Here is a 288,358-nt window from a genome sequence, read left to right on the forward strand (position 1 = left end):
ACAGTTTTCCATGTGAATCTAAGCTTTTTCTGCTTTTAAGTTGAAAATTCAGTCTCTCAGTAGATATCATCTAGTTCTTTTGAGGTTAGTTCAGACTGTTCCAAACTGATGAAATTAACAGTGTCTGAGGAGGGCCAGAGCCCTTCTGAAACTGAACTTGTCCATAAAACTCTATGTGTATGCATTTTCAGAATGTACCAAAGTCTAAAGGAAATGGAAGGAAATGGGCAAGAAAGGAAGGAAAAGAAAAACAAGAAGGAAAGAGTAGAGAGATTTGACAGTGAAAAATGAATTGCTCTGTGTTAAATATCTAATGATAAGACATCAGGGTAATGAAGTCATCTAATAACACTGACTCATTACATTAGCTGCTTCCACAAAGTCCTGTGTGAACAGGAAAACTGAGAGAAAAGATACCACAAATCAGCATATAAAATTGCCAATGTACTTAATGTTCTGCTGGAAGAGAGTTATTTGATCTACTGTACATTGCACACTGTCATCATGCTCTCCGATCAGTGCCCTGTAGGGGAAATCCACCCATTCACTCTCTTTTGTCACATGTGACAAAAAGATTTGAGAAGCAGTGTGAGATTTGGGGGTTGGTATAGGACACTCGTTCTGCAGCTTTCCCACTTTACACTTTTCTTGTAGCAAGTAACAAAAGTTGTTACTTCTGAAGGAATTCAGGTGTTGCAGTGTGTGTATGCAAATGGAAGCCTTCTGCCCACCAGCTTATGACATTTGTTTTTTAGGCCAACAGACTGTAATCACAAGAGAGAATATTCAACCCCATTAAAGAAAGCATTGCCTGCCTGTATTTCACTGATGTTTAATGGATAGTTTCCAAATACACACGATAGAAATAGCTGACATCAGAAGTTAGAAGCAGTGCTTTCTGAAAAGGGTCTTCTTTCTAAAAAGTAAGCTATCAGCTTGGATTAACAAACAGTGAAGGGCATGACATAGCAGGCACGGCATACTAATCTGTGGAACAGAGTATGGTCGCAGATATCCTGTCTTTGGCAGTAAGAGTCAGAGTGCATCCTGGCCACATCTGTTCTGCATTTAGGAGCATGACTCACATATGCAGCTGCCCATGTTACACATCTCTGTTTCCATCCCAGGGGCTGTTCGAGACCAGAGTCCCACAGCCGAGCCGGGTGGAGCAATGGCGGGACAAAGGCTGCAGGGGCAAGTCCAGAGCACTCTGAGTTGGCCATGCCACCAGTCAAAAGCACAGAGCTGGTGTGCTGGCTGGGGCATAGAGCTGGCTGATGCCTGGATGAAAACTTCTGAGGACATTTAAATGAAGTTTGAGGGAAACAGATGTTCTGAATTCTGTTGGAAAAATATCATAGCAGCATTTTTGCAAAATGTTTTCCAAGCAAATCTGAATTTGGTGAGGATTTTTGGTTGACTTAAGAGGTTGACTGTCAAAAATGGACTTCTAAAAATGTGTTTTAGTAATTTTATCTTTAACATCTCCCTGAAATAAATCATTCTGGTGAGTAAGAACAGGAAGACCTGAAAGAATAAAGCTCTTGGGCTGTTGCTGTAGCTCCAGCTTCTCACACAAAGATGGTGAAGTGTCACGCTCACTCTGTGAATGAAACAGAACTGGCTTTCTCCAGGTTTGATCCCAAGTATTTCCATGTATCCCAGAGGTAGAGCAAACTCTGGTATGATCTACTTCAGACAAAGCAATATATAACGTTCCTGTTAAAAGACATTTTTCAAACAGTTTAAATAGTCATATATTAATATAGCTTTGTAGTTGCTGGAAAAAAATGAAAGAATATTAATGCTCATGAACTTTCCTTGGAGTCAAGAGCAGGACATGATTTGCTATACTAAGAAGTTTGATTTACTGTCTGGGTCTGTAAATAAAAAGTGCATGCTTGTGCTAACATTTGACTGCCAACGGCACTTCTTTTCAATCTGCCGTGCAACAAAAGTTACACAGAATGGTAATGTTTTTTACAGAAATTTGTTTTGCCAATGAATCACATAAACTTTGTGCTTAAAAGGGATTAAGGATTGGTAGGTATACATGCTTTTACTTTACAGAAACGCCACTTTTAAATGCTACCTAAGTAGCAAACATAGGGCTGAATTCTGGAAGTCAATGGAAAAGCTTCCAGCGACTTTAGTGAAATCAGAGCTGAAAACAAGTGACAAATAGAATATGCATTGGCAGTAATCCCTTTGATCCTGATTTTATAAGGGCAGATTTAATGCCTAGACTGCCCTCTTGTACAGAGGTTTTTTCTACACAACAGCCGGCTAAATTCCTGGTAACCGTTGCTTGTTTTTCCTTGTTGCCCTCATTACAGTGATGGCTATTCTTCTTCACAGTCAATAGTGATCCACAATCAGGGCATGATCACACTCTCCAGAGATAGGAAAACTTCTCATTGAAATAAAATCAAGTTTTTCCCGTTGAAAAATAGAACAACCTTAAGATGTGTTGTATACCTACATCACTTATTTTTCCTGTGGCTATGCCTTGTCATTGTTTTTTATGCAGGGCTCATCATCTCCGTTCCCCATCAATAGCCAGACGTGCCCTTGGGTCCTTAAAGAAAACTGAAATGTGTAACTTGCCTGCTGGGGCACCAGCGCTTACCCTGGAACAGGCCAGAAGTTCACTTCTTCCTTGGAGAAGCATGGAGATTCCCTTTCTGTTGGCCTCACCCTCCATTAAAACAGAATAGGGAAAGAGAAGCACAAATATTAACAATACTATAAACACAGCAATTAAAGAGGGCATTTAACTTAGTATCCAGGCCATTTTAAAGTAGATTTAAGGGATGGATGTTTGAAAATAAACTTTGCCCAACCCTTGAGCTTAATCTAACCCAATTGTTTTAAAAGCAGGCAAGATTGTACAAGACGGTATTGAGGTTACAGGATTGTATTGATGGAAAAAGGAAAACAAATTAGAAATTGTTCTCAGTATTTCTACTGTTTGGGAAAAGGTGGTATCCAAAACACACTAGGAAATCTCTTCCTATGAAATTCTCAGCCTGCTACTTCAGACATAAGGATTTGAAGTCGTTCACATAAGTAAATTTTGGAAGCTTCTTCGAGCTGAAAATCTCACCTGCTTTTTAGTCTGCATTGCATCACTGAGGAGCTATACAACCTTACAGAGTAGCTTAATTGTGGATAAGGGGGCCAAAAGATTTGGGCCTTGATTCTGATTTCGTTTTCAGCAATGTAAGTCAGAAGCAGCTCTGTTAAGTCAGCAAATTCATTAAAGTATAAAGCCAGCAGAGGATTAGAATCAACCTCCTTGAATTTTGTTAATAATTATTATTGCTGGTGCTTTACTATTTTTATTATGGCAGTTCCTTGGAGCATCTTAGATAAGGACCTTAAGTAACCGTTTCCACTATCTAACAGTTTCTAGTGACATGCCAGCTGCAGCCTGCATCTCACTGTAACTACAGCAGACCTTATCACTTCCTGTCTGTGTTGGCTAAGCAAGAAAGAAAAAAGCTTTATGGCTAGTTTACAAGTATGTGTCACTGGGTGATTGAGTAGATCTGTGAAGCAGCTGTGGTGTATTTCAGAAAGGAAGAAACCTAGTGAAATAGGACCCCTGAATGCAGAAGCCTCATGCAACACACTGAAATTTCATGACAAGTAAAGCCTGTGCACTGCCCAATTGGTGTGCTCCAGCTGTGTCATTTTACCCTACAAACCGCAATCTAGCTCACAGGCACTTGACCTGACCAATTGACTGATTAGTCAAATACCTGGCTGATGCATTAGTTTTGTCTGTTAGTGTTTATAAATACCTATTGCGCTCTCCGCACAAGACTTTTGGATCACTCCTGTGAATACTGAGAAAAGTATCAGTTTGTCAGTTCTCAGCTGTTAATTTAGCATTCAGTAATGATCTGGATAGCTCTTATTCAAGGTGGTTGCAGCTGGCTGGGAAGATGGAAGAGTCAGGCAATTAAGCAGAGCAACAATTTGACAAGGACAGAGTGAATAAAACATACTTCCCCTCCCCAGACTGGGGAAAGAGAAATATGATACACATGCAAAAATGTAAATCATCAAGTATGCTTTATAAAACTGAACTAGAAGGCATGTATGTAAAAGAAGTGCCTATGTAAAGTGGTCATGGTCATATTGGATTTTATCGAGGTTATATGATTTATAGGAAGAGAATGCGTATTTGTGAGTCCACGAGCACAGTTTGCTCAGAGAGCAGAGCTGCCTTTGAAACCAGACTGGAACAGGTGCAGAAAAGAGATCAGTCAGGAGAACAACCACACTTGAATGCATGTTATTTTGTGAGAGGAGATTAAGAGAGCCTGACAGAGCCTCAGGGGAGAAGAGGTATTTCAATTCAGAGACTGCCTGGCTAGCTCACTAATATATTTGTCAAAACTGGGCAGGAATTTGTTAAACTGGGAGAGACCTTCAGAGTAAGGAGGGCGTCAAACAACAGGATTTAAAAAGCAAACAAAGAAGGAAAGCAAAGCAAAACAGACTAATAATGTCCGAGAGAGAACTGGACAATTCAGAAACAGTCTGATAGGATATAATTGCCAAATGTAGCAGGAAACTGAATGCCTGAAGGGTGTGCCTTCCTTCACTTTTGCAGTCCCATAGTGATCAGTGGAATTAGTGAAGCAAGGCATATCCTCGCAGTCTGTTAGCACTACAGAGATGTCCGGGTCCTTGCAATCTGCAGAATACGCCCCGATCCCTCTTGCAAGATTAACACAGGGATAGCCTCTCTAGGCTAAGTGCCTATTTTAATTTAATTCCTATGTCTAGAAAAGACAGTGCGTGAAGGGAAGTTAAGTTTGCATTCCAGCTACAAAGTGACATACACAAAAATATTGTCCACTCAAGTCTCCTTGTCTCATATCTAAAATAATTTCTCTTTTGTTTTGCAGCATAATACAACCATTGCTAACATCTTGCCTAAAAACTCCTCCCTTCTAAATTGCAATTCTGGGTCTAATTTAATGTCAGTGATATCATTTGGGGCGGGGGGCAAGTTTTATTTTAAATTGTTACCTGGGACTATTTAGCACAGCTCCAGGATTAAATATCACAAAACAGTTAAATAGTTTCTCATACTCCTGTAGCATATGGAATTTTCCTCTCTGGTGGCAGCTTCTGCTTGTGAATATTCAGTCCAAGAACACAATACCTCCTGGAAGGAATCTCAATCTCCAGCTCTCCCTCCTTGTTCCAAGGCAGGAAGGACACTGAAGTAGCTGATCCTGAGAAATGCTTGCCCAACATATTCCTATATATTTCTGAGGGGTGAAATCCCACACCTCTATAGGCCCGTACAATCTAACTAGGTGCAACCTCCCTTACATTAGAAATACTCTTCTCCAGCAACTAACTTGAACTTTTCTTCCTGCAGTTCAAGTTTATCACTTATTGTCCTATCCACAAAGGACAGATTAAGAGTTTCCTCCTCAAAACACTACATTTAACATGTGTGCACCCACTCCCAGACTCCCTCCAACCCAACAATAAACTATCCCCACCTTAAGGCCAGTGCAGCCCTTTTTATAACCGGTAATTATAAACAAAGCTCCCCTGAAAAGAGTAAATCTTTTTCCTCTATCAATCCCCCCTCAGCTTCTTTAAAATGACCAAAGAGTTAATTCTTCTCCAGTATTTTATAAAATCATCCCTTTCCTCAAATTCCACTTTTTAATTTGCCAAATCATAAGCAACTTGTGTGCAACAAAATGGCCACTTGGCTATTGAACTACATTTCCCAGGAGGCGATGGGCCAGGCACTTCTCTGACCTTCAAGCCCTCACCTGCCAGTCACAGTATTGTCCCTGTCCTCAGACAGCCCACGCTAAAGCTAAAGCTAAAGCAAAAAAAGAGAAAGCGCTTCCCCGCGTTAGCACAGCACGGGTACCTCTGGAGCCCCCTTGCTGGGTTCGCTCTGGTGTCACCGCGTGCCTGCCTGCTCCGACGCGTGAGCGCAAGCTCCTGCTCTTCAAGGTAAACTTTGCTTGCAGTCCTAGAGCCCTTACACCGAATAGGCCCTTTACTATATCCGACTTGCACTGGATAAAGAGAAGCCAAAATGCCAAGAGAACAGCAAAGCAAAGAAGCTGCTCACTGCCCTATATGTGCCAGGGCCCTAACCCTTAAGTCAGCCTTGTATGTGGGGGCACTACCGGCCCTCCCTGTCCCTGCCCAGCCCTCCCGGGGCCTCCCCCCCCCTGCCCAGGCCCCGGCGCAGGGACGCTGTAGCGGTGCCGGTCTCCAGCCCCACCACGGTCCTGCCTCTGCCCGGCCACCGACCTGATCTGGACCTCGACCCTGACCCACGGGCGACCGCCCAGCCTGGCCCAGCCCAGCCCCGTCGCCATCCCCGCGGCGGTGCGCGACGCCCGGGGCTGGGGCTGCCCTGGCTGCCCTGCTCCCTCATGGGCGGTGGGACAAGCCCTAGCAATGAGGCCTGGCCCTGCCTCACAGGAGCTCCTGGCCTGCACCTGCCTTGGTGGTGCTCGTCTGCACTCCACACAAATACTGTGCCTGAGTGGCATCTTCTGTGACTCATGATCTCAGCAATTACTGAATCTACATGTTATGCATACGTTCTGCAAGTTCGTAGAGTTTCCAGCTGTAGTGAGAACACCTGCAGAAGATCTGGCGAGGAGTCGGTGACTGGCAGAGCACATGGCAGCAGCCCCAGCGTGTGAAACTACACACTGACCAAATTCCCATCAGCGCCAGGCATGCATATTCCATTTTGTCAACAACATGTAGCTGATTCCCGGGCAGTAGCTACTCAAGGTTAGCACAGCTGAGATAAGGAAACAGTTCCAGTAGATTTAAGGGGCCCTTACAAACAACAGGGGAGGTCCTGTCCGTGCGTCTAGCCTGTGTGTCCGACCCGTACCTCCAGCAGCCTCCCATCGGTGACCCCTCCTCGCAGTTCCCAGGGCTCCCCATGCAGTCTGTAGTGTAAGTCCTTTATTAAATCTATCCTGTTTAACCCCTTATGAACCTTGAGTGTCTCTCTCCGCTGGTATCCAGCCCTCTCTTGCCCGCCTTGCGGTCAAACCATCCCTGTAACGGTCTTCTAAATATTTATGAGCACAGTATCTTTGTGGGTACATAAACTACTATTTCTGTTTTAGAGAGAGAAAACAGAGGACTGAAAAAATATATTCTTGCATAGGGTTTGAACCTGAATAAGGTGTTCATGCAGGCTTTTTCATCATAATCTCCTCTTTTTTTCTGAGGTGGCTGATGAGACTGCACGTGTAAAAGCCCAGCATGAGTATGTGCTACTGGAGCTGTTGTCTTTAATTACCTGTGGATGATATCTGGCTTGCTGGTGAGTTGCTTCACACCTTGCTGCTGTGCTCATCTTCAGGTGCTCTACGCCAGCGCTGTGACTCCCTGTACTTCTGGGCACACACAGTTTAAATGCTTTTCCCATGCTTGTAAAAGCTGAAGTATAATAATGTACCATTAATCCATCAAAACATTTTAGCAATGTCATTAGATTCATTATTCTTTCAGCTCAGCGTTCCTTAGCAGGTGAGATTATGGCCTCAGTCACAGCATGCATTGTTCACACACACACGGTAAGAAAACTGGGTGGCTTCTCTTTCACCATCTAATTAGGCAACACACAATTTACACAAGCTTTAGGGCCTAACCCGTACTCTGCTGGTTCTAGCAACAGTGGTGAAGAGAAGCTACTGGCTGGAGGTTACTGCCCCTCCAGTCTGGCTGATTTCAAATGCTTCAGGTCTGCTTCATCACAGGATTGGCTGATGGGGTGATGCATCACTGATCTAAATGAGGGAAGTGCATGAGCATGTAATCCTGCTTCAGGTGCATGTCCCCACCTTTTGGTGCTGGTGTGACAGCTAAAGCCACCTCTGTGCCTGGCTGACTTAGCTTACACCACCAGTAAGATGGTTTGTGCTAGTTTGCCTGGCCTTTCACTGAATAGGGAGCACTCATACAACTGTTGTCTTTGCTAAGAGTACAGAAATCTTCAGGAGGACAGTAGAAACCAACTAGGTTGTTAGAAACTAGCAAGTGCTTACATCTTAAATTGCTAGAGAGGCTTTCAAAGCAGTTGTGTGCTTATGCACATGACTCAAAGGCTATTCTGAGCGAAATATATCATTTACAAAGAATTCAGTCCAGGTCATTTAGCAGTTCATGTTCTTAGCTTGTAAAATATGTGGAGTCATGAATATTAATAAGTAACTATCTAGAGTCTTTACCTGACATCACTGTGCTGGGGCTATTTTTCTGACTTCAGCTTTTCTTTTTGCTTTGAAGCCTGAAGCTTCAGATGGAGACAATCAGCTGGTGTTGCAGGTAGGCTCTTTGGGATATCAGGGACCCTGACACACTGATAGATGTTTGTGTTTACTGGCAGCACTTCTAATTTGATGGCTAGTTCTTTGAAACTGATTCGTATCTGGCTCATCATCAAGATGCAGATCTCAGTTATTACATCTATCCATCAAATGTTTTAAATTTCCAATTGGCCTGTGGGACCTAAAGTGGTTTCCTAATAGGCTAAAGCTCTACTTTCCATATGTACTATTCTGTCTTGATAATGGGATCATTTGTATCTGAGGAAGTCTATAGGCATCCATTAAATATTAGGGAATTTTGCAGCCAGTGCTTCCCTTGATGCTTCCTGTATGTTTTATATCCTTTGACATGCTTCAGCAGGTTTCTCTGGTAAGAAAATAGGTGCTACTTATGTAAGCTCAGGTAAACTCCCAAACTTAGAATGACTGACATCAATTGCAAACCTCTCATTTTCTTCAGACAAAAAACTGAAGACCTTAAATGTGACACTCTCCATAAATAACAAAACTGCCATTTTACTTTTACTGCTAAAGTCCTGGAAGATGCCTTAGTTCATTTCAAAGACAATACTGTCATTCAAGTCAAGGGAAGTATTGACTCAGTAAGGCCAGTGGAATCAAGGCCTTTAGTTGTCTCCTTCTCTGTAACCATATATGCAGAAGATTTCTGGTAGTTCCTAGCTGTGGGCACTCCCTACATCTGGCTCCACTGCAACATTAGCATGGTAAATCCACTGAAAAATAATCCCCAGCACTTCATATTTCGTGACTATATTTCTAACTTCCCCTCAAGCATGAGTAGTTATAATTATTTTATGAAGTGGAGAGAAGTGGGATGTGGAGGAGTGAAGAAGCATGCCTGCAGTCACCCACTGGCAGGGCTGTGGTTAGCTGCCAGCTCTGAGCTCCCAGTCCTTGACCAGAGATACTAAATCTTATGAAATTTATGTTTTAGTCATGCTAACTGCTGAATTTAAGGGCTGTTAGTTATCCTTTTTGCACCCTACTCTGAGCAAGGCTGGGGGAAAGAAGGGAGGGGAATGAAAAGCCAGCTCTCAGAGTAACTTGGAAACATAAACAATACTACAAATCAGGCTGTTGTCTAGAGCGGGGGCACCCCTCCAAGCCTTCCTTCCCCCACTTCAGAAGGGAGGAGAGCTGAGCACAGCCTGTGACAAAGTTTGGGTGTCACAGAGTCTCCCCACTGCAAGCAGAGCAGCTCTCCTCTGGTGCAGCTTTTTCTCTGCCTTGCCTTGTCTGGGCAACATGCATGAACACAGGGGAAGGTGATCAACCCTGATGCTCGTTAAATGAGAGGAGAAACTGGGGAGAAGTCTCCATAGTAAAGTCTGCTTTCTTATTTTGGATCGGAGACCAAACTGCTGCTGGAGACTGATTTTAAAGTTTTAGCTTTAGCTATCTGTCCCTCTCAGGTCATGTGACCCCTATCAAACACACATCTTCATTGTTTCTCTTTTCTTTTTGCTTTTTGTATTTCCTGCATTAGTTTCTATTTACCTGTAATCGAAGATGCCTTGTCTCTATTTTTATTATTCAGGATTTGTTTACTGGTCACTTGGGCTACTTGCGGTAAAGCTCTTCAGCTCGAGTTGCTCTGAAGCCACTAGGTGGTGCAACTAGACCTCGTTCCTTTGACAGGGCAGCTACCACCAGATGGCACGACTGAGAGCCGTAGGGATTAGCAGAAAGATGGCTCGAGTCGAGCTTTCCATTTAGACTGATACAGTCAGCCATTTGACACCAACTCAGAATTTGGTCCTGCACTGCTATTGTTCATCTGTTTTGGTAATCGGCGAATGATTTAGCAAATTTAATGCAAAATTAAAAACAAGATTCTTTGTGTAGCAATAGTGATATTTGTAAGTGAATGAAGACTTTAGGAGAAGCAGATGAGTAATATTTAGGAAGGAAAGAGTAGCAATAATACTTAGGCTTTACATATAAAATCCATCTGTCAATATTTTTAAAGCCAGGAGGGACCACACTGATCATTTAGTCTGATGCCCTACATATATGTACATAGTACATGGGGTGAATTGAAACATCTCTATGTTCCTAACCATGATTTCAAAGGCCATATGAATAGGGAAACTGAGGCACAGAAATCTTGATGCCATACAGCAGCTCAGCAGAAACAGAAGCCAGCTCTGCTGACTCCTGCAGTGATGCTGTTCCCCCTGCCCCAATTCCTCCTTTCTTCCTCAGAAAGCAAAAAAAAAGCGTCCCAAGACAAGTTCTGTGGATACACACTTGGGTGATTATGAGTTACTGCCCCTAGATGTTCCAGCTGCACCCCCAGAGGTTCCTCCATGATGGAGATTACTGCCCATAACAGGAACAGAGCAGATGACAAATAGGTGAAGAATTGCCAGTTCCTCAGCCAGACTCGCCCAAACCCATATAGGGGGACAGCCAAGAAAAGGTGAGGCCTTTGCAACCCTTACTGACTTCTGAACAAGGCAAGACTGGTACAAACACCGCCTGTGCAGCAGTGCATGTTACTAGGAAGAAGCACTGACTAATGGCTAGAGAATATGATTTAGAAGTGGGCACTTTCTGCTCTATTTTTGCATTTGCATCCCTTTGGCTGAATTGCCTAAAGCAACTTTCCTTGGTTTCATTTGCCCTCATCCATTGAACTGTGGTAATAATACCTTGGAAGATTGTGGCGAGATGTAATATGCTATTAGTTCTGCATATGATAAAAGATTTAATTAATGCTAGGGAAGAGACAAGAGTCTAACTTTTCTGGGTTCTCAGAACTGATCTCTACTGTCCTTTTTAGTATTAAAAAATGAACATATAAAACATCTCAGACAGAAAAGTGGAAGTGAGTCTCCTGGTTGTCCCCACTTGATGCACTTTGATTTGTATCCTGGAGTGGTCTCGGAGCATGTGGCTCCCTTGTGAGCAGAGCTAAACTGCAGGATGCACTCCAGGAATATGCCTCAAGCACTTCAGTTGCTAATGGCTGCTTGGTCCACAGGACCAAACCAGAGCTAGTCTGAAGTAAAAGCCCTGAAGCACATACAGTGTGGACAGAAGTCCCCAGCACCAGCTGTTCCTCTCTACAGGACCGCTCGCTCCTGTGTGTTGCACTGCCAGCTAATGTAGACGTGCACAGGCTGGTGCTGGATCCTGTTGGAGGCAAGGTCCAGGAAGCTTTCCCCTGAAGGTAATTACAAATGGTGAGACTCGTACTACCAGTTTGAGTTACAAGAGACAGAGTCATGCTGCCTAAGTTGTGTCCAGACCTCCTCTGTGGTCAGCGGGGAGAAACAGGCATTTCCATCCCACCCTCAGCATTGACAAGGGAGGGAGCACAGACCCTCCCCTTCTTAGCTGGTGAAACTGTATGAGATGATTTGTACACACTTCTAGTAACTAGTTACACTGAGACCATAACTGGATGTTGTGAAGTGCTGAGCATTAGTACCATCTTAAGGTATTGCTTCTGCCTTGTCTTTTCCTCCCTTTTCCTTCCATCCTGTCCCCTTTCCAACTCATTCCTGCTCTGTGCTGTGCCACACACCACTTGTGGCACTTGTGCTTGTGCAGCTGTGCTGTAAACCAGAATAGGGAATGGATCCAGTTGAACGATATCCTGAATGTACAAGTTTTCTTTTCAGTCAGATCAGTTCCCTGACCTGTTTCACAGCATCCCCACACAAACAACTGGGGGGGCAGGATGTTATCACAGTGACCCCTTTAGCAGATATCGTCATTCTAAATGTCAGATAACAGCCTGGGGGTGAAATCTATCACCCCCACTCAGATTTTACACTGAAATAGCATCCCTGAGATAGCTACCTCAATGCACACAATACATTTTTCTGCAGTGGCGTCTTGGCCTTTGTTGGAAGCTTCCAAAAACTGCTTTTGCTTTAAGGATTATCTCTGAAGCAAACTCAGCCATTTTCATCTTACTGCAAGCAATGATTTTCCTGTTCTGTAGCTGGTCAATATTTGATTTGACAAGAAGGTGGATGTTTCAAAGGACAGATAATCTTTTGTTTATTCTCTTCTAACCTTGCTCATATTCGTCCAGACTTCTGCTTAAATGTTGCCAGTTTCTCTTATTATTACTATTTTTAGTAGAGCTTAAACTGCAATGGTAGAGGCCATGAAGCCTGAATCATTCCAGCTTATAGTTTTGGTAGCATGGCTGATTATAACTGCATGAGGTATATCTGATGTAAATACATGAAATGTCAGCTCCGGCACCGGAGCCTAATTGCTGAATAACAATGACCCCTTTAAATACTGGTCTGGCTGCTGAACTTGCCTTGTCCTGAATGCTAGAAAATATGCACACAGAGAAGTATAATAGCTGCTTGCAATGGCAATAAACATATTATGGATGATTCCTATGAAATCTGGGAGGGAAAAGGAAATGTTACCAGCAAGGACAAGCTCCTAAGCATCGTTCTTAGCCCACAGCATGCAACCTTGTGGTACCTTTCCAGGAGGAGGGGGGAGGAAATAGGCACAGATCCATGCTGATGTCCCTGGTGTTTCCTCTCTCATCTTCCCCTCACCCTGTCAGTGCTACATGTTTGAAGGAGGTTTTTTTTGTCTGCATTTTAAAAAGGGGGATATGGCAGGTGCTGAGGGTGCAGAGCTGAAGAGCAAACACAACAGACACCATATCTTTCCCCTGCAACCAAGCTCCCTGCTTTCCTTCTCCCATCTCTTCCCCTGTACCCTCCACTTCTCCTGGGAAAATCTCACATCTTTACAGACAGAAATCCAGGCAGAAATTAATATTGCTTAGAGCAGCATGAACCTACTACCGAAGGCTTCAGAGAAAGAAAGAGAACAACAAAGACATGGGGCAGCAGGACCTCTGAGCTGAATGAGCTGCTATAAAGAGTCCAGGACTGCAGAGAGAGGGACAGAAGGGTGAAAACTGAGTCCAGTTCACCTCCCCTGACACACCACAGGCTTTGTCAATTTAACACCCTCGTTTATGTTTGTGCAAGCCATACTTGTGGTCACGTGGAGCTGCAACAGGCTAAATTTTCCCAGGCAGTGGTAACTGTCAGGTAAAAGTAAGGGAAAATAGAAGTATGCTTCATACACAATATGAAATGGTGATGGTGCATGTACAGAGAATGAGTAAGTCTGAACAGAAATTATGATATGTGCCCAAAGGACTTTGCTTCTTTTATTATAAACAAATGACTGGAAATCACTTACAAAATGCTTAATACATACTGGACAAAGCAAATGATGATTCTGTTGAGTATTCTTGAATGTTTCTGAAGTAATTTATTTTGGCCAAGCTCCAATTGCATGGACTTTAAAAAAAGTAAGATCTGTTCACTAAAGGTATCATTTGAACACCTATCATCAAAAGCGTGCTTCAAGTAGTACCATATATCCAAGTACAACCCCTGGCAAGGCCAAGGGAAAGTGATACTATTTCCAGAAAGGAAATGTTTAAGATTTAAAAAATTCTTGTTTCTGTTTATTGAACTCCTTCATACACCTCAAACCCAGCTCTCTCTCTGCTCCTATGAGTTCTGTATGCACATCTGTCAAATAGAAACATAAACATGTTATCTGTGTAATCAAACAGAACTAGAGCACATAGATGGGAATTTGTAATATCAGCTATTTACACTGAATGGTGTGTTATTTCATAAAGAAATTCAAATTATTTGATAAGTACAAAGAAAGTGTTCTGCTTGTGCAATGTCCACGAGCAGTAGAAGTTCCAGCTACAAAAATTATTTGGCAGCAAAATATTCCTTCTGCTCTTATAAACATATTAAATCCAGTACTGCTAAATGGTTAAAACAAGTGCTGTTTGGACATAACTTAGTCATGTTCAGTCTGCAGTGGAACAAACTGCTCAGCTCAGTGCTTTGTAATAGAGGGATTTGTAATAGTAATGATAAATGCCTACTGACATATTAATATCTGTGCAGCATGTAAAAACTCCAGTCATGGACTAGAAGCCCTTTATGCTATACACTTTACAACTAAATAATATAAAGGTAATGCCTGCCCCAAACAGTATATAATCTGCATCAAATGGAACAGGGAGAGATACATTAAGGAGCACAATGGAAAAATGGCATAGTCTAGTGACTGAGCAGGCAGTAATTTCTATGTGCCAGCTGTCTGTTAAGCAAGATTTTTGTGCTCATCATGGGCTGAAGGAGGACAGCTCTTTTTCTTTAAGGGAGTTTTTAGAAAATGCTTTTTGTGTCAGAAATAATATGAGAGAAAACACAAGATATTTAGTACAAATGTAACAAAGTCTGAGCATCGTTAGCAGAGTGGAAGCATCCGGGTAGTGCAGGAGCGCTCAGGGACACGCCTTCAGTCAGGCCCTGTGTTTATCTGTAGCAGTGTGCCTTACTTTGGTATTTATGTACACAGCCACAGCACTTTCCAGCAGGTGCAGGAAATGCAATTAGTTGCTATGGATATTGAACCTCTCTTTAGAATCTAACTTTGAAGTTGTTTTGGGTTATCTGAAAAACAAAGATGTAGCATGATGCTTTGACTTAACTATGGTTGCAAATTATTTCTTTTATCCCTCATTTTCCCTTTATTACTTTGCTTTATCTTTTTTATTTATTCTTATGAAGAGACAGTCTGTGGAGATATTGTGGTTTGAAAATATAGGCAATAGAGACAACCTACTGAAGGTTCCTTTCATGTAGATGCAAGCTTGAGCAGTGCTAAATTATAGGTCATTTCTGCAAAAAGCGGAAGTTGGAGTACCTGATTATTTTTGTCAGAGAGAAAGCACATGGGAAACAAAACATATAGTCATTAGCTATAGGTGAAACTAGAGATACTATAGGTGAAACTAGAGATACTATAGGTGAAACTAGAGATATGTTCAAGCTATATTTGAATTCTGAGTGAGACTGGGAAAAATCCAGAATTCAGAAGATGCTCAACTCATTATAAAAATAATGGCTATTTACAGATATCTAGATGTGAGTTTTGAATTTCCAGAACTCCTAAAGTTTACAAGAGCTTGGTTCTCAGATATTTGGATTGTCTCTTCTCTCTGAAAATACATGGGATCTACTAAAATATACTTACCTGACAGTCTAAAGAAAATATGGTTCCTAGAATAACAGAACTTTGCTAGGTTATTTACTAGGTTAACAGAAGAGAAGATGCAGTTCTCTATGAGATAATTTTGCATCTGAAAACAGCAATGAACTACTAGGCCTACGTTTACATGGCTGCAACCCCAACAAAATGTTATTTCGCTATAGTTGGATGACTGACCTAGGGTTGTTTAGTATTACAAAATATTCCAGAAACACATGAACTCTTTTGCATTTAGAAAGAGGGAAAGAAATTCCACTGGTCACTAAGGGCCTGATCTTTGGTCCACTAGAAAAAGGGGGATACCTACTCAGAAATATTTGTACTTGAGGCTTCATCTACTGTAGATCTGTACATCACACTTCAAGGGGTGATAATACAGAGAAACCTTGCAAGTCAGAGCCTCAGTTTGATGTAACTGTTAGCAAAAGCGATAAAGAAAAGCAAATAGTATTACTGCAGATTATTTTGCTGTCAGATTCTGAGTGGACAATCAGTGGTATTAAGTAGATAGGAAAGTGAATAGGAAAAATTTGGAGATATAAACAAAGATGTAGGGAAAATGTGGGCTAATTACTGAAACCTAAATTTTCAAAATCAGTATTTAATTTTGCACATTTATCAGCTGAAGATATACAAAGTTGAATAACTATGTCCTGTTAATATTTTGGTAGTATTGGCAGTTCATATTTTTTATCGGAAACTATTTCTTAGGGTGATTGTTCAGAACATACTATTTCAAACATTCTTCATTTCCCAAAAAAGGATTTTTAATGAGACTACCAGGAATATATATTGGGGAAAACATCATTAAACAGAAGCCAATTAGCGCCTTCATCAGTTCTTCACCTTCCTTACTGTAGGCGATCTAGATAGTTAATTATACTTGCAGTTACAATTAGTTATAATTTGCCAGCTTTCAGTGGACACATCCAAGCTGGATTCCTCGGACTGAAAAAGACACAGAAAAAAGTATGAAGATATTCAGTCATGTTAAAATCCCAAACCTTTTTCTCTTCTGCCAAGTCAGGGACTTAAATAATGAACTAGCATAGACTGACAGAGAAGATTTTCATCTTCAGTAAAGTCAGTGTGCTGCTCTATGTTGTTCCATTTAAATCCAGAGTATGCCCTCAAAATGGACAAAAGGGGATTTATACTTTAAATTTGCGTACAATTCTTGTGTGAAGCCACTGTGGTGCCTGGATTTTATCCCACTAAATGTAGTCTTTTCTGAAAATGCAAAGCCCAGTTTCTTTATGTAACAATTTCCTTTGATAAAAAGCAAACAAATGTAGCCTCTAAACCTGCTAGTGCCTATCCACAAAGCTATTCTTAACTGTAACTTCAAGCAGATAGTGGGACCCCCTAGAAGCTAAAAGTCAAGCAAGTGAGTGCAAATATTTGCAGGCATATAACCATAAAGCTCAGTAAAGGAGCTGAATGTTGAAGGGAGGAGGTTATGAAAATGGCTCTTGCATAATTTGTTTTAACTGAATGAAGCAAACAAACCTTTGAAAAGTGAAGATGAGGAGATGAGATAATGAATAACTATAAAGCCTCATTAGAACTTAGACGTGGTCCCCTCAAATATAATTATGGTTAATATGATTTCATCAAATGTCATTGAAGAGTGGGAAACTCATAATGATGGAACACTTTTTGCTCCTTCTGCCCTTCAGTGAGAAGGTCTCATCAGGCTTTATAAATATTGACAATGACTGACTCTTCCTGCAGGGAAAATGTGGTGGCTGGAAAATGTGGGTACTTGATCTAATACACAGACTCATTCAGCGTCATATGGCAAGTGTGAGAAGGAGCCTTTTTGTCCCCACATCATACTGCTTAGCCATGGCGCCTGCATCCCACACATCTGCAGGAAGCAGCTGCTGTCTCTCCTTCACACCAGGATCCCACACATCAGGAATACATGTTTTGCAGATTGCTATACCTGCCACATGGGATCCTGGAGCAGAAGAGGAACAGCAGTGCTGTGCAATACCTCTACTGGTAGGCACATTTGTCAGCAGGACCTAAAATGGCCCAGAGGGAAGAAGGTATGTAATTCCTGGCAAACATATCATATAACTGAATGTTCTCACGTGCACATCTCATGCATCAGGATGCTAAATATTTGTCAAATCTGAATTTATAACTGCAGAACCTCCCCTCCCCAAAATATTTAAACTTTCCAGTGATTAGCTAAACTGTACTGGATCAAAACCTCAGTTGTGGTGAGCTGGCATGGAAGGCATAGGAAGTATAGTGATTTATACCCATTGAAGATCTGGCCCCAAATATTTCATATGTGATTGACTTTGTTCACACAGAAAAACTGAAGGTGAAATTATATAAGACTTTTTGCTCAGGTAGAAGTTATATAAAGCCAGGATTATATGACAAGGAAAATATTTCCTCTCGCAGAATCCTGATTTTACATAACTTCTCTCTTTTCTTTTCAGAAAAGTGGAAATGAGATATAACAAAAGTTTAATACCTTTGATGCTGTGCACAGAAGAATCCCTTTACTCCTCTTATAGAAACACTGTTCTACTCACAGGTTAGACATTCTATAAAGAAGATGGTTGAGCTGCAGGGTTTCTAAATGCAGTGCTCAGCAAATCACATTTTTCCATTTCACAGCTTCTATGGTCTTATCCACCATGTTGCATTCTGCTATATTAAAGAAAAAAATCTCTGGTTGCCAAACTAAGCCGTTTTAAGGCTGTCAGGGAAAACTCTTGGCTCAGCTTAGTTTTTACAGTTTGTAGGTCTTCAGTTCAAACAACAGTTCATGGGTCTTCAGTTCAGACAAATGCATCTTTGACTACTGGTGATGGAGCAGCATTTGTGGCCTTTGAAGTAGGCTCCTGTTTGGATGAAAAGCTAGCAATGTTAGTCAGGTATATCTTCTGGCACTTGCTGAAAAATGTCCGCAAGATCTACTGTAAAAACGGCTGTCCCTTCCCTTTACTCAAGAAGGAAGTCTCCAGACTTCCTCCTCCACTCACATCGGTTTGCAACACACACATCTGAGACACTGTTTTCAATCATGAAAAGTGTTCAGTCCATGTGGCTAAAAGTGCTGACCCTCCATATGTCTCAGCAGTAGGTTCGTTATTTATAGCTATCTTTTCAACATAAAAGGACTAAACTGCTCCTTTCCTTGACTTTAGCAGAATGCTTGGTACCACTCATTGGCTCCAACAAGGACTGAGACTGCATTTTGAAAGAAGACTGCTCGTCTGAGAGATGCCACAAATGCCTTTCTCCAGAAGAGAAAGTTGTGAGGGGCCCTATTCAGCTCTTTTCCCACCTGCGATAAGGCTTGTAGCATTTTGCTTGTCAATACTACCTGCTTCACATCTACAAGTCACCCTTTCCTACATGACAGACACAACTGCCATTATATTAGTTAATTACTGCTTTGTTAATCATCTGACACTATATCAAGTTCATTCCTCTATTACATTAATATCAAAATTTTAATCCATTAACAGGAAGAAATCTGTATAAGAAAGTACACAGCATCTTACTGAACTTCCTTTCTGCCTTACCACTAGATCACAGAGCACTGAAGTGCTCCTCACAGTGACTGCTCTGGGGAGGTGGAGTTAGGCAGGAAATTCATGGAATTCCTCTAGTCTGTGGTCCACTGAGAACTGGTCTCAGTTAGGACTCCTGAAGCCCTGAGAAGCTATCACTTACAGAAGACTTCCTCCCTGAGAAAGATTTGATACATAAAAATGGAAACTTCCTATCTTCCATGTGTATCTAGCTCACCATCAGCTAGAACTTTCTATGCTGCTTGGAGCCTTCTGGCTCTTAAATTTGCTCTCTTTTACCAAACACTCTTAACCTACTTTGTTCTCAGACAGGATCTGAGAATCCACGAGTACTTTAGTTCTTTGTGTCCCCATGGAGAATAGCAACAAAGATAACTAGGAAAGCTTGGTCAAAAGTGCTGCAACATAAATGTGCAGTTGCAATACATATATTATATGAGGTTATGTAACTCATTGTTAAATAAGGTTGAAACTAAAACTAAAGAACATGCTTTATATGTACGTATAGATGTACACAGATATACATTAATATATATTTGTATATAAATTTGACTTTACATATTTTATACACATTATATACTGATGGACTGAGTGTTGATAAACTATTCCAGTAATGAAGCAGGGGATCTTGCAGTTCCAAGCACAGGAAAGGAAACAGTACGGCAGAATCAAAATGCAACTTTCTGAATTGAGACAAGCTGCTAGTCCTTGAAGGTTCAGAGCTTCCAAAGTATCCTGGTGACCATAAGCACACAGTACAATTTACAGAAGCAAAAGAATAACAGTGAGTAGATCATATAGTCCTGTGTAGTTTAGGAAGTGCTGTATCTCAGGGGCACAAGAATGCTAATGGCCTTTGACTGGACTTTCCAAGAAGCCTGTGCAACTTAAATGTAAATCCTAGCAGGTGATAGCATCTACATCTTTTAGAATCAAAAAGCTGGATTCAGTGTCCATGATGGCGTGTTAGGATGAGATGAGATGAGATGAGTTTCAGGCAGATAGACAAGGCTACCTATTTGGAATGATACTATGATCTGAGGGTGAGAGATGGATGTTAGAGGGGATGCTGTGACTGCTGCAAGTTTATATGGGTTCAAAATGCAACTTGCCAAATTCATCCACTGATGGCTAATAGATATAAAGGCAGCATTTTGTCTCAGGAAATCCCTGAAATGAAAATAACTTGTGAGCGAGAGAGTACAGAGGAGGCATCACTACATGCTTGCTGTGTTTTATGTTTTTCTTGAGGCATCAGCATTTGATCATGGTCAGAAGCAAGGTACTAAGCTAAACTGCTTCTTGTTTTGGCTATTTCAGTTGTTTTAATGGAAAGATAGTATAGCTCTGTAAACTGAACGTGGATCCAAGACCTTAGCAGTTGTTTCTCTAGTCTCACTACATAATGTTACCAGAAAGTTTCCTAAAACCCACTCTTTCAATAAGTAGTCACATAATTAGCTTGTTTGTAACTCTTTTATAGCTAGAAATCGATAGGATCCTTAACAATAGCTTGATAAAGGTAACTACTGTGGTGAAATCAGTTTACTTCCTGCTCATGCCAAAGGAAAACAGTTTTGCTCTCACAACACCCTAGGCTTTGGAGTGCAGGTTTGCTTCTGTCCATGCTCATGGACTCCTGCACATCCTGTCTAAAAATGCCTATCACATTAAGTCCACAAGACTTCTAAAAGCTTGAAACACTGACAGAAAATAGAAGATACCAGGGCTAATATTGACGACTTCTAACATTAAATTGTAACCTTTGGTTTTTTAGTTATGTCAACACAAACCAGACATGGTGTGTGGGGGCAAACCCTGCTATAGTTAATTGAAATATGCCTATTAGCATCACCAAATTTTAATTTGACATTTTTTAGTTCTATAAAGCAAAATAAAAGAAGAAGCAAAGTAGACCTCCTGATTAATGTGAAGAGATATTCAATTTTGAATTTGAATACATGGAATAAATTTTGGGCACTGTTCAGGAAAGAGTCCTTTGTTCAGGGTGTTTTGGGATCTCTAGTTTGTAAAACAGTTCAGTGCAATCCGATGCCATCTGAGATCATCAGTGACAGTTCTTTTAGAGTGCAGAGCTAATTAACCCCTCTGAAAATCCTGCATGATCCCTTATGGCTTTCATTCTGAAAACCTCAGAGTCAGTATAAAAATTCCTGCTGAAGCCTCTAGTTTACTTTTTTTTTCAGTGTGGGGCAAAGAGAAGTGTTACAGCCTTGAAGATTATTCAAAGCTGGTTACACCTCTGTTTAAGCACATACACTGTTCCAACCATTACTACTGCTGCCACTAATAAGGAAAAAAAGTAAAGGGTAAGCCCTTCTTTGATTTTCTATTGCTAATGTCAACTATGAGGAATAGAGGATGTGTAAGAACTCCAGCATTTGTACCTGTATGTCCATGTTGTTAGCACCGCCAAGCACATGAACAGTAATGATGAATAACATCATGGATTTCAGTGGACCTTCAGGGAAACCAATAGCTCTACTTATGAAAGTGTTAAATGTTCATATATGAGTCCTATTTTCCACTGTTTCCTTCACTTATCATTTCCTAGTTTCCCCTATTCACCTTTTATCCTGCCCTGCTTGCAGTATCCATCACTTACTTGTGCTACATCAAAGAGCGTATTATGAAGATGTGCTCTGTCGACTGCAACTCATAAACGCTGCCTCGGGAGCAAGTCTTATGTTTGTGTTATAAACTCAGTCTCTTACAATGCTTTTCTTTACAGGCTGACAACATGTTTCCTCTTCAGCTGAGCAGTACCATCAAGCAGCTGGAAAAAATTACAGGATGTGAAATCTCACTGTGTCATTCCCTGCGCTAGTGGTAAGGATTTATTGGAGCTGAGTTCCCTTCAGAATCTGTAAACAGTGTTCCCCAGGAATACTCTAGTTAGCTCTGATCAAAACAGCCACTGCTGGGTTATTTCTAGTCATTAAAAAGATTTTATTCAAACAAACACATTTAGGATTTTCTAATAGCAATTTAAACCTAATCTGAGAATGTCTGGAAGTGGAAAATGACTTCTACATGCTGAGGATAGTGTTCCATTACCAGTAATTTATTGTCTTTAAGAGCATCACTGGAACATTTATTGACACAACAAAACACAGACATTTCTGGTTTATTGTAAAATCTCATTGCGCACAGCCATTTGTGACTAAGCACAGCAGTGCAATTTATATTCCCAGGAAGAGCTTCCTATTTCTCAAAGTGTGTTTAGACTCATACGAAGATTTTACAATCCAAAAGAAAAAAAAATTCCTGTTGAGAACAAATGCAAAAATGCAAACACTCTTGGTGGAAGAAAATTTAATAATGTTTTTAAAAGGAAAGAATCTGGCTAAAGATAATGACAGCATTTCCAGTAGTATATGCAGGTATCTAAGAGATTATGATACATGTGATGAAACAAAGTAATTCACAGTCATTCTAGGTTCCAAATCATATTCTTTTGTGTTACGAATTATAATTGAACAAGCTCAACTAACACATACATTTAGTTTGTGTTTATTTACTTGACTCTGGAATGAGCATTCCAGGGAAATATCTTAATTAAAAGGATACACAAAAGAACACTGTTTAGAGCAATGATTATTTTAAATACTCAAGACCTTATCATTATTACTAGCACATTTTTGTATCCAATCCTGCAAACTCATGTATTGAAGTCAAAAGAATTATATATGTGAATAACTGTCTGGGCTGTCAAAGTATTAGAGCAGAAATCTTCCTTGAATTTCATCCGTTAGCAAAGGATGAGGGAATAAGTCCATAGATGATTTAAAACCACTTTAGACACCTCACAACAGCCAAGTTTCTGTTCCAGGCATCTAAGAAGATCCTGAGTGAGGCACATGTGTAGCTGAGAAGTAGAGCTTATGCAATCCAGTTTGCACTGATTGTTTGGTGCTGTAGTCAATGTGATTAACATAGTTTCTTAGATGTCTAGGTGCTCCCTTCTCCCCGAAAACCTGGCTTCTGCTGTGAATAGCTTGCTTCTACCCAAATAGCCAGTCCCATCAACTTAAAAAGAGAGCTGCTCAGCTCTGGTCATCTATTAATCTTGATTTTGTTTAGTCAATGAAGCTAATGTTTGACTTCACTATCTTTCAGTACACCTCTTTGTTTCTCATATATTAATAAATACCATGCTCTTGAAAATTAAACAAAAACTTATGTATAGGATATAAATGAAATGGTCTGTTCTTAATGAAACTTGCAAAATTCAGTTCTGAATCCTCACATCAGATCCCTCAGAGACAATCCTATGCAGTTATTTCTTGGTACCTTTGTCTGTTTGATCTATCCTTCAAACTGACATCGCTGATCTTTCAAAAGGAAAACGCACCAATTTTGTAGGTTTGTCTGGGAGAGCCACATTGATCCTATGTTCAGAATTGCAGCTTTCTATTTTTTTTCTGATGCTCATGAGAAACCTTTTTTTGTGCTTGACCAAATAGTCTTAAGTAAAACAACACAAGCTGGTTATTCAAAGACATCCTTTGTGCAAGGATTTCAAGCATAAGTTATACAAATTAACTGAAAAGCCTTGCAAGGCTACTGGAGGTTAGGTAGAGTGTTGCACACGTTTTACAGAGAAACATACTGAGGTAGCAAGTGATTATGTAGTGATTATGTGATTTGTCCAGTCATATAAGTCATTGGAGAGAGAGGCAGCTGCAGAGGGCAGTTCAGATGGCAAAAAGGGCAAACACCCTCTGAAAATGCTTGTTGCTCTTCATGTGAAAGGAGGAAGGTGAGGTGAATCTCTCCTCTTTTTCTGCCATCTTACCTTTCATATCTGATCAAGATATTTTATTTAAGGCCCTGGAGAACTATATCAATGACTTCCCTGTGACCTGGCAGTTAACATTTCTTATTGACTGCATTTCTATGTAACATATTGCATACAGGTCTGAAGAGATTTTTTTATGCCAGTAGTATAAATAAGGCCACACAAAGGCTTTCATCTCCCAGCTAATCTAGTGCCTTTGTTCCTACATTGCAGTGTCTGTTTTCTTTCAGGCTCCGAATGTTTCTTTGTGCTCTTATCCCATAATTATTTCATTAGGATCCATAAGGCTGTTGGATCAACTCAGTATATTCAGCCTAGGTATTGGTATAGTTATAATCTATGGGAAGTAATCACAGTATTCGGCAGCCTGCTAATCACACCTGCTTTGTGTGGCTTGCTTGTTTTTAATTATGAATTTTATACAGGGTTTAATCCAGGCCTGGCAGTTGACTCAAGGAGTTTAGAATGGATTCACTTTCCACAATGGATGAGATTTGCTTTTAAAAGTTAAAGATGCAGGCCAGCTTTCTGGAGCCACCCCCCACTAAGTGAAGTTACTTTATTTGGGGAATTCTATTACAGTTTGATAGTGCTTATAATGGCATGGGAAACCTTCCTTTATGTTAATGACACTGAACTTGTTCTTTAGAAAGACACAGTTACAACTTGATTTAACCCCTTTACACAAGCAGAAGCCAGCTGTGCTAAAACTACATTAAGGACAAGGAATGACTCCACAAGAATTCCCAGGCATCACACTGCTCAGTGTGGCAGCCCTGATGTGACCACTGTGCCCTTGTAATGTGGTGTGCCGTTAGATGCCAACAACGCCCACACACCGCATGGGAAGAGGAGATCCCTCAGAATGGCATAGGGGTATAATTCAGCCAGCCTGCAGTTCATGTAACAGTGCATCTTGGTCATGCTGGAGGATTTTACTGTTGGCAGTCTGTCAAGGAAAAAGCAAGCATGAATGTGGAGAGGAAAAGCCCAACAACCAGCTAGCCAAATGTTTTATCAAGCCAGGACCCCGGTACGGCTGCCAGGGTCATGTGGCTCTACCGTGATGTCCCAGCAACTGAACTGAATTGCAACCCAGAGGCAGAAGTGCTTCTTTATATGTTTTTGCCATTTTATCCTTTCTGCTTTGTTTGCATGCCTTTCTTTGTTCTAGATGTGTATTTATAGATCTATAAAGAAAAAAAGAAAAAAATCTGGAGCTATCATCTCCTGACTCAGTTTCAAAGATACTCAGAATGGAGAGAGCCCTCCCTGACCATCAAGTGTTCCTGCCTGTCAGACGCAAACTTTTTATGTAACTAAATGTCTATGTCACTAACTCTTGAGTTATGTCTTGAAGATTCCTTGGGATTTGGATTTGGTCAGTGTCCTGTCTGGCTTTTCTGCTGCACTAGGTCTAGTACTAAACCTGTTTTTTACAGGCAGACAGAGTCTAACCACTGAGTACAACATATGTGGATTACAGAAATACCTGGGCTGAGTTTGAGCACTCAGGGCTGTTCCCTACAACTGGACTCAAGACCTGGCAGAAGTATTTCTCTGCCTATCATCAGGCTTCTTTATGTTTACTATTTCTGCCTTTCCACCTCTCTGGATATTGTGCTTTGACTCTTTTCTGGCTCCATGACTGTTGCTGATTCTGAGCCAGTTACATTTCCTTCTTCCTACTGCCACTACAAGGTAACACTGGCAGTGAATGCATGCCATACTTCAAACTTGGCTCACTTCGCCTTCAGGATCTCTTTTGCACAGGAGACTCACAAGCTTGACCCTTCCACTCATTCACTTCATCTTGGTCAGTTCTGCAAAATCAGTCAGTTCTAAGGCAGGCAATGTTTTTTATGCCAGCAGAATGAATAGTGTTGAATCCACTTTCTGGTATAGGGCTCAGCTAAGTTGTGGGAAAGGAGTTGTTTAAGAAGTGCATGAGAGCTGGCTAATCTTTTAACCCGAAGACAAATGTTAAAGGTGAAAAACTGCTGAAACCAAATTGACCTTAAAGCTTTCTGTCCATTTCTAATTTACTATATAGGCTCCCACCTGGGCTGAAAAAGCAAGAAGGCCTGTGAAGCCCAACCACTGAACTAAAAACTGTTGTTTCCTTTACCCACAACTTGCTCACCTTCTGCTTTGCCTTCATGCTCCACAATGCATGTGAAGTGTGCACCACAACCTAAGTAACTGATGCAGGGTGGCATCTCACACAACACACACTAGCACACATTTGTGTGTGTGTGTATATACATAAACATGCACATTGTTATTACTATCCATATTTCTTAATATGTGAAGTTCACAATTTGTGCCTGGAGGGGACTGAGTTTTTGCAAAGCCTCATAAAAGGCAACAGATTCAAAAGATGTGTGAACAGTCAATATAAACACAATTTACATGCAATGACTGGATTCCTCTAAGCTCCAGGGTTCAGAAAGATTATTTGTCAGATGCCTTTTAGTTTCAGACAGATTTCTGAAGAAAATAATTAGGTTTGTAAAACTGAGGCCAGCATGTCTTCCCATTGATCATGGAGCTAACAGCAGGTTGCCCTCAGGGTTGTGTCAACTGCAAATAGAATACTAGCTTGGAAAGAACAGATAAAACAACGTGTTATTTAGACTAGTTATTTTGCAGCTTTTATTGTGCTTGGTGGACCCTTTTTTCTTGTCAGAGCAGTAAAACATGTCAGAGCTAGACTTTACTTTCACTAAGCTGTGGTCAGTAATATCAGAGTGGGAAGACAAAGCCTGCCACTAAAAATGGTAAAAATAGCTTCCATTGCCATCTTGCATTGTAATGGCTCTTCTGACAGAGTCTAAAGAGAATCACGTTAAATCCTCAACATAATGTGATTCTTGTTAGCTCTCACTCTTGAGAAGAAAAATTATTCCGAGTGAAAAAAGCCAGCAGAGAAAATATGAAGTTATGGGGTGTTGGACTGAAAAGACCCAGGTCTTCCCGTCATGCTTCTTGGATGATAGACAGCCAGGGATATGCCCTCAGTCCACACAACGTTTGGACAAAACACCTGAAGAACATCGAACCTTCACACACCAAAAATCCATTACCTACAGCCTCTGCTGAACTTTGGCCCTATAGAGAAAGACTAAATGGTGCAATAATAATGTGTCACTGGAAGACAGGAGGAGAAATCAGGGACAGCAGTGATATCTGACACTACCTTTATCAGAAGATGGGGGGATGTGTTTTAGATTAAATTTTCAAGCAAGTCTAAAAAAGACAGGATAAACCTCTGAAGCATACCAGGAAAGCATTTCACAACAGGCTGCTTCTGCAGGGCAGGTCAGCTGTAGCCATTTGGAAAAGACGTTACTAATCGTGAGTTAGTTTAGAGCATGAAATTTTCATATAGACCAGAGAAGGTCAGCAGAGTGTAATGGCTAATCAAGCAGTGTTGGAAGCATTGTGTCTCTTCTTGTTGAAGGCAGTGCTAAGTTACAGCATGTGTTCTTGGAAAGGTTAACTGTACTTTAAGCATTAGGCTCATGAAAGCACTTTTCAGTGGATATTTCTGGGTAAGTCTAGTTAATTCAGTGATTGAATTATTGAAATGGAGCCTCTGTGTTTGTCTTAATTTCAGTGAGAGTCAGCAACACAACACAAGTAAAATGGCATTTATTCTGCCATTACTTTAGTCACTGTTCCAACAGGTAGCTAGATATTGTTTACATGATATAGCATGCTAACTTAAGTATTATGCATTATGTGTTTTCTTCAGGAGTCAGTTTAGATAGGGAGCAGTGTAAGTGATGATTTTCTACTCAACTACTTCCCACAACCCCAGAATATCTAAATGTTTTTTCTGAGGTGAACAGCAAAACAGTTTACAATATTAATCTTAAATGGGTGACACTATGTAGAATAAAACTTTCTAGTTTTGAAGTGCTCTAAAAATTTCAAACCCTCATTGAAACTATTCCCACATTATGTTCCTAACAATGTTAACTTTTTTTGGTATTTTTTCAGTGTGAATGGAACTGAGAAAATCTGAAGGGATTATACTTCACACTACTACTGCTACTTTGGGTCAAGGCTATGTATGTGTATTTTAGAACAAGTTCTCTAAGTTCAAAAACATTACTTTTTACCAGGTTAAATTATTTTGGAAGAGGACACTTGTTCTGAAATAAGAATGTCCACCAGTCTTGAACAGAAGCAATTAATGCTTTAAATGCTGATCGGTTTAATTATTTTGGTCTTTCTTTTCTGTACAGAGATAGCCTGTGCCATTAAGTATTGTGATACAGGATTTTCTTCATGACACATCTATATGTCTCCTGAAGTCTATCATTTCCCATAAGCAAATCACCAAGGTATTGCCTATTTATTATCTTCACCTCTCCTTCTACTACTCTTCCACTACAATTTTTCCATGTCTCTAGAGGGGGTCTGCATCTCCTTCCTTAATTTCTCAGTGCATGAGAAATGACTGCACTACATTCATACAGTACAGTTAACGTTGAAAGGAATTCCTTTTCTTATCTCAGATAATTTGATATCTAATTCCACTTGATTTCTTCTTCCGCTGGGAGACTGGGACTGTTGAGAAGAGTTCCTACCTTTAGCACCCCTGAATGCTGTTTGTACACATTTATACCCCATCTCTCTGCTTTTTCATCCTTGCCTAGGGAACCAGTAGGACGAGGGCACTACTTGCCTCGGCTGTATGCCCCTCACGAACGCTGATGAGGCGAGTGCTGCAGATGCCATGGTGCGGGGACGGCCACGCTGCTGTGCAAATGCTCCCTTGCTCCCTCAGCCCCGGGGCGGCTGTCCCGCAGGAGCTGGAGCTCCCACTGTCCGGTTTTGTCTCCTCTGGCACCAGGGCTGGTTTCGCATTGTGCACGAGGAGCTGCTGCTGCTGCAGGGGTGTCCTGGTCGAGGGAAGAAACCGCCTCCTCCCCCACAGCCAGGGGAGCACGGCACTGGATAGGCTTGAGCTGCTGCACAGAGGGCTTTCCCCAGGCCCTCAGTGTACTCTGGGGTTTTTGTGCAAAAGAGGGTAATCAATGTACTGCTTCTTTTTTAAAGGAGGCACACAAAATTTCTGCTTTTTTTTTTCTCTCTCTCCTCCAAACACTGCATGCCACAGTGAACAATCATGTATATTAATATATACATATTTAGGCATTCACACGTACACTCACCATAGGCTATATGCCAGAAGTTTAAAATACAGTGCCTATCCTAAATGCTTGGAGAAGATGAGATGCATTGTTCAGTGGATCTAACTACCCCACAATCTTACTACATAGTAATTAGTAGCATGACTGTTGGGCACAAAGAAAAAAAGTCTAGAGAGAGCTACAAAGGTTGAAAAAGCTGGCTACTTGTTATTAGTAAAACATAAGCTGCCAGGTATGTCTTCGAACTTAAATTATAAGAAGTATTTATAGCAAGAGGAATTTTCCCCAATAGAAATAACTGCAAATGATTAATTCATATAGAAAGCTAAGATAATTATGAATTATTGCAAATTAAACTGCAAGCTCTAGAAATAAATGTAAATCCTAAAAGAGAGACAGCTTTAAAAAGGATTAAGTTTCCTGCAAAAGCTGGCAAGACAGTGCATTCCTTAGCATGGATGGTGAGAATTATATATTGGGTTTTTTTTAAGGTCAGCACTTAAGGAACTGTAGGCAACCCCAGCAAAATGACATTCTTCCCCAATGCTGGTAACAACATTGTGTCATTTCTTAAGACAGCATCCAGCCACACTCACAAGATATCTTGCCTCGGAGAAAATTTCAGCTGAGGTCAAAATCTTAACTACTAAGTAATGGTATCCTCCAGCATCATTTCCAGGTTGATGATCATTTACAGTGTCATTGCCAGTGGAACTAACACTGATTGGTTTTGGCGTCACTGTTTTATTTGGCTATTCAGATTCTATGAAACTATAGAGATGACTCAGGAAAGTCTACCATTCAGTCTGCCAAAGTCTAAGAGTCAGATACCATGTAAAAACATTTTCTTTATTACAGACTTTGTGATGTGCAGCCTGTCTTTAGTTCATGCCCTAATGGGTTATAGGTATTTTATTCAGAGGGGAGCATTCATACAATCTGATGCTAGTCACCTAACTCATGAAAGAGAGAGGTTTATGCAGGACCATTCAGAAGGACCCCAATTAACGGACTCTAAATTGCTCTTTGAAGGAACCTTTCTCTTTGCTGACTACAGGGGAAATCTGGGGAGAACACCCTGCTGCGTGAACGCAGTTTAGGTTACGAAGATCTCCCTTCCTCAGTGCTGCAGTCTCTCACGGCTATGTAGTAATGCAACAGTCTCAACCTTTACCACAGATATTTTTCTCTGGATAAAGGAAAGGACAACAAAATGACCTAAGCCACTGTGGAATCCAAGTCCCTTCAAATTACAAAGAATTTAAAAATGTGTCAACAATTACCATGCAAGTCAATGGAACTTGAGCTGCTAAGTCCTCAAATCATTTTTGAGAATTTAGATTCCTAAATCAGTGTATGCTTTTAAAAGCTATTTCTGAGGTTATAAATATCGACTTTTAAATATTAATAAAGCGATAGTATTACAATATGGATATAATAAGCATGCATATACTGTAAAGGATAATAAGGAAAATAAAAGGTAGGTACTTTACAAAACAGTGGAGTTGACCAGCATTATTCAAAGCATGAAATTTTGCTTACCTGTTTTTTTGAAAACACAAATGACAATAGGAAAAAATTCCATGGCTTTTTTCTCCCGCTTTTTGACCAGTCTCACTTAACAACAGTTTATATTATATAATCAAATATATAGCCAAATTATATAGTCAACTAGTCAAAAGTTCAATAGGGAAACCAATTCATAAACAGCTTCCCAAAAGTAACTGCAAACTTGGCTGTCATTCTATTCCTCTTCTGCTTGTTCTTCCATGGGCACAAAGATCACTTGTTAAAGATGATACATAAATATTTGTGGAGGAGTAATTATTTGCCTGAATACAATTATATGTCTGCACAGCAGAAACCTAGTGGATTCCTGACCCGCTCACTTCCTAGAAGTAACCACAATTTAATTGGCTAGATTAATAAAGCAATCATGTCCGTGTGCTATTAGACATCTTTACATGCAAATTAATGAATTCAAATGCTCTCATGCTCATCCATGCTAAAAGTGCAGGCATGCTTTTGCATAGATATTTTAGCATTATGCATCTAACAATCAACTGATTGAAGGCAAGAGAAACCAGGATAGTAGAAAAGAGGAGTGATTTAAACATTAGCAAAACACAGTGGCGAGATGCTGTTAGCGTGAATAGCAGCATTGCACAGGCAGACAGATGAAGAGGAGAACAATTCTAGAAGGTCTTTTTTATTGAGGACATTTTCAGCTTGTCATGTAGGTGATATACAGAGAGAAGCAAAGTACTTCTATAATCATCTCCCTCATCAGAGATGGTTGGAAAAGCATCTCGCTTCTCTCCACATCTTTATTCGGACAGGTGACAGAAACAGCGGCACTGCTATCAGTTAACTCTCCTCTGAATTGCTGTGAATATGAAATGCCTGAACCCTTGTTTTCCTGGTAGAATATTGCTATTGACATTTCACTGAAATGCACTCCGTATCGATGCTGCTTCTGCTACTCACCAAAGCCTGTGTTCTTCTTTTCCTACCAGGTTCCACAGAAGTTCTCAACTGAGCAATGTAATTTGCTGTATAAGTGCTTCCAGGAGGTGATACTTGGAGGACCAGACCTTTCTCCCCAGTACATACAACAGAGCATACTTTTCTGTTTACTCTGAGTACAGAAACAGAAGCTCTGCTTTAAACATGAATGTGCCTGACTCCTGAAGTTACTGGTTATGAGAGTTAGGAAAATACAAACCATTTCTAAGCCCTCATGCAAGAATCAGTAGCTTATTGATAGCCATTAGTGATACTCAGTGTAACACAGTGTAACAGTTCCTATAAATATTAAAAAAAATACATTGTGGCAATGTGAAATAAAATTCAAGCTACTTAAGTGAGAACAAAAAGAGATATGCTATCAGTAAATACTCTCTCCCTTGTCATTATTTTTAGACAAATCTGTGCAAAGTCAATAATTGCACTGTATTAAAAATTTACTCCCATTTCCAAGGCCTGTTAGATCTTCTCATTCAGAGATGGATTAGGGCCTAAGAGATCAATGTGGACCATGTATATAGATTTTTCTCCCATTGTTACTCACATGAGCAAAATTGCACAGTGTAGATGTCATTAATTCTTGAAACTATGTTTTTACATCATGAAATGAGTGCTGCTACAGAAGCACCAGTGTAACTTTGAACATCACTGCAGAAGAAACCTGTGTTATTAATGAAAACTCATCATGTTGAAAAGGTACACAACTAAACTAGTGAATATATACAGTATGCAGTTTAGTTAAAGAAATAAACTATTTTCACAGTAATACTGTCATCAGTTTAAGTCTGATGCTTGATCCTGGAAACTCATTAAATTATCATCCTTAAATTCATTAAAGAGAGTTCCCTCGAATTTGGTGGGCTTTACCAAAAGTGAAGCAAAGTGAAGATAATGAAGCAAAGAATAGTTCACAAAGTTCGGTATTGACTGACTGAAAGATAACCGTGTATTACACGGTCTGAAAGACAGTATTATATAAAAATGCAAATCTCAATTAAAAGGTGCTTCTCAATCAGTTCAAATCATACAATCTCTCTTCTAGCACAAAGTGCGAAGAAAACAAGTTCATAATGACTACAAACAAATGCCACAGGTAAGAAACTGGGTGATAACCTTGTAATTCCGTGCAGAGCGGACAAGAGAAATGGGCAATTTAAATGCCAAATAGTGCAAATACCTCATTGCGGGAAAGGAATCAGTGGTACTATTTCGGCCTGGACCATCGAAAGGGCACACTTATTGAATGTTCAAATCATCAGCACCAGCGCTGACTCCTTTCTCCCCGCGTGGCTGCTTCCGCACGGCCTCACCGAGCGCACGGGGCCGTGGGTGCGCCCCGAGGGCCGGCAGCAGACAGGCGGCTCCGGCTGCAGCCCCGGAGGCTGCTCTTGGCCCGGCCGCGGGCGCCCCAGCTGCCGCCTCCGCCTCGGCGCTGCAGCGCGCCGGCAGCGGGCTGGGGCCCGGGGGGAGCGGCGCCGCGCTGGGGGCGGCGGGGGCGCGGCGGGGGGCGGCGCCGGGAGCCGCGGCGCGCTCGGGTCCCGCCGCCCCCGCGGGAGCCGGGAGGGGAGCGCAGCGCAGCGCAGCGCAGCGCGCCGCTCGCCAGCTCGGCGGGCAGCGGGAGCCGCGGAGCTGCTGCTCGGGACCCCCGGCGGGGGCTGCTGTGCCCCGGGGGCCTCACTGCCTCTGTGTTTGCAGCGCGCCGGCCGCCGCGGGGAGCCGGAGCCATGGCTCGGGGGGAGCTCGGCGTCCTCCGCTGGCTCAGGGACAGCCGGCAGTCCAGAAAACTAATCCTGCTGATCGTTTTCATCGCGTTACTCCTGGACAACATGCTGCTGACGGTGGTCGGTATGTCGAATATTTTTTTTCTTCCAGTTTCTGCCAGAAATAACCTCTAGTGACAGATGTACAGACCAGGTCTCTACATCTTCCCTGAATACATGATTAATGCTCTCTTTCAAATTAAACATTTCCAACTAGTCATTTTCAAACGTGTTATTCTAGGTATTGCAAACACGCTGTCACACATATCGAAGTTTTATTTTATGCTATATTAATTGCAGGACAAGCATTGTACAAAAAGCTCTTCATAATTTTTTTTTCTACTGAAAGCCAGTAATACTTCAGAGAATGACAGATAACAGTATTTTTAGCTCGTCATCAAATTGTTTCTCCTGTGGTCATGCAACTGAAAGAACAGGCTAGATAACATTTGAGATGTATGTTTCCTTGTGATAGTCCCCCTTTCCCCCACACTGGTCTTAAAATGATAGATTAAAAAGAAAGCAATCTAAATAGGTTTTAAGAAAAGCACTTCTATGAGTTGCTTTAATATAATAATCCTTGTTTTGATCAAAGTTTAAGACGCAAACTTCTACTGTCTTCAGTGACATAGTGTCAAGATTTAGGAATCTACTCACAACTGGTAGTTTTAGGAGTCCTCAGTAATTCAAACTTCTGTATTTATATAAATTTTTAAAAGCATTCAGAGAACCCATCCTGACTCATGGATGTGCACATGCACACATACAAATACACATGCTTCTCAAAGAAGTGCATCAGGTTCTACAGAGCTGACCCTCCGACACCGCTGCGGCGTCGCATTTTAATCAGACACATGATTAAAGGCTGATACTTAAAGGCTGATACTACAATGTAGACTTTAACAAAAACATTTAGATATATATTTTGGCAAGTCAGTTCTGGATTTTTTACATGAATATACTTATAAATTTATTAACTTCTCATTGCTTATTCAGTAATATTTCTGTGAGAAGGCCTTTTACATTATTTCAGTTTGCAGACTTAATGAAAGATTGGACTTATTCAGGAAGTGAGAAAGTGAGACAACAGCTGGTGATTCAGTCACTAATATTTTCTAGTAGAATGGACCTTCATCAGTTTTTACTAGTTCTGAAGTACTAATTTCTGAAATACATAATGCATTTAAGTTGCAGCTAAGATCCTAAGTCATATAAAACAGGTTCATGTTCAACAACTTCTTCATGATCTTTTAAATGTAAATTTTCAAAAAAGAATTAGAAATGTAATTATCAACATATCAGTTCAGATTAATGAACATTGGACTGTTATGAATTTTTCCTTCTTATGGCTGTTACTTATGCAACATTTTTGTGGCATGTTTTATTAATCTGTTTTATGACTTTTTTAATACTTTGTTTTAATAGTTTTAAAGTTTTTCTTAGTTTCCATGTTTTCACAGCTTACTAAATGGATTTATGCAGTAATGTGCAACAAAAAGACTGTACAAACATGGTCTTTGGTACTTGTCAAATTTTGCTTACTGAATGCTGGCTGTATAGAAAACGGTATTAAAAATGGCAAAAAAAAAATAAGGCAAAAGATCTTTTTGTTTTAACTGCACTTCCAAGTTTTTGTGTGTGTTTTTTCTGAGCAAACTTTTAATTCTGTGTTTCAGGACTTCAAAACCCTTACTGACGTTCTTTACAGGAAAGCCTTATATTTCTAAAACGATGATAAAGCAAATAAGAAAATTTAGTGATTCAATTTACAAATAATCTGATAGTAAGATGCCAATATATTCTTTTTTTTTTCCCAGTGCCAATAATTCCCAGTTACCTTTACAGCATCAAACATGAGAAAAATGCAACAGAAATCCAGACTACTAAGCCTAACATAGTTCCAACAACAATGGACAATTTTCAGAGTATCTTTTCCTATTATGACAACTCATCAATGCTTACTGGAAATGAATCTGATAAGACAAGACCAAGAGAGTTGCATCATACTCAGACAGAACAAATGACAGTGAATGTGACTGATTCACCATCTGATTGCCCTAAGGAAGATAAGGACCTGCTGAATGAAAATGTTCAAGTTGGTCTGTTGTTTGCTTCAAAAGCAACAGTTCAGCTTATCACTAACCCTTTCATAGGGCCACTGACAAACAGGTATGTTATTTCTGTTATGTTATTCAGTTAATATTTTATATTGATGTTTTATTAGTATTTCAAACAAAATACTTTAAATTTCCATTGTGGAAATTTAAAGTTTGTGGAAGGATTTATTGTCCTTCTCACTTTATCCAGAGGAATATTTTAGTGAAATATGTTTCATTAGCATGTCTTCTAAATGCCTCTTCTTTTCCAAAATAAAATGGTAAACTACGCACAAGCCTTTTAATACCTTAAGTATCATACACCACTTCTTCTACACTTCTGAGAACTCCTGAGTTCTAAGGTCTTTATAGAAATTTTTACTGAAATTATGTTAAAATTTCTTCAATAAACGTAATGTAACCACTCAAGCGTGTGAGGCCAAAAGACACTATAGCTCAGTATTTATGACAGTGACGCACTGTGAATTGATGGTAGTTCTATTACACTTAAATTACACAAATGTGGTGTTGAAACTGTAGGCACTGTTCAGATTTCTCCCTTGCCCGCATAGAGGCTCACAGCTCAGTGTGCGATTTGGTAGTCCACGCTCCTGAATCGTGTGCTGGGACACTGCAGTAAGGACCAAGTGGGAAGTTCTCATGGACTTTAATGAAAAGTGAACAAGCCTCTCAGATAGATTGTTGATGCCATACTCATCACTGAGTTCAATGGATTACATGGTTTTACGTCAGTACATGATCTAATCTAACCTTCAAATTGTTCTCTCTATATTTTTGCATATATGTGATGTCTTGAACAAAGTAAGTCTGAATGCTACATTTTAGAAGATCTGTTTGAACAGTATCAGGGACATAATCACCAATATCAATGACATGCAAAAAAGAAATCACTAATGATGTTTGTAAAAAGACCAATCACTAATGGTGTTTGCATGGAGATTAAAAAGTATTCATAATATCATTTTAAATTTTGGTGTTTATAGAATTAATTTGATTTTATTGTTAGTATTCTGTACACCTGTTCCCCACATAAGTTGCATTCTTTCTAGGCAGCAAAATACATGAGACTATGAGGTCAATCTCTGAACAAAGGAAACTCCAAATTATATTTAGTCAGATCACTAATTTTCGTATTTCTTATTTAAGCTATTTTTATGAAGCAGAAATTTCTTCTCATAAAATAGCATACAGTGGAAATTTGTCCGCCTTCTGTCCTTATGAAACACTTTCTTTTGTTTGAGCAATCAATGCTGTGGCAATAACCAAAACAACCAACACACCTAAATATTAGATATTTCTGCTTTTGAAGTCAAAACTACTTTTCTTAGATTTTACAGATTATGCCCTGTGATGGTTAAGCTGAGTGTTTAATTTTAATCTGATGGAAGAGTATCCACTTGAGGGATAAGCACTTGTTTGACTCAAAATGTTATAAATTCAAAATCTGTACTAAATCTGTGGAACCGGTGTAAACACAAAAGCTTTAAATTAGATAGTCTCATTTCTCTCTCCTTTCACCGTATCTCCTACTACATACCACCTACACACGTATGCCATTACAAAATCACTTTTACACAAACATGTCTGCAAGTTAAAGATGGAAACAAATTTTTGTTACCCAGATTTCCTATATTGTTTTTTTGAGGATAGGATAGCTCACCCACAGGCAAGGTAACATAAAGATGTATCATCTATTCATATTTCTTTAGGAATCCTTCTTGGTTTTATTAACTGTCTAAATAAATGCCCTATATATATTTACTTTTCTCTGGATTCTGCTGTTAGTATTATAATTTCTACCAACTGCCAAACCAGGAAAAAAGAAGTAACATGCTCCACATTATCGGTGGTTTCTCAATACTGCAGTTACGTCATGCTCTAGATATAATCTCTGCTCTTTGGTAGGCATATGCGTAAGTGAGGGTGTGCGTGTCCCTGTTGATGCCTATCCCTTTGCCTGCGCGACGCACGGCTGGAGCTGTGCACTGCCCGCAGCGAGGCTCGGGGCAGCCCCTCTCCTCTGGAGCCGGCGGGCTGAGCAGCCGGGTGGGTTGCTGCTGGGGCTGAAATGCCAGCTGTTAGGTTTGGGAGCGGTGCCACAGGTGTGCCCGCGTCGCCTCCCTTTGCTGCTGTTAATAGCAGTGCTGCTCATGGGAAGGTCGGTGCTGGAAGCACTGCAAGATGTCGCGGATGAGTGGAGTGATGCACTTCACTCGTAAGAGAAGCAGCTGAGAAACTTCTGCAGGGTTTTGCCTGGGGCTGAGTGCGACTGCAATCACGGTGGCAGGGTTCACACATTCAGATGCCCAACAACTGGGAAAAGAATAATCAAGGACAAGATACACCCTAGCTTCTTGTGCGACAAACATATTCTTTCATACTGAAAGAAATGAGCGACCTAATGGCACAGTAGCCCTAAATTAGATTTAAGGATTACTGTTTCTTTCATGCATTATTTATATCTTGGTACCAGTATCTGCCTTTCTTCTGAGAAATGGTTGGTGGGAAATATCAGTTAACATGGTTATCAATTAACTGTAGAAGTCGTTGGCAAAAAAACCCTTAAATTTGATATTTCTTAAGAACAAAGTGTATGTTTAGTTAAAAAGAAGTGACCACTGTGATTATTGTAAATGAAACTGGAGATGTTTGAGTTATCATTATAAAGGCTCTACCACTGATAAACTGTTCAGTGATAGTTATCATTGTTACTACTTCTGCAAAATTTCATCAAAATATCACAGCTTAAGGAAAATGGGTTGTTCTGTTAAAAATTAATGTGCACAGCCTGTTTGTTAAGATGCCCAGCAAGTTTTCTTTTCAGGTAATACATTGTGGCCATGGTTTTAGTTTTTCAGTGAAAGAATAGTATTACTTAGGAGTGATTTAGAGTTTTGAAGGAGTATGGAGTTACTCCCTTAAAGTACACCGTAGCTTCAAGTGCTTGAGTCTGTGTAGGATGCAACAGGGTGTTACATTCCCACTAGTTTGTGCCCATAATTACAGGGTTTTTTTAGCTTTTCTGAAAGTTTTCTAGGCTATTTATTCACTTTTTCTAAAACTATTGGAGGTGTAGATTTGTAAAAATAAATTTCAAAATTAATTTAAGAAATAAGCTCTGCTAAACAATAGCCTTATTTAAACCCCAGCTTTTTTCATGGAATACAAGACAAACGCACACCTGTCTTAGTGAACTGGTTTGTAATTCATGAAACAGCACAATCTACCTTGCCTCTAAATGCTGGTGAAAGTCATAGCAAATGAAAAGCTAAGGCCATGGCTTTGCCCTAGGATGTGAGCAACACGTTTCTCATAGTGGCGCTACTTCAGGGCAGACCTGATATGATTTTATGGCTCAGATTCACAGTATGTTTGTGATTGTAGTGAGATTAATAAGAAACTATACAAAACAGCACAACGCTTAATCCAGGGCACTTGCCCTTTGTGGGAAGGATGCATTGGCAAGGGGAGATTCAAGGCTCTGCCTAATACTTGACAGTAAAGAAAGTGGTCAACAAGCTGCTGTGCTTCTTATGACTGACTGATTTGCCCCATTATTTTCTTCAAATTATCACTGAGCTCTATGGCTTAGGCTTAGTGCCCAGGTGTGCTGGCCAGATAGTCCACTAGTACCAGTAAGGGTCTCATCTGCCATGTATGTCTCTCCCTCAGTTTGAAAAATAATCTGGCTTTAACCTTGTGTTTATTCAAATGTAACCTCAAAATTCATTGAAAAATGAACTGATATTTTCATCATCATTTTTACAGTCAACCTGAGTAGACATCTGAATCCATTTGCCAGTGAGTTTGAGGCCTGGACCATGATGTATTTATGACCAAGATACGTACAAAGAGTGAGGGAGAGGGAGGCATATAATAGCATTTATAGCTGCTCAGTTACAGTTCAGTTCAGATGGAAGCTTTCTTTAGGCAGGTGGTTGGAATGATCAGTTATCCAGGTTGAACAAAACCTGCCCTGCACGAGAGCATGGAGAGTTTAGGTAGAGAGTGCAGGAACCACGCTCTTACCTGGCGCTGCTGTCCCTGCATGTTCTTCCTTAGCCTCACACACATTCAGCAGCTCAGGGGTCCATTAGCTTGATCAAAATATTCTTCTTGCCGTACTTCCTCCCCAGCCTTACTGGCAGTGAAGAAGGCAGCCAACCGAAGACAGACCTAGCAAGCGCTGTTCACAGTGGTGCCTCGATAGCAATACGCAGCATTGAGATCAGTGGATTTGCAGTACTGTAATGAACAGACTATTAGGCTCTATTCATCCACTGCTCCTAACCTGGTGGTCAGTGTAAGATTTATTTTACTGCAGCACAGTACCCATCAATGGTTTATCTTATTCTAGGGTAATGTTATTAATGAGTATCATCGACTACCAAACAGTCTTGCAGTCTGGGTCCAACTTGGCACTGCAAAGGAGTGATTTAGTAATTTAGGCATTCCACCTCAGTGGCAGCCTTTCCTCTCGCTCCTGAACTAAGGACCCTGGCTGTTCTGTAAGTCAGAAATGCTTCTGGAAAACATTTTTAGCTGCAGGTAGCCTTTCTGAAACATGCTGGATTCTGCAGCTGTTTCAAATTTACCGATGAACAAACAAATCTCTTGAAGTGTTTTTAGAGAAATGCTCAAGAAAATGAGCAGTTTGACTGCGATAGAAAGAAAAGAGTATATACATATAGTATATAGGATAGTATTCTTCTGTATTATATGCACAGAGAGGAACAAAAATGTAGAGATATCTGTGATGGAGCATGCCGCTTCATGGGAGTGAAGCAGAAATTGCATACTCACAGGTTTCATGTGGCAAGAACAAGAATGGTCCAGGAACAAGGACAAAATCACTGAATAGTTGACTGTTATAAGTAATGCCTCTCCTTTTTGTGATTACTTATGTTATATAGGAGTGTAATTGTTCTGATCAAGAAAAACTTTGTGCTCTCTAATGTCTATTGGACAGATCAGGGAATGCAGCTGTGGATTAGACATTTGTGCTGGAACAACTGCCATCTAATTAGTGCTGCTATTTTAGGAGAAAGCAGGGTTTGCTAAGATCATGCAGAAAAAGGTAATCTGCATATCTAACCAGATTTCAGCTGTATGTGGGTAAGAATTTCCCTTAAGCAAGAACAACCATGACTTCTAGAGGATCAATAATCTCACTTGTACAAAACTTATATTAAGAAAAATTAAAACTCAACAGTTGGACAACATATCTCAAGACTGTAGTATTACTAAAAATAAAGAGCAATTATAAACCATCCCATTATTTGACTGACCTACTTAGATTATAAACCAATCCTGCCAGTATAAATGCCCACTACTGCCAAATCATTGGAAGATGAAGTCAATTGGTGTTTCTTTGAAACGAATTGGCCATTGCTGAAGAATTAGGCCATTAAGTAATGTCTTTGCAAATACATTTGAGATGTAGAATCTTAAAAAAAGAAGCCATTAATAAAGTGTACTGAATAGAATATAAAGAATGTCTTTAGAACTAACTGGGTAGCATTTTTGATTCTAGGGTAGATTTGTAATGGCATGAAAAATAATATATTATAATTTTTTTTGTTGAAATTTCAATTTTTAGCTGCCTAAAAAGATATGTTTGCTTTTCCAACAGAAAACCCTTTCTTTCATGGAAACTTGAAAATATTAATAACAACCAGGCATTTCTACAGACTATTTTGAGTTCTGATGAAGGAGTGGGCTGATGAAGAAAGCTTTGATCAGCTCCACTGTTACTCCTAAAATCACGGAAAAGCAAAAATGATATTCTCAGACTCTTTGGGACTCTTCCAGTGTTCCTAACTTAGGCAGAACTCCCAGCAAAGCTGATGACAAATTTTCCTAGAAAAAAGCCAGTGGTTTGACAGTGTCTCATTATAGTCATTGTCTCATGAGGATGGAGACGGATGATCATTGAAATACTACTAAAATTTTTCAGAGTTCAGCATGCTTGGACAAATATTCTGTTCTTATATCCTTGGCAACCCCGTGGATGCCCAGAGGGGCTGCATTGGAACAGTCACGGAGGAAGGAGAACAGGGCTATCAGATTCTAAAGTGAGAAGGATTTCTTTCAGGGATTTCAGGTAAAAACTCTGCTGTACCAGGGGAGAAGGCACTGGTAGCATAGGCAATTTTGAACATATGGTCCAATATAAATAGTTCAAAACCTACAAAGGAACTACAGGTTGGGTTTTTGCATTTGTGTGTGTGTGTGCAATTCTAAAGCACTCATCTTAGTAAATCTAACTCAAAATGTCAGTGGGATGATCCTAAAAATGTAGGTGTTCATTTTGTTTTCCAGAATAGGCTACCAGATTCCACTGTTTGCTGGCTTCTGCATCATGTTTGTGTCAACAATCAGTAAGTGTCCACATTTATTTGATTCAGTTCAGATGCACCTTTAGAATAAATGATCTACAATAATTATCACTAGGCATTCTTGTTGATTTAGAGGGACTTATTTCAAAGGAAAATATATGGCTGCTCTCGATGGATGGTGCTACGATTTGAGAAGAATGTTCTTACAGACAAGAAACTCTCCTCCACCTTCTAGCCCATCTGGGTTGGTCTCTTCCATAGCCCCATCCTCCTCTCAGGTTCTTGCAATCTGAAGCTAGTGATATTCAGGCAGTTTTAAACTGATAAAATATTCAGCCATGGGAGGGCTATTTTACAGGATGCTTAACAATTAGCTATGGTATGAGCTTACCAGAAAAATACTGTAAGGTTGCAGTGGATCACAAGCAGAATATGAATCAACAGTGTCATAGTATTGCTAAACATCACAGTGAGATGTGTGAACAGGAGCATAGCCTGCAAGTCAGCTGAGAAAATTTGTCCACTCTCATGGCATTGATAAGGTTTTATATTCAGTTTTGGCATGGCACTTAAAGATGTAGCACACATGGAAAGAGTACAAAGGAGACCATCGATGATCATTGAAAGCCTGTGAGGAAAGATTAAAAGAACTGGCTTCAGAAAGCAGATGTAGGACATATTAAAGTCTATGACAAAAAGGAAGGGAATAAGTAGTTTTCTTTGTCCACTACAAGTAAGAAAAGGAATAATGAGGTTAAAAACTGCATCAAAGAAAATTTAGGTTAAATATTAGAAAAATATTTCTCACAGCAGGGGGAGTGAAGTGCTGAAAAAGATTACCTGGTTGTAGAGTCTCTAGCACTGCTGGATTTTAGGAACATGTTAGACAAATTTTGGTTGGGATGAATATAAGAGCAGTAAGCCTACTTCAGGGCAGAGGGGAATAGTCTTGATTTGTTGACATCCTTTCTTCCTTTATTTTATTTTTTTTTCTCCACATGGGTAGGGATTTTTGTAAGACCTGGTGAAAAGGTTGAGAGACATAATGCAGCAGAGTGGGTGGGAGAAGTGAACATGGATCTTCCGTTTAGTTAGCATGTAACAGCTTCCCCCAGCTATAATCTGTCTGGGGAAATTCCTTAGGTGACCAATCGGTAAGAGCTGAAAAAGAGTTTAAAAAACTCACCCTAGATTTATTGAAACTGACCGTGACAAAGGCTCAACACAGAGCGACACACTTGGTTTTCTGGGACACTCTGATTTTGTAGGGTTGTTAATGGGGAATTTAGCCAGACTAAAGAGTGCAGCAGTCAGGGACTCTGTCCTAAATAACAGATAAAGGCAGGGAGGGGAGTCCTGGGTGAATTCTCCCTGGAGACTACTGAGAGGCACCTCTTCGGGTGCAATTTCTCTGGTGCTCTGCTGCTGTGAGCATCAGTAACTTGCTACAGCCCTAGTATGGGTGGAGTTGACTTCCTTGCAGGTTCAGCCAACTGTGCTACACAATGTCTAGTGTGGAGTTGGCTGCACCATTGTAAAACTTCTCTCCACCCATTTGCTTATTGGAGGAAACACTGGGGTGGGGGTGGGGGGCGGCGTGGGAGGTGGTGTATATGAAATGCCTGGAGCTTCAAACTGGGCACCCTTAAATGAAGCAGCATGGGGAGGCACACATGAAAGGAGAGGTCTTATTACTCCGTCTGTGTGCAGCTGAATCAGAGCAGGATATAATCTAATCCTAAGTAATTAGTTAAGACTGCTTGTATGCTTGCATTCTGTGTTACCAGGAGGCTTTGACGCCTAAGAACAATTCATCACTGACAAATCAAAATGCAATAAGAGAAAATAATGCAGTTAGCATTGAAAGTGACACAAGTCACTGTAAACGCTTGACTAAATTGCATGAAGTTTTTGTGTTAGTTTAAAGAAATCTAACTTTTAAACCTAGTTAGAGTTAACCTAATTTTTAAAATCTACCTCTATCTTTTCTGTAGTGTTTGCTTTCTCAGGCAGCTACACATTACTGTTTATTGCAAGGTCCCTTCAAGGAGTGGGTTCCTCTTGTTCTTCAGTGGCAGGTAAGAGAATACACAATAGAATAAAATGCAGATCACTGATTCTGCCGTTGTTAGTGACAGTCATTTTCTTAATTATATATTGTCTGCAGTTTCAATAATTAATATTGAATTATTCAATTAAATGCAGTTTCAATAATTAATATTGAATTATTCAATTAAATCAATTTCACTTTTTTTCTGCCTCTTTCTTATAAAGAAGCCCAAAAGTAAATGTCATTTCAGAATTCCTTGGTATTTGGGTTGTTGTAAGGTAGAAAACTAAATGAACTACACTCTCCCTGGGGTTTCTGCATGTGTGTCTTCAACATTCTAAATTAATTTTTGGCCATTTTAAAGGTCATCAGGAACTTATGTCTGCACTTATTATAGTGGGGACTAGTAGCTCTGCCTGTTACTGAAATTCCTGTTACAAAATGTTGTTTTCAGTAGCCTATAATTCCGTCTGCCAGTTTGGACTCATGTTTCCTATACTAGGTACCTGCTTCAAGATTCTTATTTTTTAAAAAGTAGGTGAAATGGAGTATGTGCTTTCAGCCCAAATTGTTCAACCATTTTTGAGACTGAGGCTAGAGAAAATATGTTTTGTTCATATTAGAACATTTCACAATCTTCTCTTGGAAAAATTTCCTACAATGGCAGCAGGAACATGAATTCGGCTTGTGAGGAGAGATCAATAGAGTTTTTTGACAAGAGTGTGTCCTTTGGCTTCCTCAGGAAAATTCCTCCTCCCAATTATACTGGTCCATAAACAGAGGTCACATGCACTCTGTAGTAACTCAATAAGAATCTGGCAGCTGAATTCCATCCAAATTCCCTCTGCATGGATTTTGCTCCAGCCCATGTCTGGGCAGTGCTGCTTGGGGCAGCTGGGAATACTCAACACCTCAGACTAAGCAATCAAACTGGGAGTGAAAAGCACTTCCTGGTCAGGATGAGTTTGAGGCTGTGCAACAAACTGGTTAAGCAGAGAGATTAAGAGTGGATGAGTAGTTGGAAGAGTGGGTATGTGGCTAAGTGAGCAGGCAGGGATGGGATGAAGAACCAGGGATGGAGAAGGCAAAGACAAGCAGGAGGGGTGAGGGCAAGAAAATTTGCCATGTCTCCTTGTAGAACCTCTTACAAAACAAGCGACTGTCCAGTCTCTCCACCCCTCTGCTGTCAGCAGCTGTCTGAGGAAATCACTACGCAAGTGCTATCTGTAGAATTGAGCTACATAAAAGTTTAGAGTCTGGGATCCATAGCAGTTGTTTTGTTAAATGTAGTGTAATGGATATAAAGGGATCTGCTGGTGCAGAGTCCATTGTATGCTGTGTGATATCATATGTGTTTCCAGTTTGCCCCTATAAAAAGGAACAAGAAAATTGCATGGGTGGTCATACACAAAATAAATAGATTTTAAACAACCTTTTTAAGATTGCAGCTCAAACTTTTCAAAGTTAAGACATGCCAGAATTATTGTTCAGTTTAATTCAGTCCCTGTGCAAGTATGCACTTTGAGATCCAGTTCTTATATGAGCACGTGACTTTTTTTCAACAACCTACAAAATAGAGGACAAAAGACCAAGAAACCATCTGGTCCAACCTCTTCCTGATCAGGGCTGGATCAGGCAGGATCAGCTGTGTGTCTGGCATTCCTGAGGTATCCCTGACAAGCATGTTCTCAAAAGTTTCCAGAAATCCTTTCAACATCTAGCTTTATGCTTAATAACCTTTAGCGTTAGGAAATTTTCTCCGATCTCTCATCTAAAGCCTCCTTACTGTCATTTAAAATGCATTTCTAATTCCCATACCCAGAGAGAATGTGAAGGACACTTTGTTTCCTTTCTCTTTGTGGTTCTTTCGTATATTTGAAGGCTAGTCCCATCATTTTTCTCCACTCTGGTTTTAAATCCAAAGTCCTTCAATTGTTCCTCACAGATAATGTTTTCTAAACTTTTGCTCAGCCTCACTGCTTTCCTCTGGATAGTCTCCAGTCACCTCCATCTTTCTTACTGTGCTGTACCAAAACCAGACCCAGTACTCAGAAGAAGCTATGATACCTCCTAAGTGCCAGCCAAAGTGAAAGAATTACTTTACATATCATACAGACAAGCATAGTTCACCTTACTTACAACACTTCCGTACTCATGTTCAGCTTATGATTTGTTATATCCCTCAGAATGTTTTATGTAGTATTGTTGTCAACCAGTCATTTACCATCCTGTATTTCTGTATGTAATCATTCCTATCTAAGTGTAAAACTGTTATCTTCCTTGTATTGAATCCTGTTTTTTTGCAGATTATTTCTCCAAATGTGACAAATTCATTGTGAATTCTGATGTTGTTCTCTAACTTGCTCTCCAAGAGTTTTTACTAACAATTTGATGTGATCCACAATTTTTAATAAGCATGTTCATTCACATACAATCTCTGCCCTTTTGGTGCACATGATGGACAGTATTCACTTAATGATCAATCACACAGTATTTTGTTTTCTCCTTCTGGTTCACCGTGCAGCTGTGGACCTTATTTACTGAATTCTACTCAAACCTTGATTTGCAAACAGAATTACTGATTTCTATGAGGACTCTTCTATAGCTTTTACCACTACAGTGTCTGAGTACTTCACAAAAACATGAATGAATTTGGTTTCATGTTTCCCTTTGTGAAATGGAGCTTATCATCATCAGATGCAGAAGTGAGGCACATGAAGATAAAGGTCAAAACCATCTTTTAATTTGGATGCTGAACTTGAAATACTCATTTTCAAAGTAATCAGCACCGCATAATATGTTGTGTTCAAAGCATAGCTTCCATTGACCACAGTTATATGTGTGAGTGGTCACCAGACCTTTGTGTCAAGCACTGGAGTATAAATAACAGACAGTGAATACTTGTCAAAAGCTTTGTTTCAACTAGTCGAAAAAATATCATCTAAAAGCTGTGTGACAAAGACAGAATCTAGCAAATCAGGACATCGTTAAATTACCTGAGTGATAGAACATGATGGAACATGGTCTTAGAGACCATTTGCACTTGCCAAACTCTCTTTTGCTTTAAGGTGAATTCCATGTGGAGGAGATATATATATATATATATATATATATATACAGCTTCCTTCTATACCTGCTGTCATCTCTGTCAAATATTCTATAGGGGTGGCAAATGATGACAAAGCACTGTAGTGAGCAGCTGCCTAATTTTGTTCTTTTTTTTTAATGTTAGGGATGGGTATGCTCGCCAGCGTTTATACAGACGATGAAGAGAGAGGCAATGCAATGGGAATTGCACTAGGAGGTCTTGCCATGGGAGTATTAGGTGAGTGAGATGGAGACTCTGCCAGCAAAAGAAACCCCTCAACATTCTCCAGAACATGTATTTGTGACCTGTGAAAGCAGTAGAAGATTCTGATCAAGTGCAGTATTATCATGCCATCTCCAGATTAGATTACTGGTGCATGCTAAGGATAGCTTTTTACACAGAAATATATTTCTCAGGCAGATGCATTTTCTTAAAGGTAGACACATCTTCTGATACACAGTTTTTCAAACATTGGTTACCAATTACCTTCTGATTCAGAATATCTCCTCTTACCAGTGTGCTCAGTCCAGTGATTAGCAATCAATCAGAGCTATTGTGCTCACTCAGTTATATCACTGGGTTTTAGTGGTATAGGTTAGTGTTCATGACTTCGATAGACTTTACAGGGACTACAGGCTATGTTCTTACCCATGTAAACCTTTAAATGCAGGAAACGAATGCAGGACTTTAAAGGGTTTGGGCCCCATTCTGATCCAGTTCCAGCTTGGTGGCGCTGTGATCAGTATGTCCAACGAAGCTCACCTCAGGAGCACTATCTGATCCTCACTGGCTTCCAGGACCAGATCCTGCTTTTTTGACTCACAGAATTAATATAATTGAAATTAATGGAGTGAAGCAAGTAAAGAGAGTAAAGCAAGTTGGACTTGGCTGGTGCTTGATGTTTCATATTTGAACCATGTCAGACAGTAGTCTCTGAGATGTTTGGATTTTGTTTTCATGGAACAGTATTTTCTGAGTTAAAAATACGGCTATTTATTGTGATCAAAGAGATCAATGAGCTTTGTGTTTTTTCTTAAATTGAGGGTTTTTGTCACTAAGTGTTGGTAGCAGCATGCCCAAACCCTTGAAAAGGCTATGTGTTTGGAGTCAGAAGAAGGCTGCAGAACTGTTTCCTTTATTTCTCCCTCTCAGTGGGCCCGCCTTTTGGGAGCGTCATGTATGAGTTCGTGGGGAAGAGTTCTCCTTTCCTTGTGCTGGCTGCACTAGCGCTGTTAGATGGAGGTCAGTAAATATGAACATTCAATTTTTCCATCTAACACATTCCTTCCATGCCTTACCATCTAACCACCTTCTTGAAGAAATGTTATAGCATTGCTTTCTTTTTGCAGCCGTTCAATTATTTGTGCTACAACCGTCCAGAGCACAAGCAGAAGTAAGTATTAACATAAAACACTTCAGGTGATGGATAATGCTTTGCCTTTCATAAACCCAAGCTTTTATGTGTTTCATAGAGTCAGAAAGGGACACCTTTACTGACGCTCTTGAAGGACCCTTACATCATTATCGCAGCAGGTACTTGATTCTTTTTCTTTACCAACTGTTGGTGTTACAGCTGGCATCCTAGAATGCCTCAGGCTAACCTAGTTTAACTGTAATGTCATTTGCAGTTTTCATTTACATAAAGCTCAAAGAACAAAATCATTTGTTGGCAATACAGGTTTAGTACACCACTGGAAACATAATAGGATGGAAGTTAGATATATAGGTGTCTGTCTAGCTTGGAGGAAGCTAATGAATTGCAGTGACTTACTAAGATAACGACTGCTGCTCACACTGAGATGTGACCCTAGAACTTTCTATAAGGCAAATGAATAGGGCTAAGGCATTTGAACAGAGGAATTGCCAGCACATCTCAGACAGGCATAAGGAAATATGTTGAACTTTGTTTCCCTTTGAAGAGGGTGTGAGTTTAGTCTCTAGGGCATGGATTATATTTGACAAAAAGTCTGGATCAAATAGTGAAATGCATTTGGTATTAACTTTATCATTTGTTTGATGATTCTTTCTGTCTAGAGAGAAGTTTGCCTTTTCGCATCACATTTCATTGAACATTTATTCTGAAGAAGTCTATAATTAAGCCTGACCTTTTTTATGTTCATCAAATACCTGAAAACACATCATAATTTTTACAACTGTGTTCCTCTACTTGTAGCTTAATTGTCCTACAAAGCAATCTTACAGGCATTATTTGGGTTCTCTGGTTTTAGTGATCTTAGGGAATTATCATTATCTTAACTCTGTGACTAGACACTTGGTCAAGCTGTGTGCAAAGTTTTATAAACAATTTGGCTTAAGAAATTCTTGGAGCATTAAAAGAGCCTACCATAGAACAAGAGTATTTGAGGGAAGAGAGTAGCAAAGACAGCAGCTGTCATAAGAGATCAAATCTATCATTGATCCAATTCAGTATCTAGTCTCTTACAGTGGTTAGTAGCAGGTGCTGCAAAGTAAGGTTCATCATATCAGGCTCATATAAAGTAGATATCTGGAGAGTAATGTAATCCCTGTCAAGGTCTAATCTGTAACAGAACTTGTTTTAAACCCTAAAACGTGACAAGGGGATAGATTTGTAAGAGGAGCTTTGCTTGACTAAGATGTGGCTAAAACTCAGCTTCGCATGAACTGTTAAGTGCTGCTTTGTTTTGACCATCCTCCATGCCTGCTAGGAGCAGGGATGGAATTTGTTTCCATTTTCTAACACATTTGCATGGTATTCAATTTCTGCAGCTCCTCTCCCCTGAGAAGCTGTTGCAGCTGATGTTGCAGGGGCTCGGTAAAGCAACCAGTCTGAGAGCCAGACTGGTGAAAAAGACTCAGAATAGGTGGAGTAGGTAGCCTGGAATCAGGATTATGTGTGTCAGAGATACATTTTCTCTACTGCCCTGGCTCCTTTTCCCTCTTGCTTTCCTGCATTTGCCTGTAAGCACTGCTGGTGCTTCCCAGTTCCCCTTCCCATCTTTTATCCGGTGCAGCTGGGCTTGACAGGAGGGAGGGAAAGAAAGGATATACAGAAGGGCAGAAACATAAAAACCTTCTTTGCTCCATTTCTTTCCACGCTCTCCAAATGTGCCAGGTCATTTGTCCCCTTCCCACCATGCATCAGTGCCAAGGATATGAGAAAGTCCCACTGGTGCTGTCAGTAGCCCAGCTGGGTCACCCTGGGTTAGGTACAACATCCAACATTACTGTCTTCCAGAATAGAGACTGCTCAGCAGTTTGACAATATGGATGATATATATGTTCTGTAACCCTGGCCCCTTCTTCCTTCAGCTTTTATTTCCCTGGCAGACCAAATTCACTGTTAGGTAGAAGGCTGTGGAGGCAGAGTTGAGCCCCAAATACCAAATCTAAAGTCAGTCTTACGTACCCAGATAAAAGAAACATTACTGACAGTTTTTGTCACTGTTAAGTGGAGCTCAACAAATGAAGCCAATGTAATTCTCATAGCTAGACCTCACTGACAGGGATTAAAGAAGCTCTAGGTGCTACAGGGTGACAAAGTTGCCTTGACAGACAAGTTAGTTTAAACCATCAAATCCAAAAACCAGAACTTTCATAAGTTGAGACAGATATCATCATGAGCACATGGGTTCTTGAGAAGGTGCCTGGCAACTTTTCTCTGGGTATCCACCTTTTTTACAAGAAAATATTGCTGATATTTATGGTACTGTGCCAAAAGCCTAGTGGGTTCTCAGCCATGGAGATGGAATCCAGCTGGAATATAGCAGTGTCACACTTACAGAACATTTAATCTAATTAAAATAAGAAACAATGTAGGATTTATGCCCTTGAGACATGACTCTCTTAAGAGAGGTCAACCCCATGTAGTATAGAGGCAAGATTTATTTCATCGTCTTTTGAGGAAGCTTCAGTCAGGTAGTATGGTCTCTATTGGGCCTTGCGCTTAGTTTGCAGAGTACCATCTTAGGCTCTCATTGTTCTCTTGAGGTACATCCTAAAGATCTGACACACATTTGTCATGGTGTACTGGCTGAGTTTGGTAAACTCTGGTGATGTCCTGTCCTAATGACAAATGGACACAAGACATATCTGCATGCGCACCCATTTCTGGACTTTTGTGAAGTTCATTAAGAGCAGAATAAGATCTTTGCTGCTTAACCACCTCTGTTAGAATCGCTCTGCTTTCTCTGGCTGCACTTTGTGTGGCTTAAAGTGGTTTTCTGGCATCAGAGAAGTTGCTGAAGCTTGGCTGATTTTGGTTTGGAACAGGGAAACCCCTAGGTGTTTAACTAGGGTTGCCTATAGACACTCTACTAGTGGAAGCCTGCAACAGAGTGGAAAGGTTAGCTTTAGACATAACATTACATCATTAGCGTAAAGCAGTGCTGAACTGTTGCTACTTGCCCCAGGAAGGGAGTGAGTGAGCCAACCTGAAAGTTTATTTTAGGAATCTTAGATACACCATCTAATATATTCTGACAGGTTTGAACAAAGAATGACATCAGTGCTCATTTTGTTTTGAACTGTATGAGGAGGAACTTATTCCAAGAGAAATAATATTTCACTGACCTCAGACAAATTAAGCTTTTTTAAAAAAGTAAAATTTGGATGGTAAACTACTGTAAGTCTTGAATATGTTCCTAAATTTCAGAGATTATAAATATTAGAAAGAAAAGTGGGAACACATGCCTGAGGTTGTCGGTTCTAGAAGTGACTTCCAAACCCCCTTGAAAGTCATTTTGTAAAGGATTAGCAGAGGGGACGCCTCCTGTTGCCCTGCATTAGGCTTTAGCTGCTTCAGGTTCTTTTGAGGAAGTGGGAAAGCCATCTTGAATCAGAAGAAATACCATGAGATTTAATAATCCCAGCACTGCAGCTGAAGTGCGCTACTGAGGATAGATGAACTTGACATAAAACCACTGGAATCTCAATCTGCAGGTTGTGGAGTGCAGGAAACAAAATTTTGCATTGACAGAGCTGAGCTAGCAGGCATGATTGAATCAGCACTTTCACTGCTTTGCGTTTGAACAACTAAAGGTCCCAAAATTCAAAAGGGATTGGGAAGCATTTGAAGTTCATAGGGCTAGGCTCAGTTGCACAGACTTATTTGCTGCTAGTTCTGGGATCTCATCACTAAGTTCCCTATTGTAGGGGATAGACATCCTTGTGGTTCTCTCATGGGTTTTCTTTGGATCAAGACCTCCATGTCTCTTCTTAGTTATTTTCAAATGATGAAGGAATGGGGTCAGAGCTGGTGCTTCCTGCACAACAGGGTTCAGTTTTTGCTCCGGGAGACTAGAGATAAAGACCAAAGGATTGTAGTTTTAGTTTATCATTTGCACAACAGTGAGACCTCATGAACTTTCTAAATGTCATCATGCTCACTGTAGACTCTGTTCCCCTCCCTTCCACATTATGAAAATAGCTTAACCTTTATTGTAGAATTTCTATGAAAATTGAAATATATAGGAAGTTAGTCTTAAGTGGTTTTGCATTTTCTGCTATTTAACATTAATCAACATTTGACACATAACAAATAGGACTGGAAAGAGCTCAATGTTTTTGTAAAAGCATCCATTCTTTGTATAGCTTTTTGTTAATAGTCAAAAGAAATAATTTCTACTTTTTTTTTCTCCTGTTCTAAGGATCAATCTGTTTTGCAAACATGGCTATTGCTATGCTTGAACCAGCATTACCCATCTGGATGATGGAGACCATGTGTTCAAGAAAGTGGCAACTTGGTAAAGTAGAGTACACTATTTGTTTCTACTATATTTTACCTAATGTCTGTCTCTATTCTGGTCCCATCAACAATGATCTCCTTATGTGCTTTAGGGTAGTCATTTTTTTATAACTGTCTTTAAGTTGTCAATATTATAGTGGTACAATTGCATACGTGCTTTTGTAAAAGGAATAGATAGGGGACTACCATTATTGTAATATAGATTCAAATAAGGGGCAACACTTGCACTGCAAGGAGAAACAGATGTAGGCAGTCACAGCGCTGTGTGGTCCCTGCGGAGTGCCAGTCCTATCGGGCTCCCTTTGGAGCCCCAGCACATCTGGCAGTGAGTTCCCTGGGGCAGTCTGAGCAGCAGAGCTGGCCCAGCAGGGCACTCTGGTATACCTGCATGTGTGCCGTGTACTCATACATTGCAGCAACATTGCCAAACTGGAGACTTATGGTTAAGTGTGGCACAATTTTATTTGATTTCTAGCCCCACATTTTAGACATTAGCAAATATGCACAAATTTCAGGTTCTATTTTTAAATAAGTTTTTTATAAAGTCTTTGTGGCAATCAAGAAAATGGCAAAGATTTGATTAAAGGGCATTGTCAATTTTCAAAAACCAGAAAACAATTTGTGTTAGAGGTTTGAGTTTTTTCCCACAGGGAATCATTTATCAATTCCTCGTATGAATTGCCTGGAGTGGGCAATCACAGAAGTCCACATTGGATTCAGCATGTTTGGCACAGAACATGCACAAACTAACACATACTCATCCAGGGCTGCTCACAGCAACAGGGTGGAAGAAGCATGGACTATTTTTTAAGTAGCCGCCAGAGAGAAAGGGAGCCTTAGGAGCATTTTCTCTTGAATCTGGAAGATTTTACACCCCTCTCAATGGTTATTTAGTCATCCCATTCATAAGGGACTTCTCCACGGAGCTCATGACACTTCTGAGGAATAATCCTGTTTTTACTGAAGGGAATGACATTTTCTAATTGAAACCAGCATTTGATGTTCTGACCACAAATTCTTTGCCTTTGGAATAGAGAACTACACCAGGGGGCAAGTGGTTACAAATAAAGAGCTTTTTCCAGCTTAAAGTTAAACTTAAGTTTACCAGTAAAATTCAGTAAGCACCTGCATTTCTGTGGCTGGGTGTAATTCTTCTCTCTCCTCCCTAGACCTCAAGAGGAGTCATGAATGAAATGTTTTACCAGCTACCTCCTGCAGAACCTACTTCAGGAGTTATAGATGCCCCATTCAAAATTAACAAAATTATTTAATGATTAGGGGAGAGAAAGAAGCAGAGACTTATGCTTTCAAGCTGTTGTTAGGCCGCTTACCTGAGTGATGGGAGGGCTGAGTTCCACTCACTCCCGTATATGATATTTGAGTATTTTATATGAAAAAAAGCAGTTTCTACAGAAAGCAGTGACAGTGCCTTAACTTGAAGCAAATTATAAGCTGCAACAGGACACCCTTTCAGAAAACCAGCGTCCACACGCAAACTGGGAATTTGTCCCCTGTATCAGATTAGACTAGAGAGCAAAACTGGGGCAATGCTTTCTCTTTGAGGTGAACAGGGGAAAAAGACAAGAAAAAGGGACTAACTTCCAGTAAGTGTCAAACTCCAGCAGCAAGCAGAAGTTACAGCTTTTTTTCTCAGTCTGTTAGTGTCTGTGAATGGTTTGCTGAGGTGCCCAGACGTCTGCGTTGCGTGCAAAGGGTATTGTGAATTGTGTTGGATGGCGGGGTGCCTGGCCTTTATGTATCACAACTCCTAAGTTTGATACTCTTTATGAGTGTGACTGATGTTTACTGTTTTAATAATCTGTATGAAAGAATTACTGTTACAAACACAAAATGTATTTGATAAAGCTAATTATGTGTTCTGTGCTGTGACATTTCATACGATATTTGAAAAAAATATCCTTGATGAAAATGATGTTCAACTAGCATCAAGCTAATATCCCTGCACTACATTAAGTAGTTAATATCAAATTTCCTGATTAGCCCCAACACTAACAGTAATTGTGTTAAAGCATGGCATCACCACAGAGAAAATACAAACCTTAGTTCTAATAAATGCAAACTCAGATCTAGAGTGGCTGTAGATAGCAGTCCTTATTGTATTGCTGTACCATTGTACGTGGTAATGATTGCTAGCCTGTAATACAGCAAAATTAATGCACAAGCTTAGAGATTTTAAACCTCTCTAAGAAGAAGACAGATTGCTTATCTATCTCCCACACTAGAGTTTAATATTACTGGTGTAACGGAAATGAGATTTACGAATCTCTTATTTGAATAGAGATTCCTAGAAGGAAAATATCCATTTTAAATTAAGACTAATTTTACCCCGTAATGATATAAGTAATTGATTCCATTATGCATTGTCTGATTTGACAGCATTAATTAAAGTTTTTAAGCCTCTTAAATTGTATCTTGAACTACAGGATTTTAAGTAAATCTTTATCTTATACAATTTAGAAGTCCAGTTGTCTGAAACATGACTTGAGGAAGGTACAAAGAATCCTGATTTCAATCAGTGAGTGTTACAGTGCTTAAAGCTTATTTAGAAAATTACAGTTCTGCTTCAGTATACCACAGCTTATCACTGCCTTACACACCTAACTATAAGTCTTATTTAGCAAGTCTTTGCAGTATTTTCTGCAGTTTTCAAGGTCTTCTGTGTAACATGACAACTTGGTATAAGAAGATTGCTCCCAGCAGTACCAAAGCAGCTGCAGTTACACAGGTGAAAACGTTTCCCCAGCCTTACCACTACAACGCGTGAGGATTTTAATCACAGAATATTGTGGTGCTGAAAATTACCTCTAGATTTTTTCTCATGAATATCAGAGAGATAGGAAGGAAGATGGATAGACAGGAAATGAGAAAATCTATGTTGCCTTGGTGAAAGATGAGGAGCATATACACTTGAAGGAAATTGTTTGATTGTGTACCATAATGTCATGGCAGCTTTCTAAATGTGAATTACCCGATTCCCAATTTAAAAAATGAGCAAACAGAAGGCCTGTCATGGCAAGCATTAAGTTGTTAGACTTTCCCGGTTTTGGCAAATTTCCCAGTTTTATTTTTCTTAGGAAGATGCAAAATTTAACAGGAACAACACAAAAAATACTGTGTATTATTTCTTCCAAGACACATAAACCACTCTACTCTTTTCCACAAGGGATCCAACATTAAACACAGCGGCCCTGTTTCTTCTGTTTTGCAGAAATGTTTTATACAATATCTTTTCAAAGACAGCCCATGGTCTTGTATGTGCCTACATAGTTCTCCCTGGCGTTCTCCAGGCAAACACAGCAGAGGCAGTGACACTCTGCTCTATCTATTAGTATTTCTTTTATAAAGCAGAAGCTTCCTCATATGTTTCCCCCCAGGCTTGGTTCTGCCGTATGATTTATGTATAGGGATAGGAAGAGCGTGAACTCTCAAGCACAGATTTTAATTGGTTTTTAAACCAGAGAAGTTTCTGGCCACTGTGTAGCCAGCTGTAGATACTTCACATACAGCAATTTCTGTGGAAACCTTTAGACTACAAAAACAGTTGTTCCAAGCAACCTTTCTTTTAGAGTAGATGTGGGACATATGGGTAGGGTCCGGTTACTCTAGCATCAGAAAAAATTTAGTTGGGTTTCCTCATCTGCACGTTATCATAGGTAATTGGTTTTTTTTAATTTAAACAAATAACCAATTTCTTAAAAATTAACTTTTACTGTAAATATATTGGCTAAGTCATTTAAAAATTATGTTTTTAAGGCTTGTTAACCTTTGCATTATGGATATATGCTCAGCTTCAGTAGTTACTTGACCAAGGACCATGCTGTGGCATTACAAACTTGCCTCTAGTACAGGCCCTTACTGCATTCACATGGAGCAAGCTCACAAAGTCACAGCAGCAGCCCTGCTGTCTCCTTTCTCCAGGGAGAGATTTACCTACCTGACAGTTCTGTGCCTGCTGCATATGCTGAGCATATGCTCAATAAGCTCAATGTAACAGAGAAATATTTGTGAAGGGAAAAGTGAACTCTCTTGAACTATCCTAAAGCTTATTGTAGTTAGAAATACTTTTTGCTCTTTTTTTTTTCTGTCTCCTCTCCAATACCAGTTCTTGTAGCTGATGCTGAAAAACTCTTTTCAAAGGCATCACATCGCTCCTGCATTTCATAGATAATGTCATTAGATTTCATGAAAGGGCTGCAACATACCGGATATTTGATTCTTTGTGCCATGCACCAAGACTCTGCTAGATGCGTTCAAATCAAAATTGCAGTGTCTGGAATTTATTAGTTTCTTCTAACACTTCACTTAAATCACCACTGATAAAACATCTTATTCATATTTTTCAGGTGTTGCTTTTCTTCCAGCTAGTATCTCTTATCTTATTGGGACTAATATTTTTGGGATACTTGCACACAAAATGGGAAGGTATGCTTGATTTAAAAATACTAATAATGTTCCAGTCTGTTCCTGCCCCATTTCAGTGTTTCCCAGGGCAGTTCATTGATAGTGGAAGTCATTAAAATTTGTTGTATAGTAGTAATTATTAACCTGGAAAAATAGTTTTTTGAACTCCTTTGGTTATGTAACTCTGTACTTCAGACATAATGCTGAAACATTCAAGCACTCTTTAACATCTTAATGTCAGTAATGTAATGTCTAAGTGACATTTCTTCTTTGATAGGTGGCTTTGTGCTTTACTTGGGATGATAATCGTGGGAATAAGTATTTTATGTGTAAGTAAAACAAATCATCTAAATGTTCATGTGTTCATCTTTGAGTATGTGTTTTACCCATGAGATTTTACTGAAGTTTCTGCCTTATGATACATTATTAAACAATGTATAGTTAATACGTTCCAGAATACAATTTTGAGTGCTTTCAAATTTCATTGCTTCAAGAATTTTGAAAGAGATATAGCTCTTGAAGGAAAAGGATGGTCATTTTTTTGAGCTGTTGCTCAATTAACAGTTTATTCTTGTTCATAACAGTAAGTGTGTCAGTGGTGTAATGGCACAGTTATCTGAAACTGTAGTCCACAACAGGAACCAAATTCTAATTTGCACATCTGTACAAGGTGTGCCATAAATACTCAGGATTTATCTGAGAAAAAGAAAGCTACCCTTGTTAGCATGTGCAGTATGATATAATTAATTTCCTGAAATTTCATTTATAGGTACCATTTGCTAAAAACATTTATGGGCTCATAGCACCAAATTTTGGAGTTGGATTTGCCATTGGTAAGAAAAATTATTATGACTTTTTACAGTTTGTTGCTTTTGTAAAAGTGATATTATACAAAGTTACATAGAACAATGATTTTGAGGCTATTCTGATTATACAGTAGTGACGTCTGAGCTGTGATCCAAATTGGTAGGTAAAGCAAGAAGGCTTAAAGGACAGTGCTCAAGGTAATTTGATCTAGGCTGTTATTAGACAAGATAGATTCTGAAGTCTGTCCAGAATTGCTCCATCAACCTAAATGGATCTTTCAAATGGTTCACAAAATTATACCTTGTTTTCAGACATAAAGCAATGCACTGTCTAAAAAACACAATATTCCCTGCTGTAAAAAGAGATTTATATAGACATTTTCATAGAGAAAAATACACTCTTGAATTTTTGTTCATCCAATAGGAATGCCTAAGTACACATGCATGTACCCTTTTTCAAGTAATATGTGTGAACTTTGTTTATGTTGGACCATGCAGCCAGACTTGAGTATGGGTCATGGCTTGGTTTTTAGCACTTGGCTCGTCAGCAAGTGTTCGCGGGTATCTTTGCGCACAGGGGACTTGCAATTAGGAAAGAAGTTAAAGGAACTATTACTCATCCTGAATATCGCAGCAGTTTTCTCAGAGCTGTCTTGTATTGTTGCTAGCAGTGAAAGACTTATGGCTCAGAAGACACAAGTTAAAACTACTCCAATAATTTTGATTGACTAGGAGCTAATGAAATCTTTTAGGCCTACACTAAATGTGAGTTTGTACAAAGTAACTGTCCTCTCAGTGAAAGCTGTTATGTGAGGAAAGAACCTTTGCATAGACAGCTGCTGTGAAGCAGCTGACATGCTTTGTTAAGCTTGCAGTTAAGTATGTGGTTGGGCTTTTCCTTTGTTGATTTAAGATTAGGTGTCCTTTTAGTTGTTCTTGCATCCCTTTTTAGCACAGAGTTGGCAGAGATATCAAAAAAAAAAAAAAAAGGAAGTGGTTTCCTGAAATATATTTCCCTCTCTTACCATCAGGAATGGTGGACTCTTCCATGATGCCAATTATGGGCTACCTTGTAGATCTGCGACATGTGTCTGTCTATGGCAGTGTGTATGCGATAGCTGATGTTGCCTTTTGCATGGGGTTTGCATTTGGTAAGTCTTGCCTTTTCTGCTTATAATGCACTTGACAGTAATGAAAAGAGAAATAGGGAGGTTGCTAGGAGTGAATCCCGGTGGCATTCACAGGCCTTATGAGCTGGTGTAGTTATTTTCTGCAAGAAGTAAGAAGCAGGGGGAAAGGATGCAGGGAACTATGTGTGGCATCTGTTCCCCTCTGCCACCATGCTGTCCTCAGCTTCATTAGCTGTAAGAGGCTTGAAGCAGGTAGGCACTGAACAGGGATATGATATTCCTAATAAAGAGGCCCTGCAACATTTGAAACTACCCTATGGCTGCTCTCCTAACTGTCTGCAAAGGAATGCCATCCCACCATCTCCTTGAGTTTATGATACACAGCTTTGTAGCAAGATGTTGTGCTTAGATGGTGCACCACCACTCAGGAGATGTCTGCCAAGACACACTGGAGCTCCTAGAGAGGAGGATCTTGAATTCCTTCAGTGAATGTGGAGCATGGAGCAAGGAAAGGTTTATGTTAGAATTACAAAGGTGTATTTACATTCCTCAAATCAGTTTGTAAAGTGGGAGTTTTGCATATAAAACTACTATTGTCTAAAGTGAATGTCACAAATTTTATGTCTGAGCGGTATTCAGAAAAAGGTTCTTATTTATAAAAAGGTCCCTCTGCTGGTGGTGCTATTGCAAAAGCAATTGGATTTCCATGGCTCATGACAATTATAGGAATTGTGGATATTCTTTTTGCTCCTCTGTGCTTTTTCCTTCGAAGTCCACCTGCCAAAGAAGAGAAAATGGTAAGAAAAAGTTTTTTACTTTTGTTTTTTTCAGTGAAAATGAACAATAACTTATTTCTGCATCTTGGCCTCTAACTTCCCACAAATAGGACTGGCACAGTTTATTTCACCCTCATGCATTACCTTTGGAATGAAAAACCTCTCTTTGTATGTCCAAGATGTATAAAGAAAAGCTTTTCGCTATATATATAGTACATACATTATTATGTACTCTGGCTGTTGCAATGTCTTTAAAGTCAGTCCTTTTTTAGCTTTTACAGTAAAATGAGCAATGATTATTATCAAATAAATAAGGGTCTAGCAGACATTTATCTGCAACAATATATAATGTGGTGGAGTCAGTATGAAAGGCACTGTTGTTTTCCTACAAGTGCCAGAACTGTATTCACCAAGTACTCACTTAACATGATTTATTCCTTTCTGGGCCTCGTCCTGTTTTCTTCATGGTCATGGTCATGGTCACGGCACATTTTGCTCCATTCCTTCCTCTTCCTTATTCCTTCATACAGATCAACTGCCTTTACAAATTAATGACTTCTCTTATCCTAACTGTAGCACAGGTCTTTTCCTGATTTTTTTTTTTTTAATATAACTTTGCCTATGATTTGATTTTCTTGAAAAGTCAGTGCTCTTTCCTCCCTATCCACTGTATGGTGCATAAGAATGGTACTCGGCCAAACCAGCAATATTGCCCAGTATCTTCTTGTCAACAGTGGCCAACAGTGAGTGTCAAGGGATGAGTATAAGAGCAGGTGGACCTGTTGTGATACATCTCTAAAATTTTCTCAACCTCCAACAACTTGGGGGGAAGGAGGGGCTAAGAGACCTCCGAAGTCAAAAGTAACAGCATGATTAATAGACTTATATGGACTTCTTCCTCATTAATTTGTCCAGTTGCTCTCTGGACTGATGTAAAAGTCCAAGGTCCACAACAGCCTGGAGTGAGGAGCTTCCTTAGTCCACAAGTTCTGCTCCAAAGGTTCCACGAATGTGCTTGTATATGCACAGTCCACTCTTTCTCCTGTTTTTCACTGCTTGCCTAGCCTGCATAGCCCTAAAAGAGCCTCCTGCTTTGTTTTCAGCTGTCATTTTCTTTCATTTCTCCTCCTGTCCATACTGTTCTTCCCTCTCTCTTCCTTTTCCATTTTTATAGCTCAATTTGCCCTTTCAAATAACGTCGTTTATTCAGTCCCCTACATTCCTATTGCAAGACCTGCTGTTCCCATATATTTGTATAGGATCAGGTTCAAAAGCCCTCTGACTGCTGGAGATGATCCATTGCTTTGTTCATTAGGTTTCCTCTGTTTGGCAAGAAGACAGGAAGCTCCAGAAAGAATTATAATGCAGCTCTATTAGTAGGTAAAATAATCTGTGTTCTGATTCCAGAGCTGGGAAAACCCTGAAAAACAAGTACAAATCTTTGCTGTAACATCTGTCACCAGCTGTAGGTCTAGCCCAGATGGTGCTCAGTCCTTGCTCAGGCTGAAGAAGGTGGCTTGGGGCCAAAATGTAGTTGATGGTTGTTTATTGGTAGGAAAAGAAATGTAATTTTGTATCGCTGTTGTCTTACTATGTAATGACACATCTCTGAAAGGTAAGAACAGAAACTACTCAATATGCTGCTCACATTTTGTACTGGCATAAATAGAAAAATAAAAAATGGAAAAATGAATCTTGCTGAAGTTGTAGCATTTGTGAGGATAGAGGCCTTCAGTTTTGCACATATTTGGATTGCAGAATCCCAGCAATTCCAGCTAATCCTTTGTTGTGACCTTTGCAGACTGCATTGATCTTTTTACACACTAAGGCTAAGGAACAGAAAGGAAAAAATAATGAGGAGCTGCTGTTGTTTGCCAGAGATATGAAATTTAATGGATGCTCCCCACAGTTGTACATAAGGCAGTGCCAAGTGCAGGTGCTTTTTGGAACCTCCATTTAAAAGGCAGGAGTAGGCTTGGGCAAATCAATATAAGAGCGAGTTCTTTCCCAGAAAGAGCTGTGAGAAAAGATTCATGTGCATAAGGTTCTTTCAAAAGGAAGTGTTATTGCTTGAAGTCTGGAAAAACTAATGGTTACAAAGGTTTAGCCTGAGGCTTGAAGAGTAAGTCAGAAGTAAGGGAAGAATGCAATGTGGACAAAGCAGGGTGCTTAATGAATGTGATCCGGAGAGGACCAAGAAGAATCACAGACCCTGGTGCAACTGATTTGCAGAGAGCAGAGTAAAGGGTTAAACTGCATGACTCATTCTGGACCAAAGGACTTCGCTTTACCACATTTGTTAGCTAGTATCTTCATTTGATAAAATAGCATTCTTTGTATGAACCAGGACAGAAAATCTACTTCTCAGCTGGTTTGTGCCTTCAACTTGTTTGTGTCAGCTCCAAGAGCAATTGAAAGCTGGATTCAAGCATTCATGCACAGATTATGCCTTCTACCCCGTTCTGATCTCCGTGATCCTCTCTCTTTTCACGCTATTAATCTTGTTGGTAAAGCACCAATGCATAAAGCTGGTCATGAGTGAAAACTAAGCATAGTTGAAAGCATGTGGATAGGATGTTCAGCTTTTATTTCTTAATTGCTTCTTGTGCATACTCAGTATGCACCCATGGGTGGTACATGAAAGATTAAAGACCAGAGGAAATCCCAAGAGAAAATAAAATACACTGCTTCTCCAGGTATTCTTGGAGCTAGTTTTGATGCTGTATGGTGCCATTAAACCAAACAGAACACATCTTGTAGAGGGGACAACAAGCTTAATGCTAGCTGCCTTTTATGTGTAAAAGGTCAGTATTAGACTGATAACATTTTTTGTATAAATATGCGAGCAGTGCAGGCTGTCTTCATCACTACAGTCTTAAATCGTGCCTGTGTTTTACAGTTTTATAAAGGGGAATACAGTGGCATCATCAGGAAGTTTGTCACTGACAGGGTTTCACTTACAACATGCTAATCATTGAAGGGAAAGGATCTTCTCTCCCCACTGCTTAAGCAGTAACACCTTCCACTAACATAATTTTAAATGCAAAGATCACTCGCATTCTGAAAGTAGCTTCTTTCATGTCAGTGAACTGTTTATTTTAGTTTTGAAAAAAAGAGTCAAAAGGAAAGGGCCGGTCTGTGGCCTTTAATCGATTACAGAAAGAGCACAAACCTCATCATATACATTGTGGCTGTAATAGAAAGTTGCTGTTGATGTCTTTAGGGCAAAGATCCCACCTCACATAGACCTATGAACTTGATTTACTGAAATTAGTAATTTCTTTCTACTTTCACAAAAGATAGGTGAATCCCTAAATCTGTGAATGCAGCTGGATGGCTGCGTGCTGAAGAGTCAGACCTCAGCTGAACATTAAACAGAAATGCTAATGTCCCTGCTCTGTTTTTTTTTTTTTAGGCAATACTCATGGATCACAACTGTCCTGTTAAAACAAAAATGTATACTCAGAACAACATCCAGTCCTATCCAATAGGTGATGATGAAGAAGAATATGAAAGTGATGAATAACATTAAAAGCCATATAAAGTATTTTGGTGTACAAAATGCAGTGTTTCATGTGAAACATCTCATCCAGAAATATGTTTTAGTTGTACTGTACTTTTAATAGTGAAATAGTAAAAGAAAAAATACCAAAGGTAAATTATTTATTTCCCATGGTTATGAAGCAGACTACTAACCGCCTTATAGGGAGGAAAAAAAGCTTTTATAGCAGATTTCTAGAGTGTTAACCTTTGTGTATTTAATTTTATTAAATATTACACAGTATATTTTTGATTAAATGTGTAGTATAAGTCTGTATAAATGTGAATTTAAACTTTTTTTTTAAATTAACTCACTGACACACAATATTTTGTATTTTAGACTCATAGGAAAGAACTGAGCTGTTGATAGTAAATTATTATCCAATTTAGTCATCTAATTTTAAAAAAGCAGAGCTCCAAGAAAACATACCTATCCTGTTTCCAGTCTTTTAAATTGTACCCTTTTAAGTACATTCACAGGAGCTAAAGACTGAAATTAAGAGTGTAAACATCACTATGAGTTTTGTGATCCATTTTGGATCATAAAATACTAAAATAAAAGGCGGTAGCTTCTTTGCTGATTCAAAAATGAGCTCTACATGACCACTCATGAAACACTGGGGAAAAGAAAAGATTTTGCAGATGAGTGTATTGCTATTATTCAATACTCTCTGATGAAGTTTTAAATAACTGGCCAGCTATGTCTGTCACACACACACACACACAGTGAAAAGGTATGTATGAATGTACACAGTTCCTTTCCTTCAAAGGGAGTAAGAACAGCATAAAAGATATGGCACGTGTTTATATTTTTATCTTTTGGCTATTTTTAACATGTCAACTTTATTTTAGACACATTTTAAATGACTAGTTAAAAAAGCTGCAGTATCACAGCTTTTAGTTCTACAGAGTACTGCAGCTAAGCTGATGCCTTTAATAGTTTGAACAAGAAAATATTTTACACGCATTTGCATGCATGCCTAGAAATTGCATATATAAATATATTTATTTTTCAAAAGTGAAGTAAAAATATCAATTTTGCTAAAAATAATAAGAACCAATAGCTTGTGCCAATATCTTAACATTTGGGGACAAATGCAGAAAAAGCACTGCATTAGACTGTATCTGCACTGAGAAAAATCAGACTCTGAAAGAAAGCATTTAAAAAAAAATCACAATGTCCTTATCTATTGTGGTGTATGGTTTTTATTGGTAAATTAAAATCTTTATGTGCCTTCTTTCATGTAACTGCAGATGTTTTATGTACTACAGCATAGATACTATGTTTACATATAGTTTTGTAAAGTGTATATACTACGGTCAGAAAAAATGAAAAAATCTAGTGGATCAAACTTCAAGTATTGCTTTGTCAATAATTATGCATTCCAACTGCATTAAAATAAAGTAATTAAAATAAGTTCAAGACCTATTGTAATAAAATGTAGTAAAAAAACTTCCCCTCATGATCTGCATTACACATTGTGGTTTACCGTATACCAGGGAGCAGGGCGGGAACCAGAAGCTGATAATTTTAACTGACATTTCAACTCCTGGGAAAGCACTTCTCATGCTCATCTAGTCAATTTGTCATTGAGGACAAACATTTTCACTCCAGGTGATAGATGCGTAACTTGTTGAAGCAACACGACGGCAAGCAATCTATCATGTGACTGCTGATCTGAGATTTAGATTTTGTGAAATGGAGAAGGAGAAAATGTGCACTACCAGGATACATATTTGTATATTCTGTGTAGACTGGAGTGTTTAAGTAAAGCTGAATATTCTGAGAGAACATCACAAGAGGATTAAATGGTATGAAAGACCAAGCAATATGCCCTATAGTGAATTTGAAAATTCATTTACCCTAGCAGCAGATTTTATATTAGTGTATCTTCTATTGCATTCTTTTGAACACAAACAGATGAAAATTCTTCCTTCAAAATAGAAAATTATTTGAAAACAAACTACCATTAATATAGTTCACACCAAGATTTTGCAGTATGTTGAATATTTCACTGCCATTGAATAAGTATCCATTGTGCTTATTGAAATAGGCTTGTTTGCTTTAGTTTGAGATTTGAACACTGTAGATCATTTGGATACTCAAAATTCCCCCCCAAAAGACATCATATTTAGTACAGAAGTTAAATTTTAAACAGTTTCGGTCAGTAGCAAATTTGGTATCCAACTAAATTTGAAACTAAAATGCTAATATTAGAATTCTAAATTACCACACAGTATGTTCAGTTATTAATCAATTGATTAACCATTGTATTGCTTAAATTCACTAGTATTTATATATATAGACACACACATATATATAACATATATGTAAAAGTAATGCAAAACATAGTACCTTATAACAAAAAGTAAGGGCAGAGAACAACTTACTCAATAAATCGTTTATATACTTCAAAGAAAAATCAAAGTTAAGGAATGCTCACATTACTCTACAACATACAAGAACTGAGTTTGAGAAGATGACCCATGGACAGATTAATTGATCATATTGCTCTTCTGCACATGAAGCCACGTTTCTACTCTGGCCTTGGGTACCAGCACTTCAGTGTGTTGCTCAGGAGACCCATGCAATTCACAGTCTTAACTCCTGTGTGCTATTGCTCTGCCCTGGGTCCAGCAGACGATACAGGAAAACAGAGCAAGTGTAGTGCAGGCACCCGTGGCTGGGGTCTCTGCCCCGCTGCTTCTCCCCAAACACCAGAACTCTAGCAGCTGCTCTGTATTTCGGATTTTCTGTGCCATGGAGGAATAAGTGAATTTTATCAGCTAGTAATCAAACACTGTACTTCCTGACTGTCAGCAAAAAGGGGTTAACTTCAGTGACAGGAAACCCTGAAAAACATTTGGGTTCTTTCATATTTGGTATATTTTCTCTCTCTCTTTCACTTTAAATGTGGCAAAATCACTTAGCAGTTCATTTGCTCACACTGCTTAGTCCTGTAGTTGGAACCTTCCGTGTGTGTTTGATTGTGAATTTCAGAAAAGACAGCGAATTAGAAGGAAAAACTGATTAGATGAAAATAAGCTAGTAAATGGTAAAGACTTGTTTAATTTCCTTGTTAGTATTTTCTGAAGGCCAGGGCAAGTCTGAAGAATTTTTCTTAGACAATTTTTTTCCCCCTCACAAACCTCTACCTGTAGTCACTATCATCATTAATAGAATGGCAGTATTATTTGTACAGTGCCTGGAGGTCTTAAAGTAAATAAACCATTCTTAGCATTTTATAAGAGTATCTAGCTACACCAAGAATTAACTGGGGTCACCACTGAAAGAAATCTATGCCTACTATTAAACTTTGTAGAATAAAAATAAATGCATATCCATTACAAAGAATGCATAAAGCTCAATTAATTCAGCAGCCAGTAAGTTTATTTAATGCAAAATGTGTTTTTTCTCCCAAAGATACTTTTCTTTTAGTGACTTTAAATGATAAACTACTGCAATACAAATATTTTTTAAAAATATTAACACAGTGCAAAAGAGTTTATAATTTAGCAAAACTATTTTATTAAAGCTTGTTCTCATGATAAAATAAGAGCCAACAAAATCATATTAGGCAGAGTTTCTGTAAATGTGTGTAGCTGCCACCTATTCAGATATCACTAAGTCAAGATATTTGTTTTCTGTGGTATTCTTTATTTTCAGCTATTTACAGTCAAGCATGAAGCAAAGATTACATCAGGAATGTAGTATTACAATTTTCCCCTCAAGATTTACCCTTTATTGTAATTAATGCCAAATAGGAATTTTGTGTTTCCCTTCTTATCACTAAAATACAACTATTTTGCACCCTTTCCCCATTCAGTATATTTAAAAATATTGCACTACATTTATCTCTTACAATCATCATTAGCAATACTATATGAGGAAAACTATATCCAGCTTTTCATACCCACTGTATTACACAAGTAAATTTAAAACATTGAATGCATTTTTGTGAAATCATTATTTGCATTGTTTTCACAGCTCCTTCATGTGTACCAGGGTTTAAATGAAGTACTTGGATATATTTGAAAACTTCTGTAGTAGTCCATAAGAGCAAAACACTGGTGGAGATTTAATGCAGATCACCACCAATGGTAAGCCACTGAGAAAATGCAGTGGGAAAGTCTTAATATGCATCTCAAGCATGTATAGGTTAAATAACTTTAGTCAATAAGGGAAGCTAGTTTTGTGTGATTATTTGCTGAAGCATAATTTCAGAAGTGTGACACGCCTATTTTAGCATGGACAGTGTTTTCCATACATTAACTAAATAATTATCAACTGCCCAGAACTCACAAAAAAGTGCAAGTAGTTGCATGAGTGGAAGTAATGTTTTGCTTAGAAGTACAGTATGTTTCTCCATCTGTGAAAACCATTGCTTCTTTTTTTGCCTATTACAAAATAAATTGAGAAGCAAATTTTGTGGAAAGGTACATTACAGGCTGCCTCACAATTTAAAGAAACTATTTTACCATCTTAGATTCGACTCCTCTTCCATAAAGGCATTTTTTCTACAATCAGTGATACCAGTGATAACAATATCAGTATCTAACGGTACCTCAAATAAAGATGATATTGTATACCTCATTTCTATACAGAGAAGATGAAAAAGACATGTTTACAGGAAATAAATAAGAACAATGGCCATAGCGACATGATGCTAAGATCCACAATTCACACATAGCACAAGACCAGATGATTCTTTTCAAAAGCTGCTGGCTGAAATTCTTCTTTGTCTCTACTGGACTCACTTATTTTGACCCCCCCAAAAAACATGTTATATACACTATAGGACATTTTTCTGGAAAAGCTGGTCTTCTTGCTCAGACCATCTCTCCCATTTGAGAAGCTGAATGCAGTTTACCAATATATGATTACCCAAAAATGTTGAGAAACATAATGTTTAGCTATTTTGTAAAGTGTTACTTAAGCTTTCTGAAATGATAAAATCTGTGGGAAAATGTTAAAATGTTTGAAATCTTAAATTGTCATCATATGCTTTTTCATAGAGTGCAATAAAACCTCTAAATTCTGTGAAGTACAGTTTTCTTTTATCAAGTTACCAGATACTACAAACATATTTAAAGACACAGTTATGTTCTGGAAGGCAACCAGCCTCTTTTATCTCAAAAATATTCCCAATTAAATTAAGAGATACTGGTATGTGCTTCAATACATAGTACTATTCAAGCAGGATGCAATATCCCGAAGTTTTAAGGAGGTAATTTTTTTTTTTTTTTTTTACCACAGCATTACTACATTTCATGTTAATTACAAACTATGAAAAGTTCTTGTATTTAACAAAAATATGGAAAGCAAATGACTTGATATGCAATGATACCTTTACCAAATATTAATAATAGAAAAAATAAAAATTACTTTATTTGCTTTCATGATATGTTTGGCAAGAAATACAGAACTATCCAGAATACCTACAATAACTGTGATCAAAGTTTTAAAGCCTGGTCCCTTGACAATTTCTGCATCTGTCATCAGCTTAGGCATGGAACAAGCTTGTAACTTTTTCCTCATACAATGAAAATTAAACATTTCAAAAATCCTGACAGTCTCCTTTTGAAAGCATAAATTCAAAAAGAGGGCAAGTAATACACTAAGGACACCACACAGATTAATGTGAAATGGTAAGGTTACATACTTAGAAAAATTAAAAATAAATTATTAAAAATAAACTTCCAATATAAATCCAAAAATGTAGTTTTAACACAATTTTAACCAGCCAGTTTTAACAAAATGATGATGCCGTAGCTAGAGAAAAAACATTATTATCTGTACTTTCACATAGGCAAATAACTGTGGAGAAGCAGGTCATGTACATTATACCAGTGTTTTAATTTAATTTTTGTGTGTTTATGATTAAGTGCAAAGTATTCTTTTTAGTCCGTTTTTGCAAAGGCTAAATATGTAAGTATCAGTCTACTGATTGAGGTGGATCAACTGGTTCTTCTGATATGATGTTGAATGTTGGAGCCTCTGTCAGACTGACGTCTTCATTATCCATTTCTTCTGCTATATTGGCTTCCTCTGAATCTTTAGTCATTCTTCTTGACTGACGGTCTAATGATGCATTTTCCAAAGATTCTATATCCTCAATGCCAGCTCTGTAGTGGATCATGAGCAGTGTAAGGGCCTGCAGTCTTTCACCTGATTTAGCCAGCGCAGTAGAAATTAATGCTTTTTTCCTTGCATCATTTGTCTCTTTTTCCTCTTTAATGAGTGAATTATTATTTTCCAGCTCCTGGTCTATTTCATTCTGCAACTTATCCAACATGAATTCTAATTTCTGAAATCGCTCCTCTGTGGGCAAACTTCTATAGAGATCACGTCCAATTTCTTTAACTGCAATGAAGACACTGTCATCTAGACCACCTTCCTTTCTCACTAACTTTATCCCTGTGCCTGCTGCACGCTTTGAAGGACTGTTTGGACCACTGATTTCAGTGTCACTACTTTCATTATCAGAAGTGTTTGGTGTGTGCTTTGGCGAAGGTTCTACAATGTCTGTTCCTTGCTCAGAAAGGCGAGCTTTGGGGACTTGACGAAGATTTAACAAACGGGTGCTTGTATTGATGATATGCCTGGTCAAACCTGTAGTTTTATTAACAGATTTAGATTCTGAATCAACACGAGAGGATACAGCTTGTGAAGCTTCCTGTCCTTCTGCTCTACAACTTCCCACAGTCCGATCAAGTCTCTTTTCAGCTCCTACACAAAAGGGTGTCTCAGTTAGACACTTTTCTTGACATTTTTTATGGCAAACATAAGCACAGAGCATGCACTGTGAAGCTGCTTTAGTCCAAACTTTCTTTTTGCAATAATCACACCAAGTTGGATTCTGAAACTGAGTATCTTGAAAGTTATGCTTGTTCTCAGCAAAAATAATTTGTCCCAGATAAGGATCCTCTTTCTGAACCGCACGACCTTCTTCTTCCAACTGACATTCCTTTTCTTTCTCTAGCAGAAAATTTGAATCATCTAATTCTCCTTCTTTTAAATATTTAAAGTGTAAAGTTAGATCACCATAGCAAAATTTTTCATTGAATCCCTTATGCGTTGTTAAATTCCGCAATGCCGTTCTAGTGACTGCTGCTTTAGGTGTAGGAGCATCCAATTTAAATGTTCTAATATATTCCATGGATGATGTAGCTATACAATCTAAAGCAATTTCTTCAAGTTTTATGCTTGCATATCCTAAGCAGATAAAACCACCTGCTTTGAAAGGGTCTCTGCACCACAGTGCTACATTAAGGTACTTATGGTATCCTTCTACTTCAAATATACAAGAGGATGCTCTTGTCCTCGGCCATCGACCTAGCCGGACTCGATAAGGAATTTCTGGCGATTCCCATGGTTGATGATCATCTCCACTATCTCTAGAACTACGTGCATTTTCTGAAATTCCATCTTTTAATGTATCTTGTTTTGGTGCTGTTATTACTTTTGATACCACTGGGTCTTCTATTTGATCATTATTCTTCACTACCTTCTCTGTACATTTATCTACATTATTTGTAGGTGGAGGTGGCCTCTCTGGTTTCTCAGAAGATAAACCTCCAGGCTCTAACAGATTTTGAGTTTCACTAGTAGACAAAGTAGGCTTATTTTGTGGTCTAGGTGGTACTGGAGGCTTATTACTAGATCCTTGTGATTGTTTACCTGATTGCTGTGATGTATCTGAACTCTCAGCAGTTTTGGGTGTTGCCACTTTAGCTCCATCTTTTTGTTGTGTTTTTGATGTTGTTTGATAGTTTCCTAAAAGTAATTTTCTATTCAGAATCGGAGATATAGTTCCAAGTGGTTTAGTAGAAAATATTACTGCTGAACGTTTGGGACTCTGAGTTGTTGGCATATCTTCTTTTTGATCAGGTGACTCACATGCTAAGTCCTCAAATTCTGAATCAAAATCTTTATTTTCAACATCAGCTGATATACTAGCTTGGTCATCTTCTGGCTGTGTCAAAAAAGCGGTGTCTTCCAATTGTCCAAATCCATCCTGCAGTGCTGAACCATGCTGATTATACCCAACAGGCCTTTCATAAAACACTAAAACTCTGTCCCCAGCCTGTCTAATGAGCTTCAACACTTGGACAGTTGATGTGATTTTAACACCTATTAAAAAAAAAAAAAAAGACAAAAAAAGGTAAATTTGAAAATACAATAGCTACATAAATGGCCAAATATAGTCAGCAAAAACCCTCAGAACTGGAATAGTGAACAATTGTATTACTACTACTAACAGGGGAAATCAAACAATTATGATGGAAGATATGAACTGATAGGTAACAGCTGGATCCTCTCCATTTTATTCATATATCACTTCAGGAGCTGGAAAAGAAACCAGCATACACAGTCTAGATTGCAATTGGCATTAATGCTGTAGTATTAAAAACTAATGTTGATTTAACATTATTAATATGATGTTAACAGACTAATGCGATGTCAACATTTTTAACCTTTGTAATTAATCTTACTGTAATTTGGACTTTTTAGAAGCAGGCATTTAACAACAGATTCAAGAGAGATCAATATCTAAAAATATGCACTATTATAGTAAGAGCAGAAGTAGACTAACAAAGAAAAGAGTTCTAATATGTTAACAGGAAAATATAGGCACAATGTCACATTCTCAATGTGGCTAAATAGTGAAGCTAAACGGAATTGTCTGCCTCATCACTGAACTTCCAGAGCCATTTGACAATAGCTCCAACTTATGTTAAGAGTTAAATTCAACAAATTAGGTGTTAGCTAAAAGTATCTTAATAAGCACATAGTCCATATGAAGTCATGCAGTGGGTAATGTAAAAATGACTATTCTCTTGTGCTGGGGCAATCATCAACTGGCTATCTGAAGGAACCTGAAATCCTTCTAAGTCACGAGAGTAGTGCAATGCGGATTTAGGCAGTGCCTTATCAAGATGACTCATTATGTTTGTTAACTTAAGTTCTGGTCTGTAAAACCTCTCTGGTCAGAAAAGATATCTAACCCCTAACAGACACATTAAATAATCCATGTTATAAATGTATGGAGTTTTATTTTTATAGTAAATTACGACATAAACTCTTCCTATATTATCATAAAGACTTACGAAACCAAACCTAAAATAACTTTACTTCTTACTTGTACAGCTAATGTTTGGTGAAGAAATGCACAGGCTATCACATGCAGAGATATCCGGGATACTTTAGCTCATAATTATGTAATTCTTGCTGCATTTCTTTCTCTAGTAACAGCATTATGGAGATAATCTCTCTAGATACAAATTCACAATGCAATTCTAACAGAACTTCCTTTACCATTTTTCCCTGAAATGATTTTCATTTACATTCTGTTTTGTCAATGCTATCTACATTTATTTCTAAGCCACTATTAACGTACAGGAGTATTCCCACAGCTTTTTCTTTATTATATGATCCCTTGACAGTGTACAAGCCCCAATAACTTTAAGCTAAGCTGCTTACTATTCCTACTACACAATATTTTATGTAGTCCCATAAGATCCAGTAGAATAAAAACATTGCATTATTTTTTAATGATCATTATCAGGTTCCTATCAGGTCCTTTCACTAAGTTTATTGGCTGTTGTTCCTATTAATGGTTTATCTGTCCTTCTGCCCATATTAATATCCAGTAGATCCCTTCCAAATGTCAGGTTTAAAGAAGTAAGATTTCCAGTTTCAGTGACTGATTCTGATTTATGATTATGATCTAATTCTTTGTTGGTCATATGGTCCATATAAAACAGAAGTATTCAAGTTACATCTGGAGCTGGCCTAACTTTAAACTGTATAATACAAAACCGTATCAATCTACTTTATAATTCCCATGGATTTCGACAGAAATAATAATAAAAAACCCACCCCCACAAAAAGTTGAAGATGATTTCTTGCTTCAATGCAGCACCTATCTTCCAGTTAAGATTTGGCCAAAATCTTTAAATGTGAGAAGCTAAGATTAGATTTCTAAATAATACTAATATTTCTACTATAATTATAATTTTAAAATTATATATAATTATATTATCTATTATAATTAATTATAATTTCTAAATAGTACTAAAAGTTTCAGAAGGTTGCTTTGTTTGTCAGAAATGCGTTTATACTGCTTGTTCCATACTCAGCTATTACTTCAAAGTCAGTGCTGAGCGTGCAAATCTAGGATATAAAATACTATGGTTTTCCTCGTAAACTAAGCAGATTTTATAGTGTCATTAGAAGAAACCAAGTAGGGAAACCTCACAGCATTGCTGTTAGAGCAATTAAAATATATCTACATTTAAATGTTTCTTCAGCTTTATTTTAGCTTTTGCCTAGCAAAGAGTAAATAAAGATGCAAGAAAATGGATCAAGTGAATGATAACCTTAAGTGGCCACAAATACACAAAGGTTAGTTTTCCCTAAGGGAGCCAAAAATATCTTTAATTGTTGAGAAAGGTAGTCAAGTCTAACTGTGTGCAAAAATATCCTTCCACTTTGCAAGATCACATTATTTTAAAAGCTGATATATTACTCACTGCCAATTGCTAGAAGTCTATCTCCCCTCTGTAGATCAGCAGCTGCTGCAGGAGAGTTTGGAGTAACTGTTTCAATAACAACATGCCCTGCATCATCTTCTTTGGATTGCACAAGGCGGAGCGTTAGTCCAACACTTTGCAAATTTCCTTTAACTAGTTCTGCCTAGAGAGAAGGAAGTTACAAGTTAGAACATGTTTATTAGCTTACTGTAAGGACTCATGGTTACTTATGATTTTGTTTAACTAAAATTACACAGCCGATTCTACAGAAAGAATTACTTTAGGACATCTGTTGAATTCAATGAGCACATTATCACATAACACATTCACTATCTGCTAATTCAGTTTACACCTTTGGGGAAAAATGGACCCAAATGTCACCAGTTCTGAAGAGCCAAACAGGCTGAAACTAGAAAGTAGTGCAAGAAATTGTCAGCAGAATACATATAACGTGTGTATGTGTGTCTGTTCAATTGTTTATATACAAATAATAACAATACTAAGCTACACTGCGCAAACACAAATCTGCTGAAATAGCAGCAAATGGCTCATTTTTGCAAAAGGCCCCAGAGCTAACAAAGCTATACACAACCTCCTCTTCTGTACTATCAGGAAGAAGTTTTATTAAATGACTACTGACCCACCAATCTAGGTATTAGTTTTAATGTACACATTAATGTTATAAAACCTGTAATCAGCAACAGCTCTTCAGCAGTCTATACAAAAGCTATTTGGGGTGAGAAAACAATTAGGAACATATGGATGTAACTAAATATATTTAAAACAAACCTATGTAGTATTTATACATATTTATTAAGACAAAATACAACACCTAAAATAGTATAAGAAGTTTCTCCAAAGAACCATTTTTTATATTTATCTTGTCAAGCAGCCTTATAAAAATAAGATAAAATTTAACTCAGCAACTTCAAATATTTTATTCTTTAAAAATGATGGTGGTGCAATCTCCATAGTAGAATTTCATCCAACATACATGCACAGACTTCCAAGATACAAGAAAAGATCTCTCTTGAAGAACATATCAAGAATATACTAACTGTTCACCATACCTCAATGTCTGTTAATAAAAAAATTCCAGTAGATCTCAAAGAATATCTTTAAGGAATAAAAAAATGCATTTTTTTTCTAAAGGGCATTCCCTTTGAACTGTTTCAAATGACTGTTATCACTCTGCCAAAGTATATTCAATCCATTTGAAAGGGAACTCACAGTCTGTCTCAGCTCCAAGTAGAGAAATTTAATTTGCTTCTTTGTTTCCCAGGAACTGAGAGACAGATATTGTTTGTAGAAAACCTCCATAGGAAACTTTCTATTTATTTTCAGTTTACTGAGTTTAGGTAGACAGTCCTCTCCCCCATCCTTCTGCATTTACTTTGTTGCTATTCAATTGTCTATGTTTGAACTGTCTGGAGTTGATCCTCCTCTTTTGAGGGCATGCTGGTTTGCTTAGTTTTTGTACAGTGGCTTTTCACGGATGGAGTGGGTCATTTAACTGCAGTACATGACTCTCTCCTTAGTTGCACAAGTCTGTCATTATTCCTTTGCAATAGTCCTAACAGCCACATATTCTTGTTTTTTGTTATTTGTAGTTTTGTTCTTTATAGAAGTTAAAATACTCTAATAATTAACTGTTTGCTTAACAACACTACTGAGTTTAAAGAAGCAGACTCGCATTAACTTTCTAAGCTTTGCCACTAACTTTCTGCATTTCACACAGTCACTTAAGCAAGGATATTTTCTCTCAAGCTTTATTAACCTGTACATTGTGAAAGGCAAATTAAGCTATTCAGGACACTATCTATGTTCAGCAGTGTATGTAAAACAAGACGTAACAAGCTCAACTGCAGTTCTGGGATTTAAGGTTCTTCTGTAATGCAAATAAATAAGTTTAATTGCCTGCAAAAACAATTGGTTCAATTTTTTTTTTTTTTTTAAAGTCATCCCTATTTACACTGGAGAAACCCTGATAACACTATTAAATAGTGTACTGCTACAAAGCTTTGAAGTGTTAAAAAGTCAAATAAAACATACTAGAAATATTTCTAGAAAAGAGAAAATTCACTAAAGAAAAAAAAGTTTTTTGTTTTACTCCCTTTAATTTATATATAATATGACTTTACACTAGCAATTCTCACGTGAGAATTGCATGCGCTGTATGGAGACGACACAAACAATTACTACAATTTCAAACAATACTGGTTTAATATTTTAGCTGTCAAAAATACAAGTGCCATGAATTTGGTGTGGCAGTATACGAACCTGCAACAAAAATTTCCTTGAAAAATCACTCCTCTATGTTATGCAGCTCTGCATATTATTATCAGACAACAAGGAAGCTCCTATTTCTGGGATTTGCCACAGATTAAGTACTCAAATCTCACTTTTACTAAAAAGGCTTTGAAAGTCTTGCTTTAAATTATTAAGGTTGGAAAAAAATTTACAAATCTTTGTGTTTGAATAGACAATTAAACATAACAAGAGAAAGAAAGAAAGAAAGAAAGAAAGAAAGAAAGAAAGAAAGAAAGAAAGAAAGAAAGAAAGAAGAGAAAATAAACTTCCACTTAAGGAGCGCTGACTTAAACATGAAATATTATACAGACTGAAAAGCAAACTATAAGCATTTTTGTCCTACTTTTCATAAGCATACAAGTATAAAGTCTCTTAGTGAGGGACTTTTAGGAAAGAAATGGATCTTTAGTCCAAATGGTGGAGAAAAAAAAAAATCCCAACAGGATGATTTTCTCTTAATGCCAAAATATTTTGGCAATTTAATTGTGTTCCTTGAGGGAGACATCTACTTTCAAAATCTACGGCTTGTTCTGAAATCTAATACAAGTTCTGGATCTTAATCCCCAGAATTGGAGTTAATTAATATGACAAAACACTTTAAAATCATGGTTCATATACGATGGATAGTCTGTTAATTTTGCATTACTGCAGAAGAAACTTTGCTGTAAGTTTGTTTGTTTGCAACATGCAGTAACTATGTAATCAGCCTTTGAACAGATCAGAAAAATAGCCAACTGCTAAGGAAAGTTGACTATCATAACATTTTTACATGCATTACCTCATGAAAAACAAACTTTGCTTTACGGTTGGATGGATATTTTCTCTTCTATTCAAACAGTGGTGCACAAAAGCCATGACACTTCTAAAGACCCATTCTTGAGAAAGTAATAAGCCTTATTTCAAAATGAGAAGCTCACACAAAAAAACAAGGGCTAGTAATGTAACATCTAGCAATTTGGACAAAAGGCAGCCAGGACCTCAGAACAGTGGTTACACTGTTATTACTTATGAAACATGGCAGATGTGATGAGCAAAATATGGGAAAAGGGCATAATTAGATATATTTTTTAAAGTAAAACTGTTACCAGAAGTTCGTTCTTACAGAGTTTGTCAGCAGAGATCCTCATCCTCTTAAGCTTCCTTTGAATCCAAGGACTTCTTTGAGCAGATCTCAATAGCAGTATGACTTAACAAGGAAAATATTCTCTACTGTAAAAGACTGGAAACCTCTGAGGTGATTTCCAGCATTTCAACCCTTCTCTCCTCCCCCAGGGCTAGACCACATAAAAGAAACTAGGGACAGCTGGGACCAAAGACACTTAGGTATCTCTGAACATTTGGCTTCCATGCAAGGTCACTGACTACTTTTTAGACTGTGTATGAATCACTGATGGCAGGGAGACTTGCAGTATTCTAACAATATTTGATGGAAAGCTGTTTTCGAAAGGAGAGATCCTTTGAACATAACAAAGTTCATCTCAACATTTTATTAACTGTGGCACAGTCACAAGCTTTCTCACAAAGTAAACCAGTTTTATTTATCAATCCAAAACAGATGAATACTTTTCTTGGTTTTTCTGTCTGGGAACTCTGAGTTTCACCAAATGATACTACCACTAATATCTCAGGCTAGCTACAGTGCAGTTAAACTCTTTCAAGCTTTCTGAAATACCCCTGCACACACACTCTGACAACTGAACTCACAAAAACAGGCATCTTTGTTCATCCAGCAGGGCTACTTTAAACCATTCTCCCCTTCTCTCATATTAAAATATGATAATATACGTGAAGAACTAAAGGTTTACTGGGACAGGAAACATCAGAAGGACAAAATCAGCTAGATCACACAGAGTAGAACAGAGTTGCTGATAATGAAAGGACATTTATTATCAAGGAAGTGTAATGTAAGGCAGAAAAACTAAAAGTGGTGCTTTGGAGAAAAGGGAGTCATAACCAAGTAGCTACACTGCAGTAAAGCAAGTTTATTTTAGTTTAATAGTTCTGCTCTATGACCACCTGCAACCCTCCCACTGCAGTTACTCGGGTAAGGTGCAAGATAAAGCAAATAATACTAAATGCTTCTCAGTAAAATGCATACATTCAGTGAACTTTATGTTCAAAGAGTTAGAGCCTAACAATTTCATAACATTTGGAAAATGATCCTTCTTAAAAAAAGGAACATATATTGTGAAGCACCCTCCAGACTATTTATGAAATACTTTTTGAAATTAAGGCACAATGGAACAGGAATGTATAGCTCGAAGAAAACAAACAAATAAAGTAGTAATTTCCGTAGTGTTTTGTTATTCAAGGAAAAAAAGAGGACACAAGATTTCCTTTCACTTCAAAATTAGTAAGACATTTTGATGTGGTGCTGTGAATGCCAGCGTGTTAGTGAAACAAAGTATATAAGCACTGATTTCACAGTAAAGGTTTTAGTTCATTTATATGCACCAATGTAAGAGGCACTGTGAAGCATAACCCCACCACTGCTCTCAGTCCAATATTAGAAGTGTTTTCTGGAAATAAAACGCACAAGAAAATTATGTTGTGTTCCCTACCTCAGTCTTGCCATTTTGAAAGCCTGGCAAATGTTGGCTGCCAGTAAGAATCAGCTTCTTTAACCTTTTTTAATTTCAATATACTGATACTGAACTTCACGGCTGCATACTGATAATTCAGAAATCTACAGCTTGCTAATACCATTAAAATGGCAGAGTATTTTGATGAATGTCAGTATAAGATGTAGTTCTCATTCTACAAATGCTTCATAAAATAATCAGTCTGAAAGAATTTGCAGATACACAGGAATTATAAATCAGCATCTCATTTATATCTGTGAACATGTAGGTAATTGTCTGTATGATGCCATCTCATTTGCTATTTGCTCCCAAAACTGTATAAAGTTAGAGGTCATTTTTGAATATAGAGATAAGAATGTCTTCCACAATACTGTAGTACCATAACTACTATGCAAGCTGACCATCAGAAATAACACACTTTCATTCAGAATCTCTAAGATAGGACATATAAATAACACACATCAATAAGTATGGAGATTATGACATTTGGAAAGGCAGTTATGATAACCGCTTACTAGTACAGGAACATTGTTTTGCTAAACTTTAAAAACATTAAATGTATACATAAATAAAAAGTCACAAAAATAAATCACAGAATAATGATTAGAGCACAAGACTTTTGCTTTTAAACCAAATGACTTATATTCAGGAGCTAAAAAGGAAATTGTTTTTTGAAAGCTTAATCTTATTGCATAACTCATGGTCACATCTCATATTTGCTAAACTATTTGTAAGCTTTAATATAATTAAGCTTTAATAAAAATGAGTTAAATAAGCATTTCACATTATTTTAAATAAACACTAAAAAAGTCTGATCATCCAAGCACATGCAAGAAATATTACTTCATTGACTTTACTATCAACTGAAGAATAACATTTTCACAAACGTTGCTTATTGACTATCAATGAAATATTGTAATTGTTAACAATTGATATAAAACCTGCTGTATATGTTGCAAATTGACAGTGGCATGTCTGTACAGTACATCTACTGCTTTGTAGATGAAAATCTTATTTTTTTCCAACTCATTAGACTTACTACAGTAGATCTTATGTATTCTCAGAAGATATGGTCTAATGTAATTTTGGAGGACAAGAGATAATACATCTATGAATATGTCTACAGTATGCCTGTAAACCATTATATTCTCCTAGACAGTCCTGCATGTTAAGAGAGGAAAGGAAGGAATATTTCATGTCAGGGAAATAGCATTAAAGTACAAAACTGGGAAGCAGTTGCTTCTGTTATGAAGACTCAGAAATTTACATCATTAGAAAAAGGGTTTTGGCGTACATCATTAAAGCATGGATTTTAACATTATTCCTTTGACTCTACTACTGAATGCAGTCATCACGTATGACCTGCATAGTGAACTGATCGCTAGCTTATTTATCTGAGCTAGATGAGACAGTGGAAGCAAGCAGGGATCACTAATCACATGATATAATCCTTAGTAACATTAGACTCAAAAAAAAGCCAATTTTTTGAATGTTCTGAGGATTTCAATCTATGCTTTAGAAAAAAGAGTAGCTGTTTTCTTTCCTTTGTGACATGGTCCCAAAGTGCAAAACTATGGGGCTAAAGTAGCACAAGCCATTTCCATTCAATTCTGCAGTCCTCCTGTCTGCACGTGGGAGCATCCCCTCAAGTGTTCTCGGGAAACAGTCAAGAAAACAATCTTACATGGAAATTGCCTGATATAAACCTTGGTCACAGATTCCACGGAGATACATGACAGAACCCCTTTTACTTCCTAGGCAGAGAGAAAACTCCCAACAACAGGAAAAGGAGAAAGCTTTCTGAGCATTTGACTAAACCCTGATAGCCAGCCATTTTCTTCATTCATCCTGTAGTGGTACTTAGTTCGATACTTGAACAATTCCTTGCCTCTACTCAATGTTCATTGTAGCGTCTGCAGTGGTTTTCTGGGCCAGGCTGATCCTTCCAACTTCAGACTACTTTAATTACTTGGTTCAGCTGGTGTTCTGTTTTCCTCCACTGCAGCTCTTGCTCTGCTCTTAAGGCAGTGACTCTAGAGATGTTTTTAAGTATTCACATAGCTGTCCTTTGCTGCTCACTTGCCTAATCTGTCACCCACTGAAACTTGAGGGGGGAAAAAAAATTCTTTCATGTTCATCACCTTTTACACCAAAAAGTTCAAACAATACATTCTGTCTTGAAAACAGTCTTCATCAGTAGAACATAGGAATGAGCTGACATTCCGAATAATCTTGAGAAGAGTCACACAATTTCTCTAGCATACATTGCTGCAATATTGGAAAATACCTTCTCTGGATTGTTTAGTCTTATTCAATATTATGACTTCCTTAATTTATTGCATACTGTTTTCTATATTTGTTTTATATCATACCAGCTGAAAAATGATCGCAAGTTACATTATAAATAACTAGAACAACTCCTGACAAATTAGGTACAGATGGCAAAGTTATTCACAGTATGAACAGTGACTATTATGGGACTAGCTACCTTTGCAAGGTTTTGGGTGTCACTGAACGGATACTAAAACCACCAGCTTGTGGCCTCTTCATGTTTCCTTGAAGGAAATCTCTAACGTTACCCCATTCTAACGGAGCAGACCGACTCAGATGCTCCTCTGCGATCAGGAGTGCCTCAGCAAGTTCACTGTCACTGCCGCTGGCTTTTCAAAGGGAGCTCTGACCACCCATTAAAGCACAGGAATTACATAGTCATTTCAAATGGTACGGTTTAAATTTAAACACTAGCAAATACAGCATTCAGAGAAGTTAAAACAACCATTGGAGTCCTAATAGCACCGGACCTTATCAAGTCATTCAGTTGTTAAAAACTCAGCACTGGAAAAAGGTGGTGGGTTTTTTTTGTTTTGTTTTGTTTTTTTAAGCTTGCAGCTACTCTCAGTCAGCATATGAGACGCCTGATGTGTGGACCATTTTCCTCACTTCTCTCCCTTATTAAGGGCAGTTTTTTTAAAACATCTTTGCCTTCACAAGACCTGTTACTTTTACTGACATCTAGAAACACCCCGTGAGTAATCTGAGTGCTTTCTTATGGTCTGCTGTGACTACAACATAGAAATATATACAGTTAATCTGTATTCTGGTGTCAGTCTAATTAGTGCAAGATAAATTAATCCCACTCTAAGACTGATGCGAGTCTGAGCTAAGACTTAGCACATTTAAGGTGGTACTGGAATCTGAGTTATTTCAGGCATATGGATATTACAGTGCTGTGACAGCAATGTGGACCTACCTTCAATTGCTTTGATACTGATATGCTCTAATATTCTTTTATTTACCCCTCACCCCATTTTTATTTCTTCCTGCCCATTTCAAGTACCCTTAACTATAACAGAATTTTCTCCAAACTGTCACACCATGCAGAATATCAGTCATAAAAAACAGTTATTGATTACCTTTCAGAATTACAACAGCTAACTTCCAATAAAAAGTTTGACTGACTGACAACACAAGTCACCTAAAACACAAAAAGGTCAGAAGTGACAGAAAATTCTATGAAATGAAAATGTTTTGACTAACTGGAAACACTATCTGAAAAACAGAAATTTCAAAGGGAAAGTCATTCCTACTGGGAAACAATTTTTTTAAGGGATAAAATTTCCCATGGAATCAATCTGTCATATTTTAACCACCTCAATTAAATATGAATAGTATATTTTAGTGGGCACACACTTTCTATTTAAACAATCAAATGACATTATTAATGAAAAAGTTTGTAGAGCAAATGTGTCAAAAAGAAATCAGGGTTATAAGTACTGGAATCACTAGATCTCACCAAGAAAGCAGAAGTAGAATAGTAGCCAGTTTTCCTTCTTGTGAAATATTAGAGATAATTGAGAGATTTTTAGTAACACAATAAAAATGCTGAAAAAATGCAAGAGAGATGTTAGACTTGTTTTTCTGATAATTTTTCTGGCTGAGTTGTGCTCTGTGTATGGGAAGACCCCATTATCTCAAATGAATGTTGCAGCCTTTTTTTCTTTGCTTTTAGGAAGAAGCTACTTTACGGATAAATTATTTGAGAGATTTTTACTAGACCTGCTATCTAACCAGATAGTGGGCCTCATGATTTTTTGTTCTATATAATATCTTATAAAACATAAAAATATACATTACAAAATATGATGGTAATTTCTCTCCGAAATGAGTTACATATTGGACCAAGATTATATTTAAAACAATAATTCATTAAAGCCACAATTCTGCAAATGTTATGCACATGTCCAACTTTACCATCACGAGCTATTTGTCTGAAACCAATGTGACAATTCATGGTAGTAAAGTTAAACATCTGCATGTCTACTCAATGAGCACTAAAAAACCAGCAAGAAACAGAACAAGCTAGTTACTGAGCAAAATAAGGAGCTACGCATCATTTTTCCTCAGTATTTCTGACATACTGTTGGCACTGTTTTACTAAATTAAGTACTAAAAAAAAAAAGTACTTTTTTTCCAATTGTACAGGAAAACAGGTTATGTGACATGCAAAAAGTAAAACTGTTTAGCAATTATCATGAATTGCTGAGGCATTCTCACTGAACAGTAATTACAGGAGTTGAACAGAGGTGTTAAAGACAAACAAGGCAGCAAAAAACCTGCATTTAATTTCAAAATGTCAGAAGCAGGTAAAATGCAGACCTTCAGTTTTATGTGTAGCTCTTCTTTGGAGAGCAATTTAGTATAAACACCAATGTGGTTCTTCAAGTGCTCTTACTCACTCACATCCTTTTAGTCTTTATTAAACCCAACTGTGATGATTTCCTTTGGCTCTGAAAAAATGGGAAAGATTGATTTTTTCCAATTCTTATATCACCATTTATGTCTTGGATAAAGAAAAGACTTCCTCTAATATTGCTTGAACATGACTCAGTTGTTATATAAATATTTTGTAAAAACCTCAGGTAGCCTAATAAAAAATACTGAAATAGGCTTACTGAAAGTGGATCTTAAAAACAGAGGTTGATGGGACCAGCCAGGATTACGAATACTACGTGTGAGACAGAACCGATAGAAAGTTTACCAAGCTGATGGTTGTCTTTGTATAAATTTGTTATTAATTGTTGCAATGCAAATTAAAGATACAGGAGATTAATGGAAACATAAGAGTGTGGACTTGAAAATATGTGCATATGAGTGAGAGATCAATCTGGGATTTTGTTCATTTCTTCTAAGTGGAAAAAAAAACAAAACACATTCAAGTATATACATTAAAAAAAACCCTGTAAAACAGCCAATAATTATGTTTGTATTATAACTATTAATTATGTCTAATATAAGACAGATACCATTAAACTATTAATTTATTAAACAATTAGTTATTTCTCACAGAAAACAATTACTATTAATCTTTATGCAAGAAATTCAAATTATCAGAACATCCAGTAAAAGTCCTTTGTAATGGAAATAATAACAACTGTGGAGAATATACTTCTCTATGAAGAGAAACTGCTTGACAATTTTGACCACTGCATCCATCAGCATTATCACTCTGATTATTGATGTGCATTTTGTTATCAAAAGTAAAAATATTAAAAATTATTTTCCATTGTAGTTACAGTAACATGCACCGCAGACACCGGTTTCCAAAGAAATAAAATATACAATACTACTTTTGAATGCATATAAATCATATCCCTTAGATCTCACTAAAAATAACATTTCTGGAAAAGAATGTGGATGGAAACTATTTTATAGGCTGGTTTTATTCTGGAACAGAAGTGTTTTCATTACAATAGTAATGAAAACCAATTTCAAAAAGTTACAGCTAGAGTACAGTGCATGAAATGAGCAGGAGCTTCAAAAATACTTCTCGTCTGGGACTCTCTTCACCAAAAGCCTAACTTTGAGACAGTAGCAGCGTCACTGCAAGAAGCCACTGCTGAAACACTGTTTCGAGGAAGAGCTCAGTGCTACTGGAGGCAGCGGCAAGGACCAAGGAGGAGGGACAGTCCCAGGACAGGCCAAAGAAGCAGTTGCAGCACTGGTCTGCACTGCCAACATACAGCCTCCTGCAGCCTCGCTTACTCCCTACCCTAGCATCAGCTGCAATAGGATTATTAGATTAAATTTCACACCAGAGTTGAGGAACTCGAGCAATATCATTTGATTCATTAAAAATGTAATATTTTAAACAATTACTTACACAATACTCTGCAAAAAATATGTAAAAAAAAGAATACTCTTATGAACAAGCCATTACAATTTCTGGTAATATAAATTATGTCCCTAGTAATAACACAGTCTAAGCAACAATGATCTCATATGTACCTAAAAGCAACATAATTATACAATTTAAAATATCATAGGACATAAGTTAACATAGTTTGCGATTGCACTGCATAAGCATACTATCTTTCTGACAACTGTTACATTTGCCATGAACAATAATGAATGACTAGATGGCTATTAAGAAAAACAGCAAGCCTGAATAGTATATCCCATAGCACCTGATCATTTTTTCCCCAACTGCTGCACTCCCATTGAACTAGCCAAATCCAAAGTAATTTAAGAACATGTAATAAAATGATTCAGCAATACAACAACTCTTCAGAGATTAAATAAAAGATCAGGTTGTAACAGAGCAAAGTTCCTATTATATACACAATTCCTTCCCCCCTTCTTTTTTTTGGTAAAACCAGAAGATTATTTACTTCTAAAATTCTACATTGCCATTTTACTTCTAAAATTCTACATTGCCATGACCAGAAAAGGCAGGGATTTATATCTAGTCATTTTCTGAATAACTACTTTAAGAAGGCCAGGATTTTTTGCATATAATAATCTTTCTCTACAAAGAAAGAAACTGAAACTACACTGAGTTGTTTTTAGTTAAGCAATGGACAAAACACTTTAGTATAAACATCTAACTATATAACCAATAGAGATTTCCACAACCACACGCCTACTTCTGGTTATTTTGTTGAACACATCACATCAGATCAATTTGTTTATGGTTATAGGGCACAAGTCGCTGCCAGGCAGCGAAACAGCAGCTCACTGTCACACCTAATTAGTAGCACCAAGACAACAGCACACCTAGAAGCCAGATTTTCGTACTGTTACCATTCATCACTTACGAAAATTGCCACAACTGTAAACTGAAAAGACCTTTACACCAATTAAGTCAAACACTGACAATTCATTCTGCACAGGAAATCAATACTTAGCTATATTTGCTTTGCATGTAAATATTTCAGAAATTTCTTTCCAGACGCACACAAAAATCACTTCCCAATATATCAGAAGAATGATTTAGAAACTGAACTTCACATTGGCTGTAAATCGGAATCAACATGGTATCTAAGTTTTCATCCTAACTCTTACAAATGCTTCACAAAGGTCTGAATTTTTTGCTGTTGCATCTTTCTTTCCCTATAATCTATTTGACCACATAATTTGATAACAAAAAGTTTTATTCTAATGGATGTCCAAAAAACTTAACTATGCCACAAAATGATTTTGTTTTTGTTAAACATCCGAGATTAGGATTGTACATTATGATGAGGCTCAACTATGATTCTGGCAGAAATCCTTTCCACAACTTACCCCCAAATATACTTCTGGAAGCAGCAGAACATGTGAGTTCTCTGGAGACCCCTTTCAGACCCCAGAGTTGCTAACACTGAAGCATGCAGAAGTGGTAAAAGAAAAACCAAGTCAAAACAAAAACAACCTCTTTCAGAAATAACTTAGTAGGAGTCAAAGAAAAAGTTACAAGAGGAGCATGACACCAAATAAGCATTCATTCATTTTTATCCCTTTTGGAAGTATTTTCTGGCTCAAGGGAAATGATATACACAAATTCTATGTCTCTTTATACTAAGGCAAGTGAAATAATGAATAGGAAATGTCAAGCTTAAAAATGCCTTCTTTTACTTCAGCACTTCACCATAACTTCATACGCTCTGGTTCTAGGGCTATTATTTTTAAATTAGCACAGATCTTATTGATAGCTAGCGAAATATATACAGTGAAAAATACCCTGCAGATTTCATAATACAACATCTTTCTATTCCCAATCCTCCCTTTTCTCCTCTGCCACCAGAAATAGGGATAGGTTGTGAGTGACAAATTACTTTAACCACAAAAGAATCTATAACTCATCTCTTGTTTAATTTTAAAATGAACCAAGAATTATTATTCAATATCACGGAATGCCCAAGAAATAAATATATTTAAAAAATCATAATGGACAAGAAAAAAAAAGGACTGTCAAATGTATATGCATGACAGAAGCTACCTTTAAGCAGCTCTTGTTTACTTTAAGGTAAACATTTATCTTTCTACTTATTACAGGGAAGGAATCTCTATCAGCTCTGAAACCAGGATTTTGGAGGGTTGGGGAGGTAGAAGAAGCGTTTCTTTACTCAGTTATGAACATTTCAAATTATTTAATACTTTGAGCTTTATCAAACAAAAATATTTTACTGAAAATTGCATCAGAGAAGTTGATGAAAACATTCTGGGTGATATAATTTGAATACTTGATGTCAGTCCATGGTATTTTACTTCCCTGACCACCACTGAAAATCTGTTGGCTGAAACAACAGCAAGTACTACAGAACAGGGGTGTTTGCCTATAGAACTGGATGTGATCAGGGCCTTTATAAGCCAAAGGTTGCAACTCTACAAAGTGATTCTGCTATGAGTTTTAATAGCGATTTATAAAAATTCCTGAAGGGAAAGATTCACTGTCATAAATGCACATTCAGTACTAAATATTCTGAGATCATTTCAACATTTTAAACATTATTTTTACATTAAACATTTACATTTAAACATTATTTTTTTGTAAAATAAAAACACAAATTTTAAATCGTTGATTATGAATAAAAATGGACAATACATTGAAAACAGAACATGGTAAGATATAGAAAAGCTTAGTTTGGACATGAATTTAAAACATATATTTTATATTGAAACTTTTAGGGGAAAAGTGGGCATTTTTTAAATCACCAAAATAGCCTAAGTTAAAATTCTTGATAATTAAAGAAACAGGATTTGAAAACCTCCAAGTTTATGAAATTAAAGCTTTGCAGAAATATAAATGTGCAATGTGATAAATGCCTAAAATATCTTATTATACAATTTCAGAATACTAAGAAATTCTGTCATTAACTTGTTCCCAATTAGTTATACAATCACCTACCTCCCACCATAGTGCAAGAGATGGGCTAATTAATTCAGGAAAATTGTTTTTGTCTTTGCCTCATTGAGCAACTTTTCTTCTCAATGTAATCTCTGAAACATATTAAAAAGCCTAGGAAAGTAGTATCTGAAAAGTTGCATTCAATAATAGGCTGGGGCAGTGTGTGTGGGGGGGAATGACAGTAAAAACACTGATTATGTGGGGATGGGGAGAGACAGAAGAACGGAGAGAGAAAATAATTAGTCTGGATTAGAGAACTGCAGTCTGCAAGTTTATGTGCAAGGATACCATTGCAAAACGCTCTTAATTTCCCCATCCCCAAGTCCTCGGTTATTAAAATTTGATTATATTCCGTGAACCACCAAAAAACCCCATAGCTTAGGCTCAGGTTTGCAACTACTTATTTATGTACAATGTTAAACTTAGGTAATGATGGTCACACAAGTATTACAATATATGTTACTGGACAAAGGAATAAAGAATTGCTTTCCTGTTTTTTAGAGAAAGAGATGGGGAGATGAAAAAGCAAAACTATATCAGTGAGGTACGCTATTTTTTTCTTACGAAGTCTGCTAGCTTTCCAATTCCAGAAGAAAATCATAGTGAATAAACATTTTCATCGTGCACAACTTGCCCTTCTTGATGAACTCTCCAAGTTCACTAAAATAGCCTTTGACTTATATACTTTAATACCATTTGAAAATGAGCATTTGCAAGATAATTAAAACTGAAATCATCCGACACTGCTACGTCATGCAAATAACAAAACGCACTGCACTTTAGATCTTTTCAGCAGAGGAATCACTGATTTTTTGTCTTTTTAATACAAGGACACACTTTTGAGTTGAACTGAAAACAATATTTCACAAATGAAGTATGCCAAAGTTAAAAACAGTATACAAGGATCATGACTTCTGGGTATGATGATGAAATCAAGTAATATATTGCTTATAATTAAAGAGCTATAGTTTATAGTTTTAAATGTTTTTACTTCCATGTAGAACATACAGCTTTTGTAAATGCTTCTCAACAACAGTTGGCAATGCTATAGTTCACAGGCATAAGCACAGCCCTGATGTGAACAGATGCAAAATCCACCTTTCCCCAAAGGTGATTTGACAGGGATAGGCATGGGCTCCCCAAAGGCCCCAGCAAACAGAATGCCCCGTGGAGCTCTCGTGACAGCAGGACTCTCGGATGCGAGGCTGCCCTATTTGGGATAGTGTGCTGGTTTCACCGCTATGGTGTGGAGCCTGAGAGCCAATTCGCCAGTACAGAAAGACAGAACTACCCAGGCTTATTGCAGCTATAGTCTTTCCTGGGAACGCAAATAACACTAAAGCGCTAAATAATATAGGGCTAATGGAGGGGCTAGAACCATATTAGACTGCCTCCTGTGGTTTAAGTCTCTGCCTGGTTAAATAAGTGTATTTTTTTTTCAAATATAAGTTCTAAAATACAGATTTTGCAAATCACTGTGCTTTCTTCAACAAAAACGAGAGGGAGAGGGAGAGGGAGAGGGAGAGGGAGAGGGAGAGGGAGAGGGAGAGGGAGAGGGAGAGGGAGAGGGAGAGGGAGAGGGAGAGGGAGAGGGAGAGGGAGAGGGAGAGGGAGAGGGAGAGGGACCTGGCTTTACATGTGTATATGGCTACTAACATGGATAAAAACAATAGACAGCTATCTAAATGAATAATGAGATACTCTGAAATGGGTATCAAAATTGCGCCTCTGGACTTGAGCCAAATTCCCTCAATTAAGTAAGCTGACATAACTACGTTAACATAACATGGCTAAACATTATTTACGGAAATTGTTAAATACCAAAAAATTACAATACTGACAACAGTCAATTAAGAACTAATTTAGCCCTTATGCTTGATAAGGCCCTTAGCTGACAGTCATATTACACCAAGTGTTCAAGACAAATGGCAGCAATACTCACTGAACGGAACTAAAGGATATATGGGGTAAGTGGAGTAGTGAGACACAGAGGATGAAGGATGTCTGCATGCCCAGTCCACTCCTTGTCCAGTTTAGCATACCAGGCATACTGTCCTTTTACAGAAGGCATTGCTTTGAAATGTTTCTGACCAACAGATAGTTGCTAACTGCCTGCTCATTCTTAGAGCTTAACGGTATTCTCAACTGCTATTCTTTTCTTAGTAAATGGTATGTAGAAATGTATGAGATCTACACGTAGATGAACGGATGAGTATCGTGCACTTTTACTTAGTAATCTACTTGCAAAATCTTCTGCAGCATAAATAATCGTTGGCTTTGTTCTCTTATTCTATTTTGGATTTACACTGTCATCCTAATGGAAATTCCATCTTAACAGAATTGATTTATTCTATGCAAATAGCATACCAGTTCAAACTCCTGTACTTTGCATTCAGCAATGCACAGTGCTTGAAGATAACCTAGTAAGCTGTAAGGCTGCTAGACATCTACAGCCACCAACAAGCACATGGCAAGAAAATACAGTATTTAGCTTTCAAAAGAGCAACTATCAGAGGAAGAATTACTTTCAGAAGTATATATTCTCCAGTAAAATTTACAAATAAAAAAAAATCAGTTGCCAAGTTTCCATGTCAAAATTTTATTCTCTAATTTGATATAGACAGAAGAGCAGTAATAAGTCAGAAGTTGTTTGCACCTCTCCTGTTCTATTACTACTGATTTGCTGGAAAGGAGACTCAGGATACAACCAGTCAAGATCCATATAGCATCTTTCCCTATGCTGTTTCCCCTGTAGCCACTGCAACATTTCTTGCTTCTCTACTACTGTAGCTCTATAATATTCATTTCAGCATTTGGAGGGAGTTATACAGTGGGTTGGGGGCTTGGCAATATCAAGAGACCTCTTTGTTCCACGAAATTATTTTTTGAACTTGGAGAAAGGTGTATTCTGCCCAGGACACATTTCCAGTGCCTTTACAGAATACAACTTTCAGCTATCAAAACCAATCCAAAAAAGAAACTAATCTCTGTAAAAGTGAATTGTGTGGTCTTAGCTAGAAACTGATTGTTTACTTTCCGGTAAATCTGGTTTACTTTCATTCCAATGAAAGAATAATGCTTTAATGACTCATTACAAAATTATTTCCTCCTAGCAGCTATTTTTAAAGCTCAAGAATTATTAGCAGTTCTTGATTACCTCAATCATATATAACCAAGATTGCTGTTCCTTAGGCATTTCTACACATTGGTTGGCAAGAATCTTAATGTCTTTCCTCACAACAGCAGCCAACAGTTTGGTTCTAGTTATTACAGACTATTTTTAGAAAATATGTATTTCAGACTCTCTTCCAATAGCTGAAGCTCTAAAAAAAAATGAAGTGGAAATAGAAACATTTACCAACTCTGGCAAAACACTTTAACAAAGCATTCTGTATTCAAATATTGTTTTCAAGGAAAAAAAAAAAAACATGACAGAGGTTCCCACGCTTTGGCTAACATCCACTGTAGTCAGCCTGCAGAAATGCATTAATAATTTATTAATATTACTTTTTAAAATAGATTTTCCCTCTCCAGCAGGAGTGTAACCTCAGGCATAGCCTTGCACTAACTTTGTTACAAAGTTTTGGGGATGAAACTGCCTCATACCTGGCTAGCCTGGAACACAAGGAAATTTAGTCTGTCTGAATTCTTCTACATAGAAATACTCCTAGACTGGTCTCTGGACTATGAATTATTATTTTTTACTTAATTAGTCTAAATGAGTTCAGATAGCTCTGTTGTCTTCGCTTCATCGGTAACAACATAGCCTTTTGTCAAGCACTATTTAACTAGCAAGAACAAAAAATTGAAACAAAAGCTTTCTTAAACAATTGGCAGTGCTACCTTCTGAACAAGGCCCTGAGCAATCTGATCTAGTTTAGCCCTAATCTGAGTGGGATTTGGACCAGATTACCTCCAGAGGTCCCTTCCATTATAAGTTATTCTGACTCTGTTCTAATAATCAAGCAGATATCTTGTTCAGGTATCATTTACATCTTGTTTATAACTGTATGTATGAATAATTGCCTGAAGTAATCTGTAGCCAATATTTCTGCTCTTTAGTGTTTTTTATAGTATAATCACAGGTTTCCTGGGAATTTCTACAACCTATAAACAACATACAATAATCAGGTGTTTTAAGATTCCACACTAGCTGAATATTTACAGCTACTCTACTCCCATGACCTTATTACTCCTACGACTTTTGATAGTATTATCCTCGTTAGATAGCCCTTTCTCTGTTTATGCAACTGAACTGACGCAGTTATTCATTATCACACCTGGTCTCCAGCATCAAGTTAATAGTCATTATTTGCTTTTAGCCACCACTGTTCCTGCTTTCCCCTTTAATAATTAACAGATATTATACCCAAGTGCTGCTCAGAGAGTTGATCTGGTCAAGTAATACACTTCCTAGCATCTAGGGTATTTTTCTTCCTGGAAGCTTTCAAAGAAATTCTGGCTAACAAAACTCTTTCCTGAACTCCCTTCTTCCTCTCACTGACAAGGCTGCTTAACTAACAAAGCTCTTATCATAGCCTTCCAAAGCTCCCCCCACTGAACACAGACTGCAGTATTTTACTCCTAACACGGCTTAGCCCACATAGATTAAGAGCCTTCTTCAGGTCAAAACTGCGTGTCTGAAATCTTGTCTTTTTCCTCACCACACATTATCAATCTTAAAGCTGTCAATCAATCAAAAAGCTGGCTAATCAATCTTTAAAATCTTAAAAAATCCAAATTCTTAACTCTCCCTTACCTTCCTGTATTCTTAACACCAAAGCACAACACCCTCTCAAAATTCTAATCTCATAAATAGGCACCATTGAACCTCACTCTGAAGTAAAGCAACAGATGAAAGAAGTAACGTGACTACCAAAATTAAAGCAAATGTAATTGCTTCACTTTAGATATCACAAGCAGTTAAAATGACCTAGATAGAAGAACACATATCTGCACAGCATTGCTACCTATTTCTTTTCCCTTTCGAGCTATTTTACGGGATCAGAGTCGCATATATAGAATATGTCCTCTCTTGCCATGTTTTTGTTCTTCCAATACTTAACACATGCAGTTAGACTGCTCCAGGTTTTTTCCTCCTATGCTGATTTGCGAAATACTTGCTTTCCCCATAATCTTTAGCCCTTTTAATCAAATGACTTCTGCATCAAACTCATTGCATGAATTAAGTCCATCCACAGGCAACTTACCTCGTTGCCAACCCATAGCAGATAAAATTTGACCTACGTCTTAACTACACCTGAGTTACTTCTTTACTATGCTCCCCATGGTGGGGGTAGAGAAGAAAAAAAAAAAAAAGAGAGCGCAAGAGCGAGCATGCAAGCACGTAAACAGGCACCTTGATGACCTTTTACAAGTAAGCTCTGTGCCATGTGCAAGAAAGCAACAAAATTATCTCTATAGGTTTTTTTAGCTCATTCAAGAGACAAAAGAGGCAAGAGCAAAGCAGTCAACACGCAAGATGGAATTTACAATTTAACAGTTATTCAAAGCATATGCCTACACTTGCATTTCAGTTCAGATCAGGTGCATGCTTTTGAAGCTGATCTTCCCATTGCTTCCACTTACTGTGCCATGGTTTGCGTTATGAACTGGTCCTAGAAGGCACAAATTGCACTCTTCTCAGACTAAACTAAACCAGATGATGCACTACTACCACTAACAGGTGTTCAGTCCATGGGAACAGACTAGAGCCAGACCCAAGCAAAACCCCCAGAATGTGCACACCATGGAAGTTATGCCCTCAGCCCCAAGGGTTTCACTGTTAGTATCTTCTGCTGTGCTGTTCCACTTACTTACGTGCATACAGCCCAAGCATCCCAGTATCGACACAGTTTGTAATATGCACATCAGTTTTCCAATTGTCTGATTTATATATGCACATCCATAAAGAGGACAACTTCATCTACACTCAATACATAGGTCTCAAATCCAGAAATTATATGTAAACACATGCTATACATAAATACATGCAAAATTATCATCTTTGTCATGTTTTATTTTTCATGTTCCCAAAGAACAGGCCATACAGCTCAAATGGATTTTGACTCCACATTTCACAGAAGTATCACCTGACTGAAGAACAGTTTATAATTTAAACAAGCAACTTGATACACACTTAAATAGTTCATTGAAATCATATGGAGTATGTGCATTTTTATCTGTACTTACCACAAACATGTACCAGATTTGAGATTAGTGAAAATCACTTATGGGGGGGGGGAATATTTTTAATTTAGAAACTGCTGTATAGTCTGTTCTCACTATGTTCCCAAAGACATGCAATTTAAAAGCCTAGGATCTGGAAACAGAAGATTTCTGAAATTGCTGTGATAATCATCATCTTTGTATTTCCTGGTGTTTTTGTACAGTATTAGCACTGTAATCACTGATGAACTTCAGATAAGCAAAGTCAACTTGTTCAAGCATAAGGAGTCATTTATTATATTTGTTAATGTCTACATTTTTAAATGCATAGTCAATTTGTTATCTATGAGGTTTTTGTTTAAATTTCACTGAAGAACAACAATTCATGTTTTATATAGATACAGTATTTATGAATGATGAGGAAGAGGAATAAAGTTTACAGATTTGTAAAATAAGCTATTTATTTAGATATGAACAACTTTACAACTGTTTTTGTAATGAAAAATCCATTTCCAGATATCCAGCCTCAGATTTCTAGGGGTGTGGGGGGGGTTGTTTTCTCCCTTCAGCAAGGAAAAATATATAGCGTCAATTAACAGCAAATGGATCTGATACTTGTTTCAAAGCAAGCACCTAAAAATGGAAACAGATGATATTAGTAGAGATCTGAAGATACTGACTTTTGGTTAAAATATTTGTAAAGACATTCAAAGTTCAAAGATTCTATTTATCTTCTCTAAATTGTAATGAAGTCAGACTTTTAGCAGACTGCATTCAGGAAAATGCACCATTTTCTAATGACGATTCACTACTGATTACTTCCTATATGTAGGTGTCCTTTGCAGAGTATCAGTCTGCTGTATCTAATCTTAATACTCTGGAATGACCTTTTAGTCATTTCATTTGTATGACACAAATCAGCAATTTCACTTTTGATCCCCAAGGCTTTTCCAGGGCAAATGCTATGCTGCCTACCTATACTACTTTCTCTTTTCTATCTGCCACCATTATAGATATTTGGAGAGCATACAACACTTGCATTATAAAATGCTTGCTTATACAAGCTGAAGCTTTTTATTATTATTATTAAAAGTATTTTTTAAATGCTTGGTAGCCCTTACAAAAAAAGAAAGAATCACTTATCTTGCACCAATATTAAAACTATCTTGGTGTGCACTGTTGCTAAAATGGCAAGATTTATCTCCCGCTGCTCTACACACATAGAATAACCACAGTATTCTAGCTAGTGAAAATGATAATGATGACATAGAAATACTCTAAACACCATTCTCATTCATTCTGTGTTTCCTCCAGATGTTGAACTCCACCCTGCAAGACCAACACTATCAGAGAGTAATATTTGTGCGGTGTCCCCCAGGGGCCAGTACTGGGTCCAGTCTTGTTCAACTTCTTCATCAATGACCTGGATGAAGGGACAGAGTGCACCCTCAGCAAGTTTGCAGATGATACAAAACTGGGAGGAGTGGCTGATACCCCAGAGGGCTGTGCTGCCATTCAGAGAGACCTGGACAGGCTGGAGAGGTGGGCAGAGAGGAACCTCACCAAGTTCAGCAAAGGCAAGTGCAGGGTCCTGCACCTAGGGAGGAATAACCCCCTGCACCAGTACAGGTTGGGGGCTGACCTGCTGGAAAGCAGCTCTGCTGAGAAGGACCTGGGAGTGCTGGTGGACACCAAGTTAAGCATGAGGCAGCAATGTGCCCTTGTGGCCAAGAAGGCCAATGGTATCCTGGGGTGCATGAGGAAGAGTGTTGCCAGCAGGTCGAGGGAGGTGATCCTCCCCCTCTCCTCAGCCCTGCTGAGGCCACATCTGGAGTGCTGTGTCCAATTCTGGGCTCCCCAGCACAAAAGAGACGTGGCACTACTGGAGCAAGTCCAGCGAAGGGCTACAAAGATGATTAGGGGACTGAAGCATCTCTCTTATGAGGAAGGGCTGAGAGAGCTGGGCCTGTTTAGCCTGGAGAAGAGAAGGCTGAGAGGAGATCTTATTAATGTCTACAAATATCTGAAGGGAGGGTGTCAAGAGGATGGGGCCAGACTCTTCTCAGTGGTGCCCAGCAACAGGACAAGAGGCAAACTGAAACACAGGAAGTTCCATCTGAACATGAGAAAAAGCTTCTTCACTGTGAGGGTGACAGAGCACTGGAGCAGGTTGCCCTGAGAGGCTGTGGAGTCTCCTTCTCTGGAGATATTCAAAACCCGCCTGGACGCAATCCTGTGCAACGTGCTCTAGGTGACCCTGCTTGAGCAGGGGGTATTGGACTAGATGATCTCCAGAGGTCCCTTCCAACCTCAGCCATTCTGTGATTCTGTGATTTAATTTCTGTTTCACTTTGTGATTGAAGAAAAAAAAACAAAACAGTCATTTTGAGATAATGTTCAGTTAAATAATTACGATATTTGAGAAAGGTAAGACAAAACTCATGTAACAACACTGCATTAGCTTGATTCCAAGAATCCAAACTAGTTAACTCATTTGAGTTCATAAAAACAGCAACATAAGAGACACTTGGGGCAGGTGGGGATGAGGGTAAGCAAAAAAGGAACTGTTAGAATTCCCATTACATAATACTGTATTCAAAATAACATAAGGTATTCCTGCCACAAAAGACTTTCTTTGCTGTCATCCAGTAGTTTATATGCCTGTATTTAAGAACAAGTCCTAAAAACCATATTCAACACCTCAACCACAGAATTTAAGACCACTAGATATCAGCTATTCCGGTGTATCAAAATTTATTTTCCTCCTGCTAAAGATTATCAAATACTTACAGTAAAGTATTACAGGTACTTCAATTAAGCGTTTTCAGAGCTCTCATCCAGATGCCTTCCTGAAATATAGCCTGATTACACCTTCATTTATGCTAACGTATTTTTTAGATTTACACCAGCTAAATTAGCAATGAGAATCAGACCCAGGTACCTGAGATTTCCTCTACTAATGAGAATGTTTATATACAAACTGTTTTGTGACAAGCAAAACTAACAAAGCCAATTTCATTTGCCCCCTAAGCTCTCCTCTTTCTTTCATACATTCTATGATACTGCTACTGGGCAAGAGACAAAACTTGTTGTGGCTACCACTGAGCTACATTTGCACTGAGTGGCTATCAGCTTCCCAAGCCAACCTAACACTACAATTCTGTCATGGTTTGCCTCAGAGATGCTATTTTGATCTCTTCCCATCTCTAGATCTTGGTTTTCAGGAAAATCTTTATTTCTGAGATTTATATGCCTCTTTCAAATGTGGCTGAATTTGGTCAACTATGTAAAAAATTACTGGGTACAAAGTCAATTTCAAATAGATGACAGACATAACGACAACACAAACCAAACCGAACAGAACTGAGAGAAATACCTTACTGTCATTAACTTGTCACTAAATTGCAATAGACAAGTAAGCCTAATTAATTAATACATATTTAAAATTCAAGAAAGCTGAATACTATCTTCTTTTAAAAGCCTCACCAGAAAAGGGCAACTGGTGAAATTTAGACAGGAAGATGCATATTTAAGGCCATTTCTAGGTAAGAAGCCTGAATCATACAGACAGCTAGAGAAGAGACTCATATTTCTAATTATTTAAAATCACTGCAAACAGTTGAACTTATGCAACTGAGTGTGATTTACACTTAACTGCATAACATGTTGCAGGCCAAAGTAGATATGTACAAAGAATGCAATCTTCTGCTAGGTGTCCACAAATCAGAGCAGCCCTTCCTGACTTGACACTCACAATGGATAGGAACAGAGACCCTACAGATATTAGCAGACCAGCAAAATACATGCCTGTCGAAATTTTAACAGGCCACACCTTCCACAGAGCATTTCTGCTGGCTGCTCACACCATTCACGATCTTCATGATTCCTAAAGACCTGCAGAGTAACTGGATATCCCTTTCTGTTTGCATACAGCATGCATTTTGAGTGGGATATAAGAAGGGAAAGATGAGAACATGAATGCCATAAATTCCTATTAGGTTTCATGGTGCCTGTTAGCTAAAATCAGACAATTCTTTTGGATACTTTGATTCATCTATAGGCAATAAAAATGAGCAACAAGAAGAGTCAAACAAGTTTCCGTTACAGAAGTGACAGATGATCTGTCAACAAAAGAACATATTTGGTTACCAACCTTCAATAATCAGTCTATTCAGGACCCTTTCACTCCATACATGCCTCCAATACCTGTTCTTAGCACTGAAGAATCTGCGCGCCTGGTGCAGAACACCATTTAGTATGTATCAATCCATCTACCTTTCGGCTTTTTCAGTTGTCTCCATCTGCTCTCTTTATTACCGTTTAAGTAGTCTAAAACACCCTCTCAGCTTCTCATGGCACAGTGCAGCTGCCAAACTTACACCATTGTCTCCAATTCTTCCACTTTGCCAAACTAAGTTGCTAAAGAGACAACATTTTATGCAAGTCACTGCTCCTAGTCTAGTTATGCCTTTTTCAGACTATAAAAAGTAGAAACTTTCCAGTATGCCAATGCACAACAGGTTTACTTTCACTGCAGCTAAATCTACCAAAGTTGTCTGTCATTTTTAATGATTTAGCAGTAGTTAAAAAGAAAAAAAAAAGTACAATTTATTTTTAAGTAGGATTTTACTAGACATTCATTTTTATACATAAGCTCTCCCTGCCTCTCCTTTAGTACAGCCCTAACAGCAATAGTGTAGAGAACTGTGGTAGATAAAATGCAGTAGCACCACTTGACATACTACTGGAAAGAATGTGAAAGTGTCAGAGAATCCATAACAAATAAACCCAAATTTAAATGCAATATATAATTGGAGGCTCTTGATAAACTGAAAGTAAAAAGCTACTCAGTAGTTTTAATTGTTCAGACTGTGAAAACTGTGAATAAAGTAACTACAGAGGTATTAAGAGGAGGCATCTTTTCAGTAGATGCTATTATACTTCAAAAAACTATAAACATGTAAATTGTTTATGCTTATCAAGTGAGGCCATGCCCTAATGAAGAACAATTTATTGCAGTACTTTCAGAACTCTTCCACAGTAAAAATACAAACTATTATTTTAATTTGATTCTGTCAATTTCCCTCCTACCAAGTAGTTCCTTAAAATTCAAAGAAGTCACAGTAAATGTTAATAACAACAGATTCAAAAACAAATCATATGGTGAAAAAAAGTCAAGCAATGTAAACTTTACATAATGACCCATTTAAAATCCTAGCCCTGCCTTTCACAATATTGATTTTAGGAGTGATATCACAGTCAAAGAGAGTAGTAAGAACCATGGAATAAGTTCTATTTGATCATATTATAGTACTGCTGTACAAAATGTCAGCAAAGATTATAGTTTTCTTCCTACTTCAGTTGAATTCAGTTACTCAGACAAGCAGTGTTCTCTGTTAAAACAAGTAACAGCAAGTTGGCTGCAAAAATGGATGCAAACTATTTAGGGAGACACATCCACTTACTAGACCATGAATTTTTAATTTAGCTGCAATGTCTCCCAAAGCACTAAGCTGAAAAGAGAATCTGAAGTATCATCTTTTTGTCCCGAAGATAGTGACTCATTTACTTGGCAATTCAGGTTCTGCTTTATGAAGTACAACAGTGCACCACAACACATTTATGATGTGGCAAACATGAGAGTTTGAGTAATACCTGAATTCAGCTTTATAAGAAATATTTTATATATATATATATATATATATATACACACACACACACACACACATATATATATATATAAATTTAAAAACTTTTAAGAACAATTTATAAAGTTTATCTTGTAGCTAATTCCTGCATATGTTATTACTAATAATTTACCACAATTCTATAAAAAATGAAGTAAGGCATGTTGCATTGTTTTCTTTCTTCCTCTTCCCCCCTTTTTCCCCCCTCTTCCTTTTATTGCTTGAAGCTAGTGTTCTTGAATGAGCTTTAGACACTTACAGTCTACACCTCTTCTACTGTTGGAGGCTTAATTTCCTCTTTCCTGACAATTCACATCAAGCTCTTCTGGCCTTGCATGTTATACTTCCTTCAATTTCTCCTTCATCAACCATCTGATCAAGGAACAGATGGCCTTAGAAGGCCACTCTTATTTGTCTTCTGTCATCTTAACTAGGTACCCACACTACTGAAGTCTTTGCAGTATTATTAGAGTTATTATGACTGGCTCCCTGCAGACTTTTTATGACTTCTTGTTAGTTCTTTATATATTCATCCTCCTTGAGATCCAGATAAAGCAAGAGATTTTGGGGGGTATTAAAAGTTTCCTCAGTTGTTTAAACCCTTTAGCACTTACACTGCCAAGAAGATTATCTTAACTTGGATGTCCATACAGTAAATGAATTTTTAATTTAGTTTGAGATACTCAACATGGACTGACGGGCGAGTGAAGAGTTAACAGGACTGAAGTTTGTCAATTGATACGCAGAAGAACTGATAGCACAAGAGCTGACGTGCACAAAGCTGCTGAACAGAGGACTTAACAGGACTAAAGTCGTCTACCAACCGATATGCGCAAGGATTGATATGCGCAAGGCTGCGGAATGGCAGCATTAACAAGACTGAAGAGGTCTGCCACCTGGAATCTGCACGGACCCCCAGGGAGGGAAGAAGAAATACGGAGGTGTTGTGGTCTTGCCTCCCTAGCAGGGTCCTCCCAAGCAGACAAACAGACAGTCCTGTGATTGCGAAACTTGCTAAAAGTCAGCAAAAGCAGTGTTTGCCCAGAGCCCCAGCCGTATAAAAAGAGACTTGGGAGCTAGGAGAGTTTGAGCAGGGACGGGAACGTGACCTGATCATCCTCTCCGGCTGGACCGTGAGTATCCCCCCCCCTCCCCTTTTCCTGGGACGCTGGGTTAAGGTAACTCCTCGAGGTTGAGAGCCCTCTCACTAGGAGAGTGAACAAGAAAGCTTTCAAGTAGGGATAAGCAGTCCTTCCCATTAATAACGCAGTAATCGACGGTTTCAGGTTATCCTTCCTAAATTAGTAATCGCATTATTTTAATGGATGTTACTAATCCAAGAACTTGTGCGAGGAAATAAACATCTTTTTTATTATTATTATATTACTGTCTCAGTCGTTGCTATCGAACCTTCATAGCATGACAGCGTGACATGGACCACTCATAAGATTAAAAAAAATAATAATAAAAAAAATTTTTTTTTCCTAGTGCACAGTGTTTTGCTAAAGATGATGCCAGTACCTTAATGGGACAGATTACCAATTTGTATTTTGCTTTTATGAAAAAAAGTCTAATTTGACATGCATACTTTATGCTTATATTCCACCCAAGTGAAGTTACTCATATTCATAGAGTCTTATGAGTGGGGAGGGGTACGTGGAGCAAGAACTACAACAGATTACTGAGGACACTGCCTTGCAAGAAGTTAAACATCAGCTGTTCTGCGATAACTGCAAGCACTTTCCTACCCTCCTACCCTTTGACAATCTGCTGAAACTACTATTTCTTTTTTTTTTTTTGCAAAATGAACTTCCAAAAAAATTACTGTGCGGTAAAAGCCTGCTCACAGAGACAAGTTACCACTGAGCAACTCACATGAAAAAAACAAATACCCCTATATTAACTTTTTTATGTGTCAAAGATTACACAAATTTAAAAGTTAACTGGTTTTAGGAGAGCATATGAGCATGAAGTGCGAGTGATCCATTATATCTTAATGAACATTTTAACTCACAGCCACTGGTCCCAGTTCTGAGAGTCTTTCTTTCTACCCCACGTAGACTTTCTCTTTCTGCACAGGCACAGACCATAAAACATGTTTTTCTTCAGTAATTAAACCTTTTAAGGTGGGCTTTCTTCTTAATCATTTTTTTGGAAAACATAACTGTTCACCAGCAGAAAGCAACAGTTTCATACACGGCCCACAATATGGCTAGGTCCTGATTTGGTAAGAGAACATTAATGACAGCTACATTCTGTCACGTAGCAGCTGGTTAAACTCCCTTAGACATAATAGCTTTAATGATTTAATGTTTCAACGAGTTCTTTGAAATCTCTCCTTGGATCCAAGCATTATTGTGATAGAGAAGTGATTTAAGAGCTATAGATGCATTTACAACATGAGTAGCAAAGACAGAGGAACACAAAAGCACCATCTGTAAAGGTACAGCACGACAAATTTACACTGCCAGTTATTTTAACAATTGTAACATATATTAAGGTAAATGGGCTGCATTTTGCTTTATGTATGTAGTATGAGTTCAAAGCTAAGGAGTCAAGGGAATATCAAGGGAATATCAAGGGAATATCAAGGGAATATCAAGGGAATATCAAGGGAATATCAAGGGAATATCAAGGGAATATCAAGGGAATCCATGCATGCGAGATAAGGACCAGTTTCTATATGCTACTTAACAGCAATATTCAGTCTACAGATTATCAAATTAAACCCCAAGCCTCAATCATTTGTAATTATAAGAATGAGTAGCTGCAAACCAATGTGGAATCCCATTACATTGAATTGGCAATTTTAGGTAGAACAAATCCATTATTAGGTCCTAATTTGTTTTTCCACTGAAAAGTTTTCATATCTAAAATCCATAAAAATAAGTGATAGTTTCAATCCAAGTGTTACCTCATTTACAGGGGGGGAAAAAAAAAAAAAAAACCTCACAACCTGAAAAGACTTCCCTGCCAGTACTTTAGGAAGAGGTTAACATTTCTAAAGGTGCTTTGAGAAAATATATTTTAAAAGTAAACTAGAAGACCCAAGAGGAAAAAGTACAAACCAGTGAGGATGACAACAACTTATTTTTTCCAAAGGTGTTTGTGTATAATTGTGTTTAAGCAAGTATTTTACAGTGTGCTGAAACAAAACAAAACTAAGAACACAAAGCATATTGTGATTTGAATAAGATTTGCTAGTTGATTGGTTGGATAAGAACTTCTTAACCTTTATGTCACACTTTATATGAAAGAGTAAATACACACACACACACTTTAACCCTAGCCTTGTCTTATGACTAATATTTAGACAAATTGTTATTAATGGATAATCAGGTTAGCCAGACTACTTCTCTAAAGTAGAAGCTTTCTAAAGTAAATATTCAATTCTATTCTGGGAAGCAAAAACAAAAAAAGAAAAATAGCTCAACTACGATGCACTTCACACAAACAGTTAAGTTTTGACTTAAATTGATATAAAAACAGAAATGTGTCTTATATGAAAGTCCCTCTGAATTCTAAGTCTTCCCTAGTTTATGCCTTGAATATATATTTTTTTCTTTTTAAACAGCTGACAACCCAGCGAAGACTTAGAATAAGTCAATTTAAGTGGTATTAGGATTATTTATGTTACATAAGGTTTATTTTCTTCATGCGTTTCAGTGGAAAAGAATTAAGTCAGAATTTCTAGAAGTGACAAAGAATGCTTCATAGTGAACATGGCACAGTAAAAGTCTTGATTTTCAAAAAAAATCAGATTTCTGAAAATGTAAGTTAGATTTCTAGTTTTAAAGAGTTTGGCACCTGCATATACAAAACTCCACCACCATATCCCAAAACTAAACATATACTTTTGGAAAGTGTGCTCTTCAGAAAACAAACTTGCACAGATAATTCATTAATGAAACAACATTTTAAAAGAGAGGAGTGGCCTGAACTTGTCCCCCTCCCTGTCCTCCTCCCTCTACTCTCACCCTGTGCAACAACCATCAATCTGAGCTGCCAGCTCATTTTGCTGCAGAACTTTGCAATAGGACACAACAGAATAGTTTAGAAAGTCATTCCAGAAATATACTGAATTACCCAGAATCCATTTTATTTACTCTGGTCAATAAAACACTGTTATCTCTCTTACAATAGGCCATACTGTTTATACAAACAAAGTTAGCTTTCATGCATCAGCCATCTATTTATTTAGCAAGATCAACTATCACTGTAAATCAATTTCTTTGCAAATGAGAAACACAGCTGCTGCAAAATCTACTTAAAACTCTTTCCTGAATCCAATATTTGGGCATGCAATAGAACAGATGACAAGAATACACAAAAAAAAAAATCATAGTGTGTCTAGTGATACTAAAACAGTGTTGCTGGTCTTCCCTCTTCCTTAGAAATGGTTGTAAACTCCATCATGTACCGTCTACTTAAAGTTTTTATATTTTAAATGTGAAGTTGTATTTAAACTATGACAAGAAAAAAAAACAATTGCTATTCAAACTGGGTAATGTCAGGACTTGGAAGATATGTCACTAAAAATAAAGACAATTCAAAGATTTTGTAATATAAATTGGTCATGCAAGTAATCTTTAAGGAAAAAAACACAGGACTAAAATAAAAGTTGTTATCAGCTCAGTACAAAGCATGAAAAAAACAAGAACTAATCTCTGATCAAGCTGGAAGTTTGCTTATGTAATTATATTATCGTATTACAATTGTATTATAATTGTATTGTAATTGTATTATATATTGTGTACTCATGTACTTATTTTATGTAATATTATGTAATTTTTGTCCTAGAAGTCATACAAAGAGGTCTTCAAAGGTGAATTCACCCAACATCATCATCCAAAAGGTTTGCACCTCTTTCATGACTTTTTTCTTTTTTGAAGAATCACAAAGAGCCAGTGTTATGATTAGAGTGCAATATCCTGCAAAATATGAAGTGGGAAGAACCTGCCAAATAGAGAGGGTAGATCACTGATAGCAGCCGCAGCTACAACTTGGTTACAAATTCCCATCTAAATCTCCATTACATGGCTTAAAAACAGATTTATTTCACTAAAGAGAAGTATTCGGCTGAAGAACTTTTTTGCAAAAATCTGAGTAATATGGATGAGTTCTGTTAACAGATCTTAAAGTGAGGGTTCAGGAAGGTACAGGGGCATGTGCGCGCACACACACACCCCACATAGCCCTCCCCATTACAGATTTTTCCAGTTCAAGTTATTCTCTTCATTAATCTTTTTATCTGTCATTTTAGATTTGAAACTCAGCTAGTCATATACATTGCAAGCAGTCAAAACCTTTGCAGAACTCTACCATCTCAAGGGCAACACAGGAAGGATCACAGCTTCCAGCCTGGACACAAGGAGAAGGAAGATGCACATAAGGGAAATTACAGACTCAGATACACAGGATGCATTTAGTGCAGTCTGCTGGCAAATGCACTAAGGTGGGGGGGGGTCCTGCTTTCTACCATTGCTTTTGTGTAATGCGTCCCCAGGCAAGGGTATGCATGCCCAGGAACAGTGTATATCATAGCTTCCTAATGATTTACAAGCAGGCAAGAAGTATTGGCCTGATGGTGACAGGAACAATGAGGTCGTGTTCTTAACAACTATCAGAATATCAATGCACAAAAAAAAGGGGGGGAGGGGTATTTATTTATTTAAAGTTGTTTGTATTCAATAGTTTCTGGAAGGTGCAGAACTACAGTGCATTTTTACACAAAAACTCTCTCATTAAAATCACAGAAAAAGCTTCCTGAAGCCTGCAGTCAAAATGTTTAAATGTTTAGCATGAGATAGAAAAAAATCCTGATGGCCTTCAAGTTTGTTTGAAAGACGGATTACAAAATATTATGTAAGACTCAAATCTCAGAACTATTCCCCATTGTATTTACAAATATTATCAAATTTTACAAGACCATGAATTTTCACAAAAAAGTGACATTTTCAAAAAGCTTCTCTTGCTTTAATCCTCCTCCTTTCTTTTGATAGGATTAAGCTCTGAAATGGCAAACTGTTAAATAAGCAGACTGAAATGCCAACTGTGAGGCATTTAACTACTTGTATTTACAAATTATTGTTTTACAGTTGCTTCAAATTTTGACATTATAGTTCTGTATCTTCAGGCAATTCATTTCAGTAGGTGCTGAATTTGATTTACGTTTCTCATTTTACATTCGTATGTTACTGTATTAGAATACCTTTAAGTTTCCCTTAATCTCTGATAAAGGAAATTTACTTTTACGAAAGTCTGAGAAATATCCTTTTGTTTTTATTAAAGTGTACCAACTAGTTTGCCCATAGCAGTATCAACGATACTGATAAATTTACCAGTAAAAAAACATATGTGTTAGCATAACCTCCCAGAAAGGATGAAGATCATGACATATATACGTATGTGCACACATACATACACACACAAATTCAGAATGCAATATTTAGAGATGGATGTCACTGGTCTTCCCCTTCAATTATTCCAGTATTCGCCACTGAATTTTCAGAATGAAGAGGGAAAATTGCAAATGGAGTGCAAGTGACAGGAAGTTATCGTAATTATGAAATTATTTCTGTAACATTACTTCATTGTATATCTGTGGGCTTCTAAGACGACTGCTGCAAATACAAAGTTGTATGTGCTACTGGATGTGGTGTTTTAGATGAAAATATTTACTTTGGAAAATATGAAATACAATTTCTGTATTTCTTAAATTCATATTTACAGAAGAGGTTTCCAAAAAACATGTTGCCTTTCTGAATACAAAACTATGGTTATTCCTAGAGTCTTATCTCAAATACAGTATTAGTTAAAACCAGAATTTAAAGGTATACCATAACTCCTAATCAATCTATATTATCTAACTTGATTACTTCAAGATTAATAGCAACTTTCTCTCTTGTGGTCCTGAACTTCTTTATAGAAGACAGACCTAAGAAAACTTGGAATGGATACATTTTATTTTTCAGTACTAAACAAACTGTATAAAAGTTAGAAATAAGTACTGCTTAGAGTTGTCTGCATTTCATTGTCGGAGTTCTTATCGGTAGTCACGGAAGTAAACCATCCTCTGCTACCAGATGTCGGAGTGGGGGGACGGACCCGGAGTAACGATGAGTCTCAATATGAGTATGGTCGTTCTCCCTTTATTAGAGCTTACACAAAGTATATATAGACAAGCAATAGGCACGCGCTGGTAATAGCTACATGATTGGCTACAGTTTCTGTCCACGCGCATAAAGCGGATATATGATTGGTGCAAGGTTGCTGTCCACGCTCCGTCGACATTTATGGAACCTAGTTCCATCTAGACTTGTTTACCAGTTTTGTGAATACCTTCTTTTGTAGTGCTCAAGGCCGCTGCAAGGATCGCTTGCCTTGGCCTACATTCCTTCCCTTACCCTGAGAACGGGATTGCTCATCCCAATCAGATCATGCCCTCTCTCGCTTAACCATTCCTCCACATTTCATATTAGTCAATACTTCTGCATAATTCCTACTACTAGCAATATAGAAATATCTGATGACACATATGATTTGATGATCTATGAAGTAAGCACAAGAGTGAAAAGCAAACACAAATAGTTTGAAAGTACTGGAATAAACTGGAATCCAGGAGATTTTCTAGCTATCTTTTTCCATAACTGTAGCATTACTTAATAATTGTGATCCCATTCAGAAGTCCAAGACAACAACAGGAAAACAGACGTAGATGTACATAGGGAACATTCAAGAATCTGTGCATCTGTAGTTGAGCAAGGCTACTTTTTCCATTACTTTACATTCATACAACCAATAAAAAGCACGGACTATCTGCAGTTTATACATGCTTCCTGGGTATAAGAGTAAGCAGAAGATGGCAATCTATTGGCAATAGTTTCTACGAGTCATAGAAGACAAATTTATCCATCAGAAGAATCGGTACCTAAAGAAAGTGAACATGACTGCCAGGTTAAGCAGAACAGTTGATATGAAACAATATTCTTATCTCTGGGCAACTACGCTCTTGATCCACTGTTTTCTACACTGCTGGAATCACAAACAAAAATGCCACCACTCTCCATACTCAGAAAAGCAGTGCATCTAGAGAGCAGCCAAGGCATTACGTAATCAATGTAAGGTGTACTGTCAGCTGCAAAGCTACCTCAGGTCTCTAATACTAATACTTCAAGATCATTTTGCATCCATTCTTCTGCCATTTGTAAAAAAGGCAGGAGGTATTTACCATTTATTTACAGAGCAGCTCAAGGATTTCTGTTGAAAACCTGTATTACTCTTTCACAACACTACAAGTGAAATGCTCACCCAGTTAAAGGTAACAGTAAGATTTTCATGGAGTTTAACAATGCCAAGAGTCCACTCTGTAAACAAATGTAATCCAAGGAAAACCCAACAATTCTTTTACTTCATGGAAATCAAGCTGGGATTCTTAATTGTCATTTCAATGGACATAATCATAAAAAGTTATGATGCAGCTTACATTTAACATCCATATAATCCATAAACATATATCTAATTACCTAAAGTGTAGCAAAACACCTGTCTAGCAATCCAGTGCTGTCTAGCAGTCTAATTACTACATCCTATTCACACATAATTAAGTTTTACATAGCAACGCAGTGATTAATGTTAATTCCAGCAGCATGTACTACTAATTAAACCATTTAACAATGTTTACATATTTCACACAGGAATGTGCCAAATCATCTCTCTCTGAAGTCTTACTGGTGTTTCAAATTGATTTGATAAACAGCTTACAGGCATGAAACACCTTTGTATTATAACAGACACTTCAATAATGCTCTGGATATGCTCAAATACACAACCTGTTTTTCAAATCCAATTGTGGCATCTACAAATATTCCATAAATAATGGAATCAGATCGAAGCCTCACCAACATTCATTATGAAGTATTAAACCTGTCTAATCTCTTATCACTGCTGCTGACATAATAAAAAGAATGAAAATGCCAATAAGTACAGAAAGTTCTCAGAATTTTCATCAGGAACACTGTGGAACATAGTCCAAATTAGATGATGTATTTTTATGCCAATATGATGCTTTTACAATTAGATAGTTTCTGAATTTGTTTTTCATTCTAAGGAGAAGTGATAGACTAAATTGAAGTGAAAAGTAAATATGTTAGGTTTAAAACTAACAACGTAATCTCAATCATTGCACACATCAGCATTAAGTGAAGGATTTAATATTAGAAAGATAGTAAGAAAGTAATGTGATCAGCTGCCTTGTGATTAACATTTCATTACAGCTATAAATCACAGAAAAGATTAATGATATAAGTAGATTTATGTCTGGAAAATCACTATGGTTTTTCTTTATAACTGCCTATTTAACTATCCATACAGTTACAATTTCTCAGGAAAATAAGTAAGTTCCAACATTAAGTGTGCTATCAACACTTCCTATTTTGTTAAGGGGCTTGGTAAGATTCTTGCCAGCAAGATCTCCTAATATTTTATGAATTAACTTGCTTATTTAACCTTATTTCCTAAGAAAGAGAAACTTCTGTGATTTCACTACATCTGTGAATACAAATTGAGAAGCAAAGTAGTTTTGCAAGTTGCTGTTTTTCCTGTTTCCTTATTCTACTATGTCAGGATTTTCAAATGCATGTTTTTAAAAGTTAGGCCACCTGTTTAGTCACCCAAAATTCAAGGTTGTTGAGCATGACAAGTTCTTGACACTGACAGCAGGTCACTGGTCTAGAGATTCAGCAACTCAGATTAAGGAGTCCCTGCTCTCCGGCAGTGTTTGAACAATTCTTAATGAAGGACTGGACATTAGATAACTAAAGTAAACTTCTGTATATTACAGGCCAGATTTCCAAAAGCTTCAGAAATTCTGAAAACTTGCCATTTCATTTTAGGTGTTCAAAGAGAAAACAAATTCTTGAGTGTCTCATCCCAAGTACTTTCTTGTAGTTTTAAATAGGAGTAATTCCTTTCCAACTGTCATTAGTTTAGCCCTGCTGCCATCTGCTGTCACAATCATACTGGCACCACACTGTCTACAGCGTGCTATTACGCTCTTACAACAAGAGTGAAGAAAAAGAACATATTCCAATATTGGTAGTCAAAATTATTTAAAAATAAAGACAGATCAATTTGTCCACAGAGTATAATGTTAAATAAGTGTACTGCCACCTTCATTGCTAGGGTGCCACCCCTGCAAAAATCATGCATAACTTCATACAAACTTATCCCAACTGAGGGGTCATTCAGATGAGTAAGTATGAGGATTGCGTCTAGATTCTGAAATCTTTTTTTGAACAATGACAGTATTGCTGGTTTCCTGAAAATTTTGAAGTATGTATTATTAGGAATGGGTTAGGACTATAAACTGGTCAGACTATTAAGCCTGAATTACTCCTATCTTACCCTTATGTGAACATGCAAAAAACCTTTAATAGTTAAAGACAGATTAAAATAAATCAGAAAGTTAAACAAAATTCAGAAGCGCTGCAAGAGACACTAAACAAAAAGGAAAAATTGGGGGGGGGGTGTTTGTTTGTTTGTTTTTCAGACCTATTGCTTCAATGAAGTACAGCAAGTTTCAGCAACTTCTAGGATTAAGTGGACTCCGTAATTCCTTTCAGGACCACTGAGAACACTTTCTGCTTTCTATTACCTCTGATGGTACAATGCTTCAGCAACTTAAACTAACTTAAGTGCTACCATCCCACTCTTCTTTCCCCACACATTTCTTCTTCCTTCTTTCCCCTGGTGCTGAAGCTATCATGCAGCAAAGCAATTCAGGAAGCTGGCATGGCTAACTCACAACCACATGGACATCAGCAACAGTGCCTGGAATGGGTAGAGAGGAGGCTGAGACAGAGACAACTAACAAATGTAGTACTGCACTGCCACGGGTTTCTGTGACGAAGTTCGGCTGCGGAACTGAGCTCTAGGCAAGCTCTTCTCAGAAGTTTCTCAGACTGCACACCATAGAGACTCCTTGCTTACTTCCCTCCCTGCCTCTCCCACACCTCTCTCAAAAACCTAATTGCAACCGAGTATTCTCTATTGCTAAGAAAAGAAGGATAATCTATACCAGCCCTTCAAGTATTTCAACTGACTAAGAGCACAACAGCTAGGACAACAACAATAGGCAGTTGTCTTTGGGCTCAGTCACAAAGCCTTTTAGGCAAAAGATAGTATTCAGTAAGCTGAAAACAAGTATCACAGCATCTAACAAAAGGAGTTCTAAAAACAATGCGAGATGGAATTTATTAATTGCATAAACTGACTAGATGCTGAAATTTCATATTGTTGCCACTCCAGTGGGAAAATAACCCTGATCTCCCAACAAAACTTCAGTCTGTGTTCCATTGTGCAGTAAATACAACATAGGTATAGGGCTTAAAGCTAGGGGCACTCAGACAGCAGAGGGTAAAATGCAGAATGCAGAACAACTTTATTCCACTGATTTCTTCGCATAAAATGATTTTTTTTAAATATTTATAAAACTTTAGGTGTTTTTTTTTTTTTTTACAATGGGCTTATTACTTTTTGTTTAGCATAAGCCCAGTTCAGTCCGATGACTACCATACTATCACTAACGTGAAATTTAAAGGCTCCTTCATATACTGCACCTCTTGTAGGAGGAAAAAAAAAAAAAAAAAAACACCTCTCATCTTCCCACACAAAAGAAGGCAGAAATGCAATTTGTAGGCTGTATGCTGCTAAATTGCATGTTGTCAAGTATGATAATTAGTAACAGATTAACTTACAATACCACTAACACTCCTACTTTCTATATTTGCAGACACATATAAAAGTATTTTTCTTCAGCAACAGGGTAAGTTTCATATGCTCCAAAAAAAATTTAGAAGCCTACGGAAATTCCCTCTGCATTTTCTCACAATACAAAGGAGAGAGGGAAATAATCAAATGAGTTACTCTGATCACACACGTCATCAACACCCATATCAGCATAGAATGCATTGCCCAGTGAAAGACAGATGAATCCTATTCACTATATTCTAAACATTCCTTTTTCTCCCCCAATAACTGGACTATTAAATGTATATTTTACACTATTAATTTTAATGCAGATGGACAGTTGATAATTTATATATTCAGACTGGCTATATTTTCAAGTACAGTTGTGATAATTGAACATGCTGTTATTCATACAAGTCAATTTGACAGTGAAACTGTGGATTAAAAAGTAGATAAAAAAAATAAGGGACATTTTTTTTTGCTAAACTATGCATTGATTGTCCAAAACATACATTCTTTCTAGACAGTGTATTAAGAACATGAGACATATTGCAAAATGCCAAGATTTTACCGTTTTAATAGAACTCCTTGATTTTTCTTCCCAAACATTACTGCTCAGCTCCATTGTGCAGTGAACATTTGTTTCTCTTTCATAGGATCCAAATATAAGTAATCTGAAATAGAAAAGACTAGAGTAAGATTTCTAATACCATTCCATATATTCTAAATACTTTAAACTCACCCTTCTCCATTTATAGACTCTATTACTATGTTCCACGTGTACACACACACACCCACACCCACACATAAGGACAGGCATGTAAGAGTCTACAAGCATAGCCTTACACAAAAGAAAAGACACTGGCATCCTCTAGTGGAAGAACTCTATAAACTGCCATTCAAAATTTTCAGCTGGTTTAAGCATTTAACAGGCAGTTTAATATTTTTCCATAAAAGGAAGAATTTGCTTGGTTTTGGTTTTCTTTTTAAGCAGCAATAACCTCAAGCAGTCCACTCTCATCCTAAACTTCACAACATATGACAGTTTTTCTTGGTTCGAGAGTGTGTTACTGAAAGATCACAGTCAAAATTCTATAGCTGTTTATGTTTTTATTTCACTACGCTGATATCCTACTATATATGAAATTTTTCATTATATTCAGAGCAAACAAGAGCGGTTCTTCATGCATGATACCCTACTGCAAAAGGCTATAAAGCTCTTCAGGTACATATCAGCACTATGAAAGAAAAAACAACCAACTCTAGGATACAAACATTAAAGTTGTACACAGCACATCTTATAGTAGCTAAAGGTAGATATATATTTTGGACTAAGAACTCAGACAAACCTCTTATCCTTTTAAAAAGAGCCATCAGGTGTTTTTTGTCATTTTTTAAAAAAGTCTTTGTATATACTTTGGACAAGGACCACTTCTAGGCTTTCCTCCGAAGTATCTTATTTGTCAAAGTTACATAATCCTTGAGTTGATACAGAAACAAAAGTTGTTACAGAAAAACACATCAATTTTCTCTCTGTTCATCTTGATGCTCTTAAATATTTAACTAAGAAACATTATTTATGATCAAAAAGTGCCTAGCTTTCCAGATGTGGAGATATGTAGTAAAAATATACTTTAAAAAGCAAATTCTATATGCTTCCACTACGACAATGTTATCTTCATTTAGGAACCGGAGCACAGAAGAAATAACAGAATACTGTTACAAGATTAAATGGAATCCAAAGTCAGCATCAAAAATTCTACTCTGGATTGTACATAGAAATCACAGAATTGCTACCATATTGAGACAGAATATAAAAACCTCCCAGGATTTTGAGCAAAGCTGAAAAAAACCAAAAAGTCAAAGTGATCTTTTATTTATGGAATTAGAAAGATCTCCAAGAAAAAAAAGTTTTCAGGTACTCCATATAGTTTACTGGTTCTCATGAGGAAGTGATAAACATGCTGCTATGAATTCCCTCAAATGTAAATATAAACTATACCACAGGCTCCCTGAGGTATGCGCCCAAAGATAGATGAGGCTCTGAGGATCCCATGACCTTGAAGCATCTTTAGATAAAGAATTATCTTGAGAGAAAAAGCAAAGGGTTCCCAGCACCAGGGTACCATGCTCACTTTTAAGGCTCAAGGGGAAGTCCGAGGAATTGAGAGAGTTCTGGACGGAGAGAGCACAGTAACAGGGCAAAGGTCTCTATGAAAGGCATGAGTGGAAAAAGCTCTATATTTCAGTATATACAGTGCTTCACTGCAAACGAACAGTAGAAAATGACCCCAAATAACTTTCACACCAGCTCACATATGATGGGGATGAAAAGGGGAAAAATTCTGAAATGTTACTTTTGTGTATACTGTATATTTCTTCTACTGTTACCAAATCCTCTGTGTGCCTTTCAGTTTTGATCCCACAAACGTCTTCAGGCATGAAGCAAGAAAAAATATTCACCTATAGAGGTATTCTATGGACAGCAGTTGCTTAAGCTCAAAAAAGGATGGGACACCTGCAGGATCTGAGGAATTACTATAGGACCAAGGAACCAATCTTAAAAGTGCGTGTCTGCTCATACGCAATCTTCAAGTGCATGTCCAGAGATTCCAAGACACATAAAATGGCTAGATTAAGTCAGACATGAAATTTAAAAGGCCTGACAAACAAGCAATTGCATCCTCTCTGAGCCATCTGACAAGCATCTGTGACAGCTGAAAATACTGAGAGGTCAGCTGCTGATGCCAAATGGAACATTTTCACTTTCAAAATATCCTGGAAAGAAAGAAAATATTAGTGATGTGTGGGAGATGCTGCACAATATTTCAGATTCAGGAGAGGAATAGTATTTAAAAATGACTTTCCAAAACAAAAACAACTGCACACAACTGAAGGTGGTTATTTTGGACCCCATTATAATAAAGATGCTGGAGTGAAATTGGGGACTGCCTATATAGAGAGATCGCGAGTCCCCTTATTCAGTACAAATGAAGAGGAAACACTGGTAACAGTAGTCAAGGAATGTACTGATTCATCTGTTATTATTGGACCATTCACAGAAAACACACAAGGAATACAAGTAAGCAGCAGTTTTATTAGAGAAAATCACTGCTGTGGTCCACTTAGTGGCGTAAGCAGAAGAAAACCATCTGGAAATAAACTTGGGTTTATTGGTATGTAGCACTGAAACTATGTTGGTATACCAAATACTGTTCTAGTACACTCATACAAGGCTAAAGAAAAAATTGCAGAGTGAGCTCATACAGTAATATGAACAATGAAAAGAGCTAGTTAAAAACTCATTGCAAACCAGAGCTTAGTTCATAAAGATCAGGATGGTATGTGAATAGATCAAAGAGTGTAAGCACTACTAGGATAAACCCAACAAATCACGGACTCAAAGAGTCCTGACAAAGAACACGCCAAAACCCCATACGCCTTTTTTTCTGCTTTACAGAAGATAATTAGCTCTCCAATAAACTCTCACAAAAGAGGCAGATTATCTTTCTATTATTTTGTTCAAGATAAAGACTATATATAATGATTTATAAAAGTTATTTAGATCACTCTAGGCATAACCGAGTGAAATAATTACTCCCCCTGGCTTACAGCATGTTACAACTGCATCAATATACATGTTGTCACGGACAGATTTTCTTAATTTGGTGTGCTGAAAGAACAGATTAGATTGTAACCACACAAAACTCAAAAGAATGGCAAACCATGCAAACAGAGAATCTCAGAAACTTACTGCAACTTTCATTTGTTCAACTGATCATAGCATTTTTACTTAAAAGAATGTATTTCTTGATTACAGCTCAGTCACAACAGCAAAGCTGTTATCTTCTTGAATCAGAAGAGGCTTGCAACTATTATTATTATTATGAATTTAAGAAAACACATGTAATCATAAGAACGAGCAGAAGACCACAAAACATACCTTGTACATTCAATTAACGTGACTTTTAGTCGACCTTCTGTCAATGGAAAATCCTGGATACAGAGGTCTCGATCTTCATAGTCATCAGGTGACAGTACTTGAAATGGAAAAAATGGCTTGAACCTGAAAAATATAGAATAGACTTACTATAATTCAAAATATATAAGCAGGACTAATGCACAGAATTAAAAAACTGTTAATAAGATCAAATTTTATTCAAGACTCCTAAAGAGAAAAACTGCCATTCCTGCATACTTACTTGTCAAAAGAAGCAAGCAGAAGCTAAATCTGCTCCTTGAATGCAGGAGACTGGAGAATATGTAAACACAATGACTACTTCATTGGAATGGATTATCTGAGTATTATATTTACTAGTGCACATAATTTTGAGAAAAGGGGAAGCTGATGAATTCACAGAATATTTTTATGGTCACAAACACACAGTTTAACACAAGAGTCCTTTTACAGTAAGCATCTTAACAAATCTTTAAATTTTAAATTCACCTTGACACAATTGTTAGAACATTGCTGTATTTGAAGGACTGATGCATCCTAATAAACAGGACACTATTTTGTTACATATATTAATACTTCTCTTATCAATTGAAAAACACTTAATTGCTCTTTTCAGTCGGTCTTGTGATTTGTTGAACACCTGTATCTTCATTTTAACTCTTCTTCTTGAGCCTTATTTCACACATCATAGCATGTGATTCATAAGAAAAGCAATGTTCAAGATACTAAGTGTTCTACACATTATGTCTCCATATTACTGGCTCATTTTGATTACAATATGCTGACTTACAAATACAGTTTTCATTTTTAAGCCATACTATTTCAGCGTTGCACACAGCCGTGATCTAAGGGAAGGAAGGAGGGGGAGAGGCTGCACAGCTGCAGCCACATCACATGATAAAGACACACACACATGCAGCACATGCAGTGCTAATAGCATGGAGTACAGCCCTGTAATTAGAAAAATATTATGGAATCTGCACTAGTATCTATATAAAGCAGTCGGGAAAGCATTTCTGGACTATTTCTTCTTTCCATTTTTATTTAGTGCTCTTGTTTCCATCACTTGCCTGTGCCTTGTTTTCCATTCTCTGTCACCAATAGTCTTCAGTGATTATTTCTGCTTAGAAGACTTACTAATCACAGATTATGAACACCACTGCCTGCAGGATGTATTTGCCATTTCATAAGAAAGAAGTCTTTCATAAACACTGTTTGCTTAACCATCATAAGCATCTGCTTGTCACATTCAGAGATCACAGTACATTCAGGAAACAGTCACATGGATCTGAACTGAAGGGTTTCAGAAATTCAAATAAATAAACAAGTGCCTTTTAACTGTCGACACACTCTTCAGGAGGGAGTCTGACGCTCTGATTCAAGACACTTCGTTTTTGTACTAGCACAGTGCATCAGCCTTGTTGACTTGGTATAAAGCCATGAGAAAGACATTTCTTTTGTTCTGCTTGTGAATCTTAATTTTTTTTGTTTGTTTTACTGAAATCCAATTCAATTTCTAACTTTAATTTTCTTCCACATTTCTCTCTCTAACTCTTCAAGGAGAAAACTGTTGTGAAATTGGCCAAGTGAAAATACTCAGTTTTATGTATTTCACTCAATATTAATTTTTTAAGTCTGTATACAAAATGATTAAATCTCACTGGCCATGTTTTAGGCTTATGAGTATACCATAAACAAGCCAAATATTGTTTATTTGTATATTATTTGGTTTGATATTTTATTCATAATCTTACTTTACTATTACTTTAACAATTCAAAAAATACAATTACAACAGTGGGGAAAATAGCACCAAGGAAAACCCACAATTTTCACTCTACACACTCCTAAGAAATAGGGCCACTTAAGGTCCTGTGGAGGCCTTGGTGAAGGTCACCACTCCACTAAGATCCATACTAAGCCACAGCACAAACTTCTCCACAGAACTTCTCACTTTAAGCACAAGCAATGGTATTCTACTTTTTAGGAAGAATTTTTCCCTCTTTGAAACATCGATTCAGCTAAGGTTTTGTTAGGCTAAAAATGATCATGCATTCCAGTATAGGCAACAAATTTTGAATAAGTAAATATACGTAGGGTTTTTTTTATTTTTCAGCACAGCAGGAACTTAATTTCTAAGAGAAGAGGCAACAATGCAAATAACTTTTCAGTTAGCACCAGCAATTGTCTATGTACCTTCTCCCAAATTCTCCTCTTCCCAAAAATAGTTTCCCTTGGGAACCTCAAACTAGTGACCACCACCACCACCAGTATGCTCACTATTGCAACTATTGAAACAAGGTTTCAGGGAGGGAGGGAGGGACAGAAAAAGAAAGAGGATCTAATAGGTTACTATCACCTATATGAATTTCTATAAATACAAGGCTTAAAGATTTTGGTACCGATAAGGTGGTTCCCTTATACCTACCTTAAACAGCCTGCAGGCTGTTTAACAAACAAAAAAACCCAACCCAACACAAGTCTATTTTCATTGTTAAAAATCAGGAGGAATGAAAAAGAAACAGTTACTAAAACATTCTAGTAAAAATGCAGACATAAAAATTATGTATGCAAACCAAAGATGTTTCAGAAGTAATTGAAAAATAATATTTTAAGTATAGTACACACTGCAATCTTTTGCTACAGCAAAGTCTGATAAAATAATGCTCACCACAAGCCACTTTTCCTGCTAGATTGATAGGATGGTATCTATAATTTTTATTTTGAAAATAGACTTTTTTTTTTAAACTAACGCAACAATGAATTAAAGAGAAAAAATATTCTAAAATGCTAACACCATTTTCTACAATAATATGTAAAATATGTGAGATTATATAGTGGACTTTGGGTTGTGTAGTACTTACAGGCTAAATAAATTTACTAAAAATATGGGATTGAAAAGCTATCCCACAAGCTTCTAAGTTGCAACAAAGGTTTACACATTCCTAACAATGAAACTAATTTGTAAAATCCCTGACCCCCCCCCCCAAAAAAAATCAATCTAACAGATTGCCTATTTCCACTGGTATTAGCAATATACAAATATCCCAAATTAAATGCATTTTTATGCATACCTACTGCTTTCTGACATTCCACTTCTTTTTAACCTAGCAACTATTATCTATTTAAGGCAACTTACTGAGTTTGTACCTTTCCAAAATTAAATATAAGCATCAAGCAAACTATTATTTTCATCAAGTAAACTATTATTTTAAGGAAATTTTAATTATTAGTTAAGTAAAGTGTTGACAGACTGTTTAAGTACAAGATAACCCAATCGAATTTATTAAGGGAAAGTGACTGAAAAGATTATTTCCTACTGGGAACTGGTGAATGAATACAGAGAATGACTATTACGTTATGTAACACAGTAATATTTAGTTACCTTGTGGGTTGCATTGCAAAACCACATACAGGTAACCTGTAACAAACGCATGTAACAAGAGTCAGGTGTCACGGGCTTTCCTACCTTCCTGGTAGGAAAAGCCTATGAGCTACTCCACCTTTTAAAAACGCAATCCCCCATAACTAACAGCACTCTGAGGAGTGCTTTCTTGCAGAGCCGTCCCTGCTAGCCTTTTGTTCGCTCAAACGGGATTGCAGCAGAGCAATGATGGGTGTTTGCCTCGCTGGGGAGAGGCCAGACTTCCTGCTTCTGTAACGCCTCTAATTTTTCAGCCTAAGAACAATCCTATTGTGAGACAAAGTGAATTATAAAGTTGGTTTCAGAAAACATTTACAGTAGGAATATCAAAACACTTAATGTGAAAGTGAAGCTATTTTTCAATATATTTAATATTAAAAGTAGGCTTTTAGCTAAAATTCCCAATAACATAATTTAGTGAAAAAGACAAGATATGAATTCTATTCCCACACCCTGCAGACTACATGTTACCCTTAGTGATTCAGTCCTCATGTCCCAAGTCTTCCTAGGTAAAGGGATGATACTTTTCTATCTCAAGTTCATTATTAAAAGGTAGAACTTATTTTATTAATTACCTTCTGTAAATAACCTTGCACTTGTGTAATAGCTTTTAGAGGGTAGCAAAGTATACCATTACATTTAGTCCATCTTTACCGAGCAAAAATCCATGAATAAATGCCTAGAATTCACCCCATTGACTAAAAAAGGAAGAAGAGATCGTTTACCCTGCAAGTGAACCTCTATTCAGGAAATTCTAAAAGAAACCTTGATAGGAAACTAAGTACCTCCATTAATCTCAAATAGTCTCTGTCCTCACTTCAACTGGATGCTCATCATAGTCGTTGACCCAGGATCTTGGGTAAGATCAGTTTTGGTAGATTGCTCTTACGAATTCAAGGCTCTCAGTTGCAAACTCTGAACAAGAAAAAATGTGGTTTCTATTAGGTTGTCTATACCTCTAAATACTAATCCAGTATTTTCAGCTTCTTCCTTAACTTTAACCAGTAACCAAAGTTACATGAATTGGTGGACCTCAATCAGTGGAACACAAGCTTAACAAATGGTCCGCAGTTGGTCCATTAGCTACTTAAGAGTAGCCTGAAAAAAAAAGGTTTTAAGACATGACAATAGTCTGGGGAAATCCTGGAGTAACTGCTGACAGTATAACAGTTGAGAAATGTTACCAAAAGCTACTTACAAGTATAACATCTTACTAAGCATTTCCAAGTTGTTACCCAGGTCTCCAAGGCAAATTTTCACTGTATCTTTATTAGATCACTTTCAAGTGGGGTCTAATGCTGCTATATCCTTATTCAACAAGGTCAAAAGGCAATGTTCATGTGCAAGTCACAAATCCTTGATGGACAAAGCAGGATTATACCAACTCAATCTGCATATCCCAAAACCTCCTTTTTACTTCCAAACCTGTTATGTGATACTAAACAAGTAACGGAAGATAGATTTGTGGGGGAAGGATTACGCTGTTTTCAAACTGTAGTTGCCAAACCTTTGTAAACTCTTCATCTTTCCCAGAGAAGCAAAATAGGCATATTGTAGTTACACTAGGAAGCAAACACTGTACCAACCCATCCCAAAATCCTGCTTGGATATAGCATGCTATTTGAAAAACAAAACAAAACAAAACAGCCTTAAAAAGCACCTCGTACTAGAAGGATATAGCACCTTTCTGGTTTGCTTTTAAATTATCATTAAATGTCATTTCACATCAGGAACTAGGTCAGATTACCAAAAAGTAATTAAGAGAAAGTTATTCAATTAATATACAAGATTGAAGATTTCATACTTAAAACAGGATAATACTTAGATCTTCCATATACAAAGCACAACAAAAATGTTTTCAAGCACTGCCCATAGTCAGTATGTCTTCTTCACGCTAAAAATTTCTACACTTCATTGATGCCAGATTTCCCAGAGTCACTGCAATGGCAATAGTACCAAACTCAGATGCTCTCATCTCATCATCATTTCACTCAAAGCTAGTATTAAAACTTCATTTGAAAAAAAAATCAAATTAAATTCCCCTCATTTGGATGTTTTCAGATCCCTGAAAAACCCTATTTTTCCTTCCAGTTCAAGTTCTGTGAAAATAAACAAACCAACACTCCCCAACCCCCCCCCAGCCAAAAAAACCAAACAACAACAAAAAAAACAGCACAAACTTTTCACCTACTTGGAACAAGGCTATAATTCAATGTTTTACTTTAAAAAATATCTGACCTATATTACTATTAAATAGTATTCACTGCTGTATGATGATTGTTTGTGGGCCACAGGCTTTTTTTTTTTTTAATCAGAGAAGAGGACAAGAGTCTTTTATACCATAGGTTAGTTCAATAAGCCTATTGGCTAAACTAACCACTCGTACCAGTACCTACTTAACTATAACGCTTTCAGTTGCATGAGGAAATCCATCAAGAACAAAAATATCAAGCTATTTGGCCAAAGATATCCAAGGGCATACGTGTTTCTGTTCATTTCATCTGTTACGAATATCCAAAATCACAGTGCAAAAATAATTGTTAATGGCTGAATACAGACAAGAACAAACTTCAAAACTCTCAGTAGTCCATTTCCTATTTTCATCATCATAAGTAGAAAGATTTATAGCTTGATTTTTTTAATGCAGAAGGAGGCTAGAATTTTGCATACAGCTTTAGCTAAAAAGTGAGAACATGTTCCTATAATAAGTACTTCTGGGAAAAGTTTTAAATTATTTTCTGTTTTTGTGAAGGAAGTTTAATGTCAGGGTGGTCTAAAAATCACTGGTTGTCTGCTTAAGACCACATTAATCACTTGTATTATAAAACTTCCAGTGCTATTCTTCTGCCATAAAGTAAGATTAAATGTCAGGTTCATGAAATTTCAATCGAGTTACAGATTTATGTCATGTAACACTAACTGAACATTTAAATCGTAATAAATAAGGTAAAAAGAGACCTTAAATCTCAAAAGAGCTCACTAGTTGAAAACATGAATATCTTTAGCATAAGGTTATTCTGCATGCTTTTAAAGTCCTCAAATTTCATTTACCAGAGCAAAGAAGAATGAATCAAAATCTAGTGGAACTATGTTTAGTAAAGCATCAATTTACTTTGTAAATCCTTCTATATTTGAAGACTCTAATATCTAATATATCCTGGAAGAAATAACTGCTGTTTGTTTTTTGTTTTTTTTCTCCAGTTTTGGGAGTAAGAAAAGGTTTGACCAACAACAGAATAAAACTCAAACATAATAAAGATCATTTTAATATAACCCTTTTTATCTGATTCTTAAAAGTCGTGCTCTCAAGAGGTATATAAAGTTCAAAAAAGTTGTGATTAACATAAGATAATAATTTAATTCATTAAAAAACCCCTACTCTTACATTGTGTGCAACTTAGGATGAATTTTACTGCCACAAAAATTCTGAAATACTACAACCCACTCCTAAAAAGCAGGATCACATTAATGATATTGAAAAAGTACTTATCAGCCTAGCAAGCCATTTGCTTAAATGTATTAAAATGCAAACAGCTTGTATCATTCTTCACAAAGACAAAAAAAGTAGAACTCATCCTTATTTGAAACAAAACAAAACACTAGTACTTTTTTTTTTTTAATCTACCACCACTGCAGATTTTTTAAAAATAACTTTCCAGCTTCCATTGATTTCACAAGGAACAATGCCACAGAAGTATGGCAGAATTCATATTCAGTAGACTTTAGCAATTCAAAGTATACTCCTACTCAGTATAAAAATCAACTAGTTCTAGCTTTACCCACACCAGTAAAAATAATTCAGTTTACAAATAGCCTAACAACATTACAGTGAGAGAGTGGGTGTATTTTCTAGAAAGTTTTATGGAAACATTCTAATCAATTCTCGCACTCCACCCACTGTATTACAGGATATTCTTCCACAGACATGTGGGAGGCTCATAAGCTTAAATTCTCAATATACCAACAGTTACTTTTTAACCAAGACAGATAAAAAAAAGGCAGAGTTTTTTTTTCTTCAAAGCTCTTGCACACACTTCCAGCTGCTTAGACTACAGCCTTCGTTACAGTGATATCAGTACCTTTGTGGTATCTTGAATCAGACGTTCAAAACTGTTAATAGCTTTAAACTCTACAATGTCTGACAAAAAAAAAGTAAATAGCTGGTTCCTTTGGCGGCAGCGGGGGGAGGGAGGGGCAGGGGGAAGTGGCAGACTTCTTTTCCCGCTTATTTGCGGGAAGTTGTTGTAAACGCGGCAGGGAGAGCCTTAAAAACTTGCCATTACTGTCTGCATTGAAATAACCATGGCAAAAAGAAGCCTGAAAGCAGGCTTAACAAAACTCTCATCAGCACACGCAAGACCGACTTGACCATGTACAGAACTCCCTTCACAAGAATATATTCTCCCAAAAACCTAAACTCCATAAATAGGTTTGACTGAGGGTTGTTTTTTTTTTTTAAGGTTTTCTTCTTTGTTTAATTATATGTGACTTAGCTGAAACCAATTCTTGGTTCAAATTAAGAAGAGAAAGATGAAAATCCCTCTACAGTTTCAAGCAGGGCAAGAGTAGAAGTTCGCTGTCTAACTAGAATGCCCGAATCGGTGTGGTTCTGCTCTAAACAGGCCAGAAGATGCAGAATATGCTTCTTCCTGGAGGCTGAAAGAGAGGCTGGTGTGGCTCAGCAAATGGAGCTGCAAGCAGCTTTTAGGCATTCAAAGAAAACAATATGAGGAAAAAAACCCTCTACCTTCAGCCAGTTAGATAAGTTCCGTAAATGCTAGCAAAATGCAGTGGCATATTTAAAACAATTTATTCATACAGTAAACATACATAAATAAACCAATTATCCTGCCATATTGGAAGTAGGATACATTCAATGTATTACTCTTCAGGGAAACAGACAGCAAAAACACAAAAAGCTGTCTCAATTCATTCCTGTGAAAGATCTGCATTTTCCTACTTCAACAATGTTTTCTCCCATAAGGAGGTCTCAATCTCTGTAGGAATATTAAACCACAAAATAATCTTGGCAAGAGAAAAAAATAATGCTGATGTTCTAGCAGAAATCTAAGCTCAGTACACGACTCTTCCACAGATTTGAAAAGTTTTTATCCTCTGCTCTAAGACTGCATCCTCTGCACTAGACGACATCCACATGAAAATTAATGGTAGCTTCTCAGACAGCTTTTGGAGAATCCAGAAAATCACCATCTTTCACTCTTGAAGATAGCCTCTCTGGCAGTGGTAAACCAAAAGAAAAAATATTTTTATCTGATCTGAATTCCAGACATCAGAGTTTTCAAAGGTTTATACCTCACACCACGTAGTTAGCTTTAAAAATGCACATACTACAGAAGTCTCTCCTCAATTTATATTTATGTAGTCACTTCTAATGACACAGAAGGCCCAATTCACACCCCTGAAGTCTTTCAAAATGTTCGAGATAGCCTAGCCTCCAGATTAGGAATAACATTTTTCAAAGCTGAAATGAGTGATGGCTCACCTTAAAATATCATATTGTAAACAGCAGCAGTGGAGGATCTGCTTCACAAATACCTCAGCTATTCAGGCTGCGACGGTGGAGAGTGCAAAAGGAGGGCACACACAAAGCATTCTTGCCAACTGTCATTTTTTTAATGGGCCTGCGCTGTAAGCAAACAGGACTAAATAATGCAGAAACTCAGCCTGAACACGATGCGTGGCACTGCTGCTGACAACCAAATACAGGGAAGGAGTGCAAGATTAACTAACAGGAAGGACTCCTGCACTTTCTAAATGCTGCATCACTGATGGCAAGCTGCACAGTTGTGACTTGTGATTATATTTAAAAGAAGCAGCTGCTCAAGTTACCATAAGCAAAATAATGATAACCAACCATAACCTTAATAATGGTAAACATAATGAATTTGTATATTTTTTTTCTAACTTCTGCTCCTTTCAGAAAGATGGGAAAACGTGAGTTTTTGTAGTATTGTTTTAAAACAATACTACTGAATAACACTGCTGCTCTCATTTCACCTCCCCTTGTAATCCACTGGGCTCCACTTGGCAATATCACATTTTTTGTTTATTCTACAATATTGCCATAAGTTTTTTTAGCACGTATGCAGAGTTACTCTGAAAAACAAACTGTTCTGAAGTTTTCAGAGTTATACTACATTTCCACTGCTTAATTACTTAAGAATGATTAGCCAAGTCAGATCAATTACAGCAGTGATTTAAGTGATTCTATGAAGTCTTCTGCAATGTTGCCACAAGACTATGATCTTCAATTTCTACTTTTCCTATTTTAGTTCAGGCAAACAGGAATAATGCTTTAAACCATTTACTATGCAAGTGATATTTATGTAAAAATCCATTTTAGTTCTTACTACACAATGGTTTGTATTTAAAATACTTCAGTATGTTTGACAAGATAACAAAAGTTTTAGCATCATTTAAAGCATGTCAAGTATGTGGCATTAGCTATTGTAGGTATCAGTTTCTTTATTGCAATGACACTGATAAACAAAACATGATCTTGTACTTAATGGCATTATAAAAGCAGATTCCAATATTTGTACATATTTCCTCCCAAATAGGCATTTTCATAACAATGTTGCCAATTAAAACTGACATAGGAAAATTAATTGACGGTTAACATTAAGAACAAAATTTAAGTCATGAACAGAATATATGTAACCTGTGGATATCTAATGGACAGAACACTTTTCTTAATTTTACTGTCCAATATTTTAGAATAACTTAGTACATTTTAACTAATATTTTCCTTAGAAGTTTTACAGTGCAACAGCAAATTGCTAAAACAAAGTTTTCCTGAATGACTGTCCAAATTTAGACTAAATCCTTGAACATAGCCATATTTAGCAGTTAATTACTGTTTTCAGCATATTTTAGCCTATACAAATGTATAACAGTCTGATTAACTCTATCAGCTGATCTCTGTAACACACTCTCTGCTGCAGACAGATTTTTATGACATCTAAGTCTTTAAAACATGAAAAGCATACTGCTATAGTAAGATTCTTATATTTTCCATTACACAAAACAGCTGTAATGGACAGGGATGAACGCACTGCTCCTCACAGAACATTCAGTTGAATTGTAGCATAGCTGCAAATTGAACAATGAAATTAAGAAATTGTAAAGATAAGTTGTTCCCCTGTAGTTTTAAGGTTAAAATAAATTACAACAGCTGGTTTGGGGTGGGGGGGGGGAAGGAGCCCTCCAGAGCACAACTCTATCAGAGTTCTATTCCTAACTAGTTCTGCCTTTCTCTGGTCTCACAAAAAATATTTTCCTCTTTTTTTTCCTTCTCAGCTACCCGCTGCACTTCCTGCGGTTTTCATTCTTGGCTATACAAGCCCACACACAGGTGTTAAGTGCTGCCAGGCTCCTGCTGGGTCCTGCAGTAAACAGAGATGCATGAGCACCAGGCTCTCAGACACTCCCAAATCCTGAAGTGCGGGCTTATTCGGATGGTACCCTGCCCATGTTAATAAGAGCTGCATCCAGGCTAATAAGCTCTTCCAGAACGAGTGCTTAGGGAAGCAGACGCACCCAAATGGCTTTGTGTGGGTTTGATGCTGAGGTCTGACCTATCAAACCAAGGGTCCTACCATATACTCAACTTCTTGGGTAGAGCAGTTCAAAAGCACCTGCATCTGTGAAACTGTATACAACCCACTTTGCTGGTTGGGCAGTTTAAAAGAAAATTTCATTGCAACACAAGTATATCTGTCTACTGAGGTCTTTATTGCTGAATTTTTCTCTAATCTGCTATGCACTCTGCCAAGGATCATCAAATACCTTGAAGTAAGGCCTGAATTTTAGCCTAGATTTGTCTGGCTTCTGAAACAAGGTGCATTTTGTTAAACAGTGAAGGAAAACACACAGGAAAATTTTCCAAAACTTATGGGGGTCTTTCCTCACTTAAAGTGTCTGAACTGAGATGAACATCATTCCAGCAATATATTCTTTAGTTTAACCAGAAGCTGGATGACTGTAGCAGAAATTACCCGATTAAAGAAATTTATAAATTCTATATTCAGGCTAGTATATATGTCACGATTAGCCTGATAAAAATAAACATAAAATATAATATAAACATAAAACATATATATATAAACATACATATATAAACATAATGACCCCCAAATCCCACACAAACTAGCATCCAAACTCACTTCCACAAAGAGAATTTATCCACTATTATGAACACAAGTCTCCTTCAATCCTCAAACATCAAAACATAATGGAACACTGTTAATACAGCATTTTCTCTTAAATGTATTAAATATTTATATTCATTTGTCACCCAGAATGAAGCTTGCTCAATAAGCTAATTGCTCCCACCTATCATTTATAGTATTGGATCATTGTTTTCTTCTTGACAAAGGCACAGTTTGATATCATCCTGCAAAGGGTTTTGTAGTTCAGCAACTAATGGATTTTAGCAGCCCAGAGTGACACAGATTCTCTATCAAATTAACAAACCACATAGGTATGTAATATTTTCCCTATGTACTCATTTTAGATAATAAATTTAAATATAAACTTTTAACAAGATTAACAAATTCTTCTGTTGCTCTCTGAAGAATAACAATACCAAGAATGATCAAATATTGAAATAGTTTTGAACCAAACAAGTGCGAACGTGAACTGTAAACACAGAAGTATATTGTGTGACTTCAAGCAATTTCTGCAGGAATGTATAATAAGCAGTTTACCATAGTAACCCTGTAATATGAAAGGACTAGCTACAATAGTGAAACTGGCAGCCTGAGACAAAGCTTCACAGCGACTAGAGCACCACACTTATATTACTGACTACTCAAACCCACTGTCCTCACCCAGGTTGCTTATTCAAGAGCATTTAGACCAAATGTCATTTACTAATAAAAAAGCTGAAATACTTTATATTTATATAAGTACTTTCTATAAGACATTCTTACGTGTTACTACAACAAATAAGCTACTGAGAGGTGTAACAGTCACCCATTTTTACAAAAATTTCTGCGCCTCTGCTCTTTTTGAAATAATCTCCTTCAAGGCCTTCAATGGAAATTCAATGTTCAGATTTATGTGACAGGTAGGGAATATTAGAGTCACATCATCTACTCAGAGACTAAAAATCATTAAACTGCTTATACAAGGTAATTCAGAATAGCCAGACTTCAGTGCTTGAAAGTACCTACCTATCTCCAGCTACACAGATGGACTCAGATCCAAACTCAGACTTTTGTCAGATGCCTACAGTTTGGTAAAGTGAATAACTCCTAAGAGTCCTATGTTTACTTTGAAATAAGTTACCTTTCCAAAAGGTAAAAATGCAAAGCACACAGTAGTAATTTTTATTAAAAAGTATTGAAAGATATGCAAATTATGACAGAGAAGTCATTTTTATGACCACTGCAAAGTATTTGTTCTCAAGGAGCAGCAAGATCAGCTTAAGTGTTTGAGATCAGAGTTCAGAAGAACAGAAATTCAAAGTCTCTTTTCACAATGCTAGTGCATGTAAAATATTAGGAAGTACAAAATAAATTTTATGAGATTTTTTCCACAGCCTTCACTCACAACCCGCATTAAAAAATTCCACTGTAGGACTAAAAGTAAGTATTTTTAAATCTAAAATGGCAAAGGAGTTAAACTAATAAGGTAATTTTCTTTTCATTGTAATTGCACAGAGAATCTTTTATACACTGTTTCAAGTAAGAGATGTTCGAGGAGGTTTTATTTTCCTGTCAGGCCAATTAACTCTAATCCTTATTGGATCATCATCTGCAGCAAACATACAGAGTAATCACCAAAATTATCCTTTTATTTCTTCATCCCTCCCACCCTCTAATTAAGATTTTTTTGTCCCCAACTATACCTCTGGTCACCCAGTTTCTTCACTAACCCATCTCAAATGAGTCCCATATTAGTTCCTGACCCTTGCAGGTAAGATAAAAGAAAATGTAACATTTTTTAACTAGTCATAGGAAAAGACCTTCTCTTTTATTCCAAAAAGCACAACTGTCTACTAGAAAGTGTCCAATAAGTAGTCACTATTTATTGTGACTTAATAATGAAAAAAGTTTCAAATTGGCATCCTTAGAGAAATAGAGCTTTCCAGCATGAAAGCCCATAAGATGTTTGGGTGGGGAATAAGCACAAAAGGTTTCAAAACCTTCCAGAAATCAATAGTCTTAGAAACCAATATCTACATAACCAAGACTTTCATTTAATCTGAAGAAGCCTGTATTTAGTGACCCTCCAGACACATTGAAAGGGGGTGTCTGAGGTAGACAGCTCTCAAAATAGAGTAAAAAGCTCCCTTTTATGCAGGCAGCATCCTGGAAAAAAATAAAATATTTAATGTTTCTGGGTTTGGTTTTATTTACTATGTGTCAAGTTGCTTACAGATCCATTTATCTAATTCCTGTATGAATAAAAAATTACTTGTCCATGCCTTATGAAGATAATCTTCCAAATATGAAGCACTATTATCTACAGACAGATCTGTTGATCCTAGTTATCACTGCTTTGCCAGTAACAGAACAAGTCTCTGTACTGATACCATTCAGGACATTAACTCTGGAACAATCTAAAATGCCACATAAGTATCAGCATTTCTTTACCATCAGTTTTCTCAGAGCAGAAAAGGACTCAAAATTACCTTTTCTACTTCTACGTACCAGAAGTTTTTTCCACCTAGAATGGGTAAAGACACGGTATTAAAAATAAAAAAAGCCTCATCTTCCCTTCTAGCAGCAATAAGAAAGAAGATTTCAAATAGGTGTGTCTTACAGATTAACTAGTAAGAAGCTGATATCACAACTACAGTAGAATCCAGACACAACCCACTCAAAGAAAAAAATCCATATCCTTTTCCTTTGCAGAAGCTGTAGTGACATGACAGTAGATTTCTCTACTGGGAATTGATTTCTGAAGTCACAAATGCTTATAATCTTAACCTCTTTTACAAATAGTAAATATTTTTAAAAATTTGATACTCTTTGCAAGACCTCTACTACCATATGATGAAGCCATTTCTATTATAGGAAACACTTCAAATCAATAGCTACTTATGTTACTTCTTGGCTTAAGTTTTGCCAAAAATAAGAAATTGCTATGTAACTCAGACTGCATTCTACAGCAGTAATTTAAAATAAGCTTGTCTAATGGTTTTGCTAACATCATCATCTTCCCAGTGAAAATCATTATAGCCTCAGTTTCAAAATAAAGCATGAAACTGGTTAACATAACTCTCACAATATTGCAAATGATCTGTTTGTAGGATGATGCATGTTGGAGGGGGCCTCAGGAGGTCATGCAGTTAATATCTGATAAAGAAACATTAGAGGTAATTCCTAGTGAGATTATTTCTAAAGAAAAGAAAGAAAAATATTCCAGTCTGTGATAAAATGCATTAGAATAAAGCAAAACATAGTTTCTCAAAGATGCTAATACACATACAAAAGTATTGCCTATTTTTAATGCAACACACTGAGAAACCAAGCTCCCTTAAAATATACAGAACTCTCTCACTGCTTAGGCAATACCTAATCTGTTTAGAATCTAAACAGACGAACTTGCACAACCTTAAATTTGGGGGGGTTGGGGGAACCACAGAGCTGCTTTCAGATTTTTAACATCACTGCTGGAGAAATAACAGGGTAATGACATTTTGGAGGAAGATTAGCCTGCAAGTATTCCTCCCATCCCCCTTTACATACACAGGAAGGGTTTTGTACCTTCATTATGGTAAAGCATATTTTGATTGTTTAGAAAGCACAAAAAAACCAAAGCTGACTCTCTGAAACCTACACAAAGAGAAATCAGAACCTACTCAAAACAAAAGAACTATGAAAAAAGTCTATGATAGTACTTTTGAAGAACTGTTTGAGTTTATACAATGAAAAAACAAAGGTTGGATTCAAGCTGCTAAACAAACTCTACTGTCTGCTGTTAATTAGTATCTACCATCATGATCTAGTAAAAGAAACCTACATGAAAAATCCAGTGTCAAACCAACTTACATGAATGGGCAAGGCTGATCCAATCTGGTTCCCAAAAGCACCAGATTCTGGGACAGCGAGACACAGCAGCTGCACTGCAGAACACCAGTAGTTAGCAACACAAACAAACAACACGGAAGCCAACTCTTTCCACACCCATTCTCAAGCTCCAGCCACTGGCCAGCTTGTCTCAGAACGAAAAAAAAGGTACAATTTAAAAAGTTAAGCTAAGCCAAGACAGAGTCATACAGTACACAGAGCCAATTTAATGAAGACTGGTGGATATTATTCACTTACTGAAGTAAGTTTGTTAGGGTTAGTTAAAAAAAAATACATATATATACATATATATATATATATATATATATATATATAAAATCTTGACTCACAATTATCTAATTTCTCAAGAGCGCACCAAAACTCATGTATGTTGAGAACATTATGTGGTTTTAGACTTTTCCCACATTTGAATGAGAAATCTCTTCTCTTTGACAGACCACAGGATTTTCACAAGACTGAGAGCTTGAATAATTGTTTCTATTACAAAGCAGCATAAATACGTTAAGGTTAAAGTTAGCAATAAAACAGTAGTAGTAGTAACTACTAGTAGTAACTAGTTACTACAAGAGTAGTAACTCTTGCTACTACCAATTAAATTGCACAAAAAGTAGCAAATTTTAAAACCTGGATAAAGACAAACAAATCCTGAATCAACAACGATGCAGAGTTAACTTGCAGATTCACTCTATTTTACCAGCAACCTTGCTTCCGGGTAATTAGCCAATTTCTACCATATGAAATAGCTGCTCTGCCACTGAATGGCAATTGCATCAAAATAGGTGTTTTGTCAGATATAAATACTTTTCTTCAAGAGCCTAAGAAAAGTGATTACATGCTATTAGACTAAAACAAAAACTACTACTTATTTATTTAGACATAACAAAGCACCCCCCCCTTTTTCAATTAGTAGAAGATTGTTCATATGGAGAAACCCGTACATAATATGCTAGACGAATTTTAAGATGCACTTACTTTTCTACATTGCCTTCCCTCAGACACTTGCAGTGCATCAAGAATGCAAGGTGTCTTCTTCCACTTTCAAGCTACAGTTCTGCAGGTTGCACAAAGTCAGTCTTAGCAATGGATTACACAGAGAGATAATGATATATAGTCTTACTAATCACTGCTTTGTTGCATATAATTTTGTTCATGTCTGGGAAAAACACAATAGTATGCATGTCTGTAGAGACAGACAGTACCTGCATGAAGACACAAGACATGCATGATTTTTTATGCAGTATTGTAAAATTAAATAGTGGTGGGGGGGACCTGTTTTACACAAACTTAGTTACAGGATGATGAGAATCAACTATTGACAGAAGTTCTCTTCTGCCATTCACTATCAAGTAATAACCCTCTAAGAGTTACCTAATTACAAAAGAAAGAAAACTGCATATTTTCATTTTTAATGATACTTGGCAGCTCCACTCCTTTGTGGACTTCAGTCTGGAAACTAGAGGATAACAAAGATCCCCTTTGAACTGGCTCAAAAGAGAACTCCTTGCATTGCAAGTGCTTTTGTTTCCAAGGTAGTAATTACTGCTATTCGAAGAGTTATTTACAAAGTTACTTGAGCAAGAGCAGGGAGACATCAGAAGGGTCTTGAACTACACATGGAAGCAAACACTTGTATACTTAAACAAAAAGAATACAGGACATAGAAAAAATGGGGAGAGGATAAGCTCATTCACTGTGGATGAGAAACTGTTAAAATTTAAGTAAGGTATAAAGGTTATTAAGAGGTTGTGAAACTCTCCTAACTTCTTCCTATACATTCTTTGCTAAAGAATATATTGGCATGGCCTTAGAATATCAAAATCCCAAGCCAATGCCCTCTTAACAAAATAAGTTTTGCATCTTATGAAAGAGCTGAATTTTCCAAATCAGTTCTCCACACTGTGTAAATCATGCTGCCTCAATTCTCAGCTCTGCTATCACATAGAAATGTGGTGTTATTACTTGGCTGTAATGAAGTTTAACTTTGTAGTGATCTATATAAATGCATTTGAGACCCACTGGTCTAGAACATGTGTTTTCAGTTTGTGTTCCACATATTCTTGGGCAGCTGTGGACAGCTAAAGGATTCATAGGTGATAATTAAGAAACATAAGTCTAAAAGTTTCTACATAGGGCTCTATATTCCCACTAGAAAATGTTAAAGGCAGAGTTCAGAACAGTTAGGACACCCATGACCTAGTCCTCCTTCCTTGGAATAATTTCATTAATGTGCATTAAGCTTAGTCTCCTGTCCTCCCACTTACCAACACAGTGAGGTCAGAATTACATGCTCAGAACACAGTATAAAATTAAAGTTTAAACAGTAACATATACAAGGTTGGACAGCCTTGGACACTTGCCACCCTGTACAATAAGCCTATTATCTAGTATGAAAAACAGCTATGATGCTATAATTTTCTCCTAAGTATTCCCAAATTCCCAGCTCCCCACAACTTAGAGAACTTTCTAAAAATAAACTCTTCTTAGTTCTATAACAATTTATGCTTCTTATATTGTTCTCAATGTCAGTTACCTTCTGTCCTCATACACTTCTACTCATTTCTGCCCCAGACATTTCTTTTTTCCCATCCTTCTGGTTTCTCTTCTCTAAGTCTCTTTAACATGTCAATGGCTCACACCTGCCTAATTTGTTCTTTCTAGCGCAGACAGCTTGAGAAATATATGGAACATCCATTATCTCTGATTAAACAAAGAGAGAGCCCTACTGTCCAGGTGCATCTCCCCAAGGAAAACTGAAGATGTCTTCCTCCCTCTGTCTGAAGGAGAAGAGGATGTCATCACTGGTTATACAGGCACACTAAAGTCTTAGGAGTGTAAACATTTGCCCTACTTGCTCTTTTTAGGTTTACTGAAAATGTTCACTCTGTCACTATTATAGTACTACACCAGCCTATCCTTTAGGCTCTTTTCCACAGTTACTAGTTTCAGACTCTTTCCAAAAGAGTGAAAGAATGGAAGCAAACTCACTCCTGACAGTTTCACTGCTGCCCAGAGCCTTCTGGAGAGCAATTCAGAACCTCAAAATTTGGAAGGACCACCACATTGCTTTAAGCAGCTACTAACTGCCCTTTTCGGGCTTTCCAAACCTTGGATATTTTACACATCCACTTTCATGCAAACTCTTACAAATTAGATTGCTGAAGAACAGGCTGAAAAGGCTTTAGTAATCATGTTATTGCAAAGCCAATTACACTTCAAAATCCAAATCAGCATCTTCAGTTACTCATGTCTGGGGAATTTTAGAGAGAAGTTTTATTGCAGATGAATGTGGTAAACAAAAAAGAAATCCTTACTTAACACACAATAATACAAACTACAAAGAATGAACAAGAAAGAAAGGGAATGCAGTACCTTAAGAGTGGCAAAACACAGGAAAGAAAGGGAACAAAATACCTTAACAGTGAAAGGACATTCAATATTTTTAATCAGCAATCAGGATGGAATCACATAAAGAAGATGCCACTTGCCACTTCTGCTACAGATTTATCAGTGAGTACTGCATTATAGACAATACATATAATGCAATCTATACTGCAGTCCATATATTTAGAAAACAAGATGTGCTAGCTTACTTAAAAAAAAGAAAAAAGACAAAGAAAAAAAGAGGCTCCAAAAAATTTATAACAATGGCAATACATTTCTTATCAACTTTTAGATTTCCCCAAAGTTACTGAAGAAACTCATCAGACTGGAAAGGAAGAAGACAATATCTATCACGAGATTTCAAAAATACTTCTTAGAAAGTGAGTTCATTCCTGCCTCACATCAACTAACAGAAACCTTGTTTCTATAGACAAACATAAGCCACAAGTCTTGTCTAAGGTGGTTCATCAATGGCAGTGCTTCAGAGAATGATACCCCAAACCCACGTGCTGTCCCACAAAGCCATGCTTTCCAAAGACATATCATGCTCCCATTGTTGGGCACCTGACAGGATCCTGGAATTTTTGATACCTACTATTTCCGCCACTTAGGTATGTGTAATTTGGGGCACTCACAGTTTCACTGTGCTTCAGTTACTTCACCTACTGTAAATGGAAAACCATGCTTACTTTCATGGAAGGCTTCTGATATCAGAAAAGTAATATACAAGCACCTCTATTATATGCCTGTAAAAATACCAATAGAAATCTCTTTTTACCTACTAAGAACATGACAAATTCTAATACATTCCTCCCGAAGTAACATCAAGGACACAATGCATCTTACCTGATTTTATAATTGGGTAAAGTGTGTTTGCGCTTAATAACTTTCTTGAACTGGTTCACAATGATAGAAGTGAGTTGAGGCATGGGTCTCCCTTCAAACTGAGACTTCACTTCGAAGACTATCACAGGGTCATCCATAAAAGAAAAGGACCAGTGAGTGAAGGGCAGGCGCGTGAAGACCAGCTTCAGCTTCCCCATCACCCGGGAGATCTTGACAAAGAGGTAGGCTGACTTGCCAAAGACAAGGTCAGCATCGATGGCCAAGTGGAAGCCACCGTTGTATTCCAGATCGACCTCGAAGCCCAGCTCCTCGGGGCAGCCCTCTTCGTTGCAGACCACGGGCCGAATGAGCTTGACAGTTTTGAAGATGGGCAAGACGTTCCCAAGAGAGACGTCCCTGAGGCTGAGCCCCTCCAGCATCTTCCCCGTCATCTTGGTCTGGAGCAGCTCCTCGAACTCCACCTTGATCTTCTTCGTGACCCAGTTCCTGACCAGGGCAGTGTCCCTGAGCTCCCTGAAGAGGAAGAGGAAGATAGCATTGAGGAAGTGGCAAGTCTCCTCTTGGGACGAGGGGGCCGGAGGGGGCTCCTGCGGCTGCTGTTTGGCACTGGGCTCCGCCGGCGCAGCCGCGGCGGCTGCCGGGGTCGGGGCCGGCTCCGAGGGCGCCTGGCCGCCCGCCGGCTCCGGGCCCTGGAGGTAGTCCCTGAGGCTGCAGTCAGACGCGACGCGGGAGTAGACGAGGCCGCCGGGGGCTTGGGCCGTCTCGGGCGGCTCCGGCTTCTTCCTGTAGAGGAGCAGGAGCTGGAGCAGGAGCGTGATGAAGGAGCCGGCCAGCGCCGAGAGCAGGATCACATAGACCAGCAGCATCCTCGCCGCGGCGCCCCCGCGCCCTCACACCTGCGCCCGCACTGCCCCTCACCGCGCCGCCGCCGCCGCCATCCCGGGGGCCGCGGCCAGAGGCGGGCGCTGCGCCAGGGCCGACGGTTAACGGCTGCAGCCCCCCCCGCGGTGCCGGCCGCCGCTCCCCGCCCGCCGCCGCCTCATCCGGGTCCCCTCCCGCCCTCTCCGCGGCGGGGGCAGCGGGCGGGGCGGTGGCGCGGCCAACCAACGGCCGCGCTCCCTTCGCCTCCGGCCGCCCCCCATTGGCGGGGACTTGGAATCTCCGTCGGGCGCGTCACGACGCCGCGCGGTGGCGTCACAGCGCCGTGCGGCGGGCAGTGGCGGCGCCTGCGCGGAGGGGCGGGGCGGGGCGGCCGCATTCACCGGTGCCCCTGGCCTTGCCCCTGTCTCTGTCCGCGCGGTCCGGAGCCGCTGGCGGTGCCGCCCGGGCCGGGCGTTCCCGTCTGCCAGCGAGGGCTCCAGGGGGCCCGACCGCGTGCCGGGAGCCGCTGGGGCTGCGCTGCCCCGCGGACTGAGCCGCCTCGCTGCAGCCGTTAGAGGAGCGGGAATTGAGTGACTGCTCAGACAGGCGCCGCCGGGCGCTGCAGCGCGGCCAGGGCCTGCGGAAGGCGAGGGCGAGCGAGAGGCAGCCACCGCCTACGGGCTGCCCACGGAACAGCCGGAGCAGCCCAGCGGGAACAAGCGGCAGCCCCTTCGCGCCGTGCTGCTGCAGGGGCCAGGGGCTCCCGCACAGGCCCGCCTGGGAGCTAACGGCGCCGTGAGCCTCGTTAATCCTAGTCACACTGCAGCCCGCTCTTCTAAAAACAGGGACAGCAAGCGCCCCCTGAGAAGGATGCCTTTTCAAGGAGAAGGAAAGGGCAGAAATGCATTTCAAAAGGGCAAGTTTCCTGCTATGAAACTAATGGAAAGGGAGAATTGTTTCTCCTGGAACGATCCCCCGTGCTGAGGCTCCAGCGCCTGTCCTCTGGTCTCTGCTTGGCCTGACCCGAAATCTGAGGGCTTCAATGGGCTTTGTGCTGACCTTTTCGGTCAATACCAAAAATACATGAGAGATATAAAATATACATATAAAATATATGGAACTTATGAGCAAGTTCATGAGTCTGTCTTATCATAGTCATGCAGGAGGTAGCCTGTCTTCTTACAAGGAATTTAACCCCATGGAGGCTGATATCTCTTCTTCCTAAAATCTGTATAGTGATTTCAATAAATATGAGGACATTTTAATTACCAGATCCATAAACTACAGTTCAGCTGATTTCATTAGTTAACCAGAAGACTATTAGGGTAGGCAATTTAAATATCATTAAGAAAGACATCTGTCTCTAGAGGAATGTATTTGGGACACAGTCATCCTAAATAGTAGTTAAGATAGCCCTGCTGAGCAGGGAAGTGAAATAAAATGAAAAAAAAGTTTGATCTGTGAGAAGTTTGCAAAAGGCTGCATTCTCGTAAGGCAATAATTGCTAAAGAGACATAGTAGGAGTGGTGAGAGATAAAGGATATTTAGCCTCTTGGAAATTAGGCAGATTTTTTTTTTTTTTAACTAAAATTGTCATGGAGCAGGTTCAAGACAAAAATTGGAGACTATTGGAAGTTTCATGATTTCATCGAAGCCTCTTTTCTGTTTGCTGTTGATTAGAGACATTTTTAGCAGATTTTGAACATATTACATAGGTGACATTTTAACAAGCTCTGCTATTATTCAACTATTCACTATTGTTTAAAGTCTGTTATTGAGTAAATGAAGTAAAAAAAATGTAGGGAGGAAAGGAATATGAACAAAAGAACAAAGCTGAGAAATTTACACATTGTGATGTTTTGATTTGTGATGTACGTGAGATAGGTATTGTCAGCATGTAGGACTGCATTCCTACTGCTGTAAGCAACACATTACAAAGTGGTTTCTTTATATCACAGACTGTGGCTTCGTTGAAGTTGGAGGGTAGGGAAAGGAAGGCATCCTCACCTCTCTGAGCTCACATGCTCCTTTCAAGGAAGGCAACAGATGCATCCTGCATAGGAGGCAGGTGAGTGGCATCCAGACTAAGGACTATTGTTTTTACAAGAAGAATGGACATTTATAAAAATTGCTTAAAAAAAAAATCAGTGAACAAGAGGGATAGAAAGAAGAAACGTGTAACATGCAAGGCAGGGCTACCATGAGTGGGAAGAACATGCGTGTGGGACTCCAGACAGAATATTAGTTCTGAACATTTTGAGAGACTAACCCAGAAGACCCATTGTATTCAATTTTGTTTTACAGAAGTGGCATATAAAATAATCATATTTTAACTTGAAAAGATAAACATACTTCAAGAAAGCATATTAGTCTGATCCAGCAAACTCATTTAAAGGCCAAATCAAAGCTGTAACTGTTGCTAGAGTTATAACACTACTATGACATTTGCATATTGTTTTTCCAGGTGCTTCCCTGTGTCATGGGAAGTGTTTTCTTTCAATCTTGAAATAGAAGTTCTATAATTTCTGAAAGACACCCACTATTAAGGTAAAAATTACTTAAATGTTTGGGGGTTTTTACACCTATTTTAATTTTTAGTTAATCATCTAGCTTAAAGTCTGATAATGGTTCTTATATAATGTTTTATTTTAACAGAATATCAGAAAATCCAAGCTAACCCCTTTTTTTGCCAAACTCCAGCACTACTTAAAAAAGCAGATGAGAAGAAGAAAATGTAAAATTTTCAATGCCAGGAAAATAAAAGCCCTCTTCCCTCTTCCCCTTCATAAAGTGTGTGGGGCAGGAGGATTGAAAGCAGTTAATGATGCAGAGCTGTGGTTTGAAACTAGAGATTCGGAGTATGAATTTTTTATAGGTCTTGTGACTGAAAGTTGAAAGCCTGGGTGCTTAACAGAGCATTTCTATAGAAATACCAGAGAGGTCATTAGTACAAAATTTGAACTGCTCTGTTACAGGCCTTTACCATGTCTAATATAGGCATATGCAGTAAGAATGAAAAGGTGGTGGATTTGTAACTAAATAGCTTTTCATATATGGAATAATATATTCAGAAAGCCAACAGCAGCCTTGGTTTTGGGTCAGGAAGAACACCAGTAAAAAAAGAAGTCATGTTGCAGATTTCTGAACTGAGCATTTTCTTCCGTTAAACCAGCAGAACAGGAAATTTGGCACATTTTGTGGACCTCATGACAGTTTAAAAGCCTCTGCAGTGTTCAGCTCAGTAATCGCTTTTCTCCTTTCAGAGGAACATTTTCATTACTCTTAAAAATTATAAAGCAAGTCAGGTGTGTTTTAGTATTTTCAATGAGAATGAAAACATAAAGGGAAATAGCAGCAAATATGTTAACATGGATACCAAGAGGATACACAGAAAACATTATTTAAAACAGAATAAGGTTAAAATAGGTCAGGATGGAAAAGAATTTTTAATTTGTCAAGTAAAGGAGAAAAAAGATGAGCCTTCATACCATCCAGAAAAGGCCCTCTAAGAGCTAATTATACTTCAGCTTCAATTTAGAAGTTGCTGTTTATATTTTCTGGAAGTCTAAATAAATAGAAAGCAGTATGCAATCTGACTGATTTCCACCTTGGTTACTTAAGCTTTGTAAAAATAATGTAAAATATACTCACCCATGTGCTCTTTGCACAGCTGTAAACTATTAAAGAGGATGCAAGACAGGCAAAATTTAGGCCTGATATGTAATTTGATTTTTTCAAACAATTTTACTAGATAAGAGTTTATTAAACAGGATATTTCAGCTATTTTTAAATAAGAAAGAACAGAAAGGACAAGGTTTTTTTTTTTCTTTTGAAAATCAGATTTAGGAGATGACAGCAGTGGGCCTGTACGTATAGAACTTTAAAACAGTTTTCAACATTTTGCAAGAGATTGGCACAGTGATAGTGTACAAAGGTTGCAAAATATGTAGAAATAGATAATTTAATAGAGAACATTTAGCTAAAATTCAAAGAAAAGACACATGTTTAAGCCAGTTCTCATGTTATAAGTGAACATCAATGTTACCCAGGAACATTTACTTGTATTCATCTCATTCCTGACTGATCCAGAGGATCTTCATCCAGAGGATGAAGAAATGGTAGAAGCATTTTTGTCAATGCAAGATAGTATGACCAGTTGAAAAGTCACATTTTAAAGTTTGCATACTGCGGGGCTGACGAGAGAATTATCCATGTCACAAGCTTAGAAAAGCTATTACAGTTTTTTTCAAAACTGTGAAGTAGTCTAAATGATAGATTTTGTTTCAAAGCAGGAAATACTGGGTTATTTTGTAATAAGTGGTTTTAGCAATTTTCTTCATTGTTATACTCCAGTCATTGTCTACTTTTGTAATATCTGTTGGCAAAATGATTTCATTCTTTCCTGGGCCTCCTATTGTTTTCATATTACATGTCTTAGAGACCAAAATTAGATTATAGTTCTCATGGTACTGCATGAAACAAGATTCAAAAAGTGATTAGGTAAATTCATGAGGGAGAAATCCATTGAGGGCTATTAAATACAAAGATTGCTGGAAGCTACACTGTTGACATACTGCTGTGGGGTGTCCTGTTCCTATAATTGTCCTCAGACATCCACTGTTTCAGACAGGATACTGTGCTAGTGAGCACCTGATCTGGTCCAGTTCTTAAGATACAGAAAAGAAGAAAAATACAGTGATCAAGACTCTCTGCAGTTCTAAATCGGAACTCTGTCAGGCACAGTGTCGTCTTATTCTCAGGTGATCCTACATTTTACTGGATCAAACTTGGTAAAAAAATGAGGCTTTAATGCGTATGAAGATTCCTTTGAGGCCATTTAAATCCTCCCCTTCCCCCATCCCCCCCCTTTTTTTTAATTTTGCATTTTGAAGAGCCAGGTTGTGGTAGGAGTCTGCTCCCAATGCAGACAGAAGAGGCATGGCCCCAGTCCAACTGATCCCCTGGGAAGACTTCTGTTCAGCTCACCTGGAGAAACTCATGTGTCTCATCCCTTCTGAGCCCAGTTTTTGCACAGATGACAGTCCATCTCCTCTGGCTCAGTATTCAATTCCAAATCCCTCAAATAAGTTTCTCTGCCATGAGCTAAATCCTTCCACTCAGAAGTACATAAAAATACAGTTTGGGCAACTCAGTCATATTCAGACTATATTAATTATTAACTGATTGAGTATTAGTTATTAATTAATTATTAATTAAGACTATATTAACCACCAGTGACTCATCAGCTGGAATAAATTGTTGGATCCATTGACATTGAGTTAAATGCATCTATTTATCCTACTGAAAAATCTGCCCCCTACTCTAACTAGTTTATATACCTTTAATTATTTTTAAGGATGGTGGCTGAGAATTTTAGAGGGTTTTATTACTATCCTAGAACCAACTCACTGTATGAATTCAGGAAGGGAAGCTAGACCTGTGTTTTCAGAATGGGAATGCATTTTAAGTGCTGCTTTTTGGATAGGTCCTACCTGAGACATCCAAAGCTCTGTTTTCAGAGTTAATGAGGAAATGCAGTTTACTCAGGAATTATGAGCACTGTGGGTGGTGGGAGGAAAAAGAAAGTTCCCTGTTGACTGCTCAAATGCAGATGCTCCGAATTAATGCTCACTTCTGAAAAAATAGGCTCTTAACTTCATGTCTTCGTTTAACTGTTTAATGTGATGCATCTCACAGCAAGGATATTTTGACTGATTGTTTGTGAATACCTTTGCAATCCTACATACAACAAATAAAGCAACTCAGTTGGTTATTAATAATGACTTAGAGCTCAAACAGTTTGGTCAGAAGATGTCAAAACAGAAAGATGGTTAGGGTCTGGATCTAAAGTTTAGTTTGGCCCAAATAAATCCAGCATCTTAGTTCAAGCTCTCTTTTTAACTCATTTTAAACTCATTTAATCAAGAACTTAACATTTTAGATGAAGTTAACATTTTAGATGAACAGGTACATTGGATATTTACTTCAAAAGGCTCACATTCAACTTAAGGTATCCTGTCTTTTAATTAGGGATTCTGTTACTTTTTCACTTGACCTTGGCTTTTGTTATAACATGAAACAAGATTCCCCCACTTAGGAACTCTAGCTCTGAGATAATTTTTCCAAGATTAAAAAAATCCTTTTTAAATTTAAATGTGACAAATTCAGTCTTTTTATATTACCAGTATCCAAGCAGAACTAAAGATCCTTTATTTCCTGTCTGCTGTTATATCTTAAGTCCAGGATCTGTTCTTTAATTCAAAAACACAGCTGAGATTTGTCACATATATTTTGCTTCTTACTGCATTCATTCCACTGACTCCTAGTATTTATGTAAATACTACCTTTCTTAATCTTAGAAAGTGTTATATTTGGGGTAGTTATTATCACATTTGTCATTAGTGTTCACCTGGGTACCTTTTCTTTAAGTATTCTGAAACAGATTCACCATTCATCATAAGGATTCCAGTCAGTCTCCCTGAGGCCATCTTGCATGCTCCCAAATCATCTTTCCCAGAGTTGAAATTGTTTTAGCTAATTCCCCTAACACATTTCAAGTGTAATTACACTATGATCAATATATTTCAGATGTTCCACAACCTCAGATTTTTTTAATACTTGGCTCACTTCCTGGATTAGTCCAAAGCAGCCTCTGGCTGATGTAGAGGCTTCAAGACACTGCATTAGAAAGCAATTTTTAATTTGTATAAGGGCTCAGTGGGTAAAGAGTTAATACTGCAGAGATGAAAATAATTTTTGAGATGAGGGTCCCTGTGAGGCTGTGTGCATCACTTGCCCTTCATTAAAAGTGTGATTATGTACATCAGTTGACAGGTAGTTGGTTACTTTCCTGGCTTGTGATGTGGCTGGGCTGTGGTTTCTCCAATCTGAGAGCGTGCAGTTGCAGTACGTCTGCTCTGTCTCGTTAGCATCCAGATAAGCTTTGCCAAATCTGGCCACAGTGGGAAGCTTTCTTAGTTCTGCTGGAGGTTATCGCTCCTGCAGTAAGGTCAGAACTGAACACGTGTCCTTCCTTCAGCCATTTTGGTGCAGAGTCTAGACTGTTTATTAGCCTTAATTGCCATTAAGGGGCAGGGGGGAAGGACTGCCTGGCACCTTAACAATCCGAGAACAAGATCTGTATTTTGGTCTCCGTAGAGTGCTTGCTTGTGCAAATACTCAGTAATCCAATTTCCCAGCTACAGTCCTGAGATCAGTGATATGTTTTGGCAAGTCTTGTATTTCTCTAGCTGCTCACTAATTCCCATGTATGCTGACACTGGTTCACCTGCAAAGAAATATAAAATAAGGGAACAGTACAGAATTTTGAAGGAATCTGCACCGGTTCTCCAAACCAGAGGGAATATCTCAGAAATTTTAGCCCAAACCCAGAGATTTCTTGGAAAATAAGGGTTCTGGGATTTATTTTTTATTTATTCTTGTCTCTCTGATCGCCTCTAAGTTTCACATGTGATATCAAGACACTAAAAAGATGTTCAGCTCATCTACTTATTCTACTAAGAATGTGTGGACCTTGTAACTGCAGTACACAGGCATGCCTTTTCACTTGCAATCTAGGACTCCACAGGCTTCTCGGTGCTTAAAGGCATCCCTGTGGGTAGTCTCACTAGCTACACATAAAAGCTGTCCGTCTAGACACACGTATACACATTTTTTGAGCTGAACCTTTTGCATCTATCTGAAGGGATCATTTCATTTTCTCTTCTTTGGTCAGCGCCCCCCTCCACCCAGCTTGACAGTTTAAACCAAAATGAAAATAACTTGTTACAGAAATCAAAGCTTTACCAGGCATTTTTGATAGAAATAAATATGGAAAAACAAAAATTTACTTTAGAGATGAGCCTGACAAGTACTAAAGTAAAGAAATAGTTTCCTTAGTTCCCATAGCAAGGCTGAAACATGGCCATTTCATCTCAGTTCCTTATATGAACTCAAGGCCATTTGAACATGGAAAAGTAGCTTGGCTTGCTGCTTGATCTTTTGTGTTAGTGGTAAGCTACAGAAAAGTAAACAGAAAGACTACTTTACCTTTTCTGGTTGCTGTACTTTCCTGTTTTCACCACAACCTTCCTATGGCTGTGTTGATTCTTCCGTATTCAAAGACCGAAAAGACAGAACATGAGTACTTGCGTGACTAATCTTTAACCAGGTAGTTTCATTGCCTTCACAAAGTATTTTTGCACAAACAAAGGTAGTTTGTCTGAAGGATACGGCCTGAAGACTAGATTTAATGAAAATACTAATAGTTACAAACATAACTTCAATCTAGGCAGTCCCACCTAGGTAATTGTAATAATGTAGGTTACTCTGTTCAGCTATGTAGGACAAATAGCTATATTACTGAAATCTATGTAAATACCATTAGTAATGCATTTTAGCTGAGAAAGCATAATGTTATAGCATAATGTTAGAGTTTAATTGTCTGGTTTTGTACTACAGTCTGTGCTGCCTCTGTTCAGAATCTGTTTGAAGCAAGGCAAACACAAGCCAAATTTAAATTCACCTGTAAACTCATCTCTTCTTCAGTTTCTACTCACATACTACCTCATGTTTCACATGTGAAAAGTATCACTTAAAAGGACAGAAGCAATTTGTAGTAGTTTCACAAACATTTTGTAACTTTGAAAGCTGTTTTATCCATGTAATACCAGAGAGATCTAGCCTTATCCTTCAACACCAACATTGCACCATAATACTTTTTCATGCTTTCTAGCTTGTTTGTGCATAAGACACTACAGGGGAATGGACTAAATGAATCACCTAGGCAAGGTACTCTCTAGGATATTCAGGAAAGTATCAAAAAATAATGTAGAAAAATGAGGGTTTTTTTTGCTGTAATCTTTGGATTATCAATAAAAAAGTAGACAAAAACCTCTGACAGAAGTATGATTTAAATCAGTGTTCTTCATTTTCAATTCCAAACTACAGACAAAGGGAAAAAATTCAAATCATTTCATTTTAACTGAGGAATAATTTTCACATTTTGGAGCAGATGGTATTCACATAGCTTCATTAAACCAGGAGGCAAAACTCACATATATTCCTACAGTTTTCCTTCTGTTCAATTCCCATTATTTTTCTGGCCACTCAGTGTTGTTTAGAAGAATACTGAATTGACTAAGAAGGTAGTATTCTAGTCTGCAGGTTAAAAACAGTGGGGAACTTGTCTGCTCTCCTCAGTGTCTCAGCAAATTATTTATAAATTCCTCCCATTACCAACTTACAACTTTAGTTATTCCAATAATTTTAGAAGCATGTCTCAAATTACAGCTGCCTAAAATGCAGCATATAGACTTCTATTTTAATTTGCTTATTGAGCTCTCAGTCTAACAAATAGAAAAACTGAAGTAAATATTTTCAGTATGAAATTCAAAACTTCTATGAAATAAGCCCTAAAGAAGCTTGGCTTCCTCAATAATTTCTGCAAAAATTTGTCATCCGTACAAGGTTATTTAATCCAAGTCAATATTAAAAAGAGCCAAGAAAATGAAAACTGTCATATAAAAAGTGAAACTGAAGTTCTGTGAGGGCTGCAGTTCCATCTACAGTTATTTTTATTGGCATGGGTAAGGCTTAGAATATGGTAATGGAAACTTTTTTTTTTTGCCAAGATTTTCACTTAACAGCTTTTTTCAACAGCATTTTCTCAAAAACATTTTTTAAAAAGCAGTCCATGTTACTATATGAGCACTAGCAATAGATTTTCTGCCTTCAGAACTGTGGCCTAATCAACTAGGCTTAAAGACAAATAAAATCTTCAGTGAAGTCAATACAGGGTATTTCCCTTTTTTTAAAATATTCCAAAGCTGTGCACTGAAACTACTGAGATTTTACTGAGAGAGCTCTAGATTCATAAACTGCCAACCATATGAATTACAGCCCTTATTTTTATAGTGGGATTTCTACATATATCACTCCAATTGCATTGATCATCAGCACTTTTGCTTTGGAAGAGGCAGAATGTATTAAATAAGGAATACACTGCAAGAAACTGTCAATGGAGTACTAAACTACATATTTATAATTTTTTAAGAGTTGGAAAACAGAGTAAACCTCATCTCTATTGTTCCACAACCTGCATGCTCCTACATACCATCTTGTACAAGTGGGAGTACTGTCAGCTTCTACTAATCTGAGAGAAAAATGTTGCCTATGTGGAATATAATCGATGCACGTAAAGTACAATGGCTATAATAGAGGTCTCCGTAGCAACATTAAGAACAGTTATTTTTAGATGTTCTACCTTAATCTCATCTTCATGTTTTTTTAATACAGATCTTAACTATTTCCATCCAGATGCTGCAATGACCTCGTCATCAAACAAAACCCCATTGTCAAGGCATGAAAAGATGATCCCTACCTTGTTCTTCCACAGATTACTGCATGTTTTCTTTCCTTTACAGTAAGTATCAACTGAATATTGCACAATTATTTATCAAAATGCAGCTGGTCTGGAAAAAAAAACTGCAAGAACTCCCTCTTCTCTTGGGAGGAAGAAATGATAAGGGAATAGAAGGGATCAAAATAGGGGAAGATGAGCAGATTGCAGCCAAAGATCCCCCAAACTGATAGCACAAAATCAGTGGAAAAGGGCTGAAAAAATAAGAGGCTGGCAGGATGCTTCATGCTCAGGAGCTGGGTTGGGAGGAGGCAGAGAGAGCAGGTAACATGGTGAGGAGGGAGAAGTTGGAAAGCATCTCCCAGAGCTCCTCGCTTCCCCACCGTGGGAAGGGGGCTGCCCACAAACACAGCAACAGACACTGCAGCAGAGGAGCAATTACAGGAGCAGAACTTTGTTAAGGGAAGAAGAACAACAAAAACCAGTCCGTCAGTTTTATCTCTGGGATCAAAAATGGCTGCATCTGTAGGAGGAATAGACAGGAAGGATGATAATATTTTTCTGACAAATGAAGCAGATTTTTTTTTCTTGCCCACCCCCCTTCAGGACTGTTTCCCAAGAGCCTCATCCCCCACTGATTCCCATGTAAAGACTGAGTTAATGCTGACAGAGGTTCCCAGACTTCTTCATACCTAGCAGTTTTCTTAATCAGGGTCATCCCATTGCTTTTCCCTGCTTTATAACCCTCCACAGAAGTCAAAGCAGTTTGCAGAGGGAATGCAGATTCCAGGCAGGTAAAACAGGTAGAGAGTCAGCTAAGCTCAGACTTATGTTTAGCATGGTAGCTGTGGTTTTATTTCTGAAAGGAAAAGAAAGCTCTTCCTTTTCATTGTTAACTTCTTAAGAGACAACTGGCAATAATTTATACACAGTAGTACACGAGTGACATAGGAGTAACACAGGCACATACTGCACAAGTTTTGGATTTCATTAATAATCTATAAATACAAATACTGGGTAAAACGACAACCCACCTAGGTTTGTTAATAGACTTCCGAAATGCTATTCTCTTGTTCATTAGCTTAAAACATCATCTGGCAATCCTGTTTGTACCATGCAGAAATTATCCACTTTGGAGGGAAGGCAACCCAGGCAGCATAAGAGTGTATTCATCCATTATCTACTCCATTAATGAACGCACCCCTCTGCTCATTCTCTGGAGAAAGTTAGGCACAGAGGATGCCAAAGGCAGCAGAAGAAACAACCACAGATAAAAAAAAACACATAAATTAAATGCTGAGAAGGATGAAAGAAATAATAGCTTAAATGAGTAGGGTTTTGACAACAGGTCTTGCCCAGAACAGGATATCTAGGCCAGGATAGGCAAAAGGAGTGAGCCCTGTCACATACTAAAGCTCTTCAAGGGAGACCAGAGTTCTTTAACAGAGATTTAAAAAGAGATAAATCATGGTGCGAAAGAATTGCCTGGGAGAAGCTGTTTATCAGCCTTCTCACCTCCCCAGAAAACATTGTATTTGGGGAGGTTCTATTTCTTTCCCTTTTCTCAGGAAGGGAGCACATATTTCTTCAGCTGATTACAGTTCTGTTCTGGATGGCAATCATCCAGGAAGCTCTCCTGTCTTCAGAACCAAATCTCCTTTCACTTATACCCTTGGCTGTCTTACTGGGAAAGACGAGGAGGGAGCCTGTCAATGGCAATTTGACTGAGCTATCCATATCTCTAGAAAAAGGGCAGCCATCAGCAGCTATGTAAATGATTAATACAATAGATGCAAATAGCAGCAAAGCATGTGCGAGAGGAGGAAGGTGTCTCAAGATTTAGGACCAACTGCAAGGTCTGTTCAGAATCCATGCATAACAGCAGCTGGACAGGCTGCTAGCTAAAGCCTGTTACAGCATAGGTTCATAATGGAGGTAATTGTCTGTGTTTGATTTTACACAGGAGATTTGTGGGCATTAATACTTCCTCTACACTATTTGCTCAGCATATCTGATGCTGTAATTTGAGCTTGCCTGCTTTCTGAGTAGTAAAAAGAGCACTGTCAAGGACATTTTTCAAAGTCAAGTTATTTGTAAATTGTATGCCCAGTTATTTGTAAAATCCTTGCAAAACAGGGAAATTATTCCCTTCCACAAGACCAAGTTCTTTTTTTTTCCCTACAGTTACTCTCATCAACATGACTTTTCTATAATAACTGGCTTTTTAGCATCTTTTATTGGAAAGATCCATTTACTGGGGGAGACAGAGTTCATACAACACAAGATAGACACTGTTAGGAGCATGCAGAGGTTCAAATTTTGGTGAAGGAGGAAATCACAGAGGCAACAAAGAGGAATTTAGAAACAAGTTGTTGCTACTTCGCCACATATCATCTACTCCTCCTTTCTCTTTCCTCCCAACCTTCAACTTCTGGTATTGTCGGTAGTAGTATCACAAACTGATTGGTTTGCATTTGGGGGGGGGGGGGTTGGCCACAAGCATCATCTATAGAAAACGATTTTAGTCAGAGATAAAGAACATGCCCTTTATCTCTACTCATTATTCTGGCTGAACATTTTGTTCTTGTTTTATTCTGCATCTGGACTCAACTGACGTAGCTTGCAGGGTGATTTTTGCCTTGGATCTGACCCATCCCAACATTCAAGTACAGTATTGTAACAATTTAGGTACCAAACATGGAGGCAAAGGACTATTAGACTGCTGAGCCAAAATTCGTGCCATGACATGAATTATTCCTTTCACCAAACATCTCAGCGAAGTTGCTTCGTATCTTCAGAAGGTATTTTGTTACCTGAATCCATTGAAAAGATAGAGCTTAGCTTTTCAAGCCTCAAAGTTACACCTTTAGGATTGGGATAAACATATTTACTAAAATTACAAGCTGTTTAGATAGCTTCTTAATAAAGGTTATGTAGACATGTCCAGGACAGCTAGAATAAATATTCTTAACCTTCATCTACACGATCAAGCTGAATGTTGCTCTTGTTGCAGACCACTGCTACAGGAAACTGCATTATACTCCATCAAAAGACCACAGGGCCAAGTGAGGGTGCTGTGGTTGCTAACACTGCATTTCCTTTCCCTGTGGTTTGGTGACTCATCTTTCACACTTCTTTGTATTGCCAGTAAATGGGATAATAAAGTGCCCTCTTCTGATAGAGAAACATTTAGAAACAGCGGATTTTGGTAAACAATATAAAAATGACTCTTTCTAGCCATTAAAAGTTTGAGATTGACAGTTTTTCTGAGGAATACGTATCTTCATACAAACACATCTCCTTTCCATATTTCATTGCTTACACATGGGACCCAACTGTAAGTAGTTTCAGCAATATTACTGATGTACTTTAGTGCTTCACTTGTCCAGAATCTCTGATGGATGATGAGAATTTCCAAGATCTGATCCTTAGCATTTGAAGATTTCAACGTCCATGAATCTCATGCATTTCTTTTCACTTATTTTTCTCTGAAAAAATACTACCACAGATCTTTTTGACATTGTCTTGGTTTACTCTTTTTTAGCTGGCATCTGCTTGCTTATTAGCTCATCTAAGGAAATTAATCAAGTCCTGATTTGGTCTGACAGACAGTGTGTATGTTCTTGCATACTTGGATGAAGTAGCGGAAGGAGAACTTGATAACCATAACCTGTTATTTTGTAAATGCAATGAAAACAGCAGCGAGTAACTTACTAAGATTTGCTGGTCACATAGATCCAATCAGGCCATTGTTAAAGAGATACTGTACACTAACAAAACTAAGTGGATGAAAAAGCACATAGAGGATGGTCATAATCAAAGAAAACATCTAATCTTTTTCTTTTTTTTCTTATTTTTTTCTTTTTCTTTTTTTTTTTAATTAAGCCTTGGATACATTCCAAGTCATTACTTAAGTGCCTGTATGGTTAACCATATAGAGACTTAGTTGCATCCCTCAGGTTCCCTGTACCCTTACACATGAAAAGCGTCACTGACTAACCAACAGAAAAGTGTGATTCTTTGTACAGCTTCTTCTGGAGATACAGAAGTAGTCGTGGCCTGAAGAGAAAAAGAGAGTGTAGAACTTTATCCTCACAGTACTTTTAGGGCACTAGGCTATGAAACTTAGTTTTCCTTGAGTAACAAAAGGTGCAGAGCCAGCCCATACTTTCTCCAGAGCAGATCAGTGTCTGCAAGTCAGAAAATAGAATAGAACAGCAAAGAACATTAGACCATAACATATTGCCAAGATTTGTCCAGCCGGACTTCCTGTAATGTGATATCAAATCTAGCAACACAAGAATACTGAAAAACCTAAATGCAATTCCTTCACAGGCCATAATATGCCATTATATCTTGTATATATGCTTGGGTTCAATACTACTTATTGATTGGAACTGGAAAGCTTTAGAGTTGTGTAGGCAAACCCAGGCAATTATTACATTGAAGGAGACTTTCAGCTTTCTCCTTTTTTGCCCTATATTAAACATTGAGATAGAACAATAGAACAATAGCACAAGGAAACTTGCCCTCACGCATTAAAAAATATGTGTCATCAAATTCCTTTTTTCATCTATGGCTAATGATGATGTAACTGCCACCTTCACCAGGGAGCCCAACCCTGATTTCTTGCCATTTATTTAAAAGCATGAGTACATTTCCCACTACTCAGTTTAGTTTCCTCGTCTGTAGATAATGAGGAGAGCTACAATGAACCGTTTTCTATGGGAGAGGTTCTAAGAGGACAGCTGAGAGGAGGTAAGAAATACGCAGCAGATGTTACACTTGTCTGCATTCAGAAGAGCTCGTGAGAGGTCCACTTAAAATCAGCATTGAATCCAGTCACCCCCTACTGCCTTCGGGAGATCCTCTTGTTCTAGCAACAGCACTACAAAGCAAGTAACTTACTTCCCAATTGTCTCAATAGTTGAGACTTTTCTGGCCAGATTGCACAAATTCCTTTAGCAAAAGTTAATGTATAGTTTTGTACCATATTAGCCTTATTGCTTCACTAGGAGCAATTGCTTCATTGGTCCCTTGTGCAGGCTGCAAGATAGAGTTACTTTCAGTGCTGCATTAGCTACTCAGAGTATACCATTATGTATTGTTTGCATTTCCAATGTATAAAGAGAGAGAGTTTTCCAGCAGAGGGAAGAAAAAAACCTATAGGAAAAAAGTAACAATTCAGGTATTGTGTCCACAAACACTGTTTTCTTTTCTTCACATGGGATGAGGAACATAAGGCAAAGGGTGAATTCCAGCGTTACTGGAGTCATTCCGTTGTTAACAATTGCCCCTGCATTGCTCCAGTACTTGTGGTCCAAGCACCTACATGAAACTAGACATCTGTGCAGTTTTATTGTTTCAGCCATAACCAGCTCAGCACAAGCTGGCCTTTTCAGTGGAGTTAGGCAATGCTATAACATTTATTTACCTTTTTTGTTGTTGTTTAGCAGGGGGGAAAAAAAACCCTCTATTTTCCATCACAGGATTTACTTTCGAGGAAGCTCAAAGGATTCCATCTTTCCACCCTCATTTCTTGCTAGAAGGAAAAAAAAAAAAAAAAGAGATACAGCCAGCAGTTACTGACAATATAGACAAAGTAGTTCTCTCTTCCACATGCAGAAGGACTGAATCTATATGTTCTGTATCTCCAGCAGCAGATGGCTGTAGCAAATCCTTCCCCACAGTGCTAGGGACTTCAAGGCTTAGCAAAAGACAGAAGCACCCAAGCACAAATATACCTCACTGCAGGGCAGCATGTCACTATGTGATCAATCCTCAGCCCTTTTCTCTTTTCAGCTTCCAGCTGCCCCAGTCAGCTACCACCCTACCACCATATTATGGTCCCCCCCACAGGTGGATGACCTAAGGACTATATCCCTTCCAGGAATTTTAAAGATTAAAGAAAAAAAAACCTCACTTTCCCCTGTCCCTTTTCTGATTTCATTTCTTAGTGATCTGCCAAACCTACAAACTCTTAAATCTCACTATTTGCTCTGAATTCAGCCAAGTTTAATCCTATTAAGACAGGACAATGAGCCCCTGCTAGACTTACACTACCTCATAAAGATTCTGCTAGAGACCCGGATTGCTCATTTATTTCCTTCTTTCTTCCTTTCAACCAACCTGCTCTACCACCCAACCTAGCACCAATTATCTAAGGCTCTCCACTTCTAAGTCCTCCCTTGCACTTTAATATCTTCCTCAGGTGCATAGACAAGCATGACATCTATTAATGGCAATATGTTAACTCTCTCCTGGCTCTTAGGGTGTTTCAGACCCTATTACAGCAGGGTACCCAGGTAATGGCTTACATCTGGTAGTGCAGAGTATCTATGGAGATAGTCACTGTCTAAAACTTTCCCCTTCTGTTTCCCTATCAGGCATCAGACTTCTAGATAATGATGTACTTCTTGGTCTCTTCAGCACGTTAGGAGAGAGATGGTAATTTTATTGCTGCAATATCATAAGTTCCTTGAATATAATACTCATAATTAATTAGAAAGTCACCCCAAAGTTTTCTGAAAGGAGCAGAATCAGGATTTTCTGAAGATACCCACCTCTGCTAAAAATTAATGTGAACAATCTACCGTATGATTAAGTACTAGCTGAATATAAATAATTATATGTATTTGGTGCTTTACCGTTAAATAATATAAGCCTACTGCCATCTGTGTCTTATTTGTAGCCTTAGCAGCTTTTAATCCTAAGCATGGCTAAGTAAGTAAACAAGCACTGCTGAAAATGGGAGAAGAAGAGAAGTAACAGCCATCCTTATAAACACAGAACAAAAGGTCACATGCTAGAAAAGTCAGTCATCATAATGTCCTTAAGCAACCACACTAAGCGACAAGTAGGATGTTTTATTAAGCCACCATGTCAGATAAAGTATCAGCAGGATCTGAAAGGCTAGTTTAAATGCTTCTGCTTTTTAGTTTCAATGCATATATTTTTAGACTCCGTACATATTGTCACTCCCCAAAGCAGCCATATCTTAATTGTAAACATTGAGTAATGAAAGGAGTTTTTACCCCAACACTTCCCATAGCTATGAGTTAAAGGTTTGAACTCTGTGCAAAATTTGTTGCTTAGGTGCCTGAACGCAATACCCTGGCTCAAGTGCAAACAAGTACACCAGTGTCATAAAATAAGCAGGAACGTTACCAAAGCTCAAGGCTCAAGAGTGAGTGAGTTGCTGCAATGTAATGAGTTACTAACTAAGCAGTAGTGGAGCCACATGCTCTTGGTATGCCCCCTATTTGAGGAAAAATGTGTTCATTTAAGTGTCAGTGAAAAAGATTTAAGATAATGCATTTTTGCCTTGTGTTTGTGAGGGTCTAGAAGTATGCATGTGGTTGAGCCCCCAGCCTCAACTAACACACAGTAACTCTTTAACCAACAGTAACTTGATTATCTCTCTGAACCCTGAACTGAACCGCAGCAGTCGGTTCAGATTAGAATTCAACGGAAGGCAAGAGGCTGTCAGAGAGTTTGTAAATCTAACTTCTTAAATTGCAAGTGAGATCAAGTGAGAAACAGTATTTTATTATGGATTTACTTTATAGAGTCGCAGCATCAGCATTTTAGTAAAGAAAGGCCTATTGTCTCATAGAGAGAGTTGACCATTTCCTATTTCACATTTAGTAAGTAGAAAGTACTCTGTATATTGGTCATGATGTGCTATTTTCCTGACTACAAGCTAGACTGGTTAAGTATTTTCCTAACATACTGAGAGAAGCAAGTTCTTCTGCAAGTTCCCTGAACTGTATGAAACAGCTGATTCACTAGTCTGTGGCCTGGTGCATGTTCTACATCAGGAACTAAGGAACTCTATAATCCTGGATTGGGCAAGAAGAAAAGCAGTGTGGCTCCAATCCAAGAAAGGGCTCCTATTTGTGCTCAAGGTCAGTGAGCTATCTGAAAGCTTAAAATATGTCCTTTGCTGAATTTAGCACACTGTAGTATGGAACACCAAGTTTATATGATAAAAGACAAAATTGCTTGTGATGTAGGATTGCCAAGTTGGACTTGGACTGCCTAGATCTAGGGCTAACCAGGATCGTACAGTCCAAATTTGCAGGGTTTGGCTAGACCCATTACTAAAACACTGGAAATATGCTATGAAAGTTTTCATCTGTATCTGCACTGGGAAGCTGCGTATTTCATACATATTCCCCTCCAAGAAAGAAAAAAAACTTTATTAGTAGCTCCCTTACACCTTTGTATATGGATCATGACATCTGCACCACTCTATATAGTGCAGATAGTCCCTTCGTTCAGGCAGAATGGTCAGAAGAAGTGTAAGAAGCCAAACAAATAAAATAGAATCCATCTGGGATTCACAAAGTCCTTTGACAATGCTGATAAAAACAAGCTGCCAACCTGCATAAGCAATAAAAGTCCTTCCTTAAAACCTTTAGCCACTTATTCACTTTAAAATACCTGATAGAGTGGATAAAGCTTCTTTCAAAGTCCAGCCCAAATGGGAGTGGACATACTTCATTATGTAGGTTGGAGCAAAGCAATTGTTCCAAAGAAAAGAAGTTGTTGCACTAGCCCTTGAAAAGCTGATTTGGGTGGATTTGCTGTTTCTCTTCACTCCCTTGACAGTGCTATTTATAAAAACGGTATAAAGATTTTTGCATACACAATGCTTTTAGCAGGTTTTGTAAGCAGGTAGTAAATCCAGATTACTCTGTTTCAACCCAAAATAATTACAGGCAACTCATAAATGTTTGCGGCCACTGGATGTCACTACTGATCCATTTCAGAGCACCAGAAGACTTTTATGAGGACAAACCAAAAAGCCCTCCTAATTTGGAGAAAATAAAATATTTTTTTTCCCTATTAATATTGTTAATGACGTATTGTTTGCTCATTTTCCTAAGTCAGCATAGCACACCTGTCACCTTGTCTATAAAAGCAAAGCAACACATGCACAGGGTGTTTTCTTGCGTTATCAGGCAAGTTCCTCTCTTGGGGAAAGAGGCCTCAGGATCAAGGGGAAAAAACTGAGGCTTTCAGAGTGATGATACCACATCAGGGTCAGCATGGAGCAGGAGCAACTCCAAGCAGACTGGACTCATGAACTGGGGGACACCAGGAGGCAGGCAGGAGTGGGTGCCAGATCAGGTGCTCAGTGTTTCCCTGCAGCTGATGCTAAACGGCCAGGTAATCACCACCCTCTTCTTTAGAAGTCTCTTCCATGAAAACAGTGAAGATCTGCCATTGTCTGGGGAACAAAAGACTGATCCCATGTATTATATATTTTAAAAAGCATTAGAAACAAAGTGCCTGCCAGGTCATTAGAGACCAGTCCTATCTAGGTCAATTCCACTGTGTTGGACACTTGCATAGACATGGGGTAAGAGACAGGTCTGCTTCTGAAGATTTGTGATCGAAGGAGGTAACAGGTAAAAGGACAAATTGATTCTTTTCTGTGAAAACTTTCCTCTGCTCTGCTGACATGCACCTAGACAGGAGGAGAGGGCAATCTGAGATGAACAGATGAATTGGGGCACTGGGAAGGGAAAAGAGAAGCTGACATCAAGATTTGGATAAGACTGGGATTTTATGGAGAGGTGAGAAAAAAGGGAAGGTGAAGGAGATACTGGTAAAGTCACACAGAAAACATCATGAAACCAGGAATCAGCCTCACTTCACTGAGACATCAGGCCAGATCATACACATTTATACACTAAAGGCAGTGCTCTGGAGGATCTGACACCACTCACCACCCCTGGCCAGTTGAGCGCTCTGCCGAACACTGCCGGGCTTGGGTCTGTCCTGCACTGCAACAGAGTCCCACTTCATGTCCAGGTTGCTCAGTACTTCCCAGAAGAAGGCCCTATTTCCCATTCTGTCATCATTCAAGCTGAAAATTTCTGTGTTAGATTTCTGCCTCAAGCTGAAAAAAGGATAAAACTATTTATCTATTTTTCAAGAAAGAAATTTGAAAGAAAAATCATATATATGCGGTAGAGACTTCTAGAGATTAATAATTGGACTCTTCCAAGATTTGTTCCTTTTAGGCAAGCAGAACATCCCAGTGGTTCCCAAGCCATTTATAGACCAGCCTCAAGTGCTCCAGTGCTGGGGAACTGGGGTTCAGACTTGTATTTTAGTTACCATTTCCAGTTGCTGTGGGCTGGGGTCAGACCACTCCCCAAAACTAAAAGGAAAAAGCCTGTCTTTCTTGGGCTTTCATTCATCTCTGCCTTGGTGGCATTCTGCTAGGCAAATGAAGAGAGGTGACCAGATATGAACATGAAGAGGGCAGGAACTGCAACAAGAAAGGAATAGCTAACATGAGGATTTGGATAAGAAAGGGATTTTATGGCAAGGGAAGAACCTGGGACCAGATGGGCTTAAGAGATGTGGTAGAATGCCAAGACTAAGGAATCAGCCAGCTGTGGTAGAAACCCTGAAGCTGGATGACAGTCTGGGAGGAGAAAGGAGAATAGGACCAGTCACATAGACATATGAAGACTCTATTTTATGCACAAGGTGTAATTAAATTGTGACAGGCAACCAACATTTATTGCCTTTGAACTCCTTGCTACCTTAGAGTGTTTTAAACTAATTTTCAAGTGTGTTTTTTTGACTGGGTTTCTTCCTCTTGTGGACCAGTTTGGGAGGCAGGGGTGTTCAGGGTGATTCAGGTATTTTCAATAGCAGAGGACTGGTGAGTTCTGGAGTTCTGGAGCTTCATTACAGGCTCTACAGGAGCAGAGTATGGCCTTAGAGCATCCTCGCCCAACCCAGGAGATTGGTCTGGTGTGGATTACATCAGTTTGATGAATTACTTGCAGTGACCTAGCCAGATAAAGACAGTGGTGGCTAACACCCAGTTATCTAACAGAGCTGTGGATCTAACAGGATTGAGCTAAGGCTCTCCCAGTCACCAGGCTTGGCAGCAGCCTACCAACCCACTGAGCTCATCGGAAACCTGAGAAACTCATCTGATTTCTGCTGGGAGGTTCATTTTGATTTAATCAACCTGGAATTTTGCCAGTGGAAATTTTTTCTCTCTGAAATTTCCAACCAGTTCTGGTGAAGGCTAAAGGATAACACAAGGAGCTCTTCTGCACAGCTCCTTTTTGCCTTCTATTTCCTTACATGCAGAGTCATATTCATGTCATGGGGAAATGACATTACATCCTTACATGCAGAGCTATATTAATGTCATGGGAAATGAAAGAAAGTATTCCTGTACCTACATGTAACAGCAAAGAGGATATACAGAGCAGGTTCTTCAGTTAATCAGCTGACTTCACTCAGGAAAAGAAGCTGCAAGAGCATGCACATGGAATCTGTCTTTTTCAGTCTACTAGTAGAAAAGCTACTTTCTTTTTAAGAAGGGGCAACCAAGTGAAGCATATGTCACTTTTCCAGGGTGGCTGGAAGTCTGGCTGGAGGGAGGAAGAAAAGCAAAAAACACTAGAGAATACACACTGCTATTTTGGCCACAATGGCTCCATCATTCCAGACCCTGACTTTCTTTACACACCCTGGGAGAACCAAGCAGGCAGCAAAGTTCAGCCATTGCACCTCAGTCCTAATATACTGCAGCCACTGGAGGTGTTAGAGGCTTTTAATACAGAAATAAGCAAACAAGGTGAATGTTTGGACATTCGGAACCAAAGTCAGTGACCCTTATGCCATGCCAATACATCTTTTAACTCCACAAATAGTCCCCATTGGTTTCAGTAGAATTACTTACAGAGTAAGAAGCCATCAGCCTGAGGGAGGGAATCTGATTCCTTGTTTTCAGTTGAAGGCATAAACTATGGGACAAGAAACATTTGGATGCAGAGGCTCAGTTTGGCTCTTGCTCAAGCTAGGGGGAAAGGTGACCATTCTGTAAAGTGGCATATTGCAGGAAAGCCATTTATCAGTCCGTAACAGGAGACTGAATATCAAGTTTAAATTGTATTTTCATCAGCCTGATTTCATAATTACACCATATGTTACACCAGTAAAGCTGAATTTTCCTAACAAAAAAGCAAAGATGGCAAGGAGTGGCCAGAATTTTCCAAGACGTATTGGCAGGATCCTTCTTTCCCTAGCTCTTCACATGCTGCCTGGCAGATGAATCCCAGAACACCTTAGCATCAACTACACACTCTCTCTCCTTTCCTGGAAGTGTTTCATTGTCCTGCAGAAACCTGAATATATATGATGATATATCTCACCAGCTCTTTTTATGAGCATAATAAGATATGCCAGATGATTATCATCTGAAGCCTTCCCTCCAAACCCACAGCTTCAGGGGGATGCATGCAGGCTGGCAAGATAGGGAAATCCTGGGGCCAAAAGCTTTTGGAGAGAGCAGTTTCTCCTCCCACTTGCAGAGACCACACTTAAATATTTGTGGTATCATAAATATGCTCTTTAGTGTGTGCACTAATAGATCTCTGGAACACATCTGATTCTGGTGGCTCTGCACCCTTAAGGCTCGTGCATGAAGGGAGGTAAGAGGTGTCCATTGTGTGTGTGCGTGTGCTGAGGGTGCTGGGTGTGTATCTACTGAGGCTCAATTCCGTTCAGTTTGATCCTGTCCACTATTATTGCAACCTACTATCTGTATGGCTGTGGGAATTAGAAAATAGAGTCTTCTATCACTAGCCTTGGTTATTATAGCTTAAATGTTACTTATAAGAATGAAAAGTTACTACTGAGAGAAAAATTAATGAAGAAGACCTCCAGAGCCTTATACTTTATATAGGTACTTACACATGTATGTAATGGGTATGATATATTCTCCAATTTATGCATTTATATAAACATACCTGATAATGTGCTGCTTTACCTTAATACAGTGTTTTTATGCTGAAGGGTCCTACTGATATAACATGGTGCAAAGGTCTTGATCTAAAGCTTGAACACCCTACTGTGAACACATTAAAACTCTCTCCATGGGAAGGGGAACTTCTTTTTTCCCTCATGTCCTTGTGCTCTCATGCGGCTCATGGCTTTAATGAAATTAATTTCAGTCTCAAAGCTAAGGTCCTTCATGAGTAAGAAAAGCAAAGTTAAAGACGTGCTTTAGGCTTTACTTGTAAAAGTTCAGTGTAACAAGACAGCACTCCCTCATAGGGGAGAGGGACAGAGGTTGATTTTAATGGTTTCCTGCTTGTTGAAAGGAAAATTTAAATAGATTGCTGTGCCCTGAATACAGGAGCAGAAGAAGTGATTTCTTTTTAAGTAGGTGCTAGGAGATAGGAAAGAGCATTGTAATAACAACCTGTCTCATAAGCCAAGGACGTGAAATGTTGAAGCTGTAACCAAACAAAGAGTGAACTTGAGTCACAGAAACACTGTATTTCTAGGACAGCTTTCACTGGAGAGTTTCAGAGTGTGTTACCAACTTTAAGAGCCAGGGGTAAACATATAAACTTACATCAAATTATACTTTTCTCAGTGAAGTTATGGAGCCAAACAGTTAAGGAACACAGAATAAGGAATTATTTCAATATGAGTAAGAGGACAAAATTTGGCCCTGTGTGGTTAACTTTCACATCTCCTTTCTCTCATAAAGTAAAGCTTTAGCTTTAGTTCCATTTTATAGGTATGTGACTGATGCACAGAGATGCTAAAGAGTTTGTTCAAAGTCACAAATTGAGTAAGTTAATGAAAAAGGACCCTAGAGTTTTGACTTTGTGCTCTGACCCGAAGGAAAACTTAATTTGGCACTAGCAGCCGCTTGATCTTTAGGGCTTCTGCATGAACAGGGAGTAGTTTGCTTAATGAAATAATATCCCAAGCACATACGAAGAGCAATTACTTGCTCTCATATAAACTCTCATGTATTCATCTAGAAAAAATGTTCATGACTCAGTCATCTGGGATGGTTCAAGCTACTCACCCTCCAGCATGAGGCGTAGGCATTACAGTGGTGAGGTTAAAAAGGAAGACACATGACCTCAATTACTCACAAGGAGTCAAATTATGATCTCAGATACAGTGGTATAAATCCAGAGTCATTCCCCTGAAGTAATTGGCATCATACTGTATTTCTTTAACATATGGGAAATCAGAATGCAGTCTATAATTTCAGTATGTCTGTGAGAGCTTTATTCAGAGAGAGGCTATGCTCTCCAGCAATGGATATTAGTTATGGAGCAAAAATAAGATTGGAAAATGTACTAGGCAGAAAATGTACTGAGTTTCTCTGTAGCATTAACAACAATTTATTACCTAGTTTTAACAGTGTACTTAACAAAGATTTCACTTTTTTGTCAGTTTTTTTCCATTCCTTTTAAACAGTATAAGTTAATTGATATACAGAAAGATTAAGGACATATCCAGGTGAATTGTCTCTATCTTTAATTCCTCACTTTTGCTCTGGATATCATAAATGATGAGGAAGGGAGGGTTCTGATTTTTAAGAAAGGTAAAGAAAATGATGAACTTACAAATTTACAGATGGAGGATGACTACGAACACAGATATAGTGTTAGGGATATTGTAAGTCTAGAGGAAAGAATGATTAATACAACTATTACAATGAGCTGTCCTGGTGGGACATCTGAAATTGTATGAAACTGTTTCCATCAGTGCAGAACAAAGGACCTACAGCTTTAAGAGCAGGGACACTGGATTCAGCACAGCAGGAGACCAAATAGCAAAACATTATAAATATAGATCTTCCATTTATAGTTTCTGAATTTTCAATAACTATGATATTCTCAGCCTTACAGTTCTAGTAATTTGGAACTGATAGATGAGGACTTTTCCCCTTTGGGACTATAGAAAACCTGGCAGAAATTAACAGGGAAAAGGTTCTGTTTGACTGGAGGAAACTCATTATGGGTTCCTAACAATATTCTGACACATCAGGCAACCCAGAGTTTTACCAAATATGTATGTTTTTAACATTTTCCAAGCCTCCAGAGGCAGTCCAAACACATGCTAAATTATATTATGAGCAAATTATACCAGCAGTGTACAGAGGGATACCCAAGAGACCTTCCATACAAACTCTGTATGTGCAGATCTGCAGGACTGCCACAGAGCAGCCTGTATATTGCAGCCATCGTCACTGGAAGGAACATGACACACTAGTCAAATGTGTGTAGCAGTACCTTCTGGGCATACCACAGTTTCTGGCTTGTCTTCCAGTTATTACCCAATTCAGACTGCTTCCTGGAAAATACTGGCACATGTGTCTTTCTGATATAATTTCTAAGTATGCAGAAGACCTGCACATGTATCAGTAAAGTTACAGATCTTGTAGACATGTGAAAGTGATAGCTATGTTACATACGTGTATGCAACAGAAACACATCTGCGCATGCATAAAATGTAGAACTTTTTGAAATACATAATAGCATATGTGTATTGGAGTGCAAAGCTGTTTCCAGGAGTATCTTTAGGGGACACTTCAGGGTAAATGACTGAAAAACCTTTTGCACTGGCACTGCTGAAATACTGGAGCCTTCTGCCTCTGAAGCATTGTAACAACATGAAATATTGTGGTGCAAGATCCAAGAACAGTAAGCCTTGCCCAGCACTAAGTGCAGTTGAGATGACTGCTTGCCATCACTTGGTGTATGTCTGGGAGCTGTGTAATGTAAAACCTGTCCATATCTGCATCAGTCAAGAGTTCTGCTATAAGACTTTCACATTTCTGGTAACCCTGATGAGAAAGGAGTACAGGTAAGCTAGCACTCAGCCCAGATTAACTGAGTGTGGCCAGCTGCTTTGCGATGTTTCAGAGTCATAGCTGTGTCCTGGTCTGGTTTGGGTCTGGCACTATGTATACTCAAAAGTATAAGTGGAAAAGCTATGTGCTTTAGCTGTTTCCTGTGTTACTATAGTTCAGAATTCACTTTCAGTTCAGGGCTGATTTTTTATGGAAATAGGTACACCAGTCCATCTTTGCGCATCTGCAATGTGTGTGCCATGTTACCAGCAGAGAAGGTGCACCAGGATATACTCCAGCCTCCCATGATAAACTAATCTTCAGTCTAGAGAGGCAGTTCTGCTTTCCCTCTACAGAGAGGTAAAACGGTACAACTTGGTGGTGTAAACAAATCAATAATCAGGAAGTGTCATTGGCTGTTCTCTTTAATTCTGAGCATGTTGTTACTAACTCATTACAGTGTGGACTGTGCAGCTGAGAAAGCAACATACAGCACCTGCACCATTGTATTAATATTGCTTGGAAACCTCCATGGGTTCTTCAGTTCAATGTCAAGTAGGAGGGAGGTTGCGATCAAGACAATTACCTTGATCTGGATCAGGTTTGAATGAGATGGGAAGGAACTGAAATATCACACCAAATATTTTTACTTTAAAATTCCTGCGTTGGGGGGGGGGGTCAAGACTGTTAAAACATAAGTTGTGACTGAGCAATAGTGCTGATCTCTGATACTATTATTGAAAAACTGCCCCATGAGACTCGCATGTTGTGGCACTTAATGGGGGTGGGCATCCCTGGAGGGGCATAGGTGACACAGGGGTGTCCCAGGATGGGCTTTAGCCTTAGCATATGGGATGAGGTAGAAAGGGTGGGTGTATATTACTCACCTGCTGCTTCAGTAGATGAAACCTACAGGAGCAGCTTATTAGTTATGACATGAAATGCTATTATTTTTTTTATGGCCTGGGACCCCAGTGTGAAGTGGTCATTGGTCATCTGGCTGACCCACTGCATCTAGGCTACAGAGCTGGAGAGAGGCAGCAGGACACCCAGCAGATTCATGAGATAAAGGTGACTGCGAGGTAGGAACATCTAAAGGATCCTGAGAAATGAAAATGTACCCCATTAATACTGAGAGCTCTGCCTAAGGTGGCTGACAGTTGTGAATTTGCTATTGGGAGAAAGGCAATATAGAACTGTCTTCACAAATGGGGGAGGTTCTAGTCTTTAAGATGCTTTAGGACAAGAGTTTTTAGGTAGAGTTCCAGAAAAAGGCAATAGCAACTCTGCAAAATTGGCAAATCTCTCTTGCATTTGCTTAGAGGCCTTTATCGCAGGGACCATCCCTCGTAACCTGTGATGGGACCACAGGGCTGGTTTCAAGCAGCACAATCCCAGGCCCCTAGTCAGAACAGTGCTGGTTAGTGGAGTGGGCAAGGCTGTATTCTGGGAAGGTCAAATTTCTAAAGTTGCATAAAGGCAGTTAGTTCTGCAGCTCCATTTTCAAAAGCTTTGGTATTAGTCTAAGTCTTCTCCATCTGAAAGCTATCTGAAACACTTCGGTGATAGTTGTGGGACTGCAGCAGAGCACTTTGAACTGCATTTTCCTCAGTACTTTATGAATAGAGAAATGTTTAATTGGGTATTTATTTAATGTGCTGGAGCCAACAGGTGTAGATCATTTGGAACTGCTGAGGACAAATCAACATGTGTAATGTTGCAACAGTTACTCCAGAGAGGAGAGAGGGAGGGGGGAAATATTGTATATTAGCATAACTATCTCCTCACGCATCCTCTCTTCTCTTTGCATAATATCGTTGTCCTGTGGGCCAATGCCAGCAAAATAAAACAATGATCCCAGCTCTGTGGGCCTATTATTACTGATGTATAAAATACTTACAGCTAGTTGTGTGTCCTTCTAGTGTGAGAAAGAATTATCGAGCATGCAGTGGTGTAAGATTGTGGTGTCATTACTATGCTATATGAATTACACATAAAGGCATCTTCAAAATGTCTTTTTTTAGTCCTTTCAACCACTTTATGGAAACCCATCTGGAAATAAATGTAGCTGGTCTAATGTATGTAATGAATTTAATGTGCCATTCTTCCACATTAAGAAAAAATCTAATAGGATGATTGAGTGGGGCCAAGCTTCTCCAGGAAATTCCTTTAAAATACATGATTGAATTATTGTTTTTCTATTAGGGCAGCCAAAACATTCAATGTCCTTGACAATACAGGATGTGTGCCGTAACTTTTTTGCCACTAAACTAGGCAAACTATATCTGGATATGTGCCCAGCTATTTGAGTATTTCCATTTGAATGATTTATTTATTTTCCAAAGAAAGACTACATAAGTTATACAGAACTCTGCAAATATCTTTCAGATCATACGGCAGAACTTGGTGCCTGACTGCCAAATGAATGAAATCTAAAGAATCTGGAGGCATTTACAGCAAAGCTGAGATTTTCCTAATGGATGCCTAAAAGTTATGCTCATGTAACTCCTAAACCTTTTCTCAATAGAAATTGGGCACCTAACTCCCTTTGCAAATCCTAGTCTCAAGTTTGATTCAAACACCTGAGTAAGTATCCTGATTTTCAAACATGCTGGTCTCCAGCTGCAACCACATATGTTAGGAGAAGCTGCTGAACCTAGCACATGTGAAAATTGGATTATTTATTTATTTATAAGCCTAAATATGATCCTAGAAGCCTAACTTTAAATGCCTTTTAAAACCTAAGACTAGTATTTTTACCCATTTAAGTTACACAGAACAAAATGTTTAACAAAAACGCACATGATACTAGTGCATTTATGTAACATAAGCACACTCAGAAATTGGTATAAGATTGTCTGAGCTGGTAAGTTCAAGGCCCCCCCTCAACCCCCAAAACGTTGTTTTTACGATACACAGGAGCAGGACATCAAATCATTTGAATTCTTTTTCTGGAAAGACATTGTAAATTTTTGATATCTACTTGCACTGTGTCTCTGAGGTTACATCTGTAAAATTTAGACAATCATTACCTCATATTGGTTTTGTGAGAATACGTTAGTGACTCTGTTCTCTCCTGGAGATCAGAATGTAAGTGAAGTATATGACTATATACAAGAGGAGATAGAGAGGAGAGCTCCAAGTTTTTCAAGCTGTAGTTTGGGAAAAGCTGGTATATATTAATGCAGATTCCTAACCTTGTCTACATGATCTCATGGCTTATTTCTTATAGCAGTATAGCCTCTTCCCTCCTGTCTTCTTAACAGGAGAGGGCAATTATTTTTCTTCTGTGAATAAAATATTTGCCCCCCAAAAGTTGTCCCAGGTCAAGTTAGTCATATAATCACAGATGGAAACTATTTTTGGCCTAGGTTTACAACACTGAAGAAGATACCCACATACATTACTAAATATTTAAGGCACTCAGCCAGGATGTGGGAGATGCAAGCATAGATCTCTTTGGGGAAAGGGCTTTGAATCCACACCCTTGGAGATTACTATCATCACCATCTTGCTGTACAGGGAATGATGGGGTGAAAGAGAAAGTACGAATGCATCAAGCACCCTGAGGTTAGACCATCTGCTTGTCTCACTTGAGTTGTGCGTCTTTCCTCAGCTCCTGAGTTCCAGGTGACCCTGGATAGGGTACTGAACCAAGCAGGAGACAGCAGTGACTTGTCAGTTCTTGCAGTCTAAACCAGACCACTTTTACATACAAGCATCACCCAATTTCAGTCATGCAGAGGCTAGCTTGGGCTCACCATGCCCTCACCCTCCTCCCCGCAAAAAGCAGTGTTTGATTTCCGTGGTTGATTTCTTATTAATCCTCTTTAAACTCTAATGTTTAACTGCCACTGAGTCAGGATCCGTACTCATTGTAGCAGAGATTGGGTTCTGACCTCTGGAATGTCAATTAAATGCCAAGAAGAGGTTAAAATTTATTGGCTTTATTAGCAACACAAAGTGAAAAACACCCAAGTGGGTAAAATAAACTGGAGTGATTCAGTACCTTTTCTATGCCCAGAAAAGACTTGACCCCACCTTGTGATGATGTTTAATACATGTGCCCCACAGCCTGGCCTTTCAATTTTATCAAGAGTCAAAAAGCTCACCAGGTTATCCCATTTGTGCAGGATTTTGAAGCCAGCTGAGCCTTTATCATCCTTGAGGAATCCGGCCTGTAGAGGTTTAATTAATTTTTTTCGTACACACATAAACAGATTCAAGATGTTCTTGTTCAGCCAGGGGATAAAGGTCTCTAATCCTATCTCAGTTCTAGATCAGAAAAACGGTCAGTTCCAATGTGCCAGAATTCTCCCAAAGTCGTAATTGCCATCATCTGTGTTTACTAATGCAGGCTTATAGGAATCCTGAAAAACAAGGGCAGTATCCTTTTCCAGTGTGAACTCAAAAGACCAGATAGTCCCAGGCTTGAACTGCTCGTTCAGCATACCTGCCACCAGGGCACTGCTCAACTAAGAAGAGAAGATCCCAACCACATTGCAGAAGTAATGTTGGTCAGCTTGGATCCGCGGCCCAGCCTCCCAAGAACAGAGATGTTAAACCCATGTCCAGACCAGATTCTAATTTGGGCAATTACAGAGCATTACCTAAATCTCCTTTGTTCAGTCAGATGCTTCACTTTCCCTCTAAAGTTGCCAAATTGTGTTGTACAACACTGTATAGCTGTGGGTGTGGTTTTTCACTGATAGTGCCACATGTGGGTAGATCTTATTAGTGAATCCCCAGGGGGTGTAAAAAAGGAACTACAACATCATCTGAACTTCATTGGAGGATTGGGCCCATACACAATTTAGAGATGTTGGAATCCCACAGAATGAAAAATAAATGATTCTGAAATGTAGCAGCCATTGGGTGGTTCAGCTTCTCCTTCCCACCTTGGCCTTGGGAAAGAACATCAGCATTTGGAAAGGGCCATCATCTGCCCTCCCTTCCATGCAGAGCTCCCATGGGGTGCCCTGTCCCTGCTTCTTCATTCCTCCAGGTTAGAGGGCAGGCTGTTTGTCCAGCATGATTCCAGCCAAGGTAACAGCCTCTAAGTGATTTCATTGATCTTAAACAGAGAAAAGATTGTTGGGTCTAGGACTGAAAAAAAAGCGAAAAATTTCCACCCTTCCTCCCTTCCCTGCCAAACCCCAAATATTTAAATTGAATGCAACTGCAACTGGACAAAAAACCACTGAATATTTTGATTATCTGGGATCTCAGCCTCGTTACTGAGAAATCAGATTAAAGAGATGGGGAAAAATACTTCTTAGAAAGTCCTTGATCCTGATACTACAGGCTTGCCTTTCTGTTAGTGTCCTAAAAGGCTTTGCAAGGTCATCATTTTAGGATGAAAGGCTTTTCTACACAATTTCTTTTTTAATTCTCTGTGGGGCCAGGAGGCGCCTGCCTGCAGAGTCTAGTATAACCTGCTTATACTATCTCACTTATGGTGCAGTCATCAGCACAGGAACACAGCTGTATTTCAAGTTTACAGCATATACACCCAGGTTCAGATCTCTGTTCTTTCATTTTTTTCCTTCTAATTTGCATGCATTCACTACATCCAGAGATACCCAAATATATCAAAGTTTTTGAACCGCCCCCCCATCATATGATCTCACAGAGAGTCGTGTAATGCAGAATTCGTAGTTCTAACAGCCTGGAGCTTTTCAAAATGCCTTTCTATACTACTTTCCGCAAAGTTTCCATTGATATGCTAGTGAATGCTTTGCCATAAGGATTCTTTCTATTTCTGGGCTGAATAAAAGCTAAAAAAAGTGATTACTCCTAAAAGACGTAAGAATATCCTGTTTACCAAGGATGCAAATATAGTTTATGTTAAGAAGAAAGAAATGGGTTTTGAGCATTACCAAAAGATAGTGATTTTAGAGAGATTTAATTATTCATCTAAATAAAAACTTGTTTCTAAACTCCAAACAACCTAGCAGTTCTTAGGTAATCAGCATTTTTGATACCGTGTTCGTCTATGCAATAAGTGTCTCAAACAGAGCTGCAATGGCTGGCATGGATTATATTTAATGAATGCAACTGCAGCTCTTCAATTTTTATTCCATTCACTCATTCTTTTCTGGAAAGCTGGTGGAGGACCTGGGAAGTACTAACACGGAAAAGAACAAAAGTATAGTGGAATTGTTCCTCACTACAGCTGTTTCCAAGATCTCCTGTGTACAGTGGGATGAATCAAGCCCTTATCTGTCGATAATACTTTCTTAATACATTCATTCAGTTAACCTAACCCCTATGTGCAAGTCGGCTGAACACATGTATTAGGAGTTAAAAATGGCCATGAAATATACACCTACTTGTATTCCCCTGTGGGCAGGATCTGTGGCCAGTCTGGTCAGAAAGATGCAAGTGAGAGTAAGTAAGTCTACCAAAGCTATGCCAGACAGGCATATGGCATATCTATGCCACTGCTGATTAAAGTGGGAAAGGTGTCACTGGGAGAAGCTGCACGGCTACCAAAGGCAGACTGGCAATCTGTAAAGCATAACAAGTGACAAGTTACACCCTGTGTCTAGGCTTCATTTAGTTTGATACCTTGGAAACAAATGATCTGGAAATACAGGCAGCCAAGAACCCACACAGAATTTTCTTGAGAGGGAGGGTCTGTGCAGCCTATCTGCTTTCAGTTTTCACACACGCTAAGCTAATGCCAAAAATGCCCTGCTCCATGAAGAGGGGTTGATCCTGCTGTCAGGGAATCAAACAGGTGCTGTTAAATCCAGGAGGGGAGTAGCTGGTTTCCTCACCAGTGCTAGAGGAGGAGACACTGGGCCTTTAGCAAAGGGAGACCCAGGATGAAGGTAAATTTCCACATGTGAAGAAACTCAAAATCTTTCACACTGAGGACAAATTTAGAATTGATATCAAATTATCTTATTTTAACATGTTTTAGTGTTAACAAAATAAAATGCCAGAATTTGAGATTCTTCATGGTGTGTGGATGGCTTTCCAGAGCAGTTTGGGAAAGGAGCTTTTTCACAGACTGTTACAGATATATAACATTAATAAGTGTAATTATTAATATATTTTCTTTGCTTTATTAAGCAAAATAATATGAACTCCTCCCTCATAAACTTTAATGGTAACTTCTCCCTGCAGAATCCTCTAGGTGACTGGGACTGTAGGTCTAATTATTAGAACATGTGCTTTAATGTGTTTTAATTTCATGTTTTCCTTTAATTGTATTATACTGTAAGCCTTCTCTGGAAACAACACTATTAAAATTTCCTTTCAAAACATAGATCAGTCAAGAGACAAGCTCGTAATATAATGAAAGGAATGTTAAAAATAAACCGAATAGGTGTTTTTGATTGAAAGAATAGATCAGTCATAAAGACATTTCTCTTAGAGTAAAAAATTATCCAAGATTAGGTTTTTCACAGCTTTGAATATATTATGGATTCTCTGTTTCTCATAATGAAATAGGGAAGGCTTTCTCCAATAATAAACTAAGAATGAAATTAGCAACAGTTGTATCTGCATACAAGCAAATGCATGGGATTAAAAGCCAAAAGAACAGGTCTGAGCACAGAAAAAGTTAGATAATGTTTGGTTTTATTGAGCCTTCTCAAGCCTGGCTCAGAGGAGACTCCACACTCAGAGATCTTGGCCTGCTGTGCTCATGATACCATCCCTGTCAGTCAGTCGTGAACTCTTTGGTCAGGACTGCATCAGCACTAAGGCCCAACAGCAAGTCAAGATATGAGGTAGGATAGCCTGAGGCTGTGTTTAGTTCCTACCAGCAAGTCTCTAGGCTTGAGAATGCCTGCCTTCAGCATGGCTTGAGAGTGTGTTTGAGGCGCAGTACAAGGGACGGCTGCAGTGGATGAAGCCCTGCTAGAACAACTGTGCTGCAGCTGCGGCCAGGGAAAGGAGGAAGAGGTCATGCCATCAGGATGGAGATACAAGTCTCCAGGTAATGCCGGGGCTGAGTGTGGTGCTCCCTATTCTGCTGGCCATGGCATCTGCTTCTTTTGAAGAATGAGGGAGTGAGAGTCCTTTCCTGAGGAATCTCTTTGAAGACAATTTTGCAGAGCTTGATTTATGGCCCCACCTTGATTTTTTTTGCAACTTACAATAATATTGGAGACTTTCAGAAGCTCAGATACTGAGGAAAGAAGCAGTGCAGAAGAACATCATAGCACTTCTGCAACAGAAAAGGTCTCCCAAGAAACTATAAAAAGAAAAATTTAGGCAGGTAGGAAATGAATCATGGGAGGAGGCTGTCTGTCCTCTCAGTCATCTATTCAAATCTGACTTGTCTGGCCAGTAATCTAAAATTGATACCACCTAGAAGCTGTTAAGCAGCCTATTTGCAGAAGTCTGAGATAGCTTCACTGAGCTCCTAGGAAATATATCCCATATAGCAACAGTGCCAGACTGACCCTGCAGTAGAGAAGGCAAAGTTTGAAAGAGCCAGAAAGAACAAACTTCTCATTCCACTGGCAAAGCAAAATGGTTAAAGTATTTCCATTGCTGCTGCCACTGTCTGTCAGCAGTCTAGGGTGAGAAGCCTGCCTTGCTTGCAGTCTGCCTTGCTCAGTGAAAAGGGAAAAAGAAGGTGGGAGAAGAGTGATCTCGATTTACCCCCTTCTCTGTCAGGCAGACAAGGAGATGATGGTAAGCTTCATTCCTACCCCTACGCTTCCTGTCTGGCCCTTCTAGCAGAAGGGCTTGTGTAGACTGTATGGGTAGAGGTTTACATGAAAATGCCAAGGATTTCCACATCAGCCTGTTCAATGCTAGGGGCCAGGTGTCTGTTGTGGACTCCTGTCATTCTCAGCAATCACATGAGAGCACAGGTGGAATTCAGTTGCCTAAATATGTGTGTAGAGCCACCTGAAATGACATTTGCATGGAGTTTGCAAATATGACACAGAACCTGTGGAGCACATGTGCCCCTTTGGAGAGGCAGTTAGAGGCCAGATGAGATGCCATAGAACATCAAAAATGACACAAGATACTTAGCCTTAGACAACTGAATCCCCTCAGGCCACACCAACCTGAGTACACCAGATGCTTGTGGAGCTATAACCCTCTGGCATTATGCAGGCAGATACAGTCACAAAGCTTCCCACACCACCAGAATCAGTCATTGAGGACCGTCTGAGTAGCCAACAGTGATTTACACTTGGACCACTCTGAATAATCTATGGTGGAAACAGAGCTGTTTGGCTGGATAAGCTCTATCTACATGGCCATTTTTACCAGCTTAATTTTCCCAGATGAACTTTTTCTCCTCCTAACCAAACTGGGCTGGTAGTACTTTCCAGCCTTTGTTTAGACCTAGGCTTAGAATGGGGAATAGTCCAGTCAGTATGTCTTACACTGAAGAATACTAAATAAGGTATCTCCAGGGATTCTTGTTCTTTATTGTAGAACCAAATAGGCCAGACATTGAGATAAATGCGAATATGACAGTTTGGTACATTACATGTATCTTGAAGTCTTTTCTAAGCTAGTGAAACTTTTTTAGCACCCATTGCTCCCACTTAGTCAGTTGAATGAGGTGAGGGCTGCGAGCAGCTGCATTTGGAATGCCAGGTATGGGAACAGATGGCAAACTGAATGCTGTCCACTGACAGCAGTGACAAGGGTTTCAACAGGAGTAAATCAGGCCCTAACTTCCAGAAACAAAATCCCACTTGGCATTACTGCGTCTCAACATGGCACTATTGTTGGCTTAACCAGTTTCTGAATCTATACAACCAGCTCATCCTGCTTTAAGTGCATACATTAGTATTAGTTGAAGTAGATGCTCTTGTGTATAGACAAGGCAGCCTACTGCAAAGCAAATTCTCTGCCTGATGCTTTGCACATTTCTGATATGTTTCTTTCTCTCAAGGAGGCCTTGCTGTAGCAATTTCTTTCACATGTTCAAACTGTTGTTTTTATAACACAAAATACTATATGTTTTCAAAAGCTTAGTACGGAAGATATATTTCTAAGTCACGTTTCTTGCCAACGAAGTAGTGAACACTAAATGCTGGCTGTAGACAGTGGTAGACTCGGGATTTGGTAGTTAACCAGTAAAAATATTAAAACAGGCGAAGTCTGTCATCACATAAGAGACAGCTTTCAACTTTACTAAATGTCTTTCTGCTTACAACGTTAATGGAAACCAGTCACAATGATAAAATCTGTAACTGTCTTAAATAGAAAGAATTCTTGGTTTCTTGTGGTAGAAAAAAGACTGGAATTTAAATTCTTGGGCTTTCCCTCCTCATTTTTAATTCCTTTCCTTTGATTAAAAAGAAGTTTTAAAAATGAACCATCCAAATCAGGAAGAAAAGAGAAATTTACATCTTAATAAGATAGAAACACAGCCCTTAAAAAGAAAAAAAACCCAAAACACTAAACCTTGCAATTATAAGAAATCCAACAGCTCCATAACATGCAGACCCAGAACAGATAGAGAAGGCAAATAGAAACCTGGAGGGAAAAGGGCAAATGCAGGAATGTTACTGGTAGAAGCCTGATAAAAACATGACGGGAGAAACCACCATGCAAACCACTTGCAGCTCAAGAAAAGGAACAACAAACAGGCAGAGATTGAAGTTGCAGATAATATCATAGAGAAACTTTTTGAGAGAAATCAGGGAGAAAAATAAGGGCAATGTTCGCATAGAGAGAAATCGAAAAGATCCAGATGTGCTGAAAGGCCAGCAGAAAGGAGAAAATAGTAAAAGAAAGTAGTTCAGAAAATATGGAGTTGAAAAACTGCAATAGCTCTGGGGAATCTCATAAATTACTGAACATTACCAGAAAATGAAAACACAGCAGCTCTAATTTAGGTCAGCTCTGGAAGCAAACATCAGATATTGCTAGCACTTTAGAAGAGAATCAGTCTTTTATTTGTTTTTGCACACTGCAGCACGCTGCAGGCCCCGTCCCTTGCTGGGGCTCTGAGACAACCTTAATGACCAAAGCAATAAATAACAGAGTATAGTCTAAGTCTCACACCATCGAAACTGAATGAACTGACTCTATTAATGTAGCAAAGATAATTTTGGCCATTGCAAGAAAGTCAAAAAGTAAGGTCAACTGGTATTTAGTGCAGATTTCTGTCTGTCATCTGGAATAGCCTTAAAGAGTGATGAAAGGGGAATTCATATTTTCTATCCTATGAATTCATATTTTCTATCCTTCCATTGCAAAAGTGCTAGAATGGAGCTGTGACTCCCTGATGTTTTACATGAACAACCAGACAAAGAGAAAGACCCTCATTACAGTGCTTATTAGCAACCAGCTCAGTGGCCTTGGCACTTGCCTGTTAAGACCTACTGCTAAGACCAGCTCTTCCACATCCAGGTGAATGACCACAAGGTTATTTTGGGGTTGGGGTCTTTTTTTCATTTTGATAAAAAATTCCATCCCACACTGAGAAATCTTTCACAAACACTGCTGGAACAAAAATAGCCCCCTCTACCCTGACAAAAAAGTTTTAATTTGGACAAACACACATTTCTCCAAATAAAAGAGCTTAACTGAAAATTTCCCAGCAAACTTTATTTCTGTATGCACATACCTTATAGGGTCTGATCCAAACTCGCCAAAGTCAACTGGGTGGATTCCTCTAACTGAACATTAACCATGTGCAAGTTGCATGTTTTATCTAGGCTCATCCCTTAGGTTCCAGCTATAGCCAATGGAGTGAGAGATAAGTAGCCACACAGACTGATTCACCTTGCCTGTTTTAGGTACCTATATTAGAATGGCATGAATCATTCACTGGAGGTAACTTTATTTCTCCATGAATAAAAGAGGGGAGCCTAGGCAGTTAGCTTAAACTAGACTGTCAAAGGTTGTAGAAATTAATCCCAGTCTGTATTTCCCTAGATTTGAGTTAGATTCAAGCCCTACCCTTCATGCTCAATTACTAAGAGCCTCTAATATATTGAATTAAGATATAACTAAAAGTTACTGTAGTCATAATTGTTCTTGTTATAGGAGCCTGAGCTTCATTTGGCAGGCTTGGTGAGCCTAAACATCATCCAAAAGCCATAGATACAAACCTGTCAAGATGGCATTCACTAAACATGAAACTCACGTACTTTTCTCTCCTCTTCCTCATGCTCTCCTCTATTGCACAACCAGTATGTTTGCAAATTTTGAGCAGAAATGTAAAAAAACCCTGGTTACCTGTGCAAAACTTTACAATTTCACTTAAAAAAAAAATATTGGCAAATGACCAAGTGGGGCTGAGGCACACATGCATTTATGCTGCAACATCTCTGTTAAATGATTCCTCTTAAATGTTTAAACTTAGTAATTCCACTCAATTATGGGAAATATTGACAGTTTTTTTCTCTAGTTTTTAAATGGTAATGGACAGTACATAATTACTAAAACTGCAGTATTTTTACACCTGGGCTCTTTTATGGTAGCATTACTCCTGTGCAAAATTAAGTGTCAGCAAAAGAAGAATGATTCTAAAATGAAATTTTAAAATAAATGTGTTATTACACTGGGAGGTAGTATGGTGATTTAATATGATGACTTGTCACACCTGAATAAGTAAAGAGTTTGTTTTTATAGGGAAGAGCTAAGTTTACTAAAATAAAGGAAAAGTATTTTATTACAAATAGATTATCTTAGAACTTTCACTCAGTTTGGTACAAAACTTCATGTGGAAACTGGGATTTGACAGATGAAGCTGGGAATAAAAAGGAAAGGAAAACAAGTAAAAAGTTATCAAGGCAAGGTCCCTAGAAATGAAATATTGTAGAAGACACCCAGAATGGCCATGATCCTTCCTCCATTGCCATAGCCCAGAATCAGCAATAAGACCTAAGCTCCCAGCCCCATGGGTTCCCACAGCCGTTCTTACAGTTGCCAAGCTGGGAACAGGATTAGGAAGGCTCTGTAGATCTCCGGGGTGAGATAGGCAAATGTTCAGGACTAGGCCATCTCCCTCTTCATTAATGTCAGTAGTCAAATTCCTGCTGACAAAGGCTACTTTCCACCCGTTATATTTTATAGGGCTGGAGAATTTACTATGCATGTTTTTTTTAATTCTGTTTAACAACAGTACACTATGTACTGAAGGAACACAAAAGAATATTTTATTTTTTTCATTAAATCTCTAGAAATTTCTAGAAGGAACCTAATTTCTTGAATGTCTGAAAATTCATAAAATCTATTTCATTATCATATTATTAAACAGAGTCCAGGGCTTTGAGCATTCTTTTCTGACTGGGAAAGGGCCTGTTTTCCTTGTGGGTCTTTTTAGAGCTGGAAGGTAGGTTTCTCCTTGGACAAGTACAGCATGTCCTGCTGCAGGAAAAGGAGAGAGGTGTTAGTTAGGAGGCAGCTTGTGCTCCAGCTGTATCCCAAGCTGTGCCTGGCCAGTGGTGCCCTCATCCCTTGTGCTGAGGGTGGGGAGGCTGTGTGGAAGCTTTAAAAAACACAAGATTTTCAGAGAACATGTGAGACGCCACATAACTGAGACTTTGGTGAGGGCCAGAAAACGCTTACCTTCTGACACCAAACCAGAATCTTGCATAGCTTATGTAGTCCTGGATTGATTGGTTCTTTCTGTCTTTTTTTCTTTCTTTCTTATAATTTCAGCAACACAAAAGCTGTTCTGAATGAATTTGAAAATTTCAGCTCATTAACAGTAGTAAGATTCTGAATATCTGCAACTAGTAGGAAAAGAAGAGTGTGTATTTCCTGTGCTACCTTCTAACCCCTCAACTTTGTTTACCTGGATAGCTCAAGTAAGAGTTCAAACCATTAGGAAAAAATTCTTAATCTTACAGAAAACTAGTCTGCTTTCTTCTGGAAAATAACTTCCATTTCTTGTAGCTTACTTATTTTCTGTCCGTGCAGCTTCCCTTCAGTATTTCTTTGTTGAATTCTTGCATTAGTATATTCATTAGATAAGAGGATGTAAAAGAAAATTAAAAAATAAAGCAAAAATAAGAGTCTGTTCCCAAAGCCAGTTAAAACAATGAGAGTCAAAGAAACTGGCATTGACAAAACATTTTATTTTCCTCAGGAGAGTAAAAATAATCCCGGCCAAAGTTTTATGGAACAGAGATTCCAGTAAGACATCCAATACAACAAAACATAAATTGACATCATATTTAGGTTTTTACTTCCCTGTTAATAGTGACACTCACCTCATATTATACTTGATGAGTACAGTGACAGTCATTATTATTGCATTAACTGCATACAGTCTTTAATCTTCCTATGGGATTTTAGGCTAACTACTGTACATACTGTTTCTGACTGCTGAAAGCTGAGGGTAACCCCTTAAAAAGATGCAATCTCTCTTTTAACTTTTGAAATTACAAACAGAAGCGCCTGTGATGTAGAGACATACACAGAAGGAAACGATCTGAGAGGAGCCTTTAGTAAGCTAAATAAGTTCAGCCTAATGTACATTCATGTCTTCATTAATTTAGTGAATGATTTTCAGAAGAGCAAGCCTCTCTTCCTCTGGTTTAGGCAAAATGCAGTTAAACTCGCCCCCCTGCTGATTTGCCGTGGGTAAAATCATCTAGAAATCACTTAATCTGAAAGGAAAATCCTCTTAGGTATTTTCTTAAAGACTTTCTGGAATAGGCTAAGTGTAGGCAATTTTATCTGGAAGATAACAGTTTAGCTGAAGATTTCCTTACACCAACAGTCCCTGCATTGCTTCACCTCCTCCCAAATGCACCAGACAACTCCCTCTCCTCTAGCTTTGAAAAGTCTTTTGGGGGCTGTTGGCTGACATTTTAAAACTGCTGTTGTGTACCTAAAGGCAAGCTAGACACCTCACACAGAGCAGACACGTTGTTCTGTGCCCCAAGTAGCTTACAGCTGAAATTTAGATTTATTAAATCAAGTCAGAGGAAATCTTATGAAAGGGAGCTGTCACATGGGATCACATAAATGAAAGAACAGCTCTCAAGAAGTGGGCACATCTCAGGATATTGGTGCCAAAACACTGCTCATTAGCAGCTGACTGAATGGCAGAAACATCTCTGTTTCCATCCTGGCTGCTCCATAGGGCTCATTCATCAATAGAAAGCCACCAGGTGACAATTTAAAACTGGGACCCATAGCATGCAGAATTAGATGGAAACTGAGAGAATAAATGCTATAGCCTAATGGGTCAACCAAGCATCCTATATGCAATGCAGGACTCACTGAAACTGCAGAAGGCAGTTTGGAGTTTCCATAGTGGAAAGACTTTTTACTCGTTACTGGCTCATTTGCCTCTGTAAACTCTGCATCTGTTGGCAGCAATACTGATGTCATGGATTGACTGGTGAATTAATATTAATCTTCAGTAGTAAAAGATAGGACATTCTTTCTCCTCTCACAGCCTAAGTGATGTTGCTGGTCCAAATCCACTAATGTTTTTGCTACCATCCTCCAGCAATGTGGGAAAACAAAAGACAAAGACTATTCATGTCAACAAGAAATCTGGAAAAAAACAAAAACAAAAACAGGCTTTCATAAGCAAAGAAATATTTCTGTCCTTATACAGCATAAAGCAGCAGTGAAAAATGAAACATATTTATGGTTCCCCAGCAATAAACACGCCTGTAGTCTGAAAAACAATATCAATGTACACAGAGATAATCTGCATGCCACTTTAACTGCACACATTTCAATTGAAAAACAAGTAGCTTTTAGAACTCACTGAAAAAACCTCCCAGTTTCATGCATACAGAACATGTGTTCACACTGTCACATGATGGATGCTTAATAGTTTGCTCCAGACAACCAGCCTTAAAATATCTTAGACCTTATTGTGTTATTGGTGTTTATAGCTTGTACTGCAGTCAAGCCCAAAAACCCTAGGGCCTCAGTTGTGCTGTGGATGGCATAAACACAGGGCAAAAAGGCAGTCCCTATCCCAGATATTGCAGTCTAAATGAAACCTTGCCCGTCACCTGTTCTTCTCTCCAGCCTATAGTTTGTCACGTTCTCTAGCCTAAATCTTCAGCGTATAATCTCTCTGAGGCAGGAACAAAGTGTCGCTAACATGTCTGGATGGCAATGGTTTTTGAATGGTTGTTGAACAGCAATACACTGAGCAGAGCTTTATATCCGGCCTTTTTCTTGGGGTGGGTGGGAGGGAGACTGGACTCCAATGACTTTTGGAATATTTACACTGACATTGGTTTTTTGGAAGCCACAGAAATACAAACCATAATAGCCAACAAATTTTATTTTCTGTACTGTTGTGTAATTTCATTGTACTCCTCTGGAATTCTATTGAAATTCTTCTGGGAGATACTTATGTCCTTTGCTGGCTCTGGCCAAGGAATTGAATGTGGGCTAGCGAGGAGTCTTAATATGATGGTGAAACGTGTCTATTTACACTATTGTGATTCCAGGCAGCCAGCTTCTTTCTCAATTCCTTTCTTAAAGGCTGTGGCACTGAATGAAACAGCATTAGGGTCAAGTAGGGCATTAGAAGTCAATAAATTTTCTTTTATCTGATCTGTGAAAAACATTTTCTCATCAGTTTTCTTCTGCCTTTGTTTATTTTTAAGGAAATAAAGGTCCGGGCAAGTAGCAGTCCTAGCACTATGGATCAGTTAGATTTTCAGACTTACCCAAACACTTCCAAAAACCATTTTCCTCTTCCAGGCAGATCCACCTCAAAACTAACTGATGTCAGGTGTTTTTTAGCATATAGTTTGGATCAAACTTGTCTCCTCTGTGCTTTGCACCTCCAAGGGCACTCTGAGGACAACAGGTGATTTGAAATCTCTACTCTTCATATCCTTCCAAGAGTCCATTAGTTTTTGCCTTTGCTTTTTCTCTCCTTACAGACTCTTTCCTGTAATTGTAATAACCTGTATGGTCACCTGTAACTTCTTGCTAGACTCTTCCTGCAAGAAAGCTTCTTCCAGTGGAAATCTTCTCTTTGGGAATATAATCAGCAATTTGTGATAAAGGCACATTTCCTTCCCCAGGCTAGCCTGAATGGTATTGCTGCACCACTGCTGTTCAGCTAACACCCATGTGACTCCACCTGTCTCCACAAAGTCTCCCCTGAACTCTGGTGCTGCTGGTTATGAGAGTGAGTGGGACCCTTGCCTAACACAAAGGGCATTCACCTCGCTTCCACCATCCAACTTTCATTCAAATATTTCAGACAGTGACTATATATATTTAACTCAAAATCTCTCAGCCACTTTCTGACCAGGACTGGAAATCCCAAATCCATCTACCTACATGAACATCCTAGCTAATAGGCAGGAGAATCATTTCCTTACTTCCCTCTGTCCCTCCAGTCCCCCTGCCCACAAGAATACTGAATTATGCACTCAATAAAGATTTCTGCCACTCTGCCAGAAATCTTTTAGCACATTTCCAAGGATACTGCCTTCAAAGGAGGGAGCTGTAGGCAGGAGGACATCACAGCTGACTTCCAGCCCCATGCTCTAGAAGGAAGTAGCTATCCCAGATACCTGCCAGGAGGAACATGGTCACATAAATTTGAGAGCCTTAGCTGGGTGAATGAGGCAGGAACCCCTGTCACACACAGCTTTTGGTTCCTGATCAACCACCAGCACAAGCAAGGGAAAATTGCTGAGGTCAGTAGACACTCCTGGGCCTATTAAACAATATAATCTCACATCCTGAGGGATGTTACAGCAAAAAATAGGCAGTGCCTGTGCAATGCAGGTGTTTTAAATCTGGTGATCACTCACTGAGATGGTTAAAGATCAGGTGACCACTTCTAACCTGAATCCATTTGTCATAGCCGTAAGTGCAGGCAGCCAAACCCCCAGGAGCCTGGGCAGGGGGAAAGGGTGCTCAGGGTTCTGACACATTTGTAGACCTGGCCCTTAACTCCTGATTTGCAGCTGATTTGGGCAATCAGACACTACAGTGATGTATACTCCTTTAAGAATGTGACCAAGGAGTGTCTGATCTGGAGTCCCTGGAGTTTTTCAGTCAAGGCATGAGAGAGCCTTCTTACTAAATCTAACCTTAAGGTGCTTGCATTTGTCACTAATTGAGAATTAGGCAGCCCATTAGTCCTCTTGGCTAACGTCTAGCCTTCTTGCACTAAAGTCCCAAATACCCTGTTGGACTGGCCAGCCGTATGTTCTGAGCTCTCCCCTGCTGTACCAGCGTGATTTGTGTAGCAAACTTTGGCTTGGGTAGTGCTGATCTTATTTTTACTGCCTGGTTCTGCCCCTGTCCACTCTGTCTTTTATTAAAACTGCCTGTGAGTTGTTCAAACCCACAAGAGACTGATTTGTTTCTTCACCCAAGCCCATAATGATCAATTGTTTCAACCACTTTGAAGGTTCGGCAGAATGTGTGCCAGTTTTATTTCCAAGAATGCAACATCACCAACATTTTTCAATTATTCAGATAGGTTTTAGCTTGTCAGCATCTTCATCTCACTGAAAGGAATTATACACACTTGCCCTACCGCTGATCTTACTGACACTAATGTGATGACATTGACTCTACAGAGGTTACTTCCAATTTAAGCAGGAAGGAAAGCAGAATCCATCCTTAACATACTGTCTCTCCTGCCATGTGTAGCAATGCTCAGTTTCTCAGTGCATCTGGTTTCAAAATAAACCCTCTACGACAGACAAATATGTTAAACCTTTGAAAGCCTCATTTCCAGGTTTCAACAACATTCTCTTCAGAAATGAGCACTTAATGGAGTTCATTTAAGGTTGTTTAAGCCACAACTTGCTGTCAGCACTATTTACCACTTCAGTGACTCGGCTAGAGCCTCAGCTGTTGTAAGCCAGTTCAGTGCTAATAACGGAGTCCTCCTGATTTACATCAGCTGAAAATCTGACCGAGCTTCTGCCAGGCTGACAGCCTTCCTCTGCTGGGTTCCAATAGCTGTTTATACACTCACCCTGCACAGACAGTAGTAAAAGTGGTTTTTCTTCTGATACTCCTGTCTGTGCTCTATTTTTAATGTAAAATCAAACGAGCATGACAGATGTTCCAATGTGCTGTCCTCTCTTAATTGGACGCTTCAGCCTGGCAAATGCCAGGACTCACTTTTATGGCTCTAGAACGTTGCTGGATCAGTACATCCGTGGTCCCTTGAATTTTGTTTTTTTCAGGGACTACATTCAGGATATTTTCTCCTCAGTCACAATTTCTCTTTTGGGAACTGACAGAAACAGAGCTTTTCGTCTCACTACTCTCTCATAAGATTTGCCTGGCTCAGTGCTATCTAGCCCCTCTCTGCTTTTGCACTAGTTTTCTTTACTCTTTTTTTTATCTTGACTGTGCTGAGGGGAGGGACCTTCCTTCTTCAGCTATTACTTTTTAACTCTCTTTGCTTTTTTTCCAGGCAGAACAGATCAGCTCCTTTACAACCACAGTGTTTTTTACTTGTTGCTGCTGTGCTGAATTTCTGCTTCTGCTCCCTTTTGAGTCCTCTAAACAGACCTTCCATGGAAGATTCAATTTAAAGAACAAAAAATCTTCCTAAAGCTGTGGAGCTGACACATTTCCACTTATACAGATTAATATTTTTAACATTTATGATTTAAAGCAATTTATCCTTTTCCAGAGTTCTGCACTGGTTATTTGGAGCCTATAGAAAACACAGTCAACTTACACAGCCAAAGCCCCACAAAATGGCAGCCATCTGGTTCATGGTAAACTGGCAAAACAGCAATAACTCTGAGTAAGCTGAGAAGTGGAAGATTTTAGTGAATAAAACCGCTATGCCTTCTGTCTTTTATTTCAATAGTAAATTTAATTTTATTATCTTTCCCCCAATTTGCTGCAGATCTTTGCTGACAGTCATCATGACTGAATTGCAGCACATGGAGGTTTTAATCCTCTGAGTTATTAATTTGATGAAGTTGCAATTTTTTCGCCTTCAGCAGAAGCCCTGTTTTTAACATTGGGTAATGCTGCTTTACAATAAGAACTAACCATACTTTTTTGAAAGCTACCAAAAGATTGCCAACCTCTGTAGTCCATAGCCATTATTTACTTGGTTGAGAATAGCAGAATAGTATAGCTGGTTAGCTGGTTAGACCATGGTGTGCTTATAGCTTATGGCAGTGTGATCATGGGGTCTTCATGCTGGTGTCCATGGAGAGCCATAGGGAGCTGATTTTCTCTCCCTTCTGTAGGAGAGCTAGTAATAACTTGCATGGGAGCTAGTCCAGCTCTTGAAGTAGAGAAACCAGGACGTGAATGGGTATGGGGAGTTCTCAATACACCATATACCCCAAATCAAAATTTTGAGAGATAGCTTTCAAAATTGCCAGTACTGAAATCTTCTCAAGAGTCGAGTTCCAAAAACTATGGGATTAGCTTAATAATAAGAACACCATATTTGGGGCTCTGTCTTATTTTCCCCTCTGAACTCGACCATATTTTAAAGATGCCTTTCTTCAAAAATTTACTTTAAAAAATAAAATCTGAGGCTTTCTCTTTATTGCATGCTTTCAGCAGCTGGAGCATTAAGAAAAACATTATGTATGGCATGAAAAAATTGTGATATCTGACAACAAGAAATCTTGTGTAGGAGAAGGCTGTTTCTTCCAAAACATTTGTGATTTCTAAATTTAAACTTAATGTACAGACCCCACATTTTTGTGTCTTTGTGAACTAATTTTAAAGGGCATATCAGGATATTGTGCTCCGGCACTGTTTGTTAATAGTTTCCTGCCTCCCTCCAGGAAAACTGGAATATTTCTTCTCTGAGCTTTTCACACACTCTTCTGCCAAGTCAAAGCAGAAAGGAAAAACTGTGTACAATATTTTATTAGGCCAAATGTCAATTTGTTTTTCTGAAATCTTTACCAATCTTCTTGGCATTTATTATTCAAACAGAAAAAAAACCAAAAACAATCGGGCTTTCATTTCGTGCAGCAGTGCCTGAAACATCCAACAGGCCATGATACATAGAGCTATATTTCTTTCATATATAGGAAAGGGGGCAATTAAACACACTAGGAAAGGTGGATAGCAGCTGGGAAAAAAGGAAAGGGATGGAATCTCTTTGTATTTGTGAGCCTTTTAAATCAAATTTCATTATCTCTACTGAGCCTGGCTAAAGACAGAGTACCTCCCATTTTGTCAGACCTTGGTCTTACCCACAAAAGAAAACTTTTTGCACATGTGAAAAAATCAGAGATTTCATTTTCCACTCTACTCAGAAAACTCTCCACATTTCCAGCTCAATTCAGTGCTGTTTCACTGGACAACATAACACTGATGTAACCTTTTTGCATGTCAGAATTATTTGGTACTTACTATATGAAATATATCAGCACACAGATGCCTGGGTCAGCCAGGAGAGCCCTGTGGTGTCTGGTATTATAGATAACATAACAGCTCAAGAGATGGCAAGCTTTGTTTCTAGCACAGGAGCCAGTGGTTGATCACCCCACTGAGAGAAGCTCAAACCTCTTGAATCCCAGCCTCCCACAGTAGCTCTCTTCACTATGTCCATACTGTATTCTAAGATAGGGCACACTCTGGCCATAGCCTTGTGTTATATTTGGGCATCTCAAATCCCTGCCTCTGCCCTTCTTGCATCCTTGTTGTACACAAAAGAATCCTGGGCCCACAGAGCAGATGCAAACCATGGACAGACCCCCTTCTGGATGACTAGAGATGCAGTGCTGCTCTGTGCACACCCATATGCCTGTCAGGTTCAGCTTTTGGCTCTGAGCACAACATGTATTGTCTGCCCACATAGTGCCTCTATAAAAGAGAAACAGGAACACTCACTTATCTGCTTCCTAAGCCTTGGAAACAAAGGAACTAGTTTTTAATCCAGATTTGCTTTTGACAGGGACAGCTCTGTACACACAGTTACCTGTTGGCAGGATTTGTGTCACAGAATCACAGAATCACAGAATGGTTGAGGTTGGAAGGGACCTCTGGAGATCGTCTAGTCCAACCCCTCTGCTCAAGCAGGGTCACCTAGAGCACGTTGCACAGGATCGCGTCCAGGTGCATTTTGAATATCTCCAGAGAAGGAGACTCCACCACCTCTCTGGGCAACCTGTTCCAGTGCTCTGTCACCCTCACAGTGAAGAAGTTTTTCCTCATGTTCAGATGGAATTGTCTGTGTTTCGGTTTGTGCCCGTTGCCTCACGTCCTGTCACTGGGCACCACTGAAAAGAGTCTGGCCCCATCCTCTTGACACCCTCCCTTCAGATATTTGTACACGTTGATAAGATCTCCTCTCAGTCTTCTCTTCTCCAGGCTAAACAGGCCCAGCTCTCTCAGCCTTTCCTCATAAGAAAGATGCTCCAGTCCCCCAAACATCTTCGTAGCCATCCACTGGACTTGCTCCAGTAGTGCCACATCTCTCTTGTGCTGGGGAGCCCAGAATTGGACACAGCACTCCAGATGTGGCCTCAGCAGGGCTGAGGAGAGGGGGAGGATCACCTCCCTCGACCTGCTGGCAACACTCTTCCTCATGCACCCCAGGATACCATTGGCCTTCTTGGCCACAAGGGCACATTGCTGCCTCATGCTTAACTTGGTGTCCACCAGCACTCCCAGGTCCTTCTCAGCAGAGCTGCTTTCCAGCAGGTCAACCCCCAGCCTGTACTGGTGCAGGGGGTTATTCCTCCCTAGGTGCAGGACCCTGCACTTGCCTTTGTTGAACTTGGTGAGGTTCCTCTCCGCCCACCTCTCCAGCCTGTCCAGGTCTCTCTGAATGGCAGCACAGTCCTCTGGGGTATCCGCCACTCCTCCCAGTTTTGTATCATCAGCAAACTTGCTGAGGGTGCACTCTGTCCCTTCATCCAGGTCATTGATGAAGAAGTTGAACAAGACTGGACCCAGTACTGACCCCTGGGGGACACCGCTAGCTACAGGCCTCCAACTAGACTGCGCAGCTTATCACAACTCTCTGAGCTCTGCCATTCAGCCAGTTCTCAATCCACCTCACTGTCCACTCATCTAGCCCACACTTCCTGAGCTTGTCTATGAGGATGTTATGGGAGACAGTGTCAAAAGCCTTGCTGAAGTCAAGGTAGACAACATCCACTGCTCTCCCCTCATCTACCCAGCCAGTCATTCCATCATAGAAGGCTATCAGGTTGGTTAGGCATGATTTCCCCTTGGTGAAGTCATGCTGACTACTCCTGGTCACCTTCTTTTCCTCCACATGCTTGGAGATGGCCTCCAGGATGAGCTGCTCCATCACCTTTCCAGGGATGCAGGTGAGGCTGACTGGCCTGTAGTTCCCTGGGTCCTCCTTCTTGCCCTTTTTGAAGACTGGGGTGACACTGGCTTTCTTCCAGTCCTCAGGCACCTCTCCTGTTCTCCATGACCTTTCAAAGATGATTGATGGAGAGTGGCTTAGCAATAACATCCACCAGCTCCCTCAGCACTCGTGGGTGCATCCCATCGGGGCCCATGGATTTGTGGGTGTCAGGTTTGACTAAATGATCTCTAACCTGATCCTCCTCGAACAAGGGAAAGTCTTCCTTTCTCCAGACTTCCTCTCTCGCCTCCAGGGTCTGGGATTCCTGAGAGCTGGCCTTAGCAGTAAAGACTGAAGCAAAGGCAGCATTCAGTAACTCTGCCTTCTCTGCATCCCTCGTCACCAGGGCACCCACCCCATTCAGCAAAGGGCCCACATTTTCCTTAGTCTTCCTTTTGCTACTGATGTATTTGAGGAAGCCCTTCTTGTTGTCCTTGACATCCCTTGCCAGATTTAATTCCAAATGGACCTTAGCCTTCTTTGTCACATCCCTGCATACTCTGACAACATTCCTATATTCCTCCCAAGTGGCCTGTCCCCCTTTCCACATTCTGTATACTTCCTTCTTCTGGTTGAGTTTTGCCAGGAGCTCCTTGCTCATCCATGCAGGTCTCCTGCCCCCTTTGCTTGACTTCTTACTCACAGGGATGCACCGATCTTGAGCTTGGAGGAAGTGGTGCTTGAATATTAACCAGCTCTCTTGGACCCCCCTTCCTTCTAGGGCCTTAACCCATGGGTTTTCTCCAAGCAGATCCCTGAAGAGGCCAAAGTTTGCTCTCCTGAAGTCCAGGGTTGCATTTCTACTTATTGCCCTGCTTCTTCCTCAGGATCCTGAACTCCACCATCTCATGGTCACTGCAGCCAAGGCTGCCCCCAACCTTCACATCTCCAACCAGTCCTTCTTTGTTTGTTAGTACAAGGTCCAGCAGTGCACCTCTCCTCATTGGCTCCTCCACCACCTGTGTCAAAAAGCTATCATCAATGCTCTACAGGAGCAGTGTCATTTAGAGAGTATGTCCAGCAAGACTCAGAGGTAACAATTTTGTATCTAAATGACTTCCATGAGCTTGAAATCTTTCATGTTTTTAGCCTCATCATTTTTAAGCACTGCAGGGAGTCTGGATTTTACTTACATTGTCTTTACTCCAAAGGGAGTAAAAGTAAAAGTACTCCCAGCCTCTGGAATCAGTTTTGTCCCCTGTGCATTACAAAGGGATTCAGTTTTGGGACCCTAGTCCACATCAGAAATGTGTCTGGAAAGCAGAATTCAGCCTGTTACAAGACCTTGAGTGTGACCCAGGTTTTTTGCATTAATGACGATGCCCAGAAGAGTGTATTCTCCCCAATGCCCTATTAGTAGTGAACAACTGGCATCAGCTGGTCTGAGAACAAGCACTCCTTACCTGCTAGAAGTAAGTGTCATCTTCCTTCTGGACTGTAAATTGCTGCTGCTTAGCAGTGGTTCATTTCTGTGCCCTGGGAAACGGTCTCATTGCTTTGCCTCTTGAAATAATTTTCCCTTGCTATCAAGAGTACACTAAGATATGTCAGGGACAAGACAATAAAACAGGATGGCAGTGTAGCATATCTATTTGAATACACACATGTTATTCCTCCTGCCACATTTTCTACTAGCAGAGCCTGAGTTCCAGTCAAATGTCTATAGGACTCGTGCACTGAGATCCTAGAGAAAATTGTCTCCATAGACCAACTTCTTTACCTTTTTTGCATACAAACAATAACTAATTGGGGAGGAAGTAAGAAGCACACCACTATTAGCTTCACTTTTCAGGGAGGGAAACAGAGACTTGGAAGGTAAGGGACTCACCCAAGACTGCAGAGTAAGTCAGTAGCAGAGCCCACATGCTGGCTTGAAAGCTTCTTCAACGTATATATTATTTTCAACAGGAAACCAGAAAAGTCCAAATGTGGCTTCATCATATAGTAACAACTACTTATGAAGAAGTATATGAATGTTAATATTCATCCAATTAATACAAGAATAATCATCCCACCAAGTAATGCAGTCAGCTTGGTAGTGTTAAAGGATTCCTAAGACTGTCGGCATCCACAAATCTATAAAACCCCTGTAAGTCTACTTAGGCTCATGCCTCAGGGCCTCTCTATGGAGTTATCAGTGTAGCAGTCCTCATTCTGCAATAACAGCTATTCCTTCATCACTACATCCTGCCCATTTAAGTGACAACCAGTGTGAGGTCCCTAGAGACGTTTTCTGAAATCAGCCCCATAGCCTTCAGGGACGGCAGAGACAAACACATCTGTGCAAGTACTGATCTCAAGGCATTTCCCTCAAAAGCACAGAGGGCATTTTACCAGTAGGGTCCACTGAAAGCCAGATTCCTTTTCACCATCAAAGCCTGCTGACAGACATTATTTTGCTGGGGATGGCCCCACAGGTAGTTGAAGTTTGCCTGTCTGTATGCACTTCCCAAACACAAGGGTGGCTCAGCAGGATACTGAAAGCTCACTGCTTTGCGCAAGGAAGGATGGGACACAAATGTACACATCACAGAGCACGGGGTCTACAATGTGTTGTGTGCTCTGCTTTCTCTTAAAGGCCTGTACAAGTGAGGCTGGCTGGGCAGAGTCTGTGATGTGAGATCTTTGCAAATAGCTTGGACAACATGAGATAACAGTGGAGTGCAGCCACCTAACAAAAAAAACATAGGGTATTCACACGCTCGCAGGTGCTCAGCCCTCTCCCTGTGACGGTGTGTGTCCAGCAGTGAACCTCTTGCAGAGTTCTCTGGAATGGCGTTGTTTTGGTTATTTTCCTAGGAGTGACTCATTGAACCCAACATTATTTGAGATGGAAGGGTTTTGGAGAGCTAGAAGGAATATATATCAATGACACCACAAGTAATAATTCACAGCTTTTCCTTTGAAGTATCACAAAAATATATCCAAATGGCAAGATGCTCCTTTGCCCGATGCTCTTCTGACCCTTCTGACAAGATTTCGCTTAGCAATACAACAACTTTCAACAAAGAGCTTTTTGCCCAACTCAGATCTTTTCCATCTGGTGTTTGTGCAGGATCCATTAATATTTTAACCTTCTTGGCTATTAGCCCATTGAAGCGATCAGGCTAGGATAAAACAAAATGGTGAGATTATGTTTTCCCCTCCTGGCATCCTCACACTCTGCTATTTGTTAGTAATAATCCTGTTTACAACAGATAGAACTTCCAGGATAGCTTAGTGAAGTTATCTTACAGAAGCTACTATACATTAGACATAGCCAAAAAATTAGCCATAGGCAAAAAATTGCCTTGAAATTATTTTCCAGCAGAAATTTATTTTTTTGCTAAACTCAAAAGCCTGTCACAAAATGTCTACTTTCCTCTACTTGTTTTTTAAAAAAGCAAACACTTTGGTGAAAAATTGTTTTCAGCTAAAATCTTTTTGGTTTTCTGCTAAAAAATTTCTGGATTTGTCCAAAAGAAATATGTATTTTTTAATGAAAAGTCAACACAGAGACATTCTCCCACCAGCTCTCCTGTACACGGGTAAGTAATAAAAGGATGGCACATGGCCCAAACTGTGTGCAATCTAAGTGATCTTTAGGCATTTTTAAAGCCTGAGCTACCACAGAAGTCTGAGTTGATTCACGCTCTCTTTTATCTTTTCTTTTCTATGTCTTCAGCCCCCAGCTAAAGGATTATTGCAGATGATTCACGGTAGAGGAAGGAAAGGTACAGCTTACTGGGTTTTGGCAGTTGCCTCTATCTTCTCCCCAAAAAGAGTTTTTATGGAATGTCACATTCCAGCAGGAGATTAAAAACAAACAGGCAGGAGATGGGGTCGAGCCTCTATATTCTCCTCTAGATTTCAAGCCTTACATGTAGACTTGTGATTCTCATTCTGTCTTCTATAAAGACATTGAATTTGGGTCTGCGTTCAGAACTTAAACCTCTCCCAGATCTGGAAACATGAGGATCCTGTGGTTGAGCGCCTGGGTCTCTCCCTGTTTAAAAACTACAGTCATTGCCTTTGGTAAATTGTGATCAATGTATATTTTATAAACCACAGGGAATCATGAAGTTATCCAGCAACTTTCACCAGAGACTCCCAAAGAACTTCACAAGTAAAAACGAAGTTTTACCAAACTTTACATTCCAGATTTTCTGGATAGTAGGCAAGCTGACATTGAAATGACTTCACCACAGTCACATAGCAAAACTGCACAAACAGTGCAGAACAGAATCCATGAGTCCCGACTCCAGTTCTGTTTTAATTTCTCAAACAAAACCTGTTAAATCTCCACTTCTTTTTGGTAATTGTCCAAGGTTCCCATCACTGCTGGCCAGAAATGTAAATGTTAATTTCTACTGATGCATATTTTTTCTTCAAAGCTTCTCCCCCACTGTGAAACGGATAAGAAAATGCTTAAGGTGGAGAGATCCGAGATCTGGAGAGAACCCGCGCGAGGGGAGCTCCTTAAAGAGCGACAGGTTCGCACGGGGGTTGCAAATGGGGGAATCAGTGCATGCTCCGATGTGTGTCTGTGAGCTCCGTTAGGGTTTATCGGCAGGCGTTCAGCACCTCCAGAAGCCGTGAGTACGCGTGTCGAGGTGGGGGTGGAAAGCCTGGGCAGAAGCCGAGCGGCCGTTCCCGAGCGCCGGGCCGCGGGCAGAGGCGCTTGCAGGCCGCCTCGGCCCCGGTAGGTGGCAGCCCGAGGCCGCCGAGGAGCCGAGGCGGGACGGACGGGACGGACGAGGGGGACAAGAGAGACGGGACGGGACGGACAGGACAGGAGGGGACGGGAGGCGGCGGGATGGGACGGACGGGCTGGATGGGACGGGACTGACAGGACGGACGGGACGGGATAGGACAGACGGGATGGACAGGACGGGACGAGATGGTTGGGAGGGGACAGGACAGACGGAATGGGATGGACGAACGGGAGGGGACAAGATGGGACGGGACAGATGGAAGGGGACAGGACAGACGGGACTGGAGAGGATGGAGCCAGGGTAAGGTGATGGCGGCAGCAGAGGGAAAAAAGGGAGTCCAGCTTTGACAGTGCAGGTGGAGGTTGACTGTGTGGTTCAATAAACCCCACAAAATTAATGCGAAAAAGACAAATGGGTAAGTAAAATATGTTCTCACTGAGCAGAAGGAATGCACTTGAAAGCTAAAGGCATTATTCCCTCCAACCTCTTAAGGGCTGTTCATTTGTTCAGTGTAGTCTATACATACATACATACATTTGTTCATCACTAACTCTGCCATGGGAGGAAACTGGTAGAATATTTACTGAGCAGAGATTACTGCTGTACTGAAGGTAAAGCTGAGAAAGGAAGCAGAGCAGCAGGAATGGCTGAAGCAATAGGCTGCATCCAGAAACACAAGATAAATCTAGTCCTGATTAAGGCAGATGTAATTTGCACTGCAAGGAACAAAGCTGAGCCCTTTCACAGCAAATTCATTGAGCTGTTATTTGGGCTTTGTCCTAAATTTCTACCCTGCCTTTGCAGAATTAGGTCCTAGGCCGAATAAATATTAATAGTAATTATTAATTAATAATAACAATAGCCCTAGTGGAAAAAATCAAATATTAGACTCACAATGCACAGCCAAACTAGTCACTTCCCAAACTTACTTCTAAAATTAGAAACAAACAAGACCCTTCTAGAAGCAATAAACAGCATTTTAATTGGACTAAAACCTATAAATCTGTCAGCAACTAGTTATTTTTACTCCATTGTGTGATCAGCAGCTTTGAATACCCTTCTCTGTCTTTCACAGAGTGTAATGTTGTGATCCGATGTCAACACAACAAAGGTGTGACCGAACAAGGCAGCATGGCTTTGCTGCTCTGGTTCAGCAGCAGGCTCAGTGCTGGGCTGGTGGGACAACAGACCTGATCCGGCACACTGGAGGTGGTCCTCCAGCTCACGGGGGCATCATGGGCAGGGCAGGAGGGAGGAATTGGTGTCACAGGCGTCTGAGTGTACATGGCCTGTGAATAAGGAGATGAAACAGTGTATTACATTTTGCAGGTACCTCTCAGATCAGGGCCACATGAAATGCATATTGCAAACCATTTTCCTCGACTGGAACAGCATACTTTAGTCCACACTTTGCATTAAAAAAGATTGTTTTAAAGCAAATTCCACTCATCTAAGAAAGATGCCAAGTATTAGCACCATGAGGCAAGAGAACCAATGAAAGGGTATTGACACCCTGGTAGCATCTCCCCTGGCAAGAACTTGTTGATAGGAAAAAAGAGTAAGTAAATACAGTAGCTGGTATTTCAGATGCCCCCATCATGGGGCCCAAGGTATCAGCCTTGAGGCAAAAGACAGTATCTGGAACTTCAGGATTTTCTCCAATTCAGGAGGAATTCATGCCCATGATCCCATGATGGGGAACATGTGACTGACAGAGATATGTTCCCAGGTGACACTGTGATGCAGTGCTCTTGTGCTTAGGTGATTTCCTGGGACCTAAATGGCCTTGATGTATCATCCAGCAGAAACAAAACTGCAACAGAGACCAAATCAGCCCTACAGTCAGCAAGTGGGGAAATGGGAATAGGACACACAAGTGACACAAAATTACATTTCTTTCTGCCCTCCCATGCAAGACTATCTTCAGGATAAAAAATGAAAATAACTCCCTTTAAAAAAGGGCTTGAGATGAAGGAAAGGAAGGGCTATCTTTAGTACCACCTTGAAAGCAAATCATTAAAACTTGTGGAAAGATATTATTAACTAAAAAAGACACAAGATGCTCATATTGCAAGAACAGAGTGTGTTTCCTTGGTGAGGGGGACATGGATATCTTATGGACAGAGTTCCTGAACTCTGCGACTTTACATTATTGCATGAGAGACAGTTGTCCACAGTGACAGCAATAATCTCCTGGATTCATCTGCCCAGTCCTCCACCACAGTGGTGGTGATTTACTGAGAGCATGAGCCCCATATCATCACTGCCTCAAGTAGGGAAATCCCAGTGGATTTGGGAAACAGGTTAGTAGTCACCATTCCCCAGTATCATCCTCTTGATGCCCAAAGTCCTGAGAATCAAGGCACGGATGCAGTGGGGCTGAATGGGGTCGGAAGACAGAACAGTGCCTGCTTTGTCCCATTCCCTCTCACACACAGCTTGAGTAGGACTTTGGAAGCATCTTGCCCTCAGTAGCAGAGGACATGCTCTCATCCCAAGTGGCGTGAGTGTTTTGCATAAACAGGAGAACATGACAAATGAGAATCAGCATAGCCAGACCAGTTCAGTGCCATCTACCCTTACTCAAATAAATATCAGGAAACAGAATTATATACACATTAGAAACATATATATATTATATATTTTAACTGACTAAATGTATATATTGCTGTCTCCCATAAGAAGAAATTGCTGGCAGTCTCTCAGTAATCTATCCTTAATTGCTAGTATTAAGCTTATGCTGTTTTTGTTGAGGTGAGTAGCAGTTCAAAAATAGATTGAAGCTGTTCCTGTAGAGGTATTGCTCTTAAAATCCTTCAAATGCCTTTGTAGCTGGATAAAATCTTGCCACAAACTTCACACATTGAGAGTAAAGAAGGGTAGTAAATTCCACCACTGCAACAGTTATGGTACTGTCAGCCCTAGAAACCACAAATGGAGTATTTAAAATCAAGAGACTGGCTTAAATAATCTTGAGATTTTAAAAGAAAACATACATTGAAGAGTTTCTTCATTTTTTGGTTCTGTTCTTGGACTTTCTTGCATCTACAAGTATTTTTGGTATTTTTCCTGCCAGTAGGAGTGTTAGTTCAATTTCCAAAAGTTCAGAGTTTCTTAAGTACAAAAAAGGAGATAATATGGGGTCATCTCCCCTGCCTGACTCTCAGAGTTTTAAGAAAAGCATCAAGTATCCATAAGTAACAGGAGACCAGGGATACACTCTTGAGCCAGCAACACTGCAGTTTTGCTTTGATGACTATGAGTACCACTAGCAGCCACTTAGCCCACTGCATGGTGGCTCAGGCCCACCCTGCCTATGGAAAGCCTAAAGGAAAAGGAATCAGGGAAAGTCATGTCAGGAAAGACCTTTTTGAGGTGATTTCCCCCCTGCATCAATCTATTAGACATTCATTTTTCTTTCCAATTCCTATTTCAGGAATCTGTGGGAGGGCAGAAGCTTGAAAAGCTCTCCAGCCACTCCAAGCACCACCACAGTGCTGGCTTCCTGGGGCCACTGCTGCTCCATGGGAGCTGCCAGGGAGAAGGGCCACTGTGGAGGTGGCAGAGCTCCTCTTGGCCCTGGGCCTGCCCCACCTGCATGAGCACCCATGGGGGAAACAGGCTGTGCTTGCTGCAGGGCTGCCCATTCAGGCGGCGGGGAGGAGAATAACCTGGGCCATCTCCGTGCTTGGATCCCAGGAAGGGGCTGTGGGGGGCTGTATGTATGAACTGCTCGGCCTTTAAAGCACAAACCTGAAGGGAAGAGGGAACAACCCTTCAAACAGAACAATAAAAACTCCTTTTACAGTCTCTAAAGTACTTGAAATAATTAGCAGTAGCTACAAAACCATGCCACTGTTTTCGCTTTAATAACTTTGTTATTGCTTTTGTCTTTTTGGTAAAGAGGAGCTCTTGAAAGAAAAACAAGATTTTGTTGTGTGAAAGTGTATACTTTACTCTTAAATGTATTGGTTTGAGACTCTTGCATACTGCAGGAAGAGGCACAGCCTTTTTGTGCTCCCTTCCAGGCATACAGCCTCACCTGTCATGGACTGGCAGCTCTCCAGACTGCAGGCCCCCAGGACTGGTTAGCAACAGGTTAACCTCACCCAATTTGTGCCCTTTTGCACCAGTGCTAAACTGATTTCTAATTGCAGAGGTGCTCAATGTGTTACTAGGAAAAAATAATAATAATAAATTTCAGCAATGTGCCTGTGAAAACAGCTGATTCTCCGGACCATTGAAATACCCTGTATTTATAAACAAAAGGGGGCTTTATTTTTTCTTATCCTATAAAAACACACTGAAACATTTCGCCACAGTTTTCTTTCACTTTAATTAGCAAGGAAAGAGGGGGAAATGCCAAAGAGCAATTATACAACATATATACTGTGCTGATTAGGGATCTCTCTTCTGTAGCATGGGGAAGGCTCCTTGAAGTTCAGGTTCAACCTCTCTCCCCCTCTAATAAGATATGCCTTATCCAGCCCAGAAAGATACAATTAACTCGGGAAAGAATGCAGCCGTTTTCTCAGGGGAAAAAAAAAAAGAGAGGAGCAAGGGAAGAATTCGTGTTAAAAGGTGAAGTATGAAGCGCTGACCCGGCACACCCTGGGTCTGTACTTGACTCAAAAGAAACATCCCCATCAACTTCGCAGCTTTAAACAAATCCAAAGCCTAACAGTTGTTGCCCAGTCCCGGCCGCAAACACTTGCGGGGTCTACCCTGAAACCAGCTCCCCTTTCCCCCGGAAAGGCTGAGCCCATTCGCCTCCCCTCGCCCAGGCGGAGGCCATTTGGGGGCCTGGGAGTTGGGGGATCAAGAGCCAGGGGATCGGGGAGCGGGGGTTCAAGGGCTCCCCCGCAAGGCCGTCCATCTCAGCCGGGACCGTGCTTTCCCGTGCGGGGCTGCTCCCGGCCTTTTCACGGGTCGCAGGCGGAGTATAAGGAAGGCTTGTGCCCCGCGCTGGAGAAGGGGAGAGTGATGACTTTGCCCCTAGCCAAGTGGAGAAGTTTTCAACCGAGACGCTTTTAAGCGTCGCTTTTACCCACGCACCGCGGTCGCTCCCGGGACCCCGCCGGGGGCACACATTGTGGGAGCAGAGCCCGAGTCAGGCTCGGAAGATGAGCTGCGAGGCAGCGCAGTCTGGAGAAAGCCGAGATCGGTAGAAAATCAAAGTCCGGGGAGCATAAACAAGGGGCCGCGGTGCGCCTCGGGGGACCCCGCGTACGAGAGGGACGCGCAGCGCTGCCGCGGACGCGCCCCGCGGCGCCGCCCGCCTCCCCGCCCGGGAAAGCGCTGCCCGCTCCCTCCGCCGCTGCGGAGCGAGCCGGGCCCCGGCCCAGGCCGCCGTCGCGGGCAGCCCGCCCGCGCCCCGCGGAGCCGCGCCGGGCCCCGCCGCCTGCCCTCCGTCCCCGCCCGCGGCTCTGCCCGGCACCGCAAGGGCTCGTCGCTCGCCTCCTCCCGGCTCGCCCCCCACACAACGTCGTGTGAAAGCCTGGGGCTCCACTGGCTTTTCTTCTCCTTCTTTTCTGTTTTTTTTCCCTTGTTCTTTCCTCTTTTCCTTTTTCCGTTTTCCTTATCCTTTTCCTCTTCCCGTCCAGGCCGGGGCGGCCCCGGCAGCGCTCACAGAAGACCCCCGCCCGCGGAAAGTGCCCCCTCCACGACAGCGGCGGCGCGGAGGCCCGCCTGTGTGTTGTGTTCAGACCTGGTCTCTTCGGGCCAGAGGGGAAGCACCCTCTCACCCCGACCCCGGTGGGTCCCCGAGCTCAGTCTTCATAAACCCGAGGCAACGAAAGGAAGTTTTTCGTGTAAAAATAACTCGCTCCCTCTGAAAATCCCTGATAGACAAGAATATCCCGAGTTGGGACGTATGTGAATGCACCAGAGGAAACTGTCTCGGGGATATAAAAGCTAGAGCGGCCTGCGGGACTGCAACGGCCATTAGAGACGAGAAAAAATATACAGGAGGTTGAAACCAGGAGCGCTCCGCCGGAGCTCCCACGGAGCTGCGGCCGGTCCCGTCGCGCCCTCCACGCGTGGAGCCCGGGCTCGGGGCCGCGGGGCTCGGGGCCGCCCCGGCGGGGTGTAGAGCGGGGCAGGCTCCAGCGAGGAGGGAGGAGCGGGTTCTGCCTTCCCAGCCAGCCCGGATCGGACCTCCGCCGCCCGATCCCGTGTTTACCCCCGCAGCCCGCTCCCGGCCGGTTCCCTCGTGGGGCGCCGCGGGGCTGGCCCGCACCCAACGGGGGCATCTGCCGCCGGCCTGCACGGCAGCGGTACCCCAGCCCCTTCGCCTTCTGCTTCGCATCACAAAAGCGGTTTATACGTCTTTTTTTCCCCTTTTGTTATTGTTTTTGTTAGAAAAGGCAGGGCATTTCCCCCTCCCTTCCCTTCCCTGCCCTGCCCCTCCGCTCCGTGGAGCCCGGGGCTGGCAGAGGGTCCCGCCGGGGCGCCCCGTCCCTGCCCCGCGGGGCACAGCGAGCCGGGACTGCGCCTCCCCCGCCGGGGCGGGCGGCCGAGGCTGGCTGTGCCAGAAACATGCGCTGGAGTGCGAGCCTCCAAATCCCTCCTCAACGTATGGCGGGGTCACAGAAAAAAAACGCAGGAACATAAATTGGACACAGAAGGGCAGATGTAGACTGAACAGGAAGTGCTGGCCCTAGGCTAAATGAAACAGCTGTTGCCATTGTTCTGCACAGAGCCTGCGTTTGCAAACTCCGCACGGCTCGGCCTCCGAAAGCAGATGTTAGCAATTAAACACATGAAAAGAAGGGCACAGGATTAGGCAAGTGACGAAAAAGCGAGGGGACCACTAGATTTAACACTGGCGGAGCAAGGCAGCCGCTCTCGGGAGGGTGTCGGGAGCCAGCGCCGCGCTCCCTCTGCCCTTGCCTCCGTGACTTCGGGCTGGGTTTGCAGCGGTGGCACCTGCGGAGGCAGACCAGGAGCCCCTCGCCCTGCCGCCCCCGGAAAGGGCCAGGGAGACCTGGGGAGGATTTTCCTTTCCAAGGCGGTGTTTTGCAAAGGCAAAACAGGCCCGGGAGGGTAGCGGAGCGAGGCAGCGGAGAGGCGCAGGGATCCGGGCTTGGGAACTGCCCCTGGCCTCCCCCGGGGAGCCCAGCTCACTCGCCCGGGACCTGCTCCCTGCTCGGGGCCGTGGAGTGGCTGTACATCTTCCCTTCTTTTTGTCAGTCGCGGCTTTGTGCCCTTCGGACGGATCCCGCCGAGAGGGTGGAGGAGTCAGGAGAGCCGGTGTAAGCCCAGAGACAAGCTTCATCTCCTCCTGTCTTTGTATGAGCAGAAAAATAAGCAAGCGGGGCACACGCTTTACATTCCTTGTGAAATTTCTTCAGCTCTTCCATATAATCGGAGTTAAATAAAATAAAATAAAATAAAATAAAATAAAATATCCCTCGCAGCTTTCTTTTTGCAAGGAGTGATGAGTATTAGAAAGGTTAGTCAGAAGGTAAAGCATGTGTTTGCCATCTTAGTTCCTGATATGGAAACCATATGCTTAAATATAGCACCAAACATACTCAATATAACACTCTTTTTTATTAAAGGTGGTTTTATAAAAACTATCCACCTTCCATCCACTGGTGACTCCCAAAGAGGTCACATATTCCTCATTGCAGCTATCAATACATATTTGGGGTAAATTAAATTCCAAATAGACTGTTTCTGATTACTATTGCAAAGGGAGCAAGAGGCCATCTTATTTTCCCTCACTGATAAATTAAAAGAACTGTAATGGGTGATTTCTGTAACCTGTAAAAGGGCAAAACCATCTGTGACTCATTTAGTGTTGCTTTAAAGAAAATTTATTTGATTAATTTGGGCAGAGTATAGAAAGAATATAGATTTTTTTTTAACTCTGCTGCTCAAGAGGAAGAAGCAGCAGCAGCAGAAGAAAAGCCCAACACAGAATAAACATTTTGGGGGATAAAAAAATGACTAACGTACTATTAGAGCTTCAAAGACTGCTGCCTTGCTCTTGAGATAGCTGATTTTTGCTCTAAGGAATGCAACAAGACCGCAACATGAAGTGTCTCTAACATCCTATGTCATGGAAGGAGGGACAGGCCAGCAGCAAAACGTGCAAAAATGCAACATTGAGAGTTTAGGCTGCTCCATTGCTCTTCTTTTTTGGAGTCGAAGAGAACCAACTTGCAGTCCCACTAGAGTGACACTTTTGAAGATGCACACAAGATTATTTCCTTCAGGTTCTGCACCCAGGAGCTGTAACCTCTTGCCAGATAGGTTACTATTTAATGCAGTGCCTGAAGACACCAATAATGAAGAGGGGTTGGGAGAAAGAGGGAGAAAGGGTGGCAATTTTCCATCCTTGAAGCTGGGACTGATGGTGTCAGCCCAGGAAAGTCTAACCCAAACTTTACCACCTTTGTGTGGCCTGACAAGCAGAAAGCAGAGACAAGATCAAAAGAAAGTGGAAATCAAAAGGATTAAGATATTGAAATTCTTCTGTTTTGCCACAGGCTGTCACCCTAACTCCACATATCGCTCAGCCCAACAGGAATACTCCATTGAAAGCAAAGAAGATAAATAGCACTAGAAGTTCAGAAGTTTGTTTCTCTTGAAATTTAATTGGCCTGCAGGTTACCTGCAGGCTCAACCCCCTCACTCACAATTTTGAAAATAATATTAAATGGTAAAAAGAATAAGTACTAATAGATTAATCTTGATAAGTCATGTCAAATTCTCCAGGGCCTGGTCTTGGCAAGCGTGGTTTGCATCAGATGTGGACTATCTAATAACATCTTTATCGTTTCAGGGTTTGCACATGGCAAATGGAGATGTCATCTGCACTTTGACACAGGCTAAGTTACTTGCAACCATTGCTGCAATCAGGAGCTCACACTGGGCTAGCCTGGGCCCTGGACAAACCCTGTTTAAATCAAAGGATGAATTGCTTTAGCATCTCTGGACTGCTTTTCATTCACCCTAGCAAGAGGCATGAGACAGGCAGCATTCCAGCCTGGTCAGCTGAAAAGAAAAGCTTACTGAAATCATGATGGATCTTTTCACTGACTTCAATGAGCCACATACTAGGACCATGGCTTGTCAAGCCAAGCGCCGCTTGGTTATTTGTACTTGATGAGGTACTCTGTACCTCTCCTTGTTCCTCTCTTCTGGGCTGTCCAAAAGTCCTCAATCTGTTCTGTAGAGCTTGGAGTCCAAGATCTTTGCTCAGTCCTCAAATCCACAGGGGTATCAAGGAGCTTAACCCCTTTGCAATCAATGGACACTGTATGCCTGTACTCCTCCAAGCATCTAGGCCAATAGAGTTAGGTACCTTTGAAGGTCTGGGTCTTACAAGTTGTGACTTATACAATTGTATTTACTTACCACTGACGTTAATACTGTGGCAATGCCACGGGAAGTCCTCCATCACCCCAGTGACTGGTATGCATACCTAGTATGTGCCTCTTCTTCCTTTGCTGAACTTTTCATGAGCCTGTTGGACTGGATTCCTAAAGGTATTCAAGTAGCTCACTCCCCTTTGAAGATCTTGGACAAAATCACTCTTTCCAGCTGGAAATAGGATACAAAAAGTGCCAACTGCATAACTTGCAGTGGAAAACTTAGACACGTATACATGAACCTTCATACTGTAAATGAGAAGAGGGGAAAAGGTGTTAATTTTTCAGGGCTTTGGGGAACAAAGCAGTAAGAATTTCTAGCATGCAATAATGTAATGTCTGAAATGTTGGACAATGAGAATGTCTGAGAAAATGGCAGAAATCTGAGAAACACTCATCAGAATGTTTTATTATCGAAGAAATATTCTGTTAAAATGCTGCTCATAAAATATGTTGATTTTCCTGGCCAATGGTAGTTTAATTAGTGCTTGGTTTATTAACAGCTAAGGCCATCCTAACTTATTCTGCTAAGGTCAAATCTTCACCACAAATCTCTGGCTTTGCTGTAATTCATGCAAAGAAAGATCTGATGATCCTGTCATGCCCTCCAGCTCCTTTTGTCACTGAGAAACTTCAGCCTCAGACCCCAAACCGCTCAGACTATCTAGAGTTTTTTTCATATATAGACTGTTCAGTTTTGTTTTTTCCTGCTAGCTCTTTATTCTGAACTGTTCTGTTCTGTCAAGTGAAAGTTAAAGGGGCAGGGGAGAGGCTGAGATTATTACTGTACATGTTTCTCTAAGCTGCCTACAAAAAAAAAGGGTGTACAGGAGCAAACAATACTTATCTTAATGCTCAGGTAATTCCATTTTTGAAAGTAGGATTGGACCTAGAAAAATGGAATTAAAATTGACTTTATAATAAATTACTTGGATTTGGGAACTATGTATTCTTAACTATGTTGTTGCAGGGTACCAGTACGTGCTCCTGGTTTAGTAGCGCTGACCTATAAGACGAATATAATATGTATTTCTCTGTGCTGTTTCATCACACCACACAGGAAAACCTCTTGTCTAATCTTTGCCCAGTGCAGCTGCCCCTCCAATGGAAGATTAGTGATCTCTGAATTTGCAGGTGAGGTACTGGTCTAGGGAATTAAAGTCTTCCTCTTCACCTTTCTCTCCCCTCTTCTATTTGCTTTATTTTGTTTTCTGCTATGCGAGCCTTTAGTCAAATATCCCACATATACACTCATCACTTGGACAGCTTTAAGCACAAAACATGGGCATGTCTGGGCACCACATTAATATATCTTCTTGTTGTCTCTCTGTAGATTATCCTCTATTACTGTAATTCATAACTCCAGCTCTTTGCATACATGCTTCTGTTGTGAAAATGTAGTATCATTACTAATTAAACAGTGTTTTAATGAGCTAGCTGATAGCTCCCCACAGCATCTAGGAATTAACCTCACCTGGGAGCAAGTTGCTGGTTGAGGCTAAAGTGGAGCTTAGATAAAGGTGGGGAAAGGAAAAGACATCAAAGAACTAGTCACCACCAAAACCTCATCCTCCACAAATTCAAGGTGTGGAGATGTTTTCAAACATAGGGATCCTCCCTCCTCTGGATTTCCAAATAACTATAATCACTTAGAACTCCCTATTTCACCTCCCTCTGGCCTGATTATCTCATCTTTCTCATTTTAACTTGATTGTTATGAGCAACGCATTTATGGCCTCTGCACTTTATTACCTTGATCTCAAAAAGGCTTAATTTGGTTCAGATGGTGCTCATTTAGCAACACAGAGCTTAGGGACAGTGCTGTCCTGGTGGTCTGCTTTCACCATTGAGCAAAGTTTTGTTCCTAATCTCAAAAGCTCTGCTTGGGATTTGTTCCATGCAGCCATGGGTCAATACTGGTATTTGGAGAGGACAGTGTTCTCTTGGTAGCTGACCAGTGCTTGAAATTCAGGTTGGCTCTGCAAATTCGACGTAAAACTGTCTCGAACTATTTTTCCCTACAATTAAATACACTTCTTAGCAGAGGGCATGAAATAAACAACAAAATCACAACCCAAATTTTACTCCCTCTGAGGTGGCTTATCCAGATACCAGGATCACTAGTCTTTCTGGCAATAACTTTTAGGATGTTGACAGAGCATATATTCTTTGACAAAGACTGTAGTATTCACATACGGCTGAGATAAGGAGTTGATCTAGTTCTGAAACAGATAAGAATGGTAGTTCTCAAGGGTGACAAAGGGAATTCATCTATCTCTTAGCATGGAACACTATCATTCCTGAGTAATATTAATCTGATATCAAAATGCACCTTGATTCTTTGTTCTCTCTCCCCCCCCCCTTTTTTTTTTTGTCTGCACTTCTTAATAATATGTTTGGAAACTTATTAAGCTTGCAAATCAAGCCTTGGGGTTAAAGGCAACCCTATCTAAATATCTTATCATTTATAAAAAGATTATCATTAAACACTTTGTAGAAAAAAATTGGACCAGTGCAGAATAAGAAAAAAATGTAGAAAAAAATGGCTAATGTGTCTACTTTTTAATTAAATGTAAATATAATTTGTAAGGCTTATGGTTTTTAAACAGAGTGAATTTAGCCTGCGTAATTTCCTTTCTGGTTAATCTTATAGACAGAAGCGTAAGTAGGGTTATTCAGAAGAATTTTGTAGTTAAAAGTTAGTTACCTCCTCCAGATCCATTGAAGCAGATGACTTCAACACATTCAAGATTTCACCTGAAGTTCCTAATTTACAATGACAACACAGAGATTTTAAGCGTTAAAATGAACTTAGTTAAATGCCCTAGTTTTCAGCTTGTTCAGGATGTCAGCAGATTTTTCATCTTTATTACTGCAGACAGATAGCAAGGCTCTTATCTGTACATACCTCATCAGAATGACTCAAACATACACAAAAGTGAATTCTTGGTTATTTTAATGAGACAAGTAAATATAAAACAGTTACAAATACAAAGGCAGGATATATATGCCTGACAATACAGCAATGCCTAAATTATTGCCAGCTCAGTATTAAAAGTTCTGTAGTGGTTTCTGGTTCAAAGAGTCCCATAAAAATTGGAGTTAATTTAAAACTTAGCCATCCATGGGAATATTTCTCATTCACACAATACAGACTTCTCTTGTACAGGTCTGTTTATATACTTCAGCTATGGAGCAATTTTCAATTTCTGTTCCAGAAAGTCCAGAAAAGCAATTAAACACATGCTTAGCTCTGTGCTTTAGTTAAGCATGTGCCTATATACTTGTTGGCACAGGTGAAATGATGATAAACTGGCTTTTTGAGCCAGTTACTTCATTATTTGCATTAAAAAAAAAAAAGACTTCTAATTCCTAGTAAGAGTGTGATATCAGGTTATGGTGGATCAAATGTTACTTAATAAAACACTACTGATTTTTGTATCAGATCATGGTCCACCCAACACAGAGATTCCACTAAGCATCATTGCCCAGGGAGGCTTAAAAATCCTGAGCCTCCTGTGGAAATTCATGGAAATCTTTCCACCGATTCCATCAGGAGAGTCATGATTCCCTAACAGACAAGAAAAAGGAAGGAAGGTATGCAGCCAGTCAGCTGATGATCACTGACTCTACAGACGTACTGTAGTACCAAATGCAAAGGATTACCAAGCTCATCTACAGGGTTGCAAACTGGTTGTCTGGTGAGCAGGTGGAATGCAGGCCTTGCAAAGACAGTACTCTCCAGCATAGGCAGGTTTCCTTAAGCACTGCGCTGCTCCAGTAATGGACGAGACTCTTCAGACAACGCTGCCAGAAGTAAAAGATGCTTTCACAAATTGAGAGAGCAAAATAACCATTCCCAGCCCATGTTAAGCCATCCAGTCCCAGAATCTTTCAGGTTGAAAGGGACCTCAGGAGGTGTCTAGTTTAACCTCCTGCTCAAAGCAGGGTCAACACTGAATTCAAAGCAGGTTGCTCAGGGCTTTGTTCAGCTGCATCTTGAAAACCTCCAAGGATGGGGATTTCACAGCCTTTCTGGGCCCCTGATCCACTGCTTGATTAGTCCAGCACCTTCATGCTGCAGGTACCACCATGCTCCTCTAAGAGCAGCAGAACAGAACTTGTCCCAGCTTTTAGGCTGTTCAGGCCCAGCTTTCAGTTGCCTGTTATTCTATGGTTGCCTGTTGTTGCCAGCTACTTCCCCAGCTTTTCCCAAGGTCCTGCTGCTGCGGCTCACACACAGCTTCTGGCTCACCCTACAGAGCCAGATCCCTGCAGAAGCCAAAAAGTTCCTAAATAGGAACCACTGGCCCTTCCCTTTCCCACAGCAGAGAGACCTTTCCTGGCTCGCTGTCATACGGTTAACACGTGCTGTGTCTACCCTGCCAGGAAGCTGTGTTCCAGAGCACTGCTCCCAGCTTGATCTCCCTCTCAGGGAAGTGGCTGGAATATGTCTTGGATCCAGCAAGCCCACCTGCCGGGTTTCCTTCCCACTCAGCATGGGGTGGGAAGAGGCAGAGGGTGCAGGCTTGTGTCTTGCTCCAGTGCAAAGTAGTGTGTGGCTGAGGCGCATACCCAAACCAAAGAGCAGGAAAGTGTTCACACATTGCGCATTTTACATATTGCTTCTGTGCCCAGAAATAGGGCAGAACTGGCACTAGATTAATCAGGGAAAGAGGAAGAGAAGTCTGGCAGAGACGAAGGCTTGTGGCCTTCTCACTTTTCACCAAATATCGTGCGCTGCTCCTTCTCTTAAGCTAATGAACTAGAGCTCTAGGCCATGGTTTGGGATGCCTTTTCCTGAACCTTCCTCCTCAGTTGTTAGCTAGGCCCTCTGGGCTTGGTGCACCCTTGTCTGACTGGAACTTAGCCTTGAGGTAGAAAATAGGGCTTGTCTGCCTGGCTGAGCTCTCAAAGGACTGTGCTTCAGGCCTCCCCATGGCTGAGGGGTACCCCACAGTGCTGCACCCTGTCGTGGGCCTCCTTCCACCAGAGGAGGAAAGGAAAATCTCTGGCCTGGGCTGTAGCAATGTATTGGAAGAATCCTTTCCCCTAACCCCTCTCTGAAGGAAGCAAGCAGGAGCCTGCTGTGAGGAGTCACCCATTAGCCTCTGTCAGACTCATGGAGGCTCTGACGCAAAAGAAAACACCTTTTATCTGCAGGGAACAGGGAGCCAGCACACTGAAAGTCATGTTCCCAGCTGCTCGTCTGATTGCCGGAGAGACTATCATGGCTTAACAGCCATGGAGGAGGAGGAGGAGGAGGAGGAGGAGGGTGTGGGAGAGAGACAGAGGCTAGCTTGTGATCTGGGTGTGAGAGAATCCGCAGTTGAGAAGGATCAATAAAACAGTGCCAAGGCTTGCGATGATGGGAGTAGAGAATAGAAGAGTGCAGAGTAAAAGAAAAGGAGGCCCCCTACAGCTACGGAGAAGAGAAAGGTAGGTAAAAAGGGAACTCCGATACCACCAGGCCCACAGGAGACTCAATGGGTTGTCTCATTATTATGGTGAACAGAGAGAGCTCATGAGCTGGGAAAGATAGGAAGCTTTTATTTATATATATTTTTTTTAAGAGTGCAGCCTCTAGGAGGGTTTTTGCAGCTCAAATGCTTTTATTTTGTGCCAATTACTTATACAGGGTCTGTATTATTCCCGTAATCAGTCTAAATGAAAGTCAAACATGAAAGATTCCTAACAATGAGCTAATTGGAATGCCATTACCATTTAGATTTAATAAGGTATTTGTAATAATAAACTTGCCTCAGTCTATAGAGTTGTCTTATTATTGCTCAGATCTTGCAAGAGTGTAAGAGTCGACATTTGACGTTCATTCCACAGGACATTGCATATAACCTTCAAAATGTTTTAGGCTTGCAGCGCTTAGTGAAATGTCAGGGACAGAAACAAAATCTATAGCCTGCTATTGTTCTCTGTGTGTGCAGCTCAAAGTTAACAGGAATTGTGTTAAAACTCAACAGCAGATTATATTCCACATATCTTTCTTTATTTGCAGTCCAAACATCTTGTGGTTTAGAATGAGTCATTCCATGTCCTCTTATGTAGCTGCATTCATTATTTGCATTGAGGTCTTGCTGAGGAGCTTCAGTCTGGTTCCAGTGCTGCTAGGACTACACAAGCACACAGTACAGAGGCTCTTTGCCTTGCATAGCTTAAGATCTAAGCAATTAAGTCAACTTCACTTCTATCTTGAAGCCAGGATGTCCTATCTACAGAGGTAAAAGCTAATTAGAGCTCCGTGCACACTAACTTTTGAGAATAGTTCACAAAAAGTTTTTTTGCTTTGCCCTTATGGGAGAACTCTATTCACATAAAGCATATGTGGGTTCAAAGACCTGGTCTTACTGTGCAGTCAGGGAAGTTTTGTTCAACTGTAGTTTCTTCTTCCTCCCTCTTCTGCCCCCCAGGAAGATACTAGTGTCATTTCTCCTCCTAAAGGAAATCCAGCAAGTGACCAGATACAGACCAGTTGCTCAGATCAAAGGGGCAACAGAATGCTTAGTTCCTATTTTGACTATAGAGTGGATTTCCTGGTGCCTATCTCTGTGTGAAGGAGCACTACCTATCCAATAAACTGTGCTGCTACTTACCAGCAGATGAATAATGTTCTGCTGACACTCTGTGGTCCCAACAGCTAGTCCTGAATGATCTGACTCAACAGAAAACTTTGCACAATAGCTCAAATAAATGTCAAATCATTGGAAACTGGCAAAGATCATGGAAATTTGGAATGTTCCTTTTTGAGGACAGTATTTTAATATGATCTGACACTGGGGATTCAGCTGAACATTCATAACGTCCAGGAAATTCTAGGCACAGTTGGTAAAATGACCAGTGCTCTTATAAACACGCTTTTTCTCTAAAACTACATGTACTGCTCTCCACAATGTTTTTCTGAAACACAGGCCAGCAATCAATGGCCTTAAGTTAAGCATGTGCCTGAGCAGCTTGCTGGATTATTGGAGAACTGCAAGAAAGCATGAAAATCAATAGCTTCTCTGGATGTTTTCAAAGAAGACAGTTTGTCTAAGTGTTAAAGTGGGAGCCTAAAATTCAGGCATTCTTGTTTATGATAGCCTGGGAAAACTACCTACTCTTTTTATGATTCACTTCACACATTAGAAAAAAGTGATGCTTGTTACTTAGATCACAGCAATGTTATGAGGCTTAATTTTTTGAGAGGTGTTTTGGGATCCTTATATGAAAAGTGCTATAAATATATACATTCTTAGTAGTATTTAATTTACTTCCTTTACAATTCCTTTGAGCCAACACATGTTGCCAAAAATGCAATATTATCTAAGATGTCTTTTATTCTTATATCTGTCTGGAGTGCAGGACATATCCCAGCCTTATAAAGCATCCAATATTGATGCATCCGCATGGTGTGTATAAATATAGCTAATAGGATCAGACACTTTTTTTTTTTCAGGAACCCAGGCTTGCTCAATGTACAAGATGGACGCTCTTAGCATATGAGGCAGCTGTTCAATTTTTATTTTTATGCTCATTGTTTGCTGTGCAGCCACATGTCTCATAGAGTGCATACCATCTAACCTTTGTAGTGAATCAGACAAGGCTCCGCCATAACTCATTCACTTGGACTATCCAGTTCCGCCTTGTTCCCTGTTCAGCATACATATATGATCACGTACTCAGGGACTGGATCATAAGAAAGCTTTAACTTTGTCATTTCCAAGCTTCATTTTCCAGCTTCAAACTTTCTTTTTGTGGAAGTTTTTATGTGAGAATTCCTAGGGATGTAAAACTTTTTAATAATAACAACATAATCCCTAGAAGAATCACATTGCACCAAGTAATTGTTTGTTAAACAGCAACACTGTCCTGTTGAAACAATGATGTCTGTACCTGAGCATCAGTCAATATCTTTTCTTTTGTTATTGAAATAACCAAAGTACCTCCAGGGCTGCTATGCTTTTTCTGCATCATATCATGGAGCACATACCAAATACCCTTTCACTAAGTTATCTAATGAAGTTTGCAGCAGATATGCCTGCACAATATGCCAACATCTTTTCAGGGTTTGATAATAACAGGATAAGCCTATTATGACCTGTGTTTCTTCCTGTTTTGGGGGAGGGAAAGTGATATAAAGCATTACTGTTTTTGATATTTCACAGTTTTCTAAATAATGGACTGTTACACATTTAAAAAACTTTGAAAAAAAATCAGGCCTCATTTCTTATTTGTATCACTTGATCTAGTATAAGAACATGTAAGCTAGTTAAATTAGACTGGCACACAACTCAGTAGTTGAACCTGTTCTGTGGTCTCTAAATAGAATAATCCCGTCATCTTTTATTAGTTAACCAAGAAATTTAGGAGTAGGTTGTAAAAGAACAGAGAAATTACAGCACTGGATGTAGAGATTCCTACCTTTTGCATCTTGAATGCTAAACACATACAAGGAGATGGCAAGAAAGTGGCAATTTACATATAGGCAGAAAAAAACACCAAGGGACTAATTTGCAATGATTTACACACACTTTACACTCATGACCAGGCCCAGTAACTTTGGTAGCACCTGGGCTCCAGGAGGCCTCTCAGCATGCAATATTAGACTATTGCATCAACATGCAGTGTGTTAAACTGCTGCAGGGAATAAACCCCAAAGGTGAATAAAGGGTGCTGCAGAGGGTTGATGAGAGAAGATAACAGACAGCAATTACTGCAAGCAGTTCCTGAGAAGACAAGATAAACAGTTGTCCCTTGGTAGAAGTTATGGTATGACGTGGTATAATGGACATGGCCCATTTGAGCATTTGAGGCTGGTATTTTTAAATCTAAGAGTCCCAAGTTCAAACCATGCAGATCGTGTGTGTGTGTGTATATGTATGTGTGTGTGTGTGTGTGTGTGTGTCTGCTGTAGAAGGGAGGGGAGAAGGGGTTAAGTACAAGTCAAGACAGTCTTAGGCAACACTAAATCAGAAAACATGTAGAGAAGTACATCTACACGACTTGGCTGGGCAAGAACAGCCTGATGAGCTGGAAAGTCCTTCTGAAGATAGGCTGTGCTTGTCACAATACTCCTTATCACCAAAGTACGGGGTTGTCACAAAGTGGAGAACCAAGAGATGCATAGAAGCAGCCACTATTTTTGCAAACGTTACAGCCACAGGTAGCTTCTCTAAGCTGTCACTAGCAGCTTGTTTCCCTTGTCATCATCCCCATTGTCATTCCCCAGGGTATCTTATGCATTTTGATGCCCCATTCCTGACAGAACTGCACATCTCCATTCACACTCTGCATGGCACTGAACAAAACTGGATTATGCATATTGCATTAAGCAACTGCTGTGCTCAGATCTGAAGGATTTGGGTCCTTGACTGCAGTCTCCATATCATTAGAGTACCCCTAACTGTCCACCCTTACCTGTATGAGGCACAATGTAGCCCACTATTCCGACTGGGGCCTCTAGGATCTGTTCTAATATAAATAGTAATGACTGTAATTATTAAACATTACCATGATTATATGATTATAATTAATAATCATAATAATGAGTCATTATAATTACTGTACTAAATGACAAGCCCTGCTTCCTCCAGTGAGCTTCTGAAGCACAGAGAACGAGTTGTTGTGTATAGTTAGTGAATCTCAAACACTTCTGTACTTACAAGTCCAAGAGTCTGTTTGTTTTAAGAGCTTCCATATTGTATTTCATTTAGAAATCTACAGCTGCCTTGAATTGTGACCAGTGGAGTGCTGCTACCATATGCAAGGTCCTTTGCTTAAAATCCAGCAGTCATGAGCAAACAGAGATTGGCAAGGGGAAGGAATGTGCATATGGATATTACCTGAGGGATGGAGAGCCAGATATGCCTAATACTGCATTTTTCCATCTTAAATTTACAACTGAAAATAATTCAGTTCATTGAAGAGCATTTTAAGAAAGCCCAAATAAAATAGCAAATGTGGCGACTGCAGACACTTGAAAGAGAGACGGTTTGTCATGCCCCACCACTTTGCTCTTGGAATCCTTGGGCATTACTGCTTTGGTGCTAGTAGGTCAGGACAAGGGAGGGGAATGTTAAAAAGACAGTTAATCCGATCTTTAAACTGCACCTCAGATGCAGTGCTCTTCTGATGATGTGTATGCTCCAAGCCCCAGCCGCTAACACATGCTAACTGTGGGGTTCAATATTTTATATGAAATCTGAAATCTGTTCAACAGCACATGGGTGCTTTGTGACTTGTGATATGAGCTGTGGAACAAGTGCCCTCGAGGAACATGCTGGAGCCACCATATATATTGAAAATCACCTCTGATTATTGGGGTGGTCTGACTGACCAAACTCCTTCCCATGCATAAAGAAACTTAACTTGTAGAATGTAAAATCCACACATAGGACAAACACATTTCATTGTTACAGAGACAAGTCAGCAGACATGTTCAGAAGTGGGACTACACAAGCATAATGACAAAGCAGAGGAATTAGATCAGTTTTTTGTAAGAGAAAACGACTGTTAAAGGTTAGTTGATATGATTAGATTCAATTTTTGTGACTTCAGAATCTTGTTATCTATTAGTAGAGCTGGGTGCGTGTATTCAAGATGACATATTTCTGAATGTTTGTAATAATTACTGTAATAAGCAAGATGCAGTTACTAAGAGAGCTGCTGAGCTGCTGTTGCCATTTCCATTTTACCCAGTACAATGACAATATAGGAAGACTCTTGCATTGCCTTCCCAGTTGTTGACCTGTTAATATTTTTAATAAATTTTGGAAGGAAAGGAGTAGGAAGAGGGCCTATCACTCTTTCTTTATTAGGAATGAGCCTGCACATGGCTCTCCAAAGTGGGTTAGATTAACAAAAAGTGAGAACATCCATGCAGCTGCTCCTCTGTAAGTAAAGACTGGATAAAAAGCATAGAAGATAAATGGCTTGCAGTTAAGAACATTAAAGAGTGATCATCTGAGACATTTCTAATCAAAAATTCTACTCTCTGATCAGGCATGCACTGTTTTAAGACATGGGACTAGAATGAGGTAAGTGGGAAGATGAAGGATTGATTTTATTTGTAACATCTTTGCTATGTAATTATTGACAGGTTAGACTTTCCAGAGAGTGTAAGCGCAGCGTATAGCTGTAATACTGAGTTGTCTGATGTTTAGTGTAATCTCCTTCAGGTGACAACCTGCCTAGTGGTGGGGACGGGACACTTGAGAGGCAGAGTGCAAATGCCTCTTCAGCCAGAGTACTATGTGCAGTTGTACCAGATATCACACTCTGTGAAGTAGGATCATCTCTGTTGTTGTTTTATGCCTCTTTTCAGAGAAGATAAAAACTTGTGAGGTTATAAAAATAAATTAAAAAGATGAGTAATTAATATGGCTTAATTATAACAACTGCTGTCAGGTCTGAACTTGGAGCAGAATTCAGCCATTATTTACCTTCTTGCTGTTTGCAGTGGTTCATAGGCACTAGATGTTGTACAGGAGGAATAAAAAGACGAAGGCATAAATCCTGAAAGTATTTCAGTGCCTAATTCCATCGACTGCAGGCTAGAATCAGGCACTGAAATAACTTTCTGGGTCTGGGCCCAGGATTCTTCACTGAGAAAAGAGTATTTCTTCAGAGAGTACTGAGAAATCCCAAAAGAATAGCCAATAGTGGGACTGACAGCCAACATTTCAGGCAGGATCAGGTGCTGTTTTTTGTACCACATGTTCTGAGGTGGTGGGAATGCTGCAGTACAGAGATGGAGCCTAGGGCACTCAGGGTTGCTTAGACCAAATATGTGGATGTATAGATGATTTAATTACCAGGCTTTTAGGAGAATTTTTAATCTCTCTTCAACCATTCATACTGACATCTCTGATGTGTGATACCATTTGGATTGAAAAGAGGATCCATTTAAAGCCTAAATACTCCAATTACTTTTTTAAATGCCCGGGAGCAGCCCAGAATTCAAGCACATGATGCTCTTAAAGCCTTACTAAATTAAAGGCTGGGGGGGGTGGGGGCAGAAAGAATGTTAAAGTACATTATGTTTTAAAGGATGTGGTTTTCAAACTGACATGAATGATATTTTAACTAGGAGTGTAACGTAATATAGGTCAAGGTTTCCAGAGTGAGGTGTGTATCATGCCAGATATATGAAAGCAAAAAATTGGGACAGTTAACTCCTACCCTGACCATGTGACAACCTACTGTGAACATCTGGCATTTCCTTGAAGGAATCAGGAGCCTACCTTCAAAAATCAGGCTCGCAGAGCACTGTGTGGGCTGCTAATCAATGTTAAGTGACTTAGCCTGCAATTGCAGCTTGCAGAAATTGGGGAGGGGGGTAAGGGTGGGAAGACTTTCAGAATGCTTCTTCCAAATCACTTGAGGATGACAGTTAGGGTTTGTGATTCACATGTTTGTTTTAAACAAACATTTCTTTTCACGATAATGTCACAAGGACCGTGCTTGGGAGTCCTGTTAATTTTTTTTTATTATTCTTGGCATATCAGTACAGTTGAAAGACACACACTCTTGCCTTCTTATACTTTTTGCCAAGCCGCAACCACAAACCATCCTTATAACCCCAAAGCGCTTTTGGCAGTTGTGACATAGAACGTATGGCTCATGTGGTAAAATGTGCTGGCAAGTTCCTTATAGGCCCCATCCAGCCATCACTTATGCAAAGAATCTGATGCCAGATAGCAGCTGTTGTGTTGAGGCTGCTCGGTATCACACCAATCAGTACTTGTCTCATCATTTCTTTTTCACTTCCCTGTCTCCACCTGCTGTTTTCTTTTCTTTTTTTTTTCTTTTCCTCTTCCCTCTCTTTTTTTGTATCTTATATTAAGATTGGAAGTGCTCTGGCGCAGGACAGAAGATGCTCTGGAAGATGCTCTGGGGCATCTTTTTGTTCTGTGTTTCTATCTCTTGCTAAAGAGTCTGGTTACCTGGCACAAGAGTAACACTAACAGTAATGCAAAACAATACAAATACAGCTGGCGCCCAACAATGTCTGGCAAGTTGAATGGTGAGTGACCTGAAAACTGAATGCTGTGGGTAAAAAAATGCAGCTTCAGGGAACCACTTAATGAACTTTCGAAAAGTAATGTAATGCTGCTTTACTTAACTGAAAGTATTTGCATAGCAGAGGCCTGACTGGTTATTTATTTTATTTTGGCTGCCTGCATGTGTTGTATGTTTTCATTTGGTAGTTGCTAATGTTTCTGATCTAAATTTCCGAACATGTTTAGGGCTCAGAGAAGTTGCCCAAAAGACAGCCTTAGGGAAAGAGTTTGCCCAGAAGCAATGACATTCTGTGTCTTGTCCAGAACATGTCTGACAGCAAGAAATGTGCTTGGAGCTCAAGGTGGAGTTCATCGTGGAGGTGGTGTCTCCAGTGCTGAAATGCCTGAAAAGGAAAGCCAGACTTGGGTGGATATGCATCTGCAAGTGTTTTACCTTTCTCATTCATTTCAGTGGACCACTAGACCTTAATTAGCTCCTGACAGGTTCTGATCAAGGTGAGGTAAGAAGCTGAGACTGGGGCTATAGTTTCTTACCCATTGCCTGAGACACTCAAATCTAAGGATAACAGATGAGGAATCAGTGTTTATCGAATAAGTCAGAATTAATCAGGAAAAATACAAGACCAAAACAAATCTGGTGCAGCTGATCCCCTCTGAGGTCTCATTTTTCTTCTTTCATTTTGACTACAGATATGGGTTACATAGTGTCATTGTCAGAGACGAAAATTGGTAGTAAGCTCCCTCCACCAAGCTCACATGGCCATTTTTGGATGACTTGTTAAGTATTTAATTGCTCTAAATATGAAAAGAGATTTTCTATAGGCTGTATTAATGAAGCATGGTCCATAGTGATGCACTCACTGGGAGAGTAAGTGTTGTAATCTAATTCCTAAATCCCATATACATATTATCTGCGACTGCGACTACCTGTCCTGCTTCTACAGCTTGTCCTGTGATTTGCTTTATGACATTCTTGATGGTTCTGCCTGTATACCAAATAACACATAGCACTGCATGATAATACACTTGTCTAAGACCCTGAAAAAAAGATAAGGAATATTATTTGTGAGCTAAATGTGATCATGACACTACAATGCAATGAGGTTTAATCTTGCACTCTAAGTATCAAGAGACAGTTTGCCGATTTCAGCCAGAGCAGAAGAGATCCTTTAAACAGTACACTGAAGTTAGGAGGGTCCTTTTGTCCTCAGTGTCACCATTTCCCACTTACTGCTTACTGTAGTTTTGACACTTTCTTTTCTTGCTTTATTGAAGACAGGCACTTACTTTCCCCTCTTACTTAGATCCCTGGGCCAAGGATTGTTGTCTGGTTCTATGTACTTTCAAGGATCCTGGCATAACAGAGCCCTAACCCTTGACAGGGTCTGCTAAATGTTATTGCAAAGCAAATGAATAATCCATAACCAAACACTTCTTCAAGAAAGCTTTTAGATGCCAGAATATCAGAGCTCCTTTGGCCTGTACATTACTCCAGTAAACAGTACAGTGATGGGATTCATGAAAGCAGGAGTCCCCCCAGGGTCCAGGATGTTCACATGCAGCTCTATAACTCAGGAAGGATATGCAGGTGCTCATTGTTCCCTTGTTCCTTCCTTCCTTCCCATTTCCAGATGTCCAGTGCAAGCAAGAATCAGTTCTAGACAAGTCAAACATTGTATTTTCCAAGTGTCTTCTGGCTGGCCCCCATGCAGGGGCTTTTTGCATCTTCTGTCTCAAACAAGGTCAGCCACAAGTGGGCACTGTCCAGCTGCGGGATCCCTGCCTACCTAGTGATAAGCACATGCTGAAACAGGCCAGAGAACTCCAAGCTTAGCGATTTGCTCCTAACATTAGGAACAGACCTCTCCATAAGAAGTAAACCAAGCCTCTGGGGGCCAGCCCAAAAAAGCCAGCTCTGCTTGTGCTTTAGGAAGCACATTTTTACATGAAATGTTCTGCCCATGGTAGCAGCGACAATGAAAAGGTATTTAAATATAAATTATGATAATTTCTTTGTCAGCATTAATTTGAAAAACAGTTGTTTCTGAATGTGCCTCCCTGAAGCACACACCCTGCATGCTACACTGAACTGTTCTGCTTTTATCCTGACTTCCTTCCAAGTGTTCATTCCTCTACGATTCCAAGTGTGCCACTTGAAGTTAATGCTTTTTTTGGTTTCTGTTCATATAGGCTATACAGTTTACCATTCCCGGGAAGTTTCCCATTTACTAAAACTGTAATATTTTAGCCATTACTAACATTTTTAGCAATTAAAGCTGCCACACGGTTATAGTCAAAGACATGATTATGCTGTTTTCTGCTGTCTCCGATTAGGAATTTAGTTGCCTAAAACTTTCCGTGCTGTCCAGCAGAGCGGAATGGGCTGTTGACGGCTATGAGCTATTTTTTCAACTGCACTGGGATAGAAATGGGTTTGTTAGAATATTTTCACACTGAATTGCAAATGATTCCATGCAGCTATTCTTTTCTTCTCTGCAAATATTTTCCATCTCTGGTCTCCAAACAGTTAAATGAAAGCCAGTGAACTGGAGATCCCCTCAGTCCTAGAACTGGCAATTGCAAACAGAATAGAGGACATCAACCCCTTTTTATTTTCCATTTAGTACCTGGAGGTGAAAAGCCAATATTCTTCTTTGAAATGCATCTAACTAAACAGATGCTGAACCGCATGTGTTCATTTTAGTCCACTCTGCCAGTTTATGGAGAGCAGAAATATTTACATCCCCAAGCAAGTCTCTCACCCCCTCCAAACCCACAAAATGCACTTCCAAGCCAGGCGGCTCCAGAGCAAAGTGTCTGTGTGCCTGCCCCGCTGGTTCACGGCTTTTAAAGCATGTTTACCTGTCCTGCCAGCGGTCAGTGTTGCCACTGGCGCTGTGAACCTTACGGTAAATCAGAGCGCTGCCTGCGGCCCGCGGGCCAGAGCCGAAGCGCTGCAGGGCAGCCTGGCCTCCTCTTCCCTTGCGGGGCCTGCGTGGGGCCGGCGAGCCGTGGCGCGCCCCCGGCAGCCCTTCGCGGGGCTGCTAAGCCAAGGGGGCCAGTCGCGCCGGCGAAGAAAGGGCAGAGGGTCGGGCTCGGCGGCGGCGTCGGGGCCGTCGCGGGGCAGGGAGGGGCGCGGGCGGGCGGGCGCCGGCACGGCGGGGCTGCGGCGGTGCGGGGGGAGGCGGGCGGCTGCAGGGAGGCCTCGGCTCAATTTCGCAAAATGGCCACCTCGGACGGGCAGAAAAGGCGGCGGGGGGGGGGGGGGGAGTCTCCCCTCGAGCGTACTTACAGTGGGATTTCTGTCTAAGGAGCAGAGCCGAGGGTGCTGGGGGAGCGGACGTCTGGTGAGGAGTGCGGGGCAAAGGCGCTGAGGAACGTGCCAGGATGAGCCCCGCGCACAGGGCGCAGCCCCGGCGCTGCTCGCAGGGCAGCGGGCCGCCCGGCGCACGTGTGCTGCGCGCTCCCCGGGCCGCGCTGCTGCGGGGAGGCCTGCTCCGGCCCCTCACCTCGGAGCTCAGCGCAGGGGGCCTCCCCTTCACGTGGGCAGTAAATCACCGCTCGGGCACGCATATCGCAGCCCCGCAGAGCGGTTCTCCTAGCCGGGACTGAGCTCCGAGCTCTGCACACGCACACACGAACATACACACGCAAAGTTTCTCTGAGCAGATGCCTCAGCAGCTCAGCATCCTGCAATGGATCCATTGCAGGAAACCTCGGCCGCCCCGGGTGCCCACAAAGCCCCACAAGAGCTCGTTGTATCTGGAGCGATCTCGCCACCAGATTCCGGGCGCAGGGTGCCGGGGGACGGGGCGGGGGACGACACGGGATAACTTGGGTTCAAGCACCTCGTGGGACAACTCGTAAATCACCGCGGAACTGGCGGCTACATCCAAAACTGAACGTTTTATTTATTACTAGTAGTGTTCTTGTTAATTAGTTTCCTCGCTGTGTGGCTGTGTCAGGCTGCGCCGGGAAGAGTCTTCACCGCTTCCTCCTGTACTTTGCGGTTCAGTTTTATTAAAGCAGTGCTCCCGCGCCGTCCGGCTGCAGACGGTCGGGGTTCGGAGCTGGTCTGACCTGGGGTCACCTCTGGAGCCGGGCCGGCCGCGGTGCGCCCCGGGCGCGCCCGCCCGCGCCGCCCTTGGGCTCCCGGGGCGTGTGAAGTCCGGGGTCCCGCACAGCCCAGCGGCGTTTGTCCGGGGCACAAAGTACAACTGTGAACTCTCAAGCGCCGTCTGCTGAAGAAACATACCCCGGCGCTTGCACAATGAGCTATTTTCCATCAGTTGTGTAAAGAATAGTTAGCTGATGACTTGAAAATTCAATTGAATACCTGCCCGGACTTAAGTATAAATATTATTTTATAAAAGAACAATATGTAATTAAAAACTAATATTTAACAACTTAAATGCCTATCCTCTAGGAAATAACAGCCTTTCTTCGCAAAACCTCCGAGATTGACTTCTCTTCCTCCTGTAAAATGAGGCCAGATTTAATTCTCCAAAGAATCAGTGAGATCAAGTATTTCAGCGCTCAGTTTACAGCTCCGGGGTATGTGGGACCCTTTCCCAGCTATCTGGGTAGGCGAGGAAATAACTCCGGGAAGGAGGAGGGGAGAGAGGGAACGAAAATTAATTCCCAAACACCACAGTAACACCTGTGCTATTTCCATAATTCAACGTCACTGCGGCGATCGCTGGGATAGACATCCCCGTAAGAGCGCACCTTTAAATTACAAACAGGAAAACGGCACAACTCTTTCAAGCAAGCAAACAAACAAACACATCAGGTTTGCTCATTTAAAAAGAAGCGCCCTATTTTTGGAAGATGGCTCCGTGGAGCACTTCGATCTAGTCATGATATAAGCAAGTAACTATGCGAGGTACCATCCACCATCTCCATGAAAATCCTCGCGTGTTGTGTGGACTTGCTCATTGGGCTGGAAGAAGCGAACTATAAACGATTCTGTTAGTTTCCCTGATGCCTTAGAAAGAAATCATACCGACTTCGAGGGCCCCGGTGCCCCTCGGAGGATCGTTCACTTCGCCCCGCTCCGCTCCCCCTCGCAGCAGCTCAGTTTTTCCCCGCAGCGGTCGCACCGCGGCTGGGCTGCAACTTCTCCCAAACCAAACCCTTCAGACTCCGCAAACTTCTCTTTCTCCTTTCTCACTCTCATCTCCTAAACCGATAGCTAAAGGGGGAAAAAGCCCTCCCGTGTTAACCTCCCGGAGAGATGGGAAGCGGAGGCCAGGCGGACACTCTCCCTGTCGCGGCCCCCCCTTAGCGGCCTCGCTGCTGTCTTGCCTGTGGCGGTGCCACCGCACCCGCGTTTTGCTCTACCTATACGAGCCCCTAACCGGGGCTTGGCTCCGCCGCGCTGAGACGCGGGGAAGCTGCAAAGCAAATTTTCGGCAGCGACGCTATGCTGGCTGCACTGGCTGTGGAGCAGCCTCCTCGCAGCCTCACGCACTCCTTCCTACAAGGAGGTTCAGGCTCCTTGTTTCCCTTAATGATCTCTTGCTTTTGCCTCCGGAGAGCTCTCCCTCCGCGACATCCCCGGCCCGCGGCCGGAGGCTGCTGTCGCTCGGAGCGCCGCGTAGCTGTGCGCCTTCTTCGGGGCTCGAGTCATTCCCTCGGCGGGGAGCGGAGCCCGGTGCAGCTAGCCTGCTTCGCCCAGAGCTCTAGCTGCCTTCTCTGACCTGCGATCAAAAAAAGCATTTTCTTTACCATATGATTCCCCCCCCCCCCCCGTAACTGTCTGTGGAAAGTGAAAAACAATTGGAGGTAGGCTATTTCTGGAGAGAGCCGCTGTGTGCGCGCTCGCTCGCCCATATGGAGAAAATTACCCCTCGAGTGCAGACTTTCGTTGGATTCCAGTATCAAACAGCCCAGACGTAGCAGGAGCTGGGAGAGGGGGTCACTTTCGACTCCCGACTGCCGCTCCTGCCGGGTGAAGGGCCGGAGAGGGGGAGCGATGCGGCTCCCCGGGACCCCTGCAGCCCTCCTCCAAAGCTGCCCTGGCTGCCACCCCGCCGAGCCGCCGGGCGACGCGGGCTCGGCACGGCGGCCGCCGGCACCAGCGGAGACAGCGATCCGGGGAGACCGTGCCCCGCTGACCACAGCAGCCGGAGGAGAAAGCCCTGCTCCGACACGCATTCCCCTTGCTCAGCGCTGCCTTCCCACCCTCTTTAGCGAGTGGCACGCGTAGAAAGCGTACTAACGCTGGCACAGCACCCCGGGTGCTGTTTGCTATCGTGCCGTGCCCGTGCTCATGCGGCAAAAATCCCTTGAACCAACTATTTCAACAAGACCATGCCACCGAATTTCTGTATATGTATTTTACAGAGAGGGCTGGCGGCTGTGAAGGAGTCGATCGACCACGATATTAAATATCCTTTCGCAGCCCATTGTTCGCTCCGCGGCCCGCGCCTGCGGAGCAGGGTGCCCTGACGCGGGCGCAGCACTTCTGCTGAGACTCCCCGCAGTGCCTCGACCTTTCTCCCTCTGTTCCTGAAGCGATAATATCCTGGCCAAACGGTTAGCGATTTGTGTCCCCGACGGGAATGATCGGGGAAGCGACTTGGAGACAGGCAGACACCTCTCCCCTAGGTATCCGCTCCTTTCTGCACTGCTTCGAGATGAAGTTTTCTAAAACTCCGAAGCAAGCTTTTTCTCTATTTTTGCCCTTCCTCTAGGAAGGAAATAAATACAGACTATAAAAGCACATTCTATTCAAAGCTACTCCGGGGCTGAATGTAGTTGTTGGATAGGAGCATCCAACACAACACAACAGAGCAGTAACGAGATGGAATCACACGTACAGTTTAAGAAAAATTCCACACGTATATGTTTGACATATATTATGCATGTATAAAAAGCCACCCCGGGTCTCGGGGGCCTGAAACATCCACGGAAATAGCTGATTTTGCTTTAGGAGCTCTGTTTTATGACACTCTGTGACTTCCACGGCGCGCACATCCCTGCAAGCTTGAATATTTGGGAATACACATCAGCTAGGGAAAGAATTCAGCGAGGTTATGCGTGTCAGAGCAGGATACTTATGTTTCTATTCTACGATGCCACTGCAAGCAATTACGTACTTGAAGTCCTCGAAAATGCATGATTTAAACTGAAATACGTATTAATTAGTATACTAAGTGACACTTTAATGTGCTAATATTGAATTGCTATACTTCATACAATGGAAGACTAGAAAATTATTTGAGAGTTACTTTTTCACTGCAAACTCCTTCTGTCTCATATGGGTCACGGGGAGATAGGTCCTGCGGGTGGCTGGAGGCACCAGTGGGCAGAGCGGATCTCCCCGAATACCCCTCTCTGTTCTTGCAAGCTTGAATTTCGCCAAACGATTGGTGAGAGTGAACACAAAAACGATCCGCTCGTCGAGCAGCGGGAGGCGAGCGAGCGGACTCGCAGGCGCTTCGCTTCCTTCCAGGCTCGACCGAGCGGCGGGTCCGCCGCTCGCAGGTGAGGAGGCGCCGGCGCCGTGGCGTTTGGGGCTCGCGGGGAAAGCTCCCCGGCGCAGGCAGCCACGGGCTTCCCCGGCGGGGAGGCCAGCACGGGAGCTCAACGCAGGGCACCGTGCCTTGCATAAAAATCCTCGACCCTATGGAAAAATAGGCATGACCCTCCATGTTATTCCCCCCCCCCAATAATAACAACAACAAAAAAAACGCATCATGAAGTGAAAAGCAAACGTGCCCTTGGCGGGACTGCAGGATCGGGCCCTTTGGAAGCAAGATGCATAGGAATAATTAACAAAATTAAACGTCTGTAGGAGAAACCAAAACAATCAAAAGGTCAACAAAAAGTGCCGGGCTGAGTTAGTGGTAAATAATGTGATTTTCTATTTTTCCTTAGATTTTTAACAAAGCTTTTGAAGATTTTGTTTGTTTTCTTTCCTTCCCATATTGACAGTGTTAGACTAAAAGAAAGTTAAGGAAAGTTTGTAGCTACAGCCCCCTCGTCGGATATGACCTCTCCTGCCGGTAAAACCCCCCTGCCGACCCCTGGGCGCTCCAGCCCCTGATCCTGAAGGGGGGCTTTAATTTGTAAATCTGACAGCATACGGACAGGGCACGAAAGCGCGACTTCCTGGCGTTTGCAGAAGAAAAGCCTGACTCTGCACGGGAGCTCCGAGCGGGACCGCTCGCTCCGGGAACAGCACTGATAGGAAATACTAACTGGGGGGCCGCGGGGGGGGGGGGTGAAGGGAGCGAGGAGAGCAAAGAGATAAGGCAGCGCCGGTCCCCAGCAAGCGCGGGAGCGCCGCGCCGCACCGCACCGCGCAGGGAGGGGGATCCTGCGCACCCCCGCGCGGAGCTCGGTAGCGGCCCCTGTCCTCCCCACCCCTCCCCCCGGGCAGCTGAAGTCCCGCTGTGGTGGAGAAAGGGGTTTATTGCGTGGACGATGCATTTCTATTTTGGGATCCATCTTCTTCCATCAAGAAAAATAAGTACCAGGTGTAACCTCTTCTTTTGCACGCTCTTTCTTCACAAATGCAAACTCTCCCCTTTAGGGTTTGCTGCGCCCTTCAGGACTTTTTCGCTCACATAGGAAGCAAAGCGCGATTTCTCAAGCGATTTCCAGAGAGCCCCGAGCACGTGCACTCCTTTATTGGCCTTGCAGGTCTGCCCTGGGTCTTAGTTTATTTTTTGAGCCTGGCGAGTTTTCATCCAGGGAGAGTCCTTGTGGCAGAAACACTCTTTCACACGGGAGATACGCTCAGAAACCTGCAGTTTTCACGGTCTCTTCTGTTAATTGGTTACTGGGAAGGTAGAGCCTGTTTGTATTCGAGTTCAGCATCCAGCTGCTGAAAACGATCAATAATTCTCTGGCGTACAATATTGCCGACACACAGAGCATCTCCTTGGCCGACGGAATTGCCACTAAAAGATCCCTTTCGGGGTCGAACAGGAGGGAGCCTAGGTAACTCGTGAGATGGGCAGGAAAGACAGTCACTTTTTAAAAATGCCTCTCACCTGTATCAAATAGCGCGCAAGTGTGAGGAGCTGCCATAAATGGCATGTAACAGCCACGATTTTGAATGAGGTGTGAAAAAAGCGCAGGGGTTTAGATAGATCGATTGGAAGCTATTTCGGCGGTTTCCCCGGAGTAACACGTTTTAGACGTGTAACCGATCTTTTCGGAGATATTTTAAGCCTTGGGCTTACAATAAGCGCTGTGTTAACGGGTAGCTCAGAAATATGCGCAGTTTGGAGGATAAGGATTTAAAGTGTGTGTCGATGCGTGTGTGTGCATACAAGCGTGAATGTGCGTGCATACATGCATGCGCCCACCCGAAAAAAAAAAGGCAAAAGAAAGCAAGCATCTCCGGGACTCCTCCCGGCTTTTCAGCCGCTGCTTTCTCCAGCCAGCTCAGTTTTAGGGAGCCCGTCTCCCGCGCGGCCGCAGCCCGCGCTCGCTGCCGCCGGGGCCGCGCCGGGCGCGGGGCGGCGGAAGGCCCTTGCCGGCGGCGGGCGCCGGGGGCCGGGCGGTGCCTCCGGCCGCCGGCAGGGGGCGCTGCCGCCACGCGGATGCGCGCCGGGGCCGGGGTCCGCGCTCGCGCCCGCCGCCGCGGAGGGGGCGGCTCGCTTGTCCGCCGCGGCCGCTGCGCCGCGAGGGCTCGTGTTTGGCGAAAGAGTTTAAGGTCCGCGTCCATCCGCCCGACGGTCAGGCGCGGTGTCAGCATTGTGTTATTAATTCTATCCGCGCACAGCACTGGTATTTTCTCCTGCTTCCTCCGCACATGTTGACATTTAAAATTATCTGGAGTTTGGCACGGACGAGTGTAGATTACGGATTCGTATGTAAAACCGGGGATTTGCTCTTTTCCTGGTGTGCTGTGTTACTAACGTCATTTTGGAACCTCGAATCCAGCGTTCCCGAGACGCGAATAGATTTGTAAAAAAAAGTCAAGTTTCCTCGGGCTTTCGGAGAGCGGGGAGTGTGCCTTGCTGGGGGGTTGTCCAGCGCCGAGCACACTGAGGCCCAGCCGACCGAAAGCCGCTCTCGCTGTCCCCCTGCGGGGGGAGTGGGGGAGGTCGGGTGTTTCTGCTCCAGCCACACGACGCCTCGATTCTTTTCTCTTTTGTTCCGATGCGCTGTTGTGGTTGAAGGGGGGGGAGGGTGCGTGCGTGTAGGGGCAAGGTTGCTCTGGATTAGAGTCTAGGTGAATAAACGAAGCGACTGTCCCGGAACCGCTTTTCCCGCGGCGGGCAGGCGCTCGGCCCGGCCTGGGCGGCGGGACCCCGGGGAGCGAGGACGGACCTTTCGCGGCCGGTCCCGCAGCGGCCCCCCCCGCAGCCGCTGCAGCCCCCGCCCGCCGCCGTGACGGGCCCCCCAGCGCCTCGCACGGCCAGAATGGGAGGCGCGGGGGAGGCAGAAGGATTTCAGGACTGCTCTCCCTGATGCGGACACCCGTGAAAAGCAGGCCCGGTTGCCCGCCCTGACGCCCAGTTTGCCGGGTGGGGGGGGTTGTCTGCCTGGAAAGCGAGGTCCCCTTTCACACAGGGCTGCGCTGCGACGGGGCGAGCCAGGGCCGCGGCCGCCCGCAGGTCTCGGGCCGGCAGCGAGACCCCCGCAGCCAAATCCACCTGCTTGGCGGAGGGGCCCCGGGCGCCGCGGCGGGGCAGGGCCCTGGCGCCGCCGGCCGTCCCCGCCGCCTCTGCCCGGCTCCTGCGGCGCCCGGCTCGGCGCGGCTCTGCGCCGGGCAGCGCCTCGCGGCCCGTGATCCCGTCCCTTCCGCCACATAATGCGCTTTTGTGAAGGGCTTGCAGCACGCTTAGACCTTTTGACTGGGATTTAGGACGCCTGGAACCGAATTAAATTAGGCATTTAACCATTTTCCCATTTAACTCACGCAGCCCCCCTCCAAACACGACCTGCCTTTGCCACCTCTCCTCCCCGTTGTGGGCACAAATCCCTGGGACCGGAGAGAGAAGGGAGGGACGGATCCAGCCTGGAAGAGAAAGTTAAACTGAGGCTCACACTTCGCTCACCGCCACCCCCCACCCACGAAAGTGCAGCCTGGATCAGCCCGTAAACAGCCGTCTTACCCCGAGGTCTCCCGCATCTGAGGCCTTCCTTGCATTTTCTTTTTGGCTCGGCTTTTAAAAGATGAGTATTAGTTTGGAAATCCGAAGCTAGTGCTTTTGAGGCCAGCCATGTAATTTGACTGCGAATGTAGCGCACCCCTCCCTCCGAGAGAGGCTGCCTCTAAGTATGTTTGGAGCAGATCGGGGATTGCTGGGAAGGCAGCCCCTGCCAGATTTTCTCCTTGTAGACGCCAAGAGGACAGCGAGAACAGCCTGTCAAGTCGCTGAGTAGGAAAAGTTCAAGAGCGTAGTTTCAGGAGCTGTTCCCGGGGCAGCCCGGCGCGGCACGCACCGGCCCCGGCCGGGCAAGGCATAGCACCGGCGCCGGGATCCGCAGCGGCCGGGGGCTGCGCGCGGGCTGAGCGCCGGAGGTGCCCTCGAGAAATAGCCACAGCGAGGAGCGGGAGAGCGATATGGGAATTCAGGGGGAAGGGGAAAATGCTGGGAAGCCCTATCCCAAGCCCCCTTATTTTTTGTTCTGATTGACCCTGGCCTATTTGCTCCGTGGCAAAGCCAAGAGAGCTGATGCTCCACAGGCTTTGCTACTTGCGGTTTTTCTCTCTGTATGTATGTACGCGCTCACACATATATATTCACACACATGTGTATACACACACACACACACATATACATATATATATACACACACACACGCACAAACGCAAAACGAGAAGGGCTCCGGGCGGCACGGCGAGCCCGGGGCACAGCCACTGCTTTGCCGGGCTCAATTCGCGCCGCTGGGCCGAGCAGGGATGGACCTCCAGGTTGCTGCGGCTGAGATAATCAGCTTTTCTGGGTGAAATCAGACTTGCTAAAGGACGTCGTTCTCTCTGAGCTCTCCGCTGCAGCTGCAGTCTCCTCCGCTGAGCCCGAGAGCAACGGGACCCCCTTTAGGAAGGGATTTTAGGCTAGTGAATTTTTTACCGGCAGTAAAGAGGGTCGAGGGAAATCTAACGCGGGTTTTCGACGGTTGTTCCCTCTGTGTGTGTATATGACGGTGAGACTGTTTTTCACACGGATATAATTCCCCCCTCCCCAACTGCAGAAATACTTGATGCAGTTTTCAAAGCAGCCCTATGATTATGGCAGGATGTCTGGAAAAAGCAAAAAAAGGAGCTGAAGTTTTTCCAATTCAAATTCATTTCACAATCCCGGGAAGTGTGAATACGCAGATGCAGAACACGGCTCGTCCTGAGAGAAGTTTCTTTTTTCTTTTCAGCGCTCACAAACTAAGAACCCAGCTGAGTTCAGCGCATCAAACACCCGTCATATTTCGGGCACTTTCTCAACCTCGCTTATTTCAAAAAAATTATCGGCAAGAATAGCTTTACCGCCGGGTTGAGGGGAAAAGGGTCGCACGGAGAAGGGGCGAAGGGACCTGAAAGTTAAAATAATAGCGATTCACGAAGCACTCAAGGAGAGGGTGAAGGCAAATCCATCTGCCCCCTCTGGAGCAAGCTTAGCTCAGCGGGTCCGTGTTTCTTTGCGCCTGGACGGAGTCCTGCGCCTATGTCTACACGGCTATCTGCGGGAAAGAGACATTTTCCCAAATATATGAGACCTGAGAGGATTTCACCTCCCTGCAAAATCTGTCAGAAGAACTGAGTTACACTAACGCGTCTTCCGTACAGACATCTCTCTCACTTTGTCTCTGCAATCACATGCACGTGTGTATATAGATGTCTATACATACAGACGCGCAAAGCCTGGAGAACAGATTTACGTTTACGTATGAAGTGAACTTCTCTGTACACAAAGTACGTACAGTACGGTGTGCACAAAGGGAAACACATCTTTAAACAAAGATACGTATAAAACTATTATCCTTGCATACCCAGTGCTATTTTTATCACATCTATTTAACACGGTTCCGTCGATTTGTTATTGTGTTAAAAATATCGGCTAGCTGCAAACAGACAGTTTTATAAGAGAGCGGCGAAGGCGAACAGATTTCAGCTTGCCCATTACTGAAAAGAAGCGAGTATGTTCCCAGCACCGTTTAGACATCGATTTTTAGTGTATGTTAATGCAGTGGAGTAACGGATTCTTTGTGTATAAAGTAGAAAGAAAATTGAAAGCAAAGTCCAGGAACGAAGGAAAGAAACGCTAGACTGGTTTTAATACTCCCCCCATGTCTTAGTTCAACAGAAACATTAATTTACATTAGCAATTCTGCATCTTTAAGATAAATTACATAGCAGCGTAATAGATTTAAAGTACGCCAGATTTTTTATCATTAATTGTAAATGTGCAAAATACCTGCTGGTACTTCACTTTAGAAGAATGTAATTGGCAAAAATGGGAGGCTGATGAATAGATAATAGATCCTTAACTACCAATAAACAGTAAGCACCAGCCAAGAGTATTAGGATGTGATCATAATTATTCTGCAGCCGCAGCCAATGGGAGGAGGAGAACTCAGCCCTAAAATCATCCCCGGACCCAAAGGTAATCGCGAAAATACGGACAAGGCTGGAACTGGAGACTTGCTCCCCTGTCCCGTTTGCAAGAGCCCAGCGTGTCCCAGCTTTGCATAATGCAACTGCTCTCTGCTTTGTTTTCAGCACCGCACGGTGCCAGGAGTGCAAAGAGGTGAAGGAAAAAATACATAAGTTTGGAGGAGGAGGGAAACACATTCTCTCACTGGGAGGAAACCTTTTCAAGGTGGGGCATCTCTCCGGGACACCCCGGGGCTGCCGGGCTCCTTGCAGACCAAGGTAACCTCACCCGGGCTGAGAGGACCCGAGAGGTGGCAGGGAGAGGGGTTGTCACGCTGGCAGAGGCGCGTTAACTTCATCGAGCGATCAGAGCAGGGATGCAGCAGCTCCCCCCCCCCCACCCCCGGCCAGCCCTCGGCGCCCGCCCCCGTGGCGGCCGCCCCCCCAGCACCCAGGGGTGTCCCCCTGCCCCCCTACCTCGGCTGTCCCCCCTACCTTGTGCGCCCGCGGCCGGCGGCGGGAGGGGAGGGAGGGAGGGAGAGCGGCGGAGCGGCGCCGAGGGCGGCGGAGCGGCGCGGGCGCGGGCGCTGCGCGGGGGCGGCGGCGGGCGCGAGGCTGCGCGGGGCGCCGCGCTCCCCCCGCGCTGGCGGCGCGCTCCCGCCGCACTCCGTTCCGCGCCGCGCCGCGGCTCCATCCCTCCCGATGGCGCTGCCCGGCGCTCGCCTCCCCTCTGACGCACTTTAAAGAGTCTCCCCCTTCAACCTCAAGGCGAGTAATAGCGACCAATCATCAAGCCATTTACCAGGCTTCAGAGGAAGCTGTTTATGTGATCCCAGCACTAATTAGGCTCATGAACTAACAAATCGTTTGCACAACTTGTGAAGGGGCCGATCACATCCATGGATTGTCTTTGGACTTAGGGAGGGAGGGGGGGGCGACCGCCTTTTCCTTGCAGGAGGGAAACTTCTCTCAGCAACTTTTTTTGTGTGTGTGCGTGGTGCGTGTGTGTCTTCCTTTTGGGTACCGCTGGCTGCCGCTGCCTCCTTTCCTCCAGCCCCTGTCTATTTATGTGTGTATCTATCCCTCCTCAAGTCACTCCCTGCTGCAAACTTCCCCGGATCGCCTCCCGCGCACCAGAGAGCCAGGCAGAGATTTGGTCGGGGACTCTCGCCGCGGCAGCATGTTTCAACCCACACCCAAGCGGTGTTTCACCATCGAGTCGCTGGTGGCCAAAGACAGCCCCTTGCCCGCGTCTCGCTCCGAGGATCCTATCCGGCCGGCGGCGCTGAGCTATGCCAATTCCAGCCCGATGAACCCTTTTCTCAACGGCTTCCACTCCACCGGCAGGGGGGTCTACTCCAACCCGGACTTGGTCTTTGCAGAGGCCGTCTCCCACCCGCCTAACCCGGCCGTGCCGGTCCATCCCGTGCCCCCTCCCCATGCCCTGGCCGCCCACCCCCTGCCCGCCTCGCACTCCACGCACCCGCTCTTCGCCTCGCAGCAAAGGGACCCCTCCACCTTCTACCCCTGGCTAATACACCGGTACCGGTATCTGGGCCACAGGTTTCAAGGTACGTGCAACTTTTCTTTTCCCTCTTGTCCGCCCCGCCATCCCCCAGTCCCAGCCGGGCTGCCCGCGGCGCGTCCCCGCGGCTGGGTGGTGGTTGCCCGGGCGGCGGGTGGTGGTTGCCCGGGGAAGAGGGGGTCAGCCGCGCTGCCGGAGCTCCGGGCTCGGCTTGCCGGAGGGTCTTTTGTGTGCGCCTTCCCCGCCACCGAAGTTCAGGAGCTGTCAGGGCCCAGGGGTTTGGGCTCGGCTTTCTTCTTGTTTTTTATTTTCCCTTCTTTTTTCTTTCCCTTGGAGGAGGGGGGCAGGCAGGAAGGCAAGGCCGGCTGTGGCTTCTGGGTTTGTTTCCTCTGAAGAAACGGGGATTAAAATCAGGGGTACTCCGGGTGGATATTTTAGTTCTTGTGGGTGAAAAGCAACAGAAGTGCCGCGAAGGAAACCGCCTTGCAGAGGGGGAATGGAGGGGTAGCGAGTTTGTGTTCCCCCAGGAAGGCGGCCGTGCCCGCTCCGCGCCGGCCTGCCGGGGCCTTGGCCGGGGCCGGGCCCGCGGGGAGCCACCGCCGCGGCGCCGCTCTCACCCAGGCACACCCGCCCGCCGCGCAAAATCCGTCCCCCCCCTTATTAGTGGGGACGCAGAGAAATGAAACGAATCCCAGGGAAGGAAAAAAAATCGCAGCGCAGGAGCAACCCTAGGAGTTGGGGCTGCGGGGGAAAGCGAGCCGAGGGGAGAGAGGGCGATTCGGTGTGGAGGGACCGGGCAGGCAGGGAGAGCCTCCGAGTTGCCGAGTGATTAATAACCAGTTGAGGGAAAACAACCAAATCCAGTGGCGCACAATCAATAAAAACCCCCTCGTTTAACCCTTTGCAACCGGCAGCGTCTTCTCCGAAGGGTGAGCTGGTTTCTCCTCTAAAGGGTCCAATTTCTATCTCTTTCGTTACACAAAAAAAATCAGCCCCCGCTCGAAGGGATCTATCTGCCTCTTTGAGTATTTTTATTTATTATTTCCGAACGAAAACAAACCACCTGCAGTATGTAATTCCCCGGCTTCCTGCAGCCGAGCCGTTGCACCCGGGTTGGAAAAGGAGAGACTCTCTCCGAAGCAAGGCGGACAGAAATACAAAATGGATTATTACCCTCTCAGAATAAAATTACAGGTTTCGCTCACCAAATTATTTGTCACAGTCATCAGGCGATTGGTAAAGAGCGGTAGATGAAAGGCGGAAATGTCCTGGTGTTGAGCCACAGCCTGATTTCAAACACACCCTCCTCTGCAACGATTTTTAATGCACTTACCGAGAGAGACCCTCGATGTGTTTGCCCCCTTGTAAGGACCGGCCCAGAGAAGTGGCAGAGCGCCGTCCTGGAGGGAGAGCCCCGCAAAAAAGTCCCCGACTACTGCCCCCTCCTCCCCGCTGCTGCAAAGCTCGGGTTTCCTCCCCGCGGCCTCCCCGAAATTTGGTTGCTGGTTTCCCCGCGGTTCCCCGCGCCCCCACACCGGACGGAGCATTGGGCAGAGGCCGGCGGCGCGGTGCGCCGCATCGCCGGGGAAACCCCGCGCCGGGGAAAACACCGGCAAAACGAAAAGGAGAGAGAAGAAAAAGCCGACGGCAGGCGTTTGGGGCGAGGGAAGCGCGGTGAGGCTGGAGGGAGCGGGCTGGAGCTGGGCAGGCGCTGGCTGGCTGCTCCCGGAGCGCCGCGGCCGGCCGCGGAGGCGGGGGCTCGGCCGGGACCGCGCCGCTCGGTTCAGCCCCGATCGCAGCGCCAGGAGGAAATAAATAAGCAAACAGACAAGGGAAGAGTTGAGGATGACGGTGGGTAAGGGAAAGGAGCACTGCTGCAGGATGAAGCCGCAGACTCCGCAGCCGGGCTCTGGCCAATTCTTTAACTTTTTTTTTTTTTTTTTTTAGTGCTCCCAAGGTTGTGTTTTAGTATTTGATTTTTTCCCAGATGTTCTGGAGTCCTCTCCTTCCCCTACTTCTTCTCTCCATCTATTTCTCGAAGGAAAACTAAATAAAGGAGCTTTCTGAAAATAACAAATAGATTTTCTCCTGCGGGTAATGGTGGGAGAAAATAAATTCTGCGCTAAAAAGTCCTCTCGAGTGGGTTTGGGAGAAGGTGTGTTGCTAATCTCTGTTTTTCCCTGTTACCCAGGGAATGAAACCAGCCCGGAGAGCTTCCTATTGCACAATGCACTGGCCAGGAAACCCAAACGGATCCGTACAGCTTTCTCCCCATCCCAATTACTGAGACTGGAACATGCCTTTGAGAAGAACCATTATGTAGTAGGAGCAGAGAGAAAACAGCTGGCGCACAGCCTTAGCCTCACGGAAACTCAGGTAAGGGGAAAGCTCGGAGCGGGCATCTGCGGCCGGGGGTTAAAGCGAAAGTACTTGGACGCACCTTCGGAAAACCAGCCGGGCGGCCCTGAGATGCGGGTAAAAATACCGGCAAATTTTCTGGGAATTTAGGCCTCTAGATCTAATCCAATGGGGTGGAGTGAGGCGTCTCTCCTCGCATGCCTCTCCACGTGCCTGATTATTATAAAACCTTCTCTCGTTTACGGGAACGATCGCCTTTGTTGGAGGCCGGCAGGGCCTCCGCCGGGCATAGGAAGCTCCGGTGCTCTGGAGGCGGTTTTGCTCGCACCGGAGAAACCCCAGCAGAGGCGAGGGGTAGCATGAGCCCCGCGCCGATCGGGGCGGGTAGCAGCGACAATTTCGATTTGCAAATGAAAGGAGCTCCTGACCATTTTTCTGTGGGACTGGTGCCACTCTGAGAAATAGTTGAGTGTCGGGAGTGTGTGTGTGTGTGTGTGGGAAACAAAAACAAAAGGGGGGAAAGAAAACCCTTTTGATGCTGGGGCAGAAATAGAGCTTATCAGATGATTTTTCGCTCATTTCTAGCCCTGCGTCCGGCAGCCGCGAAATAAGGAGCCAGTTCATGATGGCATAAAGTTCAAAAATAAAAGCAGCGAAATTATTAACAACAAGGAATCCCCTTCCCTCCCCCCTTTGGCTGGCTGCGGTCCAAGAGTTCACCGGAGACTATTTCGGTTGTCTGTTTGGAGGGACAACCAGAGACTATGTCGCGTTTCTGCTCCGCGTGTCCCGACCGAGGGTCTCCGCAGACCTCGAGGCCGGCTCCCGCCGGCGGCGCGGGGACCCCCGCGAGCGACGGGCCGCGCGGGCGGGGTGGGCGCGGGCGCGGGCTCCCGCCGAAGCCCCCTCGGGGCCGCGGCCCACGCTCCCCCGACGGCAGGGATCCCCGGCCGCCGCGCCGCCGGGCCAACGGCAAGGGTATTTTTCATGCGGTTTTCTCATCGCCGGAAGAGAGGCCGGGGTTTGGGTTTGTTGTTGTTGTTGTTGCTCTGGGTTTTTGTTTTGTTCCTTTCCAGGAGACTGGTAAAAAGAGGGCTCCAAATGGGGATTGTCTTTGCTACAGTATGTGGCACTGTACTTTAAAAAAACAAAATACCCAGCCGCAGCCTAGTTCAAAGTTCCCAGTAAACAGAGCGTTCTCTGGGAGGATTAAGTTGTAACACTTTTTTTTTTTTTAAACTCCTTTTCGTGGGGTAAGTAATAAAGAGGTTGGAGCTTTTGTTTTAAAATGTCTCCCCAACAAAACAATAAAAAGGGATCGCCACTTTCATGAGGTTCTCCGAACAAGGGACCGGTCACAGGCTTATTTCCACTGGAAAGCTGTATTTAAGGTGGTCTTTGTGCTGCTTGATTCCGAAGCTGGTTGGGGTCTTTTGTCCGGATGTCAAACCCCCAGTCCCCTACAAATGAGCTCTCTTTTGGGAGATCAGCGTGCAGAAATGAACCGTCCTCCCCTTCAATTAGCAAACTAAAAGCAAATTAAACTCACCCCTTGTTCCCCGCTCAGCTTTTTAATGGGGGACTTTTGGAGAATATGAAAATGCAGCAGAGATGTGTGTCCGGCCAGGCAGGTCTCTGTTCTGAAGAGGCAGCGAAGCGGGTTAAACCAGCTTATTAAAATGCTCCAGTTCCCTTTTCCCCCCTTGCTGGGGCCTTTATCAGGCACTTTCAGACAGAACCAGAGTCTAAACTGCTTTAAAAAAAATTGTTTACCTTTGGCCGCTACAAGGAGCGTGGCCAACCCTGGAGATAGCTCCCAGATCAATACTATCTGTAATTAAAGCACTGAAGTCAGCTGCCGGATGGTTAAGTCAGATTTATTCGGCTCTGAACAAATTCAGAGCGGCATTTATGACGGCCCTTACAGGTTTCGCCTTAATACGATTGCTCCTGGACGGCAAGTCCGGAGGAGCCGCTCAGGGAAGCGCCGAAAGTTTTAATGTTGGAACTTTTTGTTCCATTTTACTCTATTTTCCGAAAGGAAAAGATCTCTCCCCGCCACCTCCCGCCTCTATCCCGCCGCCCGTTACAAAGCCCGAGGCCTTCGCTGTTCTTTGGGCGCCTCGATCCCTGCTTTGCGCCGGCCCGCGTCGGCCCGGGACCGGAGCCGGGGCCCCCCGAGCGGCGGGGCGGCTCGCAGCCGGGCCGGCTCGGCCTCTCCTGCAGCGGTCCCGGGAGCACTTTCCAGATGTTGAAGGCTTCGGGACACTTCGGCGGGAGCGGGTGGCTCCCCCCTGCCCACCGCTTCCCCGACGGCAGTGTTTGAATTTTGAAAGTTGTTCGCCTCGAATCGACCTTTTGTTTTTCCTCCATTAGATCCTTGGCGCAACATGCGGGCAATATACAGGAAACTCATCCATATTTATAGGCGGCGGGTCCGTGCTCCTACCGGCCCCTGTGCCAGAGGTGTGCACAGGAGGCAGCGAGTGCCTGTGTTTCTGCACATCCGGATATGCGCTCGCTCACCCCGTCGGGCTTTGTGCGGGTGCCTGCGCAGACACACGTATGTCTAGCACGTCTACGGAGTGTGGATCTATACACAGGCATCTGGATGACTCTCCATAGTTATCTGTACGCACGCACGTCGACACAGAGGCATGTATACCTGTGTGCATGTGTTTGCTCTGTAGATGCCTGGACAGGCACAGGCGGAGGTGCCTGTCCCTTTCCATGAGATGCTCGGATAGCGCCGGGCCCAGGCCCCCTTCGCCCCCCGCCAGGCTGGGCCGCGGCGCAGGCCGGGCACGGCGCCGGCAGCGCAGGGAGCCAGCAGCGCACGGAGCCCCTGGGCACGTCCAGGGCAGCGGGCGCCGGGCAGCACCCGTGTCCGGGCAGGCGGTGGACTAACGCCCGGTGCCTTTCCCCCCGCAGGTAAAAGTATGGTTTCAGAACAGAAGGACAAAGTTCAAGCGGCAAAAGTTGGAAGAGGAAGGCTCAGACTCACAACAGAAGAAAAAAGGGACTCATCATATTAACCGGTGGAGAATCGCCACTAAACAAGCCAGTCCAGAAGAAATCGACGTCACGTCGGACGATTAAAAACTGGCACTTTTGGACTTTTCAAGCCAGCCAACCGACCAACAGAAAGTGTTAAAGGCTCACACACACCAACGTGGCGGTGCGGGGAAGGGACACCGAGATCTTCAACAAAATGAGATTCCCGACTAGGAGGGCAGCTGAGAGCGAGCGAGAGCGAGACTGCAAGAGGTCCAAACTGTGGCACTGCTGGCACAACTCTGGCAAAGGGGATCTGTCAATCAAAGGCAAACCACCGAGACGAGGTGATTGACAGGTATTCCGTTTCTCGCAGTCCACTTTTAAAAAACATTACGTCAAAAAATTAAAAAAACATTAAAAAAATCTTAAAAAAGAAAAAATAAAAAAACAAAAATTCCAACTTACAGGACATTTTGCACTTCACAGTTTTTTCCGTCTTTAAAAGAAAAATTTCCATAAGCAGCCAAAACCCACACCTGTTTCAGAAACTTGAATTGCATGTGTAAAGCCGTCTGGGCAAAAAAGAAAAAAAAGAAAAAAAAGGAAAAAAAAAGGAAAAAAATTACCCCGGTTCCTAAAGACAAAAATGAATTGTAATTTTTCCCTTTAAGACAGGTTCTGTGTGCTTTTTAATTTTATTATACGAGAAATGTGCAGTCTGTAAACATTTTATGATAACTTCTGGCGTCAAAGTGTTTGTGAAAGCTAAATGAAGTAGCGGTAACAAAGCATAGTGTTCCTTCCGAGTGGACAAACACGGTGGGGCAGGGGAGGGACGGGGGGGGGGGGGTTGGGGCTGGTAATGACTTCTGCTGCCAAAAAGAAAAATCTAATCTAATCTATTATCCACCCCCCCCCAATAAATCCCCATTGCGAAACTGGATGATGATTATTTTTAAAAATAAATAAAGCGCAAACCCAGCGACCAGGTTTGGTGGTGGGGATACCTCCCAAGCTGGGAGGATGCAGAAAAAAGGGACTTAAAATCGCCGATTAATTTTTTTTTTCCTAATAGCCATTTTCATTGGGGCAATTTTCAAGCACTGACCTTATATTATTCCGAGATTATAGAGCTACTAAAAAAAGTGACAAATGTTTCCTTCATGTCTTCTATAACAGAATGTAAATATTTTTGTGTTTTGTGTTTAATTTGTTAGAATTCTAACACACTATATACTTCCAAGAAGTATGTCATTGTCAATATTTTGTCAATAAAGATTTATCAATATGCCCTGAAATGTTAAGCAATATATTTTCCCACTCCCCCAAATTTCTCGGAAACTGATAGTTTTCCCCGTATTTTTAGCTGCTAATTTTGTGCGGTCGGAGCCTGCGTTCTCCTGACCACGCAGCGCATTCCTGAGGCGATAGGCGCATTTTCTTAATGAATTCACTCGCTTGTAAATAGACCTCTAAAAATAAGCGGCAGAGACCCACTTGCTGTAAATAAACACCTTAAAAAAACACCAAAACAAACCCAACCCCTTCCCTGGTTACAACCTGAAGTGCAAACCGACTCGTAATAGGAGGGTTAAACAATTTGGTCTTCAGCAGCCGCAGTCAGCTGAAAGGGAAAGTGCTGGTACAACGGAGAATTCCTTTTCAAAAATATGTATTTTATTTTGCGGGGAGGATTTTTCCTTTCTTTTAAATTCCACTCCCCCACCCCGGTCGTTATCATGAGGAGCAGTTTCTGGGGAGCAAACATTGCACCTCAGCTGCTGCTCTCCCCGCTACTAAAGGGAACGATTCTGGCTGGGTACGGCATAAAGCTCTAACATTAAAGAAGGGGAAAAAAGTTGCTATGGGTCCTTGAGGAAACTAGCTGGTTTTCTGGGGGTACACAGTTGTTTTTTCATGCTTCATTTGCTCCTTAGCCTGATAGACTGCATTAATCAGTTTTATTTCCATTGATAGAGAAACCTCGTCTGCTCTGTTCGAGCTACAAAGAATCCTGCAAGCTTTTGTGAAAGTGCAAATCAGTTTAGGCAATTATCATACCAGGAATATGAAGGGGAAAGAGGAGGCATTGCCCAGTGGTCTCCTTTAATCTCTTAATCCGTGGATCCAGGGGGGCTAGTTGGACATAATTTAGGACAATCTGACTACCCTTTACACTGTGATAAGGCGAAGTTACAATGCACGGCGAAAATACGAGCTTTGTTAAACATCCTGCCTTGAAAAGTTAAGATTAGACATTCTGTGCACGTGTTGGCTCTATCGGGTACTATGTAAATTTTTTTTTAAAAAATCCGATTTTATTATTTTTTTAACATTGCTCCTTATACAATCCTGGTGACTTTCCATTCATTACTGCTACAAATATGAGAGAGGCCGAGGCAGGGTTAGGACGCATGTCGCAATGCAGTCCCTTCCATTTAAACCTAGGCTAATTATTTAGCAGAGCTATTCCCAAGGTAAACTTCTCGTTACATTTCCCCCCTCCTTAAACAGCTGATTGTGCAGATCTTGAAATGAAGCAGGCCGCACATTTCACCTTAACTCGCCTAAGTTAGCTTGCGCTCCACTTCAAACCCATGCAAATAGGCAAACATTAAACGGATCGTCGCTGAACAGCAGACTTGGGCCTTTCTAGAAATTGTTTCCCATCTTGATAAAAGGCTTATTTCTGCAGGAACCATATATTCCCCCCCCTCTTTTTTTAAAAAAAAATGTGAGGAAAGAGAGGGAGAGAGGGAAAAAAAATTAAGCGTCCTATGTAGCGTAACAGCAATAAAATCTTCAGAGAATGCCATTAGCTTTGAAAAAAAAAAACCCTAAAAGCTTTATTACAAACCAAGCTTTGAAAATAGGGGGGATTAGGAGTCTGAAAGGGTCCCACAATGGTTAGAAGAAAAGGTTTCATGCTAATGAGGTTAATGCCCTTTGTATCTCAGGACTCCACAACTTCATTACTCCCTATCTCCGGCTGCACCAAGCGGCTCAGAACACTGCAATCCACTCCAGCTCTCCCCTGCCTTGCCTAGAGAAGGATTTGATAGCAGCTCTGTTCAAACTAGATAATTATATCTTTTCAAGTCGGAATTAAGATAAAGAAAGTGAAGCAAAGGCGGCTAGCCTTGATCCACTGCAAACAAATTTGGCGCACTTTCTAGTCTCTCTCCCCCTGCCTCAATAGGCAGGACAGTCAGCTTATTAGACCCTCATTTGCTTTATTAATTCATCTATTTAAAGTGGCAGGATTAGAGAGAGGGAGAGAGAAGGAGAGTCTAATGTGGGACAGTGGATGCCAGGCAACGTGGAAATATAAATATTGGCGAGATGCTATCCGAGCGGGTGCTTAAAAATACATTTTATATTAAATAACAGAGAGGGGTGGGGGAGGGAGGCTACATTTCGGATGGCGAATTGCAGGCTCGGCGGATTTTTACTGATGTTTCGGATGAAACGTCCGTGCCTGCTCGGAGCCCTTCCGATCAAGGCCTGGCTGCCCTTCGCGGCCCGTCGGAAGGCCAGGCGGCACCTCGGAAAGCCTGCTGCTCCCGGGCCTTGGCGGGACGTGGCCAGGTGCAACGAGCGGGCCGGGCAGGGCTGCGGAGCGGCAGCGCAGCCGCCGAGCCCCGCCCGCTCCGCACAGCCCGGGCGCGCCTTCCCCGCGCTGCCCTCGGCCCGCTCCGGGCGGCGGCCGCGCTGCGCGGGGCCTCGCGAGCTCCGCGGGGGCGACCCGCGGGCGCGGGGCTGCCCCGCGCACGGGCGCTGGGGCCGGGCGGCTTTGCTGCGGCGCGAGGGGCTGGCGAGCCCCTGCCGCCAGCGCGGCTCTGGCTCGCCGGTTTCCCCGCTGTCTCCCCGCCACCCCTTCACTCTGCCGGGTGCCCCCCGCCCCCGGGCCCTTTGCAGACGTGTCACTGCAGAGCAGCGGCCGCAAGAAATCGGGGCTCCCGCTGGCGGCCGCCCGCCCCGCCGGGGCCCGGCCGCCTCCGCCGGCGCTGCGGCTGCCCCGTCCCGTGCGGATGACCAAGCAAGAGGCGCAAAGGGCCAGATCCTGATCTCCACGCAACTCGGCTGGCTCCGTGGAGCTCACTCCCATCTTTGCTCCGTCTCCGAGATCTGTCCCTTCCCGCCCTGCATTTTTAACTCTTTCCCTTCGAACAAAGCCGGCGACTGCCAGCCCTGCCGTGTCCCTTTCCCACCAGTTGTGAACGCTGGTGATTTCCGCCTTCCTCTCCAGTGCAAACAGACACCCACGCACCCCTGTCTTTCCCACTCGACCCGCTACCAGGGCAAAGGCAGAAGGCTTTGGAGTCTTCGCTTTGTTTTGTTTCGAAACGCTGTTTATTTACCTCCCCCGCCTTTGATGGATCGCGCTCTTACTTTGGAGGGCTTGGCGGAAATTAGCAGTTCCCCCTAATTAGCAAACAGCTTATCTGCCTGGCTCGTAGGAAATAGGCAAAGCCAGGGCAGCTCTGTCCAGACCCGATTCCCTGATAAACAGGATCTTCCTAACCCCTGCTCCCTTAACCATCAGTGGTTCATAACTGCTTGGAGCTAATATAGCAATTGATTTACTTCTCCAAAGGGTCCCGCTGTGAGGGGGAAGTGGGAGTTTAGAGAACCTACTGACCCCGAGTCGTAACCTCGCTCCTTGCCATCCCTTCCCCTGATGAGACAGTCTTAGCCGGGGAAGCCCAGGCCGTGGTCCACACTTGAAAGCGAAAGGGCCGTTAATCATCTTCCCTCGCTCGCTTTTAATTGGCCTTTTGCAATTAGCGCCTGTTGCAGGAGTCTCCGGGAAGGCGACCTGTCAGCTGTGAGCGAGCCCGGCCGCGGGTAGCCCCCCGCCTACCTGGCCCCGGGGAGAGCCGGAGCTCCAGGCCGAGGGGGCCCGGAGCTGCCCCCCGCCGCAACCCGCGGGGCGGGCGGCACCGCCGGGACCCGGTACCGCTCCTCCGGCAGGGCCTCAGCCCTGCTCACAGGTGGCTTCCGTGGCCCGGCAGCGTGCAAAGCTGGCTCTCCTTCCTCCTCTCCTCCGCACCTCGGGACCAAGCCCATGCCGCCGGTTGTGTGCGAGGATGGGTGAGGGAGCAAAATACCTTTCACACCCCCGCGCTGCCCGGTCCCGGGCCCGCCGTGCAGGCGGGAGCCGGGCTCCCCCAGTCCCCGCCGTGCGTGCCTGGCGCCGGCTGGCTCGCTCGGCCCTTCTGCGCGGGCCACCCCTGCTCTCCCCGCACGCTCCGCCCGGAGCCCTTGTTGGGCCGGGGGCGCCCGGCGAGCATTTATAGTCCAGCTCTCCATTGCACACGGCTGGACCTGACGTCAGGAAGAACTTGATCTAGCCCGCTTTGCTCCTGCTTCTGAAACTGATCCTTGAAATGAGAGAACAGACTCTACACAATTCCCATGGCCTTGACATAAGGTACAGCGATAAATATACACCACTAATGAGCAATTACCATATAATCACCTTCCAATTAGCTCGCATAATGATGAATTAAACATTCTAGCCTGCTGGATTAGGTTTCTTACTTTGTATATTATTTACGAAGGCTAGCTTCTGCTGAGCACCAAATATCAAATTAGATAGGGAATTTTCAGTTGGGGGTAATTATGCATTCAGTGCATGCCCGGAGTTCTTGTCACCAGCTAAGTAAAGTGTATTGGAAGGTAGTGTCCATCCTTTTATGCCGTTCCTTTTTGATGTCTTAAAACAAAGTCCACACTTTTCCACCAATGCTCTGCACGTCGCCCCTCGTATTAATCCTTCTGCCTTCCCTAAGGCTGGACCGACAGAAAAACCGACTGGATTTTTTTCCTGGGACAATTAAATAATGAGAAGCAGCCAGGCTCCTAGGCAAAGGTAGTAGCTGGGGAAAGCAACCTGGCTCTCAGGCGCGCAATCCCCTCGCCTCATGGTTACCACCATCCCTGGGAGATGGGAGAAAAGCTGGCCGGCTTTCCCGGACAGGTAGAAATGCCGTCGCCCTCCGCTCTGCGGGGACCGGCCAGGCAAAGGCAAAGGGAGCCTCAGCGCCGGGGCTGCGGGTGCTGTCAGCCTCACCGGGCAAATTAAACTTTCCAAAGGCCGAAACGGGGCACCAGAGACACCCTCCTTCCGCCCCCCCCTCCGGTCCCCCCCGTCCTGCTTTAAGCGTAGATCCGATGACATCCTCCCGGGGTGGCTGTTTTCTTTTTGATCCTGGGGCGGGTGCTCCAAAAACACCACGTCTCGGCTGGATTTCGTCCGGGGAGCACGGGCAGGCAGCGAGAGCTGGCCGGGGGTGGGGGCGAGGGGGGGGGAGCTGGTAAGGCTTTCTGCCCTGGGGGAGCCCCTTTGGTCATTTGGTGCCGATTCGCCTTGCAAGGGAAAGAGAGGAAGAAGGCAGCCCAGAAAGAGGAGAGAAGGATGAAGGACTTGAAGGCGGAGGTCAGAAACTCCGGCGGTCCCAACTTGTGGAGGGGATGGAGGGAGTCGTGGCTCCAGGCTGAGGAGCAGAGGGTCTTGCAAGTCTATGTGGCAAGCAGGAACCGAGCACTGGACCTCACTCGGAACTTCCTGGCTTTTGTTGGTTTAGGCTGGACCCTTAACGTTTTTTTAATTAGTCGTTTGCGTGTAAGTAAATCTCCGTAAGGGTTTACAACCTGGCCATAAACTAGAAGCGGAGAAGGGCACATATTTCGCAGAGAATCTCTCTGCCTGCTGCACTGCCTGAAAACATTCGTTTGGGACTTGAAGGCTGGCAGAAGTCGCCCCTCGGCCCCAGGAGGAAATCACGGGTCGTTTCCAACCTCTTCTTGGGACCAGCCATTTAAAACTAGGAGTCTGAAAAAGGAGAGGACAAAGTGGTCGCCCCCTCTTTCCCTGCTCTGCTTTCCCTCTGGAAAGCATCTTCCCCCGTCTGACACACGAACCTCTGGAAAGTTTCAGCGAATCCCGGGCAGGAAAGAAACAATCCAAGAGATCAGCAATTCTCGTTTTTACCAGACTTTTTGGGGGACGGTGGTGGTGGGGGGAGAGGTCTATATAATTATGCTGGGGGGGGAGGAAAGGAAGAAGAAGAAGAAGCTGGAGGAATTCGAAACAATTTCTGTCCCCGAGTGAAAGTGTTGACTGAATGAGCGCTGCTGACCTGGCCCCAAACAAACTATTTAGATAAGATGTAGAAACTCAGCTGTCAGGCCCTGAATGTCTGGAAACAGCAGCTGATCCAACCCTCAAAGTAGTAAGAAGTTGCTAAATTCCCTTGCTTTTGTGGGTTTCATTCATAGCTTTATCAGTATTTAAACAGCCTTTTTGTGGTTTTGCTATGTTCACAGGATGTGTGAAGTCCTGACTTTCTACATAAGGCCGGACAGGGAGAATACAGGGAGAATACAGGCGCGATTGTTATTTTATCTTTAGATCAGCAAGTTGGTATCAGAGGCAGGGTAGAAAGTGCATGCTTGTGGGCTGCAAGAGTGAGATATTCCCAGATAAACTCTTCTGTGATCTCATTTATAATCCACACAAACACGGCTATTTTATTTGGCTTATGCGTGGTTGAGATGAGATGTTTGCGATGATGGGATGTTTAGGATCCAGATTTGATTATAAAGCCTATTTCACTGAGCTATCTCAAGTGTCACCCTCGTCCCAGCAAACACGTTGGCTGCCTTTTTGAAACGGTCCGTAAGTCCGAACCGTGCCTACTTTCCCTTGGGCTGTCATATTCACTCTTCAGAGTTATGAAGGAGAAACGAAAAAGGAAGACTGGATTTGGAAGGGTAACGGCTATTCAAGTAAAACATGAAAAGGTCTTTTCATAAGAATAAGGTAGTTTTATTTTAATTCACCGCGAATGCAAAATAATAGGAAGCCAAACCTACTCTAAAACAGCTACTAAAATCTTAAAGAGAAAGAGAGAGAAGGAAAGAAAGGGAAAGAGAGAGAAAGAGAGAGAGAAAGAAAGAGAGAAAGAAAGAAAAAGAAAGAAAGAAGGAAAAAGAAAGCGAGAAAGAGAGAGAGAGGAAAGAAAAAGAGAACGACAGAAAAAAGAGGAAAGAAATGAAAAAAGGAAGGAAGGGAGAGAGAAAGGAAAGAAGAAAGAAAAAGAAAGGAAAAAGAAAGCGAGAAAGAGAGAGAGAGGAAAGAAAAAGAGAACGACAGAAAAAAGAGGAAAGAAATGAAAAAAGGAAGGAAGGGAGAGAGAAAGGAAAGAAGAAAGAAAAAGAAAGGAAAAAGAAAGCGAGAAAGAGAGAGAGAGGAAAGAAAAAGAGAACGACAGAAAAAAGAGGAAAGAAATGAAAAAAGGAAGGAAGGGAGAGAGAAAGGAAAGAAGAAAGAAAAAGAAAGGAAGAAAGAAGGAGAGGAATGGCATGTGTGGAAGAACAACTCAAGGTTACAGTGTAGCAATTACTGAAAATGTCACAGGGACGCTGTCATAGGGAGTATGGGGAAGGGTCATGAGTTCAGCATCTGACGGGCTGGGAAATTTAGGCCACTTTGCCTTTGGGAGAGTTAAGGGCTTTTGGAAATGTGCTTTCTTTCCACTATTGTGGCAAAGTCCTGAAAGGTTGGGGGCGGTTTTTTTCGTCGGTTTTCTCTGAGACCCAGCCAAACGAGCCCGGCTCCGCAGAGCTCGGAGTTCTTGGGCAGGCGGCTGGGGAGGTTTCGCCTGTACAGCGCCGAGCACTCTCTAGCACCACGGACGGGCCAGCCTGGAGATGGCCCCTTTCCTAGGGAAGCCAGGTCGGTGCCTTCGCCAGCGGCCTGAAGGGCGCGGGGTCTTTGCTCTCTCCGGTGAACATTTCCCTTGCCTCGCAGCCCAGGCGCCTGATCCTGCTGCAAACTGGGAGAAGGAAGGAGGGAAGAAAGAAAGAAAGAGAAAGAAAGAAAGAAAGAAGGAAGGAAAGAGGGGGTTGCTCAGGGTAACCCTCGCCTTGCCGTCGGGTGTGGACGCGGTCCGCCGGCAGCCGCGGGGGCGCCCCCCGGCGCGGGGGCTGCTCCGCCGCCCCTCCGTGCCGCGGACCTCCCTCCCGGTGCCACCCGCGCATTGCCATGGAAACTGGTGCAGCTGCAGATCAAAGTTTCCCGGCGGCTCAGCCGCGGGTGTCCCGCGAGGGCCGTTCCCCGCAGCTGCCGGGAGGGGGGCCCGGCTTCCCCAGGCGCGGAGCGGCCCTTCCCGGCCCCGGCCGGCGGCGGGCAGAAGCGCTTGCTCGGGGGCAGCTCCGCTGGAAACGGGGGCGGGGGAAGGGCCGTTCTGGCACGGTGAGGCTCAGGGCCCCGGGCACGGGGGCTGCCCTTGAGCTGGGCGGTAGGAAATGGGGGGCCGGCAGATGCCGGAGCAGGGCAGAGATGCCCTGCTCTCGCCTCGGCTGTTGCCGGCCTTTGGCTCTGCTTCTCCTGGAAGCTTTGCCCCTTACGGCAAGGGCCAGTCTCAGCCATCGTCCCTCCCTGGGCGACCTGCCCTGAGCCAGCCGCTGCGCCCAGCCCCGCGAACGCACCTAGAGCTCGGAGACCTGCAATCCGGGTCGGGTTCCCCTTCCTCGTCGCCCCCATCCCGCGGGATGGCTCCGTTTTCAGATATGGGGGTAAAACACGAACTGCCTCCCCCCGTCCTTCCCATGACTTAAATGAAAAAGGAGTAAAAAGCAACGTTTACACCAGTTTAATTAAGAAGGGCTCTTGTACCTTCAGGGGGACTGCATTCATACAGGAGGTTTCCCCAGCTGTTCCTTTTAATCATTCCTGGTGCAAACGAAGGTCTCTGCCTTATACATGTATGTAATTTGATTTTAATGTCCCTGTTTTTCCATATGCACATGTCCGGAAGGGAAGTCCCTGCGAGGAAGCCAGGATTTGGAAATACTGCAGATCTCGTCACCAGCAGGGCAGGAGCCATCGCTGCCTCCCGGCTCCTGCCCCGGCCGGGCCAGCGCCGGTGCGGACCGGGAGCCGGGGCCGGGCGCCCGCCTGGGACCCCTTCCGCGGCCAGCCTTCAGTCCAGAGGCCGGACGGGCTGGGCCGGAGGCGGCAGGGCGTCCACGCCGCCGCTCCCGTCCCCAGGTGAGGCCGGCGGAGCCCTCCGCGCCCTCCCGCGGAAGGTGGGGAGAGAGGCGGTAGGGAGCGCGTTTCTGCCTCGGGTCCAGCCGTGCCTTCTTCTTCTTCTTTCTCTCTCTCCCTCCTCCCCCCCCCCCCCCCAACTATTTCGCATTCAGCTGGGTGAATTACTGCAATTGTATATTCCTATTTAAAAGAAAAAAAAGGCACAAAACAAAACACACAGGAGGAAAAGAATGTGGCGTCGACTAATTTAAACCAGTTCAAGTGGAAGGGCTGTCAATTCTTTAAGTAAATGATGCTGTGTTGATTCAGATGTTTCTCCCCATAATTGCTGTCTGAGGGGGAAAGGCAGAGCTAAACTCAGCGACTCGCAGCCGGTGCGAGAGGGAGGCGCCGGCTCGATGCCGTTTTCCCGGGGCGGGATCGACCCTGCCTCTCCCCTTCTCCCAGACGAGCCGGCTGGATGTCAGCAGAGCTTAAATCCCCCAGCAAGCTGTCTGAGGAGATTCCTGATCATACTATCCGGGAGGGGAAGAAGCTAAAGGAAAGGGGAAAGGGGTGGGAAAGGCCTCTGAAATGATCAGTTCTTCTCCCCTCGACGTACACACGCAGGGTTTTCTATCAATCACGCTTTTTATTGGGTGTCACCAGCTGGGGTGTTGGGAGAGAAGTGCATGTTAAATGATGCCATTAGACTGTAGTGCAACAAGCAGAGACGAGGTAATTGGCAGCAATTCTCAGACCCAGTCCGGTGACCTGTTAATCTGTTGCCACCAGCACTCCGCCAGGAGGGGGGGGCAGGGGGGGAGGCTGCAGAGTGGAGAAAAAGTCTTTGACTTGTCTCAGATCTGGTCAGCTTGTTAATGTTCCACTTGTCAAGAGAGAAAGGCTTCTGGGAGTGAAACCCTGTCTCCATTCAATCAGACTATTACTCCGTTTGCTGAGTGTAATTTATTATCCGTGGTTTCATTTTTTCTCACATTTTTTTTTCATCTTCCCCCCCCCCCCTTCATTTGGATCATGTAAGGTTTGGCACCAGAGTGTTGGAAAGAAGAACCAGGGGGTCTCTGTGGAGCAGGGAACAGTGTTCAGCATCTCTGCCTTTGCACTTCCCAGCCAGGGAGCTTTAAAAAACACTGTGTGACTGGAAAGTTTCGGAGGTACATGTAGGCCTTCACCCCTCCAGTGCCTCCAGAAACTTGGCTAATATAAACTTCTTTTCTTCATTCATAATAAAATGTCGAAGGAGTTCCTGCCCAGCTTACACAGGCAGGGACTGTTTGGGTGGAAGGCTTTGTACAATGCTTGGATCCTTTACCAAACATTCACAGTGGCTGGAGGTGTGAAAAAGGAAACTTCAAGAGGCTGAAACCAACTGTTGAAAAACAATTCCTTCACAAGGTTACTTTGTGTCTGAAAGAAGAGATAGGCCCTTGGACAGTTTAAAGGAAACCAGACTTTTTTTTTTTTTTTTTAACAGGTGACTTGGAATCAGCAGTGTTTTGAAGAGTGCAGGGCAGAAATCATGACTGCCCTCAAATTAAAATCATTTTGCAGGAAGTAGAAAACAGATGAGGCTCACAAAACTACAGCCACCATGATATATTTTTCAGCACTGAGAAGGGGATAGAAAATGTGTTTAAGTTTGCTTTACGTTATTATAGCTTCCCAGCCTTCCTTCATTTTTTAAGCAAATCAGGAAATTTCACTGAAGATGATCTTGCCATAGATTTAAGGCTCAGAGCAGTGGTCCTTACTCGACAGAAATAGTCACCACTTTAAAAGTGGTTGCTGGGCCACACAGGGGAGATTCAGGATATTTTCTATTATTCATAAATATTTCCAAATATAAATAAATATTATAATTTAAATATATGTAAGTAAGTATATGACTTTTTCATTGCTGATGAGCTCTTTACTCTCTCTGGCACATGCATGCAGACAAGAGCTGCTTAGAACACACTTGGATTCAAGTCCAGTCAATGAATAAATTACACAGATAGGTTTCATTGCTTCTGTATTTGCCACATATAACTAAATAGCAAAAATGTTCAGCTTATTAGTAAGGAAAATGCAATGTTGGAAGGGTCAAATATAATTATGAAAGAACTGCTCATTTTTTCCCATAAGGTGACTGATGACCAAGTGAACAACTGTGGTTTATATTAGTCCTTTCCCTTAATATAACATATTTCTGAGAATCTTTTGAGAAAGCCCAAAACAGTAATATATGAAAGAATTTAAAATAACTCTCTAAAAAAGGGCTAAATTACATGTTTGGAAAGTTCCAGGTATGTTTATCTAACAACACTATTCTAAGTCAGTAACGGTGAAGAGTTGTCTTTTTAAACAAGAAATAACTGCAATCTGGTAGCACCGTTCCAACAGGTGTATGTAGCATATTTGGAGTATATGTTAAGGACTGGTAAATCTACATGCTCAATGCTGATTGGCAAAATGGGAAAGAGCTGTGCACAGACCTACATCCCTTGTTCCACACTGGCACATTTCCTTTGTTCTTTAGGGTGCCACAAAATACTACCCTATCTTTTCCTACCTGTCCATTGTTACCACAAAGCTACTAATCCAAGAAAAGATTGCTCTTCTGAATGGAGCCATCAGGTCAAACTTCAGAAATCTTTTCACTTCTGTCCCAGGGATGAGGAATGATTGAAAGGCAGTGAGCAACCTTTGTTTGGAAATAGATGCAGAAATCGGGGTAAAGCTTTTATTTGTCATGCTGAGACTACTGGAAGAAGTTGCCTTTTTTATTTTTCAGTAAACAGGACTTACACATTGTGGTAAATGAGGCTGCCTTGTGACCTGACTGGTGTTAGAAGCCTTTCCATTCACTGCTGGGATGCCACGCAGCTGGTCTTGCAGTGAGAACCCTTTCAGCTAACAGCACAGCAGACACACCGCTGCTGAGTGTAAGCCTCTCAGGCAGCACTAGGACACAAGTATGCCCTCCTGATTCTACATTCCTATCGCTATTTGACTCTAGAACACTTTATTTTTGTGCTGCTGACTGATACAGACTCCATGATCCATACATGGCCCAGAAAATCTTCTGAATACCACAAAGACCATTAACAATTATGCATCTCTTGGACCATTTCCATTTAAGGAGAACCTCTTCCAGAGATACTGATCCACTGCTGACTAGTGCAGACAGTGATTTATCCATGTGAAGATTGGTGTGGCTCCTTTGTTCTTCTATATGTGACCATTCTTAAAGCTTGCCACAGTGGGAGGGGCACATGCTCACTCAAATGCATTGCTTTTGCAGAACACACAACCTGATATTAGATTCATTTCCTGAGCATGTGTAAAACTCCTTTCAGAACCTTAGCTTTCTGATCTTTTCCTTATTCTCTCTCTCTCTCTCTCTCTCCCTTTTTTTTTAAACTCTCTTTAGCACCTGGGTTAGATATAGAAAGAAATTTGACAGATTTGGAACTAGAATGACCTTTCTTCCAAAGAAGGACAACTGTGTAACAAGAATGGCAAGGCTCTTCCATGGGATCCAGAGTCAAAGCCCATACAAGCAAACAGGAAAATACTTTACCAGGTTCTGGATCAGACCCAGAACACTGCAAACAGGAGAATTTGAATACTAGCCCCAGTACGTGCAGTGTAATTTGACTTGGAGTGTAATATAGATTTGCATGACAGCTGAAGTCCCACCATAGCTCAGAACTTTGCTGGGCATGGTGCCCTCAAGGATTGCCACTGAGTTGGCCAAATCCCTGGTTGCCAGCCTGAGTCTAGCTGAGAAATTTGGTTTATGCCAGCTGAAAATTTGCTCCCCCATCATGAAAGATGTGAATATGAGCTTCTGAGTTAGAATACCTCATACTGAGGAGAGCCACAGACCCTTTAACCCCTAAGAAGAGGGGACCAAGCAGACCACCCTGTTCATCCATGCCCTCTGGTACCCTTGGGCAGCATGTGTAGCTCCCTCATTCAAGCAGGGCAAGTAGGGCCGATGACTGACTTCTCACAGGTATTTTCAAGCTAGTTTGGCATAACAGAAAGACAAATCTTTTTGCTCTGTTTTTGTACAGCACCTAGCACAGCAAAGTCCTGGTCCATTACTGAAACTGTCAGGGATTTTTGCAGTACATATAACAAGTACATAATGCATCTGTTAGAGCGCTCACAAACCTTTCATGTTATTTATGTGCTAATCTGAACAGCATGGGCTAGATTTTGATCTTAGTTATTCTGGTGTAAATGAGATACGGGTTTGGCCTTACATCCATAAGATCTATAGTCAATCAGTGTTTCTAATGTGCTCATCATGGAAATATCTTGGCATTGTGCAGCTGGCCCACTTCAGTGTGACTAGAATAGCAAAGCATTATATTAAGCAAACAGAACAGTTTGATTTATAGATTTGTGGTAAGAATAGTTCAGTTTTCCAGGGTGTTCAATTTAATTAACATTCTCCAGGGAAAAAACTGCTATTGTTTCCCTAACCACATGCCTTCCAATACAAAATAAACTCTTGCTGGTGTGTATGTGCTGCTTAATTATCCTAAATGGTTCCTTTTGAAAGTTGTCTATTGACCTGCTTCTACACTTCACAAGTGGAGCATATCCTATTCACTCAAGAGTGTGTAGCTACCTGCACTTAGCAAGAAAGAGATACCAGATGAATTTTAACACTGCTAAAACAAGAGCACAACCTGCTGCGTGCAAACATTTCAAAGTGGAATGTGTGAATAAGGCTGCAAGGAGAATGCATAAAGCCACATGAATTGCAACGATACCTGTAAATCCTAATTCCAGCCACTGTTAGACATTTACAGATGTCTGGGGACAATGCTACTGTGAAGGGCTATGCTTGGATACTACTGCAGTGCAAAAAGCAAGACAGTGAGGGAACAGTATATCTGTTTGGCCCACTGGAGGCCGAATCCCGCTATCAGCATTCACTCAGAACTGTTCCATGGTTTTGTTCTCTTGGTTTTTAGAAGGGCAAGTTGCAGTAAAGCGGGTCTTGGGCACTCAGACTTTGTTATCCGTTGTTCACACGGCCATGTAAATTCTATTTCCTTTCATATCAGTTCTGTGCCTGACCTGCTGCTTGTAATGCCTCCATCTTCCAGGCATTCTAGTTGTCTTTCAAGAGTGCTGGGTTTCAGAAAAAGGAGATGGTGGAGCTGTATTGACTCCATTTATTCCAGCACTTAAGTGGAAACAGAACTGGCCCCGGTGAACATTACAGTGTGGGATGACAGGAGGGTGAGTTCTTTCGTGTAGTTGAGTCAGTAGTGAGAGCTGGCTTGAGCCGGCTCTAACTGAACACAATAAACAATTCCACTTGCAACATACTGTACTATTTAAGGGCTCATAGATGCCAGTGGGAGTTTTGCCTGAATAGCAGGCAAATAACAGGTCTGTATTTTCTATCATGTCTCTCACAAATATCATAGCCCCACATGTGCTACAGAGCCAGATAATGAAATGGCAGTGATAAGAGGCAGCCGGAGGGGAGAAAAGGCAAGGCAGGAAAACAGTGTAGTGGTATAGTGCACTGCTTTCTAACTTCTGGACTGCAAGTTTCTCCCTGCCTGACTAGTTCCCATCAGCGCTGAAACTGTCTGGAAGGCATGCTATGGCCGGTATTGTGTGGGCCAGGGAAACTACGTAATTAGGGCCTAGAAACTATGGCTTAACTCTGTAAAGTAAATGACATGATTTTAATGAACCCTTTTAGATTCAATGTCTACTTATTTCTGCTACTGTCTCTCCATTATTTTTGCTTTCTGATGACACCATCCCTAAATTATTATTTTTTTCTTTTATTTAAGAAATGAATCCAAATTTTAGGAAAAGATTAGAAATATTTTTCTCTGCTATGCAATGTGCAAACAATTTATCAAATAGTCCCAGAAGACAAGCCATATCGCTCTCTTCCTACAGTACTGTTGATTCAATATAAAGCAACAGGTTAAAATATATTCATATGTTCATTCATAGGATATTAAAAAATAAAACTTGTCAAAACAGCCAGATGATTTCTTCCTAATATTATTGTATATAGTTTTCATAAATATTTAGGCAGCATTTCTGAGAAGCATATTTTAAACACATCTAAATTATATTAAGAGTCAAAGCCCAATTTGGTAACAAGCTGTGAGACATCAAGGGTTCTTTTAATGAAGAATCCACGCTGGAGTACTGTATGTCACAAGACACATGAATAGATGCCTCCATGATTACTAACCCTTTGCTGCCCATGAGTTGATTTATGGTTAAATGCAAATCCACAAAAGATGATTCTGATGAGGTCCTTGACTCCAAATAGCCATTTGGGTCTCTTCACTAATATACAGCATTCAGAAACAAAGTGGCATCAGCAAAGATGCCTGAGGTTTGATTTGAATTTTGCTCTAGTTGACTGATACTATTTATACCCTGGGCTAATCAGAACCAGGACTGTTTCATCATACCAAATGTCAGGAAAAATATATCATGTGCATCAAGGGAGAAATCTTGGCCCCACTGAAGTCAATGGCAAAACTCCCATTGATTTCATTGGGGCCAGGATTTCGCCCTGAATAAAAACTCATGTTTTATACGCAGTTTACATGGCAATGGGCTTATCTGCAAATGTATTTAAGAATTGTTTGGGGGAAACAAGTATATTACTGAAGTGAAGCTTTATATTTAATTAGCCCTTACAGAACACTTCATGTTTTCCGAGCATTGCAAAGACATTTAAATAGAGTATCTGAAGGCTGAATATGTATTATATGCAACTGGGCTAATATTAGAAGATGTAACTGAATGTGCCTCGATGTCTTCAAAAAGAATTTCACTAATGTGCTCTTGGGTTTGCATCTGGATGATCCAAATGTGAACATTTTTCTTTCTGGATGACGTAATAACTCACCAGGACTCCAATGCAACGGATGTAACATACTTGATTTGATGAGCCTGTTGGACAAGAGAAGGAACTTACAGTCTCTCTGTCTTGCTCCCACACTAATTGAACACAGCCCCTCAGGCCTACCAACACTTTCCAGGCTTAAGCAGTCATGGAAAACAGTGCTGTCTTTGGTACTGTCCCCAGCACAGAAGGTGGACTGTGTCACTGGGTCACTGTGGGCTTTGAACATCATCAGAAAGGTTTGGGAGTCTTGCAGCCTCAGTTACAGCCCCTTTTAAATTTTATATCAAAGGAGGGGTTTTTTTTGTCTTTCCTTGTTAGCATGGTATATGAGCAAAATCTTAAGACTTTTAAGCTTCCATGTTTGTAGAAGTCACATTCTGCTGTGACAATTCATAAAGAGAAAAACAAACTTTTTTCACTGGATAATTAATTCATGGTGCACATTTCATCAGTTGTGTATTTAATACTTTGAAAAGTATCATGGAACCAAGAAATTAGTTTCGCATTTCAGTCAAAAGAAGAGCTAGTAAAAAAGAAAATATGTGAATAACATTTAATGATTGGAAAGGACCATTTTTCCCCTTAAAAGTTGTTTGAAAAGATATTTTGCAGTCATGAATTTTACTTTTTAAATCAAAAATATAAATCATATGATCAAAATGTACCCTTATTTTGACCAGATCTAACCAAACTGATTAATTTTTCACAATTTTCTCTGAAAACCACACTGTGGCATCACTTCAGCCCTAACTGCCCATCTTGCACAGACACCATCCGTTCTTGAAATACTTAGGTTTCCTGTGAATTTGTAATGGGTCCCTTCCAAGTATTCACTTAGTTTGATCTTGTTTAAATTATGTGACTGGACAAAATTACAGCCTTTGATGCTATGTTGCAAAAAACATTTAATCTATTTTGTTTTTAGCCTTTCTTTAACTGGTACAAGTAACAAAGCATGGGAAAATAGGCAAATCATGCCTAAATCACTCATGGGTGAGTGGTTAATCACATTTGGAGTTAATTTATTTTCCAAACATTTATACTTCCTAAGAAACAGTTTCTCTAAAAGAGTAACTCCTGGAAATGGGTACAATACTGGTCAGAGAAGAGGAAAACATGACATTTGATGTAGTCACCCCAATTAAGGTCCCATCCAATTAGGTTTAACAAGACAGGGCTAGAGAATCATCCTAAAATATAATAAGGAGAGGAAAATATTAGAGAACAAAGCGGCCTCTGGTCTCAAAGGACCACGGAAAAGAATTTCAAGCCATCCTGATGAATCAGTAAAACCACAGCTTGATGGAGAGACAAAAATGGGATAATTCTGGCTCTGAGGATTGGTGCTGAGTTTAAAAAGCAAAATAAAAAAAAACCCTTTCACTTCTAGACCACTAACTTGACTTCATGAACCAATTAGTCATGATCATCTGATAGCTATTGAGCATGTCCTCTCTGGAACAAACTGGTGGTCTCAGTATTGGCTTTAGGAGGCATACGACTGTATTCAAACAAAACAACAATTTTGTACTTGGCAATATTGTTTGTCATCTCCTTGGAAAGGTCAAAGGACTGATTGGCCAAGTAATTAATAACAGTAAAAAAGCTCAACAATAGTAAAAGTTATTATTATCATTATCTCACTAGAAGAAATTATACAGTTGTATGAGATCGCAGCGATTATGCAGCCAAATTACTGTAAAACAGGGTTGAGATACAAGCTGTGGTCAGCTTAAGAAAGCATCTGTGACCGCTACTGACTTGGCTAACACAACAGGGATTGAACTGAGGTTTTCAGTTCTGTCAGTTCTTTAGAGCTAAAAGCATCAGCAACTACCAAATGAGCCAAGAGAGTCATAACATGTAGCCAGGGGCTGCAGCAATCCACACCTTGAGTGGAGATGCACTTTGGCAAGGAGGGCTTGTAGCACAAGCCCATGGGTTATGTACTTTCTTTAGGCCTGCCCAAAGCACCTAAGACCCCCAGCAATTCAACCCCCTTTTGTGTGATGACTCCTCCATAGGCTGACACAGTGGTTAGTAAACTGATGACTTTCTGAGGCAAAGGCATGAGCTGCTCTAAGGCCAAGCTAACCCTGCATAACTGGCAGCTGTAACATTTCCCCTCCTCTGTGGATTGGCCCAGGCGGACTGATAACACACATTCAACAGTGAGTTGCTCTTGCACAAGGTCTGCTTTTGCTTTTCTGTCTTCTTTGGATGAACAGAATGAAACTGTCTCAAGTCCATCAGTCCTACCTCTCTTGTGAGCAATTCACCAATGTTTAAAAAGAGGATTGTCACCAAATCCATCGTAAGAATTGGAGCATAACACTTCATCATTCCTACATTGGCCCTAAGGTGGTAATTTAAATGAGTTTTACATTCTGTGTTGATTTATGGTGGCTAAATTAATGCAATAAAACTTCCCAGGCCCTCTTCATGTGTATTATTGATAAAAACACTCACTAAAAGAAATGTGAAAATCCATCTTTGTGAGCTTTAATACTTGGTGGTGGCATCTGTTTTTCATTTAACAAGTTGACTGAAATGAATGTAACTACAAAAAACTCAAACAGCCAAATGTGTATATGTCATTGTGCAAAAACGGCCATTTCATCACTCACTGATAATCAGCCCTGATTTATTTGAACAGACGTCTAGGATCTGACTTCACTTCTCACCCAGGACTCAAGTTCAGCTGGAGTTTTGCTTAGGCAGGGTCTTCAAGATATGACCCAGACACATCCATTTGCAACAGCATCCACTGGAGACGGCTTTGTACATGGTAATAGCAGAGTGAATCAGAAGTACTGCAGAAATATTTAAGTTTCCATTCAGTCAAAATCTTCTGTGCATTGACATACCTCTAGGACATCTACTAAGTGAGTACAAATATATTTAGCACCATCGTATGACAGGATGGCTTGCTTATGGGATGAAAACACTTATGGATACAGAAAAAAAACTGCCTTTTATCATATCTTGTGTGTAAAGAACACATAAAAGTTTAAATAATGAAGCTATCTGAAAAAAGGAGAGTGTTCTGTGAATTATTCAGTACCATAGAAAAACAATGTACAATAAAAGATGTGAGTCTCCCAAGACTGGCTTGACTATTGGTAACTATAAGAACAATTCAGAAGTGACACTAAAGTTAGCTGGACTGGTATTTGTGTTCAGGAAGGATTCACAAGAGATCCTATACTTCCCACATATAGCACATAGCTTTGTATGTGAATTCATCACTTGCACATAAATAGGAGAGCACAAGTGTAATGTAAACAATCTGTCTCTGTGCATGGAGGTGAAATGCCTAAAGTTCAATAAGGAGCAAATCCAGTTGGTTATCTCCCCAGATACAGAGATTGCTGGCAACAGATCTGGTTCTGTTCTGCTATGATGGGGAGAATGGACTTGAAGCATGGGCAGGGAAGGGAAGGGCAAGGCAAATATGACTGCTATCCCTTCCCCCCTGGCACAACACTCCAGGTATGCTATGACCTGATCTGAGTCTAGAGACTTTGCTACTGCACAGATTTCCTCCTATCCTCCTGCACAGTGGCTGAAATTTCAAGGTTGCAAACACAGTTCCTTGTAGAATAATGGAAGACATCAGAGCCTTTCCAGCATAAACATACTTGAATGCCCAACAGCATGGGCTGAACTCTTCCTTGGAACATTTTCTTGGGATAATTCGCACAAAATTGTGCTGACTTTTTATTCATGAATAATGGGACAATCATTAAAGGTACAACCATAATGGTCCAACCAGGACAACCTTCATGACAAATTCATCAGTCAGGCAATTGCAGTGACATCATCTTTGAGTACAGCTGTGACAGCTGTTCACTGTGGCAAAACAAGAGAGCACAGTGGGCCCAGTGACAAAGACACTCTGTTAGGACGTGCCACTTAGTAATTCACCAGCTTGTTCGGCAGCTTGTCCTAATGATGTTTCTTTTAGGTAACTACCACTTCCAGTTCTGTTTAATACGCAAGATCATAAGTGCGTTTGACTGTATGGCTGCGGAAAATAAAAAGGAAAGGTCTAAACCCCAGGGAAGTTTGGACCAGCCTTCAATGAGCCCTGAGGGAGTTGTTCAGGCTGAGAAGCCGTCCATCAAGTTCTTACCCCAAACAAATCCTCCACCATCAGCCTCATCCCACACTCTCTGAAGCCAGTGGGAGTCTTACCAGATAATTCAACAGAAATTGGCCCAGGACTCACCTAAACCAGACCTGTTTGTTACTGCATAAAGTGATAAGCTACAAAGGTTCATTTTTTAATTGGACACTTAATACCAGCTTTGGCAGGTGATTAAGCTGTGATTTACCTCCAAGAGAGATAAGACGTAAATTTCTAAGGAATTCTGGAACAGTACAATAATTATACAGACACATCTATGGAAGAATTGGGCAAGCTAAGGGAGAACCAGACATGGGAGTTACTTTTCTTCCTATACTCAGAAGACTACCTGAGATTAGAAAATGAAAATAAAAATTAGACTAGTGTTTAAGTAGTTAAAAAATAAGAAATTCTGAGTGGACATAAAAATTGCCTAACATGTTTAATAAGGAGCCAACAAGGAATTAATTTCCACTCCAACTGAAATAGAAGGGGCCAGTGTTATCATAACATCAATGTATACAAATCAAACAATATAGCTTAACTATCTCCCATGGGTAAAATAAAGAGGCATTAAGTAGGGACTTCTCAGTCATTGAAACCTTTATTAATAACAACTGTGGTTTAGAAAGCATGGTTTCTAGTACTTACAAACAGGAAGTTACAGCAATCCAATAAGAAAGATATATTTCAGAAGCAAAAGAGAAAGTTTTGGATAAACAAATTAAACTTGAAGACTGCAATGAGATTTGGGATGCTAGTAAAGCATTTTTGCATTTTACATAATAAAAGGATAATACTCTCAAGTATTGTATTAAAATTGCCTGACTGATCAAAGAATTTGTCCTTGCAAAAGGTCAAAAACTTGCTGTGAAGCCAGGCAAGTGTGACAGGTGAAACCCATTCTTTGATCAGTCTGAATTGTTGCTCTTGTTCCCCTTAATATATTTGCCCCAATACTGGTTAGGCAGTTTTAATACAATACTTGAGAGTGGTCGACCATTCACTTCTGCTTGACTGACAGAGATTGATATCAGGCCTCCCTGGGATGATGTCAAACACAGTTCTCTAAGCAGAAGACATTTTAAGAACTTCGGTTAAGATAATTCCATGAAAAGAAGATAGGGACCAGAATCATTAATCCTCAGCATCCAGGCATGGGTTGCAAGTACTTCTTTGGCCATATGTAAAGGTGGTTGAATGTGGCTGCTGTTTTGGGCTAGACTGTGCACACTGAACCCATCTTTTCCTCTAGCTTGTTTTTTTTTCCCCATAAATCCAAGGGTAAAGATATACACTTTATGCAATTTTAGATCAAGATTATTGTAGACCCAGCCCTCAAACCAACAGAACTCAGTGGGGCACTGACCCTGCAGTTTGGCTTCTCATATATGGAGAGATGCTAGCCTCTTTGTCAGGAGCTCTTTGAGCGGTTTCTTATAGAACTGTCCCTTCCCCCAGTAATTTTGGTCTGGAAATTCATCTGAAAGTTGTCAGCTTCTCTATAAAGGCAAACAAACCAGAGGATACATATGCGTAAACTAAATTTTTTTTTTAAACTTTTTATAAAATGTAGAATATTAAAAGAAAAAACACTGCAAAAGCAGGACAACAATAACAGCAGCAGCAGCAACAGCTACTTTCTGTAGGACAACATGGTTATTTTGAGATGGAACTACAAAATGGAATAGTGAAGTGATATGAACTAGTACCTACCCTTAAGTTTGAGCCCTTGTCATGCCCAGCTGCTATATTTGGTTGGCTCATTTCACATGGGCATACCAGAGTGGTACCATCCAGATGGCACCAGGATGACACAGACTGATTAGACACTTTATACTATTTGTAAGTTCTGGCCTAACGCACACAGAGCACAGGTGTATTGAGAGGATTGCCTTCATAAAACTTCAGCATCTTCAACTCTTGGCTGCTATATGGTGCTGAAGGTGCAGAAATAGAACTAGCCACCAAAACAGGAAACTTAACAATTCCATTGTAACTCTGTGGTCTGTTGTACTTACTGGAAATCGGATATGACAGGGCCCTTTCTTCTTCACATTCCTAAGTGTTTTTCACAATGATTCTCCATTACTAACACACATGTTCACTAGGACTGTGAAGTGCATATGGTCTTAGACACAATTCAAAGGGGGTTTGCACCTTTCTCCTCGTGTCTCTATTAGTCATTTTTCACCAAAAGAACATTTTTTTCCTAGCCTCTTCCCTAGGAATACTGAAAGAAAAAGAGCAGCATTCTGTATGTTTTGTGTAACTAGGTCAAAAGCTGCAGTAATTATATAATAATGGCTTGCAAAGGCAATATTTCAGGACAAGGTGTTTCAAGGCAACAACTTCAGTAGTAAGAATGACAATGGTATTTATTGCAGGAAATCCCTTGCAAGAAAAATATCTGCCTATTGCAGACAGCAATAAAGTAAAAATTTTGCCTTAAGCGCATTTCTTCCTAAGGCAGATCAGTAAATATCTGAGTTACAGAAACATTAAAATACCTGTAAGTGGTAAGAATTTACTGTTCTACAAAAAAAGTTGTCGACAATATGTATAGGTGCTTTAGAGATAAGTAGATATTTAACAAAGATTTATGGATTATAGTGTTTTGTGACATCATAAAATGTGAGGAATCTGAGTGCATGCCTATTTGACTGGTCAGCAAAAGACTCTTCTTAGACTATTAGGCCATGTCATGTATCACTTCTAAGGTTATTTCCTTAAAAGGACTTGGAAAAGGTGTTGTATATCACAAATAACATTTGTGAAACCTGTAACTCAGAAGCTAGACCGTGAGCACCTTTTGCTCCGTCAACAGCTGAAGTTAATACCATTTGTCTTTCAAAACAAAGTAATTAACTTGAGATTTGACAAACTGTTTCAGATTGAAGCCATGACCTCAACATTATGATAACATTGGTGTTGGTAGTCAACCTTATTTCTAAGACTGGTGATTCATTATGTACTAATAATAGGTGATTTTCTTGTGCATTGGCATAACTCATTAAAAGCAAATGGAATTACATGCACTCATATAAAATAGTTTGAAGGGAAAATCAAGGGAAAAGCACTCTGCTTTCATAAGATCTGCTTTTAGAATTCCTCTACTGACATCACTGAAATCAGTATTCTATGCCTAAACTACATAGCTATATACTATACAGTGATATTAAATGATACACAAGAAGCCACTGGTATTGTGGACCTCACATTAGCTGCTTTTACATGTTGCATTACCCTGAAAACAGATTAGGCACAATGGTCCAAGATCAGAAGGTTCAGAAGTAGCGGTGGGAATTATGCAGATCAAATACAGTGAAGTAACTGGGAGCTGTATCTCTGAAGGTCGGCTACACATTCAAAAGTTCTGCTTGATATTTTTTTCTCCTCTCCTCTACTCTCCCTTTCACCTTCCCAAAGGGTCCGAAAAGCTGCTCTCCTCAGCTGAGCTGTACCTGTTGCATTGTGAAGCTAGAGTGGGCATTGGGATATGGATCTCCTGGTGGAACCACAAACAGAACAGTTATTCTGGGCACAAGAGCCTTGCCCTGGGTGGAAGGATGTGACAGGGAAGATCAAAAGGGAATAGAAGTGGAAGTAACTGAAGAGCATCATTTTTTCAAGCCTTTTCTCTTCATCAGGGATGTAGACCAATCTGTACAGAGGTTTTAGTTTGATTTTTCTCTTCTTTTCATAGGAAAGGGCACCAAAAGCAAAAGAAATGTCTCTGTTGCTGGAAAACATCTGAAAAATGAAACAGCAGAGAAATCAATCAGCACAGAGGAACTGCAGCAGCCAACAAGAATGGAGGGATTTGCATATCCAGAGTGAAGTTGCTGGGAAAGAGCTGCAAAAGGATTATGCAATTCCCTGATTGGGTGAATGATGGCTGATTGCCAGAGCATGGGGATGCACACACTGCACTGTACCTGGGCAATGATTATGCAAATTACATGCCCACAGTCAGAGTGCAGGGCAATTGCCTAAGTGAGAAAACCTGTAGTTATGCATCAGTTAATGTTCAGAGTGTCCAGCTCTCCGAGACAATCGCACCACGTTCCAATGCAGAATAAACATGAGCATATGCCTCTGTCATCCCTCACAGCTCCATGGGATCCATGTAACATTTGACTGCTGATGTGGCAACTGAATGCCCCTGTTAGGTAGGCAGAAGTGAATGTTTAGATGGCCATTTTCATTTATGGTGAGTCTGACATTAAAGGAATTAAAAAAATGAAAACCCAGATGAAAACTTCTCTATGTTACCTGCAGTTTTCTGATTCCAGTGCAATTCTACTATTTGTTGCAGAAAGGATGCAACCACATAGTGGAGGGGTTTCACCTTTAACATTGCGTTACGCACAGGAGAGATCTGGAGAGTGGAGATGTAATTAAAACTATCAGATTTTTAATCTGTGCTGTTTTGGGGTGCAATGACATATAGATCTGTAAGAAGATAAAGGCACTGCCCTGACCTACTTACAATCAAACTTAAATATTCAGAAGTTTCTTTTTATTATTTTTTATTCCAGTGTGGACATTTATATGCCTATTTGTGTGCATTCCAGCATCAGTTCTCAATAATGGTATCACACTTAATTTTAAGTTTACCCTGAAAAGACTTTGATGTTTTCAGGAACTTCTTGCAAAAGGAAACCTCATTCCCATGGACACTTTACTCTATAACTGTCATTGCAGAATGTTGGAATGACGAGTCAGAAATCCTGGAAAACACACTAATTATATTATACAATTAATTGCAGGTTGGCAGTACCGCTCTGCAATTTCCGTAGCTTACTGACAGATAGGTGATCAGATACCAAAGTGATGGTCCCAGTTTAAGAAACTGAATGTAACTGAGAAACAGCTAGACAGATTGGAAGAAAAGGAAGAAGTGGTCATTTTTTAGATAGACTGACCATCTATATTGTGCTAGTGAGTTCAAATACTATGTGATAGCCGTTCAGCTGTACAGATCAGTTCTCGAGTAGAATCAGGACCAATAAGCTACTTTCCTCATAAAGTCCTTGCTAGTGAGCAAAAGAGTAAGACACCTTCATAAAGTTTTCCCCACAGAATTTTCTCCCTAATTATTCCCTGGGGTGGGCAGAACCTGCTTCTGTATCTAACAGGTTATTGGGGATATTGACAACTGTTGTTAGTCCTGAGGGACCAATTAATTTTAACAGAGGCTGTGGGTCCTGAGATCCTCTGAAAATCAAGCAACAAGGCCAAATATTATTCTGGTGCAAATCAGTGCACACTTACATCTGGGAAAAGAAAGGGGAAATACACGAACATATGAGGCAGAAGGGAAAACTTAAGTATCATCTATTGGAAGGCTGAGATGCACAAGCCTGGCGGAAGCCCAAGATTCATTAGCTCCTCTGCTCATGGAACACCTAGTTTATTTTGCTGTATTTACTCAGAATTGCCTCTCCCCTCCCCTTCTTTCCTTCATATTTTCTCCCTAAAGATGGGACACAGCCATTAAACTCTCCCCATGTTCCAGAAACCTGTTTGCTGCTGGAGGTCATTGCTACAACCTCAGGGTGCAATCGATACATGCATATAACCATTGTATGAGCAACTCTGGTAAAATTTTGACACAAGAGGTAACGAATTTTTGAAACATGAATGGAATATGTGGGCAGTTATATCCAGGAGCCACTGTGTAGAGTTAGCAATACAGTACAGTGAGTTATGGAGAGTAGAAGCTTACAGGTTCTGTTTTCTTATTAATGCTGCTGTCTTTTTTTGATAAGCTAAAAAACATTCTAGGAATGGTAAATTACAACAACTGATAACTCCTTGAATATTTCTAGCCCACCTTTGTGGAAGTATAGAACAAAAATTACTTAAATAACTTGCATCTGGCACGATAGATCTTCCCTAAAGAAGAGAGTTGAAGAGAAATGGATATGATTCTTATTCCATCTGTGATTTCACTTTATGCAGACAGCTACACCTCAAATATTATATAAACACAGGCACACATAAAAAACCCCCACATTATCTATTGATACTAGAGTTGGTTAAAACTTTTTAGTTTTCTGAAAACAAATCCCAAGTGAAATTTCCCAAGGAAATTTTACATTTTTAATTAAATAGCTAATTCCCTCCTTTTTTTCTTGGTTGATTTCTTTTTCAAAATTTTTGGGGTGCTGAAAAAAACAAAAAAAAGGTGACATGAACAGTCATGAAAAAAGAATCAGCTAGTAAAGAAATTCACGTAGGTTTCGGCTGAAATGAATTCTGTAAATCTAACCTCCTACAGCAGTGCTATGCAATACTTCAGGACAGAAAGTCAAGGGTAGTTATAAAGGAAATTCCATTTTTTAGTGGGCCTTGTTAATACGTTAATATACATGATAGAAAGGAAGGGATGTTTTAAGATCTTCTAAGCACTTTCTTTAGAACTGTTTAGAAAAGCCATTTGTGATAGCAATATGTTCAGCAAACTGGCTTTGCTTTCCTCTTTCCATTCTTACAAGATGGATGATAACAAAATGATACTAATGGGATACCATTCCTTAAGTCATAGGGAAAAGTTGATCTTGCTGACAATATCATCTCTGGCTTTTACCCACAGTCTGAGGATCCTGTGGCTTGCACACATTAGGTCATTTTTTTTCTCTCTGTTTTGCTCTGACAATGCCAGTTTTATTCATGCAATTAAGGGCAGGATTTTATCTGGGAGTTTTACATCTAACTGCTATGATTTCCCCTCTGCCTTTCTTGTGGCTAGGATGCAAGCAAGTAGAGAACAGTGAGGAGAGGAGTCAGTGTTCTGAAAACAGTCTTCAGTCCTGTCCCATGTATTTCTGCAGTAGGCTTTGGTGCACTAGACTGGGGAACCTGGGACACTGAGAGATGCATAGATCACATTACTGATTTTGAGACTTTTGTGTTACAGATGTGGCTACCCATGTCATACTGAATACAAATAATGCATTCTGAAGAAAAAAAACAACACTATTAAATACTAGTCAAAATCAATTTAAAATATACCATTGTCCTTAAAATATGCTATGGGGATATTCAAGGAAACCCTGTTGATATTTCTGTTCTGTTTTCCTATCAGAATAGAAGATGTCTGGGTGGACAATCTAGTTTCTGGAGCCAGGAATCTGAGAACTTTACAAATGCCTTATGCATCTCTTAAGTGTTACACTAACTTAATTAAAAAGTTAAAATTGTTTCAGCCTTCTCCCCACTCACCCTGACCATAACTGTGGTGCAGCTCTCCACCTGCTGATGTACGCTAGACTATCCAGCAAGTTGTGCGGGAAAGTCAGTGTGGACTGCATTAACAACTAGCCTGCTGTAGAGTTGCTGTAAGGTTCTGGGGACCTGCTGTGGATCTGGGCTGGCCCTGCTTAACTGGGGGCTTGTTCCTAAAAAATGTGGTTCTGCAGTGCACAGAAAGGCTAATCTATGGTGGTGGGAAGGGCATCTCCTACTCCTTGCTCACTATGGAGTGGTAGTGCATAGTAAGATTTTTAAGGAAATTTCTGTCTAAATAATTTGGCCCTGACATCATGAAAACCTGACAAGTTTGAGACAAAAAGCCAGACATTTTGCTTGTTGCAGAACATGTATTTTGGCTGTTTTTACATGGAATAAAAATCCCTTCCCTTCCCTTCCCTTCCCCTCCCCCTTCCCCTTCCCCTTCCCCTTCCCCTTCCCCTTCCCCTTCCCTTTCCCCTTCCCCTTCCCCTTCCCCTTTCTTGTCTTGTCTTTTTCTCTGTCTTTTTTTTCCCACAGCCCTGCTCTATAGCTGCTAACCTGCAAAGCTGTATAAGCAGCAGCTATCAATGAAACATTGACTCTTGTTAGTTAGCCAAGAACAAAGTATATAAGGTCAACCCCACTGCAAGAGAAAAGTCAAATGACTGCACTGGAATCGAACTGTGTTATAGAGCTCTTTCTCCTCCAGCCAAACTCCAGCTCCTGTCCCACTCGTGTTGGTAATGAATGAAAGTTGTGATGACTCAATGCTGCTTCATTGTCTGTGAAATTATTTATATACTGTAGCATCACAGACAAGTGCTGCACTATCTCAGCTGGTGATCTCTGTTCAGCTCCTTGTGGGCAGGTGTCCCAGTCACACAAACCACCGCGACAATTGACATTAATTGGCACCCTTGTTGCAATCTCAGAGGAGAGGCTAAAGATTTAATAGGCATTGAGAGTGAATTATTCCCATATGCCTCAAGGTGGTCCCTCCAGAGCTGTGCTGAGACACACAGGTGGGCCAGTGCTAGAAAGCCAGAGCTGCTGTCACTTGTGCCGGATTTGGTTTACTGATATTTTTAAAGAGGACGAAGGTAAAAGGAGGAAATGAGAAGCCTAGAATAACAGGGAAGTAAAACAGTGGCATGCTGTTTCTCAAGGATACCCTGGAATTTAAGCAAATATTTTTTCCTGGATGAATGTAAGGCAAAATGGTGAGATTATTCACGTATGTAAATTGGCGAAGGTCTCTTCACTTTATGGAGGTATCTAGTTCATGCCAATGCACAGCTTAATTCCAAACTGCCATTTTTTGCGAGCTGAATGATTTCACCAGTTACTTACTGATTTAATTCACATTTTATTAGCACATTAAATGGGCAGGTGTTAACTATCTGTATTACTTTAAATGGAATCTGTTTAAATTCAAAGTAACAAAATATTCCACTGAGGAATAGTTTAGCTCTGAAACTCTCTGGCTCCTTTTTCTTTGCATTTACTATGATTTATCCTAAGTGTGAATAACATACATTTTTAGGGGGGGCTGCAGGATTTTAGAAATAATAAAACAATGCTTTGGAAATGTGACATCTCTTCACAGTTACAGCTCAACAGCTCAGGAGGCAGGATTTCCCAGCAGTAACTAGTTCCATGTTAACTATCTATCTTCATGTCCAAAACAATTTATCTTCAGATTGACTATAAAAGCAAGGCATCACATAATTGACTGGCTATAAAATATGTAAAGTATTGCACTACTGGGGCTCATTAGCAAAAGCATAGACGCTTTTTAGTAATCCATAAGGTGATACCTCTTAATGAATGTTGCAAATTATTCTACTAACTACCTAAAGATTAATAATAGATATGTCTGCTACAACAAACAAGACTCAAATCCCTGGAGAAAACTAGAGAAAGTGGGTAATAATTAGAATAAGAGCACAACAGGCATTTTTATATGTGCAGTTTTGATCCTATCAACTAAATGGCAGTTATGGTTTGTTTTATACCTGTTGTAAACCCCTCTCAGAGTAAGTTTCTAGATTAAGAATACTGTGCACAGCCTGGGTTAGGGATAGCAAGTGGAAAAGATTTAAAAGAGCAGAATAAATGGGTGTAGAAGAGCTCATGTGGGTCACTGAGTCCAGTGTAGGCCGTTGCAGGCAACCATGCAATACATGGCTGTACTGGCCCAATCCAGAGAGATCTACAGAGCATTCAGTGCATTAATCCTCACACAGCACAGGCTGGCTCCTGGCATTCTTTAACGATGGACATGCAGTGGTAGTAGCTTTGGCCTTCTGCTATTTTGTGTCCCAGAAAGGCAGCAGGTCAAGTCAAGGGCAGCACAGTCATGTGAGGTCCCTAAAACTGTAGGGAATGCATAAGGTAAAATGTCCAGATGATCCTAAAAAGCCAATTACCCTACAGAGAGAAAAGCACGGACAGCTCAGTGGTCCCTGCCAGTCTTGTGAATCTAATGCAAATGCAACCAAATTGGCTTCAGTGGGGTATAGCTGGGATGAAGTCATGTTTGTTGCTTAGAAATGTTTTGCTAAAGTACATCATCTCTGACCTAGGCTTGCCCTAAAGCTCACTGAATCCATGATAACTCTCTCAATTGACTCCTTTAAGCTTTGGATCAGTTTTCTCCCATTGAAAATGAATGGTCTGGCAAGTCTCAAACCTTCACAAAGCCTGCCAGATGGCATGTAATTCTGCCAAAATCTATGGCGGTTTCTGGAGAGCAGGAGGTTCTCTACGAAGAGGAATCTCACAGGGTTTTTTTGCCTTCAGAGGCAAGAAGGTGAATGTAACAAAACTCCCACAATACCCTCTGCTGCTCCACCCACACCTCAGCAATGATTAAAAATACTTTAATCCAGCACAGTACAATGATTGCAAATTGTAAACAAAAATATTCAAAGACAGTGATTCATAACTTGCCTAGTATGCAGAACAGAAGTAACAAGGCAATTTAATTTGAACGTGTAAGCACACACCAGTCCCTGCACAGGATCCCTCCAAATGGATACGTTCGCCATTAGTTTCTGCTTATATTAAAAGAATTCCCAGATGGTCCTGTTTAAACAATGTCTAAATAAAGACTTTCATGATCATTTCGTAAGTTGCTATAGTGCCACAAGAAACCCAGTGAGCACAATCATAGACATAAGTTTGGAAATGAATGGTGTAATTGTTGTAACACAGCACTGCACAGGTTTTTCTGCATTTTTAGCTCCCTCCAGTCGAAAAGATTATGTTGATTCAAAATATGTGTCTTCCATAGTCAGGATTTGATTTTTTAATGTTTTAACCACTTCCTGAAAGGGAGCTGTGGCGTCTGAGGCTCTGACAATTCATTTCTCAGGTAGTCTGGCCTGCTGGATGTAGCACTGGGTGCCTCACAGAGACCTGCATTCAATCCCCGTCTCTGCCACTGCCCCAGTAGATAATCTTAGATACATCTTACCCCATCCTCTTTCCTCAGTTTCTCTATCTGTCAAATTAGGACATGAGACATAGGTTCTTCCTTGTAAAACTCTGAAGTCTGTAGATGAGAGGATCTACATAATGTTAGGTAGCTGTTGTTACACAAGCTCCAAATCTCTGTTTGCCTTGGAAGGTCAGGTAGAAAAACAGAGTCAAACCCTTTGTGTTTGAACCTGAACTGCTGAAGTCAATAGGAATGTTAGACCTTTTTCAACACTAGTTAAAAATATACAACATGCTTTCTTTTATTAATCCTCGTGAAAATTTCATTTCTAAAGGAAACCTCCCTATCCTGACAAGGCTCTGGGGACCTTCACAATGTAACATGACATAATAAAATTCAAAGTCAAAACAAATATGAACACTTACCAGAAGTTAAAAAGCATTTAAATTATAAGAATTGAATGGTTAAAACCATAGGGATCTTACTATGCACACACGCCTGAAAGTAAAAATAAAGAGGACACTTCTTTATTTTAAAAATGTGAGTACTTATTATTTTTAAGTGGGATTAAGGATCTGGACTTCCAATCACACAATGGAAAATCCCTTTTTTATTGGTAAGATTTTAATTAAGTACCTTGATTTCTGTAAATAGAAGCTTCATTTGACACTTGTCACCAATTTTGAATAAGTGCTAATAGAAACTGAGTAAATTCTGCTGAACTACATAATGCTAGGTATGGCTCAAAGAGAAGTCTGCCTCCAATTTCACTTCCTTTAGTGAAAATATAGAATAAGTGCACTGAAGTCAATGTTGTCACATTGGTAGAAATCAGAGCAAGAACTGGGCTATGCCTAAGCATACATTAGTTTGTGCAGAGAGTGTTGAGATATTTTGCTGGTGGATACTATGGAAATGTACTTAGAAAATGAAAATATTTTTAAAACCTTGTTATATACAGATGACTTGTAAAGGAGTAAAGCTATCAAAGCCTTTCATCCTGTGGAGCTTTTTAGCCTTTCATTTTGTTTTAGTTTCTTGCTGTCTGGCAAGAAAGCCTATTGGGGAAAATAAATACCTTGTCACTTGCACAGGAACCAGTGGAAAAAAGAGATCATCTTGCATATCTGTCTTCAAAGATGGTTTATGGCCTTAGATTTCAAAATTCCAATATTTCGTTTCTTAGCTCATTAAGGCAGCCTCTATGCTTGAAAGATATGGTCTCTTAACTAAGAGCAATAAGCATGTGTACATATGCTCATACAGTCATTTTGTTAAACTATTCTGATGATTTAACTTGGATATGTTGACACATTAACCTAATGAGAAAAGATTCTCACTATGTCTTCATTAGACAAAAATGTGTAAAGTAGATATTTACTGAGCGTTAACTCTTACGTATCTAGGTAAGAATGGTGTATACCTCTTCGAGATAGATGGCTTTTAAATATATTGTAACATTATATATCGAGATTAAAAGACACTAACTAAAGAAGCATTTAATAAATCCTGTATCTTTGTTTACATATACAATTTTTACTTGTATTAAATGGTACTGTTGCACTTTGAAGTATGAAGAGTTTTCACTTCTCAACCAGCTGAGCAGCATAATTATTATATGATAAAAAAAAACTCCATAGAGGTGTATGATGATGTAGTTTTCATTAATACAAGATTTTGTTTATTGCCTTTAGTGCTTATTTCTCCTCTGAGTTTAATGGGACATGCACATACACTGGGTAAAGATCATCTCACCTAGTTTTAGCTGCTTTCAATACAGACATCTTCAGCTGAGCTATCTGGATGGAGTCTAGACTCGTACATAACTATTACAATCAACAGCAAGAAAAAGGTGCAATTCATCCAACCTATTTTAAATTTCTTCTTTTGGTTGGGATGAATTGCCCTCGCAGTGCCTATTTTTCCCCTCAGACTATGAAGAAAAATTAGACAAGCCACCTGAATCTGGATGTCTACTTTTGACTACCTACTTTATGTGACTTTTTAGCTTATTTGTAAAATGTATACTCTTGCTGCTATTGATTACGACTTTACTTTCAAGAAATCTCCCTGCCTTTAATGGAAGGCATTGTTCAACCTAATTTAAAGCTCAGTTTAAGGCCTTTGTAATAATTTGCTTTTTCCAGTATTTTGATTGCATTCCCATATGCCGCTTTCATCCTTTTTCATCCCTCCCCCACCATACACATCCTGTGTATTCTGCATCCATTCTCCTGCTATGTACTGCAGCAGCATCTCTTCCCTCCCAGATGGCTCTTCATCATGTACACAGCTTTAATGACCTGTATTCTAAGGTGGCCTGAAGGAAGATTTCCCATGAGGTTGTTAAAAAAGTAGCAGGCAAGCAGAGTTCTTTTAGGAACTGGTAACTCACAAATGTCACTGGGTACAAATGTTATTTTATCATAACAGAAATTGCAATGTGGATCCTTAGAAATAAGTTATTTACTACTGCAGCAATTGTGAAGCGTTGGTGATAGTTCCAAATTATATATTGAGGAAAAAGTGTGAATAATAGTACCAGTAGTGTGGTCATATATTAAGGATACTGTTTGTGCTATCTGCTGCACAATATATATTTGCTGAAGAAAACAGATGACATCATGTTATTTAAAATAAAATATGTTATTCAAAATAAATAATTTATCCAGTGAAATTTGCCTTTTTTTCTGCTTTCTCACTGTCTCTTGGTAGACTTACACCAAAAAAAAAAAAATCACATTTCCTGCATAAGAACTTTTGCATAGTTTTCCTTTTTTGGTGAAAAGAGTACACTGCAATGAATTCATGGTCAATGCACGAAGTGGACTATTAGTCACGATTAGTTACCTGTGTCATACAGCACAGTTTTTAATCTCTAACTGAATAAATTTTGCTTTTGGGATCAGGAGGAGAAAATCACTGGGGACTGAGGTCTTATTGTAAGATGGGAAACCAATGAGAAGAAACTGGAACATTTTAGGAGACTGTGAACCAATCAATGCTTAGGTTACACACAGTTTTTTTATCAAAGGAGAATTTCTAGCAATACTTAGATGCAGAGATTTTTTTTTTTTTCCCCTTGCAACTCTTACACAAAATAGCTGTGTGTATGTGGTCAGGGTAGGGAAAGAAGGAAAAAATTCTGCTTTGTGTGGAGTAACAAGATCTTCTGCTTTTTGTGGTTCTCAACTGCTGGTGCATTGGAGGTGTAGAGGGAGGGAGGGAGGTATGTAACATAGATACTTGGGGTTTTCTGCTTGGGATTTATACATAAGGAAGTCGATTAATCACTGCCAATTGAACTGAAGATCTACAGACTATGAAATACTGGTGTTCTTTGCAGCACTCCTGAACCTATTCTAATCAAAAGTCAAGCTGAGGGAAGATAAGACAGATTTGCATCAAAATGAAAGAGAAGAAACCATCTTTCTAAGCCATAATCTATCCAGATGACACAAGAGTGATCAGATGAGCAAAGTATCTGCGTGCATGTAGTGAGTTAAATGGAGCTTGGTGGTCTTCAATGATCATTATAGCTTTTCTTTGCATATTAACCTCCATTTCTATCACAAATGCATTTAGAGCTTTGAGCAGGTATTGACAAAGATCTGAATATATTGCACCTCTGCTGCCTAATTACAGTGGTGACAGTGGAAGACAAAGGATATACATGAGAACTGAGCAAGGTGTTAAATCATAATAACATGTGTTCACACCATGCCCTATTCCTACATATGATATGAAAAAAATCCCACTAATTAAGGTTACTTTGTTAGACTGATAGGTAATTACTAGACCAAAACTTGTAACCTCCTGGCCCTTAGCAGTAAAGGGTCGAAAATAATGGTGTAGTCCTTTATAGATCTATGAAGAACAGCAAAGGAATACCAAGTAACTTAACACAGAGGAGTTTTACGTTTTTATACATGGTCTTTAACGCTTCTTAAAGAGCACTGCTTAGATTCATATTTCTTTCAGCTTACAGGACATTCTGAATTTAATCTCCCTCTAGCCACTAGCCTACAATGATTTCAGCTGTGGGTCACAAAAGCTAAACCTGATAACCGTTCCATTGCAGCCTTTCTGCTTTAGAGGTCAATAAAAAGTTTCTCAGGAGGCATCATTCAAAAATAATATGTATTTTTACATGAGAGATTTAAGTCAGAGAATTTGATTTCCTCCCTCCTTTGACTTAGAGACTTTTCTTTGATTAAAATGAAGAGGAATACTAAATGCTGAAAACCTGCTTAAGAACATGTCTCTCTTAAAGAACCATTATCACTACTGAGCTCATGTCTATAATATGAACAAGTAATTTTGTTGGTCCAACAAGAAATAAACATTGCAGACAACTGCTAGAAAAAAGTGGTGACATTAGGAGGCCTATTAACACTTCATCAAATTAACAATATATTTCTAATTCCCTTGAGTGTCATATGTGTTTTTCTTATAATATTGGCTGATTCTCTCCTGCATTAATGAGGTGGACTGCTGCCAAAAATATGCAAATGGAAATCCAGGGGACCTGGCTTTTAAAATTCAGATATCTAGGAATTCTCACTTAAATGAGAGTTGAAAAATCCCCAACCCAACCCAAACAGTTGTTTGGTGGCAAAGCCTGTACAGTTAGATTGCTTGCATGAGTGCTGGAAAACATCAATATGTAAATACCTTGAACTTTGGAACTCCTGAAGTCTGTATTATCTGAGTTTTTACAGTGGAGGTATCAATTCCCTCTTCAGACTCTTTCCCAAATTTAAATATAGATCTGCAGTCAAATTACAGAGCTTTCCCTTGGAAATGGCAAGTCATGTAGTTCTCAGATAATGTAGACAAACAATTCACATTTTCTTGGCTCTTCCACCCTTTCTGAATCTTACAATTATTTCTGAAGCTGAAAATCATGTCTTAAAGCAGAAGACACACACACACACACACACACACACACACACACAGTCTCTACACACTTACACAAAACATATTTAATATAGTAACAGATTGTAATTCTCCTTAGAAACTAAACAAAGCAACAATAATGCTACACAAGAGCACTGACAAACACCATGCAAACCTGCTCAGCGGCCTCTACTAAATCAAGGGTTAGACATTATGATCTGGGGTATTGGAAACAACCCCATTCCTGCCTCTCCACTGCCCCCATCCCATATGTTTCTTATTTCTGGTTACCTTCCAGCCGCCAGATGTTCTTCCCCACTACCACCACCCTGGACCAGCAGATCCTTTTTCTGGGCAGGAATAATAGCATGCAGATTTCAGGAATATTTGCCTTTATTTGATGCTATTCTTGTCTCTGCCTTGCCATGGCTCCAGTCTCTCTACAAATTACATGGTAGATGATCTTCATTTGGAAGTGGCTACATCAGACATATATTCTTAGATTTTAAGGCCAGCAGGGCCCTATAACCTTATTTACTCTGGATTTCTGCATGAGAAAATTGTAGATTTTAGGCAGTGATGCTGATGTTGAGTCCAACAGGTGAGAATGTATCTTCTAGCCCCATATTCCTGACTGTATGCAAACTAATGGGAAAACTGGTTCAAACAGACCAACTAAAACTTAACCCTTCTGCTAGAATCTCAGATGTTTTAGTACGTGTTGGTAGAGACAACCCCTGAAGGGATCACTCCCTATAACTCCACCTCCCCAAACTGATACAGCTCCAGCTTTTTTCTGTTAGTCTCAACAGCCACCTTAGTATTCTTAACATGTGGGAAGGAGGCAGAAAATTCCAAATAATAATGGAAGTCTCAGTCTCTCCAGTTAGATAAAAAAGGCTCCAGGTTCCGGAGACTATCATTTACTTTCTGCTACTCTTATGCAGTAGGATCCAAATTATGCTCATTTTTAATGAGGTTAATGTAAATGATATGAAGACTCATGCAGGGTTTCCCTGAAGTGCACATGCTAAATTGCCATTCAGGAATTCATACCTTTCAACAGAAATAAAAAGAAAGAAAAAAAAGATTCACTCCTGTTTGATGCAAATAGTTGAGATATAAATCCAAAGCAAGGAATATAAAATAAGAATACAAAGATGGAAGAAGAGAAGTTATATTTTACACTATTTAGGTACTAAAGCTTCAGATATATGTCTAATAGGTTTTACAAAAGCACGCAAGTGATAATCTACAACTTTAGGCACTGAAGTGCTTTGAGCATTGTCTCATAGTTTAGATGGTGGGTTTTCTTTTAAAGGGTTGCAAGCCATGTTGAAGCTCTGTGTTCTTTGTTTCTGAAGACTCCAAAACATAACCAGAGGGTCAATTTTATGTGTTACAGTAAGCCTTGCATGATTTCACTTTTTAAGTAAACACATATATGGGACCCAGCTGGGTTTTGGGTATTTCTTTATATGATTTTTTTGGTATAAAAGGCAAAATCCACAACAAAAGTAAAAAAATACTATTTGAGGAAAGAAAATCTTTAAGAAAATAACATAGCTGGTTATATGACATCCAGTTTAGGTCAGTTGAATATCAATTGCACAACGGTACATTGTCAAATCAAATTAATTTATTGCATAATACCCAATTTCAGTGCCTTTATACCAAACATGCATTTACTGATAATGCATGTTGTATTCAGGAACATTGACCAAATCTTTTATGTTTGTTGCATGCCTGTCCATTAGGCAGCCTTGACCTAGTCTTACATAAGCTCATCAGAAATCCACAAAGCAGGAAAATGCAACTGTTGGGCTAAAACATCACAAAGGAGTTGAGCTCTATCAGAAAAAAAATTTAGACCATGTTTTTCCTGTATGACATAAATGTGGTAATTACCTTTCTTGCTGCTTTAGGTGAGATTCCGAAGTCCATTATATCAGTTTTCCCAGTGTTATTTTAGTTATTTCCCCCTTGTGAATAGAAATCTTTTTTTCTTTTTGATTGTGTTAAGCTACACTTAAAATGACCTCCCTACCTGTCTTGACTACTGTAACTACTGAGTACTTGCAAGCACTTACCCAGAGCTCTTCAGGCCTTTAAATATTCCATAATGAAACTTAAGCTGTGATTCTTACACTTATTCTTTAAACCTTTTAGATCATAGTCACTAACTTCTGAAGGCATTTATTCTGAAATAAGAGCTTTTTCCTAGTCACTAACTTCTGAAGGCATTTATTCTGAAATAAGAGCTTTTTCTTCCTGACTCATCTCCTTGTGTTCTGCCCACTGGATACCCCAGAAAGATTGTTACGGTGAGTGTGCTGAAGGTGATGAAACGCATCATAATGACTTTCAGATGATGATTAAAATGTTCAAACTATCAGCAGGTAAAACTGGCTCTTGAAGAGGGACAATTACAGGTCCGTAAGCAGTTGAAATGAAACCAAAAGGGAACAGAGAAAATGACTTGCAAAAAATGTTTTTCAGCTGTGCAAATACCTATTTCCCCGTTTGGTTTGCTCTAGTCTGTCTACTCCCCTGCAAAGGCCTCTGCTTGCTAGAGAAGCTGATGCAGGAGTTTCTCCCCTAAAATAAAGTAGCAGAGGCCTCTAAAAGCTCCAGCTTAGGGGGTCAATGGTGGCCTGCATGAAGCCAGGTGCTTCCTTCCCCTGCATCATCTCGTGGCTTTTGCAAAGTTTAAGGAAGTGGGGGGCAGAGAAGAAAACATTGTTACATCTTTGAAAGACTTCATTCTCTGAATTTTTTTATTGTGCATCCAGGGCCTTGGCCACAGTGCTCACATTTAACTGTTGTGTTGGCACATTATGGCATGAAAAATTATGCCGTAACATGGTATCTGCCTACAACCTGAGGACGTAAGCAATACAGGCTCGTATGGAAGACTTTAAGTCTGTAGATGTTAGATCTGTTCCCACCTAGAGTGGGAACACCTAGTACACCTAGAGTGTACTCCTGATCCCGAGAGACTGCAGACAACACAGAATAGTGCCAGAGCAAGAGTAAGAGATGATACGTAGGGAGCAGATTGATTTTAAGCAAAAGATCATAGGCAGCTGGGCAACATGACACTGAGAGCTTTTGGGTATGAGTAGTCATTGCAGATATTGAGAAAAGTTCAGCTGAGCTGCTGGGAATGGAGCGGGTACAGCAAAGGAGAAAATGAGGCCATGGGTTTTTGAGGTCGATGGGATCACAGAGAGGTTTGAGGGGGGTTGGTGATTCCACATCTCACAGACAGTGAGAGAGGCATCATTTTCATACGCATCGGGGAGTAATCTGGAAGGAAAGTCTTTGCGTGTATGTGCATACCCATGCTTGTCATAAGTGGGCTAGTCATATCATTTCAGTAGAGACCCCTAAACACATAGAAACGCCACACTGAAAACAAGGGTTTTTGTCAACCTGCTTTTTTCCCTCCCTTTACGTGACTTTGGGCACCAAACCTGGTGCACATACCTCTGAGCTACCTTAATGCTTCACAGGTTCTTGTCCTCTTCAGGGAGTCACTTGGCTCCTGGAATAAGAGCAACTTCAAGACTGTCTGAGTTATACTTGCTCCCTAAGAGCAGTGGAAAATAGAGAATACAAATAGTACAAGACAGGCTACTCATGGCTGTGATACTCAGTCCCCCAGTCTGCCCAGTGATGGAACAGAGGAGTACTGAACTCTTACAGGAATCCCAAAGAACTAAAAAGACAGTCATGCAAGAGTCAGCTTTCAGATGGCCACTTAAAGTTTTGAGTCTCTTTTATGCTGCTGGCCTCGTGCAAAAAGGCTACATATAAATATATTATATTATAATTATATAGTATAATTTTATGAATTTATATGTGTGTATGTATATAAATATACCAGATTAGCATACAAGACTATTTTAAGAACTAAATATTGGAAATAAGACAAAAGTGAGCATATCCCGAATTAGCACATCAGTACCAGGATCTGATATTGTGCCTCTGTTTAATACTGTAAATAAAAGAAGAAATATAGTTTAATTTTGTGTCTGCCTGTACATAAACAATATATTGTAGATTTCATCATGTTCATTTTATGGAAGATTACTCCACTTATTGTTTATATTTTTTTATAAGAGCTTAATGATACCAAATCTTCTGTTTATCTGAGTGATTTTTTTCCGGATGTAAAAAAATATATATCGCACAGCCTAGCATCCATATCTCTGATTCTGTGAGCATCTCTTTTGTTTGCTGCAGACAACATGGTTGTAACAAAGACATTTATGGTTCTGCAATCCGAAGCATGAAGTAGTTGTAAATCTGTGCCAATAGGTAACAATTACTTCACTCATTAATAGATTTCCCTAGTCTCTCATAAAACAACTTTGAAAGTGTCTCCCAGGACAGGGTTGGAAAGTGCATTTTACAATCATTAATATCCTACTGCCTTGCAAATATCTAGTCTAGCTGTTTTACCCCTAAAGCTATGTTATTTGTGCAAAAACAGCAGGTTGCAATGACAGAGAATGGACTTGAATCAGCCCCAGTGAGCCCCCTTCATGCACTGGAGGGCTGAATCACATTTTATTCTTTGGCAGCAGCAAGTCATAACTAAGAGAAAGGGACGTAGCAAAGCTAGAAATTAATAATTTCTGTAGGGCATTCAACAGGATATGAGAAATAAAAGATCAAAATGTAAAATCTCATGGGAATTTTTTTGTATATTCAGGAAATTACAGATTATTTTAGCTAAAACCAATCATTAAGATAATGTATTAATAACAGTTCAGCATCTTCAAGGCTGGGAGTCAAATGCAGCAGTAGGGGAAGGAGGAAAGGCTTCACTGAAGGGAGTACAGTTTGGCCTGCTTTCATGAATATTGAATTTTGGTCTCCAGACTTGTCGTACTGCAGTTAAGCATTCTTTTCATAAATAATTGATAAATTTGTATAAAAACCTTTGGATTTCTGAAGACAATGCTGCAAACTGAAAAATGCCCCACAGGGATATCTAGATTATTAACTAAACTATGTGATGATTTTACGAAATATTCAGTTTGTAAACAATGAAAAAGTGCTGATTAGTCTGCAGCGGACAATGATAAGACCATTGGCCGCAGTTCTCCAAGGTCTGAAAAACTGGAACCTGTCCATTGGATCCCATGAGTACCAAAGTTTTTCCCAAACCAATTAAAACTTATCATTCTTCCCTATGAGGAAACAACCCTGATACTCTCCAACTGTTGCTAAAAGGGTGTTTCTTACACATGTCCTTAAGCTGGGGTAGTGGGGAAGGTCTACTGTCACTTCAAAACAGAGAGAGGAAAAATACTGGGTGCCTACGGACTGTGGGATTTTCTCAGGGTGCTCGGACCTTTGCTGGGATTTGGCCAAGAAAATTGCTGAGGAAACATATGTCATCACGGCATGTGAGAGAAATTTCAAGATAAATAGCACAAGCTGTCTGCTTCTGAAGACAAGAAGGGATTGCTTGCCCCAGAGTGTTTGCACCACATGTCAAAGTTGTCTACCTCAGATTCTGTGCTTACCTGGTATATTAAAAAGCTCTATTGCTGTATTATATCATCACTTGGAGATGCCACTCAGGCCCCTTTTTTAGGAAAACAGACTTCATTTCAGACACCTCAATCAATTTCCCTTTTTTGGCTTTTCCCCTTCAGGCCAAAGCATGCCAATTTCAGTATTAATTATTCCTATTACAGAAGTCCCTCAGGTCCTGCTCAGACTCCTGTGTTTGGGGCTGTGCTAAAGCAGAACTAGAAACACTCCCAGTACCAAAGAATTTAGAATTTAATTTAAGGCAGGATGCAACAAGTGGGTGTATGAAACAATGATTAAAGTGAGGGGATTGGAAGGGAAAACAGGGGTAACAACACATAGTCACATTAATTAGCTGTGCACAGCCTAGTGGTTTAGAGTCAGCTGCATTTCTTTTAAATGCTTAGATGTAAACTAACAAATAAAATAGATACAATTGTGATTTACAGCTTAGGCTGTCAATGCTCAGATTCCTTGTGATGCTGATAATCCTTCATTTTAGATAACATTTAAAGTCACTTTATCTCTCACATTTTGAAGTTGTGACTTTATGTAGGTGAACCCAAAAAAGAAGTTCAGTGGTAGGAATCAAAAGTTTGCCAAGAGCTGAGTGACTTTAATTATCATATATGTAAATGAAAAGTGGAAGGCTCAGCTCCTTTCAGAAAGTTTCAATAGACTTGGGATTTGGGTTCTAAAGCCAAACTATCCATTTCCAACCCTAAATAAAGGCTGCTTTAAAACATGTTAAAGGTTGGGCCAGTAAAACTCACCAATTATGTTTAGCAAAGTGCCACTTGAATTCTTCATCTTAGGAAGATAGATGACTGAGGCTGGGAAAGCTCAAAGGGCTTTAGCACTATCTGATAACTTGGCAGCAGGGCAGTACTGTTTAGGCAAAGATGGTTTATGGTAACATCTCTGTAACATATCCTTCTCTCAGGGAGGCTTGGGTAACAGTTTGGAGCCACAGAAATAAAGTGTAGAAGGATAAAAGTCTTAATAACAGTACAGCCTAGTGAGGAACATCAGTATAAATCACATCTTTGTGACCTCCTACCCCAAATTAAGTGTTTGATTTTCTCCCACGGGCAGTGGGGCCAAAACTTCTACTGACATGCGTGGTGCAGGATCAACATCTTTGTCTAAGCAAGTGATCTCACACGCATAGTCTTTTGCAGTGGTAATCTGAATCAATGTGAAGCGAGGGGTAGATTTTTGGCCAATGTAAATTGGCATGAAGTTAGGATAGTTGAGGCCATCTGCAGATTTGCTGTGGGAGAATGTTCATTATTCACTGATTTCATGGGTATTGGGATGGGCAATACCACAGACAGACCCTTCTCGTTAATGAGAAAATGAAGGATGGTGGAGGCACGTGTTTGCAATACCCATGTTGTGAGGGGAATGTCACATTATTTTTCTCATTTTCAGAGAGACTGTCTTACCCTGTGGTCATTAAGATACATTATTTGTACATGATTAAAAAGTGAAACAAAACTCTAAGACAATATGGCCTGATGGAATCTACTGAAACTAAGGAAAGCGATCTACAAGAAACTGGAAAACAAAAACCATCTTTATATCTGCCACCCACTATAATTTAATGTAGCAAATAGCAAATACTCAGACTGAATATATGAGAGTAGAAACAGTGCAGGTATTAATAAATCTGCTCTTCTCACAGGTTGGCAAACAGCCTAAATCCACTGCTACCTGAAATTATGCCAACCTGTTCAGCACATCTGAATTTAAAACTAATCTCTTATTTACAATCAAAGCATCTACAAAGCTGGTGCTTGTAATGGGTTTTATTATAGTATATTAAAGATTGTAGTTGAAATTTGCATTTCCAATGGCCAATTAGTATATTTATTTATTAGAATTTAGTCATGCTGTTTCTAGTAAAGGAAATGCAGAGCATAAGAAATAGGATTATTAGCTACATTCCTCTCTTTCCTTTTTTATGGGCTTCATTATTTTTGCACAAATGCCAGGATTTTTTTCTGTGAAAAATTAAGTTTGCATGAAGACTTGCCCACTCTCAAAAGCTGTGATGACATTCAGTGTGATTGCAAGTTATACCACATTAAAAAGACGTTTCTCTGAGAGCAGTGGTTAAAACCCAGACGCCTACATTTATTTACATTTGCAATGCTTGTGCCATGTGTATAGTGATACAGTGAACTGCTAAAATTTGGAATGAAAATAACTTGTGTCTGTGTTAAATGTCACAGGAAATTGTAGCACTGATTAATAAGTAAAGAATATATAATTAGAAAAAAGTTGCTCCTTGTAAAACTGCTGTGTATGTTTAAATTCTCATTCATTTTTTTCAACGAATGAGCAGATTAAAATAAATAAATGGATCACGAAATGAAATTTGCTCTCCCCTTTAACGTGAGTATTCAGGTTTCAGGATAACATTATTTCTTAATAATTTATTTAAAACAAGCAACAATATTTCCATCTTTACCTAGTTTATTAAGCTTTCATATATGAAGAAAAAAAATCTGTGTTCTGTTTTGCCTCAAAATTGCAGTTAATATGAATTAAATGACAGTATAAGCGACTAGAGAGTAGAAGTTTTTAATTAAAGCGTTGGAAAGTATTTCTTCATATTTTTGTTGGTTTGAATGAGTTTAGGACATTGCAAATAACAGAAATTGGAATAACAAATGAAAGAGACCAGAATCTTGAGATTCTGCTCCAGAGTGGAATATCACCAGAGTTTAGACCCAACTTTTGTTTCAGCTCTCCCTTTCTCTTGCCTCTTCCAGCACCTCCTCACTTGGTGCTTTAAACATGAAGGCTTTGGAGTGCTTTTCAAACATGAATAAAATGTAACAATATGTAGAGATGAGAATAACAGGATCCTTTTCTCAGATGGATATACTGAGGTCAATATCTTATTCTCCACAAGCTAGAGAAAACAGTGTTACTATGGAAGCTTTGTGAATGTTTGCGGTGATCAGAACTCTTTCTTGTAATAAAGCCATTGAAATAAGTGGACCTGCTCCAGGAAAAGGGAGGACAAACATCAGACAAACACTTTTTTGAACCTTTTGTGTTTGCCATTCCTTAGACATTTGGAACCCTGAGAAATATTACTTACATACTTTTTTTTGTAATGATCTTAGACCTATTTTAACTAGAAAAAGTTAAACTGGTTGTTAAAACACAAGAGAAACTGATACAATTCTGTGTACTCACTGTGTACTTACGATGGCTGAGATTGCTTTTTGGCAGAAATAAAGTGAAGGTTTGGTAGGAAGGACTGATGGCAGTTTTAAACAGAGATCTCTTTTAACATCTACTTGATAATGACGGTATATTTTCGCTAACACTAAACTGAAAACTAACTTCACAAAAGTCTACAGCTGTGAATGGCATCAAGAATATAATGAACTCTCTGCAAGTCAGGGTTCTTTTTCTTTTTTCATAGTAATCAGGGAAGAGGGTCTTGCTTGATTTGCAGCCTGAGGTCACCATTGCTGGGTAATTCAAGTAGTTTGTTGTTTCTCCATAGTGGCTAGGTTGAAACCAGATCTGTGTTCTTCTGATGTTTCTTATCTAATCACTTTCTTTGCTCACTTCAATGAAGTATTAGAGAAAATTACATTTGAACACTATGAAGGCTTCCTGTACTTCACTTGATATATTACTATGAACTAAAAAGTGAAGAAGAGCACCTCTTACATTCAAAACTGAAATTTCTTGATGAGATCTCAGTTTTGGCATGCATGTTCAAAACCATCATGTTCTTTACTTGCAAATACAATCTGAAATTATTTAGTCATGAAAACATACCAGAGAGGAAACAATCCAACAAAGCCATGCTTAGATTTCAAGATGATGTGCCAGTTCAAATGGATCACCATGAAAGAAGATTTTGGAGTTCAAAGCACTAAGCAAGTATTTTGCTCTTGACAACCATTACTGACATGTTTGCCAACCATTTCATTACGTGGATCTGAAAGTAGATGTTACTCTACTGGTAAAGCTCTGATAAAATGTTTCAGGATGCTTTTCACGTTAGTTGCCAGAGCTTCCAAATGACTACTGCAATGTTCCCAGCGGTCATTATGACCTACTTTGGAGAAGTGTCCTGTCAAGTTAGCATCTTCCTGTCATTGAATGTGCACCATCTGTGTAAACTTGCTGTACCTTAAACGCGTTATGTAATTTGCTTGTAACTTCAAGTATATTGGCATATATTCTAACCACAGCCAGCTCGGTAAGCAGTAACAAAACAAAACATCTTCTAGCACCTCGCTTTCAAACTCTTATCACATATACAAGCAAACTGGTGACAACAGCAATGGCAGTAGACTTATCTCACTGCAGAGCAGAAACTTATTTTGAACATCTTGATCCATTTTCTGAATCCAGTGAGAATGGTTTTATCTGAGGACGGTATTAAATCAAGTTTCTTGTCTGATTTTGATTCAGTTTTGCTGAAAATATGTTTTTCCCTCCAGGTACCAGCAAGTCTTCTGTGACAAAGCAAAGTTTTCTGACTTTAACAATTCCATAGCTCAAATGAGAATGCCTTCAACATTATAGTATTTGCATCAAAAGCTGAATTTTTCATTGTCAGTTCACTCACTTAATGTTCTTTTCTTTTTGAAATGAAGTGCTCTGATTCAAGTTAGTATGAAGATGATTATCAGATTATAGGAAGACTTTGTAACATGAGGCACAATAACATTATCAACAATTTAATGTGAATGAATTTCACCTCAACTTGGGCTAGATCTGCCCTATTTCGTTTCCTCTTGGTAAAGGGAGTTGTACAGACACCTTCGGCCTATCCAGTACATGTTGGTAATTAGTTCATTGTTGAATGATACTAAAGCATTTTTCACCTCACAACTGTTGTTGTGTTTGAGCTCAGGCTTCACACTTTCTGTTTGAAGTTACAGATCCACTGCCATGCCTGAAACGTCAGTCAGTCTGAAAGGGGAAAGGTGTGACTGGAGGGAAAACTGATAGTACTATTGTAAAATAATATTATCCAATGGCCAATACAACATAAATGCAGAAGGAATAGCCTGTTCTTCACCACACCACATTGGTGCCAGCCTGAAAACAGTGTGAATGGCCAGAATTTATAAAATTTAAGCACTTTAGTGCACCCAGATGCACCATATACTCATTCTGAGCCTGGAAATGAGAGGACAACCACAGAAACAAGAAGCTGCTGTGCTCACTTCTGGCCTTGCTGTACTTGACTCCTACTTGGTTGTCCCCACCCTGCTGAGAATTTTAGGCAGGTTTTAGAAATATTTGGAAACTTGCAGGAAAACACTTCTAAGTAGCAGCTTTGAAGCTCACTGTTGTAACAGAGTTTCTTCAGATACGAAACCCTTTGGACCCTTTCATACAGCGTCATCACATGATGTTTCCATTCTATTTCTTAGCCACCCTTCTTAAACCCCTCAGCAGTAGTTCCTTGAACTCTTAGGGACCACAGATGAAAAGACACGGAGCACGGATCCTTGTTATTCATGTGGAATCACTGCGGCCTTATGCAGATCTCTTTGACCTACCTTGTGAGGTTTTCTTGTTCAGCAAGGCTGAAAGAGCTGGCATCGTGAATAAAGGAAAAATGTAGAGGGTGTCTATTCTGGCATTTCCCCAACAATCCATCTTATGCTCCCATCCATAGGCCATATTCCTTTCATCCCTATAATTTCCTGACAGCCCCTCCCTTAACAGTGAGCTGATGGAGACCTGCTATGGAGATTTTTCCAAGGGTTAGAAGAGGAATACTCATATGCATCCTGGGTGGCTGCTTCCCATACCACATTCACACAGCATTAAATCTGCTTCTGGGCTTTTTGGGGGCAAGGCACTTATCCAGTGATTTCATTGATAATATTACTGACATGGCTCATGATATTGGCAAGGATCACAGCAGAGAGAAGACCCTGACTGGATTTAGCTGCTTCATAATCTTTCCTGCCCCTTGCCTAGAATCACCTCTCTTTTTCTGGATGTGTTTTTCTTTCTTACCTTCAGAGTTTTGCCTAAGAAATTTTTGGTCGGGGAGGGTCATCTTAGAAAGGAGCTAAGGTTTTGTATTTTTAAGGAGTTTCAGGTAAAAGGGCAGATTAGTAAGGAGGAAGGTAGCTCTTCTAGAAAGGGAGGGGGTGCTTTATGGTTTGGAGACATGGCAATTGGATAACATTGGCTTTTGGGCTGAGAGAAGTTTTTGGATTTTTGAAGAGAGAGATTTGATTGCTGTGTCACAAGCATTGGGGAGCTAGAAGAGACTCAGGATGTGAAGGACTTAAAGTCAGCACAAGTTGTGATTACATCTGGCATCCTACCCTGCTGGATACTTCTAACTCAGACTCCAGATCCACACACACACAAGCATGCACACACTACTGCTCTTCATTTTCTTTGTTGCTGTCAGAACTATGATCCTATACCTACTTATGTCTTGGCCAACATGTAACATTGTTCTCATCCGAACAGATAGAGCAAAGAGTTCCCCTTATTTCAATCCGTCTGTCAAAGAACATTTGCATTCATTTAACACACTGGTGTATCTGATTTGGACAGGAATTTTGCCCAAAGGTGGGAGAGGCTTAATTTTGCCAGAACCAATCTCACTTTAGTTCATGTTAGTAAGATCCTATAAGACGCTTTTTAAGTGGTAGCTATTTACTCCACAGTAATTCCATAAAATTTAAAAGAACTGTATTAAAACCAGATAATTTTCCAGTGTAGGGTAGGTCCTTCAAATGGAGTCATCAATTTTACTGTAGTCAGATGCCAGCTGAAAACTAAAGGAAACAAACATGATTCTCAGACTCTTCTGTACCTCCCTTCAGGCGATTATGTGCATTCCTTGTGGAAACTACTTTGTTGGGAAAAAAAAGGAAGAAAAACTACTTATTTTATTCAATGCCATTAGAAAATAATATTATTATTATTTTATATTCATTTATAAATCATAAGTATACCCAGTACTTATGTGGAGGATTAAGACAAAACTTCTAGTCCTCTAGGTATTGCACTCTAAGTTGAAGTTTATTCAGTGCATGAAATGTTTTCGTATCTTACACACAGGTATTATTGATGTACAACTGCAAATCTGAAGAAATTTAGTAGTCACAGGCATAAGTTAATTCTCTTTCTCCCTTTTTTTGTCTAGTTCTTTCTATACAATTCTTAAATAAATACATTAGACTGTATCTCAGTGCAGTGTATTTTGGGTGGTATAGAGGTTTTCAGAGTTAAGAACAATGATTTTATGAAAAGAACATATGCTTCCTCAAGCAGAGTTAAAATCCCTGGAGTTTCTTTATAACACAGTTTCCCATCTGAAATATTATATGCAAAGAACAACTTGCTGTTTATGATCCTTTTGAAGGAAGTGTATAAGCCAGTTGTAGCTTCAAAGGTTGGGACACTCATTTTTAACCTCTCTAATTCTGACTGATAGTTCTGGACTACAACAGTCAAATTTTTGGTCAGTTATATAAAATATAACAAAAACTATATTACTGCCTCCTGACTTATTTCTCTTTATGTTGAGAATGGAGTTTAATCTATACCTCATATTCAAACACATTAGAAATTTGGAGATATTTATTTCTGATTGGGATATAAACGTTGACTCTGGGGTCAACCTTTGCTAATATTTTTATAAAATTCTATTAAAGAAGTTTTGAAATTTTTTATTCCTGTTAATGCTGTAATTATGGCTGCAAACTGAATAAACATCACATGATGCTAGATATTATACAAGCACATATTCTTCTAATCATAGTATTCCAGTTAATAACGTTGGCAGTAAAGAGAATAATTCTTTTAGATGAATTAGAAAATGAAGACCATTGAGTGAATAGTTTGTGGCTGAAAAATCATACAAAAAATCTTCTTGAAGACCATATTCAGACCCTTGGTATCTGACTAGATCTCACTTTCTGTATCTTTTCTTCTTTCTAAGCTGAGTTCTGGGAGGCATTTTACAGCTTTAGAACTATGTGAACTTGCAAGGAACTCATTTGTTCAGCAATACTTATTACCCATCCTAAACAGAGAGACTTCATATTGAAATCAGAAGAGTTCCCAAACAGAAATTCCAGCTCTAAACTCAAAGAAATTTCAGATCTATTTTCTGCAGCTGCTTGACCAAAACTGTGAAACTGTAATCTTTGGATATTTCACCAGATCTGCATCCAGGTCAATACTTAACACTTCAACTCCTCTTTCATTTAATTGTGCTAGATGATCCATGAAAAGTTTGAGCTACTCTACATTAATTCTTGCATTAATAATTGCATTATATTCACATGTGAATTTTTAGACTTTTTCTTTAACCTTTAGTATCCAATTTCACTAGCCTCAAATCTTTGGAAATGAAAGCAGTGTTCTTCCACCATCCTATGTATATGTGCTCCATAGTTTATAGGAAGTAATATTTCTTTCTATTATGAAAACCAGCAAATGAATGTTAGAACTACCCATTTAGAAATTACTGTTTTAATGGTTAAAAAGAAGTATGGGAAGCTGTCAGAAGATACTGTTTTTTCTGTAAAACTGGTATTTGGAAAGAGACTTTCTAGGGAAACATAAGATGAGAGAAAGCATAGCTGGCACTGGTTTGAATGAATTTGGAATCCACTTCATGCAGAGTCAAAGAGTTTTTTTCCTGTAAATGTGATTTTTAAGATGTCTATTTTCCTTTATTTCTACTTAAAATATATCCTTTCAAACATCATCATTTTACTGTGATAACCTCTATTATGACTTCAAGCCTAATCATGAAGAGACTATTGCCATTTGAAGTATTATATGCCATCTTTGGAATCCTTTGAATTTCATCTAGTATAATTTGCCATAAATAACTAAATGATGACAATTTATGCCAGCTAAGCATTTCTATCAAGGTTTTTTTCTTGCTGTTATTTAAAATAAAATTCAAAACCATCAACTTTTTCTTTATACATATAAATAAAAGGTGTTTTGAAAAGGGATATTTTATGGTATCCATGAATTGCCTCTAGAAACCATATGCCATTCAGCTGGCTAATACACATAAAAACCCCTGGGCTACCAGAGTCATTGTAGGTTTTACAATTCACTTTATGTCCATTAATGTGCTTAAATCCTTATTTTTGTTCTTTTTTGGATGGTAATCAATCACGTGCGCATGTTATGATTTTCATTATCAAGTGTGTAATCAAGCAGTTTTCATACCAAGAGTTTCTCTGCCTTATTCGTAGTTTCTTTCCAGGGTCTAACTTCCCTTCACTCTCTATATTCTATATTCTTTCTTGTATAAATTATCATCTCTGGAAAACACCATATCATACCAATTTTTAACATCCAGCCCCTTCTCTGAGATATCGCTTACCTTGACCTCCTCTTGACAAGCTCAGGCACTGTAAGTAACACAATACTTACAGGATTGCAACTTTGTATGGCAGCCATAGCTAAGCTCATGATTGTATATGATGAATGTTTTGGACCTATTCAGCTGTCAGAATGGTATTAAGGAAAGATAACATTTTGACCAGTCAGCTGTACAAGAAAAACTCTACAAGATTACCAAAATTTATGAACCTTTGTATAATGTGGCTTATAAACTATTTCTTATGTAAGGGTTTAAATATATATTAGTTTTACTGTGTTAATATAGACATATGTGTGCACATACAACATACACACATCCTGATAATTGCCTTATACATTGTTATTAGTTACTTCATTTTTAAACCTCCAAAAAGTTGGAGTGATGTAGCCATGACTGAAAGATTTTAAGATTCTCATATATTACTTTTACAAAAAGATTTGAACCCATTGCATAAATTTTAGGCAACAGTGTATACTCCAGTGCCATGTCTTTTGGCAGGTTGATCTACACTATCTAAAGAATTTAGAAAAGGAAAAAAATCTCTTAAGTATGTGAGCCCCAAATTATAAAATAATTTTGCTTCAGATGTAAAAGCTAGATTAACTCATGGCAGCTGGCTTGTAAATGTATTAAATGGACAGAGGCATAGTGAATGTCCTCCAAGATGAATTTCTTGTCATCTTTTCTTGTGAAAAGAGGTTTATCCCATCCCTTCAAAATCTGTAGGGTATCCTATTTTTTTAGTCTCAAAAATATATTTGGTTTTCTTTGAAGATGAATAAAACTGAGATGTTATTATATTCAGTTCCTACTTTGCAGCATCCAGAAATTCCTTTGCTATTAATATGCCAAAGAAACAGATTTCTTTGATTTTTTTCAGTTTAGAAGATCAAAAGCTGTCAGAAATTGTTTCAAAAGAAAAATAAATCTTTGAGAAGTTGGATTTGAAATAATGAGTCTCCAGCATGTTGCATATTCAGTACTTAGAACTGTTTAATGGGAGACGCTGCTATAACTGTGCGGCTTGCTTCTTTACAAGTATCACTCACCTAGAGGATATTTCAATATTATTTTTGCCCTTTCTGAAAGTAATTATTAGAAAGTTGGATCTTAATGGCATTCTTTTTTGTAACTTCTTGCGAATAGGTCATCAGGTAAAAGAAAAAAGCAATAGACATTTAGCCTAATAAGACAAAGTCTTTCTTAAAACAATTTGGAAGACTGTACAGACTTTTGTCTTCACGTAAAAGCTCAATCTTTAACTTTTTCATTAGTACTTTGGTAATTATGGAAACATTAATCATTAAGCAGAGATGAACAGCACTTTGTTGTTTTTTTCGCTGTGGAAGGACTGTGGCCTGCCTGGTGTGGTTTGTGGATGGCAGTCTTTGTACTAACTGCTCATCAGATAGGATTGCAACAGCTGTAAAGTATGCACAAAGTCCCTGCTGTGCCAGAGGACCATACATACAACAAAACTTGGAAGCCTGGGTTTGTATTTGTATCATCAAGTACCAAACTCAGTTTGGTTTGTATTAATATCATCAAAAAACATGGTGTGAAGATATTTGTCCTGTAATGGCTGAAAGAGCAGGTAGTAAAAAAGGAGCTAAAACAAGAAGATTAAATATTGATAAACGCTAGACCCATTTGTAAATGACTTTGATATGAATAGGTATGCCTAACCTGCAGCTAAAGATTAAGATGTCTTTGTGGCTTTCAACTTTTTCATCAGTAGAGCTTGAAATCAATTCTAAATCTATAAACCATCTCTATTATTCTACATTTATAACAGCCTATTGGGAACAATATATACTAATTCATCACTGAGAAAATGTCTAATGATTGGGCAAATAAATAAGTCAATAAGTCCCCTTTTTGGAAGGGGGAGTGAATATACTTTTATTCCAAATTAAAATATTTAGTACTTTATAAAGCAGTTGCTATTTAAACTGCCAATAATGTTTAACATGAATTTACTCACCACTGCCTATCCTCATACTGTATAATTTATAACACTAAGCCCTTTCAATACTCCAAAATGCCAGATAAACTTTTCTCATTTGCTCTTAATTTGGTCACGCAGGATAATACCAACATCTGAAGGCTCTTTAAACTGCTTTTTAAAATGCATTCCTGAAAGCACCACCAATGCCACCTCTGCTCCTTGTCATCTTCCATAATTATTTCCAATCCAAAGCGGTCCTTAATGCGCTTATTAATCTGGCATTCTCCTCAGTGTGAAGCACATTCAGCTCTATTAATTTTTAAAAACCCTTTTTTATGGGGGACTGCAGATGCTTGGCTATTACTGAAAAGCTATTAGAAGTTAACACCTTTCTCTCCCCAGGGACTGGCATCATCCTATGCTTCCAAATGCCACCCTATTTTACATTATCAGCTGCTAAGACTAAGTATTAGAGACTTATTCTTTTTTTTTTTTTTGCTTCTGAACTGTTAATGCTATTATTAGCTAATGGCAGAGTTCTGTACAGTGTATAGATATGTATACTCCCTGAATATCTACAGCATACGGGTTTTATTTATCTGTCTTTGAACAATGAGGCTTTTCATTCCTGACACCCACTAGAAGAGGACTCACAGGTAAACAACTGCTAATATTATTCCCATGGGTTGAGATTATTTTTGCCTTTTCTTGACTTGTATATTAAAATCAGACCAATATTTAGAAGAAAAAAAGTGAAAGGAACGAAGTCATCACCCATCAAATCTCAAACTGATTTGTTTTGTGGGGGATCTACAGTGTCTTTGTTTCTGTGAAGCATAAACCTTCCCTTAAGGATTGAAAGCTAAAAGCATAGAAAAATATTAAAGAATGCTATTTCTGAGTTGGTAGCAAATGTTAGAATTGGCAAGGTTTTTCTTTTTTTTTAAAAGTGCTTTAAGTCCCAGCTATTCATCTCAGGATCTGACTGCTGTTGTGAAAACAATGCAGAGTTCAGTCTCAAGGATGGTCTCTTGTGTTTTTTCTTACCAGGAGTTTTTAAAAGCAAACTGTGAAGATATGATAGAGAAGTACGTAAGTTTTGTGTCTGTACTCTGTGATGGAAGCATTTGCAATGAAATTCACCCTCTTGCTTCAGAATTTTCTCTCAGAATCTCAGCTTCTAACTTAGAATATAGTAATTTAGAATAGAAACCAGGTCAGTATTGGCTATTATGACCATTTTGAGCTGTGATGTCTAAAGACAACAAACTGTAATATATTGGAGACTGAAAATGCTCAGATGGTGTATACTAAACTGAATGCAGTATCAAATGAAACAGTACAGAGAGTACTGTACTGTCTTAGGAGTAAATATTCTGTATTTAATTCAATAAAAATCTCCATTAAAATTCTCTGAAACTGTTGTACAAGCCAGCAGTGTGTTTTGCAAATGTTCTCTAGAACACTGCAGAATATGGGGCGTCAAACATAAAATTCAGGTCTAGGCTGCCATGGGAGACACAGGAACCAGAACATGAACCTGGGTAGTCACACAGCAGCTAATGGTGTTTGTTGTCTCAAAGTCAGGATATTGTAAATGCTGGTGGGGAGGGAGGGACTTTCCAAAATTCTGGTGAGTATTGTGAAGGAACTTAATTGTGACAACATTGATAGAAGACTAAAGTAGCTTTAGCTATTATTTATTAATATTTTTATTCATTAGTATCTGAAGAACTCAGTTAAGAGCAGGGCACCAGAATGACAGCTGCTGTAGACGAAGAAGAAGAAAGTGTTCTTTCCCAGGCAACTTTGTAGTCTCTCTTTATATAAATATATATAATACGTGGAGAACAGACCAGTTTAAGATGTTGGTTAATACATGCTCTGAATATAAGGCAGGTCAGCAATAAATCAGCATCCTGTGAAAGCTTGCTGCAACCTTGTGAAATGACAGCTGATAGCAGAGGCATATCCATATTATAAAGAAAAACATCATGGTGGCCCTTTATTATCATTAATGCCATCTTTACTAGC

General features: G+C 40.6%; 3 protein-coding genes and 1 long non-coding RNA gene across 5 annotated transcripts; 3 read left to right on the top strand and 1 right to left on the bottom strand.

Moving 5' to 3' along the window:
- Positions 1-33,206: 33,206 nt before the first annotated feature.
- SLC18A2 (solute carrier family 18 member A2) lies at positions 33,207-64,673 on the top strand. The gene is made up of 15 exons (XM_013948674.2): positions 33,207-33,382; positions 35,115-35,466; positions 41,736-41,794; positions 43,747-43,830; positions 47,035-47,127; positions 48,043-48,132; positions 48,240-48,283; positions 48,363-48,423; positions 52,518-52,613; positions 56,980-57,058; positions 57,315-57,366; positions 57,807-57,870; positions 58,875-58,994; positions 59,637-59,770; positions 63,165-64,673. The coding sequence occupies exons 1-15, from the start codon at positions 33,262-33,264 to the stop codon at positions 63,273-63,275; spliced, it is 1,560 nt and encodes a 519-aa protein (XP_013804128.2). The 5' UTR covers positions 33,207-33,261; the 3' UTR covers positions 63,276-64,673.
- Positions 64,674-67,650: 2,977 nt separating this feature from the next.
- PDZD8 (PDZ domain containing 8) lies at positions 67,651-136,113 on the bottom strand. The gene is made up of 5 exons (XM_067300294.1): positions 135,156-136,113; positions 115,430-115,552; positions 112,058-112,160; positions 73,826-73,988; positions 67,651-71,423 (listed from the first exon to the last, which is right to left on the bottom strand). Exons 1-5 carry the CDS (start codon positions 136,019-136,021, stop codon positions 69,226-69,228), a joined length of 3,453 nt encoding a protein of 1,150 aa, XP_067156395.1. The 5' UTR covers positions 136,022-136,113; the 3' UTR covers positions 67,651-69,225.
- Positions 136,114-136,446: 333 nt separating this feature from the next.
- On the top strand, positions 136,447-189,701 carry LOC106489517 (uncharacterized). Of its 2 annotated transcripts, none has more exons than XR_010884665.1 (5): positions 136,447-136,932; positions 137,975-138,084; positions 138,481-138,563; positions 146,334-146,439; positions 189,626-189,701. It is a non-coding gene; the product is annotated as an uncharacterized lncRNA (long non-coding RNA). The 2 variants fall into 2 exon arrangements; XR_010884663.1 differs by lacking the exon at positions 189,626-189,701 and adding an exon at positions 155,100-155,226.
- A 37,379-nt stretch (positions 189,702-227,080) lies between these two features.
- EMX2 (empty spiracles homeobox 2) lies at positions 227,081-233,172 on the top strand. Its single transcript, XM_013948676.2, has 3 exons — positions 227,081-227,471; positions 229,617-229,801; positions 232,715-233,172. The coding sequence occupies exons 1-3, from the start codon at positions 227,081-227,083 to the stop codon at positions 232,880-232,882; spliced, it is 744 nt and encodes a 247-aa protein (XP_013804130.2). The 3' UTR covers positions 232,883-233,172.
- The last annotated feature ends 55,186 nt before the right edge of the window (positions 233,173-288,358 follow it).

Source organism: Apteryx mantelli, chromosome 7 (assembly GCF_036417845.1).
Source record: "Apteryx mantelli isolate bAptMan1 chromosome 7, bAptMan1.hap1, whole genome shotgun sequence".
Taxonomy (NCBI): Eukaryota; Metazoa; Chordata; class Aves; order Apterygiformes; family Apterygidae; genus Apteryx; species Apteryx mantelli.

Bases quoted from the DNA above. Each gene is read 5' to 3' on its own strand.
- SLC18A2 (XM_013948674.2), top strand. From the start codon at position 33,262: ATGGCTCGGGGGGAGCTCGGCGTCCTCCGCTGGCTCAGGGACAGCCGG. The intron at 41,795-43,746 runs GTAAGTGTCCAC...TCTTTTCTGTAG, and splicing joins CATGTTTGTGTCAACAATCA to TGTTTGCTTTCTCAGGCAGC. The intron at 57,871-58,874 runs GTAAGAAAAATT...TCTTACCATCAG, and splicing joins TGGAGTTGGATTTGCCATTG to GAATGGTGGACTCTTCCATG.
- PDZD8 (XM_067300294.1), bottom strand. From the start codon at position 136,021: ATGCTGCTGGTCTATGTGATCCTGCTCTCGGCGCTGGCCGGCTCCTTC. The intron at 115,553-135,155 runs GTAAGATGCATT...TATATTTTTCAG, and splicing joins TTACCCAATTATAAAATCAG to GTTCAAGCCATTTTTTCCAT. The intron at 73,989-112,057 runs GTAAAATCTTGG...CCTTCTCTCTAG, and splicing joins CAAGGAGTTCTATTAAAACG to GCAGAACTAGTTAAAGGAAA.
- EMX2 (XM_013948676.2), top strand. From the start codon at position 227,081: ATGTTTCAACCCACACCCAAGCGGTGTTTCACCATCGAGTCGCTGGTG. The intron at 227,472-229,616 runs GTACGTGCAACT...CCTGTTACCCAG, and splicing joins TCTGGGCCACAGGTTTCAAG to GGAATGAAACCAGCCCGGAG. The intron at 229,802-232,714 runs GTAAGGGGAAAG...TTCCCCCCGCAG, and splicing joins TTAGCCTCACGGAAACTCAG to GTAAAAGTATGGTTTCAGAA.